This window comes from Phyllobates terribilis, unplaced genomic scaffold (assembly GCF_046119375.1).
Source record: "Phyllobates terribilis strain yellow unplaced genomic scaffold, ASM4611937v1 Scaffold_1__5_contigs__length_1240528914, whole genome shotgun sequence".
Taxonomy (NCBI): domain Eukaryota; kingdom Metazoa; phylum Chordata; class Amphibia; order Anura; family Dendrobatidae; genus Phyllobates; species Phyllobates terribilis.
In genome coordinates, this window is record NW_027362761.1 from 325,989,552 (window position 1) to 326,277,909 (window position 288,358).

Below are 288,358 nucleotides of genomic sequence, written 5' to 3' on the forward strand. Positions count from 1 at the left end.
TAGCATGCCGCTGCAAGATGCTGTGGTAGCCTGCTGGTTCAGTATGCCTTCTATTTTGAATAAATCCCCAACAGTGTCACCAGCAAAGCACCCCCACATCATCACACCTCCTCCTCCATGCTTCACGGTGAGAACCAGGCATGTAGAGTCCATCCGTTCACCTTTTCTGCGTCGCACAAAGACACGGTGGTTGGAACCGAAGATCTCAAATTTGGACTCATCTGACCAAAGCACAGATTTCCACTGGTCTAATGTCCATTCCTTGTGTTCTTTAGCCCAAACAAGTTTCTTCTGCTTGTTGCCTGTTCTTAGCAGTGGTTTCCTAGCTGCTATTTTACCATGAAGGCCTGCTGCACAAAGTCTCCTCTTAACAGTTGTTGAAGAGATGTGTCTTCTTCTAGAACTCCGTGTGGCTTTGACCTGGTCTCTAATCTGAGCTACTGTTAACCTGCTATTTTTGAGGCTGGTGACTCAGATAAACTTATCCTCAGAAGCGGAGGTGACTCTTGGTCTTCCTTTCCTGGGGCGGTCCTCATGTGAGCCAGTTTCTTTGTAGCGCTTGATGGTTTTTGCAACTGCACTTGGGGACACTTTCAAAGTTTGCCCAATTTTTCAGACTGACTGACCTTCATTTCTTAAACTAATGATGGCCACTCGTTTTTCTTTACTTAGCTGCTTTTTTCTTGCCACAATACAAATTCTAACAGTCTATTCAGTAGGACTATCAGCTGTGTATCCACCAGACTTCTGCACAACACAACTGATGGTCCCAACCCCATTTATAAGGCAAGAAATCCCACTTATTAAACCTGACAGGGCACACCTGTGAAGTGAAAACCATTTCCGGTGACTAGCTCTTGAAGCTCATCAAGAGAATGCCAAGAGTGTGCAAAGCAGTCATCAAAGCAAAAGGTGGCTACTTTGAAGAACCTAGAATATAAGACATATTTTCAGTTGTTTCACACTTTTTTGTTAAGTATATAATTCCACATGTGGTAATTCATAGTTTTGATGCCTTCAGTGTGAATGTACAATTTTCATAGTCATGAAAATACAGAAAAATCTTTAAATGAGAAGGTGTCTCCAAACTTTTGGTCTGTACTGTATATATATATATATATATATATATATGTTGTGGAATGCCTAGACTAACAGGACATTCAATGTACCCTCTTGCTATATGCACTGCAGTCTGCGACAAACACTGCCTGCCTGCCTAATTCCTGCTATCACCACTGATTATATGCAGCTGGATTAGTCCTCAGAAGAACTGTTAGTTCAGATGGATATATACAGATGTTGTAGTATACCTACACTAACTAATAAACATGCAAATCTCTCCCTAGCTCAGCAGCATCTCTCCTTACTCTGCCTGATTCTGGTTTAGACTGTGATGAGCATGGCGGCGCCCGGTCTTATATACACCTGATGATGCTATGCGGCCAGCCAATCACTGTAATGCCACAAGCAACATGGTTACGGCATTACAGTGTTTGGCAGGCACTTCCTGCATGTTCATTGGCTCTCTAAAGAGCGTCAAACATGCAGGGAGGGGACCCGAGCTCCCGCCCGAGCAACCAGGAAATACTTGCAGAGCGCCGAGCATCTCGAGCACGTTTGCTCATCACTAGTCCCAAATAAAAAGGCCCTCAATAATCACCAGTATCATCTATCTCTGTCTCTCTCCATTGTATTTCCTAGATATTAAAGGGGTCAACTACTACTGGACAACCACTTCTTAAAGCGCACCTGTTAGCAGGATTGTGCTCTGTAAACCACATACACTATCAGGTGGGCACCGTTACACTGATTAAAATGATACCTTGGTTGATGAATCCATCCTGTGGTTCTTTTTTAATCTTTATTTGCAATTTTGAGAAAATGATGTGTCACCCCAGGCCTGGATGCCACAAATATTAAAGGCTGTGTCTGAGAGCAGGAGGGAGGTTCCCTGGTCAGGGACAATTAGCATACAGCACCTCCTGTCCCAGGTCAGTAGGGGGAGCTGGCTGCCCCTATAAAAGCTGGTACTGGGGGCAGGGTTAGGGAGTAGTGTTGAGCCACCCCCATAGTGTTCGGGTTCGGTTCGGTTCGTCGAACACCGGGATGGTCGAGGAACTGTTCGTCGAACTGTTCGTCGAACACCTTAGAACACCGTCGAACACCGTTAACACCAATGGCAGGCAAACAAAAACACATAGAAAACACCTTCAAAGGTGTCCAAAAGCTGACAAACTGCTCAGAAGACACTCTTTTTAAAAAAGCCGGCTGGCAAATTCAGCAGCGGCATACACCGGTACCCGACAATTTAGACAAGAAGGAATAGAGCATCACACATAGATTAGATAGATAGAAACATGTCAGTCACACATATAAGAAGCACAGTAGCAGTGTTGGTTACTGCACTTGTCATTTAGTGTAAAGGATTTATTAAAAAAAATATTAGTGTTTTCATGCACCGTCTCTTTAAAAAAGCCGGCCGGCAATTCAGCAGCGGTACCCGACAATTTAGAACAGAAAGAATAGAGCTTCACACATAGATTAGATAGATAGAAACATGTCAGTCACATAAATAATAAGTACAGTGACAGTGTTGCTTACTGTACTTGTCATTTAGTGTAAAGGATTTATTTAAAAAAATAATAGTGTTTTCATGCACAGTCTCTTTAAAAAAGCCGGCCGGCAATTCAGCATCTGTACTCGACAATTTAGAACAGAAAGATAGAGCATCACACATAGATTAGATAGATAGAAACATGTCAGTCAGATATATAATAAGTACAGTGATAGTGTTGATTACTGTACTTGTCATTTAGTGTTAAAATAAAGGATTTAGTAAAAAAAAATTAGCGTGGGGTTCCCCGTAATTTTAGTCTCTAGCGGAGGTTAAGCAGACAGCTGGGGCAGATGTTTGAAGCCTGGGAAGGGGGTAATACCCACGGAGCTTCCCAGGCTACTAATATCAGCCCCCAGCTGAATACCTAGCCTTTACTAGCTATTAAAATGGGGGACCCCCCAAAAAAATTACGTGGGGTCCCCCCTATTTTAATAGCTAGCAAAGGCTAGGCAGACAGCTGGGGGCTGATATTAATAGCTCAGGAAGGGTGCCATGAATATTGGCCCCCTCCCAGGCTAGAAACACCAGCCGTCAGCCGCCCCAGAAATGGCGCATCCATAGGATGCGCCAATTCTGGCACTTACCCTCGCTCTTCCCACTGCCCTGTAGCGGTGGCAGTAGGGTAATAGGGCTGGGGTTGATGTCAGCTTATAATGCCAGCTGACATCAAGCCCAGGTTAGTAATGGAGAGGCGTCTATAAGACACCCCCATTACTAACCCCATAGTGAAAGTTAAAAAAAACACAAACACCCAGAATAAAGTCCTTTAATTGAAATAAACAAACAATTCTTTATTGATCTAAATTAAACCATACTTACCGTCACGCCCATTCCAGCTGAAGCCAACGATCTCCTGCAATAAAAATAAAATAATAAACCAACATCATCCTTACCTTTCGATGGTTCCCAGGACAGCTTCAGCTCTGCTACATCGAGATGACAGGCTGGACCGCAGCAGAACGCTGCCATCCAGCCTGTCAACCCGCAGACACTGAGAAGAGCAGGCTTGCTTCGCTCCTCAGTGTCTCGCTGTGACGGCATCCAGATGAGCCGAGGTCATGTCCAATGAACTCGGCTCACCTCATACACGTCACTGACAGCGTGGGAAAATTCTCTTGCACTCAGCGCTTCAGCGTGGGAGAATTCTCACGCTGAAGCGCTGAGTGCAGGAGAATTTTCCCACGCTGTCAGTGACGTGCATGAGGTGAGCTGAGATCATTGGACATGAACTCACCTCATGCACGTCACTGACAGCGTGGGAAAATTCTCACGCTGAAGCGCTGAGTGCAGGAGAATTCTCCCACGCTGTCAGTGACGTGCATGAGGTGAGCTCATGTCCAATGAACTCAGTTCACCTCATGCACGTCACTGACAGCGTGGGAAAATTCTCCTGCACTCAGCGCTTCAGCGTGAGAATTTTCCCACGCTGTCAGTGACGTGCATGAGGTGAGTTCATGTCCAATGATCTCAGCTCACCTCATGCACGTCACTGACAGCGTGGGAGAATTCTCACGCTGAAGCGCTGAGTGCAGGAGAATTTTCCCACGCTGTCAGTGACGTGCATGAGGTGAACTGAGTTCATTGGACATGAGCTCACCTCATGCACGTCACTGACAGCGTGGGAGAATTCTCCTGCACTCAGCGCTTCAGCGTGAGAATTTTCCCACGCTGTCAGTGACGTGCATGAGGTGTGCCGAGTTCATTGGACATGAACTCGGCTCATCTAGATGCCGTCACAGAGAGACGCTGAGGAGCGCAAGCAAGCCTGCGCTTCTCAGTGTCTGCGGGATGACAGGCTGGATGGCAGCTTTCTGCTGCGGTCCAGCCTGTCATCTCGATGTAGCAGAGCTGAAGCTGTCGTGGGAACCATGGAAAGGTAAGGATTATGTTGCTTTATTATTTTTCTATTATTGCAGGGGATCGTTGGCTTCAGCTGGAATGGGCGTGATTGTAAGTATGGTTTAATTTAGAACAATAAAGAATTGTGTCTTTATTTCAATTAAAGGACTTTATTCTGGGTGTTTGTGTTTTTTTTTAACTTTGGCTACGGGGTTAGTAATGGGGGTGTCTTATAGACGACTCTCCATTACTAACCTGGGCTTGATGTCAGCTGGCATTATAAGCTGACATCAACCCCAGCCCTATTACCCCACTGCCACCGCTACAGGGCAGTGGGAAGAGCGAGGGTAAGTGCCAGAATTGGCGCATCCTATGGATGTGCCATTTCTGGGGCGGCTGACGGCTGGTGTTTCTAGCCTGGGAGGGGGCCAATATTCATGGCACCCTTCCTGGGCTATTAATATCAGCCCCCAGCTGTCTGCCTAGCCTTTGCTAGCTATTAAAATAGGGGGGACCCCACGTCAATTTTTTGGGGGGTCCCCCATTTTAATAGCTAGTAAAGGCTAGGCATTCAGCTGGGGGCTGATATTAGTAGCCTGGGAAGCTCCGTGGGTATTACCCCTTCCCAGGCTTCAAACATCTGCCCCAGCTGTCTGCTTAACCTCCGCTAGAGCCTAAAATTACGGGGAACCCCACGCCAATTTTTTTTTAAATAAATCCTTTATTTTAACACTAAATGACAAGTACAGTAATCAACACTGTCACTGTACTTCATATATATGTGACTGACATGTTTCTATCTATCTAATCTATGTGTGATGCTCTATTCCTTCCATTCTAAATTGTCGGGTACCCTGCTGAATTGCCGGCCGGCTTTTTTAAAGAGACGGTGCATGAAAACACTAATATTTTTTTTAATAAATCCTTTACACTAAATGGCAAGTACAGTAATCAACACTGTCACTGTACTTCTTATATGTGTGACTGACATGTTTCTATCTATCTAATCTATGTGTGATTCTCTATTCCTTCCATTCTAAATTGTCGGGTACCGCTGCTGAATTGCCGGCCGGCTTTTTTAAAGAGACGGTGCATGAAAACACTAATATATTTTTTTAATAAATCCTTTACACTAAATGACAAGTACAGTAAGCAACACTGTCACTGTACTTCTTATATATGTGACTGACATGTTTCTATCTATCTAATCTATGTGTGAAGCTCTATTATTTCGGTTCTAAATTGTCCGGTACCGGTGTACGCCGCTGCTGAATTGCCGGCTTTTCATGTTTCACTGTGAGCACAGTTCCCATCGATTTGGGCAATCACTCTAATGCCACAACCACCATGGCTGTGGCATTACAGTGAGTGGCAGACAATCCCTGCATGATTGGTGCTCTAAATAGCGCCAGACATGCAGGACACGCTTTTGGTGCACGAACAGTTATCGAACATAACCTCGAACAGCCGAATTTTTTGCAAATCGTTCGGGTTCGTCGAACAACTCGAACACCGCCCAAAACAGCTCGAATTTGAGATTGGCGAACAGTTCTAGTCGAACACCACTCATCTCTATTAGGGAGAACTGGACGACCTAGCTCAGGACTGAGACTAGTCCCAGAGAAGAGGGACAGTTCAGCTGTAGCCGAGGAGTCCGTGAGGCAGAGGAGAAGCTGCGAGCCAGGGACAGAGGCGATGAGAGCCGGTCCTGGCTGAGAGAACTACACTACCGGACAGTGGGGTCCGAGGCTGTGAGGGTTGCAAGCCCAGCAGCAGAGAACCAACCCGCGAGGGATTTCAGGTCCCTTGGCCTAAGAAGCCTGGAGGCTCCGCCACACAGAGGGACCAGTACAGCACGGAGAAGCAAAAGGTACCTAAGGCCCGAGTCGCAAGCCATACAGGTGAAGTACACGGCCAGCTCAGGGACGTGGGCTATCACACCACGAAAAGGGGGATAGTCAGCAAGGGCAGAGAGAGAACGGTAGGCCTTCACACTCACCCTGACCAGTGGGGCTCGCCCGAATGCTCTCAGACACCCAGGCCCATTCCTACCCGGTACTCCTGTTGGGTCAGTAGTAATACCTACAATAAAGACCCTGGACTGTTTGAAGTGGACTCTGAACTCTTATTACTGCGGCCTGCACTATCACCCCCAGCATTCACATACGCTGCCCTGAGGCTACACTCTTCCCGTGGGGAGTTATCCTACCCCTGTGCTGCACACCAACATCAGCCTCAGCGGTCTGCCTAGCAGCGGCGGTCATCCCTGACCGCAATCCACGGGTGGCGTAGTCGGACATTCATAACTCTACAAATAGACTGTCACAGCATTTGTTCTGACCACCCTGAGCCACGGGATCGGGTTGCCACTACTACCCCCATCATCGCACTGAGGCCCGTTTCCGGGTGCCCCGCGGCCCAGGGGGCGAGTCAGCTTTTGGCGTAGTCGGCAGGATTGTGACCAACCCGCCACAAACGGGTATTGCATGCCTGAAAAAGACTGTATACGTACCTTAAAAAGCCGTTTCCCGCTATCTTCAGCCGTTTTCCCGCCATCGGGCGCCATCTTCGGGACACCGCGCGGGAAGAAGAGGGGCGTGGACGTCCAAACCGCGCGAGACCTGAAGCCCCACCCTACGCACCGACGCTGCGCAAGGTCCTGGAAGGAGAGAGAGCGACGCTGACGTCACCAGGAGGCGACGCAAGGTCCTCGCCCAGAGCAGCACCAGCGGAGCCGCGGCCTATGGAAGAGGATCAACGGAAGGTAGGCCACGGTTAACTAGGGGGGAGGAAAGTGACGGACACGGAGGGACCTTCTACCACCAGCGTGGCTGCAGTAGCGGTGATGCCGTTCTCCATGCCCTACATCCCCGGAGCAGCCTGGCTGCCCCAATACTCAGGAGAATCTCATACATTAACTGACTTTAAGGAAAGACTGCACAGTTTATTTAAAGTTTATCCCCTGACAGAAGAACAGAAAGTGAGCATTCTGACGGGGCAGCTAACCGGTACAGCCCAGCGGGAAGTGAAATCACGGTCAGATGAGGAGAAAAGGACTGTAAAGGACATTCTGACCCGGCTGCGGAGTACCTTTGATACCCGTACCTGAGCAGAAATCAAAATGCGGTTCTATGGCTGTAAGCAGCGAGCCCAAGATAGTATCAGAGACTATGCCTTAAACCTGCAAGAAGCCCTGGGAGCAATCAAACAAGCTGACCCTGGCAGCGTGCAGGACACCGATAAACTGTTGACTGACCAGTTTATAGAAGGTCTGCTGTCCAGCGCCCACAGAACCCAGCTGCGCCTCATGGCCCTACAGAACCCCGATTTGACTTTTGCACAGTTCAAAGATAGGGCCATCCGGTTGCTCCGAGAACACGCACCAGGTGACACTGTAGCTTCCCGGCGCCCTGCCATCACTTACCACCAGGGGGCGGCGCCCTACCCCGCAGACCTTGTGGGGGCTTATGCACAGGCCCTAAATCCATCCCAGCCTGCAAACCTGCACCATCAGGTCCAAGAACTAACAAAGAGTGTGGCTGCATTGACCAGGACCGTACAGTCGTTGCAGATGGAACCGTCAAGACCAATCAAGCTGGCTTCCAGTTCGGAGGATGTCCCGTGGCATCGACAGAGGAGGATCCCGTCATTCAGAGGGAGGCCCGTCGACCATTACACTGAGGATGGACAGCCGATTTGCCACAGTTGCAGCCAGCCAGGACACATAGCCAGGTACTGTACTTTAAATGGGTCCGACCTGGGGCAGAGGGCCAACCCCCAGGCATAAGGTCATCAGGCCCGTCTAATTGGCGCGATAAGTACGTAGGGGGACGCCCGGTTTTACCCGTAGTGCTGGACGGTATCCCCATGAGTGCACTGCAGGACACCGGGTCCCAAGTGACTACCATCCCCTATGTACTTTTCAAGCAGTACTGGAGTGACACTGACATAACCCGCTATCCAGACAGTGACTTGAGCATCATCGCCAGCAATGGCCAGCCCGTGCTGCAGGTGGGGTTCAGAGAGATGACCATTAAGATTGGTAAAGTTGAACTGCCGGCACAGGGAGTGATCATTGTGGACATTGACCGTCGAGAAAGTCACCCTAAAATAACCTAGGGTACTAACGTGATTGAAAATTGTCTTTCAGAAGTGATTGTAATTTTGCAGCAGGTGGCGATGAATGCGAGCTCCAGCCAACAGAGGGTCCTCCAGGAAGAGATAAGAGCCCTGATGAGACGGCAACAGGTAGAACTGTCTGGTGGTGAGATCGGTAGCGTGAGGATGAGCGACCCGTTCCCCATTGCCATGCCTCCCAAAAGTGAAATGATGATCTGGTGTCGGACTGCAATCGGGTTAAGAGGGAGAGACTACCAAGCCATGGTAGAACCTGTGTACTCAGACAGCAGGCCCACCATTTTGGCAGCCCGGGGGGTGGTTGATGTCCGCCATGGAAGGGTGCCCGTCCGGATCTTAAACATCGGGGAAAGGGAAGTACACTTGCCCCGGTACGCTACACTAGCCAAATTGTTTGCCGTCGAACACAATGCTCTCAGGGTCGTGGAACCCTTGCCTCCATCTCCCCCGGTGGAGGGTAATGGCTCCCAGAAACCTAAGGAGGACTGGTGCCAGAAACTCCACGCGGGTGCTGACTCCACTCCCTTGCACCAAAAACAAGGAGTCTACCGGGTGGTTCAGGAGTACGAGAGAATCTTTAGTAAGCACCCGCTAGACTTCGGCAGGGTGAAAGGGGTAGAACACCACATCCCCACGGGAAGCCACCCACCAATAAAAGAGAGATACAGACCTGTACCCCCCGCACATTATCAGAACGCAAAGGGCATGCTGAGAGAAATGAAAGAAGCCGGGGTCATTAGAGACAGCTGTAGCCCCTGGGCAGCCCCCTTGGTTCTGGTAAAAAAGAAAGACGGTACCATGAGAATGTGCGTGTACTATAGACAAATCAATCGTATCACCCATAAAGACGCGTACCCGTTACCTAGGATAGAGGAGTCTTTAGCCGCACTAAAATCAGCTAATTTCTTCTCTACTTTGGACCTTGCTAGCGGGTACTGGCAGGTTCCTGTGGCAGAGGCTGACAAGGAGAAGACCGCGTTTACCACCCCGATGGGATTGAGTGAATTCAACTGTATGCCATTCGGGCTCTGCAATGCACCCGGGACCTTCCAGAGGCTGATGGAATGCTGTCTAGGGCACCGAAACTTCGAGACGGTCCTACTTTACCTGGACGACGTGATCGTCTATTCGAAGACCTACGAGGACCATCTAAAACACCTGGCAGAGGTGTTCGAAGCCCTGGCAGGCTATGGCATGAAAGTGAAACCCTCCAAGTGCCATCTGTTAAAGCCGAAGGTACAGTACCTGGGGCACATGGTGAGTGCTGAGTGAGTAGCCCCCGACCCCGACAAGGTTACAGCCATCAAGAGCTGGCCAAGCCCCTCTAACATCAAAGAAGTGAGGCAATTCCTCGGGTTGGTAGGCTACTACCGAAGGTTAATCCCCAGGTTCACTAAGATGGCAGCTCCAATGCAGGACCTCATGATAGGTCAGTCTAAATCCAGAAGTCACAAGCCACCCTTCAAGTGGGACAAGCCAGAAGAGGAGTCCTTCCGCCAGTTGAAGATGGCCCTCACGGGGGATGAGATCCTGGCCTACCCCGATTATGGCCAGCCTTTTATCCTCCACACAGACGCCAGTAATGTGGGGTTAGGAGCCGTACTGTCTCAAAACCAACAGGGCAGAGAAAGGGTGATCACGTACGCCAGCCGGAAGCTGAGGCCCACTGAAAGAAACCCGGAGAATTACAGCTTCTTCAAGCTAGAATTCTTGGCAGTGGTGTGGGCCGTCACAGAACGGTTTAAACATTACCTGGCCTCCGCAAAGTTCACTGTGTATACGGACAACAACCCGTTGACACACCTGGACAACGCAAGACTAGGTGCCCTAGAACAGCGGTGGATGGCCCGGCTCTCAAATTATGACTTCACAATCAAATACCGGGCAGGCAGAACCAACGCCAACCCAGACGCCGTATCAAGAATGCCCCACCTACCCAAAGGAGAAGAAGACTCGGAAGAGCTGGAGGAAGTAGAGCTCCCTGCGTTCCACCGGTATGGGGCCACTCAGTATTCTCACCGGGTAAGAGACAAAGACCTAACCACCATCATGTTCAACCCCTTACCCCACCACGGCTGGGCTGAAACGCAGGATAGTGACCCAAAAAGTTTGCCTGGTGAAAGACCTGTTAACCCAGGCAGACGCTAGCCCTGGCCCGGATGCTCCAGAGGAAGCCAAGCAGTTATGGAAGGAGAAAAGCAGGCTACTCCTCTACGAAGGTAAGCTGTGCAGAAGGCTTGTCAACCACTGGACGCATGAGCTGACCTGGCAGGTAGTGGTCCCGAGACGGGATGCAGCAATGGTCCTGGAGGCCTACCATGACAGAGCGGGACACTTCGGGTGGAAGAAACTGGAGTTCCTACTGAGAGAGCGGTTCTACTGGATCGGTATGAGAGGTGCCATCGAGAAGTGGAGCAGGGACTGCTGCCCATGTCACCTCAGAAGGAAGGACCGTACCAGCCAGAAGACACCCTTGAGGCCCATCGTCACCAGGCAGCCTCTTGAGCTGGTAGCTCTGGACCATGTGAAGTTGGCTCCAAGCCGGTCCGGCTACATCTATGCCCTCACAATTGTGGACCATTACTCCCGGTTCCTGGTGGATGTCCCGGTTAAAGACTTGACAGCCCAAACGGCAGCCAGAGCCTTCCAACAACACTTCTGCCGTCCACACTGGTATCCGGAACAGGTCTTGACAGATCAAGGTCCAGCGTTTGAGGCGAAAGTCTTCCAGGAGTTCTGCAACCTCTACGGCTGTAGGAAGATTCGGACAACGCCTTACCACCCGCAAACCAACGGGCTGTGTGAGAAAATGAACAATATCGTCATTGATCTCCTCAAGACGTTGCCCCTGGAAGAACGCAGCCTGTGGCCGGAGAAGCTGCCAGACCTAATAGACTTGTACAACCATATCCCGGTGAATGCTACCAACTGAACCCCGGCTTACCTGATGCGCGCAAGACCAGGTAAGCTGCCTATGGACCTGGAGATGGGAGACCTGACACCCGAGGACACCTCCCCAGATGTGGACTGGGATACGGAACGGCGGCTACAGTACAAGAAGGTACAGGAGAGTGTGGAGAGGAGTCTGGCTCAAGCGAGAGAAAAACAAGAGAGGCTCTTCAACCAACACTCCCCTGCTGGTCCCCTGGAACCTGGTGAGCAGGTCCTGAAGTGGAAGAGAAGGCTTCACAAGCTAGATGACCAGTGGGAGAGCGACCCGTACACAGTACTGCCGTCCAACCACGACAACCCGAAGGTATGTGTAATTACCAAGGATGGAGGAGAAACCACTAGCACTGTCTCCAGAGACCACCTGAAACGGTGCCCCGAGCAACTGCAGAGTCCAAGAGAAGATCAAGATGACCTTGAACCCGCAGAGGACAAGGAAGAAATGGTCAGCACCGTTCTCGGAGAGTTCCCCCGGTCCTGGACTCGGATAAACGATGCCATAGTGGTACCCGTCCTACACTTCCTTCAACCTACCCAGCAGGAGCCTACAGGAGAGCAGGAAGAACAAGAAGAACAAGCAGCCCCGGAGGCAGAAGAACCCATGCCAGCAGCCCAGGAGAGTCAACCTTCTGCTGACAGTGAGCCTGCCATGCCTGCGGTAAGCCAAAGAACCCGCAGACAGCTGCCTGCCCTGCCTGTAAACCCAGATAGTAGCTGTACCCTAAATGCTAGTGGGAAAAGCCAGGCTATACCACCACCAGACAGTTGGTTACGCAGGTCAACCCGGAGCACTAGGGGTCAAATGCCAGCTCGCTGGAAGATCTAAATGCACAGTGTATATATGTAATGTTTTATGTTTGTACCCTGGTTATTAATACTGTTTTCACAGGTTATGAACTTTGAGTAACCGGGACTTCCTTGTAAATATGTTCGGAGCCTAACCAAAGGAATGAATGAAGACTGTCAAGGACTCGGGGCAAGGACAGACCCCCACCTGGTTAAGGCTCCCGTTGTGTTGGTGAAATGGACACCCGGTCACGGATCATACTGTGACCCACTCCTTTTGTTGGTGATATGGACACCCGGTCACAGACCACACTGTGACCTAAAGAACTCAATATGTGATGTTGTTTATTATTTCCTTCCCTGTTGTGTTAATGGTCATGCATTTATACCCTGTATTTGTGTTTCCTGTTTAGTCCCGGAGTACTAAATTTTACTAGGGAGGAATGTGTCACCCAAGGTCTGGATGCCACAAATATTAAAGGCTGTGTCTGAGAGCAGGAGGGAGGTTCCGTGGTCAGGGACAATTAGTATACAGCACCTCCTGTCCCAGGCCAGTAGGGGGAGCTGGCTGCCCCTATAAAAGCTGGTACTGGGGGCAGGGTTAGGGAGAACTGGACGACCTAGCTCAGGACTGAGACTAGTCCCAGAGAAGAGGGACAGTTCAGATGTAGCCGAGGAGTCCGTGAGGCAGAGGAGAAGCTGCGAGCCAGGGACAGAGGTGATGAGAGCCGGTCCTGGCTGAGAGAACTACACTACCGGACAGTGGGGTCCGAGGCTGTGAGGGTTGCAAGCCCAGCAGCAGAGAACCAACCCGCGAGGGATTTCAGGTCCCTTGGCCTAAAAAGACTGGAGGCTCCGCCACACAGAGGGACCAGTACAGCACGGAGAAGCAAAAGGTACCTAAGGCCCGAGTCGCAAGCCATACAGGCGAAGTACACGGCCAGCTCATGGACGTGGGCTATGACACCATGAAAAAGGGGATAGTCAGCAAGGGCAGAGAGAGAATGGTAGGCCTTCACACTCACCCTGACCAGTGGGGCTCGCCCGAATGCTCTCAGACACCCAGGCCCATTCCTACCCGGTGCTCCTGTTGGGTCAGTAGTAATACCTACAATAAAGACCCTGGACTGTTTGAAGCGGACTCTGAACTCTTATTACTGCGGCCTGCACTATCACCCCCAGCATTCACATACGCTGCCCTGAGGCTACACTCTTCCCGTGGGGAGTTATCCTACCCCTGTGCTTCACACCAACATCAGCCTCAGTGGTCTGCCTAGCAGCGGCGGTCATCCCTGACTGCAATCCACGGGTGGCGTAGTCGGACATTCATAACTCTACAAATAGACTGCCACAGCATTTGGTCTGACCACCCTGAGCCACGGGATCGGGTTGCCACTACTACCCCCATCATCGCACTGAAGCCCGATTCCGGGTGCCCCACGGCCCAGGGGGCAAGTCAATGATATGTTCGTGCTTTGGGGCAGCATTTGGGGAGGGGCTTTATCTGGTGCTCTACTCATGTATTCAACTGTATGGCTTCTGACAGGTTACTGTGCCTGCAGTGACCTGCCTCCTATTTTAAATACTGCATATGTAATTCTGTGGTTGAAATGTAGATATTGACATGAAGCAAAATGGCCCCGCTGTCTGCACATGCGCAGTAGCACCTCTCATTTTAAATACTGCATGTGTAATTCTGTGGTTGAAATGTAGAAATTAATATGCAGTAAAATAGCGCCCGCGTGTGTGCAGTAGCATCTGTCGCTTATCATCTTGCACTACTGGCACAACTTTGTTGGAGGAAAAAAAATAAGGCGCCGCTGGCCGCCCTTGCGCAGTAGCATCTATTGGGAAATGAGAGATGCTACTGCGTTAGCGTGGGCGGCGGGGCCATTTGCTTCATGTCAATATCTACATTTCAACCACAGAATTACATATGCAGTATTTAAAATAGGAGGCAGGTCACTGAAGGCACAGTGACTTGTCAGAAGGCAGACATAGGAATACATAAGCAGAGAATCGGATAGAGCCCTCCCACAGGCCCGCCCCAAAGTACGAGAATATCATTATCTCAAAGCTGAAAATAAAGATTACACAAGAACCACAGGACCGATTTCATCAACCAAGGTATCATATTAATCATTGTAACGGCACCCACCTGACAGTGTATGTGGTTTACCGAGCACAATCCTGCTGACAGGTGCGATTTAACTGCTGAAGTGACCCATAAAAAAGACATATATTCACCCCCTGCACAGGCGCCATTCCAGCGATGGTTTGTTTTCTGGCAGTCAAGTGACATCTTTATGTCTTATGGCCACTGCAGAGAGGCTGCAGTTGATTAAGGGTGCTGAATGGCCGCAGCAGTCACGTTTAGAGATGAGCGGTTTTCGAATCGAACTGTTCGCCAATTTCAAATTCGAGCTGTTTTGGGCGGTTTTCGAGCCGTTCGACGAACCCGAACGATTTGAAAACAATCCGGCTGTTCGAGGTTATGTTCAATAACTGTTCGTGCACCAAAATCGTAACTGGATTTTTTCACAGTAATGCTGATAATCAATGTTAATACACAGTTTGAGTGTACAGCGGGGCGGGGGGAGGGGCATGGGATGGATCTCTGCAGAAATAATGAAGATCTCCATTTTTTTTTCTCTTTCCCGCATTTACAGTGGGGAGGTGCAGTCTGTCAGCCTATCAGCAGCGCACACACGGAGCGAAGTGCTTTTTTTTCACACAAGCAAGGGCATGTGTCATTGGCTGTGTATGTCACATGTCCTTGCCCTATAACACCCAGCCATTTTCCCCGTCGCCACCATTTTCTCACTGCTGCAGCTGAGTGTTAGATGGCACTGCTGCTGCTGTTAGCGCTATATTGTGTAACTGTGAATTGCAAGCAAATTTTCTCTTAAATAGACAGAAAGGTTTAGGGAGTAGGGACTAGTTTGTAATTGCAGCCCTTTTGAGGGCTAGGTTACAGCAGTTCCTAGCACTTTTAGCAGGCAGGTCTGTGCTCTTAAATAGACAGATAGGTTGGGAGTAGTGACTAGTTGTAATTCCAGTCCTTTTGAGGGCTAGGTTACATCAGTTCCTATCACTTTTTGACAGGCAGGTCTGTTTTAGTGCTGTGCAAGTGTTTTTCACAGCATTTGGCTAAATCTAGCTAAGCAAATCCTTTTGGGCCTCTTGCAGTGTGTGTTAATCAGTGGAGTAGCCTATCTGTGCTGCAAGATACACCACCTGTGTATGTAATACAAATTTTTACTGCACCTAGCCAAGTAAAACCTTTTGGGCATATTAGCAGTGTGTGTAAGTCAGTGGAGTAGCCTATCTGTGTTGCAAGCTACACCACCTGTGTATGTAATACAAATTTTTTACTGCACCTAGCCAAGTAAAACCTTTTGGGCAGATTAGCAGCGTGTGGTACTCATTCTATTAGGCCATCTATACGAAGCTCCACCAGCTTTCAAATTACTAATAATTTTTAGCTGCATCTTGCCTGTAAAATAATTTTGGGCATATTAGCAGTGTGTGGTACTCATTCTATTAGGCCATCTATACTAAGCTCCACCAGCTTTCAAATTACTAATAATTTTTAGCTGCATCTTGCCTATAAAATAATTTTGGGCATATTAGCAGTGTGTGGTACTCATTCTATTAGGCCATCTATACTAAGCTCCACCAGCTTTCAAATTACTAATAATTTTTAGCTGCATCTTACCTGTAAAATAATTTTGGGCATATTAGCAGTGTGTGGTACTCATTCTATTAGGCCATCTATACTAAGCTCCAAAAGCTTTCAAATTACTAATAATTTTTAGCTGCATCTTGCCTGTAAAATAATTTTGGGCATATTAGCAGTGTGTGGTACTCATTCTATTAGGCCATCTATACTAAGCTCCACCAGCTTTCAAATTACTAATAATTTTTAGCTGAATCTTGCCTGTAAAATAATTTTGGGCATATTAGCAGTGTGTGGTACTCATTCTATTAGGCCATCTATACTAAGCTCCACCAGCTTTCAAATTACTAATAATTTTTAGCTGCATCTTGCCTGTAAAATAATTTTGGGCATATTAGCAGTGTGTGGTACTCATTCTATTAGGCCATCTATACTAAGCTCCACCAGCTTTCAAATTACTAATAAATTTTAGCTGCATCTTGCCTGTAAAATAATTTTGGGCATATTAGCAGTGTGTGGTACTCATTCTATTAGGCCATCTATACTAAGCTCCACAAGCTTTCAAATTAATAATAATTTTTAGCTGCATCTTGCCTGTAAAATAATTTTGAGCATATTAGCAGTGTGTGGTACTCATTCTATTAGGCCATCTATACTAAGCTCCACCAGCTTTCAAATTACTAATAACTTTTAGCTGCATCTTGCCTGGAAAATAATTTTGGGCCTGTAGCAGAGTGTGGTACTCATTCTATTAGGCCATCTATACTAAGCTCCACCAGCTTTCAAATTACTAATAATTTTTAGCTGCATCTTGCCTGTAAAATAATTTTGGGCATAGTAGCAGTGTTTGGTACTCATTCAATTAGGCCATCTATACTAAGCTCCACCAGCTTTCAAATTACTAATAATTTTTAGCTGCATCTTGCCTGTAAAATCATTTTGGGCATATTAGTATTGTGTGGTACTCATTCTATTAGGCCATCTATACTAAGCTCCACCAGCTTTCAAATTACTAATAGTTTTTAGCTGCATCTTGCTTGTAAAATAATTTTGGGCATAGTAGCAGTGTGTGGTACTCATTCTATTAGGCCATCTATACTAAGCTCCACCAGCTTTCAAATTACTAATAGCTTTTAGCTGCATCTTGCCTGGAAAATAATTTTAGGCCTGTAGCAGAGTGTGGTACTCATTCTATTAAGCCATCTATACTAAGCGCCACCAGCTTTCAAATTACTAATAATTTTTAGCTGCATCTTGCCTGTAAAATAATTTTGGGCATAGTAGCAGTGTGTGGTACTTATTCTATTAGGCCATCTATACTAAGCTCCACCAGCTTTAAAATTGCTAATAAATTTTAGCTGCATCTTGCCTGTAAAATAATTTTGGGCATATTAGCAGTGTGTGGTACTCATTCTATTAGGCCATCTATACTAAGCTCCACAAGCTTTCAAATTAATAATAATTTTTAGCTGCATCTTGCCTGTAAAATAATTTTGGGCATATTAGCAGTGTGTGGTACTCATTCTATTAGGCCATCTATACTAAGCTCCACCAGCTTTCAAATTACTAATAATTTTTAGCTGCATCTTGCCTGGAAAATAATTTTGGGCATATTAGCAGTGTGTGGTACTCATTCTATCAGGCTATCTATACGAAGCTCCACCAGCTTTCAAATTACTAATAATTTTTAGCTGCATCTTGCCTGTAAAATAATTTTGGGCATAGTAGCAGTGTGTGGTACTCATTCTATTAGGCCATCTATACTAAGCTCCACCAGCTTTCAAATTACTAATAATTTTTAGCTGCATCTTGCCTGTAAAATAATTTTGGGCATATTAGCAGTGTGTGGTACTCATTCTATTAGGCCATCTATACTAAGCTCCACCATCTTTAAAATTACTAATAATTTTTAGCTGCATCTTGCCTGTAAAATAATTTTGGGCATATTAGCAGTGTGTGGTACTCATTCTATTAGGCCATCTATACTAAGCTCCACCAGCTTTTAAATTACTAATAATTTTTAGCTGCATCTTGCCTGTAAAATAATTTTGGGCATAGTAACAGTTTGTGGTGCTCATTCTATTAGGCCATCAATACCAAGCTCCACCAGCTTTGAAATTAATAATAATTTTTAGCTGCATGTAGCCTGGAAAATAATTTTGGGCATAGTATCAGTGTGTGGTACTCATTGTATTAGGCCATCTATGCCAAGCTCCACCAGCTTTGAAATTAATAACAATTTTTAGCTGCATCTAGACCGGAAAATAATTTTTCTTCCCAATAGTGGTAGCAATAGAAAGATTGGGGCGCGCGCCTGGCTAACAAAAATATACGCTTCATAACAAAAAACACCAGCCTAGCGCACTGCATTAATAATATGGCATCATCGTCTCTCCCAGTGCTAGGCCTACTACGCCGGCTAGCATTCCTGTGCCTAAAACACAATGTATGGGTCCGCGCTAACCACGATGCTGAGGGGTCTAACGCTGCTGCTAATGCTTTATCACAATTCAATTGGCAGATTTTCACAGAGCTCCTCCCCAACGCCCACCCATCGGGCAACAGTTGCCCACCCTCCCTATGGGATCTAGTGGCGAATAGTTGATGCCATTAATCAGAGCGTCAGTTGCCCCGTCGACGTGGCAAGCATGCGGTAAGGCATGGGAAGAGTGGACACGACTAGTAGCAGGCAGACGGGTTGACCAATGTGAACAAGCCAGATTACAAGTCACCATAGAATTTCTCCACCAGCTATTGATGAGGGGCATATCAGGGGCGCCAGCACAGCGGTGTCTGACTGGAGTAGCATTTCACTTCCAACTACTGAATTGGGGAGATGTGACAAAGAGATTCATCATCAGACAATCCATAAAAGGGTGGAAAAGGAGTCAGCCAAGTCAGGAGTGTAGATGTTCCGTCCCGTGTCACTAAAACTGATTTCTCACATCATATCCCTAACACCATTAACATGACACTCACAATTTGAAGCAACACTACTGTCTACTGCATTTGCGATCGCCTTCTTCGGGGCGCTATGCATAAGCGAATTAGTCCCTCAATCCAAAATTACCACCAGTGGAGGCTTATTACACCAGGACGTAGTCATAGCCAATAATGCAATACGTCTACGCATACGCCAATCGAAAACGGTTCCAGCGGGCAGGGGCACTTGGGTACTTCTATAACCCACAAACGGTACACTGAGTCGGGTAACAATAGTAAAAACATATATAACCATCAGATCACAAAGTAATTTCTTCCTATCACACATTGATGGAACGCCATTATCAAGATACCAGTTCCAAGCTATATTTAAAAAATGCATAACATCGGCAGGGAACCACCCCAAAGATTACGGGACACACTCATTCCGCATAGGCACGGCCATGGAAGCAGCAAGAGCAGGACTGTCAGAAACGGAAGTTCAGAGAATAGGGAGATGGCGATCCACGTGTTTGGCGAGATACATAAGACGGGACTTGTTATCCTAATGTGGTTTGTTTCTTTTACAGGTGATGCAAAGCCAACAGTGTGGGTGATAGGCCACTCGTATATATATTGGGCAGAAAAAAGGGCGAAAGTCCGCACAGGCGGGAGGAAATTAGAGTTTCATAACACATATTTCAACTGGAGAGGTATTAGAGGCCTGCTATGGCCACAGGTACTAATGGAGGTAATCAAGGTAGGGAGAGAGGCAAGAGGTCTGGTCATCTTAGTTATACAGGCCGGGGGAAACGACCTAGGTCATCACAAGAGCGCATAACTAATGGCAATAAAGAAACTAGACACTGAGCGCTTCAGAGAATTTTTCAAAAAACTAACTATAGTATGGTCAGAGATTGTGCCGATAGCGGTATGGCAAGGTGCGCAAGACGTCACGGCCATCGAACGGACAAGGCGGGTAATAAATATTCGGATGGCAAAATGTAGAAGAGACAGAGGCGGTGTAGTGATACAACACCGACAACTGGAAGGAGATAAAGCAGGCCTCATACGGCCCGACGGTGTTCACTTAATGGATATTGGACTGGACATATTCCTGTCAGGACTCCAGGACGGAATGGAACAAGCGTTAAGAGTGATGGATGGGGGTCAGAGTCCTGCATACGAGTACGCAGGATCCTCCATGGCCTGGAAATAGAAAGGACATGTTGGAGAGTTACACTTGTTGGCCAACTTGCCAGTGTGGAGACCCAGGGCATGCTACAACAAGCTGAATTATTTTAGAAATAAAATGACTTTCTAATGGAATGAGTATAAAGAGTTAATAAAGCTGTGACCGATCCTCACCCATCCAGTTGTAAGAGTTACATTATTGTATTGTCAAGGAAAGGGGGGCGGTAGGGGGGCTGAGTGTCTGGGTTTGGTTGGGGGACCCCACAGTCTGCCTAGGCTAGATGCAGTTAAAAATTCTTATTAGATACACAGGCGGTCCAGCTTGCTTCGCAGCTGGGCTACTACGCCCAAAGTATTCCCTAGGCTAGATGCAGTTAAAAATTCTATGCTGACTAGCAGACACTGAAGCTTTGGAGCAGACCTCTGAGTAAACAGCTCTTCAGACTCAACCATCTGTGTTACCCCAAGCCATAGTGTATGTAGTTTCTTACGGTTAAAAGGGGTGGGGGAGCGACCCAACCAACCTGGAATTGACAATGCCAACGTCACATAAAACACAGCAAGGGGACTCCAAAAAGAGTCTACATTTTTTCCAAAAATTGTGGCACAGACACCACTTAAGTGGCATCAATTGCCCCAGAGTTGCTTAAAACGGTTGGTGAGGTGATTTTACCAAATCCTCAAGCTTTTAGTCTCCCCAGGATGACACAGGGGTAGAAAGGTCCTTGTGGATCCATGATTTGTTCATCTTTGTGAACGTGAGTCTGTCTACATTTTCAGTGGACAGCCGCGTGCGCTTATCTGTCAGCACACCACCAGCAGCGCTGAACGCACGTTCAGGGAGAACGCTGGCTGCAGGGCATGACAAGATCTCCAAGGTGTGAGTGGCGAGCTCCGGCCATTTTTCCAGATTGGAATCCCAAAATGAGCAACGGTCCAGTGACACAGTCATGGCTTCGATGTTCACTTGGAGATACTCCTGTACCATCCTCTCTAGGCATTGACTATGTGTCAGACTTCTTGTCTCCTGTGGCCTTGCAAAGGATGGTCTAAAAAAGTGGTGAAACGATTCCACAAAATTGCTGTTACCAGCAGATACTGTGTTACTGTTAAGGTTTGAGTGATGAAGACTCAACAGTCCCATGGTTGGCAGGTTAGAACTGTGAGGTTCACTACGTGCATCACTAGTGTTTTGTGGAAAAGCACATGTAAGATTCTGCAACAGCCTCTGCTGATACTCCTGCATGCGTGAATCCCTTTCTATGGCAGGAATTATTTCGGCAAATTTACTTTTGTACCGGGGATCTAAGAGTGTGGCAACCCAGTAGTCGGGATTACTTCGAATTCTGACAATCCGAGGGTCATGTTGCAGGTAGTGCAGCAAGAAGGCACTCAGGTGTCTTGCGCATCCAGGAGGACCAAGTCCTTGTTGTGTTGGTAGCGAGGTAAGAGTCACGCTTCCTTCCTCTGCCCTCTCCCCCCAACCTTGCACAACAGAAATGTGATCAAGGTCTCCCTCATCTGATGAGTCTTACATGCCCATCAACAGTTCGTCCTCCACTTCTTCCTCGGCTCCTGCACCTTTCTCAACAGTTTGGCTGCTACCATGCGCCCTGGTTAATCCCTCTCCCCCACCCTCCCATGCCTGCCGCCTTGGTGTTGCCGACCGTCTGGACCTTGGAGATGTTATCCCTTCCACATACCACTCCTCCTCTACTTCCTCCACCTCCTCTTGTCCCACCACCTGACCTGAGTGTTAGACGGCACTGCTGCTGCTGTTAGCGCTATATTGTGTAACTATGAATTGCAAGCGAATTTTCTCTTAAATAGACAGAAAGGTTTAGGGAGTAGGGACTAGTTTGTAATTGCAGCCCTTTTGAGGGCTAGGTTACAGCAGTTCCTAGCACTTTTAGCAGGCAGGTCTGTGCTCTTAAATAGACAGATAGGTTGGGAGTAGTGACTAGTTGTAATTCCAGTCCTTTTGAGGACTAGGTTACATCAGTTCCTATCACTTTTTGCCAGGCAGGTCTGTTTTAGTGCTGTGCAAGTGTTTTTCACAGCATTTGGCTAAATCTAGCTAAGCAAATTCTTTTGGGCCTCTTGCAGTGTGTGTTAGTCAGTGGAGTAGCCTATCTGTGCTGCAAGATACACCACCTGTGTATGTAATACAAATTTTTACTGCACCTAGCCAAGTAAAACCCTTTGGGAATATTAGCAGTGTGTGTAAGTCAGTGGAGTAGCCTATCTGTATTGCAAGCTACACCACCTGTGTATGTAATACAAATTTTTTACTGCACCTAGCCAAGTAAAACCTTTTGGGCATATTAGCAGTGTGTGGTACTCATTCTATTAGGCCATCTATATGAAGCTCCACCAGCTTTCAAATTACTAATAATTTTTAGCTGCATCTTGCCTGTAAAATAATTTTGGGCATATTAGCAGTGTGTGGTACTCATTCTATTAGGCTATCTATACTAAGCTCCACCAGCTTTCAAATTACTAATAATTTTTAGCTGCATCTTGCCTGTAAAATAATTTTGGGCATATTAGCAGTGTGTGGTACTCATTCTATTAGGCCATCTATACTAAGCTCCATCAGCTTTCAAATTACTAATAATTTTTAGCTGCATCTTGCCTGTAAAATAATTTTGGGCATATTAGCAGTGTGTGGTACTCATTCTATCAGGCCATCTATACTAAGCTCCACCAGCTTTCAAATTGCTAATAATTTTTAGCTGCATCTTGCCTGTAAAATAATTTTGGGCATATTAGCAGTGTGTGGTACTCATTCTATTAGGCCATCTATACTAAGCTCCACCAGCTTTCAAATTACTAATAGTTTTTAGTTGCATCTTGCCTGTAAAATAATTTTGGGCATAGTATCAGTGTGTGGTACTCATTCTATTAGGCCATCTATACTAAGCTCCACCAGCTTTCAAATTACTAATAACTTTTAGCTGCATCTTGCCTGGAAAATAATTTTGGGCCTGTAGCAGAGTGTGGTACTCATTCTATTAGGCCATCTATACTAAGCTCCACCAGCTTTCAAATTACTAATAATTTTTAGCTGCATCTTGCCTGTAAAATAATTTTGGGCATATTAGCAGTGTGTGGGACTCATTCTATTAGGCCATCTATACTAAGCTCCACCAGCTTTCAAATTACTAATAATTTTTAGCTGCATCTTGCCAGTAAAATAATTTTGGGCATATTAGCAGTGTGTGGTACTCATTCTATTAGGCCATCTATACTAAGCTCCACCAGCTTTCAAATTACTAATAATTTTTAGCTGCATCTTGCCTGTAAAATAATTTTGGGCATATTAGCAGTGTGTGGTACTCATTCTATTAGGCCATCTATTCTAAGCTCCACCAGCTTTCAAATTACTAATAATTTTTAGCTGCATCTTGCCTGTAAAATAATTTTGGGCATATTAGCAGTGTGTGGTACTCATTCTATTAGGCCATCTATACTAAGCTCCACCAGCTTTCAAATTACTACTAGTTTTTTGCTGCATCTTGCCTGTAAAATGATTTTGGGCATAGTAGCAGTGTGTGGTACTCATTCTATTAGGCCATCTATACTAAGCTCCACCAGCTTTCAAATTACTAATAACTTTTAGCTGCATCTTGCCTGGAAAATAATTTTGGGCCTGTAGCAGAGTGTGGTACTCATTCAATTAGGCCATCTATACTAAGCTCCACCAGCTTTCAAATTACTAATAATTTTTAGCTGCATCTTGCCTGTAAAATAATTTTGGGCATAGTAGCAGTGTGTGGTACTCATTCTATTAGGCCATCTATACTAAGCTCCACCAGCTTTAAAATTACTAATAAATTTTAGCTGCATCTTGCCTGTAAAATAATTTTGGGCATATTAGCAGTGTGTGGTACTCATTCCATTAGGCCATCTATACTAAGCTCCACAAGCTTTCAAATTAATAATAATTTTTAGCTGCATCTTGCCTGTAAAATAATTTTGGGCATATTAGCAGTGTGTGGTACTCATTCTATTAGGCCATCTATACTAAGCTCCACCAGCTTTCAAATTACTAATAACTTTTAGCTGCATCTTGCCAGGAAAATAATTTTGGGCCTGTAGCAGAGTGTGGTACTCATTCTATTAGGCCATCTATACTAAGCTCCACCATCTTTAAAATTACTAGTAATATTTAGCTGCATCTTGCCTGTAAAATAATTTTGGGCATATTAGCAGTGTGTGGTACTCATTCTATTAGGCCATCTATACTAAGCCCCACCAGCTTTCAAATTACTAATAATTTTTAGCTGCATCTTGCCTGTAAAATAATTTTGGGCATATTAGCAGTGTGTGGTACTCATTCTATTAGGCCATCTATACTAAGCTCCACCAGCTTTCAAATTACTAATAATTTTTAGCTGCATCTTGCCTGTAAAATAATTTTGGGCATATTAGCAGTGTGTGGTACTCATTCTATTAGGCCATCTATACTAAGCTCCACCAGCTTTCAAATTACTAATAATTTTTAGCTACATCTTGCCTGTAAAATAATTTTGGGCATATTAGCAGTGTGTGGTACGCATTCTATTAGGCCATCTATACTAAGCTCCACCAGCTTTCAAATTACTAATAGTTTTTAGCTGCATCTTGCCTGTAAAATAATTTTGGGCATAGTAGCAGTGTGTGGTACTCATTCTATTAGGCCATCTATACTAAGCTCCACCAGCTTTCAAATTACTAATAATTTTCAGCTGCATCTTGCTTGGAAAATAATTTTGGGCCTGTAGCAGAGTGTGGTACTCACACACCAAAAAGAGTCTACATTTTTTCCAAAAATTGTGGCACAGACACCACTTAAGTGGCATCAATTGCCCCAGAGTTGCTTAAAACGGTTGGTGAGGTGATTTTACCAAATCCTCAAGCTTTTAGTCTCCCCAGGATGACACAGGGGTAGAAAGGTCGTTGTGGATCCATGATTTGTTCATCTTTATGAACGTGAGTCTGTCTACATTTTCAGTGGACAGCCGCGTGCGCTTATCTGTCAGCACACCACCAGCAGCGCTGAACGCACGTTCAAAGAGAACGCTGGCTGCAGGGCATGACAAGATCTCCAAGGTGTGAGTGGCGAGCTCCGGCCATTTTTCCAGATTGGAATCCCAAAATGAGCAAGGGTCCAGTGACACAGTCATGGCTTCGATGTTCACTTGGAGATACTCCTGTACCATCCTCTCTAGGCGTTGACTATGTGTCAGACATCTTGTCTCCTGTGGCCTTGCAAAGGATGGTCTAAAAAAGTGGTGAAACGATTCCACAAATTGCTGTTACCAGCAGATACTGTGTTACTGTTACGGCTTGATTGATGAAGACTCAACAGTCCCGTGGTTGGCAAGTTAGAACTGTGAGATTCAGTACGTGCACCACTAATGTTTTGTGGAAAAGCACATGTAAGATTCTGTAACAGCCTCTGCTGATACTCCTGCATGCGTGAATCCCTTTCTATGGCAGGAATTATTTCGGCAAATTTACTTTTGTACCTGGGATCTAAGAGTGTGGCAACCCAGTAGTCGGGATTATTTCGAATTCTGACAATCCGAGGGTCATGTTGCAGGTAGTGCAGCAAGAAGGCACTCATGTGTCTTGCTCATCCAGGAGGACCAAGTCCTTGTTGTGTTGGTAGCGAGGTAAGAATCACGCTTCCTTCCTCTGCCCTCTCCCCCCAACCTTGCACAACAGAAATGTGATCAAGGTCTCCCTCATCTGATGAGTCTTACATGCCCATCGCCAGTTCGTCCTCCACTTCTTCCTCGGCTCCTGCACCTTCCTCAACAGTTTGGCTGCTACCATGCGCCCTGGTTAATCCCTCTCTCCCACCCTCCCATGCCTGCCGCCTTGGTGCTGCCGACCGTCTGGACCTTGGAGATGTTATCCCTTCCGCATACGATTCCTCCTCTACTTCCTCCACCTCCTCTTGTCCCACCACCTGACTCTGAATTCTGTTTAACGTGTGCTCCAGCCTGTAAATCACCGGAATAGTCATGGTGATAATGGCATCGTCAGCACTAAACATCTTCGTCGCCATTTCAAAACTGTGCAGAAGGGTGTGTGGTGCCCCTGAGGGTTCAGTCGCCACAGAGGTACTGCATCTCAACCAGAGGTGTGGTATCTCACCCTCAGGTAAGGAAGGAGTATGGCTCGGGACCCTAACACCTGCATCCAACACATGCCCGCAGTGTGGGTAGGGCGAGATTGCTCCTAAGGGAGAGCACAGTCCCAGGTCCCTAGCTGGCGGGAGGGTCCTATGTAGTGGGTGTGGGTGGAGAAAACTGCTTAGGGGAGCACATGACAGGGAGAGTATAAATAGGAAGCCATCTTAGAAAGAGCAAGCCAGTCAGAGGAGGAGAAGTGACAGGAGCAGAGGCTCTGCATGAGCTCTGCTCCGGAGGCGGGCCTAGCCTGGGAGGCCCAGGACTGAAGGAGAGAAGAGAGGAGGGGGAGCAGGAAGGCTCCAGGAACCGAAGGGACCCTAGGTGTACGGGCCATGCAGAAGGCTACCCGTACGCCCGCTGCTACCAGGAGGTCAGGCCAGATAAGGGGAACCGGTCCCTCAACTAGCAGAGAAACAGCAAGACTCAACTAGAAACCGGAGGCTGCAGCATTTCATGTACTGCAGGCCAAAGTCCACACCAGTCTCACTAAGAAGGTAGCCACATAGGACCCAGGGGACGGAACACACGTCGCCCGCCAAGTACCGAGGATACCGGATAGAAGTGTCACTGGGCGTGAGGTGCAGGGAGAAGGCCAGAGAAAGGACACACAGAAGGGGGTCCTGCTAAGTACTCTGGAGCTATCTGGGGGTGGACTGAGCCCCTCACTGAGTACGCACAGCACGACGGGGGAGATTGCTCTGGTACCTGTAATCTGGACTGCAACAACTGTGAGTAAAGTTCTTGAGACTGCATCACACGGACTCTGTGTTCATTACTGACTCCCTGCACTACAACCACCATCATCCACCCACACCGCCCTGAAGCTACACTCTTCCTGTGGGGAGTAATAATACCATTGCTGCAAAACCACCAGCTTCAGAGGACTGTTCCGCAGCGGCGGCCCCTTTGGCCGCACTCCACAGGTGGCGTAGTCGGACATTATAAATAGAGATGAGCGTTGTTCGACTCGAACTGTTCGCCAATCTCAAATTCGAGCTGTTTTGGGCGGTGTTCGAGCCGTTCGGCGAACACGAACGATTTGAGAAAAATTCGGCTGTTCGAGGTTATGTTCGATAACTGTTCGTGCACCAAAATCATAACTGGATTTTTTCTCAGTAACGATGAAAATTAATGTTAATACGCAGTTTGAGTGTACAGCGGGGCGTGGGGAGGGGCAGGGGATGGATCTCTGCAGGAATAATTAAGATCTCCATTTTTTTTTCTCTTTCCCACATTTACAGTGGGGAGGTGCAATCTGTCAGCCTATCAGCAGCGCACACACGGAGCGAAGTGCTTTTTTTCACACAAGCAAGGGCATGTGTCATTGGCGGTGTATGTGACATGTCCTTGCCCTATAAGACCCAGCCATTTTCCCCGTCGCCACCATTTTCTCACTGCTGCAGCTGCGTGTTAGACGGCACCGCTGTTGCTGTGTGCGCTATACCTTGTTAATTTCAAGCCAATTTTCGCACAAATCTACAGATAGCTTGGGAGTAGGGAATAGTTGTGATTGCAGTCCTTTTAAGGACTAGGTTACAGCATTTCCTACGACTTTTATCAGGCTGGTCTGTGCTCTTAAATAGATAGGTTGTGGGAGTAAAGACTAATTGTAATTGCAGTCCTTTTCAGGACTAAGTTACATCAGTTCCTATCAGTTTTTGCCAGGCAGGTCTGTGCCAGTGCTGTGCAAGTTTTTTTCACAGCATTTGGCTGAATCTAGCAAAGCTAATCCTTTTTGGCCTATTGCAGAGTGTGTTAGTCAGTGGAGTAGCCTATCTGTGTTGCAAGATATACCACCTGTGTATAGAATACCAATTTTTTTACTGCACCTAGTGAAGTAAAACCTTTTGGGTATAGCATCATTCTATTAGTCCATCTATACTGACCTCCATAAGGTTGCAAATTAAATATATATTTTTTCTGCATCTAGCTCTGAAAAAATATTTGTCCTTCTAGCAGTGTGTGGGACTTGTTCTACTAGTCCATCTATACTGACCTCCATTAGGTTGCAAATTCAAAATAATTTTTTGTCTGCATCTAGCTCTGAAAAAATATTTGGGCTTCTAGCAGTGTGTGGGACTTGTTCTATTAGTCCATCTATACTGACCTCCATCAGGTTGCAAATTAAAAATATTTTTTTCTCTGCATCTAGCTCTGAAAAAATATTTGGCCTTCTAGCAGTGTGTGGGACTTGGTTTATTAGTCCATCTATACTGACCTCCATCAGGTTGCAAATTAAAAATATTTTTTTGTCTGCATCTAGCTCTGAAAAAATATTTGGCCTTCTAGCAGTGTGTGGGACTTGTTCTATTTGTCCATCTATACTGACCTCCATCAGGCTGCAAATTAAAAATAATTTTTTTCTGCATCTCGCTCTGAAAAAATATTTGGGCTTCTAGCAGTGTGTGGGACTTGTTCTATTAGTCCATCTATACTGACCTCCATCAGGTTGCAAATTAAAAATAATTTTTATCTGCATCTAGCTCTGAAAAAATATTTGGCCTTCTAGCAGCGTGTGGGACTTGTTCTATTAGTCCATCTATACTGACCTCCATCAGGTTGCAAATTAAAAATATTTTTTTTCTGCATCTAGCTATGAAAAAATATTTGGCCTTCTAGCAGTGTGTGGGACTTGTTCTATTAGTCCATCTATACTGACCTCCATCAGGTTGCAAATTGAAAATAATTTTTTTCTGCATCTAGCTCTGAAAAAATATTTGTCCTTCTAGCAGTGTGTGGGACTTGTTCTACTAGTCCATCTATACTGACCTCCATCAGGTTGCAAATTAAAAATAATTTTTATCTGCATCTAGCTCTGAAAAAATATTTGGCCTTCTAGCAGTGTGTGGGACTTGTTCTATTAGTCCATCTATACTGACCTCCATCAGGTTGCAAATTAAAAATAATTTTTATCTGCATCTAGCTCTGAAAAAATATTTGGCCTTCTAGCAGTGTGTGGGACTTGTTCTATTAGTCCATCTATACTGACCTCCATCAGGTTGCAAATTAAAAATAATTTTTTGTCTGCATCTAGCTCTGAAAAAATATTTGGCCTTCTAGCAGTGTGTGGGACTTGTTCTATTAGTCCATCTATACTGACCTCCATCAGGTTGCAAATTGAATATAATTTTTTTCTGCATCTAGCTCTGAAGAAATATTTGTCCTTCTAGCAGTGTGTGGGACTTGTTCTACTGGTCCATCTATACTGACCTCCATCAGGTTGCAAACTGAATATAATTTTTTTCTGCATCTACCTCTGAAAAAATATTTGGGCTTCTAGCAGTGTGTGGGACTTGTTTTATTAGTCCATCTGTACTGACCTCCATCAGGTTGCAAATTAAAAATAACTTTTATCTGCATCTAGCTCTGAAAAAATATTTGGCCTTCTAGCAGTGTGTGGGACTTGTTCTATTAGTCCATCTATACTGACCTCCATCAGGTTGCAAATTAAAAATATTTTTTTGTCTGCATCTAGCTCTGAAAAAATATTTTTCCTTCTAGCAGTGTGTGGGACTTGGTCTATTAGTCCATATATACTGACCTCCATCAGGTTGCAAATTGAATATAATTTTTTTCTGCATCTAGCTCTTAAAAAATATTTGTCCTTCTAGCAGTGTGTGGGACTTGTTCTACTAATCCATCTATACTGACCTCCATCAGGTTGCAAATTCAGAATAATGTTTTGTCTGCATCTAGCTCTGAAAAAATATTTGGCCTTCTAGCAGTGTGTGGGACTTGTTCTATTAGTCCATCTATACTGACCTCCATCAGGTTGCAAACTGAATATAATTTTTTTCTGCATCTGCCTCTGAAAAAATATTTGGGCTTCTAGCTGTGTGTGGGACTTGTTCTATTAGTCCATCTATACTGACCTCCATCAGGTTGCAAATTGAATATAATTTTTTTCTGCATCTAGCTCTGAAAAAATATTTGGGCTTCTAGCAGTGTGTGGGACTTGGTCTATTAGTCCATCTATACTGACCTCCATCAGGTTGCAAATTGAATATAATATTTTTCTGCATCTAGCTCTGAAAAAATATTTGGCCTTCTAGCAGTGTGTGGGACTTGTTCTATTAGTCCATCTATACTGACCTCCATCAGGTTGCAAACTGAATATAATTTTTTTCTGCATCTACCTCTGAAAAGATATTTGGGCTTCTAGCTATGTGTGGGACTTGTTCTATTAGTCCATCTATACTGACCTCCATCAGGTTGCAAATTGAATATAATTTTTTTCTGCATCTAACCCAGCCAATAGTTTTGGCCTAATACCACAGTTTGGCCACTCAGCTCTGCTCGGTTCCCATCCATTGTTTTTTTGTGCAAACAACTCCAGAGTTGTGAATTAGTTAACCACCAAAATGAGTGGAAAAAGGCCTGCTGCTGGTGGAAAGGGGAATAGGCGTGTTGGGAAGGGGAAAAAAGGTTGTGTCCGTGGGGTAGGTGTTAAAGCAACAGTAACATCTGCAGAAGAAAGACCATCTTCCAGCCAAACTAAAATGTCTACTTCTTTTAGCGGACAATGTGATAAGATCCCTTTCTTACGGCCACGCCAATCGCTACAAATTCCAGATGAGGCACAAAAACAGCAGGTGCTTCAACGGATATCAAGTGTTCCTTTAAGTGGGCTCTCCTCCACATCAACTTCAACATCACAAATACTCCAGTCCTCAAAGGTGTCACACCAATCGCACTTGCTTCCTCACAGCTCCCAAATCTCCAGCTGCCCGTCTGAGTATGAGGTAGAACAGATGGTTGAGTCTGCAGAGCTGTTTACTCATACTGTAGCCTGGGAATCAGAGGTCGGCTCCAGTGCTTCTGTGAATCCAGACGAGGAAATGATCTGCACTGATGCCCAGAATCTTTATGAGTCGGATCCAGGACAAGACGCTGAAGGTTCTGACCATAATTTAGACCCTCATTCCCAAACTGTAACTCCTGTTGGTGGAGACAATGAGGAAGACGATGATGAGCCTCAAATACCTGATTGGAGCGACAACTTTAGTTTTTTGTCAGGGCAGGAACAGGTTGGCTCTGAGGACGACGGGTGTGATAACGCACAGGGTGATGATGATGAGGTTGGAGATCCCACTTACTATCAACCCACAGTCAGCCAAGAGATGAGGTCAGCACAGGAGGTGGAGGAGAATGCTAGTGATGACGAGGTCAGGTTGCGCCTTCCTGGACAGAGACGTAGTACTGGAAGCACGTCAACAACTGCATCCTCAAACACAACTCTGCCTCTCACCACAAGTCGTGGTGGCTTTTCAGGTCGCATGGGTGCTAAGCCTTGCATAGGCTGGGCATTTTTTCAGATCGATAAAGATGACCCAACTCGTGTTATCTGTAACATTTGTCAGCAAAAGCTAAGTAGAGGCCAAAAAATGCATAGTTTGAGTACGTCATGCATGAACCGGCACATGGACATGAAGCATAAGTTGCAGTGGGAAGCTCACTGTGCTACAATGCGGCCTAGCCGGCCGGGCCAACCACTGTCTGCCATATCTTGTGCATCCGCGGCCTCTTCATCCTCTGTGACTAGGGGGACAGCAGTCACACCTGTTTTGGGGCGCAGACCTGCCACCTCTTTACCCGCAACAGCCATCGTGATTGGCAGGTCATCATTTTCTTTGGAGGTGGTAACACCAGCTGGTGTTGAGCGCTGTCTGACATCGATAGCACCACCTTTGGATCAAGGCAACCTAACATGTCCGCCTGCATCTTCCTCACAGACCGGCAGTTTGCCGGGGACACCCTTATCAACCCCGTCTAAACACAATAGCCAGCCCTCGGTCCCTCAGATGTGGACAAGTAAAAGACCATTTCCTCCTAGCCATGACAAAGCTAAGAGGTTGAATTTCACCATCTGCAAGCTCTTGGCTACATAAATGCTGCCTTTCCGCCTGGTGGACACAGACGATTTTCGAGACCTTATGTCCGTCGCAGTGCCCCAGTACCAGATGCCCAGTCGGCATTACTTCTCAAAGAAAGGTGTGCCTGCGCTCCACCAGCATGTCGCACACAACATCACCGCTTCTTTGAGAAACTCTGTGTGTGACAGGGTGCATTTCACCACAGACACTTGGAAGAGTAGGCATGGACAGGGGCGTTACATGTCGCTGACTGGGCACTGGGTAACTATGGTGACAGCAGGACAAGGGGCTGTTGTCCAAGTCTTGCCGTCCCCACGAGTTGTGCGTCAATCCTCTTTATCTCAAAGTTCCTCCACTGCTTCTGCCTCCTCAACCTCCTCTCGGTTCTCCACCTGCACCCAAAGCCTGTCTGGTCATGCCACAAGCTTTCTAACTGCGCAGAAGGGATCCTGCACACCTCCTTACTATGCTGGCAGTAGGGCTCAACGTCATCAGACTGTTTTTACTTTGAAATGTCTGGGAAATGTGAGTCACACAGCTGAGGAGTTGTGGTCAGCTCTGGAGAACCAATTTCATGAATGGTTGTCTCCACTGGACCTGAAACCAGGGAAGGCCGTGTGCGACAATGCTGCAAACCTGGGTGCGGCCCTTCGCCGGGGCAATGTCACACACGTGCCTTGTATGGCTCACGTGTTGAACCTGGTTGTCCAGCAATTTTTAGCCCACTATCCCGGACTAGATGGCCTTCTGCAGAGGGCACGGTCGCTGTGTGCTCACTTCCGCCGTTCGCATCCCGCAGCTCAGCGACTTACATCTCTACAGAAGTCGTTGGGCCTGCCACTTCACCGGCTAAAATGCGATGTGCCTACCCGGTGGAATTCAACTCTGCACATGTTGCAGCGACTGTGGCAGCACCGACAAGCCCTGGTGCAATACGTTCTGATGTATAGCCTGGGCCAACGAGATCCAGAGGTGGGGCAAATCACGCTGGAGTAGTGGTCTCAGATTAGGGACCTATGCACCCTTCTGCACAGTTTTGAAATGGCGACGAAGATGTTTAGTGCTGACGATGCCATTATCAGCATGACTATTCCGGTGACTTACATGCTGGAGCACATGTTAAACAGAATTCGGAGTCAGGTGGTGGCACAAGAGGAGGTGGAGGAAGTAGAGGAGGAGGAGTTGTATGCGGAAGGGCTAAAATCTGCAAGGTCCGGACGGTCGGCAGCACCAAGGCAGCAGGCATGTGAGGGTGGGGGAGATGGTTTTACCAGGGCGCATGGTAGCAGCCAAACTAGTGAGGAAGGTGCAGGAGCCCAGGAAGAAGTGGAGGACGAACTGATGGAAGACTCATCAGATGAGGGAGACCTTGATCACATTTCTGTTGTGCGAGGTTGGGGGGAGAGGACAGAGGAAGGAAGCATGATTGTTACCTCGCCACCAACACAACAGGGACTTGGTGCTCCTGGATGCGCAACACACATGAGTGCCTTCTTGCTGCACTACCTGCAACATGACCCTCGAATTGTGAGAATTAGAAATAATCCTGACTACTGGGTTGCCACACTATTAGATCCCCGGTACAAAAGTAAATTTGCAGAAATTATTCCTGCCATAGAAAGGGATGCACGCATGCAGGAGTATCAGCAGAGACTGTTGCAGAATCTTACATGTGCTTTTCCACAAAACACCAGTGGTGCACGTACTGAATCTCACAGTTCCAACTTGCCAACCGTGGGACCGTCGAGTGTTCAGCACTCAAACCGTAACAGAAACACAGTATCTGCTGGTAACATCAATTTTGCGAAATCATTTCACCACTTTTTTAGCTCATCCTTTGCAAGGCCACAGGAGACAAGAAGTCTGACACATAGTCAACGCCTAGAGACGATGGTACAGGAGTATCTCCAAGTAAACATTGAAGCCATGACTGTGTCACTGGACCCTTGCTCTTTTTGGGCTTCCAATCTGGATAAATGGCTGGAGCTAGCCACTTACGCCTTGGAGATCTTGTCATGCCCCGCAGCCAGCGTTCTGTCTGAACGTGTGTTCAGCGCTGCTGGTGGTGTGCTGACAGATAAGCGCATGCGGCTCTCCACTGATAATGTAGACAGACTCACGTTTATAAACATGAACAAATCATGGATCCGAAATGACTTTTCTACCCCTGTGTCATCCTGGGGAGAGTAAAAGCTTGATGATTGGTTAAAATCACCTCACCAACCATTTTAGGCTTTCAAATTACTAATCATGTTTATCTGTATCTTGGCTTGAAAATTATTTGGGCTTTGTAGCAGTGTGCAGTACTGATTCTATTAGGCGATCTACACTAAGCTCCACCAGATTTAAAATTACTAATCATGTTTATCTGTATCTTGGCTGGAAAATAATTTGGGCTTTGTAGCAGTGTGCAGTGTAACGGGTCCGGGAGGCGGAACCTCTGAGCTACTATACAAGGGGGCGGCCCTTGTAAGGGAGCGGGTGGCAGTCTCTGGGTGAACGGACAGGGAGTTACGGCAAGTGATCAGGGCAGTCTCTGGGTAAGGGGTAGGTACGACCTGTGATGGCAGAGCCTCCGGGTAGGCTAGCAGGCAGATGGTAGATGTGTGCTCCCAGGTGAGCAAGCGAGAGTCTCTGGAATAGCAGGTGGTCACGGCACGTGACGGAGGAACCTCCGGGCTGGCAGGCAGGTAGGTAACGGAGAAGCGCTCCCAGGTGAGCGGGCAAGAGTCTCTGGAATAGCTGGTGGTCACAGCACGTGACAACGGAGCCTCCGGGCTGGCAAGCAGGCAGATAACGGAGAAGCGCTCCCAGGTGAGCGGGCAAGCTGGTCCATAGACAGACTGACCGGAGTAGCAAGGCAGACCGTCGGACCTCAGGCAAGCAGGCAGGTAGCTGATATGCGCTCCCAGGTGAGCGGGCAGGCTGGTCCTTTAGACAGACTGACAGGAGTAGTAAGGCAGACCGTCGGACCTCAGACTGGCAGACAGGTAACAAGAATTCAGGCAGGAATCAGGCAGGTAACTGGCAGGAAACTGGCAGGAAACTGGCAACGGGACCTGAGGGCTGAAGCACAGGTGAGACACAGGTGCAAACAACATTGCTCGGGCACCTCCATTTTGGAGGAGGTGCCTTATATATGATGAAGTCCTCCGGCCATTGGCCGGGGACTCCTTAGAACGGCGCGCGCGGCCCCTTTAAGAGGAGGGGAGCGCGCGCGCGCGCGCCCTAAGCACAGGGGCCGGGAAGGAGCGCGCGCTGAGAGCAGAGCGGGAGGAGGACGCCGGGAAGGAGCGCGCGCTGACAGTAGAGCAGGAGGAGGACGCCGGGACGGAGCGCACGCTGACAGCAGAGCGGGGAGAGGACGCCGGGACGGAGCGCGCGCTGACAGCAGAGCGGTGAGGGGAGCAGCGTCCCTGCCTAGCAGAGGGCAGGGACGCCAGCGCTACAGTACCCCCCCCTTTAGGCCCCCCCTTTTTTAGGCCAGACAGAAATTTAGCTAGGATGAGAGGGGCATGGATATTCTCCCGGGGCTCCCACGTTCTCTCCTCAGGACCAAACCCCCTCCAATCTACCAAGAAAAAGGTCTTTCCTCTTACCCTTTTGGTGGCAAGAATGTTCTCTACCTCAAACTCGTCCTCAGCAGAAACCGGAGCAAGAGGCGTACCTGTAGACTTAGAAAAAGAGTTAAGTACCACAGGTTTGAGGAGAGATACATGGAAGGAGTTAGGGATCCGTAAGTTGGCCGGGAGTTTCAATTTATAGGCCACCGGGTTGATCTGACTGATAACCTCCAGTGGGCCGATGAACCGAGGCCCCAACTTATAGGAAGGGATCTTGAGCCGGACATATTTGGACGAGAGCCAGACTTTATCCCCAGGACGGAATTGAGGAGGATCCAGACGTCCTTTGTCAGCGTGCCTTTTCATACGCTCGGATGACAGAAGGAGTGCGGACCGGGTACTCTCCCATATGGAGGAAGACTCGCTCTTGTGATTGTTGTACGAGAATTCGGCCCATGGCAGGAGATCCACCCAGTCAGAATGGTGAGCATTAACGAAGTGCCGGAGGTAACTGGTCAGGTTCTGATTGATCCGCTCCACTTGACCATTAGACTGTGGGTGGTAAGCGGAGGAGAAGTCCAGAGTGACGTCTAGCAATTTACAAGTGGCTCTCCAGAAACGAGAAGTGAACTGTACTCCTCGATCCGACACGATGTGACGGGGCAGGCCATGAAGACGGAAGATGTGGCGGATAAAGACTCTAGCCAGCTCGGGTGCAGACGGAAGACCTGGCAGGGGAATGAAGTGAGCCATCTTGGAAAAGCGGTCAGCGACCACCCAAATGACCGTACAACCGGCAGAGACGGGCAGATCAGTTACGAAGTCCATCGCTATATGCTGCCAGGGGGCAGCAGGTGCTGGCAGAGGAAGAAGGCGGCCGGCCGACAGGTGTCTCGGAACCTTGTTGCGGGCGCAGGACACACAGGCAGAAACAAAGTCCATAACATCCTTGTGCAGGTTAGGCCACCAGTAGTGCCGGGTAATAAGCTGGAGGGTCTTTTTCTGACCGGCGTGACCAGCTAGTTTAGACGAATGACCCCAGTGTAGGATCCTCTCCCGATCAGGTACCGATACGAACGTCTTACCAGGAGGGAGACAATTTAGACTCACGGGGGCCACCTGCATTACTCTGGCGGGATCGATGGGGCAGTCACATGGTCTATGAGGTGGTAATGTCTCTGCCTCCTCCATATCAAAGACATCAGCACAAGACCAATAAGGAATCGGAAGTCCAGGTAGATTAGCTGGGATAGGAGAGGGACGGACGGAATGGACGGGAACCAGACAGGTTTTATGACAGTCTTGTCCCCAGCGAAGGACTTCTCCGGTTTGCCAGTCAAGCACGGGTGCATGTCTCTGGAGCCAAGGCAGACCTAGCAAGAGGGCGTGAGAGAGTCCAGGCAGAACGTGAAGGGAGATACTCTCTGAATGCAGCATACCCACTTGCAGAGTAATGGATTCGGTGATGAATTGGATGGGGCGAGATAAGAGGCCCCCATCCACGGCAACAACAGACAAGGGTACAGCCAGAGGTTTGGTGGGGATGCGGTATTTCTCCACCAGGGACAGTGAAATAAGATTTCCGGCTGCTCCAGAGTCAAGTTGGGCTAGTTCGGAATAACGATTCTCCCCGCAGATGATTGAGACAGACAGCAGCAGGGATGGAGAGGATTTATTTTTGTCTAGATCAAGTCCTCTGAGCGAACCTAGACACAGGCGTTCTCCCGACCTCTCCGGGCAGGCACGGATCCGATGCTCCTTACTGCCACAGTAGAAGCAGCTCCCCTCGGCACGGCGAAAGTCCTGACGGGATTTGACCATCTTGGTCTGGTCGACCTGCATAGGCTCAGGAGAGTGTACCTGGGGAGAAACGGAAGGAGTGACGGGTTTCAGAAAAGTAGGAACCAGACGTGGAAGCCCCTTTTCACGGGTGACCTCTTTGGCACGTTCCTGGAACCGTAGGTCAATCCGGGTGGCAAGAGTTATTAGGTCATCGAGAGTGGTAGGAATGTCCCGACCAGCAAGTTCATCTTTAATACGGCCGGACAGACCCTCCCAGAAGACGGATACCAGAGCTTCGTTATCCCAGGCCAGCTCCGAGGCAAGGGTACGGAACCGTATGGCATATTGACCCACGGTGAGGCTTCCCTGACGGAGGCGTAGCAGAGATGATGCGGATGAGGTCCTCCGTCCGGGTTCGTCGAAGGCTTTCCGGAAAGCCGTGAGAAAGGCAGGCAAGTCGGACACCAGGGGGTCTCCTCTCTCCCATAGAGGATTTAGCCAGGCCAGAGCCTCCCCGGTGAGATGGGACATGATGAATGCAATTTTGGCTCGGTCGGAGTTAAACTGGTGGGACAATAGTTCAAAATGCAGGGTGCACTGATTTATGAAGCCCCGAGCCAGGACGGAGTCGCCTCCGAAGCGAGGAGGTGCAGAGAGCCGGGGTCCGGAAAAGGATACCATGGTACTGGCCGTAGTTGCAGGATCAGACAGGGTGTTCAGGCGAGTATTAACATTCCGCAGATGACCCAGGATGGCCTCCTGTTGGGACTTCTGACGGGACAGTTCAAGACAGAGGTCCGAGAGCGAGGGAGCTTGGGTGCCACCGGGTTCCATGGCCCGAGCAAACTGTAACGGGTCCGGGAGGCGGAACCTCTGAGCTACTATACAAGGGGGCGGCCCTTGTAAGGGAGCGGGTGGCAGTCTCTGGGTGAACGGACAGGGAGTTACGGCAAGTGATCAGGGCAGTCTCTGGGTAAGGGGTAGGTACGACCTGTGATGGCAGAGCCTCCGGGTAGGCTAGCAGGCAGATGGTAGATGTGTGCTCCCAGGTGAGCAAGCGAGAGTCTCTGGAATAGCAGGTGGTCACGGCACGTGACGGCGGAACCTCCGGGCTGGCAGGCAGGTAGGTAACGGAGAAGCGCTCCCAGGTGAGCGGGCAAGAGTCTCTGGAATAGCTGGTGGTCACAGCACGTGACAACGGAGCCTCCGGGCTGGCAAGCAGGCAGATAACGGAGAAGCGCTCCCAGGTGAGCGGGCAAGCTGGTCCATAGACAGACTGACCGGAGTAGCAAGGCAGACCGTCGGACCTCAGGCAAGCAGGCAGGTAGCTGATATGCGCTCCCAGGTGAGCGGGCAGGCTGGTCCTTTAGACAGACTGACAGGAGTAGTAAGGCAGACCGTCGGACCTCAGACTGGCAGACAGGTAACAAGAATTCAGGCAGGAATCAGGCAGGTAACTGGCAGGAAACTGGCAGGAAACTGGCAACGGGACCTGAGGGCTGAAGCACAGGTGAGACACAGGTGCAAACAACATTGCTCGGGCACCTCCATTTTGGAGGAGGTGCCTTATATATGATGAAGTCCTCCGGCCATTGGCCGGGGACTCCTTAGGACGGCGCGCGCGGCCCCTTTAAGAGGAGGGGAGCGCGCGCGCGCGCGCCCTAAGCACAGGGGCCGGGAAGGAGCGCGCGCTGAGAGCAGAGCGGGAGGAGGACGCCGGGAAGGAGCGCGCGCTGACAGTAGAGCAGGAGGAGGACGCCGGGACGGAGCGCGCGCTGACAGCAGAGCGGGGAGAGGACGCCGGGACGGAGCGCGCGCTGACAGCAGAGCGGTGAGGGGAGCAGCGTCCCTGCCTAGCAGAGGGCAGGGACGCCAGCGCTACATGCAGTACTGATTCTATTAGGCCATCTATACTAAGCTCCACCAGATTTAAAATTAATAATAATTTTTAGCTGCATCTAGCCCGGAAAATAATTTTGGGGCTCCGAGATGCGCAAGACACATAAGTGCCTTCTTGCTGCACTACCTGCAACATGACCCTCAGATTGTCAGAATTCGAAGTAATCCTGACTACTGGGTTGCCACACGCTTAGATCCCCCACACTCTTCGATCAACCTTTTCATTTTAATAAAGACCAAAAAAATGGTCATTTTTGAAATTATAAGCATTAGCAGGTTATTAGAAACTGAAATCAAACAGTTTTCAACTCAAAACTTTATTCTAGGTGATGTTACATTTGCACATAGGACCCCTTGTTCGAAAGGAGCTTCTGAACTCTCTCGTCCATTGAATTTGTCAGGTTTTGGATGGTTTCTGCTTCAATTGTTTTGCATGAGGACAGAATACCCTCCCAGAGCTGTTGCTTAGATGTGAACTGCCTCCCGCCATCATAGACACTCCTTTTGATGATGCTCTAGAGGTTCTGAATGGGGTAGAGGTCAGGGGAGCATGGGGGTCACACCATAAGTTTGTCCCCTTTTATGCCCATATCAGCCAGAGATGCAGATGTGTTATGTGCAGCATGAGACGGTGCATTATCATTAGTGTTGAGCGATACCTTCCGATATCGGGAAATATCGGATCGGATTGGATCGGACCGATACCGAAAAAGTATCGGATATCGCCGATTCCGATACCGGAAACCAATGCAAGTCAATGGGACATAAATATCGGAATTAAAATAAACCCTTTCTTTCCTTGTAGGTTATTTCTACATGAAGGAAAACAACTAAGAATAATGTAGAATGTATTGGGGGAGGTGGGGGAGACAATAAAGGCATAGAGGTTTAGCCCAGTCAAATGGAATAGCAGGAATTAATATTTTTTTATTATGTTCTGAGTTACGGAAATATTAACTATGTTAAGTATTTTTATATTTTGTCAGATATTTATGTTTCACTACTTCCATGCTCTTCACCTTCTTTTTTACTTCTCCCACACTTTCTCCTTCATCATCCTCAGCATCTTTTTCATCCACTTCTTCTTCACCTTCTTCTTCTTCACCTTCTTCGTATTATTCTTTTTTTTACATTCTTCATATTCTACTTCTTCATCTTCTTCATATTCTTCTTCTTCATCATATTCTTATTTGTGACAGGCATTCCTGTAGTTGTTATCTATAAAAGGTTGGACATTACACCTTTCGTTCTGCCCGTCACAAAAGATTTACAACAGGATTTGTCCGCGTTCAGTTTGGCCTGCAGCAGCAGGTCTTTTCCAGGGGCACCACGAGGAGGAACGGACTCACCCCCATACACTGCTTAGTCATCTTCTGCTTATAATTTAGATATTATCTTTTGCTCTGATTTTTAGTCTTATGCTTAATGTTCTTCCGCTTTTTGTTCTGCAGCTTCTTGTATTTCTGCTTCTTGGTTTTCTGTCTCTTGTTTTTCTGTATCTTGGTGCTTGTCTTCTCTTCTTTGTCTTCTTGGTCAACTTCTTCAGGGTCATCTTCTTGGTCTTCTTCGGGGTGGTCTTCAGGGTCGTCGTCTTCGGGGGTCCTCGTCTTCGGGGTCCTCGTCTTCTTCGGGTTGGTCTTCTGGGTCCTCGTCTTCGGGGTCCTCGTCTTCTTCGGGGTGGTCTTCAGGGTCCTCGTCTTCTTCGGGGTGGTCTTCAGGGTCCTCGTCTTCTTCGGGGTGGTCTTCAGGGTCCTCGTCTTCAGGGTCATTGTCTTCGGGGTCCTCGTCTTCTTAGGGTTGGTCTTCAGGGTCCTCGTCTTCAGGGTCCTCGTCAGGGAGATCCAGAGTGATTACCAAGAACCATTTCAAAAAGCTTGAACTTGGAAATGTAGCAGAAGGTACAAGAAAGCTGAGGAACTACCGAGGACCAGCTGACGGTACTGGAACCCGGATGGATAGCAGAAGGTACAAGAGCCAATGGAACTACCGAGGACCAGCTGATGTTACTGGAACTCGGTTACTAAGCAGGAGGTACCTGTGCCAGAAAGCACTACCAAGGACCAGCAGACGTTGGTGGAACTTGGATACCGAGAAGGAGGCACCTAATCCAAAGGCACTGCCGAGAACCAGCTGACGGTACTGGAACCCGGATGGGTAGCAGAAGGTACAAGAGCCAATGGAACTACCGAGGACCAGCTGATGTTACTGGAACTCGGTTACTAAGCAGGAGGTACCTGTGCCAGAAAGCACTACCAAGGACCAGCAGACGTTGGTGGAACTTGGATACCGAGAAGGAGGCACCTAATCCAAAGGCACTGCCGAGAACCAGCTGACGGTACTGGAACCCGGATGGGTAGCAGAAGGTACCCATGTAAAAAAAAAGTTCAAGGCCGCGAGCCGGCCGCAGTTACCAAAACCCACAGTCCTACAGAGGGTGCTTGTCCTATTGGCACTATGGAACCAGCCTTCATTGCCAGATCCCGCAGCCCACATAGGAGTCACCTAAACTGCAGGCACCATAGAGTCGGCTAACCCGACCGCAACACGACAGGACAACGCATTGGAGGCAAAGTGACGTTGACACTACCCGGAAACAGCTGGCGTGCTGGAACCAGGCTGGGCAGGAGGGAGTACCCGTGCCAAAGACACTGCCGAGAACCAGCTGACGGTACTGGAACCCGGATGGGTAGCAGAAGATACAAGAGCAAATGGAACTACCGAGGACCAGCTGATGTTACTGGAACCCGGATGGGTAGCAGAAGGTACAAGAGCCAATGGAACTACCGAGGACCAGCTGATGTTACTGGAACTCGGTTACTAAGCAGGAGGTACCTGTGCCAGAAAGCACTACCAAGGACCAGCAGACGTTGGTGGAACTTGGATACCGAGAAGGAGGCACCTAATCCAAAGGCACTGCCGAGAACCAGCTGACGGTACTGGAACCCGGATGGGTAGCAGAAGGTACCCATGTAAAAAAAAAGTTCAAGGCCGCGAGCCGGCCGCAGTTACCAAAACCCACAGTCCTACAGAGGGTGCTTGTCCTATTGGCACTATGGAACCAGCCTTCATTGCCAGATCCCGCAGCCCACATAGGAGTCACCTAAACTGCAGGCACCATAGAGTCGGCTAACCCGACCGCAACACGACAGGACAACGCATTGGAGGCAAAGTGACGTTGACACTACCCGGAAACAGCTGGCGTGCTGGAACCAGGCTGGGCAGGAGGGAGTACCCGTGCCAAAGACACTGCCGAGAACCAGCTGACGGTACTGGAACCCGGATGGGTAGCAGAAGATACAAGAGCAAATGGAACTACCGAGGACCAGCTGACGGTACTGGAACCCGGATGGGTAGCAGAAGGTACAAGAGCCAATGGAACTACCGAGGACCAGCTGATGTTACTGGAACTCGGTTACTAAGCAGGAGGTACCTGTGCCAGAAAGCACTACCAAGGACCAGCAGACGTTGGTGGAACTTGGATACCGAGAAGGAGGCACCTAATCCAAAGGCACTGCCGAGAACCAGCTGACGGTACTGGAACCCGGATGGGTAGCAGAAGGTACCCATGTAAAAAAAAAGTTCAAGGCCGCGAGCCGGCCGCAGTTACCAAAACCCACAGTCCTACAGAGGGTGCTTGTCCTATTGGCACTATGGAACCAGCCTTCATTGCCAGATCCCGCAGCCCACATAGGAGTCACCTAAACTGCAGGCACCATAGAGTCGGCTAACCCGACCGCAACACGACAGGACAACGCATTGGAGGCAAAGTGACGTTGACACTACCCGGAAACAGCTGGCGTGCTGGAACCAGGCTGGGCAGGAGGGAGTACCCGTGCCAAAGACACTGCCGAGAACCAGCTGACGGTACTGGAACCCGGATGGGTAGCAGAAGATACAAGAGCAAATGGAACTACCGAGGACCAGCTGATGTTACTGGAACCCGGATGGGTAGCAGAAGGTACAAGAGCCAATGGAACTACCGAGGACCAGCTGATGTTACTGGAACTCGGTTACTAAGCAGGAGGTACCTGTGCCAGAAAGCACTACCAAGGACCAGCAGACGTTGGTGGAACTTGGATACCGAGAAGGAGGCACCTAATCCAAAGGCACTGCCGAGAACCAGCTGACGGTACTGGAACCCGGATGGGTAGCAGAAGGTACCCATGTAAAAAAAAAGTTCAAGGCCGCGAGCCGGCCGCAGTTACCAAAACCCACAGTCCTACAGAGGGTGCTTGTCCTATTGGCACTATGGAACCAGCCTTCATTGCCAGATCCCGCAGCCCACATAGGAGTCACCTAAACTGCAGGCACCATAGAGTCGGCTAACCCGACCGCAACACGACAGGACAACGCATTGGAGGCAAAGTGACGTTGACACTACCCGGAAACAGCTGGCGTGCTGGAACCAGGCTGGGCAGGAGGGAGTACCCGTGCCAAAGACACTGCCGAGAACCAGCTGACGGTACTGGAACCCGGATGGGTAGCAGAAGATACAAGAGCAAATGGAACTACCGAGGACCAGCTGACGGTACTGGAACCCGGATGGGTAGCAGAAGGTACAAGAGCCAATGGAACTACCGAGGACCAGCTGATGTTACTGGAACTCGGTTACTAAGCAGGAGGTACCTGTGCCAGAAAGCACTACCAAGGACCAGCAGACGTTGGTGGAACTTGGATACCGAGAAGGAGGCACCTAATCCAAAGGCACTGCCGAGAACCAGCTGACGGTACTGGAACCCGGATGGGTAGCAGAAGGTACCCATGTAAAAAAAAAGTTCAAGGCCGCGAGCCGGCCGCAGTTACCAAAACCCACAGTCCTACAGAGGGTGCTTGTCCTATTGGCACTATGGAACCAGCCTTCATTGCCAGATCCCGCAGCCCACATAGGAGTCACCTAAACTGCAGGCACCATAGAGTCGGCTAACCCGACCGCAACACGACAGGACAACGCATTGGAGGCAAAGTGACGTTGACACTACCCGGAAACAGCTGGCGTGCTGGAACCAGGCTGGGCAGGAGGGAGTACCCGTGCCAAAGACACTGCCGAGAACCAGCTGACGGTACTGGAACCCGGATGGGTAGCAGAAGGTACAAGAGCCAATGGAACTACCGAGGACCAGCTGATGTTACTGGAACTCGGTTACTAAGCAGGAGGTACCTGTGCCAGAAAGCACTACCAAGGACCAGCAGACGTTGGTGGAACTTGGATACCGAGAAGGAGGCACCTAATCCAAAGGCACTGCCGAGAACCAGCTGACGGTACTGGAACCCGGATGGGTAGCAGAAGGTACCCATGTAAAAAAAAAGTTCAAGGCCGCGAGCCGGCCGCAGTTACCAAAACCCACAGTCCTACAGAGGGTGCTTGTCCTATTGGCACTATGGAACCAGCCTTCATTGCCAGATCCCGCAGCCCACATAGGAGTCACCTAAACTGCAGGCACCATAGAGTCGGCTAACCCGACCGCAACACGACAGGACAACGCATTGGAGGCAAAGTGACGTTGACACTACCCGGAAACAGCTGGCGTGCTGGAACCAGGCTGGGCAGGAGGGAGTACCCGTGCCAAAGACACTGCCGAGAACCAGCTGACGGTACTGGAACCCGGATGGGTAGCAGAAGATACAAGAGCAAATGGAACTACCGAGGACCAGCTGACGGTACTGGAACCCGGATGGGTAGCAGAAGGTACAAGAGCCAATGGAACTACCGAGGACCAGCTGATGTTACTGGAACTCGGTTACTAAGCAGGAGGTACCTGTGCCAGAAAGCACTACCAAGGACCAGCAGACGTTGGTGGAACTTGGATACCGAGAAGGAGGCACCTAATCCAAAGGCACTGCCGAGAACCAGCTGACGGTACTGGAACCCGGATGGGTAGCAGAAGGTACCCATGTAAAAAAAAAGTTCAAGGCCGCGAGCCGGCCGCAGTTACCAAAACCCACAGTCCTACAGAGGGTGCTTGTCCTATTGGCACTATGGAACCAGCCTTCATTGCCAGATCCCGCAGCCCACATAGGAGTCACCTAAACTGCAGGCACCATAGAGTCGGCTAACCCGACCGCAACACGACAGGACAACGCATTGGAGGCAAAGTGACGTTGACACTACCCGGAAACAGCTGGCGTGCTGGAACCAGGCTGGGCAGGAGGGAGTACCCGTGCCAAAGACACTGCCGAGAACCAGCTGACGGTACTGGAACCCGGATGGGTAGCAGAAGGTACAAGAGCCAATGGAACTACCGAGGACCAGCTGATGTTACTGGAACTCGGTTACTAAGCAGGAGGTACCTGTGCCAGAAAGCACTACCAAGGACCAGCAGACGTTGGTGGAACTTGGATACCGAGAAGGAGGCACCTAATCCAAAGGCACTGCCGAGAACCAGCTGACGGTACTGGAACCCGGATGGGTAGCAGAAGGTACCCATGTAAAAAAAAAGTTCAAGGCCGCGAGCCGGCCGCAGTTACCAAAACCCACAGTCCTACAGAGGGTGCTTGTCCTATTGGCACTATGGAACCAGCCTTCATTGCCAGATCCCGCAGCCCACATAGGAGTCACCTAAACTGCAGGCACCATAGAGTCGGCTAACCCGACCGCAACACGACAGGACAACGCATTGGAGGCAAAGTGACGTTGACACTACCCGGAAACAGCTGGCGTGCTGGAACCAGGCTGGGCAGGAGGGAGTACCCGTGCCAAAGACACTGCCGAGAACCAGCTGACGGTACTGGAACCCGGATGGGTAGCAGAAGATACAAGAGCAAATGGAACTACCGAGGACCAGCTGACGGTACTGGAACCCGGATGGGTAGCAGAAGGTACAAGAGCCAATGGAACTACCGAGGACCAGCTGATGTTACTGGAACTCGGTTACTAAGCAGGAGGTACCTGTGCCAGAAAGCACTACCAAGGACCAGCAGACGTTGGTGGAACTTGGATACCGAGAAGGAGGCACCTAATCCAAAGGCACTGCCGAGAACCAGCTGACGGTACTGGAACCCGGATGGGTAGCAGAAGGTACCCATGTAAAAAAAAAGTTCAAGGCCGCGAGCCGGCCGCAGTTACCAAAACCCACAGTCCTACAGAGGGTGCTTGTCCTATTGGCACTATGGAACCAGCCTTCATTGCCAGATCCCGCAGCCCACATAGGAGTCACCTAAACTGCAGGCACCATAGAGTCGGCTAACCCGACCGCAACACGACAGGACAACGCATTGGAGGCAAAGTGACGTTGACACTACCCGGAAACAGCTGGCGTGCTGGAACCAGGCTGGGCAGGAGGGAGTACCCGTGCCAAAGACACTGCCGAGAACCAGCTGACGGTACTGGAACCCGGATGGGTAGCAGAAGGTACAAGAGCCAATGGAACTGCCGAGAACCAGCTGGCGGTGCTGGAGCCCAGGGTAAATACTAAAAACAGAAGAGCCAGAGGTGTATTTGGAGGAGGTTTTAAATCCGTACTACAGTGGATGTGGACAAAGCAGGAGAATTTGCCGGACACACAGCTGGGGATCAGCTGACGTTACTGAATCCCAATAACACTGGAGCAAGCGTTGACTGTGCAGACGGCACTTCTGAGCAGCAACTAGCGGTATTGGAGCCCAGGGTAAATACTAAAAACGGAGGAGCCAGAGGTGTAATTGGAGCAAGTTTTAAATAAGTAGCACAGTGAATATGGACAGAGCAGGAGAAATTGCCGTGAACACAGCAGGGGAACAGCTGACGTTACTGAACCCCAATAACATGGTAGCAAGTGTTGACTGTGCAGACGGCACTTCCGAGCGCCAACTGGCGGTGCTGGAGCCCAGGGATAAGAATGAAAACAGAGGAGCCAGAGGTGTAATTCGAGCAACTTTAAAATGTGTAGTACAGTGGATGTGGACAAAGCAGGAGAAATTGCCGTCCGCACAGCAGGAGAACAGCTGACGTTACTGAACCCCAATAACACGGCAGCAAGTGTTGACTGTGCAGACGGCACTTCCGAGCGCCAACTGGCGGTGCTGGAGCCCAGGGATAAGAATGAAAACAGAGGAGCCAGAGGTGTAATTCGAGCAACTTTAAAATGTGTAGTACAGTGGATGTGGACAAAGCAGGAGAAATTGCCGTCCGCACAGCAGGAGAACAGCTGACGTTACTGAACCCCAATAACACGGCAGCAAGTGTTGACTGTGCAGACAGCACTTCCGAGCGCCAACTGGCGGTGTTGGAGCCCAGGGTAAATACTAAAAACGGAGGAGCCAGAGGTGTAATTGGAGCAAGTTTTAAATAAGTAGCACAGTGAATATGGACAGAGCAGGAGAAATTGCCGTGAACACAGCAGGGGAACAGCTGACGTTACCGAACCCCAATAACACCGCAGCAAGTGTTGACTGTGCAGACGGCACTTCCGAGCGCCAACTGGCGGTGCTGGAGCCCAGGGATAAGAATGAAAACAGAGGAGCCAGAGGTGTAATTGGAGCAACTTTAAAATCTGTAGTAGTGAGAATGTGGACAGAGCAGGAGAAATTGCCGTCCGCACAGCAGGGGAACAGCTGACGTTACTGAACCCCAATAACATGGTAGCAAGTGTTGACTGTGCAGACAGCACTTCCGAGCGCCAACTGGCGGTGCTGGAGCCCAGGGATAAGAATGAAAACAGAGGAGCCAGAGGTGTAATTGGAGCAACTTTAAAATCTGTAGTAGTGAGAATGTGGACAGAGCAGGAGAAATTGCCGTCCGCACAGCAGGGGAACAGCTGACGTTACTGAACCCCAATAACATGGTAGCAAGTGTTGACTGTGCAGACAGCACTTCCGAGCGCCAACTGGCGGTGCTGGAGCCCAGGGATAAGAATGAAAACAGAGGAGCCAGAGGAGTAATTGGAGCAACTTTAAAATGTGTAGTACAGTGGATGTGGACAAATCAGGAGAAATTGCCGTCCGCACAGCAGGAGAACAGCTGACGTTACTGAACCCCAATAACACGGCAGCAAGTGTTGACTGTGCAGACGGCACTTCCGAGCGCCAACTGGCGGTGTTGGAGCTCAGGGATTACAGTTCAGGTGGTAGAAACATGAACAGAACAGGAGACCTGGATACTGTTGCCAACCAATTATTTATTCTGGAAGAGGACTGGCAAATTCATGAGAGATCCAGGCCTTGTTCATTTTGAGAAAAGTAAGCCGGTCAACGTTATCGGAGGATAGTCGCATGCGACGGTCTGTTAGTACACCACCTGCGGCACTAAAGACGCGTTCCGATAATACACTAGCAGCAGGGCAAGCTAGCACCTCCAGTGCATACTGACTAAGCTCTGGCCATGTATCCAGCTTACAGACCCAAAACTTGAAGGGAGAAGAGCCGTCTGGGAGTACACTAAGAGGGCAAGACATGTAGTCTGTCACCATCTGACGGAAACGTTGCCTCCTGCTGACTGGAGCTGTCTGTGATGGTGTAGACATTTGTGGCGGCGGGGACACAAAACTTTGCCACATTTCGGCCATACTGGTCTTGCCTTGTGCTGAGGCGCTGCTTCTGCTCCCTCTTTGTGCAGAGCTTCCTCCACTGCCTCGACGCACTGAGCTGCTTTGTAAAGCACTAGCAGCACTGCTCTCGGTTGGAATGGAGAACATGATGGAATGCACCAGTGCGTCTTGGTACTCCCGCATTTTACGCTCCCGGTTCAATGGTGTTATGAGGCTTTGTAAGTTGTCCCGGTAGCGAGGATCTAGGAGGGTGGACACCCAATAATCAGCCGTGTTGAGAATGTGGGCGATGCGGCGGTCGTTTCTGAGGCACTGCAGCATGAAATCAACCATGTGCTGCAGACTGCCAACTGGCCAAGAAACGCTGTCCCCTGCTTGAGGCGTGATCTCTGCCTGCTCTGCATCACCCCACCCTCGCTCTAGATACTGACTACTAGAGCATTGTGTACCTCCCTCCTCTGGACAGATGTCTTCCTCATCCATTGACTCCTCCTCATCCTCCTCACAAAGTGTCCCCTGCCTAGGCCTTTGTGAGGAACCACGTTGCGCAGACTGTAGAGAAGCAGATGGCATTTGTGACTCCTCATCCTCCACCTCTTCCAAAACCTCGTCCCTTAGTGCTTGCAGTGTTTTTTCAAGCAGGCAGATAAGGGGGATAGTCATGCTGACTAGTGCATCATCTGCACTCGCCATCCGCGTGGAATAATCGAAGGCACGCAAAACGTGGCAAATGTCCTTCATAGAGGCCCACTCAGTGGTGGTGAAGTGTGAACGGCGCGCACTGCGACTTGTTTGCGCCTGCTGCAGCTGGTACTCCATTACTGCTGCCTGCTGCTCACACAACCTCTCCAACATATGTAACGTTGAATTCCACCTGGTGGGTAGGTCACATATGATGCGATGTTCCGGAAGACATAATCGGCGCTGCAGAGCTGCAATGCGTGATCTTGCATTGCTGGAACGCCGCAAGTGAGCGCACTCTATGCGGACCTTGTGAAGCAGTGCATCAAGATCCGGATAGTCCCTCAAAAAACTCTGCACGACCAAGTTGAGCACATGTGCCAGACATGGGATGTGAGTGAGGTTGCCTAGGCCCAGAGCTGCCACCAGATTTCGGCCATTGTCACACACTACCATGCCTGGCTGGAGATTCGCTGGCACAAACCACACGTCACTCTGCTGCTTGATGGCATTCCAGAGCTCCTGCGCTGTGTGGCTTCGATTCCCCAAAGAAATTAATTTTAATACGGCCTGTTGACGTTTGGCCACGGCTGTGCTCATATCGGTCATCATAACAGGTAACCGTTCACGGGTCGATGTGGAGGTAGACCGTGACGGCTCCTGCAGCGCTGATTCAGAGGAACTGGAGTATGAGGAGGAGTCAATGTGTACAGACTGGATTCCTGCAATCCTTGGAGTTGGCAGAACACGTACAGCGCCACTCTCAAGATCTGTACCCGGCTCCACAACATTTACCCAATGGGCAGTGAGGGAAAGGTATCGTCCCTGTCCATGCTTACTGGTCCACGCATCAGTGGTCAGGTGGACCTTGCTACTGACGGCGTTTTGTAGCGCATGTTTAATTTTTCCCTCCACATGATGTTGCAGGGCAGGGACGGCTTGCCTGCTGAAATAAAAGCGGCTGGGCACGTTGTATTGTGGGACTGCCAATGCCATAAAGTTACGGAATGTGTCAGTCTCCACCAGCCTGAATGATAGCATTTCAAGGGCCAGTAGTTTAGCAATGCCAGCATTCAGAGCCTGTGCTCGGGGGTGGTTTGCCGAGTATGGGCGCCTTTTCTCCCATGCCTGTGCTAACGATGGCTGTAGACTGGCCTGGGAGTGTGAGGATGACTGGGAAAGTGGTGCTGTGGGTGGAATTACACTGTGTCTCTGTACAACAGTGCCAGAGATTCTTCCATGGCGATCCTGTGAGGAAGCCGAACCAGCTGTGTGTGAGCTGGAGGAAGAGGCTACAACACGAGCTGAAGAGGTGGTAGGTGGCGCTGTAGGTTGGCCTAGGTCTTCAGTGTGTTTGTGTAACTCCACCACGTGCTTGGTCCGCACATGTTTCCACATATTTGTGGTATTGAGGTTGCTGACACTTTTCCCTCTTTTCACCTTCTGATTACACAGCTTGCATTTGACAAAGCAAATGTCATCTGCAACTGTGTCAAAAAAGGACCAGGCACTGCAAGTCTTGGGAGCGCCCGCTTTGGATTTTGGAAGAGCCATGCTCCTAATGGGTGCCGAAGTGGAGGCTACAGGCAACCAAGTCTGCCCCCTCCCTCTCCCTCCTTTTTGGGCCGTTCGGGGAATCTCTTCCTCAGAGCTGCTCCCACCACCTTCCTGTCCCTCACGCCATGATGGGTCAAGGACCTCATCATCTACACCACCCTCTTCAAACAACTGCTTCTCCTGGGTAGTCTCGACAGCACAGTACGCACCAGAAAGTGGCACCTGAGTCTCATCATCAGATGCGTACTGAGGTGTGCTGCTGACCATAGGCACTGGCCCACCCGCCTCTTCAGATTCAGAGAGACAAAATGGTTGCGCATCACTGCATACTACCTCTTCTTCAAATTCTCGAATTCTGCTTGGCTGGCCCCCTCTTTCCAAGCCAAGAGATTCAGAGAACAGAAGTAGAGATGGCTCCTGTCCAGGGCTCTCTGACTGCCTGGGCAATTTGGCAGGTGGTGAAGAGACAGATGGGTGCTCTTCAGTGCTCAGGACCTGAGAGGATCTGGAACTAATTGAAGTCGATGCGTTAGCTGCCATCCATCCGACAACGGCTTCAATTTGGTCCTCGCGCAGCAGTGGGGTACGGCTAGCTCCTACAAAGCTGCGCATAAAGGACTGTTCCCTGGTAAAACTGGGGGATGCTGAGTCACTGGTGCCCGCAGCAGGCACAGAATCCCCACGTCCTCTCCCTGCAGGCACAGAATCCTCACGTCCTCTCCCTGCAGAAACTCCACGCCCACGCCCACGACCACGACCACATGCCTTACTCCCTGCCTTCTTCATCTTGGTAGACTGATAAAGATAGGCAGAAAAGTACTAAGGGCTTAGTGTGCTTATTCCTGAACAGCTGCTAACAGGTATAAGAAACACTAATTTTATAAAGTGTGGACTAGACTTTAATATGAGCTAATGTGGCCTACACAACTGTAAAGTGGAGTGTTTGGTGAACTTTATTTAGGTTTTTTTTGTCACAAAAAGACACTGGATGTGCCTAAAGATGTAATAACGATAGTATCACAAACTTTTTGTAGCTATTACAATGTAGGAAGGTAACCTACAATGCAATAGATGAGGCTGCAAAAAATAGGCTAATACTAATCTGGCTGGGGCTGCAGGGCCCAATGCTGCAGAAAGGCTCCTCTATCTACTCCTATATAGTGTGTTTGGAATCAATTTAGCTGAATATGGATGGAACCACCACACTAATAGGAGATATCAGGAAAAATTATGAATTGGCAATAAAGGACAATGTATGAGGCAGTGACACACACTGAGTGCACTACAACCAGACGGGGTTGAAGCACACACTACAGGGTGAGCTGCACTCACACACCAGACCTTGCAGACAGCGGTGAACAGTACAGATGCAGAGCACTGTGCACTAGTGCTGCAAGACGGAAAAAAATTCTCTATCTACTCCTATATAGTGTGTTTGGAACCAATTTAGCTGAATACAGATGGAACCACCACACTAATAGGAGATATCAGGAAAAATTATGAATTGGCAATAAAGGACAATGTATGAGGCAGTGACACACACTGAGTGCACTACAACCAGACGGGGTTGAAGCACACACTACAGGGTGAGCTGCACTCACACACCAGACCTTGCAGACAGCGGTGAACAGTACAGATGCAGAGCACTGTGCACTAGTGCTGCAAGACGGAAAAAAATTTCTCTATCTACTCCTATATAGTGTGTTTGGAACCAATTTAGCTGAATACAGATGGAACCACCACACTAATAGGAGATATCAGGAAAAATTATGAATTGGCAAAAAAGGACAATGTATGAGGCAGTGACACACACTGAGTGCACTACAACCAGACTTGGCTGAAGCACACACTACAGGGTGAGCTGCACTCACACACACAGACCTTGCAGATAGCGGTGAACAGCACAGGGAACTGTGCACTAGCACTGCAAGGCACAGTGATTTAGAAAGTAGCTTGGGTAAAGCAGTATAGAGCAAATAGGTAGCTAAAACTGTCCCTCAGAACAACAGCGTCCTATCCCTAACTGAATTCACAGCAGAGTGAGCTCAAAATGGCGGCGGTGGCTTTTATAGTGCATCATGACATCATTTCAGCAGCCAATCACAGCCATGCCATTAGTTAAGATGCCTACATGCCTAACAGGATGTGCCCACACTTCTTAGGATCCTCATTGGCTGAATAAAATGAAAATGTCTCATTGCATTATGGGAACTTCCGATTCCGGTATACGATATTGCAATAGTATCGGAATTAAGTATCGGAATTCCGATACCGCGAATATCGGCCGATACCCGATATTTCAGTATCGGAATGCTCAACACTAATTATCATGCATAAAAATGATCTTGCTGTGGAATACACGGTTCTTCTTCTTGAACCATGGCAGGAAGTGCTGTTTGAGAAACTCCACATACATTATGGAGTTCATCTTTACCCCTTCAGGGATCCTAAAGGGGCCGACAATCTCTCTCCCCATGATTCCAGCCCAAAACATTACTCCACCTCCTCCTTGTTGGCGCTATAGCCGTGTTTGCGTGGGGTGTCCATCAACCAGCCATCCTCCACTCCATCCATCTGGACCATCGAGCGTTGCACGGCACTCATCCGTGAACAAAACAGTTTTGAAATCAGTCTTCATGTAATGTTTGGCCCACTGGAGCCGTTTCTGCTTGTGTGAAGTGGATAGAGGAGGTCGACAGGATGGCGTATGCACAGCTGCAAACCTCTGAAGGACCCTGCATCTTGTTGTTCGGGGGACGTTGGAGGCAACAGCAGCTTCAAAAACTTGTCTGCTGCTATGACAAGGCTTTTTTGCCGCTGCTCTTTTAACCTGACGTAATTGCCTGTAGGAAAGAGTCCTTAATTTCCCCTTATCAGCACGCACACGTGTGTACTGTGAATCAGCTACATACTTCTTGATTGCCAAGACACTTCATCCTGATCATCGCACAATGTTGATTGTAGTCATGCCTTGACCTAAACACTCCACAATTTGTTGCTTCTCAGCAGCCGACACATCCTTTTTCTTTCCCATTTTGGCAGAAAATGTAGGCTGCTTAATAATGTGGGACAGCCTTCTTAAGTAGTCTTGCCTTTCATTGGACACACCTGCCAAACTAATTAGCACAGGTGTCTGCAATTGCTTACAGTGAAATAAAGAGCCCTGACACACATCACCATCAATGAGTTTAACTGACAAACAAGCAAATTCTTCCCTTATCACTCCTAAACACTTTTTGCATAATAATTTGGAACACAATGTACATGTGCTTTTCCACAAAACACCAGTGGTTCACGTAGTGAATCTTACAGTTCTAACTTGCCAACCGTGGTCTGTATGGAGTTGTTCAATAAAGAGCCCAAAATTAAGATAACAGAGATGGGAGAGGTCTCTATGAATAGGAATTCCTAAGTATTTGATACCCTGTGAGGGCCAGGCAAAGGGAAAGTTGGACTGGATGGAATCCTGTATGGATTTGGGGAGGGAGACATCGAGGGCCTCAGACTTCGCTGCATTGATTTTAAAATTTGACCATGTAACAAAGTGATCTATTTCAGCCATAACAGCAGGGATGGATATATGTGATTGAGTGATATATACTAGGACATCATCAGCAAATAGAGAGCACTTGTACTCGGTGCCTCCCACCTCAATCCACCTAATATTGGGGTTATGGCGAATTGATGACAGTAGGTGCTCCGTCACTAGGATGTATAAGAGAGGGGACAGAGGACATCCCTGCCTTGTCCCATTGGTGATTATGAAAGGTGATGAAAATGTTCTGACGCGCCCCCTGGGCCTTGGGACACCCGGAGCCGGACCCTTTTTGGTGGATGCTGGTGGTTGTAGTCTCCGTGGCGGCGACCCGGTTCCGTGGCTCAGGGCGGTCAAACCAGTGGCGGAACTATTTATGTGGTTTTGATGTTTAAATGTCCGACTACGCCACCCGTGGATTCCGGTCAGAGTGAACCGCCGCTGCAGGGCAGACCGCTGAGGCTGATGTTGTGAGTGCAGCAGAGCGTAGCATAACTCCCCACGGGAGGAGTATAGCCTCAGGGCAGTGTATGCGGAGGATGGGGGTGATGGTGCAGGGCAGCAGCAGTAACGACACGGAGTCAGTGATGCAGTCCAGGGCCTTTACTCACAGTTCTTATTATCCAGACCACGTCTGCAGGTAACGGCTGCCCACGTCGTACTGTGCTCACCAAGTGAGGGGCTCAGACAACTCCCAGATAACTTTGGAGCGCTTCACAGGACCCCCTTTGTGTGTCCTTTGTCTGGCCTTTCTTACCAACCCTTCTGTTCGGCTGCCTCGGGCCTCCTCTTGGTAAACTTGGCGCCAGTTTCCCTGACCCTATGTGGTGCCTTCCTAGCGGGTGTAGCGAGGGGCTGCGCCACATAAAATGTCACAGCCTCCGGTTTCTAGCTGAGGGTCGTTTCCCGCCTCCACTAGTTTCGGGGACCGGTCTCCCCCTTTGGCCTGACCCCTCCACGCAGGTGGATTCGGGCGTGCGTTGGCAACTCGCCCGTCCGCACCCCTGGGATCCCTTCGTTCCTCGTTCCTGGAGCCTTCTCCACTCCTCTTCCTTCCTTCTCCCTCTTCCAGGCCTGGGCCTCTGTTACTAAGCCCACCTCCGGAGCAGAGCTCATGCAGAGCCCCTGCTCCCTGTCACTTCTGCTCAGACTTCTCTGCACTGAACTAAGATGGTGCCCACCTTTTATACTCCCTTCTCAATGCACCCAGGAACTGCTTCCTCCCTGCTCCTGCACTACAGGGTTCCCCTTCCTCAGAGTTCCCTCCCCCAACTCCAGCCAGGGACAGGGACTGTCGTGCCCATCTCAGGGGCATATTGGTCGCCCTGCCCCACGGCAATGTGGTGTAATGCATGCAGGTGTCGGGTCCTGATCCACATTCCATCCTTACCTGAGAGTGAGATATCACACCTCTGGGTGAGGTGCAATACCTCTGTAGCAACCGAGCCCTCAGGGTGCTACAGTTCCATTTATCTTCAGCCTAGGTGACTTATTGCGATACAGGGCCATGATTTTGGCTATAAAAGGGTCCCCTAGACCCCTACCCCAAACTTTTTAAGAGAATAATATACGGCGTGCCAGGAGACTCTATGGAATGCTTTCTCAGCATCCAACGAGAGTATCTAATTACAAATTTTTAACTGCATCTAGCCCAGGAAATACTTTGTGCCTAGTAGCAGTGTCTGCTAGTCAGCGGATTATCCCGGCTGTTAAGCAAGCTACACCACCTGTAGTTTGGACACTTCATTTTTTCAAAGGAAATGCTTCAGGACCACGCGATACTCAGTGAAGAGCATCAGGAGGCACCCCAAGGCATAGGGGCTGGGACTGGCAGTAGGATGCCTTGCGGTGGACAGCCGAGCTCGATCCTTATAAAAGCTTTTTAACTGCAGCAGCTTTAGTGGACGCTACTGGAGCTGGAATTACGCGGCTGCTGGCATGAGACTTGCCCTCCAATAGATCCTTGTAAATGGATTTAAAGTGTATTCATTCAAATTAGAGAGACAATTTAAATTAAAAAGCTTAGAGCTGCCTCCACCACAGGGGGGCTCGCTCGACCCACCAGCGGACAGGCACCAGTATTGGGAGAGGGGGGCTGGCCGTCAGGGTTCACCGCGGCTCTGGCACAAACCCAGCGACACGGAGGTGGCACGGGCAGGAGCAGACTGGCCGTGTCGGCTTCTCACTTTTTGGATTTTAGAAGGGCATGACATGCCTATATCTGTGTCTCCCCCTCCTTTTACGCCTCCACCTCTTTTCTTTTCGCATGACTATATGTACTTGTCACTTTTCCATGTGTTAGTTATGTCTTCTGAGCAGTTTGTCAGCTTTTGGACACCTTTGAAGGTGTTTTATATGTATTTCTATGTGTTTTTGTTTGCCTGCCATTGGTTTTAACGGTGTTCGAAGGTGTTCGACGAACAGTTCGACGAACAGTTCGGCGAACACACGGGTGTTCAACGAACCGAACCGAACTCGAACACTACGGGGGTGGCTCAACACTAATTATAAAACCTATATATACAAATTACCCTTGGATTGACCGCCCTGAGTCACGGACCGGGTCACCGCCACAGTGACTGCAACCCTTAGCGTCTACCAGCCCGGCTCCGGGTACCCCACGGCCCATGGGGCGCGTCAACTTCATAGGTCCCTGATCTGAGACCACTTCTGCAGCGTGATTTGCCCCACCTCTGGATCTCGTTGGTCCAGGCTATTCGTCAGAATGTATTGCACCAGGGCTTGTCAGTGCTGCCACAGTCGCTGCAACATGTGCAGAGTTGAATTCCACCGTGTCGGCACATTGCATTTCAGCCGGTGAACTGGCAGGCCCAACGACTTCTGTAGAGATGTAAGTCGTTGAGCTGCGGGATGCGAACAGCGGAAGTGAGCACACAGCGACCGTGCCCTCTGCAGAAGGCCATCTAGTCCAGTATAGTGTGCTAAAAATTGCTGGACAACCAGGTTCAACACGTGAGCCATACAAGGCACGTGTGTGACATTGCCCCGGCGAAGGGCCGCACCCTGGTTTGCAGCATTGTCGCACACGACCTTCCCTGGTTGCAGGTCCAGTGGAGACAACCATTCATGAAACTGGGTCTCCAGAGCTGACCACAACTCCTCAGCTGTGTGACTCACATTTCCCAGATATTTCAAAGTAAACACCGCCTGATGACGTTGAGCCCTGCTGCCAGCATAGTAAGGAGGTGTGCAGGATTCCTTCTGCGCAGTTAGAAAGCGGATGGCATTACCAGACAGGCTTTGGGTGCAGGTGGAGGACCGAGAGGAGGTTGAGGAGGCAGAAGCAGTGGAGGAACTTCTAGATAAAGAGGATTGACGCACAACTCGTGAGGACGGCAAGACTTGGACAGCAGCCCCTTCTCCTGCTGTCACCATAGTTACCCAGTGCCCAGTCAGCGACATGTAACGCGCCTGTCCAATGCTACTCGTCCAAGTGTCTGTGGTGAAATGCACCCTGTCACACACAGAGTTTCTCAAAGAAGCGGTGATGTTGTGTGCGACATGCTGGTGTAGCGCAGGCACACCTTTCTTTGAGAAGTAGTGCCGACTGAGCATCTGGTACTGGGGCACTGCGACGGACATAAGGTCTCGAAAATCATCTGTGTCCACCAGGCAGAAAGGCAGCATTTCTGTAGCCAACAGCTTGCAGATGGTGAAATTCAACCTCTTAGCTTTGTCATGGCTAGGAGGAAATGGTCTTTTACTTGTCCACATCTGAGGGACCGAGGGCTGGCTATTGTGTTTAGACGGGGTTGAGTAGGGTGTCCCCGGCAAACTGCCGGTCTGTGAGGAAGATGCAGGCGGAAAAGTTAGGTTGCCTTGATCCAAAGGTGGTGCTCTCGATGTCGGAGAGCGCTCAACACCAGCTGGTGTTTCCACTTCCAAATGAAATGATGACCTGCCAATCACACTGGCTGTTGTGGGTAAAGAGGTGGCAGGTCTGCGTCCAAAAACATGTGTGACTGCTGTCCCCCCAGTCACAGAGGATGAAGAGGCCGCGGATGCACAAGATGGGGCAGACGGTGGTTGGCCCGGCCCCCTAGGCCGCATTGTAGCACAATGAGCTTCCCACTGCAACTTATGCTTCATATCCATGTGACGGTTCATGCATGAAGTACTCAAACTATGGATTTTTTGGCCTCTACTTAGCTTTTGGTGACAAATATTACAGATAACACGAGTTGGGTCATCCTTATCGATCTGAAAAAATGCCCAGGCTATGCAAGGCTTAGAGCCCATGCGACTTGAAGAGCCACCACGACTTGTGGTCTGAGGCAGAGTTGTGGTTGAGGATGCAGTTGTTGACGTGCTCCCAGTACTCCGTCTCTGTCCAGGAATGCGCAACCTAACCTCGTCGTCAATAGCATCTGTGACGCCCAGCTGCGCTTGGTATCAGAGATCCTAGAAGAGTGCATTGATGGAATCCTCCACAAGAGGCCCCCATAAACATTCACACATCTCCACCTTCCACCTCAGACCAACAGAGGGAGCCCGTTAGGGATATAAATAGAGAAGGTGGAGCTAGGCAGTTCAGTTCCTCTGAAGAGTTCCTGCAGTAGAGAAGCCTAAGAGAGATCAGTCTGCAGTGGAGCTCAGTCTAGTCTAGAGAACTCAGTTAATAGTTCAGCAGTGGAGCACGAGGCTCCTGCTGGCTAGATTCAGGGAGCCCAGTTAGAGCTTAAGGTGTGCCGGCGCCATAAGATCGGTGAAGCGCGGCAAGCTGCCGTTAGCGTGTATAGCCTAGTGAGGGCCCGAGTAGGCCGAAGGCGAGTGGAGAGTTAGTACATAGGGGGCAGAGGAGCTTAACCAGCTCTCCCCGAAGTATTTACCGGACACTGGATCCGAGCTTACCGGGATCTCTATGACCCAGTAAGGCATAAACGGAATCCCTGGAGAACTACAAGTCCCAGGATCGCTAAGGTGCTGATACGTAACAGAGCCAGGAGACGTTTAGGCCCCGCATACTGGGAGCGTGAACTCCAAGACAAGGCCCTACCACAAGGTCACCCAGTGCAGGGCAGAGACAAAGTTAGGCCTAGCTCCAGGCAGGTCAGAAACTTACTACGCAGAGGCAAGAAACAGGAGGCCCTACACCCGCTCATTGGGGAGGATCCTGATATGCACCCTTCACCCTACAGTGCTCCGGGATGTGCCTGAATTTCCACCAGTAAAAGGTACTGAAGTGACTACCGTGTCCGTTCCCGTTCTTGCTCTGACCCAGCTGGGTCTCGCCTGTCCTGCATTCCCCCTGCATACGCTGCCCTGAAGCCTAGCTCCACCTGTGGGGAGCTATACCATCGAGCTGCCTTATCACCGGCCTCAGTGGACTGCTGCAGCGCTGGTGCTTCTCACCAGATACCACAGGTGGCATCACGAACTCTTATAAAATTAACAATTATCCACCCTTTTAAAGAGTGTCCCCAGGGTACGGGCCCGGGAGCCGACCACCGCGACATCCCCAAGGCCAGGCAAAGGCCCGGGTACCAAGTCATCCCCATCCCCTGGGCTAGTCACATCCTCCTCCACCTCCTCTGCTGACCTCATCGACTGACTGACTGTGGGTTGACAGTAAGTGGGATCTCCAACCTCGTCATCATCACCCTGTGTGTTCTCACACCAGTCGTCCTCAGAGCCAACCTCTTCCTGCCCTGACCGAAAAGTCAAGTTGTCTCTCCAATCAGGTATTTGAGTCTCACCATCGTCTTCATCATTGTCTCCACCAACAGGAGTTACAGTTTGGGAACGAGGGTCTACATTATGCTCAGAACCTTGTTCACCTGGTCCTGGATCCGACTCATAAAGATTCTGGGCATTAGTGCAGATCGTTTCCTCGTCTGGATTAACAGAAGCTCTGGAGCAGACCTCCATTTCCCAGGCTATAGTATGAGTAAACAGCTGTGCAGACTCAACCATCTGTGTTACCCCATACTCAGACGGGCAGCTGGAGACTTGGGAGCTGTGAGGAAGCAAGTGCGATTGGGGTAACACCTCTGAGGACTGGAGTATTTGTGATGTTGAAGTTGAGGTGGAAGAGAGCCCACTTGAAGGAGCACTTGATATTCGTTGAAGCACCTGCTGTTTTTGTGCCTCATGAGGAATTTGTAGCGATGAGCGTGTCCGTAAGAAAGTGATCGTATCACATTGTCCACGAAAAGAAGTAGACATCTTAGTTTGGCTGGAAGATGGTCTTTCTTCTGCAGATGCTACCCCCCCCCCACCGCGGGGGGGCTCGACCCACCAGCGGACAGGCACCAGTATTAGGAGAGGGGGGCTGGCACAAACCCGGCGACACGGAGGTCGCACGGGCAGGAATGGACTGGCTGTGTCGGCTTTCCACTCCAGCGTAGTCCCTCTGCCCGCTCGCGCCCGTAACCTCAAAGGGATGCGCAAGCGGCTTTTCTTCCCAGGGCTGTTCCCCGCCCAGCAGGAACGAGGGGGAGCTCAGGTCAGCCTTCCACTGTACTCCCTTACCTCCCTCGCCCTCTTTCCTTCTTCCGTTCTCCATCTAACCCATCGGCTCTGTGGTGTCCGCTCTCCCTTCAGCTCTCTCCTTCTCACAGGTGGACTACCGCGTGTATTCACACTGTGGCGAATCTTTGGGCCCAGGCATAAGAAGTTGTCGAGGTAATGGATAATATGTGCCCCCTTAGAAACGTCCATTACAACCCATTCGAGGAAGCAACTAAATGCCTCAAATAGTGAGCAGGATCTGGACCACCCCATGGGCAAACAGCGATCTATATAGTATGCTCCTTTCCAGAAGCAGCCCAAGAGGTGGACACTATTCGGAGGCACAGGTAGTAAGTAACCGGAACGCCGCATCAATGTCTGTTTTGGCCATTAGGGTGACCCTTCCCAACTTCTTGATCCACCTGATTGCCTTATCAAAGGATGTACAGTATATACTACTGTACTTGGTTCCGCGTCGATGTTGTCGTTTACTGACCTGCCCCTTGGATATGACAAATGGTGGATTAGTCCGAATGTATCGGGTTCCGTTTTTGGCACAACTCACAACGGGGATACCACTACGTCTTGTAAGGAAAGTGTTCTGAATGGAACCGCCATTCTACCTAAAGATATTTCTTTTTTTAATTTTCTTGTCACGACGTCTGGGTGTTGGTAGGCTGATTTTAGATTTTTACTCCAGCCTTTCTTGATTTTAGAAGGGCATGACATGCCTATATCTGTGTCTCCCCCTCCTCTTACTCCTCCATCTCTTTTCTTTTCGCATGACTATATGTACTTGTCACTTTTCCATGTGTTAGTTGTGTCTTCTGAGCAGTTTGTCAGCTTTTGGACACCTTTGAAGTGTTTTCTATGTGTTTTCTATGTGTTTCTATGTATTTTTGTTTGCCTGCCATTGGTTTTAACGGTGTTCGAAGGTGTTCGACGAACAGTTCGACGAACATACGGGTGTTCGACGAACCGAACCGAACTTGAACACTACGGGGGTGGCTCAACACTAGTCACGTTACTGTAGATAACAATGTTCCATAAATGCCTGGAGACATTCCGCTGCCATTTTATATGGGGAACTTTAGACGTTAAGAAGGAGTTGTCTCTTAGTAGACAATCCTATTAGTGTATAATGCATATAATAAATTATTCTTAGAATGTAATAATTTAATACAGAAAATCCACCATAATGAATTTATATGGGCAGCAGTGTCCTCATTAGTATAACCAAGGGAAAAAGCTAGAACTTAAAATAATAAAAAGAATATGCAGAGGCTTGGTAAATTTTATGACAGGAGCAAAGAGAACATGGTCTGTTCAGCCACAATAACATTTTTGCCTGTTGTGCAATACTCCCTTTCTTCGGGAGGTAGGTGTGAGCCTCCAGGCTATAAATAAAGACTTTGTTGAGAGGAAGCTCGCAGTCCATGGTACCTTAAGATTGAATGTGTGATTTACTGACAGGGAGTGAGACGAGGAGTATTCCAGGACAATATATCCTGTGATTAATAAAACGTGTCTTCTCTCTTCTGGACTCTACAGTACATGCTATGTAGAGGAATTATGACCCATGAGTGCTCAGGGAAACTTGCACCAGAATAAAGTGGCTTTACTGCTAACAAAAAGGGCACAAAGCTTATTCAAAGTCAGCTGTTATTATATAATTATTATAGTGTTACAGGGAAATGGTGAGAATTTAGAGGCAAGGTTACCTTTAGATGTAATTTTTTCTTAAGATAAGGTCTGGGATACACAAGCTCTATAAAACAGCTCCTTCGCCTCCATTATTTTTTATAAATTGCTTCTTCGTACATAGCACAAATAGGGGGAGATCACCTATTTACGGACCTGAGCGTCACCTTGGGGAGGTTATGTTTCTTTTATTGCAAACCTCTTGTTAAAAAATAGGATTGCTACATTAAAAAAGCTACATCCAGGGCAACCCCCTTTTTAAAACTTCAAATCACTCTTTTGTCTTACAATCATAAAAAGTTACTGACTAAATACTATGACTGAATGCTTTTTATAAAGCTTAGTAAGTGATGTTGTGCCATCTGAATCAAAGCTATAATTTAAGGGAAGTTCTCCATCTGCCAGATGATCTTACAGCTGTCAGATTCTGTTGCAGAAATAAAAAAGGCGTCTTAACAATGTCACTTGGTCGTGACGGCTCCTTAACAACATGCTGCTTTCAAAAATGCATGTCACATCAAGGTAAAAGAGAAAGAAAGAATTCCTCTGATCCCAAGAGACTCAAACAGAATCATACCATTTATAACTCTCCTCATTGAGAAGAGATTTAATAAAAATAACTTGTATTTAGTATGTGCTATTTTATATTGCAAAATAAATCCTGTAAATAATAAATGGTAAAATCATAGGTAATAAATAGTTTCTACATTTGTATCGATTCTAAAAACATTCTTAAAATACTGACTCTGAAAATCAATCCTGATCATGTACAAACAATATAGGTGCAAGACTCTTAGTTAACCGCTTCCCGACCGCCCACTGTAGATAAACGTCCGCGCTGCCTGGGCTCTGTGCAGCGCGGACGTTTAAAAACGGTGGGTGGTCCCGCAGCGCTCAGGACCCCCAGGGTCTTGCAAGCGCTGCGGGAGCGGTGCAGAGCGATAGCTCTGACAGGGAACATCATCGGGACCTGATTGGATCATGTCCCAGTGATGTTAACCCTTTGTTTTCTTCTATATGCCGCGATCTATAGTGATCGCGGCATATAGAAGACAGCAGGAGAAGAGGGGGTCGTCCACTTACCTCTCCGACGGCCCCCTTATACCTTCCAGGACCTGACGTTGCTATGGCAGCTGGAGGTCACATGACCGCCTCCAGATCTGCCATATATGGTGTCCTGCCTGGCTCAGCCTGCAGCTGAAGCCAGGCAGGAGACTGACTGTGAAACAGTCAGGGAAGATCTCATGTAATGTAATACATGTCTATTACATTACATGAGATCAGTGATCAGAAAAATAAAAATTAATGTCCCATACAGGGACTAAGTAAAATTTTTTAAAAAAAAGTAAAAAAAAATGTTTTTAAACTGTTAAAATAAAATTACAAAATAAATAAAAATAAATAAATAAAATATTAAACCGATAAATCCGTATATTTATACAAAAATAAAAAAAGTACACATATTTGGTATCGCCGCGTCCGAAACAACCCGAGCTATAAAACTGTCACACTAATTAACTCCTTCTGTGCACACCGTAATAAAAATAAATAAAAAACAGAGCAAAAAACTATGCTTTTTCCTCATATCGCCAAACAAAAAGTGGAAAAAAATGCGATCAAAAAGCAAAATGGAAATAAAAATGGTACCGCTGAAAACGTCATCTTGTTCCGCAAAAAACAAGCCACGATATAGCTCCATCAGCCGAAAAATAAAAAAGTTATACCTCTCAGAATAAAGCAATGCAAAAAAAATATTTTTTCTATAAAATGGTTTTATTGTGTAAAAGCGCCAAAATATAAAAAAATATACAGTAAGTGTAGTATCGCTGTAAACGTACTGACCCGAAGAATAACGCTGCCTGATCACTTTTACCACACGCAGAACGGCATAAAAAAAAAACTCAAAAAACAATTCCTGAATTGTTGGTTTTTGTTAATTTTACCTCCCAAAAAACGGAATAGAAAGCGATCAAAAAATGTCACGTACCCAAAAATGGTACTAATAAAAATGTCAACTCGTCCCGCAAAAAACAAGCCGTTACATGACTCTGTCGGCCAAAATCTGGAAAAATTATAGCTCTCAAAATATGGCGATGCAAAAACTAGTTTTTTCAAAAAAAAGCGTCTTTTAGTGTGTGACAGCTGTCAGTCATAAAAACCCGATATAAATCTGGTATCTCTGTAATCGCACCGACCCGAAGAATAAAGTAATCTAATAAGTTATATCACACTAGGAACGGCGTAAAAAATAAATAAAACCAATTCTTCACCTGATACTGATTAGTTTATTATGTCTCCCAAAGATCACAGTAAGGCGCAGAGCCTTACATTTATCCTGCGCTCTGCACTGAGCACTTACACCAGAGTTTCCGTGTAAATCTCTGAAATATGTGATTGAGCCGGAACCCATGACGGAAGATTCCCTGTAATGAGGCAGATATAGGCACTGTGGATGCCGTCTGGCCTGGGATCCCACGGTTTCATTTGTTTTAGGCGTGCATAAAAGTGCGGTTGGCCACAGTTTTGTGCACTTCTGAAAAAAAGGACACCGCTAAACAGAGGCCAGACGGAGTCCAGAGTAACTCTGCTGCCTCATTACAGTGAATGGATCCCTCAGGGGTTTCATCTGAATTACATCACTTGGAAATTTAGATGGAAACCCCGATGTAAGTGCTCAGCCTAGAGCGCCAGATAAATGTTACGTAAAATGTTCCCAATAAAAGCTTCAACTCAGTCCTCAAAAAAAGCTAGTCCCCACTCAGGTCCGTCATCTGTTAAAAATATAAGGGACTTCCAAGTTACTGGTAGCAGAAAGGCTCTGGAAAAGCGAAATGGCCCTTGCCCCCCAAAAGAAATTCAGAAAATGTTGTGCTCCCTAATCCAAATGCCTATTCTACAATAATTTGTTCTCCAATTGTCAAATAGAATTCCCCCCCCAGATCTCGCCATATGGCTGAGCGGTACGATACAGCCACATATGGGGTATTGACACTTTTAGAAGAAATTGTGTGACACATTTCGGCACCATGTTTACCCATTGCCCTGAGTGAAAATGTAAAATCTGAGGGTAAAACATTTTTTTGTGGTAAAAATATAATTATGCTTTTTTCACTGCCCAATGGCATAAATTTAAAAATTAAAAAATACTCACTACTTCCCTAGATGAATTCCTTGAGAGGTGTAGTTTACAAAATGGGGTCACTTGTGGGGGTTTCTGCTGTTTCGGCATGTCAACGACTCTTCAAATGTGACATGGTGTCTGCAACCTATCTCAGCCAACATAGCGCTCCTTTCTCTTCCGAACCCTGCCGTACACCAAAGCAGTGGTTTTCCCCCACATATGGGGTATCGGCGTACTCAGGAGAAATTGCACAACAAATTTCATGGTGCAATTTATCCTGTTACCCTTATGATAATGCAAAATTAGGGAATGAAAAACATTTTTTGTGGGAAAAATGTGAAAATTTTATTTTTACGGCTCAATATTATAAACTTCTGTGAAGCGGCTGGGGGTGCTAGGTGCTCACCACACATATAGATAAGTTCCCTAAGGGGTCTAGTTTCCAAAATGGTGTCACTTGTTGGGGGTTTCCACTGTTTAGGCACATCAGGGGCTCCCCAAATGCAACATGGCGTCCGCTAATTATTCAAACAAATTTTACATTCAAAAAGTCAAATGGCGCTCCTTTCCTTCCAAACCCTGCCATGTGCCCAAACAGTGGTTTGCCTCCACATATGGGGTATCAGCATGTTCAGGAGAAATTGCACAACAAATTTCATGGTGCCATTTTTCCTATTAGCCTTATGATAATGCAAAATTAAGAGATGAAAAACGTTTTTGTGGGGAAAATGTGAACATTTTAATTTTACAGCTCAATATTATAAACTTCTGTGAAGCACCTTGGGGTTCAAGGTGCTCACCACACATCTAGATAAGTTCCCTAAGGGGTCTAGTTTCCAAAATGGTTTCACTTATGGGGGGTTTCCACTGTTTAGGAACATCAGGAGCTCTCCAAACGCAACATTGCGTCTGCTAATTATTCAGACAAATTTTACATTCAAAAAGGCTAATGGCGCTCCTTCCCTTCCGAACCCTGCAGTGCACCCAAACAGTGGTTTTATATCACATATGGGGTATCAGCATGCTCAAGAGAAATTGCACAAAACATTTTGGGGTCCACTTTTTCCTGTTACCCCTGTGAAAATAAAAAAAATTGGGTCTAAATTAACATTTTTGTGAAAAAAGTTAAATGTTAATTTTTTTCTTCCACATTCCAAAAATTCCTGTGAAGCGCCTGAAGGGTTAATAAAGTTCTTGAATGTGGTTTTGAGCACCTTGAGGGGTGTAGTTTTTAGAATGGTGTCACTTTTGGGTATTTTGTGTCATAAAGACCCCTCAAAGTGACTTCAAATATGATGTGGTCCCTAAAAAAATGTTTTTCTAAATTTTGTTGGAAAAATGAGAAATCGCTGGTCAAGTTTTAACCCTTATAGCTCCCTAACAAAAAAAATTTTGGTTCCAAAATTGTGCTGATGTAAAGTAGACATGTGGGAAATGTTATTTATTAACTATTTTGTGTGACATATCTCTCTGATTTAAGGGCATGAAAATTCAAAGTTTGAAAATTGCAACATTTTCAAAATTTTTGCCAAATTTCTGATTTTTTCACAAATAAACGCAAGTGATATCGAAGAAATGTTACCACTATCATGAAGAACAATATATCACGAAAAAACATTCTCAGAATCAGGGGGATCCGTTGAAGCGTTCCAGAGTAATTACTTCATAAAGTGACAGTGGTCAGAATTGAAAAAATTGGCCCGGTCACGAAGGCAAAAACAGGCTCTGGTGCGAAGTGGTTAAAAGTTATCAGCACCAGTGATAGTAAGGATGCAGTGTCTCAAAATCATAGGACCATCATGAAAACTTTGCATTTCAAGGGAAAGTTCCCACCATGAGTATTTGAGGCGTTTTGATGTTGCAGCATTTCTCCACCAATCAGCTAAATTAGGTTACTTGTGTGTTTGAATTTTTTTATATGTATTTTTCATGCATTTTTTTAGCTGCAGCTTTTGTCTTTTTTTGGCATGTCATGTTTCAAAAAAAATTGTGTGTTTTTCAATACTTCCTGTTAGTTAGTGTTGATAAAACTCTATTGATTAAGTCATCTGCAGATTAAAAGTGTTTTTGTTGCGTTTCCAGTGTGAAAATGCACTAAAAACACGTATGCATTTATTACCTACGGATTTTCCTCATCTCATTCAAGTCTATGGGAAAAATATGCAAAATAAAATGTATATTTATCACAAGAGGTTTTGACATGTTGCGGATTTCAAAAATGCACTGCAGGTTAGTTTCTGCTGCGTAAAAAAAGCAAAGTGGGCATGAAATTTCTATAACTCAAATTCCCTTTGCTGCAACTGTAATATGCTGTTTTAGTTTGTGCAGTAAAAATATGCAGCATCAAAAATGCACCAAATGTTTATCAAGGGAACTTAGCCTACGGCCGGGGTCACACTAGAGTATAACACGGCCGTGTGCTTTGCGATGTTTTATCGGATTACACTCGACCCAATGTTATACTATGGGACAGTACTGATCTGCGATTATTTTCTCATGCTGATTTCTCATGGGTGCGTGTGAAACATCGGACTGCACTTGGATGTCATCCCAGTTTCATTCCGATATACAGTGCCTACAAGTAGTATTCAACCCCCTGCAGATTTAGCTGGTTTGATAAGATGCAAATAAGTTAGAGCCTTCAAACTGCAAACGAGAGTAGGTTTTATGAACAGAAGCATAAATCTTACAAACCATAAAGTTATGTTGCTCAGTTGAATTTTATTACATTTTAAACATAAAAGTGTGGGTCAATTATTATACAACCCCTATGTTTAATATTTTGTGGAATAACCCTTGTTTGCAATTACAGCTAATAATCGTCTTTTATAAGACCTGATCAGGCCGGCACAGGTCTGTGGAGTTATCTTGGCCCACTCCTCCATGCAGATCTTCTCCAAGTTATCTAGGTTCTTTGGGTGTCTCATGTGGACTTTATTCTTGAGCTCCTTCCACAAGTTTTCAATTGGGTTAAGGTCAGGAGACTGACTAGGCCACTCCAACACCTTGACTTTTTCCCTCTTGAACCAGGCCTTGGTTTTCTTGGCTGTGTGATTTGGGTCGTTGTCTTGTTGGAAGATGAAATTACGACCCATCTTAAGATCCTTGATGGAGGAGCGGAGGTTCTTGGCCAAAATCTCCAGGTAGGCCGTGCTATCCATCTTCCCATGGATGCGGACCAGATGGCCAGGCCCCTTGGCAGAGAAACAGCCCCACAGCATGATGCTGCCACCACCATGCTTGACTGTAGGGATGGTATTCTTGGGGTCGTATGCAGTGCCATCCAGTCTCCAAACGTCACGTGTGTGGTTGGCACCAAAGATCTCGATCTTGGTCTCATCAGACCATAGAACCTTGAACCAGTCTGTCTCAGAGTCCTCCAAGTGATCATGAGCAAACTGTAGACGAGTCTTGACATGGCGCTTATAAGTAAAGGTACCTTACGGGCTCGTCTGGAACGGAGACCATTGCGGTGGAGTACGTTACTTATGGTATTGACTGAAACCAATGTCCCCACTGCCATGAGATCTTCCCGGAGCTCCTTCCTTGTTGTCCTTGGGTTAGCCTTGACTCTTCGGACAAGCCTGGCCTCGGCACGGGAGGACACTTTCAAAGGCTTTCCTGACCGTGGAAGGCTAACAGTAGTTCCATAAGCCTTCCACTTACGGATGATGCTCCCAACAGTGGAGACAGGTAGGCCCAACTCCTTGGAAAGGGTTTTGTACCCCTTGCCAGCCTTGTGACCCTCCACGATCTTGTCTCTGATGGCCTTGGAATGCTCCTTTGTCTTTCCCATGTTGACCATGTCTGAGTGCTGTTCACAAGTTTGGGGAGGGTCTTAAATAGTCAGAAAAGGCTGGCAAAAGAGATCTTTAATCCACACATGTGAAGCTCATTATTCTTGGTGCCTGAACTACTTCTTAATACTTTTGGGGGACCAAACAGAATTCTTGTGGTTTGAGGGGTTGAATAATAAATGACACTCTGAATTAACTTTTAACGTTCTTTAACCCCTTAATAACATCTGACGTACTAATACGCGTCTGTGCCCTGGGACTTAAGAGCCAGACCCGTATTAGTACGTCATGGCGATCGCGCGCGCACACAGGCTGTGCGGGCGCGATCGCCGCCGGGTGTCAGCTGATTGTCACAGCTGACACCCGGTACTATGTGCAGGGAGCGGTCCTGCACCGCTCCCAGCACATTAACCCCCGCGATGCTGCGATCGAAGTCGATCGAAGTCGATCGCGGCATTGCGGGGGCAAGGGGAGGTGATCGGCGATACTCACCTCCTCTTCCGGCTTCCAGCGCAGTCTGCAAAGGCTTCCCGGGTGTTGCCATGATGACCCGATGTCGTCATGACAACATCCGGGTCACCAGAGAGCAGGAAGATTGCTTGGGCATGCGCAGTGCATCTCCAAGCAATCTTCACACTGTGCACTTCTGACAGCCTTCATGGCATAGGGATGGTACTTCATTCCTGTGCCATGCAGGCGATCAGAAAAAAAAAAGTGAAAGTCCCAGAGTGGGACAAAGTAATAAAGTGTATAAACTGTGTGAAAGTGGAAAAAAAAATAAAAAAAAAATGTGGAAAAATATTATAAAAAAGTAAAAAAAATAATACACCAAAAATAAAAATATAATATTATTATAAAAAAAAAAAAACAATAAAAGTACACATATTTGGTATTGCCGCGTCCGGAACAACCTGACCTATAAAACTGTCCCACTAGTTAACCCCTTCAGTGAACACGGTAAAAAAAAAAAAAAAAAACGAAGCAAAAAACAATGCTTTATCACCATATCGCCAAACAAAAAGTGGAATAACACGCGATCAAAAAGACGCATATAAATAAAAATGATACCGCTGAAAACGTCATCTCGTCCTGCAAAAATCAAGCCACCATACTGCTCCATCAGCCGAAAAATAAAAAAGTTATAGCTCTCAGAATAAAGCGAAGCTAAAAAATATTTTTTTCTGTAAAATAGCTTTTATTGTGTATAAGCGCCAAAACATAGAAAAATGATACAAATGTGGTACCGCTGTAAACGTACTGACCCGAAGAATAAAGCTACCTCATCAATTTTACCACACGCGGAACATAATAAAAAAAAAAAAAAAAACAATTCCTGAATTGTTGGTTTTTGTTTATTCTGCCTCCCAAAAATCGGAATAGAAAGCGATCAAAAAATGTCACGTGCCTGAAAATGGCACCAATAACAACGTCAAGTCATCCCGCAAAAAACGAGCCGTCACATGACTGTCTGCCAAAATCTGGAAAAATTATAGCTCTCAAAATATGGCGATGCAAAAACTAGATTTTACAAAAAATGCGTCTTTTAGTGTGTGCAGCTGTCAGTCATAAAAACCCCATATGATTCTGGCATTGCTGTAATCACACCGACCCGAAGAATAAAGTCGTCTAATCACTTATACCGCACAAGGAACGGCGTCAAAAATAAACTCTTGGGTTAGGATTGGGCTAGGATTAGGGCTGGGTTTGGGGCTAGGGTTGTGCTGGGGCTAGGGTTGTGCTGGGGCTAGGGTTGTGCTGGGGCTAGGGTTGTGCTAGGGCTAGGGTTGTGCTAGGGCTAGGGTTGTGCTAGGGTTAGGGCTGGGGTTGGGATTTTTTTCAAAAGTAAGAAAAAAAGATGACGATATGGCGACTAGTGTTGAGAGCAAGTGCTCGCTACTTGAGTTTGCATCGGGTGCTCTGGTATGCATTGAGTATCGTGGGTATTTGAGTGACATGCTCGAGTCTCTGCCCCATATGCTTCGCGGCCAAAAAACTTTACGGGGATTGCCTGCTCAATTTGTTAGCGGATATCATGTTGCATTTGGAGAGTCCCTGTGTGCCCAAACATTGTAGCTCCCCCACAAGTGACCCCATTTTGGAAACTAGACCCCCCAAGGCACCTATCTAGATGCATAGTGAGCACTTGGAACCCCAGGTGTTTCACAAATTGATTCATAAAAATGAAAAAGTGTTTTTTTTTTCACTTTTTCATTTTTACGAATCAATTTGTGAAGCACCTGGGGGTTCCAAGTGCTCACTATGCATCTAGAAAGGTGCCTTGGGGGGGTCTAGTTTCCAAAATGGGGTCACTTGTGGGGGAGCTCCAAAGTTTGGGCACAGAGGGGCTCTCCAAACGCAATGTGGTGTCCGCTAACAATTTGAGCCGATTTTCCATTCAATTTGTTAGCGGATACCATGTTGCATTTAGAGAGTCCCTGTGTGCCCAAACATTGGAGCTCCCCCACAAGTGACCCCATTTTGGAAACTAGACCCCCCAAGGCACCTATCTAGATGCATAGTGAGCACTTGGAACCCCTAGGTGCTTCACAAATTGATTCGTAAAAATGACAAAGTGTTTTTTTTTTTCACTTTTTCATTTTTACGAATCAATTTGTGAAGCACCTGGGGGTTCCAAGTGCTCACCATGCATCTAGAAAGTTGCCTTGGGGGGTCTAGTTTCCAAAATGGGGTCACTTGTGGGGGAGCTCCAAAGTTTGGGCACAGAGGGGCTCTCCAAACGCAATGTGGTGTCCGCTAACAATTTGAGCCGATTTTCCATTCAATTTGTTAGCGGATACCATGTTGCATTTAGAGAGTCCCTGTGTGCCCAAACATTGGAGCTCCCCCACAAGTGACCCCATTTTGGAAACTAGACCCCCCAAGGCACCTATCTAGATGCATAGTGAGCACTTGGAACCCCTAGGTGCTTCACAAATTGATTCGTAAAAATGAAAAAGTGTTTTTTTTTTCACTTTTTCATTTTTACGAATTAATTTGTGAAGCACCTGGGGGTTCCAAGTGCTCACTATGCATCTAGAAAGGTGCCTTGGGGGGTCTAGTTTCCAAAATGGGGTCACTTGTGGGGGAGCTCCAAAGTTTGGGCACAGAGGGGCTCTCCAAACACAACATGGCGTCGACTAATTATTCAAGCAAATTTTACAATCAAAAAGTCAAATGGCGCTCCTTCCCTTCCGAGCCCTGCCGTGCGCCCAAACAGTGTTTTTTTCCCCAAATATTGGGTATCTGCGTGCCCAGGGGAAATTGCACAACAAATTTTGGGGTCCATTTTTTCTTGTTACCCCTGTGAAAATAAAAAAAATTGGGTCTAAAGTAACATTTTTGAGAAAAAAGTTAAATGTTCATTGAAAAAATTCCTGTGAAGCACCTGAAGGGTTAATAAAGTTCTTGAATGTGGTTTTGAGCACCTTGAGGGGTGAAGTTTTTAGAATAGTGTCACTTTTGGGTATTTTCTGTCAAAAAGACCTCTCCAAGTGACTTCAAATGTGATGTGGTCCCTAAAAAAATGGTTTTGTAAATTTTGTTGGAAAAATGAGAAATCGCTGGTCAACTTTTAACCCTTATAGCTCCCTAACAAAAAAAAATTTTGGTTCCAAAATTGTGCTGATGTAAAGTAGACATGTGGGAAATGTTATTTATTAACTCTTTTGTGTGACATATCGCTCTGATTTCAGGGCTTAAAAATTCAAATTTTGAAAATTGCAAAATTTTCAAAATTTTCGCCAAATTTCCATTTTTTTCACAAATAAACGCAAGTGATATCGAAGAAATTTTTCCACAATCATGAAGTACAATATGTCACGAAAAAACAGTCTCAGAATCAGGGGGATCCGTTGAAGCGTTCCAGAGTAATTACCTCATAAAGTGACAGTGGTCAGAATTGTAAAAATTGGCCTGGTCATTAACGTGCAAACCACCCGCGGGGCTTAAGGGGTTAAAAAAAAAAAATTTGCTGCAGTGCATTTCCCACTTCCAGGCTGATCTACAGTACAAATGTCACAATGCCAAGTTAATTCCGCATGTGTCAACCAGCTAAATCTGCAGGGGGTTGAATACTACTTGTAGGCACTGTACGCCGAGTCATGCCATGGAGGAGATGGAGCAATTACTTTCTCTGTCTCCTCCACACCTGTTCTGCGATTTTCTCATGCGAGAGGATCGGAGCACAGAGCACAGCACTTGGCACACACTCGCAGCAGAGCTGGAGCCGAGAGTCATTAGCATATCACATCCGATGCTCTCACATCAAATGCCATGCGCTAGACTGTTCCCAGCCTTAGGATAGGTGTTCACTGACTTTTTTTTAGGAGTTTTTGGAGCAGAAAAAGAGTAGAAACTCTCCAAATTCTCCACAAAATATGAAATTCCTAAAAAATTTCCTGCTCAGTTTATGCTCCAAAAACTCGGCAAAAGAGTCAGTGTGTACATACCCTAAAAGGGCTGTACAGGACTGGGAAAAAAAAGAAGCCCTGCAAAAAAAAAAAAAAGCACCAAACCTGATGTAAGCCAGGCATAACCCTTGAACAGTAGTGATACTGTTTCTGGAAGAAATCTTCTATGTGTTTCCAGCTTTGTAAAACCTTTAACCCCTTCACGACCTATAACATATAGATATGTCATAGGTCATGTCTCGGAATTTTATGAGGGCTCTGGTAGTGAGCCCACATCTTTTCCTGCACATGATAGCGGATTTGATGAGCTGTCATGTGCCCTTAACAGCCGTGCGTGGAATTGCGATCCACCTGCGGCTGGTAACATGTTAAATGCCGCTGTCTATCTCTGACAATGAATTTAACACGATCGTGCTGGATGCGTGTCAAAAACTCCACCCATCAGTGCCCCTGTAACATGATCGCGGGGCGCTGATGGGTTGGCATGACAACCAGGAGTTTGCAGAAGACCCCCGTATTTGTCAACGCAGAACTGTGGCCGGCGTTCATAGGAGATGATGATTTTTGCTATACGTAGCAAGGCTGAAGCCCTGCTATGTGTAGCACTAGCAATCAGATGATCAGATTGCAGCTTCAAGTTTCCTAAGTGGACTATTGAAGCAAGTAAAAAATAGAGAAAAAATATTTTTTTTAAAAATTGAAAAGGTCAAATCACCCCCCTTTTGCCCCATTCAAAATAAATCAATATTAATAAAAAAAATACACATATTTGGTATCACTGCATTCAGAAACACCTGATCTATCAAAATATTAACTAAATTAATCTGATCAGTAGACGGCGTAAATTAAAAAATCATAATGCCAAAATTACTTTTTTTTGTCGTCGCAACATTGCAATAAAATGCAATAACAGGCGATCAAAACTTCATATCTACCCCAAAATGTTATCAATAAAAACATCAGCTCGACACGCAAAAACTAATCTCTCACCCAGCCCCATATCCCAAAAAATGGAGACGGTATGGGTCTCGGAAAATTGGGCTATTTTTTTAATTTATTTTTTTACAAACTTTGGATTTTTTTTCTCCACTTAAATAAAAAAGAGCCTATATATGCAGGACATTTTTAGCATTTAGTGAACTTGGTAAAAAAATTAAAAAAAATTACACTTTTTTGCAATTACACCACACTTGGAATTTTTTTTCCCATTGTCCAGGACACTATATGGTAAAATCAATGGTGACTTTCAAAAGTATAACTCAACTCACAAAAAAGCCCTAAAATGGCCATATTGACAGAAAAATAAAAAACTTATGGCAAAAAACGCAAAAACGGAAAACTCCGACGTCGTGAAAGGGTTAAGGCTAGGGGTACACGTACAATTTTTATTATTCAAAAATCAGTGTTAAAAGCTTTCACATGGACTGGTACCATTTTGGAACACCAAAGCGTAGTATGCAGATCTGGAAATTGGTAAAGCAGAGCTGAGTGTGCCCACAGCACCTTGTAACAGCAGAGCCGTTTTTTCAAACAAGCACTCTAATACAGTAGAGGCAAGTTTACAGACAGCACCTTGGAACAGCAGAGATGAGCATGCAGACAAGCACCTTTGTAAAGCAGAGCTGAGTATGTGGACAGAACCTTGGAACAGCAGAGCCGAGTATGAAGGAAGGCACCTTGACACATCAGAGCTGAGTGTGAGGGCAGCACCTTGGAACAGCAAAACAACATGGGCTGTGCTTCAAAGACCAGGGAGAGTGACATCATAGGTGCAAGCAGGATTACCTTACGCACATGGGAGCCAGCCACCGGGAAAGGAAGATGCAAAGCTAGGCACTGGAGGTATGTCAGGTAACAAATACATAGTTGTGAAATTTGTTCTCATGACATGCATTCATACCCGTTGATTCATTTGCAATCAGCTTCAATTTCCCAATCTAAGACAATATTTTTACATTAACTGTAATCAAGGTTACAATTATACCAACCTTTCCTTTGGTACTATATAAAATACATCTGAGAAATTTGGATATGTAATATGCATATTTACCAAGATCTATTCCAGAACTTAGGACTGTCAAGGTAAAATATATATATTATAGAAAATCAGCTAGTTTCTTTTAATAGATTACCTAATCAGTGTGAATTAATATAGAGATGATGGAATAATCTATGTGTATGTATGTATGCTAATGTGTATATGCACATGGATTATGTTAATAGAACAACTAAATGATTTCCTGGGAATGACGTATGCATGTGCATGGCTGATATCAGAGAGATTCATGTCGAGTTGGCAAAGATGGCGCTGAGAGACGAACTCACCCTCCCATTGGAATTCCTAAGGTGTTACTGAGACCAAGAGATACACGGATGAGCAAATTGCAGTGTGCCGAGTTATCATAAAGAGCAATGAATTTTACTAGTCCCACCTAGAAGTAGAATACTATATAACCCCATATCTACATAATAAAGTATGCCATTTTTGCGTGGTTCAGTTTCTGAGTGAAGTTTTTCAACCAGATTAGCAGATTTGGTTAATTAGCTTCTTTGCATGCATTTCAGACATCTTTAATTTGGAGGAGAGCAGTTACCTAGTGTATCTTAAATTGGTGAAACCTCCACAAATGGTGCCGTGACTAGGATCACACTCAAGGGGGCTCTAGGTCTTGGGGTGCCCATCACCGGACCACCTATGGACGAGCCGGGACTGCTCAAAGTGAGAGCCTGATCAACTCTGATCACTGAATACTATAAGTCAGCAGATTTAATGAATTCGTAGTGCTTACTCATATTTTGGGCAGTCTCTGGTGAGTTTGTGGTGTCTAGATTGGCCCTTAGGGACAGCCCCGTGCGACTGGGCAGGTCCCCGCTGTGTGATTCCAAGAACTCTGGTGTGTAGTCGCTCCTTGCTAACTGCTGCTCTGTGGTTTCTGAGGTGTTCCGTCCCATTAGAATGATCTTTGTACGCAGGGGCGTACAAGCATACACTTGATAATTTAGGAAAATTTCTTTGTTTATAACGCGAGCACGCGGGGAGTGACGTTGTTGCTGATAAGTCGTGTATTAAGTCGTGTATTAAGATGCCATTAGGACGCGGGCGCGCGGGGCCAACCAATCCTCTATTAAGTCATGTATTAAGTCGTGGGACACGCGGGGAGTGAAGTTACTGTTAAGTCGTGTATTAAACGTCATTAGGGCGCGGGCACCCGGGGTTAACTAATCCTCTATTAAGATGTGGGATACGCAGGGAGCCAACTGCATCATTAAGCCGTATATTAAGACGTCACTAGGACATGGGTGCGCGGGGTGTTCAGTGCTTCATTAAGTCGTAAAAGAATCAATTCAGTGCTTGGTAGGGAGTGTAGGGACTTGTTACAATTCTACTTGTGTATCAACTGCCTGGTCTGATCACAAGTCTAAGGAGACCGAACGCCTGGAGCCAAAATCATGTCAAAACTAAAGACATTGTTTTACAGGGGTTGCTCGATCAGGAGTGACAGGATCCCAAAGATATAGTTGCTAGAAGAGAAGGAAGGAAATATGTAGAGAAAACCAAAAAAGTAATGTCATTGTGTGGGTAGATTACAGTACGAGATATTGAATGCAGCAATTTGTGAAAACGGGAAAATTGGAAGATAATGGGTTGCTGCAAAGTGCATACATGTGGAAAAAGGTCGCAATGAGTTTATCGAAAGAAGGGAAAAAGTATGTGCAGAAACTTAAACAGTTAACTAAAATATGCGAGCTACCAGATAAAGGCTGGTTACAGCCGCTAGAATGGCAACAAATTATGAAGAAGAAAAAGGGCAAGCTAGAAGATTGTTACTTTGGCTTGGTATAGAACAGCAGGGAATTTGTCAAAAGAAGTGTGGGTGGAGGAAGAAAATACAGACAATAAGGGAAAGACGCCATGTTATGTGTATTACAAAGATACTGCTCTTCAGCCACCGCCCCATAATGGTGGATGGGAGGGATGGACCTGTGCAAATTGCAGTCAGTAGAATCCTGATAATAGACTGGCATGTGGGGTACCATGTCCCAGACATCCCACTGTTCCTCCCCTCCCCACCATGCCTCCGCCACCACCCTATAATGGCGGCGCAATGAATTGTTGGGTGTGTTCTAATTGTGGCCAGCAGAATCCATTGTCAGCAGATTATTGTGTTGCATGTCACGAACCCCGTCCAGGAGGCCCACCCCTCGCTATTACCCAAGCCACTCCTAATGCCCCATCCTCATCCTGTAGCGGCCATGTTACTACACCCATTGCATCACCTCCGGCCTGTGACCAGATGTCAGTGGGTGCGCTCCTTCCCAGTGGCACGCACCCTTCCTGTAGTGTGCTTCCTTCTGGTGGCGGCCATCTTTGCGCACCCTTCCTGTAGAGTGCTTCCTCCCGGTGGCGGCCGTCTTGGCGCACCCGGAATACAGGCCACAATACACACTACACCCGACACCCTACGGCATTCTACAGAAGAATCAGACAAATTCAACAAACTTATTCAGCCACTTGGAAAGATCTTCATGAAATCACTAGCATTAAAGCGGGAGATGCCTTTTGGCCAATAATTCAAGTAGCTCTGAATGACAGCCAAGTGACAGACAAGGAGACTTACCAATCAGGTGGAGCCTTTTGTCAACAATTCAGCAGTGGGCCAAGGAGCTGCTCACAGACTCATCTACCAGTGTATCGGACTGTACTCAAGAATCAGGGGAGAATGTCGAAAAATTTTACACCAGAATCTATACTCTGTTCAAGGATCAAGGGTTCGATGAAGGTCAGAGGATCCAACAGAATCTGCTAGTCACTTCATTTGTTAGGGGACTCAGAGAGGAAATCTCAGGGAAGCTTACAGACTCCAGGCCAGAATACGTGGACATGTCCTTGCAGAAGGTACTCCTTATTGCTAAAGCTATAGAGAAACAATAGAATGCTGTACCAAGGCCTGCTCTAGAGCCTGCTCCAGCACCTGCTCAAGAGATTTATCCTATGAATCGCTTATTTCTGTTGATTTCCTTTCATGTGTGGGAGTGGATGGACAACCACACTCATCCCGACTAACATTTCCATTGCCTATTGGGAAAGAACAGAAGCTGCTGGCCAGACTGCTCGTTTCAGACACCTGCCCGCTTAATTTGTTGGGAGCAGATCTACTCCAGAAGTTAACTGCTCATATATCATATGATGAGAAAGGAATGCATCAAGATGTCTCTACTCCGTTATCATTAGAGGAACAAACAAAGGTACATGCCCTCCCATTGTGTGTCATCCAATTTGCAACAACCGCCATACCGCAGCATTATCTTGATTGCATACCACCTGAACTCTGGTCTCAAGGTTCTGATGATATAGGCCGGCTGCCTCTCCCGCCAGTCCAAGTTTTCTTGAAAGAAGGTGCACAGATACCCAGACTCCCACAGTACCCGCTGAAAGCAGCTCAAGAAGCGTCATTAGATGCCCAGATTCAAGAATTACTCAAGAAAGGAGCATTAATTCCCTGTGTTTCTCCTGCTAATACTCCATTGTTTTCAGTGAAGAAGAAAACTACAAGAGGAGAACTGGATACATTTAGGATGGTGCAAAATCTGAGAGCTGTGAATGCAGTTACAATCCTGGAGACCCCAGTGGTGTCAAGTCCACATACATTACTCAGTTAAATTCCCCCTGAGGCAATGCATTTCACAGTAATCGACTTGGCAAACGCCTTCTTCAGTGTGCCTCTGCATCCAGACTGTCAGTATCTTTTTGCTTTTACACACAGAGGAGTACAGTACACCTGGACCGTTATGCCTCAAGGAGCTCAGAACTCCCCTCATCACTTCACACTGGCCTTAACTACCTGTCTCCAACCCTGGAAGACTGAGAACCTGAAGTCACATTGATACAATATGTCGATGATCTACTCCTCTGTTGTCCCGATGACCAAACTTGCCACAGGTTCAGCTATTCTTTGCCCCAATTTCTGGCCACCATTGGATGCTAAATTACTATTCGAAAGCTACAATGGTGTTGTACCAAAGTTGTGTTTTTGGGTCATTGCATATCCCTAAGTACCAAGTATCTCACTGAAGAGCGGAAAACTGCCATCCGTGACATCCCGTACCCGAGAACTGTCAAACAACTCCAAGCTTTCCTGGGAATTGTCTCATACTGCAGGCAGTGGATCCCTAACACATTAGCTCTCATGCAACCTCTATATGATCGGGTCCACTCTTCTGAGCTTGACCTGCATTTTGACCAAGAAGCTGAAGATGCAATGGACAAGTTGAAAGAACTCATCATTTCAGCCCCTGCACTGGGGATTCCCAACTATGAATTTCTATTCTTTCTATTTGTCTCTGAAGCGTGTGGCCATGCCTCAGGAGTTCTGGCACAAAAACATGGAGGCCACATGAGACCCATCGGATATTATTCCAGCAAATTGGATCCAGTGGCGCAAACAGCTCCAACATGTCTCAAAGCAGTGATGACAGTTACAGAACTCCTCCATAGAACAGCAGATGTTGTACTTGGCCATCCTACAACTATACTGGCCCCTCATGCATTGAAAGCTATCCTTGCACAAACCCAGCAAAACCATCTATCTATGCAACGTCGTGTCAGAATCCAATGTGAGCTCTTTCATCAGAAAATATAGCTCTTCAGCGATGTTCTGTCTTGAACCCCTCCACTCTGCTTCCTCTGTCAAGGGGGGACTGCTCTGAAGACTTAGGGGGGCCTCAGAAGACCATGAATACCCTGATTCGAGTGACCATGATTGCCTTGAGGTCATGAAGGCAGAAACCTCTCACCTACCTACTGTCTCTGAACAGCCACTGCCTGAAGCGGATCTGACACTGTATACTGACGGGTCCAGATACGCAGATGAATATGGAACTTACCATACCGGATATGCGGTGGTGTCCCCACCAACGGTTGTTTCTGCTGGACCACTTCCATCTTATATGTCAGCTCAAGAGGCCGAACTGTATGCTCTGACCAAAGCCTGCAAATGCGCAGAGAGGCCAATATCTACACGGACTCGAGGTACGGATTCAGCATTGCCCACGACTTTGGCCTGATATGGGCCCTAAGGGGCTACAAGACAGCCAATGGAGCTCCAATCCAGAATGCAGTGGCAGTGAGAATTCTGCTAGAAGCTCTGTAGTACCTAAGCAAGTGGCTGTGATTAAAATTAAGGCTCATGGGAAACTGAATTCGGAAGAAGCCAAGGGGAATCATCTGGCTGACATCACTGTTAGAACCCTCCTGTTTGTTTTTGTCCATCTTGTGTTTTTCGGTTATGTGACCATCTCCCTTTATATTCCAGCTCCGTCCTTTTGGCTGTGCTGGACTTCAGTGTTTGACTGTTTCTCTAGCCAGGTGCTTCGGTGCCTTTCTCTGTCAGTTCGCTTGGTCCTTCTGGGACCTCTAGTACCTTTTTGTCAGTTTGTCATTTTGTGTTCTGCAACAACTTCTCTGTTTAGCAGGTGTCCCATTTTTGTCCCAGCCCTTAGCTCTTTTAGGGACCCCTCCCCTTATGCTATAGGTCTTCGTTCAGACTAGCTGAGGACTAAGGCGGGTCTGTTCGCTAGGAACAGGCAGCCCGCTATATCGTAGGAATTCAGCTTAGTCTTACTGTAGGGACAGCTTTCCCCTATCTTTCCTTAGTACATGTTGCAGATCATAACAGTAAGTCCAGCCCAAAAAACTAAAAGGAAAGAAATTCGGGGTTCAGTATGGTTTCCGTCCAGGATTTGGCTCAACGCTTTCAGGGATTTTCTCTGGAGGTGGCCGAGCTACAGCAACGCGTGAGTAGCTATTCTGGAACTCATTTTGGGGAACCCAAGGTAGGACTGCCTGATGTTTTTTATGGTAAACAGCAAGATTTTCGTTTGAGACTTAGGTCTTCTGGGAATGAATCACAGCGCATTGGTTTTTTGATGTCACTTTTGCACCATGAACCACAGGGGTGGACCTTTTCTCTCCAACCTAATGATTCATGCTTAAGGTCGGTAGAAGAATTTTTTTCTGCTATGGGGCTATTATATGACGATCCTGATAGAATCTCATCTGCTGAGGCAGAACTCAGGCGTTTGAATCAGGGGTCAGGTGATGTTGAAAATTATTGCACACACTTCAGAAGATGGGCTTCAGAAGTCAAATGGAATGATCCTCCTCTGAAATGTTTATTTCTTGCTGGTCTGAGTGAAAGGGTTAGGGATTTGCTAATTGCATTCCCTGCACCTGAGACTCTGCAGGATGCCATGCAATTAGCTGTTTGTGTGGACAGGAGGCTGAGGTTCAGGCTGAATGAGGTAAAGACTCTTGTAATGTCAGGTCCTAGTCCCCAGAAAATCTGCTCAGACGGCGGAGAACCAATGGAGGTTGGGACGATGTCACTCTGCTCTCAGGAAAGAGACCGGAGGTTTGCTGAGGGATTGTGTCTTTATTGTGGTAAAGCTGATCATTTGATTAAGTATTGTGAGCTTCGTTTAAGTAAAGAAAAAAAAATGGTCAGGTACGCCTGTATAGCTTGTTTACGCAGGAAGATTTGATTGAATTTCAGGTATTTGTGGATTGTGGTTCAACACTTAATGTGATTGATAAAGGGTTTTTGGAAAAACTTAAATTGAAATCCAAACCTTTGTCATCACCTATTTCTGTGATTGCAATTTATAACACTCCCTTGAAATGTATTACTCGCAAGGTTGCTGCATTTCTCCTCACTATAAATGAAGTTCACCAAGAAATTTTGGACTTGGTTGTATTGGATAATTTACCCTCTCTGGTCATTCTAGATTTGCCTTGGTTAAAACTGCACAATCCTTTACTGGACTGGTCTACTCATGTGATTAAGTCTTGGAGTCCGAAGTGCTATGATAAATGTTGTAATGGTCGCATTGAGGCTATGGAAAAAGGAGAATTACCGGTACCTATTCAAGATTTTTGGAGGGTTTTTTCAGAGGAGGAGTTGCAAGTTTTACCTCCTCATAGGAATTATGATTGCGCCATTGAGTTTGTTCCGGGAGCTACTCTTCCCAAGAGTCGCTTGTTTAATCTGACTATCCCTGAAAGAAAGGCCTTGGAGGAATACATACAGACTAGCCTGGCTGCTGGTCACATTAGACCTTCTAAGTCGCCTGTGGCGGTAGGATTTTTCTTTGTTAAAAAAAAGGACGGGACTTTACGTCCATGTCTGGATTTTCGTGAAATTAATAAGATTACCATACGCAATTCCTACCCATTGCCGTTAATTCCTGACTTGTTTAACCAGTTAGTGGGGGCCAAGTGGTTCTCTAAAATTAATCTCCGGGGGGCATACAATTTGTTACGAGTGAATGAGAGTGATGAATGGAAAACTGCTGTTAACACTACGGTAGGTCATTTTGAGAATCTGGTGATGCCTTTTGGTCTTACCAATGCACCTGCATTTTTTCAGAACCTTATTAATGACATCCTGAGATCTTTCATTGGTAAGAATGTGGTTGTGTATTTGGATGACATTCTGATTTATTCACCAGATCTAGAGTCCAACTGGCAGAGTGTTCGTGAAGTTTTGCAGTTATTGAGTGATAATTCAATCTTTGCTAAGCTGGAGAAATGTGAGTTCGCTGTGCAGAAAATTAGTTTTTTGGGCTACAGCGAGGGCTTTGAGATGGACCCTGTGAAGGTTCAGGCTGTGCAGGAATGGCCTAGGCCTATTGATTTGAAATCTATACAGAGGTTTTTGGGTTTTGCCAATTATTACAGGAAATTCATTAAGAATTTTTCTGTAATTGTTAAGCCTGTGTTACGCTCGAGCCCGGACTGACTGGCGTGAGCTTGATTAGTAATCCCACTGAACCATGAACCGAGGAGTGCCTGGAGGGGCGTAACTAAGTATCAACTCGGTCCGACCAAGGTCACCCGGCGGCTCAGTCGACTCCATGAACCAGGGAGGAACCGAGCAGAGGGACTAGGTGCTATTCCAGGTCAGACCCCGGTCACAGTTGTTGACCCACACCGGGGAATGCAGGAACAGGCAGGTTAGGCTGGCACACAGACAGGTGGGAACTGGCTGGCACGGCTGGTATGAAGACAGGTGGGAATTGGCAGGCACGGCTCGTATGCAGACAGGTGGGGACTGGCAGGCACGGCTGGCATGCAGACAGGTGGGCACTGGCAGGTAGGAATGCAGGCAGGATAGGGACCAGTACAGACTGGGACACAGGAATGGAGCCGCAGGTGCGGTGGACAGCAGAGCAGAGCGAAACCGCAGATGCGGTGAACAAGCAAAGCAGAGCAAAACCGCCAATGCCGTGAACAAGCAGAGCAGAGCAAAACCACAGGTGCGGTGAACAAGCAGAGCAGAGGAGAACCGCCGGTGCAGTGACCAGGCAGAGCAGAACCGCAGGAGCGGTAAACAAACAGAGCAGAGCAGAACCGCAGCTGCGGTGAACAAGCAGAGCAGACCGGAACAGCAGGTGCAGTGAACATGCAGAGCAGAACGGAACCGCCAGTGCAGTGAACAAGCAGAGCAGAGTGAAACCGCTGGTGCGGTGAGCAAGCAGAGCAGAACTGCCGGAGCGGTGAACAAACAGAGCAGGGCGAAACCGCAGGTGCGGTGAACAAGCAGAGCAGAACCGCCGGAGTGGTGAACAAACAGAGCAGGGCGAAACCGCAGGTGCGGTGAACAAGCAGAGCAGAACCGCTGGAGCGGTTTACAAACAGAGTGGGGCAAAACCGCAGGTGCGGTGATAAAGCAGAGCGGAGCAGAAGCGCAGGTGCGGTGAACAAGCAGAGCGGAGCAAAACCGCAGGCGCGGTAAACAAGCAGAGCGGAGCACAAACGCAGGTGCGGTGAACAAGCAGAGCAGAGTGGAACCGCAGGTGCGGTGAACAAGCAGAGTGGAGCAAGACCGCAGGTGCGGTGAACAAGAGGAGCGGAGCAAAACCGCAGGTGCAGTGAACAAGCAGAGCGGAGAAAAAACGCAGGTGCGGTGAGCAAGGAGAGCGGAGAGAAACCGCAGGTGCGGTGCGCAAGCAGAGCGGAGCAAAACCGCAGGTGTGGTGAACAAGCAGAGCAGAGCAAAACCGCAGGTGTAGTGAGCAAGCAGAGCAGAACAGAGCAGAAGGTGCAGGCAGACAGGACAGGGCTCTGTTCACATGGAACAGACTGGAAAATACAAGAAGATGGTTAAAACACAGGAGGTAGATGCGGAGGCAGGGAAAGGGGACAAGTAGAACCAGATACACACAAGGTACTTACAATGAAGTAGCGAGTGGACACAAAACTCACAAACTGAAGTACAGAGACAACGAGTAGGAGTTAGGTGCAGGTTCAGACACTATCAACTCGGTCCGACCAAGGTCACACGGTGGCTCAGTCGACTCCGTGAACCAGGGAGGAACCGAGCAGAGGGACCAGGTGCTACTCCAGGTCAGACCCCGGTCACAGTTGTTGACCCACACCGGGGAATGCAGGAACAGGCAGGTTAGGCTGGCATACAGACAGGTGGGAACTGGCAGGCACGGCTGGTATGCAGACAGGTGGGGACTGGAAGGAATGGCTGGCATGCTGACAGGTGGGCACTGGCAGGTAGGAACGCAGGCAGGATAGGGACGCGTCACAGACAGGGACACAGGAACGGAGCTGCAGGTTCGGTGGACAGCAGAGCAGAGCGAAACCGCAGATGCGGTGAACAAGCAGAGCAGAGCGAAACCGCAGGTGCGGTGAACAAGCAGAGCAGAGCAGAACCGCAGTTGCGGTTAACAAGCAGAGTGGAGCAAAACCGCAGGTGCGGTGAACAAGCAGAGTGGAGCAAAACCGCAGGTGCGGTGAGCAAGCAGAGCGGAGCAAAACTGCAGGTGCGGTGAACAAGCAGAGCAGAGCAAAACCGTGGGTGCGGTGAACAAGCAGAGCGGAGCAAAACCGCAGGTGCGGTGAACAAGCGGAGTGGAGCAAAATCGCAGGTGCGGTGAACAAGCAGAGTGGAGCAAAACCGCAGGTGCAGTGAGCAAGCAGAGCGGAGAGAAACAGCAGGTGCGGTGAACAAGCAGAGCGGAGCAAAACCGTGGGTGCGGTGAACAAGCAGAGCGGAGCAAAACCGCAGCTGCGGTGAGCAAGCAGAGCGGAACAAAGCAGAAGGTGCAGGCAGACAGGACAGAGCTCTGTTCACATGGAACAGACTGGAAAATACAGGAAGATAGTTAAAACACAGGAGGTAGATACAGAGGCAGGGAAAGGGGACAAGCAGAACTCGATACACACAAGGTACATACAATGAAGTAGCGAGTGGACACAAAACTCACAAACTGAAGTACAGAGACAACAAGTAGGAGTTAGGTGCAGGTTCAGACACTGCAGGAAAAGGGAAGATTCGGACATAGAGACAAACAGGTAATGGGCAAGGACACTGTTCAGACAGGAACTGAACCAGGAACCAGATACAGGAACGAGCCTGGGTACTCAGCCCCCAGGGTGGCGGAAACAGACTAGAAGTCAGAGACACAGGTAGCGGCCCTGGGTACTCAGCCCCCAGGGTGGCGGAAACAGAATAGAATCAGGACAGGACCTGGCAACTCACAGTTGCACAAAACACACTGTAAGGAAGTGTTGCTCAGGCACCTCCTACTGGGTGGAGGGGGTTAAAGTATCCAGTGACTCACAGCAATAGGCTGGGGACGCATTAGGACTGCGCACACTGTAGCTTTAAGAAACAGGAAGCAACAGCGCTGACGCCCTAAGCCAGCAGATAAGAGACATACAAACAGCAGGTACTGGAGCAAAGTGTGCAGCCTGGCCTGATAGGTAAGATTGCAGTCTTGCATGGTGGGAGATGGTAAGCCATGCAAGCACGCCACCAGAAAAGGTGCGAATATGGTCAAGTGGACTACTGAGGCCATTGAAGTGTTTAAGTATCTCAAAGAGAGGTTCAGTTCTGCCCCTATCCTTATGCAGCCTGATGAGACCAAGCCTTTTTTGGTCGAGGTCGATGCTTCATCGGTGGGGGTGGGAGCAGTTTTGTCTCAGGAGAACAGGGATGGAGTACATCTTTGTGCCTTCTTTTCGAAAAAAATTTTGGAAACCGAACTGAATTATGATGTTGGAAATCGGGAGTTGCTGGCTATTAAACTCGTGTTTGAACATTGGCGTCATTTTTTGGAAGGCGCTAGATTTCCTATTCAGGTTTTCACAGATCATAAGAATTTGATCTATCTGGATGCTGCCAAGCGCTTGAATGCCCGTCAAGCTAGGTGGGCACTTTTTTTTTCTCGGTTTCATTTTTCTGTTACCTATATCCCTGGTACTAAGAATGTTAAAGCCGATGCTTTATCTCACAGCTTCTCTCCTACGGTCGGTGCCGAATAGGAGGAGAGCAGGAGAGCATTTTACAGAAAGGAGTTGTGGTGGCGGCATAGGACTCTGTTTTGGAGGATGGGATTCTGAAAGCTCAAGATGATGCCCCATCTAATACTCCCCATGGGAGGTTGTTCGCGCCTAGAACCTTTAGGAGAGATTTGTTTGTGGAGTGTCATGAGTCTCGGTTAGCAGGTCATCCAGGAATTTCTGAGACTAAGAGACTTATCAGTTGCAGTTTTTGGTGGCCTGGATGGCAGAAAGAAGTCATTAAGTGGGTGCTAGAGATGAGCGGTGTTCGACTCGAACTGTTCGCCAATCTCAAATTCGAGCTGTTTTGGGCGGTGTTCGAGCCGTTCGGCGAACACGAACGATTTGAAAAAAATTCAGCTGTTCGAGGTTATGTTCGATAACTGTTCGTGCACCAAAATCATAACTGGATTTTTTCTCAGTAATGCTGAAAATTAATGTTAATACGCAGTTTGAGTGTACAGCGGGGCAGGGGGAGGGGCAGGGGATGGATCTCTGCAGGAATAATGAAGATCTCCATTTTTTTTTCTCTTTCCTGCATTTACAGTGGGGAGGTGCAGTCTGTCAGCCTATCAGCAGCGCACACACGGAGCGAACTGCTTTTTTTCACACAAGCAAGGGCATGTGTCATTGGCAGTGTATGTCACATGTCCTTGCCCTATAAGCCCCAGCCATTTTCCCCGTCGCCACCATTTTCTCACTGCTGCAGCTGCGTGTTAGACGGCACCGCTGTTGCTGTGTGCGCTATACTTTGTTAATTTCAAGCCAATTTTCGCACAAATCTACAGATAGCTTGGGAGTAGGGAAGAGTTGTGATTGCAGTCCTTTTAAGGACTAGGTTACATCATTTCCTACGACTTTTATCAGGCAGGTCTGTGCTCTTAAATAGAATGGTTGTGGGAGTAAAGACTAATTGTAATTGCAGTCCTTTTCAGGGCTAGGTTACATCAGTTCCTATCACTTTTTGCCAGGCAGGTCTGTAACAGTGCTGTGCAAGTTTTTTTTCACAGCATTTGGCTAAATCTAGCAAAGCAAATCCTTTTTAGCCTATTGCAGAGTGTGTTAGTCAGTGGAGTAGCCTATCTGTGTTGCAAGCTACACCACGTGTGTATAGAATACAAATTTTTTTACTGCACCTAGTGAAGTAAAACCTTTTGGGCATAGCATCATTCCATTAGTCCATCTATACTAACCTCCACCAGGTTGCAAATTCAATATAATTTTTTTCTGCATCTAGCTCTGAAAAAATATTTCAGCTTCTAGCAGTGTGTGGGACTTGTTCTATTAGTCCATCTATACTGACCTCCATCAGGTTGCAAATTCAATATCATTTTTTTCTGCATCTAGCTCTGAAAAAATATTTCAGCTTGTACCAGTGTGTGGGACTTGTTCTATTAGTCCATCTATACTGACCTCCATCAGGTTGCAAATTCAATCTAATTTTTTTCTGCATCTAGCTCTGAAAAAATATTTAGGCTTCTAGCAGTGTGTGGGACTTGGTCTATTAGTCCATCTGTACTAACCTCCACCAGGTTGCAAATTAAAAATAATTCTTATCTGCATCTATCTATGAAAAAATATTTAGGCTTCTAGCAGTGTGTGGGACTTGGTCTATTAGTCCATCTATACTAACCTCCACCAGGTTGCAAATTAAAAATAATTTTTATCTGCATCTAGCTCTGAAAAATTATTTAGGCTTCTAGCAGTGTGTGGGACTTGGTCTATTAGTCCATCTATACTGACCTCTGTAGTGTCGGCGTCCCTGCCTCCTGCTAGGCAGAGACGCCGTTCCCCTCACCTTTCCGCTCCGTGCCCGGCGGCTTCCTCCCGCTCTGCTGGCAGCGCGCTGCTTCCCGGCCTCTGTGCTTAGGGCGCGCGCGCGCGCACTCCCCCTCTCTTAAAGGGGCCGCGTGCGCCGTCCTAAGGAGTCCCCGGCCAATGGCCGGAGGACCTCACCATATATAAGGCACCTCCTTCAAAATGGAGATGCCCGAGCAATGTTGTTGCAAAGCCTTTCAACTCTGCTTCAGCCCTCAGGTCCCGTTACCAGATACCTGCCAGTTACCTGCCAGATCTCTGCTTGATAACTACCTGATTCCTGTCTATCTGCTTGCATTCCTGCGGTCCGACAGTCTGCCTTCCAACACCTGTCAGTCTGTCTATGGATCTGCCCGCCCGCTCACCTGGGAGCGCTCACCTGCTACCTGCCTGCTAGCCTACCTGGAGGCTCTGCCGTCACTTGCCGTGACCACCTGCCTGTCCAGAGACTCTTGCCCGCTCACCTGGGAGCGCTCACCTGCTACCTGCCTGCTAGCCTATCTAGAGACTCTTTCCCTGCTGTCACTTGCCGTGACCACCTGCCTGTCTAGAGACTCTTATCCTGCTGTCACTTGCCGTGACCACCTGCCTGTCTAGAGACTCTAACCCTGCTGTCACTTGCCGTGACCATCCGCCTGTCAAGAGACTGTCCCTGTCACTTGCCGTGACTACCTGCCCGTCTTCCCTGGGAGCCACCCGCTTCCTTACAAGGACTGCCCCTTTGTATAGTTGCTCTAAGGTTCCACCTCCCAGACCCGTTACAGTTTGCTCGGGCCATGGAACCCGGTGGCACCCAAGCTCCCTCGCTCTCGGACCTATGTCATGAACTTTCCCATCAGAGGTCCCAACAGGAGTCCATCCTGAGCCACCTGCGTAGTGTTAACTCCCGCCTGGACACACTGACTACCTCTTCGGGACCTGCTTCCAGTCGCACGACTGCTACCCCGGCAGCGTCGCTGCCCATCAATTCCATGGCATCTCTTCCCGGTCCCCGCCTCACCGCCCCGCCTCGCTTTGGTGGAGATCCCGGTCAGGCACGGGGCTTCATTTACCTGTGCACTCTGCACTTCGAACTGTTGGCACACCGGTTTTCCACCAACCGAGCCAAAGTAGCCTTCATCATGTCCCATCTCACGGGGGAGGCGCTGGCTTGGCTAAATCCTCTATGGGAGAGAGGAGACCCCCTGGTGTCCAACCTGCCAGCCTTTCTCACGGCTTTCCGGAAGATCTTCGACGAACCAGGAAGGAGGACCTCTTCCGCCTCATCTCTGCTACGCCTCCGCCAAGGAAGTCTCACCGTGGGCCAATATGCCATACGGTTCCGTACCCTTGCTTCGGGGCTTGCCTGGGATAACGACGCCCTGGTGTCCGTCTTCTGGGAGGGTCTGTCCGGCCGTATTAAAGATGAACTCGCCGGTCGGGACATTCCTACCACTCTCGACGACTTAATTACACTTGCCACCCGGACTGACATCCGGTTCCAGAAGCGCACCAAAGAGGCCACCCGTGAGAGGAGGTTTCCACGCCTTGCCCCTACCTTCCAGAGACCCGTCACTTCCTCCGTTACTCCCCCGGCGCACTCACCCGAGCCTATGCAGGTCGACCAAACCAAGATGGTCAAGACCCGTCAAGAATTACGCCGTGCCGAGGGGAGCTGCTTTTACTGTGGCAGTAAGGAGCACCGGATCCGTTCCTGCCCGGAGAGGTCGGGAAACGCCTGTGTCTAGGATCATTCAGAGAGGTCGCCCTAGACAGAAATAAACCCTCTCCATCTCTAATGCTGTCGGTCTCTATCATCTGCGGGGAGAACCGTTATTTTGAACTGGCTCAACTTGACTCTGGAGCTGCCGAAAATCTCATTTCTCAGTCCCTGGTAGAGAAATACCGCATCCCCACCAAACCTCTGGCTGTACCCTTATCTGTCGCCCCCGTGGATGGGGGCCTCTTACCACATCCCATCCAACTCATCACCGAATCCATAACTCTGCAGGTGGGAATGCTGCACTCTGAGAGCATCTTCTTCCATGTTCTGCCTGGACTCTCTCACGCCCTCTTGCTAGGCCTACCTTGGCTCCAGAGACATGCACCCGTGCTTGATTGGCAGACCGGAGAAGTTCTTCGCTGGGGACAGGACTGCTATAAGACTTGTTTAGTTCCCGTTCATCCTGCTCGTCCTTCTCCTACCCCAGCCAATCTACCCGGCCTACCGGTTCCCTATTGGTCTTTTGCGGACGTCTTTAATAAAAGAGAAGCAGAGACATTACCCCCTCATAGACCATACGACTGCCCAATCGACCTGATGCCCGGCGCTACTCCTCCCCGTGGGCGTATTTACCCTATGTCCTCTGCTGAGACCCGGTCCATGTCTGAATATATTGAGGAGAATCTGGCCCGGGGATTTATCCGGAAATCTACCTCCCCGGCGGGAGCAGGCTTCTTCTTCGTCAAAAAGAAGGACGGCTCACTCTGTCCCTGTATAGACTATAGAGGCCTTAACCAGATCACAGTGAAAAATAAACACCCCCTTCCGCTCATTCCTGAATTATTTGACCGTCTGAGGGGGGCTAGAATCTTCACCAAGCTGGACCTCTGTGGGGCGTATAATCTGGTCCTTATCCGTCAGGGGGATGAATGGAAGAAGGCATTCAACACCCGGGACGGCCACTATGAATACCTTGTAATGCCCTTCTGTCTCTGTAATGCTCCCGTCGTCTTTCAAGAGTTGGTCAATGACATCTTCCGTGACCTTCTCTACTCCTGCGTGGTGGTGTACCTGGACGACATCTTGGTCTTCTCTCCGGATCTTCTCACTCACCGGAGGGATGTTCGTCAGGTCCTGCTCAGGCTCAGGCAGAACCACCTCTACGCTAAATATGAGAGGTGCCTCTTTGAGCAGACCTCGCTTCCGTTTCTGGGCTACATAATCTCTCAGACCGGCCTACGAATGGATCCTGAGAAACTGTCTGCCATCCAGAAGTGGCCCCGACCAGAGGGGTTGAAGGCTATTCAGCGGTTCCTGGGCATCGCCAACTACTACCGCCTCTTCATTCCGCACTTCTCTTCCCGGACTGCCCCTATCTCGGCGCTCACCCGTAAGGGCGCTAATCCCAGAGAATGGCCGCCCGAAGCAGAGGAGGCCTTCCTTTCCTTAAAACAAGCTTTTTCCTCTGCCCCTGTGCTGCATCGTCCGGACGGCAACAAACAATTCTTCCCAGAAGTCGACGCTTCCTCCTCCGGAGCCGGAGCGGTACTTACCCAAAAGTCATCTTCCGGAAGAATGGTAACCTGCGGCTTGTTCTCCAAACTCTTCTCCTCTTCTGAGCCCAATTATTCTATAGGAGACCGAGAATTGTTGGCCATTAAACTGGCACTGGAGGAGTGGCGTTACCTGCTCGAGGGGGCTCTTCACCTGGTAATAATTTACACGGACCACAAGACCTTGGCTTACCTCCAGAGTGCCCAGAGACTTAACCCGCGCCAAGCCCGGTGGTCCTTGGTCTTCGCCCGCTTTAATTTCATTCTTCATTTTCGCCCGGCTGACAAAAACATCAAAGCTGATGCCTTGTCCCGATCCTTTTTGGTCTCTGATCTTGAGGAGGAGCCTAAACACATCATCGACCCCGCCAAAGTAATGCAGGTGGCCCCCGTGAATCTAAATCGTCTTCCACCCGGTAAGACGTTCGTAACTGTACCTGATCGTGAGAAGGTTCTACACTGGGGACACTCGTCCAAGCTAGCTGGCCACGCTGGTCAGAAAAAGACCCTCCAGCTTATTACCCGGCATTACTGGTGGCCTACCCGGCACAAGGACGTAATAGACTTTGTTTCAGCCTGTGTGTCCTGCGCCCGCAACAAGTTTCCGAGACATCTGCCAGCCGGCCGTCTCCTTCCTCTTCCTGTACCTGCTGCCCCGTGGCAGCATATAGCTATGGACTTTATAATGGACCTCCCTGTCTCTGCCGGTTGTACGGTCATATGGGTGGTCGCTGACCGCTTTTCCAAAATGGCTCACTTTATTCCCCTGCCGGGTCTCCCGTCTGCATCAGAGTTAGCTAAAGACTTTATCCATCATGTCTTCCGTCTTCAAGGTCTTCCTCTCCACATCGTATCCGAACGAGGGGTTCAGTTCACCTCTCGCTTTTGGCGAGCCATGTGTAAACTGCTGGGGGTCACCTTGGACTTTTCTTCTGCTTATCACTCACAGTCCAATGGCCAAGTAGAACGGATCAACCAAATTTTAACCAGTTTCCTCTGGCACTTTGTTAATGCTCACCATTCTGACTGGATGGATCTTTTACCGTGGGCCGAATTTTCCTACAATAATCACGAGAGCGAATCTTCCTCCAAATCCCCGTTTTTTGTAGTCTTCAGTCAGCATCCTCGGATCCCGTTTCCCGTCTCCACCTCGGTGGACAATCCGGCTGCGGAATCTCTCGTTAACGAATTTTCCTCCATTTGGGAAAGTACCAGATCCGCACTTCTTCAGTCATCCGAGCGGATGAAAAAACAGGCTGACAAAAGACGTCTGGATCCACCACAATTCCGTCCTGGAGATAAGGTCTGGCTCTCGTCCAAATATGTCGGGCTCAAGATTCCTTCCCACAAGTTAGGGCCTCGGTTCATCGGCCCACTGGGAGTTATCAAACAAATCAACCCGGTGGCCTATAAATTGAAACTCCCGGCCAATTTGCGGATTCCTAACTCCTTCCATGTATCTCTACTCAAACCCGTGATACTTAACTCTTTTTCCAAGTCTACAGGTACGCCTCCTGCTCCGGATTCCGCTGAAAACGAGTTTGAGGTAGAGAACATTCTGGCCACCAAAAGGGTAAGAGGAAAGTCCTTTTTTCTAGTGGATTGGAAGGGGTTTGGTCCTGAGGAGAGAACATGGGAGCCCCGGGAGAACTTCCATGCCCCTCTCATCCTTGATAAATTTCTCTCTGGTCTAAAAAAGGGGGGCCTAAAGGGGGGGTACTGTAGCGTCGGCGTCCCTGCCTCCTGCTAGGCAGGGACGCCGTTTCCCTCACCTCTCCGCTCTGTGCCCGGCGGCTTCCTCCCGCTCTGGTGGCAGCGCGCGCTGCTTCCCGGCCTCTGTGCTTAGGGCGCGCGCGCTCCCCCTCTCTTAAAGTGGCCGCGCGCGCCGTCCTAAGGAGTCCCCGGCCAATGGCCGGAGGACCTCACCATATATAAGGCACCTCCTCCAAAATGGAGGTGCCCGAGCAATGTTGTTGCAAAGCATTTCAACTCTGTTTCAGCCCTCAGGTCCCGTTACCAGATACCTGCCAGTTACCTGCCAGATCTCTACTTGATACCTACCTGATTCCTGTCTATCTGCTTGCATTCCTGCAGTCCGACAGTATGCCTTCCAACACCTGTCAGTCTGTCTATGGATCTGCCCGCCCGCTCACCTGGGAGCGCTCACCTGCTACCTGCCTGGTAGCCTACCTGGAGGCTCTGCCGTCACTTGCCGTGACCACCTACCTGTCCAGAGACTCCTGCCCGCTCACCTGAGAGCGCTCACCTGCTACCTGCCTGCTAGCCTATCTAGAGACTCTTTCCCTGCTGTCACTTACCGTGACCACCTGCCTGTCTAGAGACTCTTATCCTGCTGTCACTTGCCGTGACCACCTGCCTGTCTAGAGACTCTTACCCTGCTGTCACTTGCCGTGACCATCCGCCTGTCAAGAGACTGTCCCCGTCACTTGCCATGACCTCCTGCCCTTCTACCCAGAGACTGTCCCCGTCACTTGCCGTGACCTCCTGTCCTTCTACCCAGAGACTGTCCCTGTCACTTGCCATGACTACCTGCCCACCATCCCTAGGAGCCACCCGCTTCCTTACAAGGACTGCCCCTTTGTATAGTTGCTCTGAGGTTCCACCTCCCAGACCCGTTACAACCTCCATCAGGTTGCAAATTCAATCTAATTTTTTTCTGCATCTAGCTCTGAAAAAATATTTAGGCTTCTAGCAGTGTGTGGGACTTGGTCTATTAGTCCATCTATACTAACCTCCATCAGGTTGCAAATTAAAAATAATTTTTATCTGCATCTAGCTCTGAAAAAATATTTAGGCTTCTAGCAGTGTGTGGGACTTGGTCTATTAGTCCTTCTATACAGACCTCCATCAGGTTGCAAATTCAATCTAATTTTTTTCTGCATCTAGCTCTGAAAAAATATTTAGGCTTCTAGCAGTGTGTGGGACTTGGTCTATAAGTCCATCTATACTAACCTCCACCAGGTTGCAAATTAAAAATAATTTTTATCTGCATCTAGCTCTGAAAAAATATTTAGGCTTCTAGCAGTGTGTGGGACTTGGTCTATAAGTCCATCTATACTAACCTCCACCAGGTTGCAAATTAAAAATAATTTTTATCTGCATCTAGCTCTGAAAAAATATTTAGGCTTCTAGCAGTGTGTGGGACTTGGTCTATTAGTCCTTCTATACAGACCTCCATCAGGTTGCAAATTCAATCTAATTTTTTTCTGCATCTAGCTCTGAAAAAATACTTAGGCTTCTAGCAGTGTGTGGGACTTGGTCTATTAGTCCATCTATACTAACCTCTACCTGGTTGCAAATTAAAAATAATTTTTATCTGCATCTAGCTCTGAAAAAATATTTAGGCTTCTAGCAGTGTGTGGGACTTGGTCTATTAGTCCATCTATACTAACCTCCACCAGGTTGCAAATTAAAAATAATTTTTATCTGCATCTAGCTCTGAAAAAATATTTAGGCTTCTAGCAGTGTGTGGGACTTGGTCTATTAGTCCATCTATACTGACCTCCATCAGGTTGCAAATTCAATCTAATTTTTTTCTGCATCTAGCTCTGAAAAAATATTTCAGCTTGTAGCAGTGTGTGGGACTTGTTCTATTAGTCCATCTATACTGACCTCCATCAGGTTGCAAATTCAATATAATTTTTTTCTGCATCTAGCTCTGAAAAAATATTTCAGCTTGTAGCAGTGTGTGGGACTTGTTCTATTAGTCCATCTATACTGACCTCCATCAGATTGCAAATTCAATCTAATTTTTTTCTGCATCTAGCTCTGAAAAAATATTTCAGCTTGTAGCAGTGTGTGGGACTTGTTCTATTAGTCCATCTATACTGACCTCCATCAGGTTGCAAATTCAATATAATTTTTTTCTGCATCTAGCTCTGAAAAAATATTTCAGCTTGTAGCAGTGTGTGGGACTTGGTCTATTAGTCCATCTATACTGACCTCCATCAGGTTGCAAATTCAATATAATTTTTATCTGCATCTAACCCAGCCAATACTTTTGGCCTAATACCACAGTTTGGCAACTCAGCTCTGCTCGGTTCCCATCCATTGTTTTTTTGTGCAAACAACTCCAGAGTTGTGAATTAGTTAACCACCAAAATGAGTGGAAAAAGGCCTGCTGCTGGTGGAAAGGGGAATAGGCATGTTAGGAAGGGGAAAAAAGGTTGTGTCCGTGGGGTAGGTGTAAAAGCAACAGTAACATCTTCCAGCCAAACTAAAATGTCTACTTCTTTTAGCGGACAATGTAATAAGATCCCTTTCTTACGGCCACGCCAATCGCTACAAATTCCAGATGAGGCACAAAAACAGCAGGTGCTTCAACGGATATCAAGTGCTCCTTTAAGTGGGCTCTCCTCCACCTCAACTTCAACATCACAAATACTCCAGTCCTCAGAGGTGTCACCCCAATCGCACTTGCTTCCTCAAAGCTCCCAAGTCTCCAGCTGCCCGTCTGAGTATGGGGTAGAACAGATGGTTGAGTCTACAGAGCTGTTTACTCATACTATAGCCTGGGAATCAGAGGTCGGCTCCAGAGCTTCTGTGAATCCAGACGAGGAAATGATCTGCACTGATGCTCTTTATGAGTCGGATCCAGGACCAGACGCAGAAGGTTCTGACCATAATGTAGACCCTCGTTCCCAAACTGTAACTCCTGTTGGTGGAGACAATGAGGAAGACGATGATGAGACTCAAATACCTGATTGGAGCGACAACTTTAGTTTTTTGTCAGGGCAGGAACAGGTTGGCTCTGAGGACAACGGGTGTGATAACACACAGGGTGATGATGATGAGGTTGGAGATCCCACTTACTGTCACCCCACAGTCAGGCAAGAGATGAGGTCGGCAGAGGAGGTGGAGGAGGATGCTAGTGACGACGAGGTCAGGTTGCGCCTTCCTGGACAGAGACATAGTACTGGAAGCACGTCAACAACTGCATCCTCAAACACAACTCTGCCTCTGACCACAAGTCGTGGTGGCTCTTCAGGTCGCATGGGTGCTAAGCCTTGCATAGCCTGGGCATTTTTTCAGATCGATAAAGATGACCCAACTCGAGTTATCTGTAACATTTGTAAGCAAAAGCTAAGTAGCGGCCAAAAAATACATTGTTTGAGTACTTCATGCATGAATCGGCACATGGACATGAAGCATAAGTTGCAGTGGGAAGCTCAATGTGCTACAATGCGGCCTAGCCAGCCGGGCCAACCACTGTCTGCCCAATCTTGTGCATCTGCGGCCTCTTCATCCTCTGTGACTGGGGGGACAGCAGTCACACCTGTTTTGGGACGCAGACCTGCCACCTGATTACCCGCAACAGCCAGCGTGATTGGCAGGTCATCATTTTCTTTGGAGGTGGTAACACCAGCTGGTGTTGAGCGCTGTCCGACATCGATAGCACCACCTTTGGATCAAGGCAACCTAACATGTCCGCCTGCATCTTCCTCACAGACCGGCAGTTTGCTGGGGACACCCTTCTCAACCCCGTCTAAGCACAACAGCCAGCCCTCGGTCCCTCAGATGTGGACAAGTAAAAGACCATTTCCTCCGAGCCATGAGAAAGCTAAGAGGTTGAATTTCACCATCTGCAAGCTCTTGACTACAGAAATGCTTCCTTTCCGCCTGGTGGACACAGAAGATTTTCGAGACCTTATGTCCGTCGCAGTGCCCCAGTACCAGATGCCCAGTCGGCACTACTTCTCAAAGAAAGGTGTGCCTGCGCTCCACCAGCATGTCGCACACAACATCACCGCTTCTTTGAGAAACTCTGTGTGTGACAGGGTGCATTTCACCACAGACACTTGGACGAGTAGGCATGGACAGGGGCGTTACATGTCGCTGACTGGGCACTGGGTAACTATGGTGACAGCAGGACAAGGGGCTGCTGTCCAAGTCTTGCCGTCCCCACGAGTTGTGCATCAATCCTCTTTATCTCAAAGATCCTCCACTGCTTCTGCCTCTTCAACCTCCTCTCGGTCCTCCACCTGCACCTAAAGCCTGTCTGGTCATGCCACAAGCTTTCTAACTGCGCAGAAGGGATCCTGCACACCTCCTTACTATGCTGGCAGCAGGGCTCAACGTCATCAGGCGGTTTTTACTTTGAAATGTCTGGGAAATGTGAGTCACACAGCTGAGGAGTTGTGGTCAGCTCTGGAGAACCAGTTTCATGAATGGTTGTCTTCACTGGACCTGAAACCAGGGAAGGCCGTGTGCGACAATGCTGCAAACCTGGGTGCGGCCCTTCGCCGGGGCAATGTCACACACGTGCCTTGTATGGCTCACGTGTTGAACCTGGTTGTCCAGCAATTTTTAGCCCACTAACCCGGATTAGATGGCCTTCTGCAGAGGGCACGGTCGCTGTGTGCTCACTTCCGCCGTTCGCATCCCGCAGCTCAGCGACTTACATCTCTACAGAAGTCGCTGGGCCTGCCACTTCACCGGCTAAAATGCTATGTGCCTACCCGGTGGAATTCAACTCTGCACATGTTGCAGCGACTGTGGCAGCACCGACAAGCCCTGGTGCAATACGTTCTGACGTATAGCCTGGGCCAACGAGATCCAGAGGTGGGGCAAATCATGCTGGAAGAGTGGTCTCAGATAAGGGACCTATGCACCCTTCTTCACAGTTTTGAAATGGCAACGATGTTTAGTACTGACGATGCCATTATCAGCATGACTATTCCGGTGATTTACATGCTGGAGCACATGTTAAACAGAATTCGGAGTCAGGTTGTGGCACAAGAGAAGGTGGAGGAAGTAGAGGAGGAGGAGTTGTATGCGGAAGGGCTAACATCTGCAAGGTTCAGACGGTCGGCAGCACCAAGGCGGCAGGCATGTGAGGGTGGGGGAGAAGGTTTTACCAGGGCGCATGGTAGCAGCCAAACTAGTGAGGAAGGTGCAGGAGCCCAGGAAGAAGTGGAGGACGAACTGATGGAAGACTCATCAGATGAGGGAGACCTTAATCACATTTCTGTTGTGCGAGGTTGGGGGAGAGGACAGAGGAAGGAAGCATGATTGTTACCTCGCCACCAACACAACAGGGACTTGGTGCTCCTGGATGCGCAAGACACATGAGTGCCTTCTTGCTGCACTACCTGCAACATGACCCTCGAATTGTGAGAATTAGAAATAATCCTGACTACTGGGTTGCCACACTGTTAGATCCCCGGTACAAAAGTAAATTTGCAGAAATTATTCCTGCCATAGAAAGGGATGCACGCATGCAGGAGTATAGAATCTTACATGTGCTTTTCCACAAAACACCAGTGGTGAACGTAGTGAATCTCACAGTTCCAACTTGCCAACCGTGGGACCGTCGAGTGTTCAGCACTCAAACCGTAACAGAAACACAGTATCTGCTGGTAACATCAATTTTGCGGAATCATTTCACCACTTTTTTAGCCCATCCTTTGCAAGGCCACAGGAGACAAGAAGTCTGACACATAGTCAACGCCTAGAGACGATGGTACAGGAGTATCTCCAAGTAAACATTGAAGCCATGGCTGTGTCACTAGACCCTTACTCTTTTTGGACTTCCAATCTGGATAAATGGCAGGAGCTCGCCACTTACGCCTTGGAGATCTTGTCATGCCCCGCAGCCAGCGTTCTGTCTGAACGTGTGTTCAGCGCTGCTGGTGGTGTGCTGACAGAAAAGCGCACGCGGCTCTCCACTGATAATGTAGACAGACTCACGTTCATAAAGATGAACAAATCATGGATCGAAATGACTTTTCTACCCCTGTGTCATCCTGGGGAGAGTAAAAGCTTGATGATTTGTTAAAATCACCTCACCAACCATTTTAAGCTTTAAAATTACTAATCATGTTTATGTCTATCTTGGCTGGAAAATAATTTGGGCTTTGTAGCAGTGTGCAGTACTGATTCTATTAGGCCATCTATACTAAGCTCCACCAGATTTAAAATTACTAATCATGTTTATCTGTATCTTGGCTGGAAAATAATTTGGGCTTTGTAGCAGTGTGCAGTACTGATTCTATTAGGCCATCTATACTAAGCTCCACCAGATTTAAAATTACTAATCATGTTTATCTGTATCTTGGCTGGAAAATAATTTGGGCTTTGTAGCAGTGTGCAGTACTGATTCTATTAGGCCATCTATACTAAGCTCCACCAGCTTTCAGATTAATAATAATTTTTAGCTGCATCTAGACCGGAAAATAATTTTGGGTCTCCTAGATGCGCAAGACACATGAGTGCCTTCTTGCTGCACTACCTGCAACATGACCCTCAGATTGTCAGAATTCGAAGTAATCCTGACTACTGGGTTGCCACACTCTTAGATCCCCCACACTCTTCGATCAACCTTTTCATTTTAATAAAGAACAAAAAAATGGTCATTTTTGAAATTATAAGCATTAGCAGGTTATTAGAAACTGAAATCAAACAGTTTTCAACTCAAAACTTTATTCTAGGTGATGTTATATTTTCACATAGGACCCCTTGTTCGAAAGGAGCTTCTGAACTGTCTCGTCCATTGAATTTGTCAGGTTTTGGATGGTTTCTGCTTCAATTGTTTTGCATGAGGACAGAATACCCTCCCAGAGCTGTTGCTTAGATGTAAACTGCCTCCCGCCATCATAGACACTCCTTTTGATGATGCTCCAGAGGTTCTGAATGGGGTTGAGGTCAGGGGAGCATGGGGTTCACACCATAAGTTTGTCCCCTTTTATGCCCATATCAACCAGAGATGCAGATGTGTTATGTGCAGCATGAGATGGTGCATTATCATGCATGAAAATGATCTTGCTGTGAAATACACGGTTCTTCTTCTTGAACCATGGCAGGAAGTGCTGTTTGAGAAACTCCACATACATTATGGAGTTCATCTTTACCCCTTCAGGGATCCTAAAGGGGCCGACAATCTCTCTCCCCATGATTCCAGCCCAAAACATTACTCCACCTCCTCCTTGTTGGCGCTGTAGCCGTGTTTGCGTGGGGTGTCCATCATCCAGCCATCCTCCACTCCATCCATCTGGACCATCGAGCGTTGCACGGCACTCATCGGTGAACAAAACAGTTTTGAAGTCAGTCTTCATGTATTGTTTGGCCCACTGGAGCAGTTTCTGCTTGTGTGCAGTGGATAGAGGAGGTCGACAGGATGGCTTACGCACAGCTGCAAACCTCTGTAGGACTCTGCATCTTGTTGTTCGGGGGATGTTGGAGGCACCAGCAAAAACTTGTCTGCTGCTATGACAAGGCTTTTTTGCCACTGCTCTTTTAACCTGACGTAATTGCCTGTAGGAAAGAGTCCTCAATTTTCCCTTATCAGCACACACACGTGTGTACTGTGAATCAGCTACATACTTCTTGATTGTACGATGATCAGGATGAAGAGTCTTGGCAATGTTGATTGTAGTCATGCCTTGACCTAAACACTCCACAATTTGTTGCTTCTCAGCAGCCGACACATCCTTTTTCTTTCCCATTTTGGCAGAAAATGTAGGCTGCTTAATAATGTGGGACAGCCTTCTTAAGTAGTCTTGCCTTTCATTGGACACACCTGCCAAACTAATTAGCACAGGTGTCTGCAATTGCTTACAGTGATATATAGAGCCCTGACACACATCACCATCAATGAGTTTAACTGATAAACAAATTCTTCCCTTATCACTCCTAAACACTTTTTGCGTAATAATTTGGAACACAGTGTACATGTGCTTTTCCACAAAACACCAGTGGTTCACGTAGTGAATCTTACAGTTCTAACTTGCCAACCGTGGTCTGTATGGAGTTGTTCAATAAAGGGCCCAAAATTAAGATAACTAAGACGGGAGAGGTCTCTATGAATAGGAAATTCCTAAGTATTTGATACCCTGTGAGGGCCAGGCAAAGGGAAGTTGGACTGGATGGAATCCTGTATGGATTTGGGGAGGGAGACATCGAGGGCCTCAGACTTCGCTGCATTGATTTTAAAATTTGACCATGTAACAAAGTGATCTTTTTCAGCCATAACAGCAGGGATGGATATATGTGATTGAGTGATATATACTAGGACATCATCAGAAAATGCAGAGCACTTGTAATCGGTGCCTCCCACCTCAATCCACCTAATATTGGGGTTATGCCGAATTGATGAGAGCAGGTGCTCCGTCACTAGGATGTATAAGAGAGGGGACAGAGGACATCCCTGCCTTGTCCCATTGGTGATTATGAAAGGTGATGAAAATGTTCTGACGCGCCCCCTGGGCCTTGGGACACCCGGAGCCGGACCCTTTTTGGTGAATGCTGGTGGTTGTAGTCTCCGTGGCGGTGACCCAGTTCCGTGGCTCAGGGCGGTCAAACCAGTGGCGGAACTATTTATGTGGTTTTGATGTTTAAATGTCCGACTACGCCACCCGTGGATTGCGTTCAGAGTGAACCGCCGCTGCAGGGCAGACCGCTGAGGCTGGTGTTGTGGGTGCAGCAGAGCGTAGTATAACTCCCCACGGGAGGAGTATAGCCTCAGGGCAGTGTATGCGAAGTATCGGGGTGATGGTGCAGGGCAGCAGCAGTAACGACACGGAGTCAGTGATGCAGTCCATGGCCTTTACTCACAGTTCTTATTATCCAGACCACTTCTGCAGGTAACGGCTGCCCACATCGTACTGTGCTCACCAGGGGAGGGGCTCAGACAACTCCTAGATAACTTTTGGAGCGCTTCACAGGACCCCCTTTGTGTGTCCTTTGTCTGACCTTTCTTACCATCGCTTCTGTCCGGCTGCCTCGGGGCTCCTCTTGGTAAACTTGGCGCCAGTTTCCCTGACCCTATGTGGTGCCTTCCTAGTTGGGGTAGCGAAGGTCTGCGCCACATAAAATGTCACAGCCTCCGGTTTCTAGCTGAGGGTCGTTTCCCGCCTCCACTAGTTTCAGGGACCGGTCTCCCCCTTTGGCCTGACCCCTCCACGCAGGTGGATTCGGGCGTGCTGAGGCGACTCGCCCATCCGCACCCCTGGGATCCCTTCATTCCTCTTTCCTGGAGCATTCTCCGCTCCTCTTCCTTCCTTCTCCCTCTTTCAGGCCTTGGCCTCTGTTACTAGGCCCACATCCGGAGCAGAGCTCATGCAGAGCCCCTGCTCCCTGTCACTTCTGCTCAGACTTCTCTGCACTGAACTAAGATGGTGCCCACCTTTTATACTCCCTTCTCAATGCACCCAGGAACTGCTTCCTCCCTGCTCCTGCACTACAGAGTTCCCCTTCCTCAGTGTTCCCTCCCCCCACTCCAGCCAGGGACAGGGACTGTCGTGCCCATCTCAGGGGCATATTGGTCGCCCTGCCCCTCGGCAATGTGGTGTAATGCATGCAGGTGTCGGGGTCCTGATCCACACTCCATCCTTACCTGAGAGTGAGATATCACACCTCTGGGTGAGGTGCAATACCTCTGTAGCAACCGAGCCCTCGGGGTGCTACAGTTCCATTTATCTTCAGCCTAGGTGACGCATTGCGATACAGGGCCGTGATTTTGGCTATAAAAGGGTCCCCTAGACCCCTACCCCAAGCTTTTTAAGAGAATAATATATGGCGTGCCAGGAGACTCTATGGAATGCTTTCTCAGCATCCAACGAGAGTATCTAATTACAAATTTTTAACAGCATCTAGCCCAGGAAATACTTTGTGCCTAGTAGCAGTGTCTGCTAGTCAGCGGATTATCCCAGCTGTTAAGCAAGCTACACCACCTGTAGTTTGGACACTTAATTTTTTCAAAGGAAATGCTTCGGGACCCTGGGATACTCAGTGAAGAGCATCAGGAGGCACCCCAAGGCATAGGGGCTGGGACTGGTGGTAGGACGCCTTGCGGTGGACCGCCGAGCTCGATCTTTATAAAAGCTTTTTAACTGCAGCAGCTTTAGTGGACGCTACTGGAGCTGGAATTACGTGGCTGCTGGCATGAGACTTGCCCTCCAATAGATCCTTGTAAAAGGATTTAAAGTGTATTCATTCAAATTAGAGAGACAATTTAAATTAAAAAGCTTAGACCTGCCTCCACCACAGGGGGGCTCGCTCGACCCACCAGCGGACAGGCACCAGTATTGGGAGAGGGGGGCTGGCCGTCAGGGTCCACCGCAGCTCTGGCACAAAGCCGGCGACACGGAGGTCGCACGGACAGGAACGGACTGGCCGTGTCGGCTTCGCACTTTTTTGGTTTTAGAAGGGCATGACATGCCTATATCTGTGTCTCCCCCTCCTTTTACTCCTCCACCTCTTTTCTTTTCGGATGACTATATGTACTTGTCACTTTTCCATGTGTTAGTTGTGTCTTCTGAGCAGTTTGTCAGCTTTTGGACACCTTTGAAGGTGTTTTCTATGTGTTTCTATGTGTTTTTGTTTGCCTGCCATTGGTTTTAACGGTGTTCGAAGGTGTTCGACGAACCGAACTCGAACACTACGGGGGTGGCTCAACACTAGTGGGTGCGTCAATGTACTGTGTGTGCTAGGTCAAAGGCTTCACATACTCCTGCTGCGGGGTTGCTTTGCCCTCTGGAGGTTCCTAGTGCGCCTTGGATACATCTCACAATGGATTTTATTACTGATCTTCCTGTGTCCGAGGGTTTTACTGTCATCTGGGTGGTCATGGACCGTTTTAGTAAGATGTGTCATTTGGTTCCATTCATTAAGTTGCCCTGCACCAAGACACTCGCTAAGTCGTTTGTTAAGGAGATTGTCAAGCTTCATGGTGTTCCCACGGATATTGTTTCTGATAGAGGACCTTAGTTTGTGGCTCACTTTTGGCATGCTTTTTGTGACAGGTTGGGAGTCCATTTGTCATTTTCATCTGGGTATTATCTTGAGTCTAATGGACAGACTGAAAGAAAGAACCAGGATGTAGAACAGTTTTTGCGTTGTTTTGTGGCGGACAATCAAGAGGTGTGGTCTGAGTTTCTGCCTCTCGCGGAATTTGATCTTAACAATCATACATCCTCCTCTGCTGGGTGTTCTCCTTTTTTTTATTATACTGGGAGACATCCGTCTTTTGGTTCGTTCTCCAAATTGGGGTCGGCAGTGCCGGGGGAGGAGAATTTTTCCGGTGATTTGGAGAGAGTTTGGACTAATGTACGTTGCAACCTTCAAGAGGCTAACAAGAAGTCCAAAAAGTATTTTGACAGGAAATGTAAGGAAGTTTTGTTTACTGTGGGTGACATGGTTTGGTTGTCCTCAAAGAACCTGCGGTTGAGGATTCCTTCTAAAAAACTGGGTCCTAAGTTTGTGGGTCAATTTAAAGTGCTTCAGGTTGTTAACCCGTCTGCTGTTAGGTTGGATGTCCCTACTTCCTGGAAGATTAATCCTGTGTTTCATGTTTCCTTGTTGAAAAAGGCTGAAGTATCAGATAGGGATGCCACTGTCACAGTTCCTCCTGTGGTGGAAGACGGCGAATATGAAATTTCTCGTAACTTGAATTCTAGATGGCATAGAGGGAAATTACAGTATCTTGTCTCCTGGAAGGGTTTCAATCCTGGGTAAGGACGGATGATGTCTCTGCTCCTAGGCTTGTTAAAGCTTTCCACAGGAGGTTTCCAGATAGGCCTGGGCCTGGAGGATCCGGAGGATCCTCATAAAAGAGGCGGTACTGTTAGAACCCTCCTGTTTGTTTTTTTCCATCTTGTGTTTTGCGGTCACATGACCATCTGCCTTTATATTCTAGCTCCGCCCTTTTGGCTGTGCTGGACTTCAGTGTTTGACTGTTTCTCTAGCCTGGTGCATCGGTGCTTTTCTCTGTCAGTTCACTTGGTCCTTCTGGGACCTCTACTACCTTTTTGTCAGTTTGTCTTTTTGTGTTCTGCAGCAACTTCTCTGCTTAGCAGGTGTCCCATTTTTGTACCAGCCCTTATTTCTTTTAGGGACCCCACCCCTTATGCTATAGGTCTTCGTTCAGACTAGCCGAGGACTAAGACGGGTCTGTTCGCTAGGAACAGGCAGCCCGCTATATTGTAGGGATTCAGCTTAGTTTTAGACAGCTTTCCCCTATCTTTCCTTAGTACATGTTGCAGATCATAACAATTACAGCAAAAGCAGCAGTTATGGAACCAATATTTCCAGAGGAAGCAGAGGTGTCTGGGGGTACGGAGGTGTTTGTGCTCACCAGAAGTCAGAGACAACGAGGGGATTAGGAAGAAACAGGAATGAGAAATTTGGGGTTGGAAGAAGAAGAGGAGGAAGCTGAAGAGGAGCAAAGACTGGAAGAGAATCCGGCACATAGGACTTTAGTGGACCGGCATAATGCGGTAACAGAAGAAGAAAAACAAGGATGGATCGAACGGGGAGGAACGTCTTGTAATGACGGAATCTGGAGAGTGGGAAGAAGAATACGTCTTGTCTGAAGAATCTAATGAAGGGGCCTATGAGCAAACAGTTCCCCTTAGAACAAAGGTGTTGTACAAGAGAGATTACCGGAAGTAAATGAGTTTGTAAAGTTAATATCCATATTTCTATGTTAGGGGTGGCCCTCGATTACCCAGTCAGTAGATCTTTTAGGGTCTCCATCCCTTTCCTGTAGGTGTTCGTTTGAGTTAGATTTCGGAACATCGGTGGGTCCGTCAAAAAGGGACGGGGCGCCCGTCACATCGTAGGGTTCCAGAATAGTCTTAACATAGGGTCAATTCCTTCTCCCCCTCTGATTTTTAGCATATGGATATTAAAAGCAAATAATTGATTTTAGGGGGTTCTGTCAAGGTAAAATATATATATTATAGAAAATCAATTAGTTTCTTTTAATAGATTACCAAATCAGTGTGAATTAATATAGAGATGATGGAATAATCTATGTGTATGTATGTATGCAAATGTGTATATGCACATGGATTATGTTAATAATTAATGAATATATAACTAACAGCTTCTGTTTTTATTGTAGACATGAACAACTAAATGATTTCCTGGGAATGACGTATGCATGTGCATGGCTGATAACAGAGAAATTCATGTTGAGTTGGCAAAGATGGCGCTGAGAGACGAACTCACCCCTCCATCGGAATTCCTAAGGTGTTACTGAGACCAAGAGATACATGGATGAGCAAATTGCAGTGTGCCGAGTTATCAGAAAGAGCAATGAATTTTACTAATCCCACCTAGAAGTAGAATACTATATAACCCCATGTCTAAGTAATAAAGTATGTCATTTTTGCGTGGTTCAGCCTCTGAGTGAAGTTTTTCAACCAGATTAGCAGATTTGGTTAATTTGCTTCGTTGCATACACTCGGACATCTTTAGTTTGGAGGAGAGCAGTTACCTGGTATATCTTAAATTGGTGAAACCTCCACAGGACCTGCATTCTCATAGAAACTGTGAGGGTGTATTTCTTAAAAAAGACCTTTCTCTCATAAACCCATGCTTACAGACATTCCATAATTTTGTATAACTCTACTAAATATATAGTCAAATAAGAGCACATTTAAAAAAATATCTATCTATGTATCTATCTATATAAATATATATATAGAGAGAGAGAGAGAGAGAGAGTTGGTCTTTCTGTAGTACTATTTCACTATTTTACAGCTCTTATGTGTTTTAGGTCATTAAGTTTGGTTTGCAATTTCAAGTTTTCCTAGTGTTACACCAATTTACTTAAGATTTACACTCCTGTACAATGTGTTGCCAATTCTAATATGCAAGCATATATTATTAGTAATACATGACTGTGATCCAGTGGCCATGTAAAAGCGTCTCAATATTGACTGAGCATTTTTTCTAGTATCCGCACACAAATTGCAAACCATGTGCCAAGCTTTTAGAGGTGATTTACTAAAACAATTGTTACACCAATCAGTCAGCCTATTACTACGATGTGTAAAGAAGATAGCTCATGTACATAACCACTGAGGCATATACTAACAAGAAAAAGATAGTAGCTACAACAACGTTGATCTTGACATATTGAATCACAGCTTTCCCTTATTAGCACTATCCTTCTTCAGTTTAAGACTAAACCATAGTCTATGATTCATGGACCATTGCTAAATTATTCTATCCTTAGAATATCTACCGTACATGTATCAACCCAGTGGCTGTGTTGTATATCATGGGGTTAAGTCAGATACAATACTAATACAGTAGTACTGATGCCCCTAATAGATACACTCCATTGGCCTTAATACATTTTCCCTTAAAACAATTCCCTTTAATTATTAGGTTATTAGCAACATTTATTTTATTTGCAATACTAAACATAGTGGAGATTAAATTCATATAACAGTGCAGGTCAGGCCCACTCTTTCAAGCCATGACTTGTCTCTGTAGAATGTAACACACAGAAAACGTTGACTTATCACTTTTACAAGACTATTCCTCCACCTCTAAATAAATTATAGAGTGCTATAACCTATAACCAGTGCACTACACAGTAATAATGCCCCTCTTTATCTCATACTAATAAGGCCCCTCCATGGCTCCTTATAATAATAAAGCACCCCTGTGCCTTCTTTTAAAAATGACGTCCCAATTGTTCCTCTTAATAATGCCCCCATTGTACCTTCTTATAATAATGACCCCTCATTATGCCTCCTTTTAATAATGTCCCCTCCATTGTTCCTCCTTTTAATGTTGAACAGCATGCTGCCTTCTTATCATAATGACCCCCTTTTAAAAATCTACCTCCGTTGAACCTCCTCTTAATACTACCATACCTCCCCTTAATTATGTCTCCTTTTAAAAATCAACCCCCTATCACTCCCTATCCTCTGTGTCGGCCAAAGCAGATAAAGATAAACTAATACTCACCGCACCGCACTTCCATGCTGAGCGGTGATGAGCTCCTCCTCTTCGCTGCAGTTTCCAATCCAACACAGTTAGCACTATGAAGTGATATAATCGAACCACCTGACATCTCCAGTGTCGCACCAACTTGTCAGACTAAAGTGGCAGAGCAGGGAGATGATGGCTCTCTGCTCTTGACGCGCCCCTGGGCCTGTGTCGCGCTGCGTTGCGCACGCGGGAGCTTACCCGGAGCCGGATCTGTTTAGGGTTGTAGTCTCGTGGCGGTGACCCGGTCCGTGCCCAGGGAGTCAAACTGAACGGCAGTCTGTTAGCGGTAGAAAATGGTTGATGACTACGCCACCCGTTGAATGCAGCCAGGGGGCTGCTGCTGCAGGGCAGACCGCTGAGGCCGGTGGAAGGATGGTGCAGCGTGATAGTATAACCCCCAACGGGAGGGGTATGGCCTCAGGGCAGCCGACGTGGATGATGGGGGTAGCAGGAACCACTCAGAGACGGTATGGTAGCGTTCAGGGTCTTTACTGGTAACAACGATAGACCCTCCCGGAGTACTTGCTAGCGAACGGGGCCTGGTCAGTCCTTGAGCAGATGGGATCTCCCCTGGCCAGGCGTAGTTGTAGGCCTCCCAAGCTGACTGTACTCTTCTGGCTACCTTGCTAGAAGCTGATGTAAGTAGCCCACGTCCCTGAGTGTACCGTGTGGTGCTCACCCGTATGGCCGGTGACTCGGGGCCTTCTAATGGCTTCCGCTCCACGATGGCGGTGCTGGTCCCACGCGTGTGACCGGGCCTTCGGGCTTCTGGGCCAGGGGACCTGAAATCCCCTGCCTGACGGATTCTGCTGCTGGGTAGAAGTTAGTCCCCACAGCCTCGGACTCCGGGTCCGGTAAAGAATCTTCTTAGTCAGGGCGAGCTCTTTAGCTGCCAGCCCCTGACTCCTTGTGACTCTGCTGCTTCCTATGCTGCTCTTGTCTCTACTCTTCCTGGACTCACTAACCCTGCCTCAGCCCCGGGTTTATACAGGGGAAGTTCTTCCCCTCCCAAGGCTGGGCAGGAGGTGTGGCATGCACAGGATCCCTGACCAAAGGACCTCCCACCTGCTCTCAGACGTAATATCTCTATCACTGTGACAACCAGACCCCTGGGGTGTCACACTCTACTGAAATTATTAACAGTATCGGCATCCTGGGGATGCAGATATTATCAAAAGTGATGCTTGTAGAAGCAGCCCAATACTGGATCAGCCCATCTGGCATTTGCCATAATTTCCAAATGGCCAGTCCGGCCATGGCTTTTGCTGTCTATTTGTGTCTACTGTGATAATCAAGTTATCAAGTCTCGTTATTAAAGCAGCCTGTTTATTAATATCCACCTCTCAGGCGCACCCCATGTGCATCTTTTGGGAATGGGGATCTATTGTACTTGGGAAGATTAATACTAGTGTTGAGCAAGCACTAAAACGCTCGGGTGCTCGAAGCTCGGGCCAAGCTCGCCGTGATACTCGGGTGCTCGACCCGAGCAACGAGCCCAATGTTAGTCTATGGGAGACCCGAGCATTTTTGCGGTGGCACCCCCGGCAGTCTTTTAAAAGCCTAACAAGTGCCCAAAACGATAGTGACTGTGCTCAAATGACATGGGGACAGCATGGGGATCGCCCCAGGAAGCATTTCTGACCCCCAGGTCACTGCTGTCAACAACGTGGTCAGAGGCATTAAGCCTCTTTTACGGGCTCACAATAAAACGTTCAAAAACGAAAGTGAAACTTTTTTTCCTGTGAAATATGTTAAGGAAGTTCCTTTCCAGGGAAAAGACTTGTGTATAAGTTAAAATAAATGACCAAAAACAAAAATACTCCTCCACACCTTCGGCTATGTTCACAAGTAGCATTTTTTATGCGTTTTTGCACTTTTGTATTGCTTTCAACTATGCCAAATGCATTCACCGGGAAATGTCATTTTAACATTTTACAACCTTATCTGGCCATGTGCTGTGTGACACATGCATAAAGTGCTGAAACGACATGGGAACAGCATGGGGAAGACCCCTGGAAGCATCTCTGACTCCCAGGTCACTGTCTAAAAGTGTGCCCATCATAAGTGATCCTTGCCGCATCAGAAGATGCAGACTTGCAACTATCCCCATGCAAGTTCTAGTCCTAGGGCAGTGTTCAATTGTACCTCCCCCATTCCTTGCAATACAAGCGCAAGTATGCAGCCTGCCACCCACCCACCCCCAGGCTGCAATACCATACTGCTTGCTTGCTTGAACTTGAAATTGGGCCTTTTAGGCATGTGGAGGCGGAATCTGGCCACCACGTCATGGCTGTGTTGGCGGCCTGGAATCCATACTCAGTCCCCAGCCGCCCGGCGGCCGGGTGTCGATACTTGGTCCCCAGCCGCCCTGCGGCTGGGTGTCCAGCCGCCCCTATTTCTCCTTGGAACATCCCCCCACACACTTTTCTTGGCCCGGCCTGCTTTAGGCAGCATTGGACTAGCCCACCAGAGAACCAGACTCCTCCGGTGGGCCCTGACTTCTCCATCAGTGGAGTTGAGAGTGCCAAGGTGAGGAGCATGATGATGATGACAGAAGTTAGCATCTGCTATGTTTTCTTTTAATGCAAGTGTAAGTGTGCAGCCACCTACCCACCCACCCCCAGACTGCAATTCCATACTGCTAGCTTGCACTTGAAATTGGGCCTTTTAGTTTGGAGGAGGCCGAAGCTGGCCACTACCTCATGGCTGCTTCGGCAGCGAGGTATCCATACTCAGTCCCCAGCCGCCCCTATTTGTCCTGGTGTGCCTTATACATAAGATTAAGCGCGTATACCAAAACATTACCTGTGCCCTCCCCAGTGCATTTAGTGGGAAGGAGAGCCTATTCCGCTGTAGTGTGTGCATGCCAAACCCCTGTTCATGGTACATGCGAAGATGCCTCCCATCTTGCACCTGTCGTTGCAGACTTGCAACTATCCCCATTCAAGTCCTTGTCCCAGGGCAGTGTTCAATTGTACCTCTCCCATTCCTTGCAATGCAAGCGCAAGTATGCAGCCTGCCATCCACCCACCAACCAGGCTGCAATACCATACTGCTTCCTTGTTTGCACTTTAAATTGGGCCTTTTAGGCATGTGGAGGCGGAATCTGGCCACCACGCCATGGCTGTGTCGGCGGCCTGGTATCCATACTCTGTCCCCAGCCGCCTGGTGGCCGGGTGTCCCCGCTTGCTCCCCAGCCTCCAGGGGGTGGCCGGGTGTCCATACTCGGTCCCCAGCCATCCCTATTTGTCCCGGTAACCTTTCCCACACTTTTCTTAGCCTGGCCTGCTTTAGGGCAGCATTGGCCGAGCCCACCGGACTATCAGACTCCTCCGGTGGGCCCTGGCTTCTCCATCAGGGGAGTTGAGAGTGCCAAGGTGAGGAGCATGATGAGGATGATAGAAGTTAGCATCTGCTTTGTTTTGTTGTAATGCAAGCGCATGTATGTAGTAGCGGCTAGGCCTGACGTGGTCAGCGTTTTGGCGCATATCCTACCTCCTCCGAGGATTGCTGGATGTTTTCCTGCTACTATCCAAGTTCTATGACTCCCGTTAAAACAAAGCTTCAGGTGATAAATGATGGATGAGGTAGTGGCAAAGGAGAAAGAGCAGGAGGAACAGGGACCATTCACATCAATATCAGGCCAGTCAACCAGATAGATGGGGCTTCTCAGAGTCGCATGCTAATCTCTATTGCTCATATGGGTAAGCCCCTCTGATTTAAATACGATGGTATTCTTAACCCATTAGATCCTGTACGTTGGGGGGATCCTATCAGGTAACCAATTACCTATAGGTATTACTCTATGGGTGTTTGTGTGATATTCCTTACTTAATCTTAGACACCTTACTACTCTTCCATTTATTGCTGGATATCACCCTATTTATTCTATATACATTATTATATGATGGGCATAAAGATTGAATATTTTTGTGGCTCTGTTATGTGACTTCCACCCCGAATGACTTACTATTTGTATATGTATTTTTGTCGCTTTTGTATGTATATTTTAAATGATGGAATAAATATGTGTTTTTAATTATTAATACTCTGTTGTTTGAGTGGGAATGTACTCCAGGTTCTCTGTAGGTTAATTGTCTCTAATTGGAGTTCCCAATATATTATATTTTCTTGATACAAATTGTATAATTTTGCCAGTTCGGCTCAATAGTCTATGTAACCAGATATGTCTTGTAGGATATGTTTCTGTAACAAAAGGAGCGGTTCGGCTACACAGTTATAGGGCATACAGTGAGTGCAATGCCTACCAAAAATTTCGAGGCACTCCAATGCCCCTTGGAAATGACATGGAGGTCAGAGGGCGTTAACTAAACCTTTTTTTCCATTTATAGCAACTGGGTCTCCTGTGCACTGTTGGCCTAAGCAGTGAATGGAAGGCTTTCCAAAAATTATGAGGAACTGCAATGCCCCTTACAAGAGCCATGTGTGGCACCCCAGGGGTCTGGTCACCACAGTAATAGAGATATTACGTCGGAGAGCAAGTGGGAGGTTTCCTGGTCAGGATCCCTTAAACATGCAACATCCTCCTGCCCCAGTCCTGGGAGGGGAGAATTCTGCCCTTATAAACTGGATCTGGGGCGTGGTTGAGTGAGTCAGAGAACAGTCAGAGTCAGAGTGAGAGCAAGGGAAAGTAACAGCAAGGAGCTCTGTAGGAGCTAGGAGCTAAAGACCAGGGGCTGGAAGCTGAGCAGAGCTCGCCCTGGCAGAAGACAATAGGAACTGGACACAGGAGTCTGAGGCTGTGAGGACTTATATATCCAGCAGCAGAAACCAGCCGGCAGGGGATTTCAGGTCCTCTGGCCATAGAAGCCCGGAGGCTCAGTCACAAGCAAGGGACCAGCACCGCCGTCGTGGAGCAGAGGCTAACTGAAGGCCCCAAGTCACCAGCCATACGGGTGAGCACTACACGGTACACTCAGGGATGTGGGCTACTTCTACCCGCTTACAGCAAGGTAGCCAGGAAGAGTGCAGACAGACGGGGAGGCCTACAACTCCACCTGGCCAGGGGAACTCCTGCTTGCTCACAGACTGACCAGGCCTCTTATGCTAGCCAGTACTCCCAGGAGGGTTTACCTTATAATCATGAGTAAAGACCCTGAACTGCACTGCAAAGACTCTGAGTCATTCCTGCTGCGCTCGTGCACCATCACCCCCATCATCCACACTCACTGCCCTGAGGCTATACTCCTCCCGAGGGGAGTTATCCCATTCTCTGCTGCGCACACAACACCAGCCTCACCGGTCTGCCTCACAGCGGTGGTACTCCCTGACCGCAATCCACGGGTGGCGCAGTCGGACAATTAACCTCAAAATCTAAGAAAGACAGCCACGGGTTTGACCAGCCTGAGCCACGGGACCGGGTCACCGCCACGGAGACTACAGACCCCAGAGACCCGGCACCGGGTATCCCACACACGTGTACACACGGTCCAGGGGGCGTGTCACATGCAGTACAGCATATTACAAACATAAGTCCCATTATTGGGGAGTGGGTGTCCCATAGTATTTGCTTATGCCTTGCAAGCAAAAGCTGCCATAAATTAGGACGGAGCAACTTGCAATGCCCCTTACAAGAGCCATGCAGTACAGCATATTACAAACATAAGTCCCATTATTGGGGAGTGGGTCTCCCATAGTATTTGCTTATGCCTTGCAAGCAAAAGCTGCCAAAAATTAGGACGGAGCAACTTGCAATGCCCCTTACAAGAGCCATGCAGTACAGCATATTACAAACATAAGTCCCATTATTGGGGAGTGGGTCTCCCATAGTATTTGCTTATGCCTTGCAAGCAAAAGCTGCCAAAAATTAGGACGAAGCAACTTGCAATGCCCCTTACAAGAGCCATGCAGTACAGCATATTACAAACATAAGTCCCATTATTGGGGAGTGGGTGTCCCATAGTATTTGCTTATGCCTTGCAAGCAAAAGCTGCCAAAAATTAGGACGGAGCAACTTGCAATGCCCCTTACAAGAGCCATGCAGTACAGCATATTACAAACATAAGTCCCATTATTGGGGAGTGGGTCTCCCATAGTATTTGCTTATGCCTTGCAAGCAAAAGCTGCCAAAAATTAGGACGGAGCAACTTGCAATGCCCCTTACAAGAGCCATGCAGTACAGCATATTACAAACATAAGTCCCATTATTGGGGAGTGGGTCTCCCATAGTATTTGCTTATGCTTTCCAAGCAAAAGCTGCCAAAAATTAGGACGGAGCAACTTGCAATGCCCCTTACAAGAGCCATGCAGTACAGCATATTACAAACATAAGTCCCATTATTGGGGAGTGGGTGTCCCATAGTATTTGCTTATGCCTTGCAAGCAAAAGCTGCCAAAAATAAGGACGGAGGAACTGGCAATGCTGGCACCCTGGTGGTATAGTGGTGGTGGAGGCTGAGGATAAGGAGAAGAAGATAAAACAGCCGAAACGAGGAAGCGTATACCCATGTGTGGGTGTGAAGCGGTGCATGTGAATACACCTCCCGAAATAACACAGTGGATTTGACTTTATGTTACTCTGCTGTCATTTGGTGGTGATGAGAAGTCTGGCCCAATCCAGCCCTTGTTCATTTTGATAAGGGTCAGCTTGTCAGCATTGTCAGTTGACAGGCGAGTGCGCATATCAGTTATAATTCCCCCAGCGGCACTAAAAACACGCTCCAATAACAAGCTAGCGGCAGGGCAGGCCAGGACCTCCAAGGCGTACAGAGCGAGTTCATTCCAAGTGTCCAGCTTGGATATCCAATAATTAAAAGGCACAGAGGAATCACGGAGGACGCTGGTACGATCGGCAAGGTACTCCCTCACCATCTTTTGAAACTTTCCACTCCTTGTGAGAGTACCCCGCGTCTCAGGGCCTGTAAGCTGGGCGGGTGTCAGAAAACTGTCCCAGAACGTTGACAGTGTTCCCCTGCCTCTGCTGGATTGGAGTTGCATCTCTCTCGCCTGTACGTCTAGGTTGGGCAACGAACTGTGACCTCTGCCGCTAGCGTGTTCAGATGGGAATTTTTTAAGAGTTCTGCAGCAAGGGCCTTCTGGTACTGCCCCATTTTTGTAGACCTCTCCACCTCAGGAATAAGAGAGTGAAAGTTCTCCTTGTAGCGGGGGTCTACAAGTGTCACCAACCAGTAATGACTGTCACCCAACATTTTGACAACGCGAGGATCACGGTTAAGGCAGCGTAACATAAAGTCAGCCATGCGTGCCAGACTGGTAACGGGCAAGATTTCCGTGTCCTCACCAAGATGACGACTGACCATGCTCTCCTCCTCCTCCTCCTCCTCCTCTTCCTCCTCCCCCCTGTCCTCAGGCCACCCACGCTGAACCGACGGTATGACACTTGTACAGGTACTACCGTCTACAACGCATGATAGCAGCTCCTGTTCTTCCTCCTCCTCCTCATCCTCCTCCTCTCCTTCATTGTCCCCAATGCACGTTGGGATGAGATGAGGCTGGGCTGTGTGTAATCGCCCGCTACGGCTTCTTGATCCATCTCATCATACTCTGGCTGCAATGCCTCCTCTTTAATTCTTTGCAGAGAGCGTTGCAAAAGACAGACAAGTGGGATGCTGACACTAATGATGGCATCATCGCCACTCACCATCTTGGTGGCCTCCTCAAAGTTTGTCAGGATGGTACATATGTCAGACATCCAGGTTCACTCCTGAGGTCTTATGTGTGGAGTCTGACCGGAATATCGACGGCCTTGTTATAGCTGGTACTCCACAACTGCTCTCTTCTGCTCACAAATCCTTTGCAACATGTGGAGGGTAGAGTTCCAACGTGTGGGGACATCACACACCAGTCGGTGTGCCAGAAGCTGCAAACGCTGCTGCAACACAGCAAGGGCGGCGGAAGCTGTAGCCGACTTGCGAAAATGAGCTGACAGGCGGCGTACTTTCACGAGCAGATCTGGCAACTCGGGGTACGATTTAAGAAACCGCTGAACCACGAGGTTAAGCACATGAGCCAGGCATGGTACGTGTGTGATCTCACCTCGCCTCAGAGCCGCCACCAGGTTACGACCATTGTCACACACGACCATGCCGGGATGTAGGTTCAGCGGTCTCAGCCACAGATCTGCCTGCTCTTTCACAGCTGTCCACAACTCAAAAGCAGTGTGAGGTTTATCACCTAAGCTTATGAGTTTCAGCACAGCCTGTTGCCGCTTGGCGGAGGCAGTACTGCAATGCTTTCAGCTTGTAACTGATGTGGTGATATCTGAGATGGAGGCTGAACATGAGGAGGAGGAGGAGGATGCGCAGGAGCTGTACACTGTGGGGGCAACTCTGACTGACATAGGGCCCGCAATCCTCGGTGTGGGGAGGATGTGTTCCGTCCCAAGGTCCGACTGGGTCCCGGCTTCCACTATGTTTACCCAGTGTGCCGTCAGAGAGATGTACCATCCCTGGCCACAAACACTTGTCCACGTGTCCGTTGTCAGGTGGACTCTCCCAGTAACTGCATTGTTGAGGGCACGGCAGATGCTTTGGGACACGTGCTTGTGTAGTGCGGGGATGGCACACCGGGCAAAATAGTGTCGGCTGGGGACCGAGTACCGAGGGACGGCCACCGCCATAAGATTGCAGAAGGATTCCGTCTCCACCAGCCTAAAAGGCAGCATTTCCAACGCAAGCAGTCGTGAAATGTGCGAATTTAGGACTGTGGCCTGTGGGGCGTTAGCTGCGAATTTCCGCTTTCGTTTAAAGGTCTGGGATATGGACAATTGAACGCTGCGGTGGGACGTGGACGTGGACGTTGATGCTGTTTCTTGAGAAACTGCCATAACAAGTGAAGACTGAGAGGAGGGGGCATCTTTACATGCAGTATGGACAGGGGATTGCCTTGCACACACAACAGGGGGTTCTATTGCATGCACAACAGTGGAAGAAGCAGTGGTGACACCCGCTGACACTGGTCGTGGACCCTGGGTTTCGCCCCACAAATTCGGGTGCTTTGCTGCCATGTGCCTGATCATGCTGGTGGTGGTCAGGCTGGTAGTTTTGTCACCCCTGCTGATGCTGGCATGGCAGGTGGAACATATGGCCTTTTTGGGGTTATCAGCAGAGTCTTTAAAAAAATTCCAGACTCTGGAAGACCTACCGCTTGTACTGGCAACGTCTCTCGTGTTGGTGTTACGGGGAACAGTTGCCTGCCTTCTGTCTGCGGCCACCACACTGCTTCTTCCTGCCTGTTGGGGTACTCTGCCTCCCTCCCCCTGTGTGCTGCTGGCCTCACTCTGCATGTCCTCCTTCCACGTTGGGTCAGTTACTAGATCATCCACCACCTCCTCCTCTTCCACTTGCGCACCACGATCCTCCTCCTCACTTCCTGGCAATTTTGTCTCGTCATCGTCCACCTCTTGTGACAGATTGCCAAACGTCGACTTCCTGTGGCCGTGGCTGTTCAAATATTTGGGCATCGCAACATGGGATCTCCTCTTCCACCACTTCAAGCGTATCAGGCGAGGGGCCCAAATATGGAAATGGACCAGTGAACAGCTCTTCAGAGTGTCCAAGTGAGGGATCACTTGCTGTCTGATGAAACTCGGCATGGTGGGAGGAAGGAGCATCAGGGTGAGGAGGAGTATGCGGTCGAGACTCACGGCTACTAAGAGTTGACCATGTGGAAGACAGACCGGAGGTGGTGGTGCCCAGGTAACTGGAAGTATTATCTGATATCCAGTTAATAACCTGTTCACACTGATCAGTTCTCAATACTGGTGTTGTTCTGTGCTTCCCTAGTAATTCGGTCAAGAAGTGGGAGCGAGAAGATGTGGCTGTTGGTTGTGGCACATTTTCACCTTGGCCATGGCCCCGTCCTCTGCACGAACCATCACCAGAACGTCCAGTTCCACGTCCCTTGCCACGCGCCTTGCCCATTGTAAATGAAGTAAAATAGCTTACACTTGCACTATCAATGGAAAAAGGGTAATAAAGAGTAGATTAGAACCGTGGAAGAGGAAAACCACAGTTATTGTTTACTGGGGTATACCACACTTTTTTAAATAGAGATATTTGCGGCTGAACAGTGAGCGACACACTCAAACTGCTTTTTTTTTAGATACCAAAGGCCCAAAACTGGATAGTACAGTGATTTGACCCGTGGAACTGCGAAACCACACTGGGATGTCGGGCCTACACAAGACTATTTTCAACAGATATATTTTTGTGTCACAACAGTCAGGAGACACTACTGTTTTTCTTTACGGAAAATATACCAAAACCTGAATAATAGAGATTTTTTACCGTGGGATGGCAAAACCACAGTTATTGTTTACTGGGGTATACCTCACTGTTTTAAATAGAGATATTTGCGGCTGAACAGTGAGCGACACACTCAAACTGCTTTTTTTTTCAGATACCAAAGGCCCAAAACTGGATAGTACAGCGATTTGACCCGTGGAACTGCGAAACCACACTGGCATGTCGGGCCTACACAAGACTATTTTCAACAGATATATTTTTGTGTCACAACAGTCAGGAGACACTACTGTTTTCTTTACGGAAAAAATATCAAAACCTGAATAATATAGATTTTTTACCGTGGGATGGCAAAACCACAGTTATTGTTTACTGGGGTATACCACATTTTTTTAAATAGAGATATTTGCGGCTGAACAGTGAGCGACACACTCAAACTGCTTTTTTTTAGATACCAAAGGCCCAAAACTGGATAGTACAGCGATTTGACCCGTGGAACTGCGAAACCACACTGGGATGTCAGGCCTACACAAGACTATTTTCAACAGATATATTTTTGTGTCACAACAGTCAGGAGACACTACTGTTTTTCTTTACGGAAAAAACTACCCAAAGCTGAATAATAGAGATTTTTTACCGTGGGATGGCAAAACCACAGTTATTGTTTACTGGGGTATACCACACTTTTTAAATAGAGATATTTGCGGCTGAACAGTGAGCGACACACTCAAACTGCTTTTTTTTTAGATACCAAAGGCCCAAAACTGGATAGTACAGCGATTTGACCCATGGAACTGCGAAACCACACTGGGATGTCGGGCCTACACAAGACTATTTTCAACAGATATATTTTTGTGTCACAACAGTCAGGAGACACTACTGTTTTTCTATATGGAAAATATACGAAAACCTGAATAATAGAGATTTTTTACCGTGGGATGGCAAAACCACAGTTATTGTTTACTGGGGTATACCACACTGTTTTAAATAGAGATATTTGCGGCTGAACAGTGAGCGACACACTCAAACTGCTTTTTTTTTAGATACCAAAGGCCCAAAACTGGATAGTACAGCGATTTGACCCGTGGAACTGTGAAAACACACTGGGATGTCGGGCCTACACAAGACTATTTTCAACAGATATATTTTTGTGTCACACCAGTCAGGAGACACTACTGTTTTTCTTTACGGAAAAAACTACCAAAATCTGAATAATAGAGATTTTTTACCGTGGGATGGCAAAACCACAGTTATTGTTTACTGGTGTATACCAGACTTTTTTAAATATATAGATTTGCGGCTGAACAGTGAGCGACACACTCAAATGTTTTTTTTTTTTTAGATACAAATAGCCCAAAATGGATAATACAGAGGTTTGAACTGTGGAAGTGCAAAACAACACTTCTGTTTCTCTAGCCTACACCAGACTATTTTCAACAGTTATATTTGTGTCTGAAAAATCAGAGACACGCTTTTTTTGGGGGGGGGGGGGGACACCAAAACGTTAATAAGACGAGTATTTGTACAGTGTGAAGTAGGAAAAAAAAGGATTTTTCCTGGCCCCCGACACCTGGTGCTAAGTCCAGCAATTTCAGCAACAGGAGCACACAGGACTGTAATGCAGCGTTTGCTGGTATAACCACTGTGTCTCCTATACAGCCTGCCTGCCTGGTATCTGGGATGGATATTAGTCCTGAAAAGGACTGTTTGTTTGTTCTGGCAGCCTTTACAGACCCTACACTAACTATTTCGCAGTTTATATCTCTCCCTAAATCAGCAGCGCTGTCCCTACCCTGTCTAATCCGGAGCGACTGTGTCCAAGATGGCGGCGCCCGGTTTTAAATACTCGAGGTGACTCTGTGCGGCCAGCAAATCACTGTAATGCCCACAACCAACATGGCTGCAGCATTACAGTGACTGGCTGGCAATCCCTGCATGTTCATTGGCTCTGTAAAGAGCGCCAAACATGCATGGCGGAGACCCGAGCTCCCGCCCGAGTAACCCGGAAATGCTCGGTGCTCGCCGAACATCCCGAGTAGCGTGATGCTCGGGCGAGTACCGAGCAGTGTCGAGCATGTTCGCTCAACACTAATTAATACATATCATTCCAATAGCATCTTTGCAGAATGTAGGACAAGCAGAAGCATCTCAAATTGTCAGATAGATACATAGAGGCAAGCTGCAAGTAACAGATATTTTTATATAGGAGAACGGAGAATCTGTTGGACAGGCACATCCCATCAGTAGGTTGTATTGTGGGAGATTTCAGGTTCTTCAGCTATTAATCTCTCAGCTTGTGATTTTCTGTATCTTCAATTCCATTTCACATCATCAGCTTTTCTAAAATTCACTGACAAAATTGGTTAGTTCACTGCCTCACACAGCACTACAGTCATGGCCAAAAGTTTTGAGAATCACACCAAAATTATATTTTCCCATTATCTGCTGGCCTCTGGTTTTTATTAGTGTTTGTCTGATGTTTATATCACATACAGAAATATAATTGCAATCATATTATGAGTACCAATAGGTTATATTGACAGTTAGAATGAGTTAATGCAGCAAGTCAATATTTGCAGTGTTGCCCCTTCTTCTTCAAGACCTCTGTAATTCTCCCTGGCATGCTCTCAATCAACTTTTGGACCAAATCCTGACTGATAGCAGTCCATTCTTGCATAATCAATGCTTGCATTTTGCCAGAATTTGTTGGTTTTTGTTTGTCCACCCGTCTCTTGATGATTGACCACAAGTTCTCAATGGGATTAAGATCTGGGGAGTTTCCAGGCCATGGACCCAAAATCTCTATGTTTTGTTCCATGAGCCATTTAGTTATCACCTTTGCTTTATGGCAAGGTGCTCCATCATGCTGGAAAAGGCATTGTTGGGCGCCAAACTGCTCTTGGACGGTTGGGAGAAGTTGCTCTTGGAGGACATTCTGGTACCATTCTTTATTCATGGCTGTGTTTTTAGGCAAGACTGTGAGTGAGCCGATTCCCTTGGCTGAGAAGCAACCCCACACATGAATGGTTTCAGGATGCTTTACAGTTGGCATGAGACAAGACTGGTGGTAGCGCTCATCTCTTCTTCTCCGAATAAGCTGTTTTCCAGATGTCCCAAACAATCGAAAAGGGGATTCATCAGAGAAAATGACTTTGCCCCAGTCCTCAGCAGTCCACTCCCTGTACCTTTTGCAAAATATCAGTTGGTCCCTGATGTTTTTTCTGGAGAGAAGTGGCTTCTTTGCTGCCCTCCTTGAAACCAGCCCTTGCTCAAAGAGTCTCCGCCTCACAGTGCGTGCAGAAGCACTCACACCAGCCTGCTGCCATTCCTGAGCAAGCTCGGCACTGCTGGTAGTCCGATCCCGCAGCTGAAATAGTGTTAAGATACGGTCCTGGCGCTTGCTGGTCTTTCTTGGGTGCCCTGGAGTCTTTTTGACAACAATGGAAACTCTCTCCTTGAAGTTCTTGATGATGCGATAGATTGTTGACTGAGGTGCAATCTTTGTAGCTGCGATACTCTTCCCTGTTAGGCCATTTTTGTGCAGTGCAATGATAGCTGCACGTGTTTCTTTAGAGATAACCATGGTTAACTGAAGAGAAGCAATGATACCAAGAACCAGCCTCCTTTTAAAGTGTCCAGTGATGTCATTCTTACTTAATCATGACTGATTGATCGCCAGCCCTGTCCTCATCAACACCCACACCTGTGTTAATGGATCAATCACTAAAACGATGTTAGCTGCTCGTTTTAAGGCAGGACTGCAATGATGTTGAAATGTGTTTTGGGGGTTAAAGTTCATTTTCTGGGCAAATATTGACTTTGCAAGTACAGTATTTGCTGTTAAGCTGATCACTCTTTGACATTCAGGAGTATATGCAAATTGCCATTACAAAAAATGAAGCAGTAAACTTTGGAAAAATTACTATTTGTCTTTATTCTCAATACTTTTGGCCATGACTGTACACATTGCTATCATCTGCAGTGGATAAGCTAATGTTCAAAGCTAAGGAAACAGAAAGTGAAGAAAAACAGCTATCCTAGGTTATGTATGTTATTCTAAGGTCTGATACTCATATTAGTGTCTTTTTTTAATATTCTGAGCCACACTTTGAAAAAACTTTCCACAATTTATGAGATTCCCCATAGGCCGTTTCCAGCAGTAGCTGACTTTTTGTAACTTTTCAGCCAAGACACACAGAGATGCACGCCACTGGGAAGATGCGCCAAATTCATTAAGTGGTTTATGCTTCTTAATTAATTCAGCACATTTTGATCTTGCATGTTCCTCATTAAAACTAATGTACAAAATGACAGTCCTATTGAATTGGGGCCAGAGTGTTTGGTGAATTGTTGCAAATACAAATGTGCTTATGTTTTGATTCTTTTGCCTCTTAGCACATTTTTAGAGTAAAATGTTGCTTGATCCTTTCAATATGCATTAAAATTACTCATTTTAGTTTTCGAATGTGCAAAAAATAGACACATCACTAAGGTTTTGGAGTAAAATTGCACAAACAATTTAAGACATTTAGAAAAGTCATAAATGATGAATAAAGGTAAAAAAAAATCTGGATAGTCAAAACCATGATTATAATGCTGATAAAAAAGGAAACCAAATGAAAGAAACCAATGAAACTAAGTAAGGCAGCATTCTCGGACTGGTCGCAAGTCTCCTGACCTGAGTTTGATAACTTTATCCATGCCTATGAGGCTGTCAAGTTCGGGTCAGCATTAGAGCCTGCAGTCATTCAAAGTTCAATGTGGACAAAACTAAACTCATAGTTATCATACCTCCTCCCATCTTGTTCAATCCCCCTACCAGACTTATCTATCAGAGTAAATGATTCCACACTTTCCCCTCTCTCACAAGTGCACTGCCTGGGTGTAACTTTTGACTTGGCTCTGTCCTTCAAATCACAAATCCTTATCAACTCATAACACCTTCAACTCAAAAAAGTTTCTTAAATCCACCCCTTTCTGCTCCTCTCATCATCTCTCACCTCAACTACTGCAACATGCTCCTTAATAACAACCTTTTTAACACTCTCACAACCCTCTAATATATCCTTAGCTTTGCTGCCCGATTAATCCACCTCTTCCCTCGCTACTCCCCTGCCTCTGACAATCCCATCTCTTGCTTCCAGTTCTCCAGTAAATCCCATTTAAAAAGCAATAATTTACAGGACTATGCATAATCTGTCTCCTCATACATCTCCAACTTAATCTTCCCATTCACAATCTCCGTTCCTCACAAAATCTCCTTCTTTCCCGTTTACTCATATGTTCCTCACACAAAGGTCTCTAAATTGTCCAGAGCACCCCCATATTCTGGAACACACTACGTCAGCATATCAGATTGTTTCCATGATTGAAGCCTTCAGATGCAATTTGAAAACCCATCTCATCAGCAAAGCCTACAACCTGCAATAACCCCACTGCCATTTCATTAGAACCTGAGTTAGTCCAACCTACTGTCCCCTTCTCTCATATCTTGTAGATTGTAACCCTGTGAAGGCAGGTTCCCCTGTTCCTCTATACCAATCTTAATTTGTTTATTGTACTTGCTTGTATTTTATATATGTATTACATATATGTAAATGCTCTTTGCATGTACAGTAACCTGGAAATATTGGTACTTTTAAATAAATAATGATAATAAATAGTGATGAGTGAGCATGCTCCTTACTCGAGATTTAAAAGCATGCTCGGGTGTTTTCCGAGCATCTTCAGTGTGATATGTTTTAGTCACTCCGTGCTCATAATTTGCTACTGTTTGACAGCTTTAATACATGTGAGGAATGCGTCTTTCTTAGGCTGAAGATACTCGGCGAGCACCCGAGCATGCTCGTCGAAAGGGTTAACAGAACATACTCGCTCATCACTAATAATAAACTATATATCACAGTGTTAAAAAAACCACTACCAAAGTGTGTGAAAGCAGTCTAAAGAAGGCACACTATAAAAAAAATAACTAAAAGTATTTCAAGGGAACCTGTGACATTGTACATGCAGTCCGATGTCTGAACAGCATGATAGAGAGGATATACTGAGCACAATGATAAATAGGTTTGTTAGAAAAGATTCAGTATAATTTGTATTTTATTCATTGAAATCCTGGTGTTTGTATGTATATGAATCCAGCAGTCCTCGGTGATTGATAGCTATCTCTGCATGCACAGTCATATAGGAATAACTGTCAATCACTGATTAGGACCGACTGCTGGACTCATCTGCATACAAACACCGGGGAGTTCAATGAATAAAATGCATGTTTTAATTAAACTTTTCCTACAAAAATGTAAATCAATCTGATGAGCTCCGCCTGCTTTATAACATACTGCCTACAGATCAGATAGCATTTTCAACATGACAGGTTCCTTTTAAGCAGCAGATAGTGAAAAATATAAAAAGGAAGTATGAATTACCCAACGGTATCGACATCTACTTTAAGAAAAATGAGTTACCTGAAAAATAATACCTGCAATTCATTCTTACCAGTCCAAGAGGAGATCTAGATTCTGGATTTTGAATAGGAACCTAAAGGGCAACAGAGTGACATTCCTGCTCTGGCATGCCAGTGTAAGGAGGCTTATACGCCATACAATGCTCCTCTGGGAGATTAAATATGCAATTTGCATAATGGATTTTGGATAAGCATTTTCAGACTTCATCAATGTATGTTATTAAAGAAAGAGTTTGTCAGCCAAAGGAAGTATGTAACCAATAATCTGCAGATTGGGGTATAACATGAGCAATGGATGTGGATAGTCAGCCACTGTTTCTAAGCAATAAATTGAAATTTAGCTACTATTTGGAGGGTTTCAGAAATATATTAGCATCACTTGTTTATTGAAATTGGTTTCTTTCCGGGTAATAATACTAACCCTCTTGCACTCAATCTATTTTAGCAGTTATTGTAAGTTTATCATAGTCATTGGATGTACAGTGCCATTTGTAAAGAGATAAGCAAGGTAGTCTGTATCTGAATTGAACGAATTGTTTGTAATATTTACTACCCAGTAGACCTTTCACATCTGTGTTGCCCATAGTTAAGATTTGGAAGGCTTTTAAGAACTGTGAGAGACACAGATGTAATCAATAAGCACAAACATAATTAAAAAGGCTGTCTGGTTTAGAAAATGTATTCTCTAATTCCCTATTAGGGAATTCTGAGTTAATAGAGGGGGCCCTGTTAAGGACCCTCATCTATTAAACAGTGCACAGAACAGTAGAAAACAGCATCTATCATTCTGCAGGACCTGGCACAAACAATACATGACAGCCCATTGATTTCAATTAGAACTGTGTAATGCCTTATTTCCCCTGTGGTGGCACTGTAGGGGAATTTCTGCTAGGTTCACCCATAGATTACAGTAAATTGTTTGGGGTTTTAGCACCAGGAAATCCAGTCATCAACTTATCAAGGGGATTTTGTAGTAAACAGGGATGATCCCAAGCTTGCAACACCTTTAACTCCTTCACGCCGCAGCCAATTTACATTGTTTCGTTTTCGTATTTTCCTCCCCTTGTTCCAAGGGCCATAACTTTTTTATTTTTCCATCCACATAACCATGTGAGAGCTTGTTTTTTGTGGGATAAATTGTACTTTTGAATGACACCATTCATTTTATCATGTGATGCACTAGAAAGCAGGAAAAAAATTCCAAGTGTGTTGAAATTGCAAAAAAAGTGCAATTCCACAATTGTTTTTTGGGTTTTTTATTTACCATGTTCACTGACCTGGAAGTATTATTCTCCAGGCCAGTACAATTACACAGATACCAAACATGTATAGGGTTTTTTTATATTTAAGTGAAAAAAATTTCAGACATTTGTAAAAAAGAAAAGTTTTGCATGTGTTGCCATTTTCCCAGACCCATAATATTTTACATTTTCGGGATATGAGGCTGAGTGAGGGTTTGTTTTCTGCGCCCTGATCTGACATTTTTACTGATACCATTTTGGGGTACATACTATGTTTTGATCACCTCTTATTGGATTTTATTGCCATGTAGTAAACGTAATTCTGGCGTTTTGATTATTTCTTTCTCATTATGCTGTTTGCCAATTGGATCAATTTATTTTATATTTTGATAGACTGGATTTTTACAAATGCAGTGATACCAAATATGTGTATTTTTTATTTTTTTAATTGCTTTATTTTTAACTGGGTAAAAGGAGGGGGATTTGAACTTTTATATTTTATTTATTTTTTCGTTCATTTTTTTTAAACATTTTTTTCACTTTGTACTGTATTTGTTAGTCCCTTTATGGAACTTGAACCTGCGATCATCTGATTGCTTGCAGTGCATCTTCATTGCTATGTATTGTGAAAATCATGTTCTCCTGTGAATCTCAGCTGCACATTGGCTTTCATAGGAAAACCACCATGATAAGCATGGAGGTCTTCAGCAGACCCCCAACTGTCATGGTAACCAATCAGCGCCCCAAGATCACGTCACAGGCGCCAATAGGCATGTGGATGACACAGCCCCTGCCGGCACACTCTGAATGCAGCTGTTAGAGACAGATGATGGTTGATTAATTCAGCCATCATCTGCCACGAAAGATGTGGGTTTGGCTTGTGAGCCCACATCAAAGTCAGAGACCCGACATATGATGTAAAAGGACTTCATATGTTGGAAAGGGGTTAAATAACAAAAGCTACAATTACAATGCCTTGTAAACTATAAAACCAGCTTTTTGTGTTGAAAGAAAAATTTCTACAATGTACGTCAAATACTGTTTTAGAAAACGAAAGCATCCAATGACGTAGACAGACAGTGATTTACAATTCCTTCCAAAAGCAATTTTCAATGACTTAACATTCTCATATTGAGCAATGTCACAAAGAAATGTGATTTTATTTACTGATGTGGACTCTGCTTTTTCTAGAAGTTATTGACATTGCAATGTACTCCATTAGCACTAAAGGAAGAATTGGAGCTCATCCATTTGCCCTGTGCTGACAGTATATAAAATAGACCAAAGCTTATCACTAGTGTATCAACAGGGGGATTATGTGCAGAACTGAATACACTAATCAAGAAATAAGAGATTCTGAAAAATATGTTTAGGTATCTGCAGATAAGATCTGATGTATTATATTATTGTATTGTTAGATGACAAAGGGAAAGGGCAGAGGCAAGCTGCAGTCCGACAGACTTTACAAAATGCTCAGTAGTTACCAGCCCATCCACCTAGCACTTTTCATTTGTAAAACTACATTGTGTATGGCTGCAACACATCACCATTCTAACATTTAATCAGAAGTTGGATCACATAATTCTGAAGATCTAATGAGAATCCCTTTCCAATGAAAAGCCACTCCTAAAGACCACGGCTCCACTATCAGTATTTGGTCAGTATTTTTCTCAGGAGTGGGAGCCGAAACCAAGAGTGGGTGATAAATGCAGAATTGGTGACTTGTTTCTATTATACCTTTTCTCTGATTGTTCCTCACCTGGTTTTGACTCCCACTCCTGAGAAAAAATACTGACCGAATACTGATAGTGGGGCTGTGACCAACAGCCATTGTCATACAGGCCTTACAATAAACTTTTATTTCTCACATCCAAATGCAAAGTGACCGGTCATGCATTTTTAGATTACATACATGGATGTATGACAAAGGCCAAAAAACACTACCTTACTGGAAACATGTATTTTCAAGGGTAGTGTTCAGGACAGCACCACAGTACCAGTTTTGGCTTTCAAAATGTTACGACCCTGACAGTGACATTAAGAAATATCGTAAGGTCTACATATAAACAAGAGCATTGCTAAAAGATAAGGGGTGAGAACAGTGATTGACAGATATCTCTGCATGCAAACTTAGAAAGGGAAATTAGAAAGGGAAAGTTTATTGGACCACAACTAGACCTGTGTGTTCAGAAAAGGAGGGGTTTACTGAATCTTTTCCCATCAAACTATATATATTAATCTGTTCAGCTCCTCATGCTCTATTCCAGCATTTACCAACCTCCAGTCCTCAGGGCCCCCAACACATCATATTTTCAAGATTTGCTTAGTACTGCACAGGTGATGATTACACTGTGTTCCAAATTATTATGCAAATAATATTTTCTCAGATTTTCCCAAATTACCTATATGAATTGCAGTCATTGTAATTTTCCAGTCAAATAACTATTAGAGTACAATTGAAAGGTTTTTGTACAAACTGCCTATGATAACAGTATATTTTTAAAAAAATAAAAAACTCAAACTGCACTCAAAATGCATGTTCCAAATTATTATGCACAGCAGAGATTTCAACCTTTTCATTTTAATAAAGAACAAAAAAATGGTCATTTTTGAAATTATAAGCATTAGCAGGTTATTACAAACTGAAATCAAACACTTTTCAACTCAAAACTTTATTCTAGGTGATGTTACATTTGCACATAGGACCCCTTGTTCGAAAGGAGCTTCTGAACTCTCTCGTCCATTGAATTTGTCAGGTTTTGGATGGTTTCTGCTTTAATTGTTTTGCATGAGGACAGAATACCCTCCCAGAACTGTTGCTTAGATGTGAACTGCCTCCCGCCATCATAGACACTCCTTTTGATGATGCTCCAGAGGTTCTCAATGGGGTTGAGGTCAGGGGAGCATGGGTGCCACACCATAAGTTTGTCCCCTTTCATGCCCTTAGCAGCCAGAGATGCAGATGTGTTATGTGCAGCATGAGACGGGGCATTATCATGCATGAAATGATCTCGATGGTCCAGATGGATGGAGTGGAGGATGACTGGTTGATGGACACCCCATGCAAACACAGCTACGGCGCTAACAAGGAGGAGGTGGAGTAATGTTTTGGGCTGGAATCATGGGGAGAGAGTTTGTCGGCCCTTTTAGGATCCCTGAAGGGGTAAAGATGAACTCCATAATGTATGTTGAGTTTCTCAAACAGCACTTCCTGACGTGGTTCAAAAAGAAGAACCGTGCATTCCGCAGCAAGATCATTTTCATGCAAGATAATGCACCGTCTCATGCTGCACATAACACATCTGCATCTCTGGCTGCTATGGGCATAAAAGGGGACAAACTTATGGTGTGGCCCCCATGCTCCCCTGACCTCAACCCCATTGAGAACCTCTGGAGCATCATCAAAAGGAGTGTCTATGATGGCAGGAGGCAGTTCACATCTAAGCAACAGCTCTGGGAGGGTATTCTGTCCTCATGCAAAACAATTGAAGCAGAAACCATCCAAAACCTGACAAATTCAATGGACGAGAGAGTTCAGAAGCTCCTTTCGAACAATCGGTCCTATGTGCAAATGTAACATCACCTAGAATAAAGTTTTGAGTTGAAAACTGTTTGATTTCAGTTTGTAATAACCTGCTAATGCTTATATTTTCAAAAATGACCATTTTTTTGTTCTTTATTAAAATGAAAAGGTTGAAAACTCTGCTGTGCATAATAATTTGGAACATGCATTTTGAGTGCAGTTTGAGTTTTTTATTTTTTTAAAAATATACTGTTATCATAGCCAGTTTGCACAAAAACCTTTCAATTGTACTCCAATTGTTATTTGACTGGAAAATTACAATGACTGTAATTCATATAGGTAATTTGGGAAAATCTGAGAAAATATTATTTGCATAATAATTTGGAACACAGTGTAGTGATGAGCGAGCACTAAAATGCTCGGGTGCTCGATCATAGTAACGAGTATAATGGAAGTCAATGGGAAACTTGAGCAATTTTTTGGTGCCCCTCCCCCCGGAGGTCTGGATGGGTCTAAAAAGTGCTCAAATCAATGAAAACAGTGCTGAAATGGCATGGAAATAGCATGGGGAAGACACCTGGAAGCATCTCTGAATCCCAGGTCGCTGCTGGGAACAATGCTGTCAGACTATTACACCACTTTTACTGACTGACAATAAAACATACAAAACCGAAGATAAAATGGATTTTACTAGAAAGAATGTTAAGAAACATTCTTCCCAGGATAATGACTTGTATATAAGGCAAAATAAATAAGAGAAAAAAATGCTCCTCCACACCTTGGGCTATGTTCACATATAATGTTTTTGCTGCGTTTTTGCACATTCGCATTGCTTTTAATGGTGAAAAAAGCATTCAACATTTTAATACCTTATCTGGCCATGTGGTGTGTGAGACATGATCATGATCAGACACATCCTGTTTAATTTATGAAGGAGGGATTCTGAAAGTCCCATTTTTTTTCAGTGTCATCAGGTGGCCCTCACTATTTGGAGAGGGCTATCAGGCGGCCCTTACTATTGTTAGAGGGCCATCAGTCGGCCCTCACTATTGTTAGAGGGCCAGCAGATGGCACTCACTATTGTCAGAGGGCCATACGGCACGCACTCACTCAAATTTTAGTGGGCCAGCAGCCGGCCCTCACTAAGCATTTTTAGAGGGCCAGCAGCCGGCTATGCTTTGCATAGCCATATATTGCTACTGCAATATAATGTATACATCTGAGGTGGTCAAATTTTCTTTTTCGGATATATTCTGTAAAGTTTGAAACTTGGAGTGCCAGCAGGCTACCTCTAATATTTTTAGAGGGCCAGCAGGCGTCTTGTGGACAGATGAGACCAAGATCAAGCTTTTTGGCCCTGAAACCAAGTAGGATCCTGTCACTCACCTGTGAAATAATTAGCAGTTTATTGTTGTCTCGACATACAAGTCATCAGATGTTTCAGCCCCTCTGGGACTTTTCTCAGATTATTGAGAAAAGCCCGGGAGGGGCTGAAACGTCTGATGACTTGCATGTGAAGACAACAATAAGCAGCTAATTATTTCACATGTGAGTGCCGGGATCCTACTAGGTTTGATCTGCATTTCCTCCACGTGCACCACAAAAACCATACGGAGTGCTGAGCAGCCAGCTTTTTCATACTTATTAACAGCAACCCTTTAATGTGGATAAGACCCTATTGCACTCATGTATTTGTTTCCTCTTTAATTGTGAGCAGCGAGTGTTTCAGTAGACAGAGAAGCAGAATGGTTACGCTAATTATGGCTTCATCGCCGCTCACCATCTTGATCGAATACTCAAAGTTTTGGAAAACGGTGCAGATGTCAGACATTCATGCCACCATGAGGTTGCGGAAAGCTTTCGTCTCTACAAGCCTAAACGGCAACATTTACAGTGCAAACAGCCTGGAAATGTGACCAGTTAGTATTGTGGCCTGTGGACTGGTGGCTGCATATTTATGCTAGCATTCCAATGACTCGGGTAGGGACAACTGAACACTACACTGGGACAAGGATGTGGATGCCATTGCTGACGGTGGTTGAAAGTGTGGAACGACAGGTGCAGGGTGGGAGGCATCTTTGCCTGCATCATGGACAGGGGATTGGGGTGCACGTAGAACAATGGAATAGGGCGTGGTGTCACCCGCAGACAATGTTTCTGGACCCTGGCGTTCAGCCCAACTAGTCAGATGCTTTGCTGTCTTGTGCCTGAGCATGCTGGTGATGGTCAGGCTAGTAGTTTTGGTACTCCTCCTGATGCTGGCACAGCAGATGTTGCAAATGGCCTTTCTTGGGTTAACTGGACAGTCTCTTAAAAAGCGTCTGGAAGACCTAACCCTTGGCCTGGCAACTTCTGTCATGTTGGTGTTTTGGGGAACAATTGCCTGCCTTGTGTCTTTGGCCACCCCACTGCCTATTCCTGTCTGTTATGATGCTACGGATCCCTATCCCTCTGCGCTGCTGTTCTTGGTCTGCATGTCACCTTCCCAGGTTGGGTCAATGACTTCATCGTCCACCACCTCGTCTTCTACTATCGCACCCTGGACCTCCTCCTGACCTGCTGGCAATTGTGTCTCATCATCATCCATCTCTTTGGACAGTAACTGCACTTTCCCATCGTTGCCTTGTTGTGACCGTGGCTGCTCAAATATTTGGGCATCGCTACATGCAATCTCCTCATGTCCCGCTTGAAGCGGGCAGGGCAAGAGGCCAGAATCTATAAATGGAAATGTGAACAGCTCGTCGAAGTATCCAAGTATGGGTTCCCTTGTCTCTGGGCACTCGGCATGGTGGCAGGAAGGAGAATCAGGGTGAGGATTATGTTGTCCAGACTCACGGCTACTGAGACTGGACCGTGTGCTATCCAACCAACAACCCTTTCACACTGGTCTGGCTTCAAGAGTGGTGTTCCTCGACCTCTTAAAAAGTGCGACAAGAATATAGGTTGACATGATGTGTGTGTTTGTTGTGCTCCCACAGCAGGCACAGTTTCACCTTACCCATGGCCTCTGCGCTCACCATCAGCATCAAGTCCACTTCCCCGTCCATTACCACGTGCCTTGCCCATTTCAAAGTACGTATGATATTTCCCTGCTAAGAAAACTGTGCACTTACAGTGCAATAGCAATATAGCAATGGTACTGGTTACTGGCCAAGTCTGGATTTACGTTTTGAATGCACAACTGGCTCAGTTTAAATAGAGTCTAATTTTTAGATGCTAATAAAACTGTGCAGTATTTTTAGAGCAGTAAAATTTGCCCACCTCAGATGGACTTGTTACAGTGCAATAGCAATATAGCGATGCTCGTGGTTACCGGCCAAGTCTGGAATTATGTTTTGAATGCACAACTGGCGCAGTTTAAATAGAGTAGAAGAATTTTTCGATGCTGAGAAAACTGTGCAATATTTTAGCGCAGTAAAATTTGCCCACCTCAGATCAACTTCTTACAGTGCAATAGCAATACAGCGATGCTACTGGTTACCAGACAATCTGGATTCATGTTTTGAATGTACAAATGCCACAGTTTAAATAGCGTAGAATTTTTTGATGCTGAGAAAACTGTGCAGTATTTTTATCAAAGTAAAATTTGACCACCTCAGATGGACTTGTTATGGTGCAATAGCAATATAGCAATGCTACTGGTTACCGGCCAAGTCTGGATTTATGTTTTGAATGCACAACTGGCATAATTTAAATAGAGTAGAATTTTTAGATGCTGAGAAAACTGTGCAGCATTTGTTAGAGCAGTAAAATTTGCCCACCTCAGATCAACTCGTTACAGTGTAATAGCAATATAGCGATGCTACTGGTTATCGGCCAAGTCTGGATTTATGTTTTGACTGCACAATTGCCACAGTTTAAATAGCGTAGAATTTTTAGATGCTGAGAAAACTGTGCAGTATTTGTATACCAGAAAATTTAGGCACACTTCAGATGCTATTGCAACCAACCAAATCTTCTACGCCAAAAATACTGCTTCATGTATGCTTTAAACACACAAATGAAGCAGTATTTTTGGCGTAGAAGATTTTGACGCTGAGAAAACTTTTCAGTATTTGTATCACAGAAAATTTAGCACACCTCAGATGGACTTTTTTCACTGCTTGCACCATATAGCGATCCTATTCTAACCAGCCAAGTCTGGCTGTATGCTTTTAGCGCACAACTTGAGCAGTGTAAATGGAGTATAATATCTTTTCACAACAATTTGCAGGATTAAGAGCAAAAAGATTATTAGTAGACCTCAGAATGGCTATGAGATATGAGCTCCAGCAGCAGAAAGGACGTGCAATGAACCCCACCCCATCCTATATTGAACGCTGTTTTCCATTCGTCCCCTTCTCTGATTCTAACCAGGTTGTAGGCTCCCCTTAAATCCAACTTGGAGAATACCTTAGCTCTTACAACCTGGCTGAACATATCAGGAATCAGAGGAAGAGGGTATGGATCACGGATGGTAATTTGATTTAATTCCCGGAAATCTAAACAGGGACATAGACCGCCATCTTTTTTCTTCACAAAGAAGAACCCTGCCGCCAGGGGCAAAGATGAGGGTCTGATATGTCCCTTCTCCAGACTTTTCCGCAATGAAATTCTTCATGACTTGTCTCTCAGGGTCAGAAAGATTATACAGTCTAGATTTCGGTAGTTTAGCTCCGGGGGTCAGGTTAATAGGACAGTCATAAGCACAATGAGGAGGCAAATCCTGACACCCCCCTCTCAGAAAAAACATCCTCAAAACCAGACAGAAAAGCAGGTAATATTTCCGTAGTGACAGTAGCAAGGGAAATATCTGCACAGTTCTTGTGGCAATAATCTCCCCATTCAATAATCTGTCCAGTTTGCCAATCCACCAACAGATTGTGTTTAACAAGCCAAGGAAACCCCAAAACAATCGGTGTGGGAAGATTGTCCAGGACATAGCAAGGGATTATTTCACAATGAACTGACCCCACCCTCAGTTTTACATTATGGACAATCTGAGTAAATGCTTTTTGTGCAAGTGGTGCCGAGTCAATGGCAAAGATGGAAATAGGTTCAGCTAATGCACAGTAAGCAAGACCATGAGTTTTCACAAACTCAGCATCAACCATGCTGACTCTGGCTCCACTGTCAACAAATACAGAAATTTTCTCAGTTTTGCTCTCTAGCACCACCTCTGCTGACAGGACAAAGCAGGAACTGCAGATTGGTAACAAATTCACCCTTTGTTTAGCCAACTCTAGACTACCAAGAGTTAATCGAGACTCCTGTTGTTTAGGAATTGAAGGACAGGTCCCAACAAAATGTCCCTTTTTTCCACAAAAAAAACATATGTCTTTTTTCCTGCGAATCTCCAGGGAGATGTATGATGTAGAGACACTCCCTAACTGCATGGGTTCCTCCACCTCCCCCAGTATTGGCTCAACCCCAGACCGCTCCCCCATCAGAGGTACACAACCCCGACAAGAAGGCCTCAGAGAAGGTGGTCTCACCCATCTATCCTGAAGGCGTCTATCAAGACGTATGGCCAATGACATGGCAGCCTCCAAGGACTGAAGGGTTTCATATACTGCCAAGGCATCTTTCAACCTTTCAGTAAGCCCCTCACAAAATTGACTTCTAAGGACAGAGTCATTCCATTTGGAATCCATTGCCCATCTACGGAATTCCAAACTGTACATCTCCACTGACCAATTCACCTGCTGAAGGCGACGTAGTCTAGACTCAGCCAAGGTGACTCGGTCAGGGTCATCATAGATTAGGGCCAGAGCCCCGAAAAACCCCTCCACAGACTGGAGACACACCGAGTCCTGCGGTAAAGAAAACGCCCACGACTGAGGATCTCCCTGCAGTAAAGAGATCACAATACCAACCCGTTGCTCCTCATTTCCGGAGGAGTAAGGACCAGGTTTAAAATACAGTTTGCAAGCCTCCTTGAATACAAAAAACTTGTCCATACCTACTGAAAACTTGTCCATGAGGGCAGCCTTGGGTTCAAGCTGGGCAGACCTACCCGCAGAGACCCCCACATTAGCAACCTGTAGCCGCTGATGTTGCTACTGAACCTCACAGCGGAGGTCATTCACCTCCAGGGACAGACAGCGGAACTGCTCTGCGAGCTCTGCAATTATACCCATACCAAAGGAGAAAGGGAAAAAAAGTCCATGGCAAAAACACACAGAGGGGAGAAAAAAAAAACCAAAGTGTCAGATTTTTTTTTTTTTCCTTTTCAAAATGTGCTCGGCCGGCGATAATATCACGCAAGGTGTGGGAAAGACTTAGTGCAATACAAAGAGAAGAAGGAAGGGGAGCCTAGACTCTAGGGAAAGGGGGGAAGTAGAGACCTTCTAGGTTGATCTAGTGTCACCCTATCTCCCCTAACATCCCTGTATTGGCTCTTCACCAATCGCCGCATGCGTGCCTCGCCCTGTCTTTCCCTGGTGTATGGCTATGGCTAGGGAAGGGAGGAGATGAGCACTAGTCGATCTCCACTAAACACTATAGACAACAAGGGTACACAAACAAGGGGAAATTGCTTAACTCTAGACGACTCCAGACAAATGCGCATACGTCTTCAAGCTCCAGAGAGGATGAAGTACTACTCTTGCTAAGCCTTCACAAATAGTATTGAATATCGCCGGCACCTCCCTCTGAAACACAGCATGTATTTATACACCCAGGCAGGGTGTTAATTAGCCAGAGGAAGGTAGCCGCTGAGTCCTAGAGACAGCCTCTGAGAAGATGTCTGTAATGCCAAACGTAGAGATCTCCTGCAACCAACTGCAGGGCGACTGTCTGTCACTTCTGACACACCCGGACACCACATAGTGGTAGATAGAAGTTCTGCAGACAGAGATTGCTGTACAATTTTATATTATGACTAATATTTGATGTACTTTATGATTAGATTTGTTCACTTTCCCCATCTCTTCTATCTGACCCAGACCATCATGACACCTTCTTGATGACTTGTATGTAACCCTAAAGGCCACGTTCACATGTTCAGTATTTGGTCAGTATTTTACATCAGTATTTGTAAGCCAAAATCAGGAGTGGGACAATCAGAGGAAAAGTATAATAGAAGCACGTGCACCACTTCTGCATTTATCACCCACTCCTGGTTTTGGCTTACAAATACTGATGTAAAAAACTGACCTAATACTGAACATGTAAAAGTGGCCTAACTCTGTGGCTCAAGTTATAATGCCCTCTAATTGTCAATTTCAATAATAATTCCTCATGAGTGGCCACTTCATGATGCCCCCAGAGAGTCCCCCGAGTAATAATGTTACCTCCAGTAATAACACCTCCCAGTGTACCCTCTCCAGTAATAATCTCATCCCGAGTGCTTTTTGCAGTAATAATGCCCTCCAAGTAAAAATCTCTTCCAGTGTGCCCTCTCCAGTAATAATGCCACCCAGTTAAAATCTCATCAATTTGCCCCCTCCAATAATAATTTGCCCACAGTAAAAATCCCCAAAATGTGCCCCCTCTAGCAATAATGCCCCTACAATAAAAATCCAAGCCAATGTGCCCCCTCCAGTAATAATACGCCAACACAAAAATTCCTCCTAATGGGTATCCTCTAGCCATAATGTCCACCCCAGAAATACACTCCCCAATGTGCCCCCACCAGTAATAATGCAAAATATTTTACAACGTTTCCCCTTATGTAACAATGCCCCTTGTGGTGCTGCACCCCCAGCAATAAATAAAGTTTATACTCACCTAATTTTGTCCCTCAGCACACTGAGCATTCTTCTACCCTGCACTCAAGAGTGGGCCAACGCAAGCAGCGTCGGGATGCCTACATCTTGTTAGCTGCAGGTCTACAGTAGTTTGTGACCTACAAAACAAAGAGTGTTAGAGAGCAGGGAGCCCATTGCTCCATGTTCTACCACAGGAACAAACTTTATTGGCATCATGTTGATGTCAATAAAGTTCAATGTGTCTCTTGCTGGAGATCCGGGACATCAGGCAATATGTCCGTGGTCCGTGCCCTGGATCTTCGGCACTTGTGACAACAGCGCATTTAGAGTTTTAGATATGTTTATTTTTGGAACCAAAAATTTATCTAAACCAAATACAATTTTGTCTTTAAGTTCATTACTGGAATTGTCTTCCTACAAAGTTTAGAAAAGCCGTTTGATCTGTGAAAGAAAAGAAAATACATAAAAATGGAACTAGACTACAATTATGTGCAATGGCAGAGTGCAGAGCAAGAAAAATGTAATTATGCAATCCAGGCTCCAAAACCTCAGCTGATTGACAAGTTCATCCACATTTTGGCTCCTTTTCATGTATAATCAGGAGTTATAATATTGAGATCTCTCTGTAGTTTTGATGGATTGCTTTATATCATTATGCTGCAGACTCCAAGATGTTGCTGCTGTAAGTGAACAGTCATTATCTCCAAATCAATATGCAATGAAGCGTTCTTCCCTTTAACTATGTATAATAAATAGTAATAACTTCCTAATGGGATTCAAAGCAATTTACAAAATACTGTGAACAATTAAACAAATATATCATAGTACAGCAGTGCCCAATTTAAATGGAAGTCCTGGGGCTGTTAATTGATGCCATCTTAACTGGCCTGGCACACCATTTTATATGTGCTGGAACAGGATAACACTGCTGGTAATGTAGATGGACAGGAGTACATCTCTGCCTCTATTTATTCCACTTTTGTGGTGTAAATTATGATGGACTTTTGGGGCCACACTTAGCCATGCTCCCTCCTGTTAAGCTTTGCTGACGACTATTAAAAAAAATGTTGGAGTTGGAGTAAGTTTAGCAAAAGATTTTATGACATTAACAGTTTTTTTGCCAGACTTCAGGCATAAACTGTTTAATGAATTGAGGCCTATATGTCTCAAACAGCAAAATGGTAAGCTAATAGGACCGATGTCACTTCTTTTAGGTGGTTTTAGAAGAATGCAACTAGTTATATTGACTGTTAATTCATGAGTCATCGGTCTACCTTATTTATTTTACTCACTTATACAAACATTTTCATCACTGTCCCCATTGGGGCTCACAATCTAAATTACCTATCAATATGCATTTGAAGTGTGAGAGGAAACCTGAGAACCCGGAGGAAACCCACGCAAACACGGGGAGAACATACAAACTCCTTGCAGATGTTGTCCTTGGTGGGATTTGAATCCAGAACCCCTGAGCTGCAAAAAAATAATGCTAACAACTGAGGCACCAAGCTGTCTGTCTATGGCAACAAAATGATGAAGAGTCAGACCTATGCTATCTCTTTATTAAAGTTTTTTAAGTTGGATATAATTCAATTACATTTCTATCATCAACCATTTGTTCCTGCAGTCGTTTACTTTACTAAAGACACATTGAGGACCTTTATATAAATCATAAAAGGAAAGTAGTGCCAATATCAAGCAAGCATGGCCGTATACTGTGGTGCTCGAAAGTTTGTGATCTCCTCTGAATTTTGCATATTTCTGCATAAATTTGACCTGAAACTACATCAGCTTTTCATATAAGTCCCACAAGTAGATAATGAGAACCAAATCAAAAAAAATATTAGACTTTATCATTTTTTAAAGTAGGAAAATTATCTAATATGACATATCCGTGAGTGACAAAAGTATGTTAACTTTTAAGGTTAGCAGAGGAAATTAGAATCTGGTGTTTCCAATCAAAGGGATGACAGTCAGGTGTGAGTGGGTGACCTATTTATTTTTGATTAAAGAATAGGTATTCATCAAAATCTGATTGTGGAAGTGTATTATGGCACGAATAAAGGAGATTTCTGAGGACGTCAGAAAAAGAGTTGTTGATGCTCATCAGGCTGGAGAAGGTTAAAAAAGCAATTCTAACAAGTTTGGAGTCCACCAATGCACAGTCAGACAGATTGCATACATATGGAGCAAATTCAAGACCATTTTTACAAAATCAGCAAAAATCACTCCAAAAGCAAGTTGTATGTTAATCTGTAAGGTCTACTTAGCTAATATTAACCCCTTCATCCCCAAGCCTGTTTTCACCTTCCTGACAGGGCCAACTTTTACAAGTGACCACTTTATGAAATAGTAGCTCTGGAATGAGTCAATATATCAATGATTCTGAGATTGTTTATTCATGACACGTTGTACTTCATATTACTAGTAAATTATTATTTGCGTATATTTATGAAAATATCAAAAATTTGACAGAAAATGTGAAAATTTCTCAATTTTCTAATTTTTCATTTTCATGCCCTTAAACCAGATAGTTATACCTCACAAACTAGATAATAAATAATATGTATCACATGTCTACTTTACATCAGCATCATTTTTTAAATATAATTTTTTGTTAGGAAATTAGAAGTGTTAAAATTTAATCAGCAATTTCTCATTTTTCCAACAAAATTCACCAAAACAATTTTTTTAGGGACCACATCACATTTGAAGTGACCATGAAGGGATTATGTAACAGAAAATACTCAAAAATGACACCATTTTAAAAACTGCACCTCTCAAAGTGCTCAAAACCACATTCAATAAGTTTATTAACTCATTAGCTGCTTCACAGGAATTAAAGCAATAACAGGAATACAATTTTTCCCACAAAAATGTTGCTTTAGCCCCAAATTTTTTATTTTCTCAAGGATAACAGGAGAAACTGGAACCTTCAACTTGTTATGCAGTTTCTCCTGAGTACACCAATACCTCATGTGTGGAAGAAAAGTACTGTTTGGGAGGATGGCAGAGCTCAGAAAAGAAGGAGCACTATTTGACTTTTGGAGTGCAAAATTGTCTGGACTAGATAGCATTTTGGAAACTGCACTCCTCAAGGAATTTATTTAGAGGTGTGGTGAACAGCTTGAACCCGCAGGTGTTTCACAGAATTTTATACCATTGAGCCGTGAAAATGAAACAATACATTTTACCCACAAAAATGTTGCTTAAGGCTGAGTTCACACGATGCGTATTTCATGCGTTTCCGCGGCGTTTTTGCAGTTGCGTAAACGCCGCGGAAACGCATGAAAAACGCATGGTAGAAGGGAAGCAATGTTCCCCAATTGAAATCCGCATGTGCTGTGCCCATGATGCGGATTTTTCCGCAGCGTTAACGCTGCGGTCAAAAATCCGCAGCATGTCAATTAATTTTGCGGAAACGCGGCGATTTCGCCGCCATTGACTTGCATTAGAACGCGCCAATTCCGCAAGACAGCATTTGTACTTGCGTTATTGGCGCGTTCTAATATGCGGATGGTACCCGGGTGTGGAGGAGAGGAGAGTCTCATCCACACCCAGGTACCATTAAAAAAAGCTGTAAAAAAAGAATAAAATAAAAAATAAATGTATTCTTACCTTCTGTCGGCCCGCGCAGCGCTCCCGCTTGGTTCCCGGCACTTGCAGTGAGTTGTAGGACCTGCGGTGACGTCAGAGTCATGTGACGGGTCACGTGACGCTGACGTCGGCAGGTCTTTCAATTCAAAGTTGCCGGCAGCCGGGAACTTTAAGCAGGACAGCGCGGGCCATCAGAGGTAAGTATATACACTCTCTCGGGTCACACTATATAAATCCATGCTGTTTGCATGGATTTATATAGTGTGACCTAGTTGTCAAGCACTTTCCAGGTGATGCTAAAATCGCCTGGAAAGCGCTTGTCAATCTGCATGCGGAAACGCATGTCAATCTGCATGTGGATCCGCATGTATTCTGCAGGAAAAACGCATGTGACGCGCCCCCTGGGCCATATTCTTTAGGGGAATACCCGGAGCCGGATCAGATGGGGGTTGTAGTCTCCGAGTGGCTGTGACCCGGTCCGTGCCCAGGGTGTCAAACTCAGTTGTATGTGGCAGTCCTACAGATGTTAATAAGTTCTTAATGTCGACTACGCCACCCGTTGTATTGCGGTCACTATGGCCGCCGCTGCAGCAGGGTCCGCTGAGGCTGATGGTGTAGGTGCAGCTTTTGATGGTATAACCCCCAACGGGTGGGGTATAGCCTCAGGGGGTCAGGTGCAGAGGATGGGGGTTGTGGTGGTGCAGCATAGGTGTTAAATGAAGACAGAGTCGGGTTATGCAGTTTAGGGTATTTACTCACTGCTGATGTTCCGGTCACTCCAGCTTCAAGTGACCTCCCGAGCCGTGCTGCATCCACCAGGTCCTGGATCCAGCCAACCCCCAAGCAAGTCCGGAGCGTGACCCTGAGCTCTCCTTCTGTCCTTTCTCTGGCCGTCCCCACTAGTGATCCACCCAGGTCCAGCTCCCTCGGGCCTTCTGTTGGGAGACCCTTGGCCTTGGGTTCCCTGACCCTCCACGTGGTATGCCTTCGTGGTGGATGTGGTGGGTGGCCGTGGCAGACGCTGCCCACGGCCTCCGGTCTCTGGCTGGGGTGTGTTTTTGCCCCCACCAGCTTGGGTTCCGGTACCCTGATGCCGACTCTTCACCCGTGGATTGGATTTGGGGTCTCAGAGTCCTCTCTTCTCTTTCCCCCTCTGGGTCTCTCTTGCTTTCTCCTCTCTCTCTCTCTCTGGGGCTTCTCTGCTCCTCTGACTTCTCTCTGCAAAGACTCACAGCCTGACTGACTGTGGCTGACTGACCCTGTTCTTTGATGGTGCCCACCTTATATACACCCTCTATGTGTGAGCTCAGGTGACCAGCACCCAATGAGCTCCTATCTTTACCCAGGCTGCTCCCCCTATCTGCCCCTACACTACTTGGGATGTACCACCCCCCTCCCACTCCAGCCAGGAACAGACTCGGTCGTACCTGCACATTTCTAAATGGGAGTACCGTCGGCCTGTTCCTCGGAAATGGGATGTATGTAGTGCATGCAGCCTACCGAGCTCAGTTCCACACTCCATCCTTACCCGGGAGTGGAATATCACACCTCTGGGTTGAGGTGCAATACCCCTGTAGCAGCCGAATCCTCAGGGTGCTACACATGCACAATCTGCATGCGTTTTTTCTGCCAGGGAGATGCAGAAATGATGCAGAAATTTTCTGCTTCATTTCTGCATCGTGTGCACATACCCTTAGCCTCAATTTTTTCATTTTCACAAGGGAAATTTCTCCTGAGTACACGGATACCCCCTATGGCATGGAAAACTGCTTTTAGCGTGCATTGTAGGGCTGGGAAGGGAAGAGCACCCTTCGAATTCTACAGTGCAATTTTGGCTGGAATAGATTGCAGATGAAGAGCCCTTGACATGCCAAAACATCAGAAACCCTCACAAATTACTCAATTTTGGAAACTACACCTCTCTATTAATTCCTATATGGGTATAGTGAGCATTTTTAACCCTCAGGCGATTCACAGAATTGTATAACATTGAGCTGAGTGAATGGAAAATTACCATTTTTTCGACTAAAATGTTGCTTTGGCCCCAAGTTTTCAATTTTCAAAAGGGAAAATCGGAGAAAATGTAAAATCATACAGTTTGTTATTAGAGATGAGCGTTGTTCGACTCGAACTGTTCGCCAATCTCAAATTCGAGCTGTTTTGGGCGGTGTTCGAGCCGTTCGGCGAACACGAACGATTTGAAAACAATTCGGCTGTTCGAGGTTATGTTCGATAACTGTTCGTGCACCAAAATCATAACTGGATTTTTTCTCAGTAATGATGAAAATTAATGTTAATACGCAGTTTGAGTGTACAGCGGGGCGGGGGGAGGGCCAGGGGATGGATCTCTGCAGGAATAATGAAGATCTCCATTTTTTTTTCTCTTTCCCGCATTTACAGTGGGGAGGTGCAATCTGTCAGCCTATCAGCAGCGCACACACGGAGCGAAGTGCTTTTTTTCACACAAGCAAGGGCATGTGTCATTGGCAGTGTATGTCACATGTCCTTGCCCTATAAGACCCAGCCATTTTCCCCGTCACCACCATTTTCTCACTGCTGCAGCTGCGCGTTAGACGGCACCGCTGTTGCTGTGTGCGCTATACCTTGTTAATTTCAAGCCAATTTTCGCACAAATCTACAGATAGCTTGGGAGTAGGGAATAGTTGTGATTGCAGTCCTTTTAAGGACTAGGTTACAGCATTTCCTACGACTTTTATCAGGCAGGTCTGTGCTCTTAAATAGATAGGTTGTGGGAGTAAAGACTAATTGTAATTGCAGTCCTTTTCAGGACTAAGTTACATCAGTTCCTATCAGTTTTTGCCAGGAAGGTCTGTGCCAGTGCTGTGCAAGTTTTTTTCACAGCATTTGGCTAAATCTAGCAAAGCTAATCCTTTTTGGCCTATTGCAGAGTGTGTTAGTCAGTGGAATAGCCTATCTGTGTTGCAAGCTATACCACCTGTGTATAGCATACCAATTTTTTTACTGCACCTAGTGAAGTAAAACCTTTTGGGCATAGCATCATTCTATTAGTCCATCTATACTGACCTCCATCACGTTGCAAATTGAATATAATTTTTTTCTGCATCTAGCTCTGAAAAAATATTTGGGCTTCTAGCAGTGTGTGGGACTTGTTCTGTTAGTCCATCTATACTGACCTCCATCAGGTTGCAAATTGAATATAATTTTTTTCTGCATATAGCTCTGAAAAAATATTTGGGCTTCTAGCAGTGTGTGGGACTTGTTCTATTAGTCCATCTATACTGACCTCCATCAGGTTGCAAATTGAATATAATTTTTTTCTGCATCTAGCTCTGAAAAAATATTTGGCCTTCTAGCAGTGTGTGGGACTTGTTCTATTAGTCCATCTATACTGACCTCCATCAGGTTGCAAACTGAATATAATTTTTTTCTGCATCTACCTCTGAAACAATATTTGGGCTTCTAGCTGTGTGTGGGACTTGTTCTATTAGTCCATCTATACTGACCTCCATCTGGTTGCAAATTGAATATAATTTTTTTCTGCATCTAGCTCTGAAAAAATATTTGGCCTTCTAGCAGTGTGTGTGGGACTTGTTCTATTAGTCCATCTATAGTGACCTCCATCAGGTTGCAAATTGAATATAATTTTTTTCTGCATCTAGCTCTGAAAAAATATTTGGCCTTCTAGCTGTGTGTGGGACTTGTTCTATTAGTCCATCTATACTGACCTCCATCAGGTTGCAAACTGAATATAATTTTTTTCTGCATCTAACCCAGACAATAGTTTTGGCCTAATACCACAGTTTGGCCACTCAGCTCTGCTCGGTTCCCATCCATTGTTTTTTTGTGCAAACAACTCCAGAGTTGTGAATTAGTTAACCACCAAAATGAGTGGAAAAAGGCCTGCTGCTGGTGGAAAGGGGAATAGGCGTGTTGGGAAGGGGAAAAAAGGCTGTGTCCGTGGAGTAGGTGTTAAAGCAACAGTAACATCTGCAGAAGAAAGACCATCTTCCAGCAAAACTAAAATGTCTACTTCTTTTAGCGGACAATGTGATAAGATCCCTTTCTTACGGCCATGCCAATCGCTACAAATTCCAGATGAGACACAAAAACAGCAGGTGCTTCAACGGATATCAAGTGCTCCTTTAAGTGGGCTCTCCTCCACATCAACTTCAACATCACAAATACTCCAGTCCTCAAAGGTGTCACCCAAATCGCACTTGCTTCCTCACAGCTCCCAAATCTCCAGCTGCCCGTCTGAGTATGAGGTAGAACAGATGGTTGAGTCTGCAGAGCTGTTTACTCATACTATAGCCTGGGAATCAGAGGTCGGCTCCAGCGCTTCTGTGAATCCAGACGAGGAAATGATCTGCACTGATGCCCAGAATCTTTATGAGTCGGATCCAGGACCAGACGCAGAAGGTTCTGACCATAATGTAGACCCTCATTCCCAAACTGTAACTCCTGTTGGTGGAGACAATGAGGAAGACGATGATGAGACTCAAATACCTGATTGGAGTGACAATTTTAGTTTTTTGTCAGGGCAGGAACAGGTTGGCTCTGAGGACGACGGGTGTGATAACACACAGGGTGATGATGATGAGGTTGGAGATCCCACTTACTGTCAACCCACAGTCAGCCAAGAGATGAGGTCAGCAGAGGAGGTGGAGGAGGATGCTAGTGATGACGAGGTCAGGTTGCGCCTTCCTGGACAGAGACGTAGTACTGGAAGCATGTCAACAACTGCATCTTCAAACACAACTCTGCCTCTGACCACAAGTCGTGGTGGCTCTTCAGGTCGCATGGGTGCTAAGCCTTGCATAGCCTGGGCATTTTTTCAGATCGATAAAGATGACCCAACTCGTGTTATCTGTAACATTTGTCAACAAAAGCTAAGTAGAGGCCAAAAAATACATAGTTTGAGTACTTCATGCATGAACCGGCACATGGACATGAAGCATAAGTTGCAGTGGGAAGCTCACTGTGCTACAATGCGGCCTAGCCGGCCGGGCCAACCACCGTCTGCCCCATCTTGTGCATCTGCGGCCTCTTCATCCTCTGTGACTGGGGGGACAGCAGTCACACCTGTTTTGGGATGCAGACCTGCCACCTCTTTACCCGCAACAGCCAGCGTGATTGGCAGGTCATCATTTTCTTTGGAGGTGGTAACACCAGCTGGTGTTGAGAGCTGTCCGACATCGATAGCACCACCTCTGGATCAAGGCAACCTAACATGTCCGCCTGCATCTTCCTCACAGACCGGCAGTTTGCCCGGGGACACCCTTATCAACCCCGTCTAAGCACAACAGCCAGCCCTCAGTCCCTCAGATGTGGACAAGTAAAAGACCATTTCCTCCTAGCCATGAGAAAGCTAAGAGGTTGAATTTCACAATCTGCAAGCTCTTGGCTACAGAAATGCTGCCTTTCCGCCTGGTGGACACAGAGGATTTTCGACACCTTATGTCCGTCGCAGTGCCCCAGTACCAGATGCCTAGTCGGCACTACTTCTCAAAGAAAGGTGTGCCTGCGCTCCACCAGCATGTCGCACACAACATCACCGCTTCTTTGAGAAACTCTGTGTGTGACAGGGTGCATTTCACCACAGACACTTGGACGAGAAGGCATGGACAGGGGCGTTACATGTCGCTGACTGGGCACTGGGTAACTATGGTGACAGCAGGACAAGGGGCTGCTGTCCAAGTCTTGCCGTCCCCACGAGTTGAGCGTCAATCCTCTTTATGTCAAAGTTCCTCCACTGCTTCTGCCTCCTCAACCTCCTCTCGGTCCTCCACCTGCACCCAAAGCCTGTCTGGTCATGCCACAAGCTTTCTAACTGCGCAGAAGGGATCCTGAATACCTCCTTACTATGCTGGCAGTAGGGCTCAACGTCATCAGGCGGTTTTTACTTTGAAATGTCTGGGAAATGTGAGTCACACAGCTGAGGAGTTGTGGTCATCTCTGGAGAACCAATTTCATGAATGGCTGTCTCCACTGGACCTGAAACCAGGGTAGGCCGTGCGCGACAATGCTGCAAACCTGGGTGCGGCCCTTCGCCGGGGCAATGTCACACACGTGCCTTGTATGGCTCACGTGTTGAACCTGGTTGTCCAGCAATTTTTAGCTCACTATCCCGGACTAGATGGCCTTCTGCAGAGGGCACGGTCGCTGTGTGCTCACTTCCGCCGTTCGCAGCTCAGCGACTTACATCTCTACAGAAGTCGTTGGGCCTGCCACTTCACCGGCTAAAATGCGATGTGCCTACCCGGTGGAATTCAACTCTGCACATGTTGCAGCGACTGTGGCAGCACCGACAAGCCCTGGTGCAATACGTACTGACGTATAGCCTGGGCCAACGGGATCCAGAAGTGGGGCAAATCACGCTGTAGGAGTGGTCTCAGATCAGGGACCTATGCACCCTTCTGCACAGTTTTGAAATGGCGACGAAGATGTTTAGTACTGACGATGCCATCATCAGCATGACTATTCCGGTGATTTACATGCTGGAGCACATGTTAAACAGAATTCGGAGTCAGGTGGTGGCACAAGAGGAGGTGGAGGAAGTAGAGGAGGAGGAGTTGTATGTGGAAGGGCTAACATCTGCAAGGTCCAGACGGTCGGCAGCACCAAGGCGGCAGGCATGTGAGGGTGGGGGAGATGGTTTTACCAGGGTGCATGGTAGCAGCCAAACTAGTGAGGAATGTGCAGGAGCCCAGGAACAAGTGGAGGACGAACTGATGGAAGACTCATCAGATGAGGGAGACCTTGATCACATTTCTGTTGTGCGAGGTTGGGGGGAGAGGACAGAGGAAGGAAGCATGATTGTTACCTCGCCACCAACACAACAGGGACTTGGTGCTCCTGGATGCGCAAGACACATGAGTGCCTTCTTGCTGCACTACCTGCAACATGACCCTCGAATTGGGAGAATTAGAAATAATCCTGACTACTGGGTTGCCACACTGTTAGATCCCCGGTACAAAAGTAAATTTGCAGAAATAATTACTGCCATAGAAAGGGATGCACGCATGCAGGAGTATCAGCAGAGACTGTTGCAGAATCTTACATGTGCTTTTCCACAAAACACCCGTGGTGCACATAGTGAATCTCACAGTTCCAACTTGCCAACCGTGGGACCGTCGAGTGTTCAGCACTCAAACCGTAACAGAAGCACAGTATCTGCTGGTAACATCAATTTTGCGGAATCATTTCACCACATTTTTAGCTCATCCTTTGCAAGGCCACAGGAGACAAGAAGTCTGACACATAGTCAACGCCTAGAGACGATGGTACAGGAGTATCTCCAAGTAAACATTGAAGCCATGACTGTGTCACTGGACCCTTGCTCTTTTTGGGCTTCCAATCTGGATAAATGTCCGGAGCTCGCCATTTACGCCTTGGAGATCTTGTCATGCCCCGCAGCCAGCGTTCTGTCTGAACGTGTGTTCAGCGCTGCTGGTGGTGTGCTGACAGATAAGCGCACGCGGCTCTCCACTGATAATGTAGACAGACTCACGTTCATAAAGATGAGCAAATCATGGATCCGAAACGACTTTTCTACCCCTGTGTCATCCTGGGGAGAGTAAAAGCTTGATGATTGGTTAAAATCACCTCACCAACCGTTTTAAGCTTTCAAATTACTAATCATGTTTATCTGTATCTTGGCTGGAAAATAATTTGGGCTTTGTAGCAGTGTGCAGTACTGATTCTATTAGGCCATCTATACTAAGCTCCACCAGATTTAAAATTAATAATAATTTTTAGCTGCTTCTAGCCCGGAAAATAATTTTGGGGCTCCGAGATGCGCAAAACACATAAGTGCCTTCTTGCTGCACTACCAGCAACATGACCCTCAGATTGTCAGAATTCGAAGTAATCCTGACTACTGGGTTGCCACACTCTTCGATCAACCTTTTCATTTTAATAAAGACCCAAAAAATGGTCATTTTTGAAATTATAAGCATTAGCAGGTTATTAGAAACTGAAATCAAACAGTTTTCAACTCAAAACTTTATTCTAGGTGATGTTATATTTGCACATAGGACCCCTTGTTCGAAAGGAGCTTCTGAACTCTCTCGTCCATTGAATTTGTCAGGTTTTGGATGGTTTCTGCTTCAATTGTTTTGCATGAGGACAGAATACCCTCCCAGAGCTGTTGCTTAGATGTAAACTGCCTCCCGCCATCATAGACACTCCTTTTGATGATGCTCCAGAGGTTCTGAATGGGGTAGAGGTCAGGGGAGCATGGGGGTCACACCATAAGTTTGTCCCCTTTTATGCCCATATCAGCCAGAGATGCAGATGTGTTATGTGCAGCATGAGACGGTGCATTATCATGCATGAAAATGATCTTGCTGTGGAATACACGGTTCTTCTTCTTGAACCATGGCAGGAAGTGCTGTTTGAGAAACTCCACATACATTATGGAGTTCATCTTTACCCCTTCAGGGATCCTAAAGGGGCTGACAATCTCTCTCCCCATGATTCCAGCCCAAAACATTACTCCACCTCCTCCTTGTTGGCGCTGTAGCCGTGTTTGCGTGGGGTGTCCATCAACCAGCCATCCTCCACTCTATCCATCTGGACCATCGAGCGTTGCACGGCACTCATCCGTGAACAAAACAGTTTTGAAATCAGTCTTCATGTAATGTTTGGCCCACTGGAGCCGTTTCTGCTTGTGTGCAGTGGATAGAGGAGGTCGACAGGATGGCTTACGCACAGCTGCAAACCTCTGAAGGACCCTGCATCTTGTTGTTCGGGGGACGTTGGAGGCACCAGCAGCTTCGAAAACTTCTCTGCTGCTATGACAAGGCTTTTTTGCCACTGCTCTTTTAACCTGACGTAATTGCCTGTAGGAAAGAGTCCTCAATTTGCCCTTATCAGCACGCACACGTGTGTACTGTGAATCAGCTACATACTTCTTGATTGCCAAGACACTTCATCCTGATCATCGCACAATGTTGATTGTAGTCATGCCTTGACCTAAACACTCCACAATTTGTTGTTTCTCAGCAGCCGACACATCCTTTTTCTTTCCCATTTTGGCAGAAAATGTAGGCTGCTTAATAATGTGGGACAGCCTTCTTAAGTAGTCTTGCCGTTCATTGGACACACCTGCCAAACTAATTAGCACAGGTGTCTGCAATTGCTTACAGTGATATAAAGAGCCCTGACACACATCACCATCAATGAGTTTAACTGACAAACAAACAAATTCTTCCCTTATGACTCCTAAACACTTTTTGCATAATAATTTGGAACACAGTGTACATGTGCTTTTCCACAAAACACCAGTGGTTCACGTAGTGAATCTTACAGTTCTAACTTGCCAACCTTGGTCTGTATGGAGTTGTTCAATAAAGGGCCCAAAATTAAGGTAACATAGACGGGAGAGGTCTCTATGAATAGGAATTCCTAAGAATTTGATACCCTGTGAGGGCCAGGCAAAGGGAAAGTTGGACTGGATGGAATCCTGCATGGATTTGGGGAGGGAGACATCGAGGGCCTCAGACTTCGCTGTATTGATTTTAAAATTTGACCATGTAACAAAGTGATCTATTTCAGCCATAACAGCCTTCTGATGGATATATGTGATTGACATCATCAGCAAATGCAGAGCACTTGTACTCGGTGCCTCCCACCTCAATCCACCTAATATTGGGGTTATGGCGAATTGATGAGAGCAGGTGCTCCGTCACTAGGATGTATAAGAGAGGGGACAGAGGACATCCCTGCCTTGTCCCATTGGTGATTATGAAAGGTGATGAAAATGTTCTGACGCGCCCCCTGGGCCTTGGGACATCCGGAGCCGAACCCTTTTTGGTGGATGCTGGTGGTTGTAGTCTCCGTGGCGGCGACCCGGTTCCGTGGCTCAGGGCGGTCAAACCAGTGGCGGAACTATTTATGTGGTTTTGATGTTTAAATGTCCGACTACGCCACCCATGGATTGCGGTCAGAGTGAACCGCCGCTGCAGGGCAGACCGCTGAGGCTGATGTTGTGAGTGCAGCAGAACGTAGCATAACTCCCCACAGGAGAAGTATAGCCTCAGGGCAGTGTATGCGGAGGATGGGGGTGATGGTGCAGGGCACCAGCAGTAATGACACGGAGTCAGTGATGCAGTCCAGGGCCTTTACTCACAGTTCTTATTATCCAGACCACTTCTGCAGGTAACGGCTGCCCACGTCGTACTGTGCTCACCAGGTGAGGGGCTCAGACAACTCCCAGATAACTTTGGAGCGCTTCACAGGACCCCCTTTGTGTGTCCTTTGTCTGGCCTTTCTTACCAACCCTTCTGTCCGGCTGCCTCGGGCCTCCTCTTGGTAAACTTGGCGCCAGTTTCCCTGACCCTATGTGCTGCCCTCCTAGCGGGTGTAGCGAGGGGCTGCGCCACATAAAATGTCACAGCCTCCGGTTTCTAGCTGAGGGTCGTTTCCCGCCTCCACTAGTTTCGGGGACCGGTCTCCCCCTTTGGCCTGACCCCTCCACGCAGGTGGATTCGGGCGTGCGGTGGCGACTCGCCCGTCCACACCCCTGGGATCCCTTCGTTCCTCGTTCCTGGAGCCTTCTCCGCTCCTCTGCCTTCCTTCTCCCTCTTCCAGGCCTGGGCCTCTGTTACTAGGCCCGCCTCTGGAGCAGAGCTCATGCAGAGCCCCTGCTCCCTGTCACTTCTGCTCAGACTTCTCTGCACTGAACTAAGATGGTGCCCACCTTTTATACTCCCTTCTCAATGCACCCAGGAACTGCTTCCTCCCTGCTCCTGCACTACAGGGTTCCCCTTCCTCAGTGTTCCCTCCCCCCACTCCAGCCAGGGACAGGGACTGTCGTGCCCATCTCAGGGGCATATTGGTCGCCCTGCCCCACGGCAATGTGGTGTAATGCATGCCGGTGTCGGGGTCCTGATCCACACTCCATCCTTACCTGAGAGTGAGATATCACACCTCTGGGTGAGGTGCAATACCTCTACAGCAACCGAGCCCTCGGGGTGCTACAGTTCCATTTATCTTCAGCCTATGTGACGCATTGCGATACAGGGCCGTGATTTTCACTATAAAAGGGTCCCCTAGACCCCTACCCCAAGCTTTTTAAGAGAATAATATATGGCGTGCCAGGACACTCTATGGAATGCTTTCTCAGCATCCAACGAGAGTATCTAATTACAAATTTTTAACTGCATCTAGCCCAGGAAATACTTTGTGCCTAGTAGCAGTGTCTGCTAGTCAGCGGATTATCCCGGCTGTTAAGCAAGCTACACCACCTGTAGTTTGGACACTTAATTTTTTCAAAGGAAATGCTTAGGGACCACGGGATACTCAGTGAAGAGCATCAGGAGGCACCCCAAGGCATAGGGGCTGGGACTGGTGGTAGGACGCCTTGCGGTGGACAGCCGAGCTCGATCCTTATAAAAGCTTTTTAACTGCAGCAGCTTTAGTGGACGCTACTGGAGCTGGAATTACGCGGCTGCTGGCATGAGACTTGCCCTTCAGTAGATCCTTGTAAAAGGATTTAAAGTGTATTCATTCAAATTAGAGAGACAATTTAAATTAAAAAGCTTAGAGCTGCCTCCACCACAGGGGGGCTCGCTCGACCCACCAGCGGACAGGCACCAGTATTGGGAGAGGGGGGCTGGCCGTCAGGGTCCACCGCGGCTCTGGCACAAACCCGGCGACACGGAGGTGGCACGGGCAGGAACGGACTGGCCGTGTTGGCTTCTCACTTTTTGGATTTTAGAAGGGCATGACATGCCTATATCTGTGTCTCCCCCTCCTTTTACTCCTCCACCTCTTTTCTTTTCGCATGACTATATGTACTTGTCACTTTTCCATGTGTTAGTTATGTCTTCTGAGCAGTTTGTCAGCTTTTGGACACCTTTGAAGGTGCTTTCTATGTGTTTCTATGTGTTTTTGTTTGCCTGCCATTGGTTTTAACGGTGTTCGAACACTATTTGTTATGCAATTTATCCTGAGTACGCCAATATTCCATATGTGGTCAAAAGCTACTTTTCAGGCACACTGCAAAGCTTAGATGGGAAGGAGCGCCATATTGGAGTTCCATTTTTTGCTGGAATGGTTTGAAGGAGCCATGTCATATTGAAAGAGCCCTTGAGGTATCAGAACAGCTGAATCCCTCTATAAGTGACCCCATTTTACAAACTACATCCCCAATGAATTCATATATCGGGGTGCATGAGCATGTTCACACCAATGTGTCTCATAGAATAGTGAAGAAAAAATAATTACATTTTTACCACTATAATGTTGTTTTAGCCTCAAATTTTTAATTTTTATAAGGGCTAATAGGAGAAAAATTGGCCTCACAGTTTGTTGTGTAATTTCTCCTGAGTGAACCAATACCCTACATGTAATCAGGAAATACTTTTCAGGCACAGTGGAAAGCTCAGAAGTGAAGGAGAGCCATATTATAGTGCAGATTTTGCTGTTATGGTTTGTGGGTGTCATGACCCACTGGTAGAGCCCCAGAGGTGCCAGAACAGCAAAACCCTCCCATAAGTGACCCCATTTTACAAACTACAATTCTCAATGAATTCATCTAAGGGTGGAGTGATAATATTGACACCACAGTTGTATCAAAGAATTTTATTCCATTGGGCAATGAAGAAAAAATGATTACATTTTTGCCACAAATATTGTGTTGCCAGAAACAAGCAGCAGTAGATGTTGCTGAAATTACAAATCTGCCATTGTAGTGCCCTTACATTTTAGTGCACAGTACGTTGTAGAGCCCATACATTGTAGTGACCAGTACACTGTAGTGCCCGTACATTATGACTAGCTTGTGCTTCTGGAAACAAGTACCCTGTAAATTAAGTGGACTATCATCGCTACTGAAATGCCAAATATGGTGACGCTAAATTTGGCTGCGGCACACTGTTGGGCTCAGAAGGTAGGGTAGCATATAGATTTGGGAGTGCAGATTTTTCTGGACTTCTTTTTGGAGTGGAGCCTTAGTGCTTTTCCAGAACCTTTGTGCTACCAGTGACCTGGAAGCACCCTATATTTTAGTTGACAGATTACGGACCTGCTTGCTTTTTTGGGGTTTACATCGGGGTTTGCATCTACATCTCCGAATGACGTGATTCAGATGAAACCGCTGAGGGATCCATTCACTATAATGAGGCAGAGTTACTCTGGACTTCATGTGGCCTCTGCTCAGCGGTGTCCTTTTATTCAGAGGTGCACAAAACTGTAGCTCAACTGCGCTTAAAAAGACTGACACTGCTGGATCATAGGCCAGATGGCGTCCACAGTGTCTCCATTTGGGTGATTCCATTTCAAGTAAACTGATGCAATTTTCCTCCATGTTTTTAATTCTTTTGCAATCTTGTTCTTTAGTAATAGTGTGTTAGAGAATGCAAAATGTGAAGAAAAAAAAATTCTATATACTTTAGTTTTCTTAAAATTAAAATTTCTATGTTGCATGCCTTTATATTTCTCCTCATAGCTCAGGTCAGAACGAAGATCGAGAAAAGCAAAACACCATTCCGCTCAGAACTGTACTGGCTTCCAGTGATATAAAAATTTTAAAAAACGTACATGTGCCTCCTTTCTTCCTAGCCACATCTGTACCAAAATTCAATTTGGGCTCTCAAAGAGATCATACTTCAAAACATAACTATATGAACAGTTTCAATTTGAAAATCTTGAATTCAGATCTGTTCAGCCTGTGGTCTAAAAGTGTAGGGTCTATTTTTTTTTTTTTTTTAAAGAAAAGTTTCATGTCTTGTGCTGATCCTAAACCAGGCAAATCATTAGATCAATCTATATTGGATACTGATATTTAGGTTCTGTTTATATTACCCACTTACAGAGATGGCTCGTTTGAGAATCCCCAGTGCATGATGAATCGTCTGCTGGTTAAAACTGCTGACACTCCCCTTTCCACTTTGAAATGAAGTGTCATAGGGGGGTGTGTGGCTGGGACATCACAACACCATATGGTGACACCGCTCTGCTGCCGGCTTATTATGATTTATCTAAGTGGACAGTAGACCGGACCCTGAGCTCATCTCCCAGGGCACTAGGGGGAGACATTGCATGGGGAGACACCCCACATGGGAGACACCGCAGGAACAGAGCAGGGACAAGCCCCTGAAACGAGCATCCCTGATGATGCTTTGTTTAAGGGCGGCAAACGAAGCAAGGGGAGTATCAGGATGTCACAGCACCCTTCCCCCGATGACGCTTCGTTTCAGGGCGGAAAGAGGAGTGACAGCAGTTTCAGGCGGCAGATGATGTGTTTGAGTATCCCATCATGCATGTAACTGCAGTACAGAGTGAATGGTAGGGAATTTTACCATGACTTCAATTACAAAAGTTATTAGTTAACAAGCTTCTCGCTCCACTTAGTTTATGGGAGCCTTGAACAGCTCAACTGTTTCTCTTTTCCCAATTAATGTAACTCCTATCTGTCCAATATTTTCTCTTTAGGTTTAATTGCATCCTCTGGACAATCTCACAATATTGTCATCGAACAAAAACAAAATGTTGTGTACCCCTGTCCTACACTTAGCAGTGATTGATTCAGTTAAGTAGTGGAGCTAAAACGGAATCCAAATGTAATAAAACGATTGTATCAGACAAGTAAATTGCTCCAATTACCTATGTGTGAAAGCGAAAAATAAATTTAATATGTTCAATAATACAGTATATCTCATCACATCAAAAGCAAAGGAAATGGAAATGTACAAAGAAAGGCAGTCATTAGAAAAAAAATATTTATTAGAGCCAGAGCTAAAATGAAAGGAAATATGGGAGGATGTTATCTATGTAGGCTCAGATACAAAATTCTCTGGGGAGGAATGGTCATTGAAAAGACTAGTAAATATATGCAATAAAACAAATTTAGGATGCCATGTATGAAGACTGAGTAATGAGTTCAAGTGAAATGTTGTTAGAAAATGCAAAAAGAATCATTATAATCTGCACTGTTAAACTAGGGTCACACGACCGTATTTTCTCTCATCCAAGAGAATCGGGCCAATCATGCTAATCACACTCTGGTCAGACTCTAATGGGAGTTTGCTCAGAGTGTGAGCATAGTCTCCATCTTCTCCCATCTGCCAGTCCATGAAAATCGGACTGCACTCAGATGTCATCCTAGTGTAGCCTGTTTTTCTCCACAAACTTATTGACTTGCAGAACCGAGTGTGATCTGCATATCAGATGCAAATCGTGCATGCTTCAATTTTTTTCCTCGGACAGACTCGGTCTGAGGAAACAAATCGGACGTGTGCATGGCCCCATAGAATAACATTGGTCCAAGTGCAACCCAATGTTTTGTCAGATCGCACTTGGAACTAAAAGACGTTCGTCTGCACAAGCCCTAACTGTATTTTTCCTTGGGTAGTTCAATTCTAACCAAAGTAAAATAAAAAAGGAAAAAATGAAAATAATCTTAGATTCTACAAAAAGTAACATATTTCCATATTTACGAATCAGTTTATCACAGCTTTTAGTATAATCTGTGCTCTAAAAAGTCCAAAAATGAATAAAAATATGAAACTTTTTTCAGCACTTGTGGAATTAGATCGTAAGAAAAATGTGCAAGTTTCAAGTTTCACATTTATTTATTTAAATAAACAAAGAACAAACTGCAAATTTTGGCATAAATCTATGGTTGATTTTATGCACCAGCTGCCATTAAAGGGAATCTGTAACCCCCCTGGGCGATATCAGACCACTACTATGGTCATACAGGTGATAGAAAAGTAAATCTGACTGTGTGACTTACTGTGTGACTGCCCTGTAATGTGCCCTGCTGTCTCCCCTGATGCGCATGCGCACAGCGTCGCTCCCAATACAAGGGCTGCGGCGCAGTGCGGGCCGGGGAGAAACAATGCATGCTCCATGGAAGCGGCGCTTTGCGCATGCACGGCAGGGGAGACAGCAGGGCACATCACAGGGCAGTCACAGAGCACTGTGACGTGCCGGGGAGGGGGGGGGATAATAATTTAGCCCAAAGGCGTGGACCCCAAGCCTCTGGAGAAGAAACTTTATAAAAGAAGATTTCTCTGGAATCAGACCACTGCTATGGGCCATATAGGTAAGTATAGATTTACTTTTCTATACCCTGTATGGCCATAGTAGTGGTCTGATATCGCCCAGGGGGGTGACACATTCCGTTTAAGTGCTGATGTCATTTTGTTATATTAAATTTTAGTATTGTGTTTCCTCCTATTGTTACAAAGGAGGGGAAAAAAAGAAATAATTTATAAGCCAATCTGCCCAGACTAGGGAAAATTCCTTTCCTGATCCCAAATGACGATTAGACTGGATCAGCATTCAACTTATTCTTAATTTTAACACAAGTATATATCTTATTTTGGTGTAAGAATCATTTGAGCTTTTTAAAATACGATTCTGCTGTGACAACTCCTGGGGTCTCTATTTCACAGATTTACAGCTCTTGTTGCCTCTATACCGAATCTTTGTTTCTTCGCACAGAAGTGCTCCTTTGGTTTTGAGAGTATTTTACATTGAACAGCTTAATATTATGTCCCAGTCCCTCAAGTACAAGCCTCTTTTTAAATAAAATCATACTGGCTTTAGAAGCAGCTCATTGACATTGCATCCTGCTACTTAGTCTGTGATCTACAAGTATACTTAGATCCTTCTCATCAAGTGACTCTCCTAGTTTTACTTCCCTTAGGGCAAAGAAGTATGAATATTTACAAGCAGGGATTTGATTTCTTGATTTATCCCTTTGACAAAAGCTTAAGGAGAGAAGGTGATTATGATATAATACAGATAAAATATGTGTTTACATCAGTTGAGTAAGCCATTCAATGTATATTGTTATAATGCAAATCAATAGCAGAGACCCTGTTTGTAACTCAAATCACACATAATTCTCTCATGGAAAGAAACCTTTAAAGAAGATTGTCAGCAGAGGGTCTGTTTTAGTAAATAACAATTCTAAAGCATCTATTCTTAGAATTCTTCATTGTGCTACTTCTCTGTTATTCCTCCTAAAAAGTAGGAATACCTTGATAACAAGGTGTAATCAGTTCTACTGTATGTGCATCTTTGTAGACCCTGACACTTTTCAATCAGTGCTTGCAGTTACACACTTTGTAGGCACTCCACTCCACTTTGACAAAGGGAAGAGTAGCACCAAGTTATCATGTTATTTATAAATGTGTCTGAAGAATTACACAGGCACAGCAGAATGCAAAGTTTTAAGAATATATGTTCTGGAAACATTATTTCATGAGGAATACAAACATATACTGGACAAGTTTCTTACTTAAAATCGGTAAAGGTGCAGGATATGATTGCGTTTTTGCTACAGTATTTTTATCACTTTGGCTAGGATAGTGGTGCTGTATGATGTACATGTTTGATGAGGGGAGGGGGTAGTGAGAGGTCAGAGTAGCGGAGGGCTGTTAATCTAATTTTTTTTTTTTTAACTTAATGTTTGCAGATTCTGGCAAGCCAATCAGGGCACAGGACCCATCCACAATGTCCAGACAGAAGGGCTTGTGCCAGGGACAGACTGGGACTGAAATTCAGCCCTGGCATTTGAAATCACACAGGCCCATGCTGTCCCCGCCCTTGTACTCAGCTTTGCTAATTTCACTTGTATTGAGCGAGGCTGTGCACATCTAGTTAGCACGTGACCACATGTATGCATATTTCATACTCACGGTCAAATGATCAGGGGCATAACTCCAGTAAGTGCGAGGGTTGCAATTGCACCCGGGCCCTGGAGCCTAGGGGGTTCCAAAAGTCCCTTTGGCCTATATGAAAAGACCAATGCTATTAATGGCTTGCAATAATTGGGGGCCGTATTAGAGCTTTTGCTTTACGGCCCATGCTGTTCAAGTTACACCACTGCACATGATCACCAACTCACAGTGGCAGCACCGGAGAATCTTCACAGCACACGAGCTCTGTGAGGATTCAGAAGTCCGCAGTCATATAGAGACACTGCAGACTTTAAATTCAAGCTTGGACAAATATTTTAACCGAAAACACTGTACTAAGATTAATATCACCACCATAGATGCAGACCATTTATGTGTGTACTGTGCAGGTTCTCATAAATGACATTCTCGCTGATTGTTGTCATTCATTTTCCCTTTTCCTTTGCATTCCTTCCAGACCACAATGACCTCTTCTTCCATCCATAACTCGTCGCTGCAAAATCTAACACACGGACATCTTCATTCTACTTATTTTCCAGGACCCCCCCCACCCACATTCTGCTCTCCCTTGACCTCTTATAATAATGACCCTGCACCTCCTTATAATAATAAAAATATCCCCTGTGCTTTCTTATATTAATAATAATAATGACTCCTAGCTTCTCCTAAAATGATAACAATCCCCCCATTGTTTCTCCTTATAATAATGACCCTCAGTGCCTCTTGATTTGTAATAATGCTCCTGAGCAGAGGCGTACATAGAATTAACAGGCGCCCCATAGAAAAAATCTTATCACTTCACAGTCATAGAAGAGCATATCTCCAAACATTTTAAGAAACGGAGAAAGAAATGTATTGCAGCACTTAGACAGTTTTTTTGCCCCTATTGAAGCCTCTAAGTGGTCTCACTCACTATGATACCCCTTTCATGACCCCAGTGGAGTATTATGCCCCCACAAAGTATGACGACCCCACACAGTATGATTGCCCCACAAATCTTACAGAAAGTATGATGTCCCACAGCACCTCACACAGTAAGATTGTCACCACAGCCTCCCATAAAGTATGGTATCCCAGTATATAGTATGTGGGGCTCCACAGACCTCCACACACTATGATGTCCACCACAGCCATCCCACACAGTATGATGTTCATCCCAACCACCCTACACAGTAAGATGGTCCCCCATAGCCACCCCACACAGTATGATGGATCCACCATACACTATGAAGATCCCTTATAGCCCTAATACCATATGACAGTCCCCCCACAGCCCCATAAAGTGTGATGTCCACCAAAGCCATACAGTATGGCCGTACAGTATGAGGACCCCACAGCCCCCATAGAGTATAATGTACCCCATAACTATCCCATACAGTATGATGGTCACCACAGTCCCCAATATAGTATAATGTTCCCCATAGACCTCCACACAGTATATTGTCCACCACTTCCCAACAGACCCCTATTTAGTATAATGGTCCCCCCAACAGTACACTATATAGTATGGTGGTTCAGCCCACAGCCCCTTATATACTATGTTACCACCATATTATATAGGGGGCTATGAGGTGAAACATCATACTATGTGGGAGGCTGTTGGGGGCACCATCATTGGGCTGGTACAGCTGATAGAGTCTCACGGCTTTCAGTATCACCTCTATGCTGATCTACCTCTCTGGACCTGATATCACCTCCTTACAACCAGAAGCCCACAATGTCTGTTTGCTATTTCATCCTTCTGTTCTGCTATATTTGTAAAACTTAACAAGGATAAAACCGAATTCATCATCTTTCCGCCATCTCTTCACCCCCCCACCTGACCTATCCATCAAAGTCAATGGCTACTCAATCTCCCCAGTCCTGCAAGCTCGCTGCCTAGGGGTAACCCTGGACTCTGATCTGTTCTTTAAACCACATATCCAAGCCCTTCCTGCCGACTCTAACTCAAAAATATCTCCCAGATCTGTACATTCCTCAGCCAGGAATCTGGAAAAACACTAGTGCATGTCCTCATCATCTCCAGCCTCCACTATTGCAACCTCCTGCTCTGTGGCCTTCCCTCCATTTCAAAACCATAACCTTGGCATACAAAGGCATCTACAACCGGTATTCTCCATACATCTGTGACCTGGTCTCCCGCTACTTACCTGAACATAACCTCCGATCCTCACAAGATCTCCTTCTCTACTCCCCCTTTTATCACCTCTTACCACAGTCGCATACAAGATTTCTCCCGTGCATTTCCCCTACTCTTGAACTCTCTACTCCAACATATCAGACTGTCACCTACCGTGCAAACCTTCAAAAGGAACCTGAAGACTCACCTCTTCCGACAAGCCTACAGCCTGCAATAACCACCACTTCATCATACTGCTGCACAACCAGCTGTGCCCTCACCTACTGTATCTTCACTGTATCTTCACCCATCCCTTGTAGTCCTCTCTCCTCTTGCTCAAGTCGGTGTACTTGTTTATGATTATTGTACCGTTTTTTATTATGTATACCCCTTTTCACATGTAAAGCGCCATGGATTAAATGGTGCTATAATAATAATAATATGATGGTCCAACTCGCAGCGCCCTATATAGTGTGATGGTCCCCCTCACCCCAAAAATTAAAAAATACGTATACTCACCTAATCCAGACACTGCATCCTCCATCTCCTCTTCTATTTATTCTTGCCATGGATGCTGCCGGTGCGTTGCAGTTTCATCATTGCACCGCCGATGTCCCCTGCTTGGTGTTGGCATCCGGAAGGTCACGGACAGAAGGGACACCAGCGGCCTGCTGGGTTAAGTGATGGAGCCAGCGACTTTGTGCTCCATCACAACTGTTAATAGTATGGGCGTCTTGACGATGCAGATTCTGATTGCAATGTAGCAGACAAGGAGGCCCACAACCAGACAGGCCCTTCTGGCATTTGCCAGAATTGCCAGATGTCCAGTCCGGCCCTGGCTTGTGCCATTGGCTGCTGAGGTCACATGTCCCTCTCCATATAAAGAGCGGACATGTTGCTTTAGTGCCATTTTGTCAATATAATAGCGCAAAGAGGCTGCTCCTGATGCTGGTCCTGGATACTGAGAGATTTTGAATAGTTAGCTAGGCAGTTTGCTATTAGTGAGGTTCAGACAAAGACAGCAGGCCATATTTCAGCATAGAACTCTGTTGTGCACTGCTTATATTGTGCTCCATGCATGAGTACACCTTTGAAACTCTAATTTTTTCTGTTCCTACCATGCTACATTAATAAGCCACATCCGACCTTGTAATTCTTTTGCACTGAGATTCAGCTGTATCCAGTGCTCCACAGTAAAACATCTAACTTTTTCTGTTACTACCGTGATACATACAGCAGGTCACATCTCAGTTTGAAATTTTTTTGATGCATATTTTCTACTGTATACATACCTCATCCACAGTAAAAAAAAAATTGAATTTCTTCTGTTGCTAACATGATAAAGCAGGCCACATCTCAGTTTGAAATTTTTTGGCTCATATATTCAGCTGTATACAGGCTTTGTCCATAGTAAAAAAATCTAATTTCTTCTGTTACTAACGTGATACATAGAACAGGCTACATCTCCGCATGTAATTTTTTGGTGCTGATATTGTTCTCCATTCAGGCATTCACATGATAAAATCTAAATTGGTTTTCTTACTACCGTGCTACATAGAGCAGGCTACATTTCATATTTTAATTTTTCGGTGCTGATTTTGCTCTCCATACAGGGGTACACATGATAAAATATAAATTAGTTTTCTTACTACCATGCTACATAAAGCAGGCTACATTTCATCTTTTAATGCTTTGGTGCTGATATTGTTCTCCATACAGGGGTACACATGATAAAATCTAAATTGGTTTTCTTACTACCATGCTACATAAAGCAGGCAACATTTCATCTTTTAATTCTTTGGTGCGGATATTCTGCACCACCAGGGGTTCACATTACTTAATATCAATATTTTATGCTACTACAGTGCTACACAAACTAGGCCTTTGATCTTTTAATTCTTTGATGCTGATATTCTGCTCCATCCAGGGGTTCACATTACTTAATCTCAATATTTGATGCTACTACAGTGCTACACAAACTAGGCCACATTTGAGCTTTTAATTCTTAAGTGCTGATATTGTTCTCCATCCAGGGGTTCACATGATAAAATCTAAATTAATTGTCTTACTACTGTGCTACATCAAGTAGGCCACATTTCAGCATTTAATTGTTTGGTGCTGATATTCTTCTCCATACAGGGGTTGACATGATAAAATCTAAATTTATTCTGTTAATACCATGCTACAAAAAGTAGGCCACATGTGAGGTTGTAATTCTTTTGCGCTGAGATTCTGCTGTATCCAAGGCTTGTCCACAGTAAAAAATCTATTTTTTTCTGTTACTACCGTGCTACATGAAGCAGGCCTCATTTCATATTTTAATTATTTTGTGCTAGTATTGTGCTCCAGCCAGGAGTACACATTTCACAGTATAAATTATTTGTGCTAATAGCGTGGTCCTGAAACCATGCCACATCTAAGCATTGAACAGGGCTTGGAGCAGTATTTCTTGCTTAAAGTTTGATCAGTAACTAGTGGATAAGTGACAGGCATAGGCCTGGTGCTCTGAGAGCTCTGCCAAATTCAGGCAACACAAATGAAGGAGACCCAACTTGGAGACTAAAAATTTCCAATAATTATGGGCAGATTCCATTAAAGTGGCATCAATTTCTATTTATTTGTTTATTTCACTCACCTATATAGAGCCAATAATTCCACAGCGCTTTACAGACATTTACAGACATCAGTGGCACTGTCCTCACTGGGGCTCACAACTTAAATTTCCTATCAGTATGTCTTTGGAGTGTGGGAAGAAAAATTAGTAAACAGAGGAAACCCTCGCAAACATGGGGAGAACATACAAACTCCTTTCAGATGTTGTCCTTGGTGGCGTTGGAACCCAGGGAACCACGCTGCTAATGCTTTTGCGTTGACGACTCAACGTTCCTGGGGTTGGAAGTCTATCACTGCAATGCACACTGTGTGCCTCACTGCTGTCTTGGGGAAAACCACTCTCAAAATTGTCTTCAAGCATGCTACAGCATGGGCGCATCCCTTTCCAGGGGGAAAGCGACTGGCAAAATTTACTTTTCAAACAGAGTGGCAACCCAGTAGTCAGCACTATTTCTAATCCTAACAATACGGGCAACAATCATGTTGCAGATAGTGCTGCAAGAAGGCGCTCATGGGTTGGTCTCTTTCATGAGGTCCAAGTCCATGGTGTGTTGGTGGTGGGAGCACACTCAAGCTTGCTTCCTCCATCCTCTCCTGGCAACCACAGACAAAAGAGAGGGAATCATTATCCTCTTCATCTCCTAACTGTTGCGCGTTCATCACCTCTTCCTCCTCGTCCTCCTCCATTTGTTCCTCCCATGGCAACCGCCTGTGCGACAACAGACCGGAACTTAGAGATATTGTTAACCCTTCCACATCCTCCTCTGCATCGTCCTCTGCTTCCTCCTCTTCCTACTCTTCCTCTGCGACCACCACCTCCTCCCACAGACTATTCAAAGTGTGCTCCAGCATGTCGATGACTCGAATAGTGACGCTGATGACGGCATTGTCAGCACTAACCATCTTAGTAGCCATTATGAAAATGTGCAGAAGTTTGCAGAGGTCCTTCATCTGTGTCCACTCCGCAAGTGTGATTTTCACCACGTCCGTACTGGGTTTGTCCAGGCTATACGACATGAGATACTGCGTCAGGGCTTTTCGCTGCTGCCACAGTCACTGCAACATCTGCAGAGTTGAATTACACCATGTGGGCACATCACATATCAATAGGTTTACCGGTAGGCCAAAAGATCTCTGTAGTGACACAAGTTGATGACCCGCGAGTTGCGAATGGCGGAAGTGAGCACACAGCCACCGTGGTTTCTAAAGCAGTGCATCCAGGCCGGGATAATGGCGGAGAAATTGCTGTACCATCAGGTTGAGGATGTGAGCCATGCAAGGCACATGTGTGAGGTTGCCCCGGCGTAGGGCTGCTACCAGGTTTGCCCCGTTATCGCACATGGCCTTCCCTGGCTCCAGGTTCAGTGGAGAGAGCCATTGCTCAAACTCGGCATGGATAGCTATCAACAACTCTTCATCTGTATGACTGAGATCTCCAAGGCATATTAATTTAACACTGCCTGATTGCAGTTAGACCTGGCTGCGCAGTACGGAGGTAGGTTGGATTCTCTCTGCACTGTTGGAACGCGTGTCTCATTAAGGTAAAAGTTGAGGGTACAGCTGGAGGCCCTAGAGGATGTGGAGGAGGCTGAAGCAGTGGAGGAAGTGTTCCAAGACTTGGTGTCTGTAGTGCCGGTGACTCTGCCTCCTGCCGGGTCTCCCGGTCCGGCGTCCTCCAGCTCCGCCGCTGCTGTTGCGCGCACCCCGCGCAGCTTCCCTAGCACTGTGCTTAGGGCATATGCGTGCTCCCTCCCTCTTTAACCCCTTAAGCCCCGCGGGTGGTTTGCACGTTAATGACCGGGCCAATTTTTACAATTCTGACCACTGTCACTTTATGAGGTAATTACTCTGGAACGCTTCAACGGATCCCCCTGATTCTGAGATTGTTTTTTCATGACATATTGTACTTCATGATTGTGGAAAAATTTCTTCGATATCACTTGCGTTTATTTGTGAAAAAAACGGAAATTTGGCGAAAATTTTGAAAATTTTGCGATTTTCAAAATTTGAATTTTTAAGCCCTGAAATCAGAGCGATATGTCACACAAAAGAGTTAATAAATAACATTTCCCACATGTCTACTTTACATCAGCACAATTTTGGAACCAAAATTTTTTTTTGTTAGGGAGCTATAAGGGTTAAAAGTTGACCAGCGATTTCTCATTTTTCCAACAAAATTTATAAAACCATTTTTTTAGGGACCACATCACATTTGAAGTCACTTTGAGAGGTCTTTATGACAGAAAATACCCAAAAGTGACACCATTCTAAAAACTGCACCCCTCAAGGTGCTCAAAACCACATTCAAGAACTTTATTAACCCTTCAGGTGCTTCACAGGAATTTTTTGAATGTGGAAGAAAAAAATGAACATTTAACTTTTTTCACAAAAATGTTACTTTAGACCCAATTTTTTTTATTTTCACAGGGGTAACAAGAAAAAATGGACCCCAAAATTTGTTGTGCAATTTCCCCTGGGCACGCAGATACCCAAAATTTGGGGAAGAAACACTGTTTGGGCGCACGGCAGGGCTCGGAAGGGAAGGAGCGCCATTTGACTTTTTGATTGTAAAATTTGCTTGAATAATTAGCGGACACCATGTTCTGTTTGGAGAGCCCCTGTGTGCCCAAACTTTGGAGCTCCCCCACAAGTGACCCCATTTTGGAAACTAGACCCCCCAAGGCACCTTTCTAGATGCATAGTGAGCACTTGGAACCCCCAGGTGCTTCACAAATTGATTCGTAAAAATGAAAAAGTGAAAAAAAAAACACTTTTTCATTTTTACGAATCAATTTGTGAAGCACCTAGGGGTTCCAAGTGCTCACTATGCATCTAGATAGGTGCCTTGGGGGGTCTAGTTTCCAAAATGGGGTCACTTGTGGGGGAGCTCCAATGTTTGGGCACACAGGGACTCTCTAAATGCAACATGGTATCCGCTAACAAATTGAATGGAAAATCGGCTCAAATTGTTAGCGGACACTACATTGCGTTTGGAGAGCCCCTCTGTGCCCAAACTTTGGAGCTCCCCCACAAGTGACCCCATTTTGGAAACTAGACCCCCCAAGGCACCTTTCTAGATGCATAGTGAGCACTTGGAACCCCCAGGTGCTTCACAAATTGATTCGTAAAAATGAAAAAGTGAAAAAAAAAAACACTTTTTAATTTTTACGAATCAATTTGTGAAGCACCTAGGGGTTCCAAGTGCTCACTATGCATCTAGATAGGTGCCTTTGGGGTCTAGTTTCCAAAATGGGGTCACTTGTGGGGGAGCTCCAATGTTTGGGCACACAGGGACTCTCTAAATGCAACATGGTATCCGCTAACAAATTGAATGGAAAATCGGCTCAAATTGTTAGCGGACACCACATTGCGTTTGGAGAGCCCCTCTGTGCCCAAACTTTGGAGCTCCCCCACAAGTGACCCCATTTTGGAAACTAGACCCCCCAAGGCACCTTTCTAGATGCATAGAGAGCACTTCGAACCCCCAGGTGCTTCACAAATTGATTCGTAATAATGAAAAAGTGGAAAAAAAAACACTTTTTCATTTTTATGAATCAATTTGTGAAGCACCTGGGGTTCCAAGTGCTCACTATGCATCTAGATAGGTGCCTTGGGGGGTCTAGTTTCCAAAATGGGGTCACTTGTGGGGGAGCTCCAATGTTTGGGCACACAGGGACTCTCCAAATGCAACATGATATCCGCTAACAATTTAAGCCGACAATTTGTTAGCGGATAACATGTTGCATTTGGAGAGTCCCTGTGTGCCCAAACATTGGAGCTCCCCCACAAGTGACCCCATTTTGGAAACTAGACCCCCCCAAGGCACCTTTCTAGATGCATAGTGAGCACTTGGAACCCCAGGTGCTTTACAAATTGATTCATAAAAATGAAAAAGTGTTTTTTTTTTCACTTTTTCATTTTTACGAATCAATTTGTGAAGCACCTGGGGGTTCCAAGTGCTTACTATGCATCTAGATAGGTGCCTTGGGGGGTCTAGTTTCCAAAATGGGGTCACTTGTGGGGGAGCTCCAAAGTTTGGGCACAGAGGGGCTCTCCAAACGCAATGTGGTGTCCGCTAACAATTTGAGCCGATTTTCCATTCAATTTGTTAGCGGATACCATGTTGCATTTAGAGAGTCCCTGTGTGCCCAAACATTGGAGCTCCCCAACAAGTGACCCCATTTTGGAAACTAGACCCCCCAAGGCACCTTTCTAAATGCATAGTGAGCACTTGGAACCCCAGGTGCTTCACAAATTGATTCATAAATATGAAAAAGTGTTTTTTTTTTCACTTTTTCATTTTTACGAATCATATTGTGAAGCACCTGGGGGTTCCAAGTGCTTACTATGCATCTAGATAGGTGCCTTGGGGGGTCTAGTTTCCAAAATGGGGTCACTTGTGGGGGAGCTCCAATGTTTGGGCACACAGGGGCTCTCCAAACGCAACATGGCGTCCGCTAACAATTTGAGCCGATTTTCCATTCAATTTGTTAGCGGACACCATGTCGCGTTTGGAGAGCCCGTGATGTGCCTAAACAGTGGAGCTCCCCCACAAGTGTCCCCATTTTGGAAACTATACCCCTCAAGGATTTTATTAAGGTGTATAGTGAACATTTTGAACCCAGAGGTACGGCACAGAATTTGTTTACATTAGGTCATCATATTGAATAAGTTGTCATTATTCTTGAGCGCAAGTGCTCGCTACTTGAGTTTGCATCGGGTACTCAGGTATGCACCATGTACAGCGTGTGCTTGAGTGACATGCTCGAGTCCCTGCTCCGCATGTTTCACGGTTATTAGGCACCCAAAAAAAAACATGCGGGGATCGCTCGTGCATGGCAGGCAATCCCCGTAAAGTTTTTTGGCCGCGAAGCATATGGGGCAGAGACTCGAGCATGTCACTCAAATACCCACGATACTCAATGCATACCAGAGCACCCGATGCAAACTCAAGTAGCGAGCACTTGCTCTCAACACTAGTCACCATATCGTCATCTTTTTTTCTTACTTTTGAAAAAAATCCCAACCCCAGCCCTAGCCCTAGCACAACCCTAGCCCTAGCACAACCTTAGCCCTAGCACAACCCTAGCCCCAGCACAACCCTAGCCCCAGCACAACCCTAGCCCCAAACCCAGCCCTAACCCTAGCCCAATCCTAACCCAAGAGTTTATTTTTGACGCCGTTCCTTGTGCGGTATAAGTGATTAGACGACTTTATTCTTCGGGTCGGTGTGATTACAGCAATGCCAGAATCATATGGGGTTTTTATGACTGACAGCTGTCACACACTAAAAGACGCATTTTTTGTAAAATCTAGTTTTTGCATCGCCATATTTTGAGAGCTATAATTTTTCCAGATTTTGGCAGACAGTCATGTGACGGCTCGTTTTTTGCGGGATGACTTGTCGTTGTTATTGGTGCCATTTTCAGGCACGTGACATTTTTTGATCGCTTTCTATTCCGATTTTTGGGAGGCAGAATAAACAAAAACCAACAATTCAGGAATTGTTTTTTTTTTTTTTTTTTTATTCTGTTCCGCGTGTGGTAAAATTGATGAGGTAGCTTTATTCTTCGGGTCAGTACGTTTACAGCGGTACCACATTTGTATAATTTTTCTATGTTTTGGCGCTTATACACAATAAAAGCTATTTTATAGAAAAAAATATTTTTTAGCATCGCTTTATTCTGAGAGCTGAAACTTTTTTATTTTTCGGCTGATGGAGCTGTATGGTGGCTTGTTTTTTGTGGGACGAGATGACGTTTTCAGCGGTATCATTTTTATTTATATGCGTCTTTTTGATCGCGTGTTATTCCACTTTTTGTTTGGCGGTATGGTGATAAAGCATTGTTTTTTGCTGCGTTTTTTTTTTTTTTTTTTTACCGTGTTCACTGAAGGGGTTAACTAGTGGGACAGTTTTATAGGTCAGGCTGTTCCGGACGCGGCGATACCAAATATGTGTACTTTTATTGTTTTTTTTTTATTTTTTTTATAATAATATTTATTGATGGGTACATTATATTTTTATTTTTGGTGTATTATTGTTTTTATTTTTTTATAATATTTTTGCACATTTTTTTTTTTTTTCCCACTTTCAGACAGTTTGTACACCTTATTACTTTGTCCCACTCTGGGACTTTCACTTTTTTTTTTCTGATCGCCTGCATGGCATAGGAATGGAGCACCATCCCTATGCCATGCAGGCTGTCAGAAGTGCACAGTGTTAAGATTGCTTGGAGATGCACTGCGCATGTCCAAGCAATCTTCCTGCTCTCTGGTGACCCGGATGTTGTCATGACGACATCGGGTCGTCATGGCAACACCCGGGAAGCCGCTGCAGTCTGCGCTGGAAGCCGGAAGAGGAGGTGAGTATCGCCGATCACCTCCCCTTGCCCCCGCAATGCCGCGATCGATTTAGATCGACTTCGATCACAGCATAGCGGGGGTTAATGTGCTGGGAGCGGTGCAGGACCGCTCCCTGCACATAGTACCGGGTGTCAGCTGTGACAATCAGCTGACACCCGGCGGCGATCGCGCCCGCACAGCCTGTGTGCGCGCGCGATCGCCATGACGTACTAATACGGGTCTGGCTCTTAAGTCCCAGGGCACAGACGCGTATTAGTACGTCAAATGTTATTAAGGGGTTAAGGGGCCGCGCGAGCCGTCCTAAAGAGTCCCTGGCCAATGGCCGGAGGACCACCCCCATTTAAAGCACCTCCTCCAAAATGGAGGTGCCTGTGCAAGGTTGTTGTTTGTGTGCTAACTCTCTCCTCAGCCCTCAGGTTCCAGTGCCTGCCAGTCTGTCTGTGAGCTGTGCCCGCCTGCCTGTCTATCAGCCATGCCCGTCAGCCTGTCTATTAGCCGTGCCCGCCAGCCTGTCTATCAGCCATGCCCGCCAGTCTGTCTACCTGTCGTGCCCGCCGGCTTGCCTACCCGGATCACATATCAGGTTACCGGCTGTGTCCGCCTGCTTGTCTACCCGGATCACCTGTCTGGCTACCAGCCGTAACCGCCTGCTTGCCTACCCAGATCACCCGTCAAGCTACCTGCCGCTGTACCTGTCAGCCTCAGCCACCTGACCCGTGGGAGTCGCCTGCTCTCACACAACGTCGGTCCCAGAGTGGCACCTGGTTCCCCTGCCTGGTCCCTCCTTGGTTCACGGAGTCAACTAAGCCGCCGTGTGGCAAGGGTCGGTCCGAGTAGGTGCTTAGTTACGCCCCTCTGGTCCCTCTTTGCATCCCAGCACAGAGGTTCCACCACCCGGACCCGTAACAGTTTGCACAGGCCATGGAACCCGGTGGCTCCCAGGCTCCTTCGCTCTCAGACCTGTACCAAGAGGTCTCAAGCCAGAGAGCCCAACAGGATACTATCTTGTATTACCTGCGGACAATCAACTCCCGCCTGGACGTGCTGTCCACCCCGACTGTGCCTGCCTCTAACCGAGCGGCACCCACTCCGGCAGCATCTCAACCGGCTATCTGTCCTCCACGTTATGGTGGTGACCCGGCCCTATGTAGGGGCTTCTTAAATCAGTGCACACTGTACTTTGAACTCCGGGCACACCAGATTACCTCCAACCGGACCAAGATAGCATTCATCATGTCTCACCTCACCGGAGAGGCGTTGGCGTGGCTTAACCCTCTGTGGGAGAGAGGGGATCCTCTGGTGTCCGATCTCCAGGCTTTCCTCGCGGCTTTCCGGAAGGTGTTCGATGAGCCTGGACGAAGATCTTCTACTGCCTCCTCACTTCTCCGACTCCGTCAAGGGAGTCTCTCTGTGGGCCAGTATGCCGAGAGTTTCTGAACCCTCGCATCTGAACTTGCCTGGAACAATGAGGTCCTGGTGTCCACCTTTTGGGAGGGCCTTTCCGGATGGATCAATGATGACCTAGCCAGTTGTGACATACCTTCCTCCCTGGACTACCTGGTGTCATTAGCTACCCGGATTGACGTCCGTTTTCTGGAACGCGCTAAGGAGATGAAACTTGAGAAGAAACCTCTGCGCCTTGCTCCCGTCTTCCAAAGCCAAGTCTCGCAACCTGCACTCCCTCGGGTGTCTCCTCCAGAGCCTATGCAAATTGACCAAGTAAAGATGGTCAAGTCTCGCCAGGAGACCCATTGTACTAAGGGGAGTTGCTTCTATTGTGGCAATATAGAGCACCAGATCTGCTCTTGCCTGGTGAGACCGGGAAACTCCAGTGTCTAGGACCACTCAGAGAGGTCTACCTCGGCAAGAGTTCTTCCTCTCCGCCCTTGACTCTGTCCATTTCCGTTACCAGTGGTGAGACCCGCTTCTTCGAGACTGCCCATCTGGATTCCAGAGCCACTGGGAATCTCACACAACAAGCCGTTGTGGAGTGTTTTCAGATTCCTACCATACGTCTGGCGGATCCTGTAGCAGTTTTGTTTGTGGATGGAAAGCGTCTCCGTGAAACCACCTTGTTGGTCACTGAGCCGGTAACTCTTCAGGTGGGAATGCTGCACTCGGAGAAGATCTCCTTCTACGTGCTGTCTGGTCTCTCTCATCCCCTCTTGCTTGGCCTGCCTTGGTTACAGAGACATGAGCCCGTCCAGAATTGGAGCTCGGGTGAGGTGCTCCATTGGGGTCAGGAATGGCATAAGACCTGTCTGGTTCCAGTTCGTCCTGCTCGACCCCTGTCTACTCCGGCTAACCTACCTAGCCTGCCAGCACCCTACTGGTCCTACACGGACGTCTTCGATAAAAGGAGTAAGAGACATTACCACCTCATAGGCTGTATGATTGCCCCATCGACCTAATACCTGGTGCTTCACCTCCTCGTAGGCAAATCTACCCCTTGTCGCTGGCCGAGACCCGTGCCATGTCTAAATACATTGAAGAAAATCTTGCTAGGGGATTTATCCAGAAATCCACCTCTCCGGCTGGAGCAGGATTCTTCTTTGTCAAAAAGAAAGACGGCTCTCATCTCCCTTGTATCGACTATAGGGGCCTAAACCAGATTACCATCAAGAATAAGTACCCTCTGCCTCTCATCTTGGAGCTGTTTGATCACCTAAAAGGCGCAAGGATTTTCACTCTAAGCTCGACCTGCTTGGAGCGTACAATCTGGTCCGGATTCGCCAAGGAGATGAGTGGAAGACGGCATTCAACACTCATGATGGTCACTACGAGTACCGCGTGATGCCCTTTGGTCTCTGTAATGCTCCAGCCATCTTCCAGGAGTTAGTAAATGATATCTTTCGAGATCTCCTGTATTCCTGCGTGGTGGTGTACCTGGACGATATCTTGGTGTTCTCCCCTGATCTGCCCTCTCACTGGAGGGATGTTCGTCAGGTCCTGCTGAGGTTCCGGAAGATTCGCCTGTATGCTAAGTTTGAGAAATGCCTCTTTGAGCAGACCTCTCTGCCGTTTCTGGGGTATAACATCTCTGAGATTGGACTGAGGATGGACCCCGAGAAGGTGTTTGCCGTCTTGAAGTTTCCCCGACCGGAGGGGTTGAGGGCTATTCAGCGGTTTCTGGGATTCGCTAACTATTACCACCTCTTCATTCCTCATTTCTCCTCCAGGACAGCTCGCATCTCTGCTCTTACCCGTAAGGGAGCAAATCCCAAGGAGTGGTCTTCCGAGGCAGAGAATGCCTTTATCTCTCTTAAACAAGCCTTCTCCTCCGCTCCTGTGCTACACTGTCTGGATTACAATAATCAGTTTTTCCTGGAGGTTGATGCCTCTTTCTCCAGAGCCGGAGCGGTGCTTAGCCAGAAATCTTCGTCTGGACAAATGGTTACCTGCAGCTTCTTTTCCAAACTCTTCTCTCCATCCGAGTGTAATTACTCCATAGGAGATCGAGAACCGCTGGCCATCAAATTAGTGCAGGAGGAGTGCCGCTACTTGCTTGAGGGGGCTCTGCACCCGGTGTTCATCTACACTGACCATAAAAACCTCGCTTATTTGCAGACAGCCCAAAGACTAAACCCGCGTCAGGCCAGATGATCTTTGTTCTTTGCTCGATTGTGCTTCAATCTCCATTACCGCCCGGCAGACAAGAACATTAAAGCCGATGCTCTATCCCGATCTCTTCTGTCTTCCGACCTGGAGGAGGAGCCTCTACACATCATTGATCCCTCCAGCATTATGACTGTTGCTCCATTTGACCATCTCATCTACCTCCTGGTAAGACCTTTGTAGCGGCTCAGGATCGGAAGAAGGTCTTACTCTGGGGCCATTCGTCCAAACTGGCTGACCATACCGGTCAGAAGAAAACACTTCTGCTCATTGCTCGGCACTACTGGTGGCCCACCCTGCGCAAAGATGTTGGGGATTTTGTCGCGGCTTGTTCCTCTTGTGCCCGTAGCAAGATACCTAGGCATCTTCCAGCTGGTCGCCTCCTTCCTCTTCCCGTGCCTTCCGCTCCATGGCAACATATAGCAATGGATCACGGATCTTCCTGTATCGGCCGGTTGTACTGTCATTTGGGTGGTCACCGACCGCTTCTCTAAGATGGCTCACTTCATCCCTCTGCCTGGTCTTCCGTATGCACCTGTGCTGGCTAAGGACTTTATCCTTCACATCTTCTGTCTCCACGGCTTACCCCTCCACATTGTCGCGGACCGAGGAGCTCAGTTCACTTCTCGCTTTTGGAGAGCCACGTGCAAGTTGCTGGATGTCTCTTTGGATTTCTCTTCGGCCTATCATCCTCAGTCCAATGGTCAAGTGGAACGTATTAATCAGATCCTTACCAGTTTTCTTCGGCACTTTGTCATCGGCACTTTGTCAACGTTCACCATAGTGATTGGGTTGAGCTCCTGCCCTGAGCCGAGTTTTCCTATAATAACCATGTGAGTGAGTCTTCTGCTAAGTCTCCATTTTTTGTGGTCTACGGTCGACACCCCCGGATTCCGTTTTCCGTCTCCTCTTCAGTGGACAACCCTGCCGCGGAGTCTCTCGTCTGTGAATTCTCTGCGATTTGGGAATACACTAGATCTGCGCTTCTTCAGTCCTCCGAGTGGATGAAGAAGCATGCTGATAAGAGACGTCTGGATCCGCCTCAATTCCGTCCAGGAGACAAGGTCTGGCTTTCCTCCAAATATGTCCGCCACAAGATACCATCTTACAAGTTGGGTCCGCGGTTCATCAGTCCGTTCGAGATTCTGAACCAAATAAATCCAGTGGCTTACAAGCTGAAACTCCCCAACTCCTTTCCCGTGTCTCTCCTCAAACCAGTTGTCCTTAATTCTTTCTCTGACGATCCAGGTACCACTCCAGCTCCAGTCTCCATTGAGGACGTCTTTGGGGTAGAAAACATTTTGGCCATCAAGAGGGTAAGAGGAAAGACTTTTTTTCTTGTGGATTGGAAGGGGTTTGGTCCTGAGGAGAGATCTTGGGAGCCCAGGGAGAACATTCATGCCCCTCGTCTTCTAGAAAAATTTCTTGCGGGCTTAAAGAAGAGGGGGCATAAAGGGGGGGTACAGTAGCACCGGCATCTCTGCCTCCTACCGGGCAGAGACGCCGCTCCCCTCACCGCCGCGGTCCTGGTCCGGCGTCCTCCAGTTCCGCTGCTGCTGTTGCGCGAACCACGCGCAGCTTCGCTGGGCACTGTGCTTAGTGCGCGTGCGCGCGCGCCCTCCCAAAGGGGCCGCGTGCGCCATCCTAAGGAGTCCCCGGCGAATAGCCGGAGGACCACCCCTGTTTAAAGCACCTCCTCCAAAATGGAGGTGCCTGTGCAAGGTTGTTGCTTGTGTGCTCACACTCTCCTCAGCACTCAGGTTACAGTGCCCGCCAGTCTGTCTGTCAGCCGTGCCAGCCAGCCTGTCTATCAGCCGTGCCCATCAGCCTGTCTATCTGCTGTGCCCGCCAGCCTGTCTATCAGCCATGCCCGCGAGTCTGTCTACCTGCCGTGCCCGCCGACTTGCCTACCCGGATCACCTGTCAGGTTACCTGCTGTGTCCACCTGCTTGTCTACCCAGATCACCCATCAAGCTACCTGCCACTGTACCTGTCAGCCTCAGCCACCTGACCCATGGGAGTCGCCTGCTCTCACATAAGGTCAGTCCCAGAGTGGCACCTGGTTCCCCTGCCCAGTCCCTTCTTGGTTCACGGAGTCGACTAAGCCGCCATGTGGCCAGGGTCGGTCCAAGTAGGTGCTTAGTTACGCCCCTCTGGTCCCTCCTTACATCCCATAACAGAAGTTCCACCACCCGGATCCGTAACAGTGTCTAGTGACACCTTGGTGTCTAGTGGTTTAGTTCTCTATCTCCTGGTGTGTAGTGGTTTAGTTCTCCAACCCTAGCTGTTTAGTAGTTTAGTTCTCCAACCCCTGTTGTCTAGTAGTTTTGTTTTCATCTTCTGGTGGTTAATGGTTTAGTTCCCCATCCCCAAGCACCCTGCAAGCCTTGGGGATTCCAAGAATTGTGGAGCAGCCCATTCCCCGCCTTCCCCCACAGCCACCAGAGTCACCCAATGCCCAGTCAGCGAGATGTAACACCTCTGGCCATGCTTGCTTGTCCAGATGTCATTGGTGAAATGCACCCTGTCTGACATAGATTTTGTCAAGGAATAGATTATGTTTTCTACAACATGCTGACATAGCGCAGGCACATCTTTCTTAAAGAAGTAATGGCAACTGAGCAACTGGTACTGGAGGACTGCGACGACCATCAGTTTCTGGAAACCGTCTGTATCCACCAGGAGGAAAGGCAGCATTTCCATAGCCAACAGATTGGAGATGGTGAAGTTCAAGCTCTTTGCCTTGGCATGTGTAGGAGGAAACAATCTTTTACGTGACCACAACTGCAGGATTGAGGGCTAGCTGGTGTGCTGAGAGATGGTGGAGTAGTGTAAACACAACAAACTGCTGGAATGCGAGAGATGTGCAGGCGGAGATGTTACGATGGACTGAGAAAGATAGGGTGTTCCCGGTGTCTGAGATCAGTCAAAATCATCAGGCATGTCCACTTCCGTAACAGCTGATGGGCTCTCACTCATCCCAACTGTAGCGGGTAAACAAGTGAAGGTTCTGTGGCCAGAGACCTGTGTGTGAACACTTGCCACGGTGACGGAGGAGCAAAATGGAGCAGATGCGATTGATGGGGCGGCCAGTGGTTGGCAAAGCCCGCTAGTCTGCATTTTAGAACAGTGAGATTCCCAGTCTAACGCAAGTTGATAGCGCATGTGCCAGTTCATGCATGTAGTAGTCAATTTATTGCAATTTTTGCCTCTACTCAGTCGTTTTTAACAAAGTTGGCAGATAATGTGAGGTGTGTCATTCTTTGCAGTCTCCAAAAAGACCCAGGCTAGGTAACCCTTGCCAGTCCTGCGAGCTGCAGACTTGTGACAGCTGCTGGCCACAGCCAGAGTTGTGGCTGAGGATGCAGTGCCACATCCTGTGTGGTTGCATCACTCAGTGTCTGTGCAGGAAGCCGCAACGTAACCTCCTCGTCTACCTCCTCCTCCACCTCCACTGCTGAGCCACTCAGCTGCATGCCTCTGGGTTCACACCAAGTGGGATCTACAACCTCATCATCATCTTCTCTGTTCTCCCACTCCTCACCCTGAGAGTCACCCTCCTCCTCTTCCTGCCCTGACAGCACCGTACAGTCCCTGTGCACCTCAAGTATCTGAGTTTCATAAGGATCACCTCCACCCCCAGGGTCAAGCATCTGGTGATGAGGGTCTGGATTCTGCTCAGATCCTACTTCGTCTGGCCCCGGATCAAACTGAAAAAAATTTGAGCCATCGCTGCACTTGCTTTCCTCCTTTTAAATCTGTGAATCTTTGGATGGGACCTCTGATGCCCCGGAATGAAATGTGTGAACAGCTCTGCACACTCTCCCGTCTGTGGTTCCCCACAGTCAGTTGGGTGGTTGGAGAGTTGTGCTACACTGTGAAACAAGGGTAATTGGGGTGTCACCTCTGAGGGCTTTACTATGTGTGATGTTAAAGTGGAGGAAGAGGAGCAGAGGTCACTTGATGCAGCGCTTGCCATCTACTGGAGAACATGCTCTTTCTGGCCCTCATCTACAAGGCGTACCACTGTGTGGCTGCCAAAGAAAGTGAGTGGAGTAGCCCTTCCAGTAACAGAAGTTGTCAAAATGCTGTACAATTTCTCACTGCAGCAAAACAAACTTATTTCTCGTCTCTCATATCATCCCTGTCTCACAACCCTGAATAGCTATTCAGTACTTTCAATTCTCTCCTTCGTCCATCAGCTCCCCCTCCCTCTCCTCTCATCTCAGCTGAAGACTTTGCCTTATTCTTCAAGCAGAAGATTGACAACGTAAGGCAAAGCTTTTGCTTAAAGTCCCCACAGCCACTCCTCATAACTACTCAACTCTCCTCCTCCAAAACCAGCTTCTCCACCATCACGGAAGATCAACTTTCCTCTTTACTCTCCAAATTACATCTCACCACCTGTGAACTTGATCCAATCCCATCCCACCTCATTCCAAACCTTACCACAGTCTTCATCCCAACCCTAACCCACCTTTCCAACCTGTCACTATCAACTGGTGTCTTCCTCTCATGCTTCAAACATACCTCGATCACACCCATCCTCAAAAAGCCCTTCCTTGACCCCTCCTCTGTGTCTAGCTATTGCCCCATATCACTTCTTCCCTATGCCTCAGAACTTCTGGAACACGTCAATTTTGAACTGCCCTCGCAACTCTCCTCCTACTCCCTCTTTTACCCCTTACAATCTGGCTTCCGACCGCACCATTCCACTGAAACTGCCCTGACTAAAGTCACCAGCGAGCTATTTACCGCCAAATCCAAGCCACACTAGTTTGTCCTCATCCTTGACCTGGCATCTGCCTTCGACACAGCTGTCCATTACTTCTTACTATAGACTCTCTGATCTCTTGGCATTACAGACTTGGCTCTTTCTTGGATCTCCTCATACCTAACTGTCACGGGTGTATCAGAGGTGACAGACAGTCGCCCTGTAGTTGGTTGCAGGAGATCTCTACGTTTGGTATTACAGACATCTTCTTAGATGACAGGCTGTCTCTAGGACCTAGCGGCTACCTCCCTCTGGTAATTAGCTCCCTGGCCTGGGTGTATATATACCTGGTGTGTCTGAGAGGGAGGTGCCGGCTATATTATTTTCTACTTGTGAATGATTAGCAAGAGCAGTACTTCATCCTCTCTGGAGCTTGAGGCCGAGTTCCTATTTGTCTGGAGTCGTCTAAAGCTAAACATTCTCCCCCTGTTTGTCTACCCTTGTTGTCTATTGAGTTTAGTGGAGATCGACTAGTGCTCATCTCCTCCCATCCCTAGCCTTAGCCATACGCCAGGGAAAGACAAGGCGAGGCATGCATGCGGCGATTGCTAAAGAGGCAATATAGGGATGGTAGTTGAGACAGGGTGACACTAGAGCAGACTAGGAGGTCTCCACTCTCCCCTTTCCCTAGTATCTGGGTTCCCTTTCCCTCCTCCCTCTGTGTTGCACTAAGTCTTTCCCACACCTGGCATGACACTAACAGACAGGACATTCAGTGTCTCCACTCAAACACCACCTCCTCATCTCACCCCCTACGTGTCGGTGTCCCCCAAGATTCAGTTCTAGGACCCCTGCTCTTCTCCATCTACACCTTCAGCCTGGGACAGCTCATAGAGTCTCACGGCTTTCAGTATCACCTCTATGCTGATGACACACAGATCTACCTCTCTTGACCTGATATCACCTCCTTACTAACCAGAATCCCAACAATGTGTGTCCGCTATTTCTACTTCCTGCCAACTCCGACTACAAAATATCTCCGGGATCTGCACATTCCTCAACCATGAATCTGCAAAAACACCACTGCACGACCTCATCATCTTCCCTCTCGACTACTGCAACCTGCTGCTCTGTGGCCTCCCTTCTAGCATTCTCGCACCCCTCCAATCTATTCTAAACTCTGCTGGCCAGCTAATCCATCTATCAACTCACTATTCCTCGGCTTCTCCCCTTTCTCAATCCCTGCTTTGGCTCACTGTTCACCAGAGACTCCAATTAAAAACCCTAACTTTGGCATACAAAGCCATCCAAAACCTGTCTCCTCCATACATCTGTGACCTAGTCTCCTGATACTTACCTGCGCGCTCCCTCCGATCCTCACAAGACCTCCTTCTCTACTTTTTGCCTCTTCCCACAATCACATACAAGATTTGTCCCGTGCAACTCGCCTATTCTGGAACTCTCTACTCCAACACATCAGACTCTCGCCTACCGTGGAAACCTTTAAATGGAACCTGAAGACCCACCTCTTCCGACAAGCGTACAACCTGCTGTAACCCTCGCTCCACCATACTGCTGCACAACCAGCTCTACCCTCACCTACTGTATCCTCACTAGTGTTGAGCCACCCCCGTAGTGTTCGAGTTCGGTTTGGTTCGTCGAACACCCGTGTGTTCGCCGAACTGTTCGTCGAACTGTTCGTCGAACACCTTCAAACACCGTTAAAACCAATGGCAGGCAAACAAAAACACATAGAAACACATAGAAAACACCTTCAAAGGTGTCCAAAAGCTGACAAACTGCTCAGAAGACACAACTAACACATGGAAAAGTGACAAGTACATATAGTCATGCGAAAAGAAAAGAGGTGGAAGAGTAAAAGGAGGGGGAGACACAGATATAGGCATGTCATGCCCTTCTAAAATCCAAAAAGTGAGAAGCCGACACGGCCAGTCCGTTCCTGCCTGTGCCACCTCTGTGTCGCCGGGTTTGTGCCAGAGCCGCGGTGGACCCTGACGGCCAGCCCCCCTATCCCAATACTGGTGCCTGTCCGCCGGTTGGTCGAGGCCCCCCATGGTGTGGGGGGGGGGAGTAACATCTGCAGAAGAAAGACCATCTTCCAGCCAAACTAAGATGTCGACTTCTTTTCGTGGACAATGTGATACGATCCCATTCTTACGGACACGCCCATCGCTACAAATTCTAGATGAGGCACAAAAACAGCAGGTGCTTCAACGGATATCAAGTGCTCCTTCAAGTGGGCTCTCCATCACCTCAATTTCAACATCACAAATACTCCAGTCCTCAGAGGTGTCACCCCAATCGCACTTGCTTCCTCACAGCTCCCAAGTCTCCAGCTGCCCGTCTGAGTATGGGGTAACACAGATGGCTGAGTCTGCCCAGCTGTTTACTCATACTATAGCCTGGGAAACGGAGGTCTGCTCCAGAGCTTCTGTTAATCCAGATGAGGAAATGATCTGATCCGATGCCCAGAATCTTTATAAGTTGGATCCAGGACCAGATGAAGAAGGTTCTGAGCATAATGTAGACCCTTGTTCCCAAACTGTAACTCCTGTTGGTGGAGACAATGATGAAGACGATGATGAGACTCAAATACCTGATTGGAGCGACAACTTGACTTTTCGGTCAGGGCAGGAAGAGGTTGGCTCTGAGGGCGACGGGTCTGATAACACACAGGGTGATGATGACGAGGTTGGAGATCCCACTTACTGTCAACCCACAGTCAGACAGTCGATGAGGTCAGCAGAGGAGGTGGAGGAGGATGTGACTAGCCCTGGGGATGGGGATGACTCGGTACCCGGGCATTTGCCTGGCCTTGGGGATGTCGCGGTGGTCGGCTCCCTGGCCCGTAACCTGGGGTCTCTCTTTAAAAGGGTGGATAATTGTTAATTTTATAAGAGTTCATGACGCCACCTGTGGTATCTGGTGACAAGCACCAGCACTGCAGCAGTCCACTGAGGCCGGTGATAAGGCAGCTCGATGGTATAGCTCCCCACAGGTGGAGCTAGGTCTCAGGGCAGCGTATGCAGGGGGAATGCAGGACAGGCGAGACCCAGCTGGGTCAGAGCAAGAACGGGAACGGACACGGTAGTCACTTCAGTACCTTTTACTGGTGGAAATTCAGGCACATCCCGGAGCACTGTAGGGTGAAGGGTGCATATCAGGATCCTCCCCAATGAGCGGGTGTAGGGCCTCCTGTTTCTTGCCTCTGCGTAGTAAGTTTCTGACCTGCCTGGAGCTAGGCCTAACTTTGTCTCTGTCCTGCGCTGGCTGACCTTGTGGTAGGGCCTTCTCTTGGAGTTCACGCTCCCAGTATGCGGGGCCTAAGCGTCTCCTGGCTCTGTTACATATCAGCACCTTAGCGATCCTGGGACTTGTAGTTCTCCAGGGATTCCGGTTATGCCTTACTGGGTCATAGAGATACCGGTAAGCTCGGATCCTGTGTCCGGTAAATGCTTCAGGGTGAGCTGATTAAGCTCCTCTGCCCCTTATGTACTAACACTCGCCTTCGGCCTACTCGGGCCCTCACTAGGCTATACACACTAACGGCAGCTTGCCGCGCTTCACTGATCTTACGGCACCGGCACACCTTAAGCTCTATCTGGGCTCCCTGAATCTAGCTAGCAGGAGCCTCGTGCTCCACTGCTGAACTATTAACTGCGTTCTCTAGACTAGACTGAGCTCCACTGCAGACTGACCTCTCTTAGGCTTCTCTACTGCAGGAACTCTTCAGAGGAACTGAACTGCCTAGCTCCACCTTCCCTATTTATATCCCTAACGGGCTCCCTCTGCTGGTCTGAGGTGGAAGGTGGAGATGTGTGAATGTTTATGGGGGCCTCTTGTGGAGGATTCCATCAATGCACTCTTGTAGGATCTGTGATACCAAGCGCAGCGGGGCATCACAGATGCTATTGACGACGAGGTTAGGTTGCGCCTTCCTGAACAGAGACGGAGTACTGGAAGCACGTCAACAACTGCATCCTCAACCACAACTCTGCCTCTGACCACAAGTCGTAGTGGCTCTTCAGGTCACATGGGCTCTAAGCCTTGCATAGCCTGGGCATTTATTCAGATCGATAAGGATGACCCAACTCGTGTTATCTGTAATATTTGTCAGCAAAAGCTAAGTAGAGGCCAAAAAATACATAGTAGCTCACTGTGCTCCAATGCGGCCTAGCCGACTGGGCCAACCACCGTCTGCCCCATCTTGTGCATCCGCAGCCTCTTCATCCTCTGTGACTGGGGGGACAGCAGTCACACATGTTTTTGGACGCAGACCTGCCACCTCTTTACCCGCAACAGCCAGTGTGATTGGCAGGTCGTCAGTTCATTGGGAAGTGGAAACACCTGCTAGTGTTGAGCGCTCTCCGACATCGAGAGCACCACCTTTGGATCAATGCAACCTAACATGTCCGCCTGCATCTTCCTCACAGACCGGCAGTTGCCGGGGACACCCTACTCAACACCGTCTAAGCACAACAGCCAGCCCTCGGTCCCTCAGATGTGGAAAAGTAAAAGACCATTTCCTCCTAGCCATGAGAAAGCTAAGAGGTTGAATTTCACCATCTGCAAGCTGTTGGCTACAGAAATGCTGCCTTTCCACCTGGAGGACACAGAGGATTTTCAAGACCTTATGTCCGTCACAGTGCCCCAGTACCAGATGCCCAGTCGGCACTACTTCTCAAAGAAAGGTGTGCCTGCGCTCCACTAGCATGTCGCACACAACATCACCGCTTCTTTGAGAAACTCTGTGTGTGACAGGGTGCACTTCACCACAGACACTTGGACGAGAAGGCATGGACAGGGGCGTTACATGTCGCTGACTGGGCACTGGGTAACTATGGTGACAGCAGGACAAGGGGCTGCTGTCCAAGTCTTACCGTCCCCACGAGTTGTGTGTTAATCCTCTTTATCTCGAACTTCCTCCACTGCTTCTGCCTCCTCAACCTCCTCTCGGTCCTCCACCTGCACCCAAAACCTGTCTGGTAATGCCACCTGCTTTCTAACTGCGCAGAAGGAATCCTGCACACCTCCTTACTATGCTGGCAGCAGGGCTCAACGCATCAGTGTTTACTTTAAAATGTCTGGGAAATGTGAGTCACACAGCTGAGGAGTTTTGGTCAGCTCTGGAGACCCAGTTTCATGAAAGGTTGTCTCCACTGGACCTGCAACCAGGGAAGGCCATGTGCGACAATGCTGCAAACCTGGGTGCGGCACTTCGCCGGGGCAATGTCACACACGTGCCTTGTATGGCTCACGTGTTGAACCTGGTTGTCCAGCAATTTTTAGCCCACTATCCCGGACTAGATGGCCTTCTGCAGAGGGCACGGTCGCTGTGTGCTCACTTCCGCCGTTCGCATCCCGCAGTTCAACGACTTACATCTCTACAGAAGTCGTTGGGCCTGCCAGTTCACCGGCTGAAATGCGATGTGCCGACACGGTGGAATTCAACTCTGCACATGTTGCAGCGACTGTGGCAGCACCGACAAGCCCTGGTGCAATACGTTCTGACGTATAGCCTGGGCCAACGAGATCCAAAGGTGGGGCAAATCACGCTGGAGGAGTGGTCTCAGATCAGGGACCTATGCACCCTTCTGCAGTCTTGAAATGGCGACGAAGATGTTTAGTGCTGACGATGCCATTATCAGCATGACTATTACGGTGATTTACATGCTGGAGCACATGTTAAACAGAATTCGGAGTCAGGTGGTGGGACAAGAGGAGGTGGAGGAAGTAGAGGAGGAGTCGTATGCGGAAGGGATAACATCTCCAAGGTCCAGACGGTTGGCAGCACCAAGGCGGCAGGCATGGGAGGGTGGGGGAGAGGGATTAACCAGGGCGCATGGTAGCAGCCAAACTGTTGAGGAAGGTGCAGGAGCCGAGGAAGAAGTGGAGGACGAACTGGCAATGGGCATGGAAGACTCATAAGATGAGGGAGACCTTGATCACATTTCTGTTGTGCGAGGTTGGAGGGAGAGGGCAGAGGAAGGAAGCATGATTCTTACCTCGCTACCAACACAACAAGGACTTGGTCCTTCTGGATGCGCAAGACACATGAGTGCCTTCTTGCTGCACTACCTGCAACATGACCCCCGGATTGTCAGAATTCGAAGTAATCCCGACTACTGGGTTGCCACACTCTTAGATCCCCGGTACAAAAGTATATTTGCCGAAATAATTCCTGCCATAAAAAGGTATTGACGAATGCAGGAGTATCTGTTGCAGAATCTTACATGTGCTTTTCCACAAAACACCAGTGGTGCACGTAGTGAATCTCACAGTTCTAACTTGCCAACGGTGGGACTGTCGAGTCTTCATCACTCAAACCGTAACAGTAACACAGTATCTGCTGGTAACAGCAATTTTGTGGAATCGTTTCACCACTTTTTTAGACCATCCTTTGCAAGGCCACAGGAGACAAGAAGTCTGACACATAGTCAATGCCTAGAGAGGATGGTACAGGAGAATCTCCAAGTGAACATCGAAGCCATGACTGTGTCACTGGACCCTTGCTCATTTTGGTATTCCAATCTTGAAAAATCGCCGGAGCTCGCCGCTCACGCCTTGGAGATCTTGTCATGCCATGCAGCCAGCGTTCTCTCTGAACGTGTGCTCAGCGCTGCTGGTGGTGTGCTGACAGATAAGCGCATGCGGCTGTCCACTGAGAATGTAGACAGACTCACGTTCATAAAGATGATCAAATCATGGATTCGCAAGGACATTTCTACCCCTGTGTCATCCTTGGGAGACTAAAAGCTTGGGGATTTGGTAAAATCACCTCACCAACCGTTTTAAGCAACAGTGGGGCAATTGATGCCACTTAACCCTAGAACGCATGACCATAAAAATCTACACTTTCACATACCTGGGGCCCTTTAGGCCCGTGTGCAAATAACATGGAATAACTCAAACTCAAATGACAAACAATTATATACATGAAGAATACCTAGAGTTTCAAAATTCTAACTAAAGCAATCTTGCAGAAAATAGAAAACAATTAACTGGGCGGGCCTGCAAGGCCACAGGTATGCGTTCTAGGGTTAAGTGGTGTCTGTGCCACAATTTTGGGAGTCCCCTTGCTGTGTCTTACGTGACGTTGGCATCGTCAATTCCAGGTGGGTTGGGTCACACCCCCCCCTTTTAACTGTAAGAAACTACATACACAATGGCTTGGGGTAACACAGATGGTTGAGTCTGAAGAGCTGTTTAGTCAGAGGTCTGCTCCAAATCTTCAGTGTCTGCTAGTCAGCGTAGAATTTTTAACTGCATCTAGCCTAGGCAATACTTTGGGCGTAGTAGCCCAGCTGCGAAGCAAGCTGCACCGCCTGTGTATCTAATAAGAATTTTTAAATTAATCTAGCCTAGGCAGACTGTGGGGACCCCCAACCAAACCCAGATGCTCAGCCCCCCTACCGCCCCCCTTTCATGGACAACCCAATAATGTAACTCTTACAACTGGATGGGTGAGGATCGGTCACAGCTTTATTAACTCTTTATACTCATTCCATTAGAAAGGCATTTTATTTCTAAAATAATTCAGCTTGTTGCAGCATGCCCTGGGTCCCCACTCCGGCAAGTTGGCCAACAAGTGTAACTCTCCAACATGTCCTTTCTATTTCCAGGCCACGGAGGATCCAGCGTACTCGTATGCAGGACTCTGACCCCCACCCATCACTCTTAACGCTTGTTCCACTCCGTCCTGGAGTCCTGACAGGAATATGCCCAGTCCAATATCTATTAAGTGAACACCGTCGGGCCGTATGAGGCCTGCTTTATCTCCTTCCAGTTGTCGGTGTCGTATCACTACACCGCCTCTGTCTCTTCTAAATTTTGCCATCCGAATTATTATTACCCGCCTTGTCCATTCGATGGCCGTGATGTCTCGCGCACCTTGCCATACCGCTATCGGCACAATCTCTGACCATACTATAGCTAATTTTGTGAAAAATTCTCTGAAGCGCTCAGTGTCTAGTTTCATTATTGCCATTAGTTATGCGCTCTTGTGATGACCTAGGTTGTTTCCCCCGGCCTGTATAACTAAGATGACCGGACCTCTTGCCTCTCTCCCTACCTTGATTACCTCCATTAGTACCTGTGGCCATAGCAGGCCTCTAATACCTCTCCAGTTGAAATATGTGTTATGAAACTCTAATTTCCTCCCGCCTGGGCGGACTTTCGCCCTTTTTTGTGCCCAATATATATATGAGTGGCCTATCACTCACACTGTTGGCTTAGCGTCACCTGTAAAAGAAACAAACCACGTTAGGATAACAAGTCCGGTCTTATGTATCTCGCCAAATACGTGGATCGCCATCTCCCTATCCTCTGAACTTCCGTTTCTGACAGTCCTGCTCTTGCTGCTTCCGTGGCCGCACCTATGCGGAATGAGTGTGTCCCGTAATCTTTGGGGTGGTTCCCTGCCGATGTTATACATTTATTAAATATAGCTTGGAACAGGTATCTTGATAATGGCGCTCCATCAATGTGTGATACGAAGAAATTACTTTGTTATCTGATGGTTAGATATGTTTTTACTATTGTTACCCGACTCAGTGTACCGTTTGTGGGTTGTAGAAGTACCCAAGTACCCCTGCCCGCTGGAACCGTTTTCGATTGGTGTATGTGTACACGTATTGCATTATTGGCTATGACTACTTCCTGGTGTAATAAGCGTCCACTGGTGGTAATTTTGGATTGAGGGACTAATTCGCTTATACATAGCGCTCCGAAGAAGGCGATCACAAATGCAGTAGACATTAGTGTTGCTTCAAATTGTGAGTGTCATGTTAATGGTGTTAGGGATAAGATGTGAGAAATCAGTTTTAGTGACACGGGACGGGACGTCTACATTCCTGACTTGGCTGACCCCTTTTCCACCCTTTTATGGATTGTCTGATGATGAATCTTTGTCACATCTCCCCAATTCAGTAGTTGGAAGTGAAATGCTACTCCGGTCAGACACCGCTGCGCTGACGCCCCTGATATGCCCCTCATCATTAGCTGGTGGAGAAATTCTATGGTGACTTGTGATCTGGCTTGTTCACATTGGTCAACCCGTCTGCCTGCTACTAGTCGTGTCCACTCTTCCCATGCCTTACCGTATGCTTGCCACGTTGACGGGGCAACTGACGCTCTGATTAATGGCATCAACTATTCGCCACTAGATCCCATAGGGAGGGTGGGCAACTGTTGCCCGATGGGTGGGCGTTGTGGAAGAGCTCTGTGAAAATCTGCCAATTGAATTGTTATAAAGCGTTAGCAGCAGCTTTACACCCCTCAGCATAGTGGCTAGCGCGGACCCATACATTGTGTTTTAGGCACAGGAATACTAGCCTGCGTAGTAGGCCTAGCACTGGGAGAGACGATGATGCCATCTTATTAATGCAGTGCGCTAGGCTGGTGTTTTGTGTTATGAAGCGTATATTTTTGTTAGCCAGGCGCGCGCCCCATATTTCTATTGCTACCACTATTGGGAAAAATTATTTTCAGGGCTAGATGCAGCTAAAAATTATTATTAATTTCAAAGCTGGTGGAGCTTGGTATAGATGGCCTAATACAATGAGTCCCACACACTGCTAGAAGCCCAAATATTTTTTCAGAGGTAGATGCAGATAAAAATTATTTTTAATTTGCAACCTGATGGAGGTCAGTATAGATGGACTAATAGAGAAAGTCCCACACACTGCTAGAAGGCCAAATATTTTTTCAGAGCTAGATGCAGATAAAAATTATATTCAATTTGCAACCTGATGGAGGTCAGTATAGATGGACTAATAGAACAAGTCCCACACACAGCTAGAAGCCCAAATATTTTTTCAGAGGTACTGTAGATGCAGATAAAAATTATTTTTAATTTGCAACCTGATGGAGGTCAGTATAGATGGACTAATACAACAAGTCCCACACACAGCTAGAAGGCCAAATATTTTTTCAGAGCTAGATGCAGAAAAAAATTATATTCAGTTTGCAACCTGATGGAGGTCAGTATAGATGGACTAATAGAGAAAGTCCCACACACTGCTAGAAGGCCACATATTTTTTCAGAGGTAGATGCAGAAAAAAATATATTCAGTTTGCAACCTGATGGAGGTCTGTATAGATGGATTAATAGAACAAGTCCCACACACAGCTAGAAGCCCAATATTTTTTCAGAGCTAGATGCAGAAAAAAAATTATTTTGAATTTGCAACCTGATGGAGGTCAGTATAGATGGACTAATAGAGAAAGTCCCACACACTGCTAGAAGGCCACATATTTTTTCAGAGGTAGATGCAGAAAAAAATATATTCAGTTTGCAACCTGATGGAGGTCTGTATAGATGGATTAATAGAACAAGTCCCACACACAGCTAGAAGCCCAATATTTTTTCAGAGATAGATGCAGAAAAAAATATATTCAGTTTGCAACCTGATGGAGGTCAGTATAGATGGACTAATACAACAAGTCCCACACACAGCTAGAAGCCCAATATTTTTTCAGAGGTAGATGCAGAAAAAAATATATTCAGTTTGCAACCTGATGGAGGTCTGTATAGATGGATTAATAGAACAAGTCCCACACACAGCTAGAAGCCCAAATATTTTTTCAGAGGTAGATGCAGATAAAAATTATTTTTCATTTGCAACCTGATGGAGGTCAGTATAGATGGACTAATAGAGAAAGTCCCACACACTGCTAGAAGGCCAAATATTTTTTCAGAGCTAGATGCAGATAAAAATTATATTCAATTTGCAACCTGATGGAGGTCAGTATAGATGGACTAATAGAACAAGTCCCACACACAGCTAGAAGCCCAAATATTTTTTCAGAGGTACTGTAGATGCAGATAAAAATTATTTTTAATTTGCAACCTGATGGAGGTCAGTATAGATGGACTAATACAACAAGTCCCACACACAGCTAGAAGCCCAATATTTTTTCAGAGGTAGATGCAGAAAAAAATATATTCAGTTTGCAACCTGATGGAGGTCTGTATAGATGGATTAATAGAACAAGTCCCACACACAGCTAGAAGCCCAATATTTTTTCAGAGGTAGATGCAGAAAAAAATATATTCAGTTTGCAACCTGATGGAGGTCAGTATAGATGGACTAATACAACAAGTCCCACACACAGCTAGAAGCCCAATATTTTTTCAGAGCTAGATGCAGAAAAAAATTATATTCAATTTGCAACCTGATGGAGGTCAGTATAGATGGACTAATAGAATGATGCTATGCCCAAAAGATTTTACTTCACTAGGTGCAGTAAAAAAATTGGTATTCTATACACAGGTGGTATATCTTGCAACACAGATAGGCTACTCCACTGACTAACACACTCTGCAATAGGCCAAAAAGGATTAGCTTTGCTAGATTCAGCCAAATGCTGTGAAAAAAACTTGCACAGCACTGGCACAGACCTGCCTGGCAAAAACTGATAGGAACTGATGTAACCAAGTCCTGAAAAGGACTCCAATTACAATTAGTCTTTACTCCCACAACCTATCTATTTAAGAGCACAGACCTGCCTGATAAAAGTCATAGGAAATGCTGTAACCTAGTCCTTAAAAGGACTGCAATCACAACTATTCCCTACTCCCAAGCTATCTGTAGATTTGTGCGAAAATTGGCTTGAAATTAACAAGGTATAGCGCACACAGCAACAGCGGTGCCGTCTAACACGCAGCTGCAGCAGTGAGAAAATGGTGGCGACGGGGAAAATGGCTTGGTCTTATAGGGCAAGGACATGTGACATACACTGCCAATGACACATGCCCTTGCTTGTGTGAAAAAAAGCACTTCGCTCCGTGTGTGCGCTGCTGATAGGCTGACAGATTGCACCTCCCCACTGTAAATGCGGGAAAGAGAAAAAAAAAATGGAGATCTTCATTGTTCCTGCAGAGATCCATCCCCTGCCCCTCCCCCCACCCCGCTGTACACTCAAACTGCGTATTAACATTAATTTTCATCATTACTGAGAAAAAATCCAGTTATGATTTTGGTGCACGAACAGTTATCGAACATAACCTCGAACAGCCGAATTTTTCTCAAATTGTTCGTGTTCGCCGAACGGCTCGAACACCGCCCAAAACACCTTGAATTTGAGATTGGCGAACAGTTCGAGTAGAACAACGCTCATCTCTAATCCTTACCAATCCCTTGTAGATTGTTTGTGAGCCCTCGAGGGCAGGGTCTTCTCTCCTTCTGTACCAGTCTGTGACCCCTTTTCACATGTAAAGAGCTTTGGAATAATTGGTACTATAATAATAATAATAATTATAATATTAGTATTGTGGGTCAATTGATGCCACTTTTCCTGCCCCTAATTTCAGCTGTTTTGGCAGCTTTTGGGTCACTTTAAAGGCGTTGTATATGCATTTGGTTTTGCCTCCCATTGATTGCAATTGGATTCGGATATGTTCGACGAACTGTTCAACAAATTGTTAGGAGACTCTTGGGAAATTCGCCGATCTGAAACTAATTGAACCTTGAGAGGTTCGCTCATGTCTAGTAACATACGGATGCGAAACCTGGACGATAAAGAAACAAGACAGAAGAAGGGTCGACGCCTTCAAAATGTGGTGCTGGAGAAGGATGTTATCAATACCATGGATGGCAAGAAGAACAAACAAATCAATTTTGGAACAAATCAAGCCAGACATTTCACTCAAAGTAAGGATCACCAAGCTACGACTTGTCTACTTTTGACACATTATACGAAGACAAAAATTACTGGAGAAGGATATCATGGTCAGAAAAATAGAACAAAACAGGCAAAGAGGAAGACCAGCAACCCGATGGCTTGTTACTATCAAAATAACGTCGGAGAAGACACTGGTGAACCTATCTAGACTTGAACAATCTGTAGGAAGATTGGCATCGATCAAAAAAAAATATATAGCTGCTTGCGAAAGAATTCACTCCCTTGGCAATTTTCATGTTTTGCTACCTCACAACCTGGAATCTCGCTGTTTTTTAGAGGGTATGCATCAGTTCATGTAAAGAACATGCCTACAACTGTAAAGATTTGGTTTTCTTTTTTTGTGAAGCAATCAACAAATAGGACAAAATAACTGAAAACTTCAGTGTGCTTAACTATTCACCCCCTAAAGTCAGTACTTTATAGAGCCTCCTTCTGTGGCAATTACAGCTGCAAGTCACTTTGGATAATTCTCTGTGAGTTTTCCACATCTTCCCATTGGGATTTTTGCCCATTCCTCGAGGCAAATCTGCTCCAGCTCTTTCAAGTTAAATGGTTTCCTCTGGTACACAGCAATCTTGAAGTCTGACCACACTTTCTCAATTGAATTAAGGTCTGGGCTTTGACTAGGCCACTCCAAAACATTTATATGTTTCCTCTTAAACAATTCAAGCGTTGCTTTAACAGTAACCTTTGGGTCATTGTCTTGTTGGAAGGTGAAACTCCATCCCAGTCTCAAATCACATATATACTGAAACAGGTTTTGCTCAGGAATATCCTTGTATTTCGCACCATCCATCTACCCCTCAACTCTTACCATGTTCACTGTCCCTGCTGCCAAAAAGAAAAGGTGTTCTTGGATCAATGAGCTGTGTTGATTTGGTGCCAGATAAACCGTTTTCCTTGGTGGCCAAAAAGTTACATTTTGGTCTCATCTGACCACAGCACCATCCTCCATACATTTGGGGAGTCTCCCACATGTCTTTTGGTAAACTCAAAACAAGCCTTACAATTTTTGCGTATAGTAAAGGCTTTTTTCTGCCCACTCTTCCATAAAGGTCACCTCTATGGAGTGTGCATCTTATTGTGGTTGTATGGACAGATGCTCCAGTCTCTGATTGAGAACTCTGCAACTCCTTCAAGGTTATCTTTGGTCTCTGTGCCGCCTCCCTTATTAATGCACTGCTTGCCGGGGCTGAGAGTTTTGGTGGGCTGCCCTCTCTTGGCAGGTTTGTTGTGGTACCAGTTCTTTCCATTTGATGATAATGGATTTGATGGTGCTCCGGGGGATCATCAGAGATTGGGATATTTTTTAAAACCTAACCCTGACTTCTACTTCTCAACAACTTTGTCCCTGACTTGGATTGAGATCTCCTTGGTCTTCATGGTGTTGTTTAATTAGTGGTGCCTCTTGCGTAATGGTGTTGCAGCCTCTATGGCCTTTCAGAAAAGGTGTGTATATAGTGACAGACATGTGACACTTAGATTGCACACAGGTGCACTTCCTTTGACTAAGCATGTGACTTATGAAGGTAATTGCTTTCAACAGAAATTTATAGGGACTTCATAGCAAAAAGGGTAAATACATACACACATGCAAATTTTTATTTATTTTATCCCATAAATTAAATTTTTGCCTATAATTTTCTCACTTCACTTCACCAACTTAAACTATTTAGTGCTAATGCATCACACACAAATCGGATTACAAAAATATTTAAGCACAGGTTCCAACTTGTAATGTATCAAAATAGGTAAAAAGCCAAAGGGAGTGAATATTTTCACCAGCCACCGTATACACTAAAATAGATTTTTCAGGAGGATAATTTTCCTCAAACTTGGGGATTAAACTTTTCTTCCAGTTTTATTTCACCCAAAAAAAAACAAGCTGTGTAAGCAAAAAGTAGAAATGAAAACCCTAAGGCAATCTGTCTATAAATCTGTGTGTTTATATATCAAGCTGTAAAACTCAGCACCAACACTGATTTGACGTTAGAGGTGCTCAGCATGGGACGTCATTGTTATAAGCCATACAATCATGCCTTCTGATGTTCCACTTCTCTGACTGGGGTGTCTAAAACTTGCTTAGAGCTCATCAAACACTATGTACTCAGAGACATGCTGGTGTTTTCTCCTGCCAGGGATACAGAATGTATGAGCCACGTCCTGCTTTTTTTTTGTAGTAGGCACAGCTGTAGCTCAAGCTTCTGTGACACTATTCTGTCTGATCTTCACAGTTCTTGACTTATGTTTGTACAATTTGCCAAGTTGATGGCAAGGGGCAGAAACCTATAGACAGCTACTTTGAAAATATTGGTTTTAATGTTCATGTAAAAATAATTTTAAGCAATGCTTGTTATAGATGATAGTCATTTCTATGAAGTTCCTTTGAAAGATTAAAAAAAAAAACATTTTCCATTACCGACCCTGCGGATGTGTTATAAGCTCTTTTGGTAATAAAAGTACATAATGAACAGAAATGAGTTCAAGATCTTTGTTAAACTAAGCAAATATTAGCCACATTTGACCAGAATATGAAGGTAGAGATGTCTACAGATATGCAGTTTGGAACATAAATTCAAAGTTGTAAACTTAACCAATGTAGCCATCAGTGATACAACTATAGTCCTATGGGCTCCAGCAAAAAATTGGGACCTTAAGAGCTTCACGACATTCGCTGTACATACACAGCGCAAGTCAGAAGTGGGTGTATGGAACGGGCTCACGGGGTGAGCCCGCCCCATACTCAGCAGGTAATAGTTGTGTGTTAAAGTCAGAATCTGCCAATTATTAACCTGTTAAATGTCGCTGTCAAACGGGTGCGTCATTCCATGTGCCCATCGGCTCGCCCGTGACGTAATCGCGGGTCGACGATGGATTTCTTTGACAGCAGGGGGTCTATTGAACATGTCCGTGCTTGTCATTATGGAGCTCCCTTGAAAACCAGTCTGTGGGTTTTACTGGTTTTTACTGTGGGGAATTGCTGTGTATAGCACAAGCGATCAAATGATAGCAGCTTCAAGTCCCCTAAGGGGACTAATAAGTACAGTGAACAGTAAAGAAGAAATGTTTTTAAAAATATGAAAAAAAAAGTTCAAATCACCACCTTTGTTTTCCATTAAAAATAAAAATAATAAAAAAAATAAAAAAATACACATATGTGGTATCGCTGAGTTCAGAAAACTCCAATCTATCAAAATATAAAAAGAATTAATCCAATCAGTAAACACTGGTAAATTCAAGGACACCAAAATTAATTTTTTTTGGTTGCTGCAATACCACAAAAAATGCTGTAACAAGCGATCAAACAGTCGTATCTATCTCAAAATGTTATTAATAAAAACATTATCTTGCCCCGCAAAAAAATAAGCTGAAAAACGAAAACGTTACATTTTTTTAAACTTCTGATTTTTTTTCACCCTTAAAATAATCAAAAAAAATAGGACATGTTTGGTATCACTGTAATCGAGCTGATGAGGAGAATTACACTGCAAGCTAATTTTTACCATAAAACGTACACTGTAAAAACAATTCCCAGAAAACAAAGTCAGAATTGCGTTTTTGTTACCTCACTTGTAATTTTTCTCTTGTTTTCCAATACACTATGTGGTAAAATAAACAGTGTTATTCAAAAGTACAACGGAGTCATCTCACAAAAAACAAGCCCTCATATGTCAATGTAGACAGAAAAATAAAAAAGTTATGGCTCTGGGAAGAAGGGGTAGAAAAAACAAAAACACAAAAATGGAAATTGGCCTCATCGTCAAGGGGTTAATCCTTCTACCCCTACCATCAGCACAATGTTGCTCAGATGTATATGCCTTAATAGCGTCACTGGAGCATACAAAGAAATATGTGTTCATCCTCCCCTTTAAAAATACAGATAAAATATTTAAATCTTACAGATAACCGAGCAATAAGATAATTTTTTAATACTTCTAAATATTAGCCATACAATTACCATATAACAATTATCATCATACTGGTACTGAACAAGTCCACTATGCCAGTATACTGATAACATCACTTTACAAAAGACAAATACTGAAACACCATGAGCATATTGTGATCGAATAATACCACCATACTGATCATTAAGAAAAACTCTGTACTAACATTGATATTACCACCAGTGCACAGAAGTGTATATATACAGGTAAATCCAGTGACTCACCAGAGACATCTCCAACTGAAATAATTCATTTTTGCTTTTCTTCATCTGGCACAGACCACTATGACTTCTTCCAGCCACGACCTGTCTCTGCAGAATATAACACACAGACATCTATGGCTAATGACATCTAGAGCACTGTCTCCACTTTTTCCCCTTTTCTACACTGTGCTGTATGAAGAAAAAAAGTGCACAGTGTGGCCCTGTTGTCCTACTGTAACACTATCTCCCTTTTGTTCCCCCACAGTAACAGTATTCCCAAAAACAAAATATATTACAGCAATGATGTCTCTCTTTGTGGCTTCCTCACTGTAGAAATGTCCACATCTGTAGCTCCATATAAAACTAATGCTTATGTCCTCATTTGTGGCCCCCTTAAAATAGTAAACTTCCTCTTTGTGCCCCCCAGTAATAATGTCTGTCTTTGTACCAAAATTAAACAGTAATGCCCCCTCTCCCCAGTGGGACCCATAAAAATAACATGCACGTTCTCCACCCCTATATAGTAATAACATCCACCTGTTATGCCTGATCACAATTGTAATATCCCATATTGTGGCCCCATATGTTAGTTTGGTGGGACCACAATATCGGACATTATTAAAGTATGGGGCCACAATGAAGGACATTATTAATGTATGGGGTCACAATAAATTATGTCACCCTTTATGCCCCATACATTATTAATGTCCCCATTGTGGCCTCATTCACGAATAACGTTCCCCCACTGTGACCTCATACATTAATATTCCTGATTGTGACCCCATACAGCAATAAAATCCCCCATTGTGGTCCCATTCACTAATAATGTCCCACATTGCGGCCAACATACACTAATAATGTCCACCAATGGGACTCTATACACTTATAATGTCCTCCATTCTGGCTCCCATACAATTATAATGCATCACAGTTCTGCCCCCCATACAATTATAATGTCCACCATAGACTTATATCGATGCTAGTGGCTCTCTGCTCCGAAATCATTTTCAACTGGATGTGTGTCTGAGGATCCAGCTCATAATAGTGCGGGCCACTGCCAGAGGTCCAGGCCCAATCATAGGTGCACTCTTTAAGATGGTCATCATTATGTCTCCTGGTAGCCATACTTTTGTATCCACATCTCTGGTTTCATTTTCAGATATGTTGTTACAGCCTGTCAGATGCCTTCCGAGTAAAGACAGAGGAAGCCTTATTAGCCTCCCCTACATTGGTGTGTAAAAGCAATACATGTCCTCAGAATTGCAAATAAAACACCGTATTGTAGACATGTAACTTTATTGTTTAAAGGGGTTTTCAGAACAAAACTTAAATTTCTATGGGGTACCTTGGGAAGACTATGCTCGTGCAGTCGTCACGTGATCGTAAGAACATGATTAGCATACTGGCTGTTAAGTAGCTGCTAGCTTCTTATCCGCTTCTCCCAATACTATATTAGGAAGTAGGAAAAGTTGCTAGTTGGCACATTCTCGCCACATGAAAATACTCAAGGAGGCAACAAAATGGAATCTCGACTGTGTCAGGATTCCGCAATCTGCAGTGCAATAGACGCTCTGAAAAATTTAGGTTTAGTCTGGAAAACCCCTTTGAGCTTCATAGTAAGTTCTTCCAAGCTCTTCTAGCACATTTATCATGGCATTATGGAAAATATTGACTGTACATTTATGCAAAATTCCTCTCTGGCAAAAGAATAAACTTAAAGGGTTTGTCCGATATAAAAAAAAAATGTATCCATAGAGTTGAATCTATGAATAGTTGAATATTAAACTCAATTATTCTCTCTTCCTCCAGTTGAGAACAGATGTGTAGAGTTGTCTGAAATGCGGGAAAAAGTGACTTTGTTATTTTCAACAGCTGCAACTCGACGGAACGAAAAATATCTGGGACAACCCCTTTAATGGCTTGTGGACATGACCGATTATATTGGACGAGTGCTATCCGTGGTATGCACGTATATACATTACATACCAATGTAATTCTATGGGGCTGTGCAGATGTTCGATATTTCCCTCAGACCACTCGGTGAAATGTCCAATTTTGATTCAAATGTCAGATCGAAATCGTCAATGTAAGTCTATGGGTCTTTGAAAAACATCGGACCGCACTCGGATGACATTAGAATGCAGTCTGATTTTCAGAAACTGACAGTATAGAGAGGGTGGAAAAACTTTTTTTTCTCTCTCCACCTCCGAGAAAATCTGATGGCACGCTGATCAAACTCTTAGAATGATTGGACTGTTTTTCATCGGATGGACAGACCCTACTCTTATTATGCATATAATATAGTCTTTTGCTCTTATCAAACATGTTTTTGTTAGAAGAGTAATTGTTGTTTTGCAGTCTTGTGTAGTTTCCTTTTTTAATAACATCCCGTGAGCCTTTCTGGTTTACTTCAAGAAGGGAGAGAAGTTTCTGCATTAAGGTATGGATGCTCACATGCACCCTAGGATCTAAGAATGCCAACATTTCATCTAAGAGTTTCAATTTATTTTAATCAAAGTATCAGTCAGGCAGAACACAGCTATATTGTTATGGTGCCACATGTAATATGTGAATAAAAATGCAGCATTTTATCATTGTATCCTCAGGCACATCTCTGCATGGAACCTTAAATTACTGGAATTATAAAAGTTTTCACCATTGAGAACAAACAGTTGTATGAGTTCTAAGTACAATCTGAATGTCCCGGATATTGTGTTGTATCTGTAGTGCTGGAGGCGATCTGGACAATTGGCCTGATGGTGCAAACTGTGAGATCTTGTCATGTTCGACTACACATATCTTTGGATGCTAATCCGGTTTCTTAAAAGAGTTTCCTCATGAAGAAAATCCCTTTGTAAATGGAAGGTTTGTATACAAGGCATGTATACAGAAATCTAGAATTTCTAGATATTTTGTATATTTCTCAAATAAAAAAAAAGACTGGCGACAGATCATTCCATTGCAATGCAACTCAATTATTGGGATTTTAATTGTGCTGATAAAATCTGAAAATTGTAAACAAGACCTAAGTCAACTTTCCTAAAACTTTGAAGCATAAATTGCAGCTACATACAACCTTTGACATGACCTGAGCTGTAATATGGTGCCCATAGGCATCTATAGTGTAATACTGTATTTTTGTATGCATTCAATTTCATATAAAAATTCAGATTCAGAATGAAAAAATAACTGTAGCGTGCTCCATGGGACGACACATGGCTTTTAGGGGAGAATGTAATAATGTGCCATACAGAGGCACCATAAGGCAGCATACAGAATGATTACAGATCAGTAGGACTACTATGTTACTATGGCTTAGAGTACAAAGCTATACTGTGTGATTGAGCTGTAAGCATATAGTAATGTCCATTTTCTGCAATATTTTTACCCCTTACTGACATATGACGTACTGGTACGTCATATGCCGTCTCTCTGGCTTTGATGCGGGCTGAATGTGTTATTCAGTCATCATCTGCCTCTAGCAGCTGCTGTTACCTACAGTTTGGTCCATAAATCTTTAGAGAGTAACCGAATCTTAATGATGTGGGCTCTGCATGCCATTAGTTTTTATTTAAAATGAAACAACTGAGATGTAATTGAAGTGTACAGTCATGGCCAAAAGTTTTGAGAATGACACCAAAATTATATTTCCACATGATCTGCTGGCCTCTGGTTTTTATTAGTGTTTGTCTGATGTTTATATCACATACAGAAATATAATTGCAATCATATTATGAGTACCAATAGGTTATATTGACAGTTAGAATGAGTTAATGCAGCAAGTCAATATTTGCAGTGTTGCCCCTTCTTCTTCAAGACCTCTGTAATTCTCCCTGGCATGCTCTCAATCAACTTTTGGACCAAATCCTGACTGATAGCAGTCCATTCTTGCATAATCAATGCTTGCATTTTGCCAGAATTTGTTGGTTTTTGTTTATCCACCCGTCTCTTGATGATTGACCACAAGTTCTCAATGGGATTAAGATCTGGGGAGTTTCCAGGCCATGGACCCAAAATCTCTATGTTTTGTTCCATGAGCCATTTAGTTATCACCTTTGCTTTATGGCAAGGTGCTCCATCATGCTGGAAAAGGCATTGTTGGGCGCCAAACTGCTCTTGGACGGTTGGGAGAAGTTGCTCTTGGAGGACATTCTGGTACCATTCTTTATTCATGGCTGTGTTTTTAGGCAAGACTGTGAGTGAGCTGATTCCCTTGGCTGAGAAGCAACCCCACACATGAATGGTTTCAGGATGCTTTACAGTTGGCATGAGACAAGACTGGTGGTAGCGCTCACCTCTTCTTCTCCGAATAAGCTGTTTTCCAGATGTCCCAAACAATCGAAAAGGGGATTCATCAGAGAAAATGACTTTGCCCCAGTCCTCAGCAGTCCACTCCCTGTACCTTTTGCAGAATATCAGTCGGTCCCTGATGTTTTTTCTGGAGAGAAGTGGCTTCTTTGCTGCCCTCCTTGAAACCAGCCCTTGCTCAAAGAGTCTCCGCCTCACAGTGCGTGCAGAAGCACTCACACCAGCCTACTGCCATTCCTGAGCAAGCTCGGCACTGCTGGTAGTCCGATCCCGCAGCTGAAACAGTTTTAAGATACGGTCCTGGCGCTTGCTGGTCTTTCTTGGGCGCCCTGGAGCCTTTTTGACAACAATGGAAGCTCTCTCCTTGAAGTTCTTGATGATGCGATAGATTGTTGACTGAGGTGCAATCTTTGTAGCTGCGATACTCTTCCCTGTTAGGCCATTTTTGTGCAGTACAATGATGGCTGCACGTGTTTCTTTAGAGATAACCATGGTTAACTGAAGAGAAACAATGGTACCAAGAACCAGCCTCCTTTCAAAGTGTCCAGTGATGTCATTCTTACTTAATCATGACTGATTGATCGCCAGCCCTGTCCTCATCAACACCCACACCTGTGTTAATGGATCAATCACTAAAATGATGTTAGCTGCTCCTTTTAAGGCAGGACTGCAATGATGTTGAAATGTGTTTTGGGGGTTAAAGTTCATTTTCTGGGCAAATATTGACTTTGCAAGTACAGTAATTGCTGTTAAGCTGATCACTCTTTGACATTCAGGAGTATATGCAAATTGCCATTTCAAAGAATGAAGCAGTAAACTTTGGAAAAATTACTATTTGTCTCATTCTCAATACTTTTGGCCGTGACTGTAGACTTTCAGGTTTAATTAAAGGGGTTGAATTGTTAAAGACACTTGGCACTCATGAAATGTGTTCAGAATGAATTAATTTATTGTGGAAAATTCAGAAAATAATAAGAGACATTTCGGTCAAAACAAGACCTTCATCAGTCTGTCAAAAAAATAATAAAGTGCATAATATGTGAAAAACAGAATAGAGCAAAATTGACAACATTTACATCATTCATATAATAGTCATCACAAAAGAGGAATCAAAAATATATCAGTTTGCCCAGTTATATAAAGGATGCAATACTCCCAAATAATGTTATTTCTAGTCCTACGGGGTAAATGGAGGGACTCTGATCCCTAACTCCTTTTTGATTCTTCCTCTTTTTCCTCTCCTTTTTTTCCCTTACTTTCCCCTGTCAGTATGTTTTTTATTATTTATTCTTTATTTTAATTTTTTTCCTTTTCCCAAGTTTCCCCTCTGACCTTTTTTCTTTTCTCCTATTTGGCTTGACTGTCTGCTTCCCTTTTTTCTATACCTTTATCACTTTTCCTCAATTTTTCTCCTCACTTCTTTGTCCCTCCATTTACCCATTTTTTTGGACTGATGAAGGTCTTGTTTTGACTGAAACGTCTCTTATTATTTTCTGGACTTTCAACAATAAATTAATTCATTCTGAACACATTTCATGAGTCTTAATAGAAAAATAGTGGTGCTGGTAGGTCTGCCTGAAGGGTCCTGCAGCAAGTAGGACACACAAACCACGGTATGTCAAGGGTTAAAAGATTAGATTAAAATTAACTAGCTCTGGACCCAGGCGCAAAATTAATATGAGATGGAGTGAAAGGTATAAAATAAAATTCTTTATTGATAAAATTGATTAAAACTCGATAGTAAAATAAAGTAAAACGGGAGTAATTTATATTAGGTACAGGGTTTAGTAGTAGTGGTAAAAGGCTGGTGGTCCTCTGTGGACAGTATTCCCTGCAGGTCCTTCTGACCTGCCTCTACCACCTACCTATCTTGGGACAACTTAGCAGGTATACCTTAAATACTTATTCTTATTGACGATCAACAATTCCCTTTTTAATTCCTAAATATTATACACCTCTTTTCAGAGTGAACCATCCCCCTGGGTCACCCACAACCTTCTTGGACTCCTCTGATTCACTTCTCCTCATCGCCATCAGGAAAATCACCCTGATCTAGAAGCCAATTCTTAGTGGATCCGCTTTGAGAAGATCCACAGAGGACATAGTTACATAGTTACATAGTTTATAAGGCCGAAAAAAGACAAGCGTCCATCCAGTTCAGCCTATTTCTTGTGCACTGCAGCTATTCCGCAGCGTTGATCCAGGGGAACGCAAAAAAAAAAAAAAAAACATGCGGTATAGGCCAATTGACATCATTGAGGAAAAAATTCACTTCCCGACACCAATCTGGATTAATTAACTATCACTAAGCATAAGATTTAATTTTATTGTTCTCAAGAAAGGCGTCCAGGCCTCTCTTGAACTCATTAAGTGAGTTGGACATCACCACTTCCTCTCCCAGAGAGTTCCAGAGTCTCACGGCTCTGACCGTAAAGAATCCCCTTCTATGCTGGTGCAGGAACCTCCTTTCCTCCAGACGCATAGTGTGCCCCCTCGTCTTTGTCACCATCCTTGGTATAAACAGGTCATGGGAGAGATCTCTGTACTGCCCCCTGATGTATTTATACATGTTTATGAGGTCTCCCCTAAGCCTTCTCTTTTCCAACGTAAATAGGCCTAATTTTGACAACCTCTCTGGGTATTCTAGTCCCTCCATTCCCTTTATTACCTTAGTCGCCCTCCTTTGTACCCTCTCTAGCTCCAATATGTCTTTCCTGAGCACCGGAGCCCAGAACTGTGCACAATATTCTAAGTGCGGCCTTACCAGCGCTTTATACAGAGGAAGAACAATGTTCTCATCATATGCCCCTATTCCTCTTCTGATGCATGCCATGACTCTATTTGCCTTCGCAGCTGCTGCCTGACACTGGGCACTCCAATTTAATTTGCTATTAACCAAGACGCCCAGGTCCTTCTCCATGTCAGATTTCCCCAACGTTTTCCCATTTAATATGTATGGGTGACTGCTGTTTTTCTTTCCCATGTGCATGACCTTACATTTATCGGCATTGAACCCCATTTGCCATTCTTTGGCCCAACTCCCCAATTTATCTAAATCCTCCTGTAGCTGTGCCCTATCCTCATCTGTGTTAACTACTTTACAAAGTTTAGTATCATCTGCAAATATTGCTATTTTACTATGCAACCCTTCCACTAGATCATTAATAAATATATTAAATAATATAGGGCCCAAGACAGACCCTTGAGGCACCCCGCTAGTAACCCTAACACACCCTGAGCTTACTCCATTGATAACCACCCTCTGCTTTCTATCACTCAGCCAGCTATTTACCCACTTGCACACATTATCCCCCAGACCAAGCATTCTCATTTTATATACCAACCTTTTGTGTGGCACGGTATCAAACGCTTTGGAGAAGTCAAGGTATACAACATCCACTGACTCTCCCCGGTCCAGCTGTGAGCTCACCTCCTCGTAGAAGGCAATCAGGTTTGTTTGGCAGGAGCGATCTCTCATGAATCCATGTTGATATGGAGTTAGACAGTTATTATCATTAAGATATTCTACAATAGCATCTCTAAGAAATCCTTCAAACAATTTACCCACAACAGACGTTAAGCTGACTGGTCTATAGTTCCCAGGGTCACTTTTAGACCCCTTTTTGAATATTGGTACCACATTTGCTTGGCGCCAGTCTAGTGGGGCAGTCCCTGTCCATAAAGAGTGCTTGAATATAAGATACAGCGGTCTGTCTATCACATTACTTAATTCTTTTAGTACCCGGGGGTGTATGCCATCTGGGCCTGGTGACTTGTCTATTTTGATATTATTTAGGCGTTTCTGAACTTCCTCCTGGGTTAGGTGGGTGATATTTAGCGGAGGGTTTACTTTATCACTTTGCATTTCCTCCGATAAATTGTTTTCTTTTGTGAAAACAGTGGAGAAGAAGCTATTGAGTAGGTTTGCTTTACCCTCATCGCCCTCTATGATTTTACCCAGGTTATTTTTCAATGGGCCAACTCCATCAGTTTTAATCCTTTTACTGTTTATATAGTTAAAGAACAGTTTGGGATTCATTTTACTTTCTTTGGCAATTAGTCTCTCTGTCTCCTCTTTTGCTATTCTTATTTGTTTCTTACAGATTTTGTTTTTTTCCCTATAAGTTATTAGCGCTTCCTCGCTGCCTTCTTGTTTAAGTTTACCGAAAGCCCTTTTTTTGTTTTTCATTGCCCTCTTGACTTCCTTATTTAGCCACATTGGCTTCCTCCTATTCCTAGCCCTTTTATTCCCATAAGGTATGTACCTTCTACAGTGACTATGTAGGACTGTTTTGAAAATTTCCCATTTTCTATCCGTGCTCCTATTACTGAAGATACTATCCCAGTCTATAAGGTGAAGGGCATCTCTTAGCTGATCAAACTTTGCCCTCCTGAAGTTCAGTGTTTTTGTGACTCCCTTGCTGGGCACCCTACTGAAGCACATGTGGAATTGTATAATGTTGTGGTCACTATTTCCCAGGTGCCCCCCGACCTGCACCTCAGTTATTCTGTCTGGCCTGTTAGTTAATATTAAGTCTAAAAGGGCCGTCCCTCTAGTTGGTTCCTGCACAAGTTGTGACAAATAATTGTCTTTGATAATTGACAGAAACCTGTTTCCTTTCTGAGATCTACAGCTTTCGGTTTCCCAGTCTATATCGGGGTAGTTGAAGTCCCCCATAATAATCACCTCGTTATTTTTTGCTACTTCGTCTATTTGTCTCATTAACCCCTTACTTACCGGGGACGTATTAGTACGCATATCTGCGTACTGCCGGTTCAGTGAGGGCTCCGGCGCTGAGCCCTCACTGAACCGAGCACATGTCAGCTGATTCTTACAGCTGACATGTGCCCGCAACAGCCGCGGGTGGAATCGCGATCCACCCGCGGCTGTTAACCAGTTAAATGCTGCTGTCAATCTCCGACAGCAGCATTTAACGCGCGCTTCCGGGTAGCGCGTCATAAGCCCCGCCCACCGGCGACCCCGTCACGTGATCGCGGGTCGTCGATGGGCGTGCATGACAACCCAGGGTCTGCAGCAGACGCCTGTGGTTGTCATGATCTTGTCGCTATGAGCGCCACCTAGTGGTCGGCGCTCATAGCACAGGACCATTTCTGCTGCATGCAGGGGATCTGCTGGTCCCCTGTATGTAGCAGAGGCGATCGGACAGTTGCTGCTTCTAGTCTCCTATGGAGACTATAGAAGCATGCAAAAAGTAAAAAAAAAAAGTTTTTAAAAATATAAAAAAAAATAAAAAAATATAAAAGTTTAAATCACCCCCCTTTCGCCCCATTCAAAATAAAATATATAAAAAAAAACCCCACATACACATATTTGGTATCGCCGCGTTCAGAATCGCCCGATCTATCAAAATAAAAAAAGAATTATTCCGATCGGTAAACGGCGTAGCGAGAAAAAAATTCTAAACGCCAGAATTACGTTTTTTGGTCGCCGCAAAATTGCAATAAAATGCAATAACGGGCGATCAAAACATCGGATCTACCCCAAATGTTATCAATAAAAACGTCAGCCTGGCACGCAAAAAATAAGCCATCAACCAGCCCCAGATCACGAAAAATGGAGACGCTACGGGTCTTAGAAAATGGCGCTATTTTTTTATTTATTTTTTTACCAAATTTTGGAATTTTTTTTCACCACTTAAATATAAAAGAACCTATACATGTTTGGTGTCTATGAACTCGTAATGACCTGTAGAATAAGAAGGGCAGGTCAGTTTTAGCATTCAGTGAACATGGTAAAAAATAAAAATAAAAAACAACTGGGGTATTGCACTTTTTTTGCAATTTTACCGCACTTGGAATTTTTTTCCTGTTTTCCCGTACAGGATATGATAAAACTAGTAATGGCGTTGAAAAGTACAACTCGTCCCGCAAAAAATAAGCCCTCACATGGCCATATTGACCAAAAAATAAAAACGCTATGGCTCTGGGAACAAGGGGAGCAAAAACGAAAATGCAAAAACGAAAAATGCTCCGGGGCTTAAGGGGTTAATAGACTTTCCGTGGCTTCTGCTATATTTGGTGGTTTATAACAGACTCCTATGATAATTTTATTATTGTTTTTTGCCCCATGTATCTCCACCCATAAGGACTCGACCTCCTCATTTCCCTCCCATACATCCTCCCGTATTGTAGGCTTTAGACACGTCTTTACATATAGACAGACTCCACCCCCTTTCCGATTTCTTCGATCCCTTCTAAACAGACTGTAACCCTGTAAGTTAACTGCCCAGTCATAGCTTTCATCCAACCATGTCTCGGTTATTCCCACTTTGTCATAGTTACGTTTAGATATTTCTGCTTCCAGTTCATCCATCTTGTTTGTCAGGCTCCTGGCATTTGCTAGCACGCAGTTTACACGATTTTGTTTTGTTCCAATCTTCTCCCTGTGGATTGTATTAGAAATTTTCTTACCTCCCTTCCAAGTATCTTGTCTTGGACCTTCTTTGTCGCACTTCATATCTTTCATTAGTATGTCCTCTGGTTGCATGTTCGTGTCCGGCGTTTTTCTTCCCATCCCCTCTTCTTCTAGTTTAACGCCCTCCTGATGAGTGTTGCGAGTCTCCTGGCGAATGTGTGTTTCCCGGGTTTGTTGAGGTGTAGTCCGTCTCTGGCAAGGAGTCCATCATAGAGGTAATTCACACCGTGGTCCAGGAATCCAAATCCTTGTTGTCTGCACCATCGTCTCAGCCAGCTGTTCACATCAAGGATCCTGTTCCATCTCCTGACGCAATGCCCGTCAAATGGAAGGATAGAAGAAAAAACTACCTGCGCATCCAGTTCTTTTACTTTCTTCCCCAATGCTTCAAAGTCCTTGCAGATTGTCGGTAGGTCCTTCTTTGCCGTGTCATTGGTGCCAACATGTATCAGAAGAAATGGGTGGACATCTTTGGGACTGATGAGCTTTGGTATCCTATCGGTAACATCCTTGATCTTCGCCCCTGGGAGGCAGCATACTTCTCTTGCGGTTATGTCCGGTCTGCAGATAGCTGCTTCTGTTCCTCTCAGTAGTGAGTCTCCCACCACCACCACTCTTCTTCCCTTCTTGGCTGTCCTTTTTCTTGTCGCTTCTGGGTGTTTCTGGGTACTCTTCTCTTTTTTGCTTGCTGGTAGTTCTTCATCCTTAGGTGTGCCATCTTCGTCCTCCACAAGTCCTTGGAATCTGTTTCTCAGTTGTGTGGTTGGTGGTGTCTCCATGGTCTTCTTGCTTCTTTTGGTCACTTGCCTCCACTTGTCTGCCTCTGGAGGTTCTCTGACGCTTCCTTCACTTTCTGTGACCAGTAGTGACGCTTCTGTTCTGTCCAGGAAGTCTTCATTTTCCTTGATGAGTTTTAATGTCGCAATTCTTTCTTCCAGTCCCCGCACCTTTTCTTCTAAAAGAGCCAGTAGTCTACACTTCTGGCAGGTGAAGTTGGTTTCAGCTTCTGGTCGATCTGTGAACATGTAGCACATGTTGCAGCTCACCATGTAGGTTGTCACATCTGCCATGCTGCTCCTTGTCCCTGCTGACTTGATGTCTGTCTTCTTTCTTGTGATACCCTAGGATAAACAAATGAAACAAATTCGCGCGCGGTTTGGCGATGCTTTCCAAGCAGCTGGTCCCGGCTGTACCCAACGATCTTCTAGCTGAAGGAGACTCTTCGCTTTTCCTAGAAGGCACCTGGAATATGCAAATTGCCCTCTTCAAGCTTCAATCCCTGGTTTAGGGACCACCAGCCTTTTACCACTACTACTAAACCCTGTACCTAATATAAATTACTCCCGTTTTACTTTATTTTACAATTGGGTTTTAATCAATTTTATCAATAAATAATTTTATTTTATACCTTTCAATCCATCTCATATTAATTTTACGCCTGGGTCCAGCGCTAGTTAATTTTAATCTAACATTTCATGAGTGCCAAGTGTCTTTTGCAATTCAAACTACGGATTAGGATCCTTCTTGTGCACCTTGGATCCAGAAGTGTAGTGCTTTTTCTTAAATAATTAAAAGAGTTGAACAAAAATATTCTGTGAAATGTTTAGAAGTTGCAAACACTTTTCTATAAAGCCTCCTCATTGCAGGTGCTCAAAAGTAAATGGACAAAGTAACTGTATCATCAGTGATGAGCGAGCGTGCTCGTTTAACAATTTCGCTGAGCACGCTCGGGTGCTTTCCGAGTATCTTCGGTGTGCTCATATATTATGTTCGAGTCTCTGCATCTGCATGATTTATGGCTGTTAGTCAGTCTCAATACATGTGAGGATTCTCTAACAAACAGGCAATCTCTGCATGTGTTGAGGCCTACTAACAACCATAAATCATGCAGACACAGGGTCTCGATACTTAATATACAAGCATGCCGAAGATACTCGGAAAGCACCCAAGCGTGCTCGCAAAAGGATTAAATGAACACTCTCACTCATCACAATCATGAATAAAATGTTCATTTTTAATACTTTATAGACAATCCTTTACAGGCAATGACTTCCCTAAGTCTGGAAGTCATGTATGTCACCAAACACTTGGTTTCCTCCTTTCTGATGCTTTGCCAGGCCTTTACTGCAGCTGAATTCAGTTGTTGCATGTTTGTGGGTCTTTCTGCCTTGAGTTTTGTCTTACACATGTGAAATGCATTCTCGATGGGGTTGAGATCTGGTGACTGACTCGGCCATTGCAGAATATTCCACTTCTTTGTCTTAAAAAACTCCTGCGTTGCTTTCCCAGTATGTTTTGGGTCATTGTCCATCTGTACTGTGAAACGCTGTCCAATCAACCTTGCTCCATTTGGTTGAATCGGAGCGAAAAGTGTTGCCCTGTACACTTCATCCGGCTGCTTCTGTCTTCAGTCACATCATCAATAAACACTAGTGACCCAGTGCCATTGGAAATCATGCATGCCCTTGACATCAAACTGCCTCCACCATGCTTTACAAAGGATGTGGTGTACAGTCATGGCCAAAAGTATTGAGAATGAGACAAATAGTAATTTTTCCAAAGTATACTGCTTCATTTTTTGTAATGGCAATTTGCATATACTCCTAAATGTCAAAGAGTGATCAGCTTAACAGCAATTACTGTACTTGCAAAGTCAATATTTGCCCAGAAAATGAACTTTAACCCCCAAAACACATTTCAACATCATTGCAGTCCTGCCTTAAAAGAAGCAGCTAACATCGTTTTAGTGATTGATCCATTAACACAGGTGTGGGTGTTGATGAGGACAGGGCTGGCGATCAATCAGTCATGATTAAGTAAGAATGACATCACTGGACACTTTAAAAGGAGGCTGGTTCTTGGTATCATTGTTTCTCTTCAGTTAACCATGGTTATCTCTAAAGAAACACGTGCAGCCATCATTGCACTGCACAAAAATGGCCTAACAGGGAAGAGTATCGCAGCTACAAAGATTGCACCTCAGTCAACTATCTATCGCATCATCAAGAACTTCAAGGAGAGAGCTTCCATTGTTGTCAAAAAGGCTCCAGGGCGCCCAAGAAAGTCCAGCAAGCGCCAGGACCGTATCTTAAAACTGTTTCAGCTGCGGGATCGGACTACCAGCAGTGCCGAGCTTGCTCAGGAATGGCAGCAGGCTGATGTGAGTGCTTCTGCACTCACTGTGAGGCGGAGACTCTTTGAGCAAGGGCTGGTTTCCAAGAGCAGTTTGGCGCCCAACAATGCCTTTTCCAGCATGATGGAGCACCTTGCCATAAAGCAAAGGTGATAACTAAATGGCTCATGGAACAAAACATAGAGATTTTGGGTCCATGGCCTGGAAACTCCCCAGATCTTAATCCCATTGAGAACTTGTGGTCAATCATCAAGAGACGGGTGGACAAACAAAAACCAACAAATTCTGGCAAAATGCAAGCATTGATTATGCAAGAATGGACTGCTATCAGTCAGGATTTGGTCCAAAAGTTGATTGAGAGCATGCCAGGGAGAATTACAGAGGTCTTGAAGAAGAAGGGGCAACACTGCAAATATTGACTTGCTGCATTAACTCATTCTAACTGTCAATATAACCTATTGGTACTCATAATATGATTGCAATTATATTTCTGTATGTGATATAAACATCAGACAAACACTAATAAAAACCAGAGGCCAGCAGATCATGTGAAAATATAATTTTGGTGTCATTCTCAAAACTTTTGGCCATGACTGTACTTAGGGTCATGAGCCGTTCCAAGCCTTCTCAATACTTTTGTCTTCCCATCATTCTGGTACGGGTTGATTTTAGTTTCATCTGTCTAAAGAATGCTTTCCCAAAACTGAGCAGTCTTTAGATGTTTTTTGACAAAGTCTAATATGGCCTTTCTATTTTTAAGGCTGATTAATGTTTGTACCTTGTGGTAAACCCTTTGTATTTACTGTCATGAAGTCTTCTTTTGATTGTAGACTTAGATACTGAAACACCTGCATCTTAAAGAGTGTTCTTCATTTGGGTGGATGTTGTGAAGAGGTTTTTCTTCACCATGGAAAGGATTCTGCGATCATTCATAACTGTTATTTTCCGTGGAAGTTCACGATTTTACATGCGGGTTGTCATGCGGGACTTCTCCTGTTCTCCAAGAATTTTCAAAGATTATGGAGAGTGGTTCTAAAATTTCTTCTACGATCTCCTTCAGTACTCTGGGGTGTAATTCATTTGGACCTGGAGACTTGAACTCATTTATGTTAGCTAAATATTCCCTCACAATCTTTCTGTTTACAGATAACCTGGATTCTTCTATTCCTTTAATAGGACAGTGAAGATCAGTTGATGTTACATTTTCTTTCTGAGAGAAAACTGATGCAAAATAGGAATTAAAAAGTTCGGCCTTCTCAACATCCTTTCTTACCATTTCACCATTTTCATCCTGTAAAAATCCTATAGCATCTTTGACTTTTCTTTTACTTATGACATACCCTCAAAATCCTTTTTTATTGCATTTGACATCTCTTGCAAGCCTTAATTCATTGTCAGCTTTAGCTAACCTAATACGTGCCCTACAGGTTCTGCAGACTGCATTATAATCTTCTTTAGATATGCCTCCCTCTTTCCATTTGATAAACATTTCTTTCTTTCTTTTAGCATGTGTTTAAGTTCTGTGTTCATCCATCCTGGTTTCCTTAAATGCTTCCCATTCTTCCTACTTTTCGGGATTGTTAACGATTGTGCTTTGAGAATCTCATTTTTAAAAATTTCCCATCCTTCCTGGACATTTTTGTCCTTAAGGACATCCAGCCATTGGATCCCTCCTATTCTCTTTCTGAGTCGCTTAAAATCTGCCTTTCTGAAATCTAACCTTGAAGTTTGAGTCTTCCCATGTCTTCTTCCTCTAGTTATCCAAAATTCTAATATAGCATGATCGCTGCCTCCTAGGGTCCCAGCCACTTTTACCTCTTCAACCATTTCCTCCCTGTTTATAAGGATTAGATCCAAAGTAGCAGATCCCCTTGTTTTCTCCCCTACCTTTTGGAAGATAAAGTTGTCAGCAAGAGAGGATAAGAATTTGCTAGACCTGTTAGTTTTACTTGAGAGAGATTCCCAACAAATGTCTGGATAGTTGAAATCTCCCATGACCACTACGTCATATTTTTTGGAGAACTTGGTCATTTGATACATAAAGAGTTCATCCATATCTTCAGTTTGCCCAGGTGGCCTGTAGTAAATGCCTACAATGGTGTCCTTTCCGTTGTTCTCTCCTTGTATTCTTACCCAGTTTCCACAGAACTCCCAGTCTCTGAAGCTTCAATCTCTGTGCAGATATATGCTTTTCTAACATACAAAGCGACACCTCCTCCTCGTTTATCAAGTCTGTTTCTTGCAAATAAGTTGTATCCTTTTAGCCTTTTATTCCAATCATGTGTATCGTCCCACCAAGTTTCAGTGATTCCAATGACATCATATTTTTTTTCCTGCGTTAGTAGTTCCAATTCTCCTTGTTTGTTGCCCATGATTTGTGCATTTGTATAAAAACATTTTAGTTTGTAACTGGTTTCTCTTCCTCCCATATTTTTATTATTTAGATTTTTTTGTCTTTGTTCTTTCTTTCCACTTCCAATAGCAGAGATCTCAATACTATTTGTCAGCTGTATAGCTTTTTTCTGGCCTTTTGCTTCCCTTCCCACATTGTTCTAGTTTAAAGCTCTCCTTATGAGTGTAGCAAGGCGACTTCCAAATACACGTTTTCCAGTCTTCGTAAGGTGCACCCCATCTCTAGCAAGTAGTCCATCATATAGGTAATTCATTCCGTGATCCAGAAATCCAAATCCTTGTTGACGGCACCATCGACGTAGCCAGTTGTTCACCTGTAGAATCTTATTCCACCTCATTGTTCCATGGCCATCCACTGGGAGGATGGATGAGAAGACCACCTGTGCTTCCATTTCTTTCACTTTCTTGCCTAAGTTTTCAAAGTCACTGCAGATGGTTTCCAGGTCCTTTCTTGCGGTGTCATTTGTCCCCACATGTATTAGCAGGAATGGGTAGTGATCTGTAGGTCTGAAGAGTCTTGATATCCTGTCAGACATATCTTTAATTTTTGCACCTGGAAGACAGCACATTTCTCTTGAGGTTATGTCTGGTCTGCACATAGCGACCTCTGTTCCTCTCAACAGGGAATCCCCCCATGACCACCACTCTCCGTTTTTTCTTCACAACATTTTTCTTTCTCCATCCAGGAGGATTCTGAGGGCTTACAATGTTATTCATTGTGGGCAGATTCTTATCTTGCTGTATTTCTTCGTGGTTCTCCTGAGTGAGAGCCTGGTACTGGTTCCTGAGCAGTATGGGTGCTGACTGCCTCTCGATCCACCTGCTTTTCTGGGTCACATGCTTCCATTCCTCTGTTTCGTCAGGTGCAGTTCGAATTTCTTCTCTTTCTGTATCATGAAGAGATAATTCTGCTCTGTCTAAGAACTCTTCACCTTCCTTAATGATTTTCAAGGTAGTTAACCTCTCTTCTAGATTTCGCAACTTTTCCTTGCATTTCTGGCATGTGAAGTTTGGATTTTCCACTGGCAAGTCTGTGAACATGTAGCAGGATATGAAGCTCACCAAATGGCTCCTGGACTCTTCCATGTTCTTATTGCTAATGTGTTATGAAAACAGTGAAAAACGCTCGGTTTACCGATGTCCTCCTTTCAGCTCCAACGGCCAAAATCCAGTGTTCTTTGAGCTCGCGAAGACTCTTCACTTATCCCAAAATGCAGTGGGAATATGCAAATTATCTCCTCAGGACTCCTCCCCTGGTTTACCAATGTCCTCCTTTCAGCTCCAGCGGCCAAAATCCAGTGTTCTTTGAGCTTGCAGAGACTCTTCACTTATTCCAAAATGCAGTGGGAATATGCAAATTATTTCCTCAAGACTCCTCCCCTGGTTTACCGATGTCCTCCTTTCAGCTCCAACGACCAAAATCCAGTGTTCTTTGAGCTCGCAGAGACTCTTCTCTTATCCCAAAATGCAGTGGGAATATGCAAATTATCTCCTTAGGATTCCTCCCCTGGTTTGGAAGTCAATGGCGGCGAAAACGCCGTGATTATGCAAAATAATTGGTAGTGCTGCTGATTTTTCCGCAATGATAATCCGCAGCGGAAATTTCCGCAGCATGTGCATAGCACATGCGGATTATCATTGGGCAACATTGCAGACCTTCTACCAAGCGTTTTTTTAAGCGTTTCTGCGGCGGAATTGCCGCTGCGGAAACACTTAAAAACGCATAGTGGGCACACAGCCTAATAATGGTCTGTTTCGCTTTCATTGAGAGCTTCTTTGACCTCATGTTGTGGGTTCACAGCAACAGCTTCAAAATGCAAATGGCACACCTAGAATCAACTCCAGACCTTTTTACCTGCTTAATTGATAATGGATTAATGAGGGAAACGCTCATGTAGCCCATTAAACAGCTTTTTAGACAATTGTCTAAATACTTTTGGTCCCTTTAAACAGAGGCAGCTACATATTAGAGCTGTAAATGCTAAACCTTTACTCCAATTAGGAAGTAAACACCGTCAAATTAAAGCTGAGAGTCTGTACTTTAAACCTATGTTGAATATATAATTGTACCTTGAATATGTTTTGGTAAACATAAACAGCTAAAATGCCAAAACTTGTGTCACTGCCCAAATATTTCTGGGCCTAACTGTATACCCTTCCCTTCATTCAAAGCAACTCTCTGTTGGACTTGGTATACAAATGCCTTTTTCACCCATACTATGAAACTATGGATTATTCTAAGGATATTCCATCAATTTTAAAAAGCTAGATAACCCCTTTAACAGCTAGTATTATTGTGCCATAACATATACATAATGTCTGCATGTATCTTAATTTTAAAAAGAAGCATGAAATATCGTGCCTTGAACCTATCACATTTTTAATCCATAGCAATGCTGGATATCTAATGCCCACTGACCTTTTGTAGACTCAGCCTTTCCCAAGAAGCTACTCATTACTGTAATCATAGGGGAACTGAGCAGCCGGCTAACAAATCTACTTTCAAAAGAGAATATCTGGACCTCCGGAAGAACAGCTGTACAAAGGCAAAAATGCAGAGAGTGCTCACAGACAGGGTTTTCTCACAAATTATATAAAAATGGTTACTGAAATATCTGTGTGTGCTTTTATGCATATCATAGTGCCCAATTTAATGTTGGACTAAAAGCCCATCAGAAAGTCCAGCTATGTTATTATTCATTGCAGAGATTGTACAATTCCTTTTTATCTCAGTTTGCATTTCAGATAGGAACGTACAGTATCTTCTTAGTCACATAGCCACATTTACCAATAAATATTAGATAGCACCAAAAATCCTGTATCTTTTTTATCTTTAAAGAGGACCTGTCAAATCTCATTATATGTATGTTTTGGTATATACTTGTACTAACAATAAATTAAAGGGATTGTCTCAGGTTTATACATGGGTAAAATTGCAAAGTGCTTGTAAAAACAAGCAACTTTGCAATTTACCCCTATTAAAAACCCTCTTTGTTCTCAAGAACAGAGGAATTTCAATTTTATAGTGTACAGCTATTTGGCCTTCAGTCCCAGACTGGCCAGTTATCAAGGTTGCGATAATGCCTTATGATGGTTTGTATATATACTGATATGTAATATCCAACATCATTTGAAGTACAGAATTGATCACTAAGCTCCCTTCTTCAAAACTGATGAGACCTCATGAGCTACACCATTAAGAGGCCTTCATGAGCCTTCATGGAGGAACATCACACCAGTCCTACTCCCAAGATTACGGTGTGGGATTGCATAAAATATGGATGATGGACCCCTCTAGTCTTCATTGCAGGTACACTAACAGCCAGTAGAATAGCTACTGGGGGCGCAGTCGCCCCAGGGGAGTGCATTATACGGTATGGAGGCATATGGGGATTTCATTATACTATATGGAGGCCTATAGGGAGTGCATTATACTATATGGAGGCCTATGGGGAGTGCAATATACTGTCTGAAGGCCTATTGGGAGTGGATTATACTGTATGGAGGCCTATGGGGAGTGCATTATACTATATGGAGGACTATGGGGTGCATATTACTATATGGAGGCTATTTAGGGGGCCATCATACAATGTGGGAGCTAATGTGGGGTATTTTTACAGTATGGGGCCATTATACAGTGTTGGGGCTATCAAACAGTTTGGGGGCTACTAAGGGTTCAGTATACTGTGTGGGGGTACTATACAGTGCGGGAGCATTATACTGTATATAGGACAGCATGATACTGTGTAGAAGGGAGTTGTACAGTGGGGAGACTCTGGACATTATTAAATGTTAGTGGTCACTTATTGTTATAGGGGAACTAAGGTTATTGTGACTGTTAAAGGGGCACACAGAGGGCATTATTACTTTCTAGGGGGAAAAATATGGGCACTATTTTCTAGGGCATTTGCACAGAGCATTATTATAAAGGTTTACCACCTAGAGGGCACACAGCACCACACAGTAGATGCAGTAATAGGGACACATACGGCAGCAGCGGCTCAGCATTGAGGGATCAGCAGGATAAGAAGTTTGTGCGGGTTGAGGATAGATGGGGACTGTACTGGAAATGTAAGAAGTCATATATGTCTTTGTTAAAATAAACAGAACAGCCAAAGCAATTAGAGGAACTTTAAAAATTTCCAAAATAATTAAATTAGAAACATGGCAAAAAGGCAATGGTATTTACCAGGCAAGGTCTCAAGGAAAATGCACAAACAAGATGCAGCAGGCCCCCTTATTAGAAGGAGGAAACACAGGTGCAGACTACTGATGAACAACCACTCCCAACCTTTCAATTCATAAAGAAGGGTGACTGCCTAGCATTAGAACTGCACACAGATGAAGCTTGCAATAGAGCCCAAGTCACACACATGTAGCACAGTGCCTAGCCAGCAGCCTATTACACGCCCCTGCTATTCGATTAGGTGGGCTGCCCAGCACCCTATCAGTGCATCACAGAGGTGCAAGCCCCTAATTTATAAGGTCACCATTGATGGATCTGGCTGCACCCTGTAAGAATAAAAAAGTGCAAAAATATATATTAGTAGGAGGTATTGGTTTTCAACAAAATACGCAAGCTCGCTACCCACGTCAAGGGTCCTCACTGTCTTGCGATTCCCTACACTACAGTAAAATAAACAGCACAGCCAAAGCAATGTGGGCACTACTTTCTAGGGCGCTTTCACAGGGCATTAATATTCTGAAGGTTTGTTTTACCATTTAGAGTTCACACAGTACCACACAGTAGGTGCAGTAACAGGGATATATGGGACAGCAGCGGCTCAGAATTGAGGTATCAGCAGGATAAGAAGTTTGTGTAGGTTGGGGATAGATGGGGACAGTGCAGGAAATGTAAGAAGTCATATGTGTCTTTGTCATGTCGGACTGGGCCAGATGAAAAAGTCAATGACTCCACCAGAAAGAATGTCAGCTGTAAGTCATAATATATAACTGTACTATAATCTCCTACATGTTCTGCAACACTAATGTCTACCACTATATAGTCACCATATAGCAGTAATATCACTGTTTGCCTTTGTATATAGATTTTTTTTTGTAACAGAACGGTCACCTGCTGAGGTTCTCCTACATCGAATATTAGGCCACTGCCCCACTATCAGTATTTGATCAGTATTTGGTCAGTATTTTTTCTCAGGAGTGGGAGCCAAAACCAGGAGTGGGTGATAAATACAGAATTGGTGACTTGTTTCTATTATACCTTTTCTCTGATTGTTCCTCACCTGGTTTTGGCTCCCACTCCAGAGAAAAAATACTGACCGAATACTGACCAAATACTGATAGTGGGTCCGTAGCCTTAGGATGTGTCACCATAGTTGTAATCAGGATTACCTGGTTAGGGGCCCAATCAGAAATTTCAACCCCCCTGAACCAAAACTCTAGCTAAGCCTCTGGCATTACATTGATTCGGTCATGGAACCGAATTCAAAGCGTCAATTCTTCAAAGTGTCCCAGGAGCCATTTTTCAATACTGTAACACAGGGCCGCATGTTGCTTGTTTTACGATGAGCAGCCTGAGCGGCCTAAATGTCCTACCATGACCCTCAATGTCTCTGGATTTGTCTCCCTCGAGCACATCTGGTATGTCATTGGTCAGCAATTGCAACGGGAGCTACAATTAAATTTCCCAATGTATTCAGCATGTGGGCATAAGTACAGTACAGACCAAAAGTTTGGACACACCTTCTCATTTAAAGATTTTTCTGTATTTTCATGACCTTGAAAATTGTACATTCACACTGAAGGCATCAAAACTATGAATTAACACATGTGGAATTATATACTTAACAAAAAAGTGTGAAACAACTGAAAATATGTCTTATATTCTAGGTTCTTCAAAGTAGCCACCTTTTGCTTTGATGACTGCTTTGCACACTCTTGGCATTCTCTTGATGAGCTTCAAGAGGTAGTCACCGGAAATGGTCTTCCAACAATCTTGAAGGAGTTCCCAGAGATGCTTAGCACTTGTTGGCCCTTTTGCCTTCACTCTGCGGTCCAGCTCACCCCAAACCATCTCGACTGGGTTCAGGTCTGGTGACTGTGGAGGCCAGGTCATCTGGCGTAGCACCCCATCACTCTCCTTCTTGGTGAAATAGCCCTTACACAGCCTGGAGGTGTGTTTGGTGTCATTGTCCTGTTGAAAATAAATGATGGTCCAACTAAACACAAACCGGATGGAATAGCATGCCGCTGCAAGATGCTGTGGTAGCCATGGGGGTTCAGTATGTCTTCAATTTTGAATAATTCCCCAAAAGTGTAACCAGCAAAGCACCCCCACACCATCACACCTCCTCCTCCATGCTTCACGGTGGGAACCAGGCATGTAGAGTCCATCCGTTCACAAAGACACGGTGGTTGGAACCAAAAATCTCAAATTTGGACTCATCAGACCAAAGCACAGATTTCCACTGGCCTAATGTCCATTCCTTGTGTTCTTTAGCCCAAACAAGTCTCTTTTGCTTGTTGCATGTCCTTAGCAGTGGTTTCCTAGCAGCTATTTTACCATGAAGGCCTGCTGCACAAAGTCTCCTCTTAACAGTTGTTGTAGAGATGTGTCTGCTGCTAGAAGTCTGTGTGGCATTGACCTGGTCTCTAATCTGAGCTGCTGTTAACCTGTGATTTCTGAGGCTGGTGACTCGGATAAACTTATCCTCAGAAGCAGAGGTGACTCTTGGTCTTCCTTTCCTGAGGCGGTTCTCATGTGAGCCAGTTTCTTTGTAGCGCTTGATGGTTTTTGCAAATGCACTTGGGGACACATTCAAAGTTTGCCCAATTTTTCGGACTGACTGACCTTTATTTCTTAAAGTAATGATGGCCACTCGTTTTTCTTTACTTAGCTGCTTTTTTCTTGCCATAATACAAATTCTAACAGTCTATTCAGTAGGACTATCAGCTGTGTATCCACCTGACTTCTGCACAACACAACTGATGGTCCCAACCCCATTTATAAGGCAAGAAATCCCACTTATTAAACCTGACAGGGCACACCTGTGAAGTGAAAACCATTTCTGGTGACTACCTCTTGAAGCTCATCAAAAGAATGCCAAGAGTGTGCAAAGCAGTCATCAAAGCAAAAGGTGGCTACTTTGAAGAACCTAGAATATAAGACATATTTTCAGTTGTTTCACACTTTTTTGTTAAGTATATAATTCCACATGTGTTAATTCAAAGTTTTGATGCCTTTAGTGTGAATGTACAATTTTCAAAGTCATGAAAATACAGAAAAATCTTTAAATGAGAAGGTGTGTCCAAACTTTTGGTCTGTACTGTATATTTGTAAATACCTTGTGTTGCTGATAATGCCTGTGAGCGGCGCTATCACTGGCCGCTCACAGGCATCAAGTGACCCCGTGCTGACGTCACGTCAAGTGAGGCGTGACTCAGCGATGGGATCCGCGCGGTGGCTGCTGGGTTGTGGGCGGGGTTACCGGGTGTGACGCAGGGGAATAACCCCGCCCACAACGCAGCAGCCACCGGTGGAACGTGAAACAGGGACCCTTGGCTGCAGCCTGGACTTGTCGTGATGTCAGCGGATGTCAGCGCCGGCTGCAGCCGGGGTCATGTGATGCCTGTGAGCGGCCAGTGATAGCGCCGCTCACAGGCATTATTTGCAACACAAGGTATTTACAGAGATACTTATGCCCACATGCTGAATACATTGGGCAACTTAAAAAAAGTACCGGACAACCCCTTTAACCCCTTTACGACATAGGGCGTATTAATACGTATCTGTGCCCTGGGCCTTATGGACCAGATACGTATTTAAATGCCCTATCTTTAATGCGGCACCGCGATCGAAGTCGCGGTGATAGCATTAAAATTCCGGTGCCATCTTACCTTAGGGTAGATGGAGCCGGCATCTCAGGGGGTTTCACCGCCCCTTCACACCCACGATCACTGTGATTGGCTGTTCAATTCTGAACAGCCAATCACAGCATTTCTCACTGTTTCCGGGAAACAGATTGCCGGAAACAGTGATGTGCAGCCTAGGATCAGTGCTCCTAAGAGCACCGATCCTAGGCTGTTGCCTAGTAACCCCATCCCTCTCCCCAAACTGATAGGATCGGTGCGATCGCCGATCAAATCGATCGCACTGATCACAGCGGGACCGCGCAGTAACAGGGCGGTCACGGGGCGGTTACCGGCTTGTGACCTGCCTGTCACCTCCCCATGACCCCCTGTGATGTCATAGATCCCCCAGCCAGCCCCCAGCCAGCTCTGATTGAAGCGATCGATGATGACATTTAGAGTACCTGAACACAGGTGACAGGGCGGTCACAGGGCGGTGACCGGCTTGTGACCTGCCTGTCACCTCCCTGTGACCCCCTGTGGTGCGTGCCCAGGACCCAGCCATCTCTGATTGGTGCGATCAATGTCATCATCGATAGCACCAATCAGAGTACCTGACCGGGAGGTGACCGGGCGGTGACCGGCCTGTCACCACCCTGTCACCCCCCTGTGACCGCCCTGCAGATCCTCACACTTGGTGAGGATTTCTACAGAGCGGGCACGTCTGATCTGCGCTGTGCTGGGCCTTGTAGTGTTACAGAATCTTCTGTTACACTACAAGACCTTTCTCCTACCTGCTCCAGTCGCTGCTGCTGCTCCGGCATCCTGCTGCGGTCTCCAGGGTCCTGGATCTCCTGCTCCAGCGCCCTGCTGCTGTCTCCAGGTTGCTGGGTCTCCAGCTTCGGCATCCTGCTGCTGTCTCCAGGGTCCTGGGTCTCCAGCTCCTTATCCTGCTGTTGCAGATCCTGCTCCATAGCCTCTTCCAGAACCTGCTGCTGATCCTGCTGAAAGAAGAACAGAGTAGACTTTGGTAAGTCCATCTCTATACTCCCCTCATCCACCCCTCTCCCCCCCTCCTCCACCCCACCCCTCCTTTTACCCCCAATCCTCCTCCCCCCCAGTTTTGTTTTGTTTTTTCGTGCGTCCTGCAACGGCCGAGCGCTGAGCAGTGTCTACGTCACTGATCAACGTCCGTGCTCGCTGCTTTTCAGGACTTTTTCTTGTCCCTGTCAATTCTCCCCCCCCACCTTTGCACCACATCCGCGCACACACCCAGCAGCTGCCGAGAGTTGATTGGTGACATAGTTCACCGATCCGCACTCGTGCTCGCTGTTTGCACCACCTACGGTAGTTCCTTTTTTTCTCTTTTTTTCAGAAAAAAAAAAGTTCACACCAAGCACACTGACACACACACACTCTAAATAATGTACTGACACACATGCACCACATACACGAGAAAAAAAAAATATCCGGCTCATCCCAAACTCGCTATTCAGCGGAGGAGGCATACGCTATTGTTGCCTCCGACACTGAGACTAACAGCGAGGGCGAGGATCCCACATTTCTTTACCTTTCCGACACCTCATCGTCCTCCTCTTTCTCCTCTTCTTCCTCCTCTTCCTCCTCAGGTGCTGCTGGACCGCCCCGCAGTTGTAGCGCCCCGAGGGTTCGGTTGCTACAGGGGTATTGCACCTCAACCAGAGGTGTGGTATTCCACTCCCGGGTAAGGATGGGGTATGGACCAGGGCTCAGTTAGCTGCACACATATGCACTCCTCATTTCCGGGGGACAGCTCTACGGTGCTCCCATTAGTATGCAGGCACGACTGACTATGTCCCTGGCTGGAGTGGGGAGGGGGGGAACCCTAGTGATGTAGGAGCAGAAGGGGACGGTTTCTGGAGCATAGGAAGGAGCTCATTGGTTGCAGGTCACCTGAGCTCAGACACAGTGAAGCAGATAAAAGGTGGGGGCCATCTTAGGAGGCAGTTCAGTGTTCTGTGAGAGGAGAAGGCAGGGAGCAGAGCTGCTGCATGGGCTCTGCTCCCTGGGCAGGCCTAGCACAGAGGCCGGAGCCAGAAGGGAGAAGAGGAGAAGGAAAAGGAGAAGGAAGAAAGGTGGAGAGAAAGAGGAGTAGAAAGGCTCCAGAAACAAGAAGGCAGAAGGGACCCTAAGAACCCATGAGATAACGGGTGAAGGGTCGGGCAGAATAAGGGTACCGGATTCCCAAGTTGGTGGAGGTAAATTATCCCTCAGCAAAAGACCGGAGGTCGTGATCATCAATTGGTGCGACCCCCTGCTACACCCACTAGGAAGGCACCACATAGGGTCAGGGAAACCGGCGACAGGTTTCACCAAGAGAAGGCCCGAGGCAGCTGGACAGAAGTGTGGTCACTGGTGGGGCACGAGAGGCCGAAGAAAGGATAGAAGGGGGTCCTGTGCCATACTCCTGAATTGCCTGGGGGTTGACCGAGCTCCTCACCTGGTGGACGCAGCACGGCTTGGGCAGTCATTCCCTGCAGAAGTGACTCGGATAACAACTGTGAGTAAAAGACCCTGGACTGCAACACGTTGTCCCTGTGTTTCTTACCGCGCCAGCACTAACGGTACTGGGACGCCCTGCACCACAACCCCCACCATCTACACTCACTGCCCTGAGGCTACACTCTTCCCGTGGGGAGTTATCCTATCCCTGTGCTGCACATCTACATCAGCCTCAGCGGTCTGCCTTGCAGCGGCGGTCCTTCCTGACCGCAATCCACGGGTGGCGTAGTCGGACATTCAAACAATACAAATAGACTGCCACAGCACTTGGTCTGACCACCCTGAGCCACGGGATCGGGTTGCCACTACTACCCCCAGCATCGTACAGAAGCCCGGTTCCAGGTACCCCATGGCCCAGGGGGCGAGTCACACTCGTCGCAGGAAAGAAGATGTTCCAGCGCCCCCCACTACTGATCCCGTATGGACCTTGCCCCCCAAAAATTTTGAGCCACTGATTCCTGATTTCGTGGCGGAATCAGAAATCAAGTTTGACACCACAGGCCTCACAGAAATAGACTTTTTCAAAGTCTTTTTCTCTGGGGATTTTATAAACCTCATGGTGGGCCAAACTAATTTGTATGCTCATCAATTTTTGGAACAAAACCCCTCTTCATCATTTTCTAACTGGTCTCCTGTAGACGCAGAAGAAATGATGACGTTTTGGGGCCTGGTCCTTCATATGGGGATCCTGAAAAAAACAGAGGTTCGGCAATACTGGAGTGTTGACGTTTTGTATAACACTCCAGTGTTCCGAATGGTCATGACCCGGACACGTTTTGAGGCCATCCACAAGTTCTTGCATTACCAAGATAATGCAAGGTGTCCTGCATGCGACGACCCGAACTTTGATCGTCTTTTCAAAGTTCGGCCGGTCATCGAGCACTTCAACAACAAGTTTGGTGAAGTGCACGTGCCCCAAAGGGACATCTGCGTGGATGAGTCCTTAATTTCTTTTAAGGGGCGGCTTGGATTCCAGCAGTACCTGCCCAGTAAAAGGGCCAGGTACGGGATCAAGCTGTATAAACTTTGTGAGAGTACCTCAGGGTACACTCACAAGTTTAGAGTTTATGAAGGGAAGGACTCCCGGATTGAACCCCCTGAATGCCCCCCTGTTCTGGAAGTGAGTGGGAAAATTGTGTGGGACTTGGTGCACCAACTGCTGGATAAAGGTTATCACCTGTACGTGGATAACTTTTATACAAGTATTCCGCTCTTCAAGTCCCTCTCTGCGCGACATACCGCAGCTTGCGGTACTGTCCGCAAAAATCAGAAAGGCCTCCCAATGACGCTAATTGGGAAGTTGCTCAGAAGGGGTGAGAGCAGAGCCCAATGTAGTGACCACCTGTTGGTGGTCAAGTACAAGGACAAGAGGGATGTCCTTCTCTTGACCACCATACATGGTGATGGCAGCACCCTCAGCACTGTAAGAGGTTCCACTACACAGGTCGCCAAACCAGACTGTGTAGTGGGGTACAACAAGTACATGGGGGGAGTTGATCTCTCCGATCAAGTCCTCCAGCCGTACAGTGCTTTGAGAAAGGCCAAGGTATGGTATAAGAAGCTGGCTGTGCACATTGTTCAGATGGCAATGCACAATGCTTTCCTTCTGTCAAAATGTGCAGGCCAGACTTCTGCGTCGTATCTTCACTTTCAGGAGACAGTTATCAAGGCCCTGATATTTGGCAGTGGTGGCGGAGCGGGCCTCACTACTTCTGGAACTGAAGGACCTCGAATTGTACCGGGCCAGCATTTCCTGGGGCAGATCCCTCACAGCGGAAAAAAAGGTAAGTCACAAAAGAAGTGCCGAGTGTGTTACCGAAGGGGAATATGCAAGGGCACCATTTACCCATGTGACACCTGCCCCAACAAACCTGGCCTCTGCATGAAAGACTGCTTCAAAAAGTACCATACTTCCATGGACTATTGAATTAATTTCTGATGTATGACAACCTGACGAACACTACACAGCTGACATAGTGTTCGTCAGGTTGTCATACTTCAGTTGTGTAGTGTTTGTCAGGTTGTGCTACACAACTGGCATATAACACTAGATTATAAAATTGACAAATCAGGTATCCGTTCCAAAAAGGGGGCACTTGTTGGGCATTTCCACTGTTTAGGCACATCAGGGGCTCTGAGAACGTGACATGACGCCCGCAGACCATTCCATCAAAGTCTGCATTCCAAAGCGTCACTCCTTCCCTTCCGAGCCGTGACATGCACCCAAACAGTAGTTTTCTCCAACACATGGGTTATCAGCGTACTCAGGAGAAAATGCACAACAACTTTTGGGGTCCAATTTCTCCTAGTACCCTCGTGAAAATAAAAATATTGCGGCTAAAAGAGCAATTTTGTGGAAAAAAAATTATTTTTTTTTTCACGGCTCTACGTCATAAGCCTTTGCAAAACACTTTGGGGTTCAAAGTGCTCACCACACATCTAGATAAGTTCCCTGAGGGGTCTAGTTTCCAAAATGGGGTCACTTGTGGGGGAGCTCCAATGTTTAGGCACACAGGGGCTCTCCAAACGCGACATGGTGTCCGCTAACAAATTGGAACCATGTCGCGCTTGGAGAGCCCCTGTGTGCCTAAACATTGGAGCTCCCCCACAAGTGACCCCATTTTGGAAACTAGATCCCCCAAGGCACATACCTAGATGCATAATGAGTGCTTGGAACCCCCAGGTGCTTCATAAATTAAACTGTAAAAAAAAAAGTGTTTTTTTTTCCACTTTTTCATTTTTACGAATCAATTTGTGAAGCAACTGGGGGTTCCAAGTGCTCACTATGCATCTAGATAGGTGCCTTGGGGGGTCTAGTTTCCAAAATGGGGTCACTTGTGGGGGCTCTCCAATGTTTAGGCACACAGGGGCTCTCCAAACGCTACATGGCGTCCGCTAATTATTCAAGCAAATTTCACAATCAAAAAGTCAAATGGCGCTCCTTCCCTTCTGAGCCCTGCCGTTCACCCAAACAGTGTTTTTTCCCCACATATGGGGTATCTCCGTGCCCAGGGGAAATTGCACAACAAATTTTGGGGTCCATTTTTTCTTTTTACCCCTGTGAAAATAAAAAAAAATTGGGTCTAAATTAACATTTTTGTGAAAAAAGTTAAATGTTCATTTTTTTCTTCCACATTCCAAAAATTTCCTGTGAAGCACCTGAAGGGTTAATAAAGTTCTTGAATGTGGTTTTGAGCACCTTGAGGGGTGCAAGTTTTAGAATGGTGTCACTTTGGCTATTTTCTGTCATAAAGACCTCTCAAAGTGACTTCAAATGTGATGTGGTCCCTAAAAAATGTTTTTGCAAATTTTGTTGGAAAAATGAGAAATCGCTGGTCAACTTTTAACCCTTATAGCTCCCTAACAAAAAAAAATTTGGGTTCCAAAATTGTGCTGATGTAAAGTAAACATGTGGGAAATGTTATTTATTAACTATTTTGTGTGACATATCTCTCTGATTTAAGGGCATAAAAATTCAAATTTTGAAAATTGCTAAATTTTTGCCAAATTTCCATTTTTTTCACAAATAAACGCAAGTGATATCGAAGAAATTTTACCACAATCATGAAGTACAATATGTCACGAAAAAACAGTCTCAGAATCAGGGGGATCCGTTGAAGCGTTCCAGAGTAATTACCTCATAAAATGACAGTGGTCAGAATTGTAAAAATTGGCCTGGTCATTAACATGCAAACCACCCTCGGGGTTAAAGGGGTTAATAACCACATTGATAGCATGCAAAGACATGTAAGAACATGTATTTCTGTGCGTGGCACTCATACTCGACTGAATAAATCAGGATGTTTCGAAAAAAAAATTCATTTTTTATCATTTGCATATTGTTAGGGAGATCAGGAATATATCCCACCACTGCCACCAATTGTCAGGAATCACACAATTGAGTGATGATTGATGGATGAAGTAATGACTATAATTGCTACTAGGCAGGTTATTGGGTGATTTCACAGTGAACGTATAATATATACACATACAATTCCCTCCCTGTAGGGTGACAGTATATATACATTTCGATATGGTCACTGCCAAGCTCCGCAAAAATAAAAAAATTAGCTGCCACTACCAATCGATTGTACGCCCATTAGTGGTAAAGTTGAGCCTCACGAGGCTTCAAGGCTGTGGTTTATGGAGCAAGAAGAACGAAGCTATTAAATTTTATATATTTAATCAAACCAATTAGGCAGTGCTTATAAAAATATTTAAAAGATGTTACAAAGAGGACAAGCCAATATAGTATATACAGTTACATAAAAAATAAAAGGTAAATAAAGAAAATTACTAGACTTGTCATAGGAATGGTGCAGATGTTGCAAAAAGGTGCACTCCATTTAGAAAATGAGGCAGTCCTTACAGCACACTGTATCTCCCAGCGCTGAACATGGGCTCTAGGCCTGTACCTGCTTTTATCAGGTACGAGACACTCCTACTTACCTCCCTTGGTGACCTCAGATGAGGGCCAGTAAATAAGATGCAGGCTCAGGTATCAAAAATTCTGAGATCCTCAATCTTAAAGATATCTTCTCCCATCAAGGTCCCACCCAGGTGGAATATTTTAACGGCATATTTCGTATCACAAGTTTAGCTTTCTATACATATGAGACATGGCATATACAACTTTATCCAACTGGCTAATATTATTTCTGGCCCAATGGGCAGGCTGTAGAGCAATGCAAGTGAAGGTGTTGTGTTTGACACTGCGCCACAATGCCAAAAAAATGTTTCCCGTATTTATAGAACCTATACCTGTCACTACAAACCCAATATTAATATCCAGTAATGTGGCTCAGAAAATTCTGGGACATTAGCAATGTTGCTTTGAAGTCAGGAAACGTCTAATTACAAAGGGACAGAAAAGCGTCACCACAAAAAGCTGTTGTTTCATATTCGTACTGACTGCATCAAAGGAGGTGGCTGCATCACAGACTCTCTGCTCAATAGGGGTCGTTGAACAGAGGGGAGGAAGCATTTGTCAGCTCTTCTTCCCATGGCCCTGATTCCCAATTCGTAGTAAAGCCATGCTCATATGATCGATATGAGGGTGACACATATCATTACCATGTCTATCAGTCCTGTGAATTTCAAAACTTTACAACTTTTTCTTCTTGCTGTTGCAATTTCAATTTTGAAAAGTGTATATAAGCACATATGACAAACATAGATTACATATACTCTGTTACAAAGTCACTGGCAAAGTACTGAAGGGGAAATATGTAGCACTGAGATTAATAGCTGCAGTAATTATACATAGGAAAAAGGTTCCAGCACACGAGTGGGTTAATCAGCCATCTTAGTGCCAGGGTGATTAAGCACCTGTAGAGAGGGAGGAGGTCAGAGGATAAAATCACAGCCTTTCAGAGCATTTGATGTGGGGTGGGCATGGAGGTGAAAGCTCTGAGCTGTTTGGTATTGTTTGTTCCTGAAGCGGGCGGTTACCCGTAGCAACAAGGACTGTGCCATAAGTTATGGTTATGCTTTGTTTTTCCTCTAAGGCCAGGAAAGCCGTGTTTTTTTTTGCTAACATTGCTGTAGTTTATGCAGTCCTCTTAATAAACTCAGCAGAAGATTTAAAGAGACAGTGTTCCTGTGTACCTCTATGTGCAACCAAGTGGGTCGATCTACCACAACTCATAGATATACAAATCAAGGAAAAACAAGGCGTAAGTGTATGCAAATCAAGAAAGTAGCAGCTGTCAATAAGATGAAATTTCAAGCACCAATCTGTGGCAGGTGAGAGAGGTTTTAAAGACAGATTAAAAGCAAATTTTTTGAGGGCCACATGAAATCTTGAAAATCGAATCATGCTTTGTGGGATGATGGTGCAGTTCCTTCTATTTGTTAACTTAACATTTATCAACACTTGTCACAAACTGAAAGGGACAGAATCCTTTAACTGAGAGACCTTGGTTTTACTCTCCAGAAGATCACAACGTGTGTGGCTGAAATGTCAGCATTGTTCAACGTTGTGAGAACAATGACAAACTGGAATGACAGCAAGAGGTGCACAGAGGCGAACCTTTGCATGGATGTATCGTCAGATTAGAAGACTGGCGGGTAGTGATCCAGTTTGCACTGCAAATAAAATGTCATTTACCAAGCCTAGGGCATCAAACGGTGTCTACACAAACCATCAGAAGGCAAACTAGTGTTTCACTTACCTCACGTATTAGCTCTCAAAGGCTATCTTGGTGCAGAGCAAGATGGCAATGAAGGCCGTAATGGAGGTCTATTCTCTTCAGCTACGAGTTTCACTTTTGTCTTGGATACACACATGCACACATACACATCATTGAAATAACTCGGAATTGACAAAGGTAATTTTCAATTTAAATTTATTGAATATCATCTAATGAAAATCAGACATTGATTTTGAATTGTGGTTCAACAGTAAAAAATGTAAAAAAAAACTAATGGAAATTGTAAACAGTCAGTCTACTTATTTAAAATGTGAAAAGTAGTCACTGTGCTGTTTGGTATCATGGTGAGTACCACACTGAACATGGACCAAAGAAATCTAAGAAGAAAGATGTCTCAGGAGATTAGAAAAAAAATTATAGTCAATCTTGTTAAAGACTATAAAATCATCTCCAGACAGCTTGATGTTTCTGTTACTACAGTTGCTCATTTTATTCAGAAGTTTAAGGTCTATGGGACTGTAGTCAAACCCCCTGGATGTAGCCAGGAAAGGAAAATTGATGACAAATTGAAGAGATGGATAATATGAATGGTAATTAGAGAGACCAGAACAACTTCGTAAGAGATTAGAGGTAAACACTAGTGATGAGCGAGCATGCTCGCTATTGCTCGGTGCTCACCCGAGCATCTCACTGCTCGAGATGCTCGGCGCTCGCCGAGTATTTCCGGGTTGCTCGGGCGGGAACTCGGGTCCCCTCCCTGCATGTTTGGCGCTCTTTAGAGAGCCAATGAACATGCAGGGATTGCCTGCCATGCACTGTAATGCCGTAGCCATGTTGGTTGTGGGCTTTACAGTGATTGGCTGGCCGCACAACGTCATCAGGTCTATATCAGACCTGGCGCCGCCATGCTCGTCACAGTCCACCCCGGAAACAGGCAGTGTAGGGAGAGATGCTGCAGTGTCAGAGAGAGATTTGATCGTGTATTAAGTAGCGCAGGGAGAAAAACCGTACATTACACATATCCATCTTAACAAACAGTCCTTCTAAAGACTAATCCATCTGCAGAGATATCAGGCAGGCAGGGTGTATAGACAGGCGGTGTATATAGCAGACTGCAGTGCATATAGCACAAGAGGCTCCATTCCAATTCTGACTTCTGCTTCTGTTAGATATTTCTATACAAAGGCCCAGGTCTCAGGGGCCAGGAATATTTTTCTTTGGATCTTAATCCTCATTATTTGCTTAAAAAGCAATCCAGAGAACACCCTTTTTTCTGCGCCATTTGCTTGTTGGTACTGCAGAATACAGCCAGGTCCTTTCCATATTACAGCGCTAGAAATCCAGCTATTTAAAACTGTGCTTTCTCTGTCAAACAGATCACATATATGTTGTCAGAAAATACTGCCATTTCTGGCCTCCATTAAAAATTTCCTTTAGTGTGTCATTGAAACAATTCACAGCAGTTTGCTGTTCAAACTAGTTACCTACAGGCCAGGTATTTAAAACTCCTTTTTCTCTATCACACGGATCACATATAAGTTCGCTCCAAACTAAGTCATTTGTAGTGAGCGTGGAAGATACTGTCCTCCATTGGACGTGATGGTAATGGTGCATGCAGAGGCTGAGGACAAGACTGTGGGCAAGCCGAAATTGTGCCACAACAAACACCCACATCTTCTCGCCTGAGCTTCCTGTCCCAATTTCTAGTGGACCGCAGCACACCACTATTGAACCCAGAGCAGTGTCAAAAGGTTGTTGGTTGGATAGCAGATAATGCTTCCAGTCACTTAGCCACCACCACCACCCTGTCTTCCACACAGTCAAGTCTCAGTAGCCGTGAGTCTGGTCCGCATATTCCTCACCCTGATCCTCCTTCCTCCCACTATGCCGAGTACCCAGAGACAATTGATCCCACACTTGGACACTCTGAAGAGCTGTTCACTTTTCCATTTATAGATTCGGGCCTCTTGCCCGGTCCACTTGAAGCGGGGAAGAGGAGATCGCGTGTAGCGATGCCCAAATATTTGAGCAGCCACGATCACACGAAGGCAACGGTGGGAAAGTGTCACAAGAGGTGGACGATGATGAGACACAATTGCCAGAAAGTCAGGAGGAGGACCAGGATGTGGAAGCGGAAGACGAGGTGGTGGATGATATAGTAACTGACCCAACCTGGCAGGAGGACATGCAGAGCGAGGACAGCAGCACACAGGGGGAGGGAGGCAGAGCACCCTACCAGGCAGGAAGAAGCACTGTGGTGGCCGCAGACAGAAGGCAGGCAACCGTTCCCCGTAACACCAACACGAAGGAAGTTGCCATTACAACTGTTAGGTCTTCCCGAGTCTGGTTGTTTTTTAAAGACTCTGCCGATAACCCCAAAAAGGCCATTTGCACCACTTGCCAGGCCAGCATCAGCAGAGGTGGCAAAACGACCAGCCTGACCACCACCAGCATGATCAGGCACATGGCAGCAAAGCACCCGACTTTGTGGGCTGAACCCCAGGGTCCAGGAACAGTGTCTGCGGGTGGCACCATTACTTCTTCCGCTGTTGTGCATGCAAGCCAATCCCCTGTCTATGGTGCATGCGAAGACGCCTCCTGCCCTGCACCTGTCGTTGCACACTCTCAAGTAGCAGCATCAGGAAGCACGTCCATGTCCTTATCCCAGCGCAGTGTTCACTTGTCCATACCCCAGTCCTTGGGATGCAACCTCAAATATGCAGCCAACGCCCCACAGGCCACACTACTAAATTCTCACATTTCACGACTGCTTGCGCTCGAAATGTTGCCTTTTAGGCTCGTGGAGACGGAAGCATTCCGCAACCTAATGGCGGCGGCCGTCCCTCGGTACTTGGTCCCCAGCCGCCACTATTTCTCCCGGTGTGCCGTCTCCGCATTACTCAAGCACGTGTCCCAAAACATTAGCCGTGCTCGCAACAACGCAGTTACCGGTAAAGTCCACCTAACCATGGACACGTGGACAAGTGCTTGTGGGCAGGGACGGTACATCTCGCTGACGGCACACTGGGTTAACATAGTGGAAGCCGGGGCCCAGTCGGACCTTGGGACGGAACACGTCCTCCCGACGCCAAGGATTGCGGGCCCTAGGTCAATCAGGGTTACCCCCATGGTCTACAGCTCCTGCATCTCATCCTCCTCCTCCTCTTCAGCCTCCATCTCTGAAATGACCACCTCAGTCACAAGCTGGAAGCACTGCAGCACTGCCTCGGCAAAGCGGCAACAGGTTGTGCTGAAGCTAATATGCTTAGGTGAAAAACCGCACAATGCTGAAGAGTTGTGGACAGCTCTGAAAGAGCAGGCAGATCTGTGGCTCACACCGCTGAACCTACAGCCAGGCATGGTGGTCTGTAACAATGGTCGGAACCTGGTGGCGGCTCTGGGGCGAGGCGAGCTCACACACGTACCATGCCTGGCCCATGTGCTTAACCTCGTGGTTCAGCGGCTTCTCAAATCCTACCCGGAGCTGCCGGATCTGCTTGTTAAAGTACGCCGCCTGTGTGCCCATTTTAGAAAGTCAGCTACAGCTTCCGCCGCCCTTGCAGTGTTTCAGCAGCGTTTGCAGCTTCTGGCTCACAGACTGGTGTGTGATGTCCCCACGCGTTGGAACTCTACACTGCAGATGTTGGGAAGGATTTGTGAGCAGAAGAGGGCTGTTGTTGAGTACCAGCATCAACAAGGCCGTCGGTATTCAGTTCAGACTCCACACATAAGACCTCAGGAGTGGACATGGATGTCAGACATATGTACCATCCTCCAAAACTTTGAGGACTCCACCAAGATGGTGAGCGGCGATGACGCCATAATTAGCATCACCATCCCGCTTCTCTGTCTTCAGAAACGCTCTCTGCTCACAATCAAAGAGGATGCATTGCAGGCGGAGCACGATGAGATGGAGCAAGGAGCCATACAGGGTGATTACACACAGCCAAGCCTCATCTCATCCCAATGTGGATTGGGTGACAATGAGGAAGGAGGAAGGACAGGAGCTAGTTTCATGCATTATAGATGGTACTACCTGCACAGCTGTCATACCGTCTGTTCAGCGTGGATGGCCAGAGGACAGAGAGGAGGAGGAGGAGAGCATGGTCAGTCATCCTCTTGGTGAGGACACGGAAGTCTTACCTGTTAGTAGTCTGGCACGCATGGCTGAGTTTATGTTACATTTCCTTTCCCATGACCCTCGCGTTCTCAAAATTTTGGGTGACATTCATTACTGGTTGGTGACACTTCTAGACCCACGCTACAAGGAGAACTTTATATCTCTTATTCCTGAGGCGGACAGGTCTACAAAAATGGGGCAGTACCAGAAGGCCCTTGTTGCGGAACTATTAAAAAAACTCCCATCTGAAAACGCTGGCGGCAGAGGGCACACTTCTTTGGACAACCAAGGAGTACAGGCGAGAGAGACACAACTTCAATCCCGCAGAGGCAGGGGAACACTGTCAAAGTTCTGGGAGAGTTCTCTCAGACCCTCCCATCGCACAGGCCCTGAGGCGCGGGGTACTCTCACAAGGAGTGCAAAGTTTGGGAAGATGCTGAGGGAGTACCTTGTCGACCGTACCAACGTCCTCCGTGATTCCTCTGTGCCTTATAATTATTGGGTATCCAATCTGGATACGTGGAATGAACTGGCTCTCTATGCCTTGGAGGTCCTGGCCTGCCCTGCCACCAGCGTTTTATCAGAGCGGGTTTTTAGTGCCTCTGGTAGAATTAGAACTGATAAGCGCATCCGTCTGTCAACTGAAAATGCTGACAGACTGACTCTTATAAAAATGAACAAGGGCTGGATTGGGCCAGACTTCTCAGCACCACTGAATGATAGCAGCGTAACATAAACTCCAATCCAGTTTCTTTTCTTGGGAGGTGTATTCCCATGCACCTTTTCACACCCACACATGGGTATAGGCTTCCTGATTTTGTCTATTTGCTCTTGTCCTCCTCCTTTTTCTGATCCTCCACCACCATATCACCAGGGTGACCGTGATCCGTGATGCAACACCCACATAATTTTTTTAAAGGGTGTTTATGATGCTCGTGAAAAAAAATTTTTTATACAGTATGTTCATGTATACCCCCCAGGGGTAAATGTTTGTCAGCCCATACACTTAGTGGATGGGCATTACAAGTATAGCAGACCCCCTCCTTTCTAATGGGAACATGTCGTACTTGTTACTGTGGCCCTGCTCTGTGTGTCTTTAAATTCTTAGTGGGGTTTTTCCTAAAATTGGTCAGCCGTTGGACTCACTGCATATCCTATAACTATATAGCAGACCCTCTCCTTTCTAATGGGAACATGTCGTACCTTGTTACTGTGGCCCTGCTCCGTGTGTTTTTAAATTCTTAGTGGCTTTTTTTCTAAAATTGGTCAGCCGTTGGACTCACTGCATACCCTATAACTGTATAGCAGACCCTCTCCTTTCTAATGAGAACAAGTCATACCTTGTTACTATGGCCCTGCTCTGTGTGTCTTTAAATTGTTAGTGGGGTATTTCCTAAAATTGGTCAGCCGGTGGACTCACTGCATACCCTATAACTGTATAGCAGACCCTCTCCTTTCTAATGGGAACATGTCGTACCTTGTTACTGTGGCCCTGCTCCGTGTGTCTTTAAATTCTTAGTGGGGTTTTTCCTAAAATTGGTCAGCCGTTGGACTCACTGCATACCCTATAACTGTATAGCAGACACTCTTATTTCTAATGGGAACATGTCGTACCTTGTTACTGTGGCCCTGCGCTATGTGCCTTTAAATTCTTAGTGCGGTTTTTCCTAAAATTGGTCAGCCGTTGGACTCACTGCATACCCTATAACTGTAAAACAGACCCTCTCCTTTCTAATGGGAACATGTCGTACTTGTTACTGCTGCCCTGCTCCGTGTGTCTTTAAATTCTTAGTGCGGTTTTTCCTAAAATTGGTCAGCCGTTGGACTCACTGCATATCCTATAACTGTATAGCAGACCCTCTCCTTTCTAATGGGAACATGTCGTACCTTGTTACTGTGGCCCTGCTCTATGTGTCTTTAAATTCTTAGTGGGGTTTTTCCCAAATTTTGGCAGCCCTTGCAGTCACTGCATGGGCATTACCACTATAGGAGACGCGCTCCATTATAATGGGAACATTTTTTTTTACTGAGACCCTCCTCTATGTCTTTTCAAAGGGGTATTGAGTTGCCTACAAATTTTTGGCAGCCCTTGCAGTCATTGGATATGCAATAACAGTATAGGAGACCCACTTGTTAATAATGGGAACAACAAAGCATAGCCGGCTGATGGCTCTCTAACAATAGCTACGGCCGACTGCTGGACTTTTAAGAATAGTAAGGGCCGTCTGATGTCCCTGTAAAAATAGGCTTTATAACTTTCAGAGTCCCTCCATCATAAATAAAAAAGGATGTGTCTGATGATGTGTCACATACCACATTGCCAGATAAGGTTGTAAAATGTTAAAATGACATTTCCCGGTGAATGCATTTGTCTTAAAAAATAACGTAAAAACAAACAAAAAATAGGATCTTTCTTTAGTATAAAAAACAGGGTCACCAATTTAACCTCAATGTAATCACATTGTTCAGCTCATGCACCTCTTCCTCCATCTCCGAAATGATCACATCAGTCACAAGCTGACAGCACTTCAGCAATGCCTTGGCCAAGCAGCAACAGGCTGTGCTGAAGATAACATGCTTAATGCTTAATTGACAAACTTCCCAGCGCTGCAGAGTTGTTGAAAGCTGTAACACAGCAGCCTGATCTGTGGCTCTCACAGCTGAATATACAGCCAGGCATGGTCGTGTGTGACAATGGGCGGAACCTGGTGACGGAGAAATGACAGCCGGGGTAGATACGGTTTCCCTCTATGCCAGTCCTTTCACCGAGCTAAAGAATATGGCTGTGGTGAAATACAACTCAGACTGAGAAGCTGTTTCAGATTGAAAAACATTGTGCCCACCAGAGGATTTGATTCTGAGGGCTCACCTTTCTCACCCGCTCAAGAGCCCCAGAGCAGCTGCAAAGTTAGCGCTATCATGAACTCTCCTGAGGTAGAAGCCAAGGGACCGTCCAACCCTGCTGAGAAGCAGTCCTGGCTAGGAAAAGTGTGTGGGAAGGCTCCCGGACACTCTATGGCTGCTTTTTTACTGAGGAGGAAACACACGCAAACACGGGGAGAACATACAAAGTACTTGCAGATGTTGTCCTTGCTGGAATTTGAACCCAGGATCCCAGTGCTGCAAGGCTTCAGTGCTAACCGCTGATCCAATGTGCTGCCGTTCACCCTCTAATATCTAACAGGCTGGAGAATTTTGCACCTACTGCCACTCTATCTTCAGCTCCTTTGTGAGAAAATGTATTTGGGCAGCCACTCAGTCTACCAAATAAAATTCCTGAGAAGGAAATTGGGGATGGCTTTGCTACTGGTACTAGGGGCAGTGCTAATACCATGGCATCGTACCATAGTTTGCTGGAAATATTCCAGGCTGGTAGGAGGCAAGCAAATCCCCACAGAAAAGTACCAGCAGTAATGTTCAGGCAATATTTCAAGTGCAAGCAGCTTTAGAGGACTTCCTGGGAGAAATGACATGCAGGGTAGATACGGTTTCCCTCTATGCCAGTCCTTTCACCCAGCTAAACATAATTCTCAGCCAAAAAAGTTGTGGACTGGCTCCGTACCATCCCTGGCCACATTCACCTGTGCACGTGTTTGTGGTTAGGCGGTCCTTCCCAGTAAGTGCACTGGGGAGGGCACGGGTAATGTTGTGGGACCCGTGCTTGTGGAAGGCGGAGGCGATACTGGGAAATATAGTGGTGGCTGGGGACCGAGTATGGACACCCGGCCGCCGCCGGCATGAGGTTGTGAAAAGCTTAAAAGGCCATATTTCAAGTGCAAAGAGCTGCCCAGAAATCTGGCAGTTTAGTATTGAGGCCTGTGGGTGGGTGGGTAGCTGACTGTATTCTTGCACTTGCATTCCAAGTAACATAAAACTAAGCAGATGGTGGCCTCTATCATCATCATGGCCTCACCTCGGCACTATGAACTCTCCTGAAGGAGAATCCAGGGCCCGCCGGAGGAGTCTCCGGTTTTCTGGTGGGCCCGTCCAACCATGCCGAAAAGCAGCCCTGGCTAAGAAAAGTATGGGGGAAGGTTCCCGGACACTCTATGGCTGCTTTTTTAATGTGGATCGGCCATGCTTATGCATGTTATTTCTCAAAACGCATTACAGATCAGGCCATTGTCCAACTCTGTATTCAAGAAATTAAATGCGCAAAGAAAGATGTGTGTGTGTGTCAAAGCACCATCGACAAGCGCGAGTTGATGGGCTGCCATTGCTTCTGCAACAAGCTCAATTATAGGACTTCCTGGGAGAAATGACATGCAGGGTAGATACGGTTTCCCTCTATGCAGTCCTTTCACCGAGCTAAATACAACTCTTAGCAAAAAAAGTTGTGGACTGGCTCCGTACCGTCCCTGGCCACATGCACCTGTCCACATGTTTGTGGTTAGGCGGTTCTTCCCAGTAAGTGCACTGAGGAGGGCACGGGTAATGTTGTGGGACCCGTGCTTGTGGAAGGCGGAGACTACACCGGGAAATATAGTGGCGGCTGGGGACCGAGTATGGACACTCGGCCGCCGACGGCATGAGGTTGTGAAAAGCTTCCGCCTCCATGAGCCTAAAAGGCCACATTTCAAGTGCAAGCAGCTGTCAAAAATTTGGCAGTATAGTATTGCAGCCTGTGGGTGGGTGGGTGGCTGCCTGCATACTTGCGCTTGCATTCCAAGGAATAGGGTAGGGACAACTGAACACTGCAGTGAGACAAGGACGTGGATGGTGATGACAGGTGCATGGCGGGAGGCATCTTCGCATGCGCCAAGGATCACTTATGATGGGCACACTTTTAGGCAGTGACCTGGGAGTCAGAGATGCTTCCAGAGGTCTTCCCCATGCTGTTCCCATATCTTTTCAGCACTGTACGCCTGTGTCTGATGATGTGTCACACACCACATGGCCAGATAAGGTTGTAAAATGTTAAAATGACATTTCCTGGTGAATGCATTTGTCTTGGTTGAAAGCAATTCAAAAGTGCAAAAACGCATCAAAAACGCTACGTGTGAACATAGCCCAAGTTGTGGAGGAGTATTTTTGTTTTTGGTTATTTATTTTGCCTTATATACAAGTCATTACCCTGGAAAGGATGTTCCTTAACATATTTCCCATCAAAATCCATTTTGGTTTTGTTTTTGTATGTTTTATTGTGAGTCCGTAAAAGTGGTGTAATACTCTGACCACGTTGCTGACAGCAGTGACCTGGGAGTCAGAGATGCTTCCAGGGGTCTTCCCCATGCTGTTCCCATGTCATTTGAGCACTGTTCCCATCGATTTGGGCAAATTTTAGGCCCTCTGCAGACCGCCGGGGGGAACCACCTGAAAATGCTCAAGTTTCCCATAGACTTACATTGGGCTCGTTGCTCGGGTCGAGCACCCGAGTATTCCAATTTGCTCGACCCGAGCAGCGAATACCTGAGCATTTTAGTGCTCGCTCATCACTAGTAAATACCAAGGACAAGGTATATCAAAATCAGATTGCCCAGTCCGTCGCTGTCTTGGCCAAAGACTAGACCTAGACTGGAATTTGCCAAAATGCCTAATGACAAGCTACAAAGCTTCTGGGATAATGTCATGTGGACCGATGGGACAAATCTGAAATATTTTGACAAGTTATATCAGCTCTATATTTAAAGATGCAAAAATGAGGCTTAGAAAGAAAATAACATTGTACCTACTGTGAAACAAGGAGGTAGCTCAGTTATGTTCTAAGCCTACTTTGCTGCATCTGGCACAGCGTGTCTTGAATCTGTGCATGGTACAAAGAAATCTCAAGACTATCAAGGTATTCAGGAGCAAAATTTCCTGCCCAGTGTCAGAATGCTTGGTCTGAGTTGAAGGTCATGGGTCCTTCAACAGGATACTGACCCAAAAGACACAGCTAAAAACATCCAAGACTGGCTAAGAGCAAAGCATTGGACTCTTCTGAAGTGGCCTTCTGTGAGACCTAATCTAAATCCTATTGAACATCTGTGGAAAGAGCTGAAACATGCAGTCTAGAGAAGGCACCTTCACACCCGAGACAGCTGGTACAGTTTGCCTATGAGGGGTTGGCCAATACCTGTGGACATGTGCAGAAGTCTCATTGAGCGTTACAGAAATCATTTGGTTGCAGTGATTGCCTTAAAAGGTTGTGCATAATAATATTATGTTAATGTTACCATCATTTTTGTCCAGGTTACTTTCATGAGTTTGTTTTTTATTTATTTATTTATTTATTTCATTTTTCTGTTGGACCACAATTCAAAAGCAATGTCTGATTTTCATTAGGAAAAAATAGAAGAAATTATCGTCTTACCTATCGCACAGGATCACAATTCCAAAAGAGAAGCAGTCCACAAACAGAGGCTGATCCAGCACTTCAATAAAATATAAGACTTTTTATTTCTTCATTTTAACAAACACGTTTGGACATCATCGGTATATTGGCAAAAACATTAGAGGAAAAAGTCCCAAAGAGACTTATAGCCTGGGTTGACGCATTTCAAAGTAATACTTTTTACTCATAACCTAAGGTGAGAATAAAGCTGCAACATGACATAGAAGACTTTCGAGTAACCCCATCTATCACACATGATGAATGACTTAATTAATCATATATTAGATGTTTTCCAAAAAAATAAAAAAATCTAATATATGATTAATTAAACTATTCATCATTACTCGAAAGTAATGAGTAAGAAGTATTATTTCGAAATGAGACAACCCAGACTATAAGTCTCTCTGGGACTTTTTCCTCCAATGTTTTGCCAATATACCGATGATGTTCAAATGTCTTTGTGAGACATGTTTTTAAAATGAAGAAATAAAACGTTTTATATTTTATTGAAGTGCTGGATCAACCCGTTTGTGGACTGCTTCTGATTTTCATTTCAGTTGATATTCAGGAAATTTAAATTGAAAATTATTTTTGTCAGTTTCAAATTATTGCTGTGACCATTGTGGGTTTTTCTTACTTTAGCAGAAGTGTAACAAAAGCACAAAAAAGTGGCCTTACATAGAGGAAATCACAATACAATTCACAATACACATGCCTTAGCGGTATGCATCAGACCCCATGACAAAGGTGGGGGCAGCAACGGTGCAAAGTACTAATAAAGCAACCACTCACAAACCTACCAAACATGTTGGGCAGTGTTCCCCAACTCCGGTCCTCAAGAGCCACCAACAGGTCAGGTTTTCAGGATTTCCTTAGTATGGCACAGATGTTAGAATTCTTGTCTGTGGAGGTGATGTAATTGTCACCTGTGCCATACTACGGAAATCCTGAAAACATGACCTGTTGGTGGCTCTTGAGGACCGGAGTTGGGCAACCCTGATGTAGGGGATGGTTGCTTAGTATTATAAATGCACACAGATAAGGCTTGCATATGACATCAGTCCCACAGATAGGTGTGGTGCACAGTATCTGGCTTACAGCCTATTTATGATGCCCATATCTGTGCGCATTTATAATACTAGGCAATACTAGCTGTAAGTAAGGCCGCTTTTTTGTGTTGTTTTTCATTTTATGTCCTTCGGTTATGGGTTTAACAGAAGAGTAACAACAATATTGTCTACATGTGTATATAAAATCGAATAGGAATAAAAAGGGAGGCATACTCACATCCCAGCTACCCTGTTGATCCTATGCAGACTGTTCTAGAGTTCTGCACTAGTGTATGCTCCTCAGCAGTCCTGTGATTTCGGTATGGAGCTGCTGGCGGGTGAGTATGTCTCAGTTTTTTATTTCAAAAGCTTGCATACTTTAAAAATGCAACCCCCTTAACTGTATGGAGTTTGTTCGCTGCTGGTATATGTTCACTGTTAGTTTATAATTATGCATACGGCCCTAATGTATAGAGATTGTTCGCTGCTGGTATGTATATTCACTATTAGTTTTTAATTATGAATATAGCCAACTGAGGTGGTAAAATTAAGCTAGAAAGGGAATTCATAGGCACTTTTAGATTCCAATTTTGTGTTTTTTTCTTACTAATGACTAGACATGACATGTCGGAGCTGACACATCTTTATTTTCTGTTGCTTAAATGGCAGAAAAATATTCTGCAATGCTATATAGAGATTGTAATTCACATCAATTCCTGGCCTCTGTTGGACTGGCAATCTGGTAACAATATCTTTTACACCTATGCAAGTCAGAGTCAATTTCACAACAAACCAATTAACCTGTCAGTATATGTTTTTTAGAGTATGACATATTGCCATTGCTGGATTGGTTGCCAAACTTTATCTTAGTCACTCTATATTGCTGTGTATCTATTTTATAGGTTAGTAATGGTTGTTTATGCGTGGTCCATATGATGTGGGTAGTATTAGTTTTTCAATTGAAACCAGAAGTTTACATACACTATATAAAAAGACACATATGCATGTTTTTCTCAATATCTGACATGAAATCAGAATAAACCTTTCCCGTTTTAGATCAATTAGGATTACCATAATTTTTAATATTTGCCAAATGCCAGAATAATGAGAGAGAATGTTTTAAGGCATTTTTATTACTTACTGCAAAGTCAAAAGTTTGCATACATTTCATTAGTATTTGGTACCATTGCCCTTAAACTGAATGACTTGGGTCAAACGTTTGGGATATCCTTCCACAAGCTTCTCACAATAGTTGGTCAGAATTTGGGCCCATTCCCCCTGACAAAACCCTTGTAACTGATCCAGGTTTGTAGGTCGCCTTGTTCGCACCTGCCTTTTCAGCTTTGCCCATAAATTTTCAATAGGATTGAGATCAGGGCTTTGTGATGGCCACTCCAAAACATTGACTTTGTTATCCTTAAGCCACTTTGTTACCATTTTGGCAGTATGCTTTGGGTCATTGTCCATTTGGAAGACCCATTTTCGCCAAAGCTTTAACTTCCTGGCTGATGTCTTGAGATGTTGCTTCAGTATTGCCACATAATCTTCTTTTCTCATGATGCCATCTATTTTGTGAAGTGCATCAGTTCCTCCTGCAGCAAAACATCCCCACAACATGATGCTGTCACCCCCGTGTTTCACAGTTGGGATGGTGTTCTTAGGCTTCCAAGCTTCTCCCTTTTTCTTCCAAGCGTAACGATGGTCATTATGCCCAAAAAGTTCAATTTTAGTTTTATCAGACCACAGGACATGTCTCCAAAAATTAAGGTCTTTGTTGCTGTGTGCATTTGCAAACATTAGTCTGGCTTTTTTATGCTTCCTTTGGAGCAATGGATTCTTCCTGGCAGAGTGGCCTTTCAGCCCATGTTTAAACTGTATTCGTTTCACTGTGGATATTGACACAATCTTACCAGCTTCCGCCATCATCTTCACAAGGTCTTTTGCTTTTGTCCTTGGATTGATATGCACATGTCGGACCAAAGCACGTTCATCTCTGGGACACAGAACCCGTCTCCTTCCTGAGCGGTATGATGGTTGGACATTCCCATCTTGTTTGTACTTGCGTATAATTGTTTGTACAGATGAACGAGGCACCTTCAGGTATCTTGATATTGTACCCAAGGATGAGTCAGACTTGTGCATGTCCACAATTCTCAACCTGATATCTTGGCTGATTTCTTTAGACTTTCCCATGATGCTGCACAAAGAAGCAGTGTGTTTCAGGTGTGCATTAAAATATATCCACAGGTGTGTCTCTAATTAACTCAGATGTTGCCAAAAAACACATGCTTCCAAACACATGACATCATCATATGGGAAGTCCAGAATTGTTTAAAGGCATAGTAATCTTAGTGTGTGTAAACTTTTGACTTTGCAGTAATAAAAATGCCTTAAAACATTCTTTCTCTCTCATTATTCTGTCATTAAGCAAATATTAAAAATTATGGTAATTTTAATTTACTTAAAACGGGAACTGTTTATTCTGATTTCATGTCAGATATTGAGAAAAACATGCACATGTGTCTTTTTATATAGTGTATGTAAACTTCTGTTTCAATTGTATACTACTTATTCAGCGCACACCCTATGATAAGTAAGCTGGAGTTACTTTGAAATACATGGTATTTAAAAATTATCCAGTTAAAATATATACCATATGTTATTTTTTATAAGTACTTTTTCAGCTCATACTGTTTAAATCCATGTGATACTAATGTATCACGAATTTAAAGAAACACTCCCACCAAAATTTGTATCTTCTTAATAAATTGCAATCATCATATTATATAGCACTGTGTACTTACAATTCTTCATTTTGCCCTTCTACATAGTTAATTCTTCTGTGTCCAGTTTCTAGGACATCACGTGATTAAAAACTGACTATTTGAATCCTTCTAAGCTCCATGTAGAAACAAAAGGTAAATTTTCCATGTATGAGTCATGAGTCACTGCAAAAGTCCCTGGCAGGGGGCAGGAGGGAGCAGCTGGATCAAGAGTTGAAGAGGGGAATGATTTATGCAGGAAGAAGAGACTTCCTGTTTCCACATGAAAAGTGTGAATTAGCTTGGTAGAAAGGCAAAATGCGCAATTGTAAGTACACAGTGCTATATAATATGATGACTGCAATCTATTAAGGGGATAAAAGCTTTGATGGGAGGGCTTCTTTAAAAGATATATTTACATTGTTGTGTCAAATGCCAATGCATCTAAAATGAAAAATAAATTTATTTTGCAGTAGATATTTGAAGCATAGTTCATATAACTCCCACGCCAACCTATGTCTCATACAGTAAATCATACTTTAAGGCTATGTGCCCACGATGCAGAAATGCTCTGGATTTTTTCCTGAGCGTTTCTGCATCTCCCTGGCAGAAAAAACGCATGCGGATTGGACATGCGGATTGTTCATGCATTTTCCTGCCAGGGACAAGCGGATGTGAAGCCTTCTTCACATGCATTTCCACATGCGGGTTGTCAAGCGCTTTCGAAGAGATTTTAACATCACTTGGAAACTGCTTGACAACTTGGTCAAACTATATAAGTCCATGCAAACGGCATGGATTTATATATTGTGACCCCAAAGAATGTCAAAAAATAAAAAAAATAAATCTATACTTACCTTCTGTAATGCACACGCCCGGGCTGAGCGGCGTGTGCGTGTGATTCCACTGGACCGTGCCGGAGAGTGAATGCCTGGAGGGGCGTAACTAGGTATTCACCCGATCCGACCAGGGTCGCACGACGGCATACGACGCCAGTGCACCAAGGAGGAACCGAGCAGAGGGACCAGGTGCTACTCCAGGACAGACCCCGGACACGGCTGTTGACCCACACAGGGGAATACAGGAACAGGCTGATTAGGCTGGCGCACAGACTGGTGGGTATAGGCAGGCACGACTGGTATGCAGGCAGGCGGTTATGCAGGCCGGGGGGTACAGGCAAGCACAGCTAGAGTGCAGACAGGGAGGCACTAGCAGGTAGGAACACAGGCGGGATAGGACCCAGTACACACTGGGACTCAGGAACAATACAGGCAGAGGGGTACAGGCAAGCACAGCTAGAGTGCAGACAGGGAGGCACTAGCAGGTAGGGACACTGGCGGGATAGGACCCAGTACACACTGGGACTCAGGAACAGAACCACAGATGTGGCGGACAAACACAGCAGAGTGAGGCCGCCCAGAGAGGTGAGCGAGAACAGGGCAGGACAAGGCCGCCTGGAGCGGTGAGCAAGAGTAGAGCAGGACTAGGCCGCCAGGAGCGGTGAGCAAAGGGTCCAGAGCTGAGCGAGACTGCCGGAGCAGTGAGCAAGAGTAAAGCAGGACGAGACCGCCTGGAGCGGTGAGCAAGAGTGGAGCAAGACTGCCGGAGCAGTGAGCAAAAGGATAAGAGTGGAACGAGACTGCCAGAGCAGTGAGCAAAAGGGTCAGAGCGGAGCAAGGCTGCCGGAGCAGCGAGCAAAGGAGTCAGAGCAGGCTAGAACCGCCGGAGCGGTAAGCAAAGGAGTCAGAGCAGGCTAGAACCGCCGGAGCGGTGAGCAAAGGAGTCAGAGCAGGCTAGAACCGCCGGAGCGGTGAGCAAAGGAGTCAGAGCAGGCTAGAATCGCTGGAGCGGTGAGCAAAGGAGTCAGAGCAGACTAGAACCGCCGGAGCGGTGAGCAAAGGAGTCAGAGCAGGCTAGAACCGTCGGAGCGGTGAGCAAAGGAGTCAGAGCAGGCTAGAACCGCCGGAGCGGTGAGCAAAGGAGTCAGAGCAGGCTAGAACCGCCGGAGCGGTGAGCAAAGGAGTCAGAGCAGGCAAGGCTGAGCAGGGGGGACAGGGCTCTGTTCACACGGAACAGACAGGAAGGGAAAGGCAGAGCCAGATACCCACAGGGTACTTGCAGTGAAGTAGCGAGTGGACCACAAACTCACAAACGGGAGTACAGAGACAACAAGCAGGAGTTAGGTACGAGTTCAGACTCTGCAGAAAAAGGAAGGGAACGGACATAGAGGCAAAACAGGTAAAGGATAGGAGAGAGTTCAGACTGGAACTGAGTGTACGGAGGAGACCGACACTGCAGCGGAATACAGGAGCGGGTCTGGGAATACGGCCCCCAGAGAGGCAGGACGAACAGGCAAGGAGCGTGTTCAGACAGGACAGACAAGATACAGGAGCGGGTCTAGGTAATCGGCCCCTAGAAGGCGGGAGGAACAGGCTAGGAGCGTGCTCAGACAGGACAGACAAGATACAGGAGCGGGTCTAGGTAATCGGCCCCTAGAAGGCGGGAGGAACAGGCTAGGAGCGTGTTCAGACAGGACAGACAAGATACAGGAGCGGGTCTAGGTAATCGGCCCCTAGAAGGCAGGAGGAACAGGCTAGGAGCGAGTTCAGACAGGCCTGGAAATACAGCCTCCAGGATAGGCAGACAAGAGAACACAGAACGGGACCTGGCACCTTCAGAGTGCAAGCACACACTGAATGAAACACTGTGCTCAGGCAGGGATTGATTGGAGCAGCTGAGCTATATACCAGGTGACAGACAGCAATAGGCTGAGGACGCTCAAGGGGTGTGACCCACAGCAGGTACAAAAAGCAGGAAGTGATTGGGCGCCGCCCTTAAGCAGCAGAAACAGACACAAACAGACAGCATGGAGGGAAGCCAGAGAGACATTCTGAACAGGAGATCAAGTGCGCGCTCTTGCACAGTGGGAGATGGACCACTATGCAAGGACGCCGCCAGGTATGTTACAGTACACCCCCCCCTTATGCCCCCTCCTCTTCAGGCCTGCCAGGATCTTCCGCAGGGAATTCGAGGGCCAATTCTTCACTTCGAAGAGATCACTTCCACTGTCCACCGGAAAAACTGGTCTCCTCTGGGTAGCTAGGATGCTACCTCCCATCCAGCCATCCTCAGCAACAGACGAAACGGGTGGAGTACCAGGAACAGCACACAAGGAAGTCTCTCTCCACATATTTTCAGGTGGCACTCCAGAGGGTACAGGAGACAACTGGAAGTCCTCCACCGGGTTGGAGGGGGGACAGAGACTTGGGGGTAATCTCTGCTTCGAGGTACATCTTGTCAAGCTCACAGGAAGAAATAGACGGGTTATCAGGTACATATTGAGGAAAAGTCACTGTCTCTTTGTTATCTGGTGGTACCCCAGAGGATTCAGGAAACAACTGGAGGTCCTCCGCCGGGTCAGAAGAGTGCAGAGGCTCAGAGAAAACATCTGCTTCAGAGTACACTAGGTCGGACTCACTGGACGAAGCAGGCGAGGTATCGGGTACCGAGTATAGGAAAGTCTCTGTCCATTCACCACCAGGTGGCACCCCGAAGGGTTCTGGAGACAACTGGCGGTCCTCCGCCTGGTCAGAGGGGTGTAGAGACTCACGGGTAACCTCTGCTTCAGAGTACACTAGGTCGGACTCACTGGACGAAGCAAGCGAGGTATCAGATCCAGGATATAGGAAAGTCTCTGTCCATTCACCACCAGGTGGCACCCCGAAGGGTTCTGGAGACAACTGGAGGTCCTCCGCCTGGTCAGAGGGGTGTAGAGACTCATGGGTAACCTCTGCTTCAGAGTACACTAGGTTGGACTCAGTGGACGAAGCGAGCGAGGTATCAGGTACAGAGTATAGGAGAGTCTCTGTCCTTTCGCTACCAGGTAGCACCCCGAAGGGTTCTGGAGACAACTGAAGGTCCTCCGCCTGGTCAGAGGGGTGTAGAGACTCGGGAGTAACCTCTGCTTCGGAGTACACTAGGTTGGACTCACTGGACGAAGCGAGCGAGGTATCAGGTACAGAGTATAGGAGAGTCTCTGTCCTTTCGCTACCAGGTAGCACCCCGAAGGGTTCAGGAGACAACTGGAGGTCCTCCGCCTGATCGGAGGGGTGTAGAGACTCGGGGGTAACTACCACTTTGGGGTACCCATTGTCAGGCTCACAGGACGAAGCGGACAAAGTATCGAGTACCGGGTGTAGAGAAGTCTCTCTCCATTTGTCATCGAGTGGTATCCCGGAGGATTCAGGAGGCAACAGGGGGTCCTCCGCCAGGTAGTAAAGGTGCACAGACTCTGAGGTAACCACAGCTTTGGAGCATCCTTGGACATGCACACCGGTTAAAGTGGGTGAAGCATTTGATGCCGGGTGCAGGAAGTTCCCCTGTGTGGAGTCTGGATGGGCAGAAGTCTCTTCGGGCAGGAGAACTGGTGCACTACCCACGCACATCACCCATTGGGGCTGCTCCGGGATATTGGGAAGTGAAGCTTCAGCAGGAGCCTCCGGGTTAGGATCATCGAAGACCATTAGAAAGGCCACCAGGAAGGCCATTAGGTCCAGGAGGATCGGATCCTGTGTTTCATATAGGGGGTTGATCCATTCCAAGGCATCACCCGCCAGGTAAGACATAATGAATGCCACCTTAACCCGATCGGTGGGAAAACATAGAGGGTAGAACTTGAAGTGTAGCATGCATTGCTCCACAAATGCACGACTTTGTCTTGGATCCCCATAATAACGTAGCGGATCTGCAGGAACGAGAGCAGATAGATCCATCTGGACGGGTGCGTAATTCGCCTGGAACTCAGCTAAAGGGGAAAAAAAAAAAAATTATTTATTTATTTTAATGCATGTATTCGCTGGAAAACTTCTCAGAGAGCGAAGGCCGTGGGGCTCAACGGGAACCATGGCCTGAGCATGCTGTAATGCACACGCCCGGGCTGAGCGGCGTGTGTGTGATTCCACTGGACCGTGCCGGAGAGTGAATGCCTGGAGGGGCGTAACTAGGTATTCACCCGATCCGACCAGGGTCGCACGACGGCATATGACGCCAATGCACCAAGGAGGAACCGAGCAGAGGGACCAGGTGCTACTCCAGGACAGACCCCGGACACGGCTGTTGACCCACACAGGGGAATACAGGAACAGGCTGGTTAGGCTGGCGCACAGACTGGTGGGTATAGGCAGGCATGACTGGTATGCAGGCAGGCGGTTATGCAGGCCGGGGGGTACAGGCAAGCACAGCTAGAGTGCAGACAGGGAGGCACTAGCAGGTAGGGACACTGGCGGGATAGGACCCAGTACACACTGGGACTCAGGAACAGAACCACAGATGTGGCGGACAAACACAGCAGAGTGAGGCCGCCCAGAGAGGTGAGCGAGAACAGGGCAGGACAAGGCCGTCTGGAGCGGTGAGCAAGAGTAGAGCAGGACTAGGCCGCCAGGAGCGGTGAGCAAAGGGTCAGAGCTGAGCGAGACTGCCGGAGCAGTGAGCAAGAGTAAAGCAGGACGAGACCGCCTGGAGCGGTGAGCAAGAGTGGAGCGAGACTGCCGGAGCAGTGAGCAAAAGGGTCAGAGCGGAGCAAGGCTGCCGGAGCAGCAAGCAAAGGAGTCAGAGCAGGCTAGAACTGCTGGAGCGGTAAGCAAAGGAGTCAGAGCAGGCTAGAACCGCCGGAGCGGTGAGCAAAGGAGTCAGAGCAGGCTAGAACCGCCGAAGCGGTGAGCAAAGGAGTCAGAGCAGGCTAGAACCGCCGGAGCGGTGAGCAAAGGAGTCAGAGCAGGCTAGAACCGCCGGAGCGGTGAGCAAAGGAGTCAGAGCAGGCTAGAACCGCCGGAGCGGTGAGCAAAGGAGTCAGAGCAGGCTAGAACCGCCGGAGCGGTGAGCAAAGGAGTCAGAGCAGGCTAGAACCGCCGGAGCGGTGAGCAAAGGAGTCAGAGCAGGCAAGGCTGAGCAGGGGGGACAGGGCTCTGTTCACACGGAACAGACAGGAAGGGAAAGGCAGAGCCAGATACCCACAGGGTACTTGCAGTGAAGTAGCGAGTGGACCACAAACTCACAAACGAGAATACAGAGACAACAAGCAGGAGTTAGGTACGAGTTCAAACTCTGCAGAAAAAGGAAGGGAACGGACATAGAGGCAAAACAGGTAAAGGAAAGGAGAGAGTTCAGACTGGAACTGAGTGTACGGAGGAGACCGACACTGCAGCGGAATACAGGAGCGGGTCTGGGAATACGGCCCCCAGAGAGGCAGGACGAACAGGCAAGGAGCGTGTTCAGACAAGATACAGGAGCGGGTCTAGGTAATCGGAACCTAGAAGGCGGGAGGAACAGGCTAGGAGCGTGTTCAGACAGGACAGACAAGATACAGGAGCGGGTCTAGGTAATCGGCCCCTAGAAGGCGGGAGGAACAGGCTAGGAGCGTGTTCAGACAGGACAGACAAGATACAGGAGCGGGTCTAGGTAATCGGCCCCTAGAAGGCAGGAGGAACAGGCTAGGAGCGAGTTCAGACAGGCCTGGAAATACAGCCTCCAGGATAGGCAGACAAGAGAACACAGAACAGGACCTGGCACCTTCAGAGTGCAAGCACACACTGAATGAAACACTGTGCTCAGGCAGGTATTGATTGGAGCAGCTGAGCTATATACCAGGTGACAGACAGCAATAGGCTGAGGACGCACAAGGGGTGTGACCCACAGCAGGTACAAAAAGCAGGAAGTGATCGGGCGCCGCCCTTAAGCAGCAGAAACAGACACAAACAGACAGCATGGAGGGAAGCCAGAGAGACATTCTGGACAGGAGATCAAGTGCGCGCTCTTGCACAGTGGAAGATGGACCACTATGCAAGGACGCCGCCAGGTATGTTACACCTTCCGATGGCCCCTGCAGTCTTGATTCGCTCCGTCCTGGCTTGCCGGCAGCTCGCGGTACACTGAAGGACCTGCCAACGTCAGCATCGCGTGACCCATCACATGACTAAATGACGTCAGCGCAGGTCCTTCAGTCCACCGCGATCTGCCGGCAAGCGAAGAAAAGGAGACCGGGGGCCATCAGAAGGTAAATATAATATTTTTTATTTTATTCTTTTTTTACAGGTTCTATGGTACCCGGGTCCGAAGGAGTCTCCTCTCCTCCAGACCCGGGTACCATCCGCACATTGAAACGCATGGTATCCGCATGTACAGATGCAGTGATGCGGAATCCAAGTGTTCCACAGCAAGTCAATGGCGGCGAAAACGCAGCGCTTCCGCAAAATAATTGGTAGTGCTGCGTTTTTTTCCGCAATGATAACCCGCAGCGGAAATTTCCGCAGCATGTGCACAGCACATGCAGATTATCATTGAGGAACATGGCAGGCCTTCTACCATGCGTTTTTTAAGCGTTTCTGCAGCGTTTTTGCCGCTGTGGAAACGCTTAAAAAACGCATCGTGGGCACACAGCCTTACCATCAGTCTTCGTCTTCTTGGTAACCTAACGTCACAACGACAGAGCGGCAGCCAATCAGTGAACTCAGTGGTTCTGCCGCTTTCGGCACGATGTCAGCCAATACTGGATAACGGGACAAACTGCACCCAGGACTAACATTTTATGACAGGGGACAATCCCTTTAATCTCAAATACACAATGACTTAGCAGCGATTCTCTGCTGTTCCTGGAGTAATCTTTAAGGGTAGAAAGCTGTAGTACATTCAACTTGAAAAAAACAACTTCAGAGACAGAGAGAATTATATATGTTAATATTTGCTATTAAGTGAGACCAGAGAGGTAACTTTGCATTGATTTGCGGTATGGTTAATCACCTGGTAAGCAGGGGGTTAAATGGCACATAATGTTACAATTGCTCAATACATTCTGATCACGGCCAAGAGCAATTTTTAAGACAAGCACAAGAGAGAGTTCGGTGTATTGATTTTGTTGCAAGATAAATTGAAGTGGAGTTGTTAAAATTAGTGCTGCTTGGAACAGTCCGCAGTAAATTAGAATGCTGGGTTTGAGCATCAATATGCAAAATGTCTGTCCTCTGGCCCTATAGCTCCTTCTTTGCTGGATAATGGCTAGCATCAGAGTAGCTTGCAAAATGCTCATAGCTATAGCAGTACATTGTGAGCACCTGCAGTACAAAGCCTCCAATGTGCTGAGGTTTCTCCTCTTTTTAGAACAGAAGTGGGTAATTGCTTTCCCTGCTCCACAGGAGGATGTGTAATTGGAGAGTCTGAAGTGTGCTTGCTCAATGTCTCCAAAGAATGCATTTAAATAATTCCTAACATATTCAATACGTTATTGTTCCATCTATGACAGATGGCTCCGCTCTCCAAAACGTGGGCCAGGTTTTTACATGTCCTATACTTTACCTGAGACCACCTAAAGGTTATGTACCCACGATGCAGAAATGCTTTGGATATTTCCTGAGCGTTTCTTCATCTCCCTGGCAGAAAAAACGCATGCGGATTGTACATGCGGATTGTACATGCAGATTGTACATGCGGATTGTACATGCATTTTTTCTGCCAGGGACAAGCGTTTGTGAAGCGTTTTTAGCATGCGATTTCGCATGCGGGTTGACAAGCGCTTTCCAAGCGATTTTATCATCACTTGGAAAAGTGCTTGACAACTTGGTCACACTATATAAATCCATGCAACCGTCATGGATTTTATATAGTGCGACCAAGTTAGTTAAAAAAAAGAATAATAATGGTAAAAAATAAAAAAAAACATTATACTCACCTTCCGATGGCCCCCAGTCCTTATCCGATGCGTCCGGTCTCCCCGGTGTCTCGCGGTGGTGTAAAAGGACATTCCATGACGTCATTTAGTCATGTATAAATCAGACGTCACCCGCTACAGGCAATAGTAGAGGGAATGGATAGAGTATGGACACCATCAAACTATTCTAAATAATTTTTATTAATTCATTATAAAAACAAAAAAAAAATTTCATGTAACAATGATTAAAAGTTAAGCAGGAGAATTGTTAGCAATCCAGGATTATAAATATGGGGCTCAATCCAATATAAGATAGGACAAGAAATTTTATACACTTCCTATAGGAATATCTACAGGGCATTCTGATATCTGAGTCCTAGCATTACTGAATGCCCTGTAGATATTCTTATAGGGCCATAATCATTGGCTGCTAGCACATGACACCTTAGATTGCCACTTTATATATACTCCTGGTATCTGTTTAATCTTTGGACAATTGTACAGGTTAGCCTCTAATATTCTAATATTCCATTGGCATTTTGGATGTATTCTTGATACTTATATAATATGATAAGATGATATGATAGTGCTTGAGTCCTAGTAATATTGAATGCTTTTAGGTATATTTCCATTAGGGGCATAAAACTTTGGTTATTAGCATGTGACACTTTATAGTTATATTGGCACTTTATATACCCCTGACATCTATTCAACCATCAGGACAATTGCTTAGGCTAGCATGTGATATTCCATTGGCATTTTATATATACTTTCATTGGCTGCATAACTATTAAGGTAAATATACCCAGGCTGTTTGCATTTCGACACCTTATGGGCAGTTGCTCTTTATAATCTTGGATTGAAAGCCTTTAAAGAATTTTTTATAATTGAATTTTCACAGCTTTATATTCTATAAAGTGTATAAAATTTCTTGTCCTATCTTATATTGGATTGAGCCCCAGATTTATAATCCTGGATTGCTAACAATTCTCCTGCTTAACTTTTAATCATTGTTACATGAAAAAAATGTTTTTGTTTTTATAATGAATTAATAAAAATTATTTAGAATAGTTTGGTGGTGTCCATACTCTATTCATGCCCTCTACTACTGCCATGTATTGTCTCTAGAGTGACATATTCTAATTTGTGTGGCTAGTGTTGGTTATTGAGTCATTTAGTCATGTGACAGGTCACGCGACCGTCGATGTCAGCGGTCACGTGACCCGTCACATGACTAACTGACATCATGGAAGGTCCTTTTAGACCATCGCGAGCTGCCGGGGAGCCAGGACACATCACTAAGGAGACCGGGGGCCATCAGAAGGTGAGTATAATGTATTTTTTTATTTTAAATTCTTTTTTTTTTACAGGTACTATGGTACCCGGGTCTGGAGGAGAGTCTCCTCTTCTCCAGACCCGGGTACCATCCGCACATTGAATCGCTTAATATCCGTATGTGCACATGTAGTCATGCGGATATTAAGCAATTCAATGCAAGTCAATGGCGGTGAAAACGCCGCGATTACGCAAAATAATTGGTAGTGCTGCGAATTTTTCCACAGCATGTGCGCGGCATTATCATTGGGAAACATGGCAGGCCTTCTACCAAGCGTTTTTTAAGCATTTCTGCGGCGGAATTATGGCTGCGGAAACGCTTAAAAAACGCATTGTGGGCACATAGTCTTATATTGGCTAATAATGTACTCAGCTGTGTGTATCTTATCTGTCTATAAATACTTCCACACATTCTGAACCCCAATGGTGGGGCTACGTTCCCATGATGAGCTTTTATCATGTTTTTGACGCTGTGCATTATCCCTGCGTCAAAAATGCAGCATCTTACAGTTCCAGAAAAGTGGATGGGAATTCTAGAAATCTCATGCCCCCATGTGCTTCTTATTTGCTCAGTGTAAACTGACCTGTGGTGCACCTTTCCAATCCGCAGCATGTAAATTTCTCTTGCAGGTACGCCGAGTTTTCGGTGGAGATTTTCCCCATAGATTGCATTATATGCTGAAAATCCTCAGGTAAAAACACTCATGGAATCTGCACCTACAGTACAGACCAAAAGTTTGGACACACGTTCTCATTTAAAGATTTTTCTGTATTTTCATGACTATGAAAATTGTACATTCACACTGAAGGCATCAAAACTATCTATAAATTAACACATGTGGAATTATATACTTAACAAAAAAGTGTGAAACAACTGTAAATATGTCTTATATTCTAGGTTCTTCAAAGTAGCCACCTTTTGTTTGATGACTGCTTTGCACACTCTTGGCATTCTCTTGATGAGCTTCAAGAAGTAGTCACCGGAAATGGTCTTCCAACAATCTTGAAGGGGATCCCAGAGATGCTTAGCACTTGTTGGCCCTTTTGCCTTCACTCTGCGGTCCAGCTCACCCCAAACCATCTCAAATGGGTTCAGGTCTGGTGACTGTGGAGGCCAGGTCATCAAGGCATAGCACCCCATCACTCTCCCTCTTGGTCAAATAGCCCTTACACAGCCTGGAGGTGTGTTTGGAGTCATTGTCCTGTTGAAAAATAAATGATGGTCCAACTAAACGCAAACCAGATGGAATAGCATGCCGCTGCAAGATGCTGTGGTAGCCATGCTGGTTCAGTATGCCTTCAATTTTAAATAAATCCCCAACAGTGTCACCAGCAAAGCACCCCCACACCATCTCACCTCCTCCTCCATGCTTCACGGTTGGAACCAGGCATGCAGAGTCCATCCGTTTACCTTTTCTGCGTCGCACAAAGACACGGTGGTTGGAACCAAAGATCTCAAATTTGGACTCATCAGACCAAAGCACAGATTTCCACTGGTCTAATGTCCATTCCTTGTGTTCTTTAGCCCAAACAAGTCGCTTCTGCTTGTTGCCTGTCTTAGCAGTGGTTTCCTAGCAGCTATTTTACCATGAAGGCCTGCTGCACAAAGTCTCCTCTTAACAGTTGTTGAAGAGATGTGTCTGCTACTAGAACTCTGTGTGGCATTGACCTGGTCTCTAATCTGAGCTGCTGTTAACCTGCGATTTCTGAGGCTGGTGACTCGGATAAACTTATCCTCAGAAGCAGAGGTGACTCTTGGTCTTCCTTTCCTGGGGCTGTCCTCATGTGAGCCAGTTTCTTTGTAGCGCTTGATGGTTTTTGCAACTGCACTTGGGGACACTTTCAAAGTTTGCCCAATTTTTCGGACTGACTGACCTTCATTTCTTAAAGTAATGATGGCCACTCGTTTTTCTTTTCTTAGCTGCTTTTTTCTTGCCATAATACAAATTTTAACAGTCTATTCAGTAGGACTATCAGCTGTGTATCCACCTGACTTCCGCACAACACAACTGATGGTCCCAACCCTATCTATAAGGCAAGAAATCCCACTTATTAAACCTGACAGGGCACACCTGTGAAGTGAAAACCATTTCCGGTGACTACCTCTTGAAGCTCATCAAGAGAATGCCAAGAGTGTGCAAAGCAGTCATCAAACAAAAGGTGGCTACTTTGAAGAACCTAGAATTTAAGACATATTTTCAGTTGTTTCACACTTTTTTGTTAAGTATATAATTCCACATGTGTTAATTCATAGTTTTGATGCCTTCAGTGTGAATGTATGATTTTCAAAGTCATGAAAATACAGAAAAATCTTTAAATGAGAAGGTGTGTCCAAACTTTTGGTCTGTACTGTACGTATGTCATTAAAGTTCAGTGAAATCAAAATGCCAAAAAGTTTAAAAAACAAGGCAGCTTTACTTAAAGAATGACACACCAAATAGAGACTAAAACCACAGCGTCAAAAACACGATAAGGCTATGTGCCCACGATGCAGAAATACTGCATATTTTTTCCACTTCTCCCTGGCAGGAAAAAGGCATGCGGTTTTAAAATGCGTTTTTCCCGCCAGGTAGAAGCATTTGTCAAGCGTTTTTGCATGCGGGTTATCAAGTGCTTTTCCAAGCGATTTTAGCATCACTTGGAAAGTGCTTGACAACTTGTTCACACTATATAAATCCATGCAACCGGCATGGATTTATAGTAGTGTGACCAAGTTAGTTAAAAAAAAAAGAATAAGAATGGTAAAAAATAAAAAAAAAGAATATACTCACCTTCCGATGTCCTCCCGGTGTTTTCTCTGCTGCGTCCAGTGTCTTGCGGTGGTGTGAAGGACCTGCGGTGAAGTCATTGAGTCATGTGACCGGTCACATGACTCAATGACGTCATGGCAGGTCCTTCACAACAACGCGACCCATACAGCAGACCAGACGGAGGGGAGAAAACACCAGGAGGACATCGGAAGTTAGGTATAATCTTTATTTTTTATTTTAAATTCTTTTTTTTACAGTTTCTATGGTACCCAGGTCTGGATGAGAGTCTCCTCTCCTCCAGACCTGGGTACCATCCGCGCATTGAACCGTGTCATATCCGCTTGTGCACATGTAGTGATGCGGATGTCACGCGGTCCAATGCAAGTCAATGGCGGCGATTACGCTGCGTGTCCGCAAAATTAATGGACATGCTGCGCATTTTTCCGCAATAATAATCCGCAGCGGAAATTTCCGCAGCATGTGCACAGCACATGCAGATTATCATTGGGGACCATGGGGCACATATTACCAAGCGTTTTTTAAGCGTTTTCGCGGCAAAAATGCTTGAGAAACGCATAGTGGGCACGCAGCCTAAAAACGCATGTTTAAAAAATGAGCACAAAAATGCAATAAAAAACGCGAGCAACCTAATATAAATAAGAGGTGCAGAAATTCTGCAACATCAAAATCTCACCAAAAGCTCATAATGGGAATGTAGCCTTAGGCCTCATTCACACATCTGTGTTTAAATACGTACATGAATAAATGGCACTTAAAGCCTCATTCATACATCCGTGTTGTATGTAATGTTGTATCAGGTTTTTTCACATATGCATTAGGCCTCTTTCAGACGTCCATTTTTTGTGTACAAGTACTATCCGTGATTTTTATGGATATCACTTGTACCTATGATATTCTATGGGGCCGTTCACATGTCCGATTTTTTTCCTTGGACCGAGTAGTCCGCAGAAAATATCGGAGACATGTCCAATATTGATCCAGTCAGATAAAAATCTGCAATGCAAGTTAATGGGTCTGTGAAAAAAAAAATCGGACTGCATGTGTTACATTCGAGTGCGGTCCGATTTTCACAGACTGTGAGAAAGGAGAAGGTGGAGAAATTTTTTTTTTTTTTTTAATTTCTCCACATACAAGAGAATCGGATGACCCTCGTACCACACTCTGATCAAACTCTGATAAGATTCTGATCAGAATAATCAATTTGATTTTCTCATATGCAAAAAAACTGACGTCTGAATAAGGCCTTGCGCTACATTCCCACAATGAGTTTTTGGAGAGTTTTCAATGTTGCAGATTTTCTGCACTATTGCTGCACCTATTAAGTAACTTTTTTCAGCAGTCTATAACCTGTATGCCAATATTAATAGTTTAGATAGGTCAAATGTGGTGACAGATTCCCTTTAACACTGCTAAGTATTAGGGTGCACTCACATCTGCGTTTAAACTCGACGAGTGCAATGTGAGGAAACCTTGCATTGCACTTGCTACAATGTTAGTCAATTAGGCAGTGCTTATCTGCGAGTTTTTCCTCACCTGGAATTGGGGTGAGGAAAAATTTGCAGCATGTTGCGTATGGCCGCGTCAAACAGCCGAGACTCGCCAAAGAAAGTCAATGGGTGAGAGAAAAAAATGCACAGCACACGGGCCATGCATTTTTTATGCACCCATCTCATAAAAACCTGACTTTTCATCAACAGAGTACAGTAAATTCACAGCATGAACCGTCAGAATAGAATAGATATATAGCTAGAATTTTTAAAAAAATGGCGTAGTGTCCCCCTTATTATTCTTCACCAGCTGAGGAAATGCCAACAGCTGCAGGTTGTTGTTTATAGTCTTAAAAGGGGATAATAAACATGTAGCTTCCCTGGCTATTAATATCAGAAAAAATGACGTGGGGTCACCTCTATTTTTAATAACCAGCAAAGGTTAGGCAGACAGCTGTGGACTGATATTAATAGCCTAGGAAGGGGACATGGATATTGGCCTCCTCCCAAACAAACAACATCATCCCTCAGACAATTCTGGCACTTAGCCTTGGCTCTTCCAACTTGCCTTGGTGCTGTGGCAAGTGGTGTAATAGTATTGGGGTTGAGAAAGTTCTCATTGACTATGAACTCCAGTCACCTTACTGATGTCAGCACTCAGAACTGAAGCTTCATTCTCACGCTCAGCTCAGGGGGCAGTGATGCGGAGATACAAAAGCATGTCCGTTGGGACGCACGCTGTAAATGCCGCTGTCACAGATTGACAGCGGCATTTAATAAGTTAACAGCCATGGGAGGAGCTTCACTTCACTTTCGGCTGTTAAAGGCAGATGATGGCTGAATAACACAGCCATCATCTGCCGCCAAAGCCCAAGCCCACATCAAAGTCAGGGAGCCGAAATATGATTTAAGCATATCGGAGTCCCCAGCCATTGGCTCAGGAGCCACAAGTAGCTTGTGGGTCCATAATGTGTAACTCACAGCTGTCTACAACCCTTGATTTCCACTCGGGTGTTTGGTGAGTGCACTTGTGTGATTGTAGTTTTCTTTTATCCCTGTCTGTTTCCCTTGTCTGTCAGGTTGTGATTTCCTATACACTTCTGTTCCATAACTTCCTGGGTAAGGGAGGAAACAAATTAGCATGCATATAGAAGCATAGCAAGGTACGAGACCCCAGCATCTCCACCTTCAGGGGTAATCTGGGGTACAATGATAGCCTGGGGTCCTCCCAGCTTGAGGGACAGAGAAGGAGCCAATTGCCTCGGAGAAATCCTGCTACAGCATCATGACACATCAGCTCAGGGTGCAAAAAACAAGCCCTCACACTCCCATCACTCGAAATTTGAAAACATTACTGGTCTCAGAAAATGGTGACACAAGCAAAAAATTTTTATTTTTTTACAAATAATTTTCCACTCGTTAATTAAAAAATTGTGCATGTTTGCATCATATTGCCAGGTCAATTTTGCCATATAGTGAACACTGTGACATATACTGAACACATTTTTTCACCGCTTTCTGTCCATCGTATTACAAAATTGATGGTGTCATTCAAAAGTACAACTCTTCTTGCAAAAATCAAGCTCTTACATGGCTATGTTGATGCAAAAATGAAAAAAAGATATGGCTTTGAGAAGAAGGGGAGGAAAAAACAAAAGCGCAAAAACGGGAAATCACCCTGTCAGGAAGTGGTTAAGGGGGACTTGTCAGAAAGTTTTCCCATTATAAATTAAAGCCACCACATACATTGCTTAATGTGGATGACTTAGGATGCACCATCCACATCAATCAAGGCAGGACATCCCAATTGCGAGGATAGAGAAGGCGCCAGCAAAGCTAAACAACGCACTTTGGACCAGATTGTGCCAATTAACATATGGCACGGGAGAATTCTAAAAGTTATTTTTTGGATTTGAAAGGTGAGTTGTGGACTTATATACAGAATGCTGGACTGCAGTACCAAAGGAGTTAAATGTGGTTGCTTTATTTGATATTGGGAAAACCTGCTGATGGGTTCCCTTTAAAGGGTTTGTCCACAACTTTACAACCCCTTCTCAATCCTCATGCTTACCCCTAGTAAAATAGCAACACTAATACTCACCTCTGGTGTCGGCGCCGTTCCAGCAATGTCGCACTTTCTCTCCTGGGGGTCATAAAATTTTGTTATGTCACGCGGGCCCTGCGTACAATCAGCAGTGAAGCCTGCACTGATTGGACGCAGGGCCCACGTGACATAACAATGTTACGTGAGTCTCGAGAGAGCCAGTGTTGACAACGCTGGAACGGCACCAGAGGGGAGAATAGGTGTTATTATTTTACAAGGGAAAAACATGAGGATTGAAACAGGGTGGTCCAAGTAATGGACAGCACCAGTAGCATAGCTACCGGGGGGCAGAGGGGGCGGCGGCTCTGGGTCCCGCGCTCTGAGGGGGCCCACCCAGAACTACGCTATTGCAATGTATCGGCATGCACACCATGCTGATACAGTTATACCCTGGGGCAGAGCAAGGAGACTCGATGTCCCCCCCACCCATCACTGCAAGCTCAGTGATGAGAGAGGGAGCGCGACACTCCCTCTCTCATCAGTCCCCACTCTGCTTCTGACGTCATCACTTGACGCCCACTGTTCTGAAGATGTGTGCCGGCCGGCCGCTCGGAGCAGCAGGGAAACGAGGAGGAGAGAGAGGTGAGTATTGTGTTTGTGTTTATATTTTATTTTTCCTATGGGGGGAGTATGCTACAGACTCTGCTACAGACTCTGCCTATGGGGGTGGTGGTTATGCTTCAGACTTTGCCTATGAGGGGGGGGGGGGATTATGCTACAGACTCTGCCCATCAGGGTTATGCTACAGACTCTGCCTACGGGGCATATTATACTACAGACTCTGCCTATGGGGGGATTATACTACAGACTCTGTCTATGGGGGGGTTATACTACAGACTCTGCCTATGAGGGGTTATACTACAGACTCTGCCTATGGAGGGATTATACTACAGACTCTACAGACTCTGCCTATGGGGGGGTTATGCTTCAGACTCTGCCTACGGGGGGATTATACTACAGACTCTGCCTATGGGGGGGGATTAAACTACAGACTCTGCCTATGGGGGGATTATACAACAGACTCTGCCTATGGGGGGGATTATGTTACAGACTCTGCCTATGGAGGGTATTATTCTACAGACTCTGCCTATGGGGGGATTATACTACAGACTCTGCATGTGGGGGATTATACTACAGACACTGCCCATGGGGGGATTATACTACAGACTCTGCCTATGGGGGGATTATACTACAGACACTGCCCAAGGGGGGGATTATACTACAGACTCTGCCTATGGGGGGGATTATACTACAGACACTGCGCATGGGGGGGGATTATACTACAGATCTGCCTATGGGGGGATTATACTACAGACTCTGCCTATGGGGGGATTAAACTACAGACTCTGCCTTTGGGGGGGATTATGCTACAGACTCTGTTTATGGGGGGGGGGATTATGCTACAGACTCTGCTTATGGGTGGATTATGCTACAGACTTTGCGTATGGGGGATTATACTACAGACTCTGCCTATGGGGGGATTATACTACAGACTCTGCCTATGGGGGGATTATACTACAGACTCTGCCTATGGGGGGGATTATACTACAGACTCTGCCTATGGGGGGATTATACTACAGACTCTGCCTTTGGGGTGATTATACTACAGACTCTGTTTATGTGGGGGGGATTATGGTACAGACTTTGCCTGTGGGGGGATTATACTACAGACTCTACCTATGGGGGGATTATACCACAGATTCTGCCTATGGGGGGATTATACTACAGACTCTGCTTATGGGGAGGGGGTTATGCTACAGACTCTGCCTATGGGGGGATTATGCTACAGACTCTGCTTATGGGGAGGGGGTTATGCTACAGACTCTGCTTATGGGGGGAATTATGCTACAGACTCTGCTTATGGGGGGGGGTTATACTACAGACTCTGCCTATGGGGGATTATACTACAGACTGTGCCTATGGGGGGATTATTCTACAGACTCTGCCTTTGGGGGGATTATGCTACAGACTCTGCATATGGGGGGGGGTTATGCTACAGACTTTGCCTATGGGGGGATTATACTATAGACTCTGCCTATGGGGGGATTATACTACATACTCTGCCTATGGGGATGGTTATGCTACAGACTTTGCCTATGGGGGGAGGATTATGCTACAGACTCTGCCTATGAGGGGATTATACTACAGACTGTGCCTTTGGGGGATTATACTAAAGACTCTGCCTTTGGGGGGATTATACTACAGACTCTGCCTATGGGGGGATTATACTACAGACTATGCCTATGGGGGGATTATGCTACAGACTCTGCCTATGGGGGGATTATATTACAGACTCTGCCTATGGGGGGATTATGCTACAGACTCTGCCTATGGGGGGATTATACTACAGACTCTACAGACTCTGCCTATGAGGGGTTATACTACAGACTCTGCCTATGGAGGGATTATACTACAGACTCTACAGACTCTGCCTATGGGGGGATTATATTACAGACTCTGCCTATGGGGGGATTATGCTACAGACTCTGCCTATGGGGGGATTATACTACAGACACTGCCCATGGGGGGATTATACTACAGACTCTGCCTATGGGGGGATTATGCTACAGACTCTGCTTATCGGGGGGATTATGCTACAGACTTTGCCTATGGGGGGATTATACTACAGACTGCCTATGGGGGATTATACTACAGACTCTGCATATGGGGGGATTATGCTATAGACTCTTCCTATGGGAGGGATTATACTACAGACTCTGCCTATGGGGGGATTATGCTATAGACTCTTCCTATGTGAGGGATTATACTACAGACTCTGCCTATGGGTGGGATTATACTACAGACTATGCCTATGGTGGGGAGATTATGCTACAGAGGAAGAAACATGATCAGCCAAATATTATTAGATTTCTTCCATGTCATTTGTATTGATTATACATTCTGTTTATATTCAATGGCGATGTTATAAGATCGTGGCCTAGCAGGCCAACTGAAGCATATATTCTCATATGTAAGCTACAGGTCCGGCATAACTATGAGCTAGGGACATTCCCTCTCCCACAACAGCCTCTGATTGATGGCCTTGTTATATTAGTGTTGGTACAGGGAAGCTGCCAATCAGAGTGGCAGGTGGGGTGAGCACCACAGCTCATAAATAATACCCGCAGCGCACATATTTGCATAATGCATGCATATGTGCTTTGCATCTCCCAGAAATATAAAATGACTTCATAATTAGCATAACTTAAAATATAGCATTTTACCCATACACGGAGTAGCATGAATTAGCAGAATATACCGTATATTTGCTTTGTGCAGCTTCCCTTAGTGTATATTTTAGGCCTCACACTAATGTCTGTTTTTCTTGGATAGAACACATACATTTTAATCTATGGGACTGCTTACATGTTATTTATTTTGCAGACTGTGTGTCCACAAAAAAAACACAGAGACATGTCCATTTTTTATTTGAGTCATTGATCAAAATCATCTATACAAGCCTATGGGTCTGTGAAAATCACGGCCAGCAAATCAATGGCGTCTGTGTGCAGTCCACGTGTACTCGGTTTTGCACATTGGGCAGGAGAAGCGTTGCAATGTTTTTTTCTAGTATAAGGCCACGTTCACACGTTCAGTATTTGGTGAGTTGTTTACCTCAGTATTTTAAGCCAAAACCAGGAGAGGAACAATCAGAGGAAAAGTATAATAGAAACATGTCACCACTTCTGTATTTATCACCCACTCCTGGTTTTGACTTACAAATACTGAGGCAAAAAACTCACCAAATATTGAATGTGTGAACATGGCCTAAGAGAAAATCACTGATGGTAAAAATTAATGAATACAGCAGCACTCTGTATGAGCTGAGAGATGCATGCAACATTTGAACGTGTTAAATCTAAAGTACATTATTGCCATATGAAATAGACATGAAATGAAGTCACTATGTGCATAAACTGAGCTATTTCTGTATGCCCATCAGTTACGACAAGGTGAGCTTTCTCTGATGGGACTCTGACCTAATATTTATTAAACATACCTTCCCCGTGCCAAAAGCCTGCAAGTCTGAAGGGAAGATAATATCCAGCACCAATCAAGAACAGCCCAGACTAATTGGGGGAGTGCTCAGTCAAGAAGGAAGGCAGCCATCATTTCCAATGGAATACTAAAAAAACTGACTGTCTAGCACCTCCTAACAGACTAAAGCAAGTGTGAACAGGTGCAATCTGCTGTGACTGTATTCTATAGAAACTAAAGAATACAGCAGCATACTGTATGCAAACATTGTTATATGATATATGGAATACAATACTGTGTAATATACTTAAAAAATGAAGGCATAAAGATCATAAATTGGCAAATATGTGTGCTGTCTACTTGGTTGACTGACCTCTCCTCCCATCAGACTGAGGCTGTTTTTGATTGGCTCTGGATCCTACCTGCCCTTTAAATTTGTAGGCTTTTGGTCCAGGAGAGGTATTTAATGATAATTATTTGGTTTAGAGTTTGATCAGAGAAAGCTTGCCTTGTCATGGCAGGTGGGCTCACACAAATTGGCCAAGTTGTACACAGAGTATATTCTATATGGCTTTGGTGTAGTTTAGATTTCATATGTTCAATACTTGCATTTATCTTAGAGCATATTGTGTGCTGCTGCACTCCATGATTTCTATATTACAGTGTCCATTTTAGGACAAGATCAGATATCAAAGTCAAACATCAGAATGATGTCAGTTTGAGGCTAAATACCCTGTCTGAGAACTGATTTTGATAAGTGACTGACATCGGACTTTGATAAGTGATTTTGATAAGTGATTTTTACAACTGTAATAATAATAATAATAATAAAAAAGTCATTGTGTGCTGATGGGACTTGAACCCAAAACTCTATGGCTAGAAGGCAGTGCACTCACCATTGAGCTATAAACTCAGTTGAAGAAACCTAGGTATTCTATTTGGTTATTTGATTTTCAGTGCAAACCTGTCTGAAACTCATCGGGGCTTTCACAAATACCTCCTCCAAGCCAAATTCAAAGGATGTGTGATTTTGATGTGTGAGTCTGATATGTGACTTTCTTCAAACATCAGAATCATAATGACTTTTAGTCACTCTGAGTATTTTCATGGTTGATCTCATAAGACAAGAAAAGCTACCAGTTGCTATTACTTGACCCTATGGCTGAATAGTAAGAGTTCAGGTTCAAAACCCTGGAGAAGAAGATTTTATTTTGTAAATTATGCTGTAAAAGTCACTTATCAAAGTTACTTATCAAAGTCAGATGTCAAAGATATGTGAGTTTGATATGTGAGTTTGACAGCTTACTCTGACACCTAACTTATTGTTTGCTTATTATATATTACTACCTAAATAATCAAATAATGAACCTATAATTTAATAGTAAGACATCTGTGTCACACATAGTTTTAGATTGACAGGATGATGATAATAATAATAAATAGAAAAAAGTCACTATTTGCTGCTTGTCCTTGAACCCAAAACTCTATGGCCAGAAGCCAGTGCACTTACTATTGATCGATACACTCAGTTGAAGAAACCTAGGTGTTCTATTTGGTTATGTGATTTTCAGTGCAAACCTGTCTGAAACTCATTGGGACTCATATATTGTGCTTCAGGGACAGACAAGGACAATTCAGTCTCATTTACTGAAGTGATCCTGCTATTCCTCCTGTCAATATTCAAACAATCAGTTCTTTAGTATCTTGGGTACTGGCATCCTGTAGAGGAGCAAGTTCTATTCTTGAGGTGTTTGCTGTAAATCAACCAAGTCCTGTTCATTTTTTATGTACAAGTTTATGAGGAATATGATGAATTGATTCATTATCTCACAATACATCTGAACAGCCGTGTTGCCTCCTAAGACCCCCACAGAGCTCCGAGCATTTTAATGCAATGCATCTGTTACATTTGTTCCAGGAAAGGAATAAATTAAAAATGTTCTTCTCTTACTGCAAAGCAATCACCATTTTTTCATCAAGTTTGGTGTGATCGCTTGGTAAAGAAAGCAGAACATTCAATATCAAGGGAACGCATTTTTAGTTGTTTCATGTTTTTCAATTCAAATTTATTTATTGCTAATACAGACAGGGCTTGATCTAGACTGAGAATCGGCATGGGCATAGCAAGTGAAAATAAATATATGTATGGAATGAATTATTAGTAAAGCATTATTGGAATGTAGGAGGTACGTCAGATCACATTGGCAGGAGACAAATTGGCATTCTTTATTCTACTCTGCAAAGCAAAAGTTATTTTCATTTTTTTCAAAGACATTGCTAAAGCAAAGATTAAAGGGACTGTCAGCACAGAATGACTGATCAAACCAAGTGCAAGCGCTCAGTGCACTAAGATGTGTCCACACATTTAAATACACCTTCCCACCTGCTTGTTTTACAACCATCTCCTCTCTGTCAATCAAATAAGGGGGAGATAGAGGGAAAACAAGCAGGTGGGAAGGTGTATTTAAATGATTGGCTCCGCCATGAAGCACCAAGCGGCGGGAGTTAGTTTGAACAGTCATTCTGTACTGACAGAGTCCCTTTAAAGTGGGCTCATCATTACAAGGCTTGTTTTTTCAACTTATAACAAAAGAGACAGTTTTTTAGCTTTTCCTCCACATCTTTTCCATGTCCCTTGTCCAATTACTCATACCTTTTATCCCTTTTTTAGGCATAGGACAAACAGTACTGGGCCCTCTCTCTTCAAAGATGCAAAAGAATTCACATGGCCTGTCTACATGATGCATACACATTTACACCCCAAAATAGCCCTAACTGCAATCAAATGGTATAATGTGAAACAATGGAATTATATTCATGAAAAGATTGCATGTAATTGACGCGCCCCCTGGGCCGTGTGTGTAGGGGAATACCCGGAGCCAGGTCTCTGTGGAATACTGGGGGTTGTAGTCTCCGTGGCGGTGACCCGATCCCGTGGCTCAGGGTGGTCAAACCAGTGGCGGAGCTGTTTCTTTGGTTTTGTAATATTTAAATGTCCGACTACGCCACCCGTGGATTGCGGTCACTGAGAACCGTCGCTGCGGGGCAGACCGCTGAGGCTGATATTGTGTGCGCAGCAGAGGGTAGTATGACTCCCCTCGGGTGGAGTATAGCCTCAGGGCAGCGTCTGTAGATGGTGAGGGTTGTGGTGCATGGACGCAGCAGAAATGACTCAGAGTCCGTGCAGTGCGGTTCAGGGTCTTTACTGTTGGTAATGAAGAAGGCCCTGCCGGGAGTACTGGCTAACATTAGAGGCCTGGTCAGTCTGTGAGCAAACAAGAGTCCCCCTGGCCAGGTGGAGGTATAGGCCTTCCCATCTGACTGCACTCTTCCTGGCTACCCTGCTGTAGTCACGTAGTAGCCCACGTTCCTGAGTGTACCGTGTGGTGCTCACCCGTATGGCTGGTGACTTGGGGCTTTGGTTCCTTCCGCTCCTCGATGGCCGTGCTGGTCCCTTGTGTGCGACTGAGCCTCCGGGCTTTCTATGGCCAGAGGACCTGAAATCCCCTGCCAGGTGGTTTCTGCTGCTGGATGTAGATATCCCCACAGCCTTGGACTCCGTTGTCCGGTTTTCTGCATCTTTCTGCCAGGATGAGCTCTGCTCCAGTCCCTGGTCTTCAGCTCCTGGCTCCTACAGAGCTCCTTGCTGCTGCTCTGTCCCTTCCTCTGGAACTACTCTTTTCTCACTAACCCCACCCCAGATCCAGTTTATAAAGGGCAGATTCCTCCCCTCCCTGGACTGGGGCAGGAGGTGTTGCATGCAAATGTGCTCCTGACCAGGAAAACCCATGCTCGCTCTCAGACATGGTATTTCTACCATTGTGGCAACCAGACCCCTGGGGTGCCACATAATGGTAAGTTACTTGAGGCGGCTGAACATATAGCACAGCAAATAGCCATAATGTGATAAAGTGTAATAAATGATGAGGAACAGTTTACAATTAGAGCAAGCTGTGTAAATGCCAACTTTTTTTTCTGTGTTAAGGTACCGTCACACTTAGCGATGCTATAGCGATCTCGACAACGATACGACCTGGCAGGGATTGTTGCTGCGTTGCTGTGAGGTTGCTAGTGAGATGTCAAACAGTCAAATCTTCCCAACGGTGCATCAACGATACGGTGACCCGTAGCGACCTGTATAATGATGTCGTAGGTCGTTGGGACCCTGTCACATAGCAGCTACTCTGACGATTCAGACCTCGATGAGGGACGTACTGTGTGACGCTGTAGTCACACAGGCGTGCATTTGCATTGCCTTTTCCGCACCCCCTCAGCTCCGATTGTTGTCGCTATTGCGTTCTGATTGGGTGGCCTTGCCTTAAAAGAAGGCAACATAGTAGCGCTTCTGCAAACCAGCACGCGGTCAGGAACAAAGGACGGAAGCACTACTATGTTGCCTTCTTTTAAGGCAAGGCCGCCAATCACAACGCAGTAGCGACCACCAATCGGAGCTGAGGGGCCGCGGAAAAGGCAACGCAAATGCACGCCTATGTGTCTCAGTTCTGAGTCGCCAACGAAGTCGTTGGTAAGGTGTCAAACACACGGATGCATGCTACCCAGTGGGACCTCAACGATCAAAAAATGGTCCAGGCCATTTCGACACGACCAGGGGGCCTGGTCTCTGCTACGTGTCAAACGTAGCGAGATCGCTGCTGAGGTCGCTGTTGCGTCACAAAACTTGTGACTCAGCAGCGATCTCGCTAGCGATCTCGCTTAGTGTGACGGGGGCTTTATGTTCATTTACAGATAGAGGTTGTTGGCCAAACTTATCACCAATCCTAATAAGCGTCTGATTCCTGAGGGTTCCACTATTAGGATCCACAATAATCCTAAGAACAGGGGTCCCAATGGTCGCTAATGTGTGTGGCACCATTCTGTTCATTTTTATGGGACTGATGGAAATAACTGAGTCATTTAGTTGGTTATCTCTATCAGCACCTAAAGGTACGTATACATGAACCAATGGGTGGAACTAAACGACAACTGATCAGCTTTTTCTTTGCTGATCGGCAATGGTTTAATAGTCTGTTTATACAAGTAGATCGCTCTTCAGGTGCACACAGGGCAATCAGTAATGGAGCATTCAGTGTGTATACGCTGCCACTGTTCTGTTTATACAGGACGATGTACTGTTGAAAACAATGAACTTTTGTACCCAAAAGTGATTGACAGCCTGTTTACACTGAAAGATTCTCATGGAATGAGAGTTCTTACAAATGTTCATTCAAGATAATCTTGCTGTGTAAATAGACCTTTATACTTTGAATTGAGCAACATTGTATGTATGACCCCTACTCCACTGAAAAGGGGGACATGATACACCGATCTAATGATTGTAAAGTGTCCGAGTAGAGACCCTTATCAATTACCACTTATTAACTATCCTGAGCATAGGTGATAAATTGTGATTCTGGAAGCACCCCTGGAAGCTTAAAATTATGACCCATATTATTACCTAAGGCAACCCGCTCAGCTATGTAACACTGTATTTTGGTTACTTTTTTTGTAGCAACATTTTCGGCAAGGCATTTTCCTATTCCACCACAGCTATGCCCTTGAATGTAAATCAAGGACCATAAAGACATGATGTCACCAGTTTAGTAGGGAGGAATGAGTGACAGCACATATGTCCCATCTCAACCCCATCAAAAACACTTGGGATGAATTGGAACTCCAGAGGGCTCAGACCTTCTCATCCATCATCAGTGTCTGACTCCCATAAATGCTCTTTTGGCTAAGTGGGGACAAAATATGACAGACACACTCCAAAATCTTGGAAAGCCTTCCAAGAAGCTTAGAGACTGTCATAGCTGGTCAGGTGTTCACAGAGATTTGGCAAAACACTGTCTATGCAATAACATCTATGATATAAGATTCAGTACAAATTATACTTACTAAATTAGATGCGCTAATGTGATCTTGTGGTACTCCTGATGGAAAATAAATTTCCATCTCACTTACTGTAGACTATTTGTTGTTCTGTCATTCTCACTCAATCCAATTGTGGTGCAATAGACATTACTACTCTGTATATAGTGTAAGTGTATAGTTAACACATTGATCACGGTGACAAATACACAGGAGCTCTGTATATAGTGTATCGTGTACAGGTAATACAGTGACTTACCAGTGACATTATACACAGGAGCTCTGTAGATAGTATATAGCGTATAGTGTAAATGTACATGTAGTACAGTGACGTTTCATTTTCCCTTTTTTTCTACATCTGACGCAGACTGCTATCATTTCTTCCTGCCGGGACTCATCTCTGCAGAAAGTAACACACAGACATCTATAGCTGATCGCTTCTAGAGCACATTGCCCACTTTTTCCCTGACTTCTACTGTTAGAACTCTCCTGTTAGGTTTTTTCTATCTTGCTGGTCACATGACCTTGTTTGCCTATTTAATCCTGCTCCGCCCTCCTGGCCTTGCTGGACTTCATTGTAATTTCTACTCTTAAGTTAGCCTGGTGCTTAGTTACCTTTCTCAGTCTGTTTAGCTTGGTCTTCGGACCTTTATGTTCTATGTTGTGTGTTTGTCTTTTACTTCTACAATTTCTGCTAGGAGGTGCCCAACTTTATCCCAGTCCCTAGTTCTTGTAGGGATCCCTCCCTTGCATCTATAGGTCTTCGTACAGACTAGCCGAGGACTTTAGCGGGTCTGATCGCAGGATCAGGTTCCCCGTTACAGCGTAGGGATCTAGCTTAGTTCTATTGTAAGGACAGATCTCCTTTCTTTCCTTAGTGCTTGTAGCAGATCATAACATCTACACTGCGCCAAATGAAGAAAAAAAGTGACATAGTGCCACCTCGCACATTACCAGGACTTCCCTTTTGTTCCCCTATGGAAAACAGTATCTTCAAAGTAAAATATATTACAGCAGTAATAATGTCCCCTAATTTGTCCCTACAGTAGTTATGTCCCCCACTTGGCACCATAAACTAATAATCTATACTCTGCATTCTGGCCCCCATACAGCAATTATGTCCCCCATCATGGCCCCTTCCTGTAATAATGTCCCTCATCCTGTAATAATGTCCTCTGTCCTAGCCCCTTTCTGTAATAATGTCCTTATTCTGAGCCCTTCCTGTAATAATATCCTCTATCCTTTGCCCCTTAATGTAATAATGTCCTCCATCCTGAACCCCATCCTGTAATAATGTCCTCCATCCTGGATCTCTTCCTGTAATGATGCCCCCCATCCTGGTCCATTTAATTAATAATGTCCCACATCCTTGGCCCCTTCCTGTATTAATGACCTCAATTCCCAAAAAACAATTTCAGAAGTGCAAGGATTTTTTTTAGAAATTTCACCACTTTTGGATTTTTTTACAGTAAATTATATGGTAAAATTAATGCTGTCATTCAAAAATACAACTCGTTCCACAAAAACATGCCTTCATACATTTATATGGACAAAAAAATAAAAAAACTTACTGCTCAGGGAAGAAAAGGAGGAAAAGGAAACAAAAAAATGGATACTGGACATGGTATAATTTTTCTTCTTGCTCTTGCTTGTAGTTTAACCTTTCCTACACAAAAGCCAAACTTTTCATCTTGTTTCTTAACTTCAAACAAGAAGCTTCAAGGAGTATTCCCATCTCCAAAATCCTATCCCAATATGTAGTAGGTGTAATAATAATAATAATATTAGCAAATACCTCGTTAGAAATTAAATATAGTTCTTCAGATAAGCTATATCACTTACCCCATGTGCAAAGCATTGCAGTAGCTTGGTCATAACAATGGATATCTAAGCTACTGCATTGCCCTGCACATGGGGTAAGCGACATAGCTTATTTGAAGAACTATACTACATTTCTAATTGGACTTATTTGCTAATATTATTATTATACCTACTACATATTTGGATAGGATATTGGAGATTGGAAAACCCCTTAAAGGCTCTTTTTATTCATTCTTGTCCATTAGTTTTAAATTGCTCTTTGTTGGTCAATATTAGGGATGAGCCAACCTTTCAACATTCGGTTCAGATCGGCGAACATCCCGATGTTCGTCGAACAGTTCGCCAAACATATCCAAACCCAATAGGCAAAACCAAACACATAGACAACACCTTCAGAGGGGCCCAAAAGCTGCCAGAAACAGCTCAAATTAGGAGCAGACACCAGGAAAAGTGGCATCAATTGACCCACAGTAGAAATATTATAATTGCACAGCATGGATGCATGGGACAGGGCTTCAACCAGCATTTTTAGTTTAAAGATTGATCAGTAACAGCTGGATAAGTGACAGGTGTAGGCCTGGTGCTCTGAGAGCCCTGCCAAATTCAGGCAACAAATATGAAGGAGACCCAACTTGGAGTCCAAACATTTCCAAAAATTAGGAGCAGACACCAGGAAAGTGGCATCAATTGACCTACAGTAGAAATTTTATAATGGCATAACAGCAATCAGCCATGGGTCATGCATGAGGTATCAGGGTCTGGGCCAGCATTTACAGCTTTGAATTTAAGTTCAAATTAAGATGAGGTGGGTGAGGGACCGGTGTGGGTCTTCTGTGCTGGGAGCCCTGATACCTCAGGCAATAGCTCAACCTGATTTTCTACTAAGCCACACTCAGGTACCACAAATATCAGCTTCGTAGACTACTATTGTTAGAAAAATTTACACACCGAGGGCTGGTTGCTGTGCTGACATAGGGTGGAGTAGGATGAACATAACAAACTGCTGGACCGTGAGTGAGGTGCAGGCGGAGATATTATGGTGGATTGAGAAAAATGTGGTGTGCTCGGTCTCTGAGATCGGTCAAAAACAACAGGCATGTCCATTTCCGTAACAGCTGACAGGCTCTCACTCACCCCAACTATGGCGGCTAAACAAGTGAAGGTTCTATGGCCAGAGACCTGTGTGAGAACACTTGCCACGCTGACAGTAGAGGAAGAAGAAGCAGATGCGGTTGATGGGGAGGCCAAACTAGTCTTTTTACTGGCTACTCCTCATCAGCCTTTATTCTGAAATGTCTTAATTTTAGATTGCTTGCAGAGAAATGAAATGATGCATACAAGAATATTAAAAATAAGATTATACAGGCAGTATTATGTAAAAAAAAAAAACTACCATATACATACTGGAATGGCAAAGTAATATGGATCATTTTGTGAAACACATCAGCGAAATGTTTATGGGTTAATTTGAATATTGTATGAGGTTGTATGTAGGTTCCTCACAGTGGTCTCCAAAATCTAATAAATTACATGCAGCTTATGTGCAGATGTGCTACGTGGCCATCAGACTTCATTGCTCACATAGGGATGCGCAATACAAGTTCACCTGTCGGGTTTAAAAAATTTATACTGGCAGCATAAGCTCTGAAGGTCAACGCAAGATGGAAAATATTGAGAGCAGCCAGACAGGAACATCAAGTCCTTCCCTCCTGCATTACATCTACTGAATGCCAAGTGTTATTCATTGTGGCTTTGGTCTGTATTAATTACTGGCCTGTAACGCATAGTCCATGATCTGTGTACATTTACAAGCAGATGTGTTTTCTAGTTTACAGTAACTAACAGACATTCAGAACATTTTACGAAGAATTGTTGGCTGAAAAGTTCTTTGGAATGGTGCAGTTATGCTGAGTATCATGGCTATATTTCGTTTGTACTATATTTTACTTTGTCCTTCCTCTTAATTAGTGATAGTGAATTTTTCTTGTCAATTTTAAAATCTAATTTATTTTTCTGATAACATGCATAATGCCAAATGCACCAGCGACCATGCACAAAAAATCTGATGACATATGCAGGTGCTTCTCGCAAAATTAGAATATCATCAAAAAGTTAATTTATTTCAGTTCTTCAATACAAAAAGTGAAACTCATATATTATATAGAGTCATTACAAACAGTGATCTATTTCAAGTGTTTATTATTTCTGTTAATGTTGATAATCATGGCTTACCACCAATGAAAACTCAAAAGTCATTATCTCAGTAAATTAGAATACTTTATAACAACAGCTTTAAAAATGTTTTTAAAATCCGAAATGTTGGTCTACTGAAATGTATGTCCAGTAAATGCACTCAATACTTGGTCGGGGCTCCTTTTGCATCAATTACTGCATCAATGCGGTGTGGCATGGAGGCGATCAACCTTTGGCACTGCTGAGGTGGAAGCCCAGGTTGCTTTGATAGCAGCCTTCAGCTCGTCTGCATTGTTGGGTCTGGTGTCTCTCATCTTCGCCTTGACAATACGGATATGGTCATGCGAGTTTGCTGGCCAATCAAGCACAGTGATACTGTTGTTTTTAAACCAGGTATTGGTACTTTTGGCAGTTTGGACAGGTGCCAAGTCCTGCTGCAGAACGAAATTTCCATTTCCAAAAAGCTTGTTGGCAGAGGGAAGCATGGAGTTCTCTAAAATTTACAGGTAGACGGCTGTGCTGACTTTTGTCTTGATAAAACACAGTGGACCTACACCAGCAGATGACATGGCTCCCCAAACCATCACTGATTGTGGAAACTTAACACTAGACCTCAAGCAACTTGGATTGTGTGCCTCTCCACTCTTCCTCCAGATTCTGGGACCTTGATTTCCAAATGAAATGCAAAATTTACTTTCATCTGAAAACAACACCTTGAACCACTGAACAACAGTCCAGGTCTTTTTCTCCTTGGCCCAGGTAAGACGCTTCTGGCGTTGTCTATTGGTCATGAGTGCATTGACACAAGGAATGCGACACTTGTAGCCCATGTCCTGGATACGTCTGTGTGTGGTGGCTCTTGAAGCAATGACTCCAAGTAGTCCACTCCTTGTGAATCTCCCCCAGTTTTTGAATGGCCTTTTCTTAACAATCCTTTCAAGGCTGCGGTTATCCCGGTTGCTTGTGCGCCTTTTTCTTCCACATGTGACATGTAGAAGTAGTGCTGTTGCTTTAAAAGCATTCAGCAACTATTAGAAGTAACACAAGCACAGGAGACAGGAAGTGTTGTGCTCCAGAAGCATCCAGCAACTAGAGGTGTTAACACAGTCACAGGAGAAGGGGAGTGTTTTAGCAGAGTCCCAGGGGGATTGTGGGGAAGTTGTTTACTGTCTGGCCATAGCCAAAGAGAAAGGTGGCTTATGATCTGTATCTCACAGAAAGCAAGGGAACAGAATTCAGGTCAGGAGGGAAGCCAATCAAAGGTCAGTTAGACTCCCTGAGCTAACAGTGTGGAGTATTATCGGCCAGGAAGATAAGGACTGGAAGGAAGCCTGTCATAGAGATATTCTCCCTCATCACACCCTTCCCCCCTCTGCTGTGTATTATTGAGTCCTTGTGAAGGAAAAGCCTGTGGTTGTGTATGCATTAAAACTGTGCTGTACTGTGCTACTGGATAATAGACTGTGTACTGCTGTGCTGCAAAGGAGACTGTACTGTTATTACTGGAGCCTGTTGCTCAAAGAGACATTTTCATTGCACTGGCCGTGCCTCATTAAATGTTACTGTTCTACCATTTATGAAGACCTCTTGTCAGATGTGTCTTGTCAGCAACTGAATCTATCGTGTGCCTGAGAGAAGCTGCAGCCTATGGTCGCCCTGAGTAACGGTTCCCCCAGGATTCCAATGAATTCATGTAACCGGTCTCGCCCCATCTGAACTTAGGCGGCGTGCATATAACATTGGTAGCCCGTACGGGGAATCCTGAGCGGGATTTAGCGTGCAAAGGGAGAAGATCATCATAGAGACCCTCTAGTGCCACCTCCGAGAGGGAACCTTAAATCACCAATAAAAGAGAAGACTGCCAGCGCTGACTAGGAGGAAGTAAAAGGAGAACTGCGAACTGAGTTCATTGAGGTGAAAAAGTTGATTAGTTCCAGGCCAAAACCGGTATCCCTCAGACCCAGGAGTGGGCTCCAAAACAGAAGATACCCGGCTTGTGAAGCGTGCCGTTCATCAAATCAGAGTACGGTGTGTGTCCACTGTCTAAGATGTGGTGAGGAAGGACATTATGCCAAGGAATGCCAATGGTCAAGGTCGTTTGGGTTAAAAGACAGGAGGTTACCAGTGCGGGGCGACTGGTAACCGCGACACGGAGGAGGCCCCAGAAGCAAATCCAAATCTCACCAAACCCCAGAACGGCGCATGAGGTAAAATGGCTGCATCAGTACTATCCCCAAGTGTGTTCCCATTTACAACAGCTGCAAGAGAGACAGGGGCATCAGTTACTTAATGCCCAGTGAGGAGGTCAAATGATGTACTCCTGGGAGGAGGATTCCTCGGTCAGTAAAGATAGCCTCATCAGCCTAATCGGTGAAAGGTGCTTTATACAGTGCCAGCTAGATGGACTCCAATTAAAAGCACTGTGGGACACAGGAGCCCAAGCAAGCCTTTTAAATAAAGAATGGAGAAGGCGCTACCTGCCACACACTTGCCTTCGGTCACTAAAAGAACTCTTAGGACCAGTGGAACTCCACAGCAAAGCCGTCAACCAGACCGAAATCCCTTTCATAGGCTGGGTGGAAGTGACTTTCCAACTCAGGGCCATGAAGAACAGCAACACCATCGAGCTTTTGGTACCTTTTCTCGTGACCAGTGATCAGAACGAGGCAGAGGATCCTATCCTGGGTTATAATGTAATCAGTGAGGTCATCACGAAACACAAGGCAGGGGCGCTGGTGGTGGATGCAATCACCACATTGCTCACCATACCCAATGCCGTTGCGGAAAACGTGATTCATAGAGTAAAGAAAGCACAGAATACAATGGACCTAAAAGAAGTCAAGGTAGGCTTGCGCCCAACAATCATCCCTGCAAACCAATTGGTGGGGGTGAGGTGTGGAGTCCGGGTAGAACCATGAAGAAAAGTCCAGAAAATACTGTTCGTGCCAAAAGACTCCTCAGAACTTCCGCAAGGCCTAGTTCAAGGTGAGACTGTGCTTACAATTCCTACTGGTGGGTTTGCTCGAGTGACAGTACCAGTGATGAGTACTACGAAACATGAAATTAGACTGGATCCAAAGACTGTGCTAGGTCACATCTAAACCGTTAAAACGGTATATCCATCCAGTGTGAGACCAGCTCAGGGGTCTACAGTGAATTCAGTCTCCCCACTAAGGAACAGGAGTTGCCCCAGGGAGGAAATTGCGCAACCCACTTCGGAGTCCTGGGATCCCCCAGTACCCCTGGAACACATGTGTGCTGAAGATCTAGCGGTAGCAAAACAGATGCTGAGAGAAGAGTGTCATGCGTTCTCCAAAGATAACTCTGATATAGGCTGTATCCCGTTGTTGCATTTGAAAATCAATTTGAAAGACACGACCCCAGTAACCAGAAGTTACATGTCTGTGCCAAAACCATTACATCGTGAAGTGAAAGAATATTTACAAGATCTCATCAACAGAGGTTGGGTCCAAAAGTCAAAGTCGTCTCATTCCTCTCCTATTGTCTGTGTTAGGAAGAAGGAAGGCACGGTGAAACTCTGTTGTGATTACCGAGAACTAAACCGAAAGTACCTGATCGACACCCGATACTAAAGATCTAAGATATGCTGGATAACCTATCAGGAAGCACCTGGTTCTCTGTCCTCGATCAGAGTAAGGCATACCACCAATGGTTTGTCGAAGAGTCCAGTAGACCTTTGACAGCATTCATCACACCGTCGGGATTATGTGAGTGGATTCGCATACCGTTTGGGCTCAGTTCAGCTCCAGCAGAATTCCAGAGGAGCATGGAGACATGCTTAGAAGGACTGAGGAATGATATCCTCCAGCCATGCTTGGATGACAATGTGGTACACAGCAAAACTTTCCGGGAGCATGTTGAACACGTGAGGACTGTATTACAACGGTATCAACAACACAGAGTTAAGTGGACCTCAAAGAAGTGTGAACTGTTCAAAAGACAATTACAATTTCTAGGGAAAATTGTGTCCGGAGAAGGATATACCATGGACCCAGCAGAAATGGCTCCGGTACTGGCCTTAAAAGACAAGCGGCCCTCTACCGTCGGGGAGTTGAGGCAGATAATAGGATTCCTCTCCTACTATCGTACTTATGTTCGGAACTTCTCCAGGATTGCTGCCCCACTATACCTCCTCTTGGGGGGGACGACAGAGACAACAACACCCAGGAAGAAAAAGAAGAACGCGGGTAGGACCAAGCTTAAAAGAGACAACGCCATTTCATCCCAACAGCCCATTCTCTGGACAGCAGCCAACCAGGAGGTATTGGAAGAACTAGTAAACTACCTGGTAAAACCACCCATCTTGGGATTTCCTGATTTCAATTGATTATTTGTTCTTCATTGTGATGCTTCTCAAGTTGGACTGGGATCTGCCCTGTATCAGCATCAAGATGAAAAATGAGAGTCATCGGTTACAGTTCTAAAACGTTGACAGACACCAAGAAGAATTACCATTTACATTCTGGAAAATTGGAGTTCCTGGCATTGAAATGGGCTATCTGTGAACGATTTAGAGATTATCTCTACCACAGCAAAGAGTTTGAGGTATACACTGACAACAACCCTTTGACCTATGTCCTCACTACAGCCAAACTGAATGCAACGGGTCAGAGATGGGTCGCTGAACTAGCTGACTTCAATTTCAGCATCAAATACAGGCCAGGAAAATGCAATGCAGATGCTGACGGATTGTCAAGAATGCCACTAGAGTCTGAGGAGTTCATGCAAGAATGCTCGGAGGAAGTTAGTCGGGAAGCAATTGAGAGCACTACCCAAGCAGTACAAGCTTATCAGGAGGAGAACACACCATTGTGGTGTCCCTTGATGGTGGAAACCACCATACAAGCGAGAGAACAAGATCAACCCCGGTCTATTCAACAACTAACAAAAGGGAAAATCCATAGAGCACAACGGGAAGATCAGATAATTGGTAGAATACTACTTTATGTGGACCAAAATCGGTTTCCAAGTAAACGGGAGTGAGACAATGAGTCATCAGCAGTATCTATTTAATTAAAGAATGGACGAAGCTCTACCTCAGTGAAGACTGTATCCTGTATCATAAAGGAGGACAAAACCGGCAGTTGGTACTACCCAGAGTATTCCGCAGGTTGGTCTTCAAAGAACTCCATGAAAACATGTGACAACTGGGAGTGGAAAGGACAACAAATTTGATCCGTGAACGTTTCTTCTGGCCGTACATGCAGAGAGATATTGAGAGGTACGTGACCAGGGAGTGTGGGTGTCTGAAAGATAAACGTCCCAACACATCAACCCGGGCACCTATGGGCGACATCCAAACTACGTATCCGTTTGAGATGGTCTCAATAGACTATCTACATATCGAGATGTGCAAGGGTGGTTACGAATACATCTTGGTGGTGATGGACCATTCCACTCGATTTGCTCAAGCATATGCCACCACTAGTGTTGAGCGAGTTATGTTCTATTAACCCTTTTGCCAAGTATGCTCGGCCGAGCTCCGAGTATTTATAGCTGCTCGGTGATATGGTTGAATTGCTCCCGTGTGCATGATTTGCAACTGTTTGACAGTTTTATTACATGTGAGGAATGTCTATTTCTTACACATTCCTCACATGTAATAAAGCTGTCAAACAGTTGCAAATCATGCACACGGGAGCGATTCAACCATATCACCGAGTAGCTATAAATACTCGGAGCTCAGCCCGAGCGTACTCGGACAGAACATTCTCGCTCAACCCTAGCCACCACCAATAAATCGGGTTGAACAGTGGCAGAGAAGATCTTCAATGATTTTGCTTTGAGGTTTGGGTTCCCTACGAGGTTACACCACGACCAAGAAAGAGAATTTGAGAACCAGCTCTTTGTCAAGCTAGGAAAGTACTGTAGAATTCAGAGATCCCACACAACTCCCTATCACCCAGAGGGTAATGGACAAGTGGAACATTTTAACCGGACATTATTGTTGATGTTGCGCACTGGAAGAGTTCTCTGTCAAAAGACTGGAAGAGTTCTCTGTCAAAAGTGATACATGCCTATAACTGTACAAAGAGCGATGCAACGGGTTACTCACCCTTTTTCCTATTGTATGGACGATCGTCAAGACTGCCAATCGACATTATGTTCGATACTCCGGTCTCAGAGACTTGCAGAATGTATCCAGAGTACGTTCGAAAATGGAAGGAATGGATGGCAAAGGCATACAACATAGCGTCCAAAGTGGTTACACAAGGACAGAGCAAGAGTAAGGAGTACTATGATCAAAAATGTTATGGAGCAGAATTGGCACCGGGAAGCTGAGTGCTAGTCAACAATGTAAGTGAGAAAGGCTGTCCATGAAAACTTTGTTCGTACTGGGAAGACAAGGTGTATGTGGTCGTATGGAGGAAAGCTGATAATAGCCCAGTGTATGAAATCCAAATGGAAACCGGAGACAAGAAAACCAGAATAGTCCATCGGAATTTACTACTAGCCTGTGATTATCTCCCACCACAACAAGACTTTCCAGAAGTAGACAGACAACATCCGAGATCGACTAAGGGACCACCACAGACTGAAGCTCCAGAGGTGTATAGTGACCTTGAAAGTTCCGATGGAGAAGAACACACCGTTGTAGTTCTTGGACCGGCCAAGAGAGGGATGTACCATCCTCAGGAGAGTGAACCAAGTCCTGAAGCTCCATAGTTCATACCAAGGAGTACAGATGAAGTCCAATTCAGATCTGATGATTGAACACCGGCCCCTGAAGAGACCGATCGACATTCAGGAGGAGCGGAATTACCAGACCGTGCAGAAACAAGTGACTCAAGGAGAAGTACAAGAACTTACAGTGGCAGCTCCAAGAGCATCTGAGGAAGCTCGGGAAATGAGTGTGGCCGAAGGAACGTCTGTGACCGAAGAACCTGTGGTCTCTGAGGAACAACCCACCAGGAGGATTTCAACTCGAGAAGTGAGGAAGTCAGTGATGCTGACCTATGAGACACTTGGTGAAACAAGTCAAGTGCCAAGGACTGTCGATTGGAAACAGGTATCTCTGCCTGCGGACCAGGTAAGCCCACTTGAGTGGTATTCACCACCAAGAGGCAGTATGGAAGATGTTGCCTGGTAGAAAGACTTGTTTCCATGCTTTGATTTTCCTTAAAAGACTTTGTAGAAACAAAGAACTGTTAAAGCATAGAGAGAGAGAGATGTACGTTAAAGATGTACAAAAAGCTCCAGCTGAAAAAATGCTGATTGTTTTAATTGTGTTAATTGTTTATTTCTTACAGGCATCCTACAAGAAAAAGGTTGTAAGATTAGGTTGTTATCAATGTTTATGAACGTTATACCAATTTCACAATGCCAATTTGTATATAAAGTTATCCAACTTTCACCAATGTCTCAGAATTGGTCAGATTAACCAATTAAGACAAATGTCGAGGACGACATTCAAAAAGGAGGGAAGAGTGTGACATGCAGAAATAGTGCTGTTGCAGAGTGTGACATGCAGAAGTAGTGCTGTTGCTTTAAAAGCATTCAGCAACTATTAGAAGTAACACAAGCACAGGAGACAGGAAGTGTTATGCTCCAGAAGCATCCAGCAACTAGAAGGGGATTGTGGGGAAGTTGTTTACTGTCTGGCCGGAGCCAAAGAGAAAGGTGTCTTATGATCTGTATCTCACAGAAGGCAAGGGAACAGAATTCAGGTCAGGAGAGAAGCTAATTAAAGGTCAGTTAGACTCCCTGAGCTAACAGTGCAGAGTATTATCGGCCAGGAAGATAAGGACTGGAAGGAAGCCTGTCATAGAGATAATCTCCCTCATCACACCTTTCCCCCCTCCATCTCCATGCAGGATAAAGAATGCTGTGTATTATTCAGTCCTTGTGAAGACTGTGTACTGCTGTGCTGCAAAGGAGACTGTACTTTTATTACTGGAGCCTGTTGCTCAAAGAGACATTTTCATTGCACTGGCCGTGCCTCATTAAATGTTACTGTTCTACCGTTTATGAAGACTCTTGTCAGATGTGTCTGGTTAGCAACTGAATCTATCATGTGCCTAAGAGAAGCTGCAGCCTATGGTCGCCCTGAGTAACAGTTTCCTCAGGATTCCAACGAATTCATGTAACCGGTCTCGCCCCTATCTGAACTTAAGCGGCGTGCGTATAACACACACTTTTTCCTTCCACTCAACTTTCCATTAATATGCTTGGATACAGCACCATGTGAACAGCCAGCTTCTTTAGCAATGACCTTTTGTGGCTTAGCCTCCTTGTGGAGTGTATCAACGACTGCCTTCTGGACATCTGTCAAGTTAGCAGTCTTCCCCATGATTGTGGAGCCTACTGAAACAGAGTAAGGGACCTTTTTAAATGCTTCAGAAGCCTTTGCAGATGTTTTTTGTTAATTATTAGTGTTGAGCGAACATGCTCGACACTGCTCGGTACTCGCCCGAGCATCACGCTACTCGGGATGTTCGGCGAGCACCGAGCATTTCCAGGTTACTCGGGCGGGAGTTCGGGTCTCTGCCCTGCACGTCTTGCGCTCTTTACAGAGCCAATGAACATGCAGGGATTGCCAGCCAGTCACTGTAATGCCGCAGCCATGTTGTTTGTGGGCATTACAGTGATTGGCTGGCCGCACAGCGTCACCTCCCAGACGATCAGCCCGTCATGATTGGTGTGTGTGGGTGTCTGTGCGTGTGACTGCGAGTGTGTGCGATGTCTGCGGGTGTGTGTGGTGTCTGTGCGATGTGTGCGGGTGTGCGCGGTGTCTGTGCGATGTCTGCGGTGTCTGTGCGATGTGTGCGGGATGTGTGTGGGTGTGCGCGGTGTCTGTGCGATGTCTGCGGGTGTGTGCGATGTGTGCGGGTGTGTGCGTGCAGGCAGACATAGGCCGATGTGACACTACTACTCCCATCGGCCTATGTCTGTCCCCGGTCCACTCGTGCCAGCAGGATCAGCTCGATGGGAGCAGTAGTTCCCATCAGCCTGATCCTGCTATATAAATTGCCCTACTGTGTCCCCAATAAATTTTAAATACATGTCATTGGTGGCCAGTGGTTGCCTACAATAAATTAGTTCATACATTACCTGTCCCCGCCGATCGCCACCTAAAATAAAGTAAAAAATAAAAAACTACACCTATACTCACCTAGACACCTAATTCCCCCAAGCCATCGATCTCCTGTAATAAAATATAAAACAATAAACCACAACCTTATCCTTACCCCTCCGTAGTAGTCCACGAGTGTCCCACGATGATCTCCAGTTTAGAGCAGCCACATAGAATGTGACCGCTCTGAACCGCTGCCGCCGCTAGAATGATGGGGCCGTAAAGCAGCCCCGTCATTGCATAAGCGGGTTCGCCGGAGTTCAGGCAGCGCTGCTCCGGTTAGCTCCTTTACGGCCCTGCTGTATCGTGAGAAATTCCCACGGTACAGCAGTGCCGTAAAGGAGGTCTCCGGAGCTGCGCTGCTTGAATGCACTCTGGTGACCTCAGTCAGTGGCTCCCGCTGCCGGGAGCGGACGTGTTCCCGGCAGCGTGAGCTTACAGCAGCCATGCACAGCTGTCACCATCTCCAGATGTGACAGCTGTGCATGGGAGATCAGCGCAGGAACGTGGACAGGTAACTATTTTTTTTTAGTAAACTAAGAATTAAATAAAATTGTGTGTTTTATTTCAAATAAATTATTTTTTTCTGGGTGTAGTGTGATTTTTCTTTTTAACACTTTGTAGGTTAGTAATGGGGGTGTCTTATAGACGCCCATCATTACTAACCTGGGCTTCATGGCAGCTGGCGCTGACATGAACCCCAACCCTATTACCCCCTGCCACCGCACCAGGGCAGCATGGAAGAGCGAGGCTAAGTGCCAGAGTTGGCGCATCCTATGGATGCGCCATTTCTGGGGCGGCTGACGGCTGGTGTTTCTAGCCTGGGAGGGGGCCAATATTCATGGCACCCTTCCTGGGCTATTAATATCAGCCCCCAGCTGTCTGCCTAGCCTTTGCTAGCTATTAAATAGGGGGTACCCCACGTCATTTTTTTGGGGGGGTCCCCCATTTTAATAGCTAGTAAAGGCTAGGTATTCAGCTGGGGGCTGATATTAGTAGTCTGGGAAGCTCCGTGGGTATTACCCACTTCCCAGGCTTCAAACATCTGCCCCAGCCGTCTGCTTAACCTCCGCTAGAGCCTTAAATTATGGGGGATCCCACGCCAATTTTTTTTTTAATAAATCCTTTATTTTAACACTAAATGACATTTGAGGAGTTAATAAAGATGCAGTCCCTAAATTATAATTTATTTTTTAATTAATTTTTCCCAAAAATTTTGACGTGGGCTTTGCCATATTTTTGTATGCCAGCCAGGTACAGCATCCAGCTTCTATGAACGCGCCATTTTCCGGGGTGGCTGCGGACTGCAATTTGCACCGGGGGGGGGGCAGAAAGCTTGGGCCTCCCTGCGCTGCAGATTCCATCCCCCAGCTGCCTAGTTGTACCTGGCTGGACACACAAATAGGGAGAAGCCCCATGTATTTTTTTTTTTAATTATTTCATGAAATAATTTTTTTAAAAAAGGGCTTCCCTATATTGTTGTGTCCGGCCAGGTACAAATAGGCAGCTGGTGGTTGGGCGCAGCCCGTTCCTGGATGCTGTACCTGGCTGGACACAAATATAGTGCGAAGCCCCAAGTCAATTTTTTTTTAATTATTTCAGGAAATTCATGAAATAATTAAAAAAAAAATTGATGTGGGGCTTCGCCCTATATTTGTGTCCAGCCAGGTACAGCAGGCAGGAACGGGCTGCGCCCAACCACCAGCTGCCTATTTGTACCTGGCCGGACACAACAATATAGGGAAGCCCTTTTTTTAAAAAATTATTTAATGAAGTAATTAAAAAAAAATTGACGTTGGGCTTCACACTATATTTGTGTCCAGCCAGGTACAGCAGGCAGGAACGGGCTGCCCCCAACCACCAGCTGCCTATTTGTACCTGGTTGGACACAACAATATAGGGAAGCCCTTTTTTCTTAATTATTTCATGAATTTCATGAAATAATTAAAAAAAAAATACGTGGGGCTTCGCCCTATTTTTGTGTCCAGCCAGGTACAACTAGGCAGCTGGGGGCTGGAATCCACAGCGCAGGGAGGCCCAAGCTTTCTGGGCCCCACCCGCTGCAAATTGCAGTCCGCAGCGACCCCGGAAAATGGCGCGTTCATAGAAGCGCCATCTTCTGGCGCTGTACCCAACTCATCCAGGGCCCTGGTGCCGTGGCTCACTGGGTAATAAAGGGGTTAAGGCCAGCTTGGCATTATCAGCTGGCCCTAAGCCCGAAATTCATGGGGTCACGCCAATATTAGACATGACCACCATGAATTTCTAGTAAAGTATTTAAAAAAAACACAAACACCCAGAATAAAGTCCTTTAATTGAAATAAACACACAATTCTTTATTGCTCTAAATTAAACTATACTTACCATCACGCCCATTCCAGCTGAAGCCAACGATCTCCTGCAATAAAAGAAAAATAATAAACCAACATCATCCTTACCTTTCCATGGTTCCCATGACAGCTTCAGCTCTGCTACATCGAGATGACTGGCTGGACCACAGCAGAACGCTGCCATCCAGCCTGTCATCCCGCAGACACTGAGAAGAGCAGGCTTGCTTGCGCTCCTCAGTGTCTCGCTGTGACGGATACCAGATGAGCCGAGGTCATGTCCAATGAACTCGGCTCACCTCATGCACGTCACTAACAGCGTGGGAAAATTCTCCTGCACTCAGCGCTTCAGCGTGAGAATTTTCCCACGCTGTCAGTGACGTGAATGAGGTGAGGTCATGTCCAATGAACTCAGCTCACCTCATGCACGTCACTGACAGCGTGGGAAAATTCTCACGCTGAAGCGCTGAGTGCAGGAGAATTCTCCCACGCTGTCAGTGACGTGCATGAGGTGAGCTGAGTTCATTGGACATGAACTCGGCTCATCTGGATGCCGTCACAGAGAGACACTGTGGAGCGCAAGCATGCCTGCGCTTCTCAGTGTCTGCGGGATGACAGGCTGGATGGCAGCGTTCTGCTGCGGTCCAGCCTGTCATCTCGATGTAGCAGAGCTGGAGCTGTCCTAGGAACCATGGAAAGGTAAGGATGAGGTTGCTTTATTATTTTTCTTTTATTGCAGGAGATCATTGGCTTCAGCTGGAATGGGCGTGATGGTAAGTAGAGTTTAATTTAGAACAATAAAGAATTGTGTGTTTATTTCAATTAAAGGACTTTATTCTGGGTATTTGTGCTTTTTTTTAACTTTGACTATGGGGTTAGTAATGGGGGTGTCTTATAGACGCCTCTCTATTACTAACCTGGGCTTGATGTCAGCTGGCATTATAAGCTGACATCAACCCCAGCCCTATTACCCCACTGTCACCGCTACAGGGCAGTGGGAAGAGCGAGGCTAAGTGCCAGAATTGGCGCATCCTATGGATGCGCCATTTCTGGGGTGGCTGACGGCTGGTGTTTCTAGCCTGGGAGGGGGCCAATATTCATGGCACCCTTCCTGGGCTATTAATATCAGCCCCCAGCTGTCTGCCTAGCCTTTGCTAGCTATTAAATTAGGGGGGACCCCATGTCATTTTTTTGGGGGGGTCCCCCATTTTAATAGCTAGTAAAGGCTAGGTATTCAGCTGGGGGCTGATATTAGTAGCCTGGGAAGCTCCGTGGATATTACCCCCTTCCCAGGCTTCAAACATCTGCCCCAGCCGTCTGCTTAACCTCCGCTAGAGACTAAAATTAAGGGGAACCCCACGCCAATTTTTTTTAAATAAATCCTTTATTTTAACACTAAATGACAAGTACAGTAAGCAACACTGTCACTGTACTTCATATATATGTGACTGACATGTTTCTATCTATCTAATCTATGTATGATTCTCTATTCCTTCTATTCTAAATTGTCGGGTACCGCAGCTGAATTGCCGGCCGGCTTTTTTAAAGAGACAGTGCATGAAAACACAATTATTTTTTTAAATAAATCCTTTACACTAAATGACAAGTACAGTAACCAACACTGTCACTGTACTTCATATATATGTGACTGACATGTTTCTATCTATCTAATCTATGTGTGAAGCTCTATTCTTTCTGTTGTAAATTGTCGGGTGCCGGTGTATGCCGCTGATGAGTTGCCGGCTTTTCACGTAATACATTCTACATTATTCTTAGTTGTTTTACTTCATGTAGAATTAACCTACAAGGAAAGAAAGGGTTTATTTTCATTCCGATATTTGTGTCCCATTGACTTGCATTGGTTTCCTGTATCGGAATCGGCGATATCCGATACTTTTTGGGTATCGGTCCGATCCAATCCGATACGATATTTCCTGATATCGGAAGGTATCGCTCAACACTATCCTTAACATATTTCACAGGAAAGCACTTTCACTTTCGTTTTTGAACGTTTTATTTTGAGCCTGTAAAAGTGGCTTAATACCTCTGACCACGTTGTTGACAGCAGTGACCTGGGGGTCAGAAATGCTTCCTGGGGCGATCCCCATGCTGTCCCCATGTCATTTGAGCACTGTCACTATCGTTTTGGGCACTTTTTAGGCTTTTAAAAGACTGCCGGGGGAGCCGCCGCAAAAATGCTCGAGTCTCCCATAGACTAACATTGGGCTCATTGCTCGGGTCGAGCACCCGAGTATCACGGCGAGCTCGGCCCGAGCTTCGAGCACCCGAGCATTTTAGTGCTCGCTCAACACTATTAATTATTCTAATTTACTGAGATAAGGACTTTTGTGTTTTTCATAGGCTGTAAGCCATAATCATCAACATCAACAGAAATAAACACTTGAAATAGATCACTCCGTTTGTAATGACTCTATATAATATATGAGTTTCACTTTTTGAATTGAAGAATTTAAATAAATTAACTTTTTGATGATATTCTAATTTTGTGAGAAGCACATGTGTGTCTAATTGTTTATAAAGCACCAACATGTTCTGGAGTGCTGTATAGATATTCTGAGTTCTCATATCAGTCCCTGCACCCAATCTAACCTCTATATACTATTTCACACTTGCGCTAGAAGCCAAATAAAATATCATGTCAATCATATTTTGGAGTGTAAGAAGAAATTAAGGTCTAAGGGGTAACGTTTCTCCTTGTGGAGAGTGACATACCGGCTCTGGCATGCCAATGTAAGGAAGCTTATTCACCGTGCAATGTTCCTCTGGGAAATTTAATATGCAAATTGCCTTTTCAGAGAGGAAGACGCCTTGAACTCTATAGCGCCACCTGTTGGAAGCAGCAGCAATCACACAAGTCACTTTCAACCCTTTAACGAGTCTTGCAATATGACTTAGGATAAAAGCCAAATCAGAATCTCATAAGATAGATGCTACTGCACAAGCACCACTGATGGCGCCATTTTTCTGCAGCCAAATTTTTTTTCCTCCAGCAAAATGACACTGTTGGTGGCACTTGTGCAGTAGCATCTATCAGCAAGCAAAAGATGCTACTGTGCATGCGCCGGGGCCATTTTGCTGGAGGGAAAAAAAATGCACTGCACTCTTAATTTCCACACCCCTTTACAGACATTAATATTACTGTCTCCATTAGAGCTCACAACCTAAATTCCCTATTAATATGTCTTTGGAGTGTGGGAGGAAACTTGAAAACCAGGAGGATACCCATGCAAATGTGACACCCCAGGGGTCTGGTTGCCACAGTGATAGAGATATTATGTCTGAGAGCAGGTGGGAGGTCCTTTGGTCAGGGATCCTGTGCATGCCACACCTCCTGCCCAGTCTTGGGAGGGGAAGAACTTCCCCTATATAAACCCGGGGCTGAAGCAGGGTTAGCAGTCAAGGAGAGTAGAGACAAGAAACAGTCACAGGAAGAAACAGCAGAAGCTCAGTGGGAGCAATACTACTACAAGTCAGGGGCTGGCAGCTGCAGAGCTCGCCCTGACTGAGAAGCTTTCTTACCGGACCCGGCGTCCGAGGCTGTGGGGACTAACTCTTACCCAGCAGCAGAAGCCGACCGGCAGGGGATTTCAGGTCCTCAGGCCCAGAAACCCGAAGGCACGGTCACACGCGTGGGAC